The 288,358-nt window shown below is 36.7% G+C and overlaps 1 protein-coding gene and 1 long non-coding RNA gene across 9 annotated transcripts; one reads left to right on the top strand and one right to left on the bottom strand.

Annotated features, from left to right (window-relative positions):
- Nucleotides 1-53,013: 53,013 nt before the first annotated feature.
- Nucleotides 53,014-258,950, top strand: ST18 (ST18 C2H2C-type zinc finger transcription factor). 8 transcript variants are annotated; one of them, XM_080578714.1, is made up of 24 exons: nt 53,014-53,320; nt 56,397-56,583; nt 65,548-65,668; nt 80,215-80,350; nt 186,723-186,777; nt 188,648-188,678; nt 204,530-204,720; nt 208,889-209,686; nt 212,518-212,652; nt 214,406-214,496; nt 216,117-216,221; nt 217,640-217,845; nt 221,049-221,260; nt 230,272-230,517; nt 236,524-236,639; nt 239,418-239,480; nt 240,280-240,348; nt 245,386-245,448; nt 245,543-245,623; nt 247,072-247,293; nt 250,099-250,187; nt 251,766-251,869; nt 254,184-254,327; nt 255,196-258,950. In XM_080578714.1, the coding sequence occupies exons 5-24, from the start codon at nt 186,723-186,725 to the stop codon at nt 255,334-255,336; spliced, it is 3,162 nt and encodes a 1,053-aa protein (XP_080434840.1). In that variant the 5' UTR covers nt 53,014-53,320; nt 56,397-56,583; nt 65,548-65,668; nt 80,215-80,350; the 3' UTR covers nt 255,337-258,950. The 8 variants fall into 8 exon arrangements, with proteins under 8 accessions (XP_080434840.1, XP_080434839.1, XP_080434843.1 ...); XM_080578713.1 differs by lacking the exon at nt 56,397-56,583; XM_080578717.1 differs by lacking the exons at nt 56,397-56,583; nt 65,548-65,668.
- On the bottom strand, nt 245,484-250,092 carry LOC308189069. Its single transcript, XR_013945993.1, has 3 exons — nt 247,946-250,092; nt 246,721-247,154; nt 245,484-245,589 (listed from the first exon to the last, which is right to left on the bottom strand). It is a non-coding gene; the product is annotated as an uncharacterized lncRNA (long non-coding RNA).
- Nucleotides 258,951-288,358: the final 29,408 nt, after the last annotated feature.

Below are 288,358 nucleotides of genomic sequence, written 5' to 3'. Positions count from 1 at the left end.
TTCAAGACATGCAAGAGCTTGGGTAAAGTCTGCCTGTCAGGTTTAAGTGGTGGTGGTGGTGGAGGAAAAATAGAATCTGGCTCAAGCTTTGTATCTGCAGCCCTGAGTAATGAGATTGGCAAAAGGGGTAGTCCAGCCACTCATAGAAAAAGAGTCCACCTGTTTCTTTATATAAATTTGAACTATGTCTTCTTGCTGCAGGGTATGAATAGACACCATGTTTCAGTGCTGCAACTTATAGCTGACTTTTGTAAAAGTCTGTAGTTAGGGGAAATGGATGTTCATAGCTGCACACCCTGTGCATACAGGTGAAACTGGCCCAGAATCCCAAAACAGTGCAATTGGATTGTGAATCTATAAAGTAAAATTTTAGCTGAATATTCAGAGTTAGAAGAATAATTTATGATACAAAAAAAGTTAATAAATGAGTTTTTATTCATGGAGAAAATCCAGAATATGTACTATGTTGTAGGAAAAATATTATTTTACTATTTACTTATATGAAGTGTGAAGTTACATGCATTTTTGGACAACTTTTTTATGAGCATACAATTTGGCTGCACAATTCTACAGGAAAGATAGGATTACTAAACTCTTGGAGGATAAGCACACTGTTTTTTCATACTGAGAGAAATTTCTGTCAAATGGTAAAGTGTAGCCTGGCTACAAAATTTGTATATAGAGAAATGTATAATTGCAGATCCCTAGAGATAGATCAGTAAATTGGTTTAATTCACTCATAATACTTCTGATTTTCTGTTTCCTCAAGGAAACAAACTTGATAAGAGATATAACTGTCCATGGGGACAGGTGAACTTGGGACAATCAGCATATCCATAAATGAAATAAGCCAGTCATTGGTGGGATCAATAATTCAAATAATAATTCAAACAAAATGCTTGCTGGACTTGTTGTATTCAGAATTTTAGTTTCAGCTGAAACTGTTATGCAATAGGGACTTAGTTAAGATGTAATTTTTCCATAGTTTGGAGTTTAATAATGTGATTGTTCTTCAAGGTGCGAAATTTATTGATGTTTTCAGAAGAGCTAAAGTTGGAAGGAACTTCTGTATGTCATCTAGCCCAACCCATGATTCTTCACTAACTGGTTATGGAAACAGCAAGCAAGCGGGAAGCAATGGTTTGTTATACAAATGCAATAAAAATCTTAGTTATGTTTGAGAGTAAAAAATGAAAAAATCACTTGAAGTATCAATTTGCAATAATCATATTTCTTAAAAGTGATAAGTGAGTGGTAAGCAAAGTTGGAAGGATAAAAAAGCACAGCTCTCTACAAGAGGAAAATCCATCTTCTAATAGAAGGAAGAGGAAATAGGCAGCTTTAAGAGATTTTTGTGTCACAAGAAAAGTCGTAAGAGAGGAAAGGCTAATAGTCCAGATTCATTTTTAGCCAAGATCATGAGGCCCATCAGATAGCTGTGAATTGATAAACATAGTCTAGATCTGTGTTTTCTTTTCTTGTGCTTTTGTTTTGTAATTGTTTCTCTTACAGGAAACAACGTCAGTAGAACCAAACTCTTTTATATTGTATCTAGATGAATATTTAAAACATCTCAGTAACCTGACAACATGTAGTGTTATTCTCAGAGTAAATTGGAAAATTTTGCCTGAAGAGATTACAGAGAGATCATACAATGCCTTCTAGCAGTACATTGTATGTTGTAGAGGAGGGTTGGGACTTGGGGAAGAGGAGAGAAGCACCAAGCATCTGGGGAATGTGCTTTATCCAAGCAACACAACTGGACCTCAGAGAGGATGAGTCTACAATATGCTGGCTGTGTCTCTGTGTGGCACATCCAGCAACAGCTGTTACAGGTGCAACTACTGCCAGATGACACTATGGTCTAAGGAAATTAAATGTATGGGTTAGGGGAATTACTGCAGGAGGGAAGCAAAACTGAGCAGCAGGAGAGGAGCTGTTTCTATACCCTGTTCCAGGAATAAATATTGTTGTTAATGAGCTCATTCCTATGTCACTATTCCAGGGAATTAAGTGCCAATCCACCAGCAATTAACCTTCAACTGCACAATATTTTGTAGGTTTTTATTTTGAGAATTGTGATACATTCTCGGAGGGAGACAACTATGCCCGGGCTGAGTGCCACTCTCTGCCCCTCCCCATTGCCTGCTTCTATGCGCTGACCAGAGAGATTTTTACAAGTTTGAGTGTGTAATGGATAGGCCAGTCAGGTAAAGATGGCTTAAAAGGACCACTCCAAACCCTCACAGCCAGTGGCTCATTTACACGGGAACATGTAGATTAGCAGTGAATTTGCGTGTTTGGTTCTTTTTTTTTTTTCAGATGCTATAGGGACTCACACAATGATAGACTCTGAAGAACATTCCATGCCTGAAGTGATGTAAATAACAACTTAGCTTTTACCCTTTATAAGTTACATCCAGTAACTCCCTCCTGTGATTATAAGGAAAGTCCGCAGATGAAATCCTGACCCTTGTGAAATGTGTGATCATTTTCCCATTGGCTGTGGTGAGGTCAGGTTTTCATATCTTAAGCTTGAAAAATTAATTGCAATAAAGGAAAAAAATATTAAAATTATTCTAATTGCTTTTAAATCTAGCAGTGAGTTTTGTTATAACATTATTTTACAAATCAGTTTGTACAAGCATTCAATTATATATCTTTAATGTTACCACTCACCTCTCTACTATAAAATAACTCAAAATTTAACTTTTTTTTTTTGGGGGGGGTGGGGTGGAGTGGGGTGGGGTGGGGTGTGTGATTGAATTATATCTTGCAACAAAGTGTACTGAGAAGAGTTAGCAATACAAGAGAGAACACCTCCACTATATTAGATGTGGAATCAGTTTAAGGACTGAAATCTAGTTAATAATTAGCCAAGGTAACTATTCCCTATGGTAGCAAAGGACTTTAGCATAAGTAGTTTTCCTTAAATAAAAAGTTTCCTTTCTCAGTTCAAATATGAATTCAGATAAGCAATTTCCTTTACTCCCCAAAAAAATCTGGAAAGGAACTTATCTTTTATCTGATCAGTGGGGAGAAAATCTATACCTAAGAGAATATACATTACAAGTTGTTTTTCAGGTTGCAGATAGTAAGGAAAGTAGAGAGTAAAATTTGCAATTCAGCTACATTCATCAAGATTTTTTTTTTCTTTTCTGGATGTTATTGTTAAATATGTTGATTAATAACTAGGAGCATAACATGCTGGTAGTTTGTTTTCACAGTATTCTTTATATTCTGTCAGCTATAGCTTAAATTATTCAGATTCCCAAATACTAACATTCTCATATATTTACTCCAAATCCCCAGATAGAATAACCTTTTCTCTCTCTCTCTCTCTCTTTTTTTTTTTCTCTTTTTCTCTTTGAATAAAATCATGTTGTTCTTAATTTAGTTTCTGAGGCAAGGACTGTACTTTGAATAAATCAAGAAGCAAAATCCAGTGACGACTGGTGGAAAATTATGTATTTGATGAGAGATTGTCTTGTGAAGTTTACTGTCTGACTGAAAATGAAGCCATGTATCACAAGGAATACCATGATGCTTACTTGGCAGGCCTGTTTTCAAAACATTTCCTTCGTAACTTAACTGAATGAAATCTAATTTTCAATAACATGATTATTTTATTCAAAAGAGAATTAGAACCTAACCACTACTTGAAAGTGGAAGAAATCAAAAGTCTGACTCTTCACACCTATTACTAAAGACCAGTAAGTACTGATTTTCCAAGCAAAGTAATCATTAGAATGAAAAATTATAAATAAACAGCTAGGGAAGTTCTGGATTATTTGTCTGTGCTAAATCTGAATCCTTTGAGACATTTATACAGAGAAGCTATACAAACAATATTAAACTTGGGCACGGATTCCAACAAAGGTAGGCCTTAGAAGAGAATCAGTATTAAGTAACATTATCAGCTATACTGGGAACTCTGGTAAATCATGGAGATGTTTTAGCACTTCTGACTAAAATCTGATGGGAAAGCAGCATCTGGTGTGAGCCGGCCTACAGCATAGAACCATCTGTAAGTAATTCTAAGGTAGAATCATTAAAGCTCATAAAGATGGAAACTGCAGGGATAAGTGAATTTGTTCTTTTTTTTAATTAAAATTTACAACAATCAAAACTTTTGACCAGCTGTAGTGAATGGCAAAAATCAGGGTAATGAGTAACTAAAGGGGAATAGGTTAGAACTAAGTATAAGCAGATCTTTATTCTCAGTTTTCAGGCTGCAAATGTTTTTGCCAAGAACAATGCAAATTCAGCATAACATACATCTGAAGAAACAGTTTTTTCAGCAGAGATTAGTCACCTTGTGTCTTTAATTGTTCTCAATTTTATAAGTACCATACTTTGATTTATTACAGCTACATTATGGTTGTTTTACAGCATATTTTTCTATTTACTGTTTGACATTTAAGCCTTATATACCAGAAACCAAAGAGATTATAAAACCTTCAATAACATTTCTGAGTTTTATTAATATTGCAAACATGGGTGATGATTTATCAGGGACTGGAGAAAGGAGATCCCAATATTTGTATTCAAGTAGCAGCTTTAGAAGTCCTGTAGGTAGAGGATTTCTGAAAAAAAACAATGGGTGGAGAGAGTGTTTCTGAGTGGTGTGGACACATTCAAGATAGAATGGAAGTTACACTTGCATTTGGAAATTATTTATTCTCTCTGAGTGTCACTTCACTCAAATTCATCTCTGTGGTTATCTTCAATGTCTTGAAATAAATGTTCACAAGTCTTAGGTATGTGTGTCTGTGCTCCTACAGACCATTGAAACACGGTAACTTCTAGAGCAAGCCCAAGGCACACCTCAATGTGTTTGCAAATCAATTGTATAAATCCAATCCCTCCCCCATGTCAGTTCCATTACAAAAGTAGGGTACACCAACACAACTTTAGTCAAACTTTTCAGCATAACTTTGGCAGAACTGCCCCAAACATAACCATAGCCATTTTTCCTTGATGTCCACATATCCAGCAGGTTCTTCAAAGCAGATTATTAGTGTCTCTAGCAAAACATTACTGAAATTGGTGGGACTGACAGACATATTTCCAAGCTAAGAATGCTGCATGTTACAGGTTATATTTCACAGCTGACTTATCAGCTCTAGTAAATTTGAGGATTGCTACATTTTGCCTGTCAGCTGAGCCATACTAACTAACACAGCATTAGTTAGCTCATCCTTCACCCAAAAGTGTAGGTAAAATGTGCCAATCTCAGTGCAAGATTACTTCAACCTAGTGATTTTTCTCTTCTTTCCTATGGGCTATATGTGTGTGCAGAATTTAACATGCATTGGACAATGCACAGAAACATTACTCTTTGTCTTGGTCTTGAAGCTGCTGTTGTCAATTTAAATATCTAGTGAGAATGCAACAGCATAAACTTTGGAGTAGTTTGTTTGCTTGCAAGACAACAGTTTTCTAGTGCTAATTAATAATAAAAAACAGGTCCCTGATATATTCATCTACAGACTATATTTAGTTAATCTCATGGTTTTTAGCCAGTGAAAGTGAGATATATTCATATATACTAATATTCAAGAATATGCCTTGCAATACACTTTTCTTTCAGATATAACTATTTCAAACAAAAAGACGAGTCTTTTTGAGCATTTTGTTAAAATATGATCATTCTCTAGTAGGAATGCTTTGAAGTCAAGCGTTTATGCTTGGTTAGATTTACAAATGTCTAACACAAATACATTACTTCCCAAGATGTATGTTATGCTTCAACAAAATGATTAGTTATGAAATTGTGCATTAATAAAAACAGTTGGTTCTCTTTGTAGCTCAACTCCCTTTGCCCTCACTCTATATACAATAATGTCAAATAGATCTCTGCAGTACTCTTGAAAGACTATAACTATGTTATAACCATAATATGTGAATTTATATTATGCATGAAAGGTCACGGCCTGTGAGGAAGTCAGTTTCTTTTCATGCATGTAGTCCTTAAGAGTTAGCACTTACGGAAGTGAGGCAAAAGGAAAAAATAACAGACACTGCAAGGAGTGTGATCTAAAAACTTTATCCCATAAAGAAGCACATATATAATAGGGCATTTGGTGAATAATGAACAACATACATAAAAGTTTCTCATAGATCAAGGAAAATGTGAATTTCAACACCAAATAGAGGCCTGGATCTCATAACCCAAATGAGAAAAAAAAAAAAAAAGTGTCATACCTATAAGAGATCGCCCATGTCAGACAACAGAATTTACCTCTTTCTTTCACAGAATCACAGAATCACAGAATTGTAGGGGTTGGAGGGGACCTCGAAAGATCATCAGGTCCAACTCCCCTGCCAAAGCAAGTTCCTTAGAGCAGGCTGCCCAGGTAGGTGTCCAGACAGGCCTTGAATATCTCCAGAGAAGGAGATTCCACAACCTCCCTTGGCAGCCTGTTCCAGTGCTCCATGACCCTCACTGTGGAGAAATTCTTGCTCATGTTGGTGCGGAACTTCCTGTGCTCTATCTTGTGGCCATTGCCCCTTGTCCTATCCCCACAAATCACTGAAAAGAGGTTGGCCAAATCCCTCTGTCTCCTGCACCTCAGGTATTTATGCACATTGATGAGATTCTTTTAGTAGAGTAAGAGACAGAAACACTTAACTTTTCATCTCCTGTTCAAAATATGCTATCATTAGAACATCATGGAACTTGGAGAGAAATAACAGACCCGGGTAGGACAGTAATTTAAATATTCTGGCATGTTACATACGGTGTGATTTTAAGAGAAGTATTACTCCTTCTGATTTGCTATGTCAGCTAAAAATTCTGTAGCATGGACATTTCCAGTTTGGAAGTTATGACTGAATATGCTGGTTTTTGATAGTGCTGTCTATTTAGTAGCAATACATTTACAACTATTTTTAGGTTCCCCAATCTCTGAATGAATAAAAAAAAATGCAGAATTTCTGTCCACAGTCACAGGAATTCAGTTCAGGCAGTTTTTCAGGGTCAGGTCCCCAGAGATTGTTCTTACTGCCTGTTACTTCCTAAAAGTGTGCTTTACTCTTTGTTATTTGCAAACTTTTGCAAAACAGCACAGGAGAAACCCTGGATTAATATTGCTCTTCCATTTACCTTTACTTTGGCAGTGACATGAGTCTGTATTTGGAATGGGGTCTAGTGCTATTTAAAAAATTATTTGAAGTTTTTTTTATAATGATTTTTAATTACAGGGCAGAAGTTACATTCTAATACAACTACAAGTACTCCTTATCCTACTGAATCTTAAAATAACTTCCTTCCCAGATACAGTTTAAAGACCTACAGGTTTTATATATCTCATTGAATTATGTGCATGCTTTCATGTCATCCAGAAATGTCAGCCAATGTGATTTTGTTGCAGAGAGGTTTTGTAGCAGCACAGCTGCTTCTTCACAGGCCAGGAAGAAACTTTGCCAGAGGACATCCAGAGATGAGATTTTTCTGAACAATGTCCAGCCTAGAGAAAGTCTGTGCAGAAGCCTGGAGAAGCCTTCCTGGCAGAAGATATCCAGGTCAAAGAATTCTTGTAGGCACTGAAGTGTCAGGGAAGTTGCAACTCCTTGAAAAATTATTCAAGTCTCAATTGAACAATCTGAGTGATCAAGCCTATATGTTTCCAGTTATCTTGTAAGAAGAAGCTCATACTGAGGTTCTAAGCCTGCAGTAGGACTTGAAACCTTGTTTACAGTGTCTTGGAGAAGACTGGGAGAGAATATTTGTTACCCTTACCTGATGATGATTTGGTGTTTAACAGAGAAGAGCAGGTTGTTTGCTTTGGCCACCTCTGCAAAATAGGAACTTACTGTGGTCTGTGGACTTGCCATAGTCTAGAAACCAGCTAGAATGCAGGAGCCTGCCAGGAAGGAGCTGGTGAAAATGTTACTGTTAGAGCCCACCTGTGGTAAAGCTCAGGAGTAAGTGCTGGTATTTTGTGGAAGAAAGAAATACACTGACTCAAGAACCTTGACTAACCTTCCTCTAGTTTCTCCTATGGATATCATCATACCGCTACAGCTTGATGTGACTGTCAGGCTCAACCTCATTTGCCCAAATACTGTTGCCCTGAAACTGAGGTTTCTTTCAAAATGTTATCTCCTCCCAGTGGGGACCCTTATCTAGATCAGCAGAGTTTTGAACTGCCACAGCTTCCCCTCACCTTCTGGAAATAAGTGGTCTTTACTTCACACTTGTGAATCAAGGCTTCCTACCAGTTCAGTTGATCTGTCATTTCCCTCAAATTTTTCAGGTGTGCAAGTCGCCCCTTCCTTCTGATAGCTTCCTCAATAGAGTGGTATAAGATGGCTGTCACTACTCAGCCTGCTTCCAGCTTTAATACACATCCATTTATTTTATTTTATTTTATTTTATTTTATTTTATTTTATTTATTTTATTTTATTTTATTTTATTTTATTTTATTTTATTTTATTTTATTTTATTTTATTTTATTTTATTTTATTTTATTTTATTTTATTTTATTCTTTTTATGTTCTCCGTGCTCTCGCTGCTTTTGTTCCTTGTTTCTTTCAATGGCTTGTGAATGTGAAGCTGACAACCTCATCAAACTTCCCCTGTATGGCAAACAGCAGATCTGAGAGGCTGTTAGCCTCATTCCACTGACACGTACATGCTTTTCTAAACTCCTCGCAAACATCGGCTATAAAAGGAAATGTGTTTAAAAGCTGCAATGAGCACAGAATAAAAAGGGAAATAAAATTGAGTCCTAAGAAGGAAAAGTCATCCATAGATTTGAAACAAACTAGCAAAATCCCCAGGCAGAAAATACATTAACACTTTCACAGAGTTGAATCATTTTCCTCCTTTGAGCACACCTCAGTCTTACACTCTTATTCTATAACTGTGCCAATCTAACAGTAGAAGAATTTGCAGCACTGTGTCCCAGGATTCAGTGAAGACTGAGAGAGACAGGAGGTGGAGGAGTCACTTTTCTGGAGACCCAAGGGCACTTCTTTTTTTCTTGACTGACAGCAGAGTTTCAGAGTGCAAAGGAAATACCATATTTCATCCATCCTTGCTTTAGTGACTGTTAGGAAAATCCTACCTCACTGTGTTACTCAAATGGAGTATATGATATGGTGAAGAGGCTGATGGGAGTTGAATTATGATAATAAAGATGAAGAGTTGGATTTTGTGGGATAGAAGTTTGGTAGGCTTCACTGAAGACAGTGTTGAGAGGAACCAAGTGTTGGGTAGCTATCTCCTCTATCAATTCTTCTGCCGCCGTTCAGTTCTTTCTTTGCTTTCTTACCCCTGCCTCTTGCAAGCCCTCCCTTCTCCTTTGTGGCCTTCCTTTTTCACATCTGTCCCTGATTTTTACTCACTTTCTTCAGCTGGCCTTACACACTTTGAGGTGGTGGTGTCACCACCCCTGGGGTGTTTAAGGAAAGGTTGGACTTGGTGCTTAGGGACATGGTTTAGTGTGTGACATTGGTAGTAAGAGGATGGTTGGGCCAGATGATCTTGAAGGTCTTTTCCAGCCTTAATGATTCTACGATACTACCCATACTGAGAAAAAGCCAGTGGTGAGGAGTGCTGTTAGTAAAAGACATCATGCCCTGCAAGGATGGCTTCTGCAATCTTAGAAGTAGCTTTGTGGGGTAGGAAGAGTCTGTTAGATGTGTGCTATCTAACAGCTGATTATGATCTTCCTGGGCATAGGCAGGGCAGCTTCCAGTCACTTGGGTACTGAAGTAAACAATGTTCTCTCTAATCTTCATGCTGCCTTCCTTCCTCTCTACACTGTGTTGGTGGGAGCTAGACTGCAGTGTCTCCACTGAACCTTGCAGAACCATCCCAGGTATCACCCTCTTGGTACCACCAGAAGCAAATGCCCTGCTGCACAGGCAGCTGCATACTTCATCTATGCCTACATCTAGTCCTGTTAGTTTTATTCTTCAAAAACTTTGCAATACACTCCAGTCACAATACTATGATTACGTACTTGTAACATTAAGAAACAATGAACTTTTTATGTTTTCTATGGGACAAAGACCTTATTTTAGTTGATACTGGTGTTTTTTATTTAGTAATCTCAAAAGTGTATTGCATTTAATTTTCTAGAAATACAAATTATTTTGCAAATGACCAGGAAAAGAGTACATGCATTAAAGCTACAGAAAACTCCTTTTCACATTGTATAAAGATACACGACCTTTTGATATGTTGAATCTCCAGGTCATGAAGTTTTCAATTCAAGCAATAACTTCTCTGGCACTTTCACTAATGTTTTAAGCAAAACCATTAAAGTCAGGAAATAAATAAATGAAGGAAGGAAGCAATCATATTTTTACAGGCAAATACACTTAGGTGCCAGCTCCACAAAAATTAACTAGCAGATTTTGAGTCTCACTGTGACTGGAAATGTGCCAGACAGTTTGGCAGATAATGTGTAGGAGCAACACATCCTGCCAAGGAATAGGTAAGTGATAGTCATTGGCAAAGCAACAGAAAATTCAGCTTGTGTAAAAACTTATAATAAAATGCATTTTTAAAATCATAGTTTTTAAAAAAAATTCAAAATCTCTAATGTGTATGTGCATGCACATTTGTGTTATAGTTGCAAACTTTGCATTTTCTGGTTAGATAAGAAAATATGGCAATTTAAAAATAGAGTCTCAGAGGAACTTTAAATGTTCTTCCACTCGGAAGTTTAAGAAAAGTAACACACAGAAATAACTGAATGATAATGTTAACTAGATAATACACTTGCTGAACACAGTAGTTTTTTTGTTTGTTTGTTTGTTTATTTGTTTGCTTTTTTATTATTAAGCATTATGCACATGGTATAACATTATTCATGGCCTCATTTTCTTAAGGGATCCACAACAAATTATCCTTACAAATTTTACTAGAAAGGAGTATAATATTTATTTTTATTTATAAATAAGCATTGATAATGTATTCTATTGGAAAATCTAAGCAGATGCTCTTTAAATACTCTACTCCTTAATCATCACATCATTTAAATTATCTCCTTAGCTCTCAATTATCCTTCCTTCAGAAAATGATAATTTATTTTCTTTTTCTTTGCTGTAATGAAACTAATACTTTAACTTCCTCTTTACTGTTCTGATACAATAGTTTATCTTCTAAAAGACAAAAGTAATGACCATCTCTTAAAATTCTGTTTAAAATTTAAAATTTAGGTGAGGCCTGTAGCTTTCTGGACCCTCCTTCTTATTCTTCAGTATAGACGTGATGTCTGCCTTTTTCAGTCATCAGGAATGACTCCCAATTGCCCCGACCTCTCAAAGATGACAGATTATGGTTTTACAGTGTCATCAGCCAGCTCCTCTAACACCCTCAGATATATGCTCATCAGGGCACATGGACTTGTGTGTGCTCAGGTAGGTCAAGCAATTACTTTCTTCCTGTACTGTGGGTACTATTTCAATCCCACAGAGAGCTATGAAGTTGGGCTTCTAGCATATAGTCATCTAGACCTCTTGTAACACTGAAGCTATGTGCTGGAGTGGAGTCCTGGTGGAGATTGTATGTGCCAAGGTACTACATGTATAGTTATGCTGTTGTAACATAGACTTTTTCTTTATTATGTGAGTGTATGTGATTTTTTTTTTTGAGGATAGTTAGGTTAAAATTAAGAAAATTTAATAGGTGTGATTTGAAACTATGTAGAAAAATGACTACTATTTTTGAGGGACAGTATGCGGCATGGTCAGCAGGTGAAAATAAATAGAAATGTGAGGGCAAACAAGCCTCATTCCGTGGACAGGAAGTTTGAGAAGAGAAGCCCATCATGCTCGTCTTTTCTCCCCTAATGACTTCATTGCTAGAAGGGAGACCAGCACACACATACAGTGTGGTGAGCGACTGCAAAAAGGGTTGGCTCTTCAAATATATCCAAATACCATACTTGTAATTAATTTTTCTTCTACGGGAAAACAAAACAACTCTCCTCCCCCTCTCCCCCCAACCTGAATTTAATAGTTAGGATATTGTCTAGTTTCTCAGCAGTATCTCAATAGACCAGGAAGGTGAAATTTACATCATATTCTTAATATCCAGTAAGTGTTTCAGTCTGAAGGAGATATGTGGGGTTGTTGAAACTATCTGAACATAGTGTGTTATGTATCATTAGGAAGGTGGAACTGATATGCATATTGATGTGGTTTTGTTGGGCTTTTCCAAGTGTAGGATCTCTTCTTTCTTTTTTCATACAATTCCAATAATATGCAAAGTGAATTGTGACCAAAATGGGGATGGGTTATTCAGGTATGTATAAGGAAAAAGTACATTAAATTTAATTAAATCTAACAAAAGAAATTTTAATACTCGAGATTAAGAATTTAACCAAGCAGGATTACTTTTCTAAAGCAGGTTACACAACATAAGAATATAGCAACTGCAGCATATTTCACTGAAGCTAAATTATTCCTCTGAGGACACATAATTAAATGAAAATGATAGCCCATAACAATATGAGATAATCTGTGTAGTCTAAGTGCAGACTCTCATACTTTTTTTCTGTGTATGATCTTCCCATATATGTGAATTTCAAGTTCACATATGACACAAGTTAAAACATACTTGCTATCACACTAAAAAGAATTACTGATTTCCTCTCAATAAAATATTATTTTTACTTTCACATGACCTACAAACACCATTCTCTCCTTTACAGGGTGGGAAGGGGGAGGAAGGGTAGAAATACTTTCGGGGGTGGGGGCAGAAATCATTACTTAGGTCATATCAACCTACTTCTTATTCCCTTAAGGAATTACACGTCTAGCTTGATTAAAAACTGTCACCCAAAAGTGTCTGTGCACTTGGCAAGTTATGACTATGGCAAGTAATTGAGTATGATTTGTATACATAGCTAATGTAGTTAAAACATCTTATAGTTACTTTATTTCTCCTTAATCATAGTAGTACTCTACTCCACCCAATCTCCACTTGCTCCACTTATTTGCTAAATTTTATCTTTAGACCACATGACTGCAAATAAATGGTATATACCTGAGCTTCAAGTTATCATTGGGCTTGGGCTTGTGTATTTCTCCACAGGAACTGCTGAGGGAACTGGGTTTGTTCAGTCTGGAGAAGAGGAGGCTCAGGGGAGACCTCATTGCTCTCTACAACTACCTGAAAGGAAGTGGTGGGGAGCTGGGGGTCGGCTTCTCCTCGCAGGTAACTAGTGATAGGACTAGAGGGAATGGCCTCAAGTTGTGCCAGGGGAGGTTTAGGTTGGAAATGAGGAGACATTTCTTCTCAGAAAGAGTAGTCAGACATTGGAACGGGTTGCCCAGGGAGGTGGTGGAGTCACCGTCCCTGGGGGTGTTTAAGGAAAGGTTGGACGTGGTGCTTAGGGACATGGTTTAGTGGGTGACATTGGTGGTAGGGGGATGGCTGGACCAGATGATCTTGGAGGTCTTTTCCAACCTTAATGATTCTATCTTCCACATAAAAAATCTTTGCAATCCACCTCTAGATACAAATTAACCCCAAGCTGTACTCCTGCAAGACTTTTTCCTCATCCATTCTTGGGCTAATTTTCAAAATTCCTCTGGTTTGTCTCTGTCTCAACAGCAAGTAAAAATGCAAATACAGGTGGTCTTCCACTAATATCTCCACAACAGTCATAGGTATTATTTAGGTCTGTGTGAAGACATGGAATAAAATGGCTGTTCACGTAAACAGGTCTTTGCTTTTAAAATGGAAATTCACTAATTGTAAACCTGAAATCCTCCTTTCCTTTTCTGGTGGTGTCTTTTTTTTTTTTTTTTTTTTTTTTTTCCACAGAAAACAAGCCAGCTCCTCTGGCATTAATCCATATCAAGTATATGAAGGTATGACTAAAACAAAGCTTCTAAGCCTGTTTCTGTTTATCCAAGTGTGTTTGTCACCTCAGGAAAACAAGCTGAACCCTAAAAATGCATAATAGAAAATGTTATCTGGATCTTCATAACATATTTATTTATTTATTTATTGTGTGAGAGGGAGTGGAAGAAAGATAAAATATGTGTATATAGCAAACAGACAACAAATTCACTACTTGTAAATAATGCTAATTATATATATATATTTCTAATCAGAGAAATTCTGTCATGGAGACAGATACTGACTGCAAACCCATGCACCTGCTCATTAGTAGCTCAGACTGAACATAACATGTTAGGGAAGAGGGAGAGTGGATTTCACTGAACTGTAACAATTTGCATAAACAGCCAACTCCAATTAAATCAGTGTTACCTACTAGTGCCTGAAAGGCAAAATTTATAAATATTGGTATGCAACAAAAAATATAGCAAATCAGTTTTGGACCATTTTTCTATGGGCTTCAGTGGCATTTTGTTTTAAGTTAGAACAATAAGCAGCACTGAATCAGGATGAAGCGTCCAACTAAATTAGGAATGAAGAACTAAAATACCAGTGAAGTGTAGCTAGATTATCACTTTGTACTATCTTTGACTTGTAGGAAATCTATCAAAAGACATATTACACTGTATTTTCTCAGAATTCTGCCATTTGCAGTTTGAAAAAAATGTGAATTTGATGCTTTATAAAAATCTTAGCAATCTAATAAAAAATTTTTGTTTAATTTTAATAATTGTTTTGTCATCATCTTCAGATTTATAAAATGTTTGAAAGTAGACTGATGACATTTATGTGTCAGGAATCAGCGATTTTTCTTTTTTGCTACTTATTATTAGATTAAGTGAATTCTAAAAGAATTTATGAGGCCTAATTTTCCAGTTGTCTATTTCCAGATCTGTCATACACAATAACTTTGAAATACAACCTGTGCTGTAAGTCTTGGATTAATAATTCTTTTGATTCTTATAACTGTTTTCTTGCTAAAGCTCCTAAAAATGGGGGAAAGAAAAAAATATTATTTATTCATGCAAATCATCATTCAGGATCAGGGTTTTAATTGTGATGTGGTATCTCTTATATGAACCTTATCAAATAAGAATTGAGCTTCTCATAACTGTTACTCATTTATGCAGTATTCCTAGAAGAAAGTACTTGGTATAGTGATCTAATTTACCAGCAGAAATTCTATGCTTTTAGTTGTGCCCTGCATTTTGAATTAAGTACTCTATATAGCCCAGGTTACAGATGCATGGGATGCAGACTGGGGTTGATGAAACATACATCACAAAGGACTTGATACACCTTTACAAGCTATCCTGACATCACTTCGGTTTACAGGGAAGTATGGTGCCTGGAGGGATAGGTCAGAATTCACACCTCTTCCATTCATATTTTCTTACTATAGACCACCTTCAAAAACTGAGGTAAATAAATAATAATAATAATAATAATAAAATAAAGTTTTTTAAAATGTCTTCTCTTTAGATTAACACGCAAACAAAAACAACTGTTGACAAACAAGATTACTTGCTGTTCTTTCCATAAAGAGATTCCCTCCTTTGATTTGGGGAGTAGAACAGATGTGATATATAACCAGCCAGAGACCATGATACTGACAAGTGTGAGCTGTAAAATGAGGTGATCTCCCAGCAGTTATGAATCATTTAGAGTAATTAGAAAATATGCACATTCACAGAAATTATAATTAATTTGCAAGAACTGGATACATTCATGAAACACTGTACTCAAAACAAACAAAAATTCACATATCTACATGTGCAACTATTTTTACAGAATAGAGAAATGAGTAAAAAATATAACAGTTTTCACATTTTCTCTCTAGTTTCTCTGTTCAATTTCAGGATGTTAGGTAGGATAGTGTGTAATTATTATTTTCTTTGGATGCTTAGGAACAGTAGGTCAAACTAACCTTGTGAACTATTCCAAAAGTTTATAGCAATGAAATAGAGAAAACTAGCAGTGAAAGACCAAAACTTACATCCTCTTTACAAAATACATTTGGCTAGCACCTCCGCTAGTCAAACAATTCTGAACTCCTACAGTTTAGTGTCCCTTTTGAAAAAGGTTCTGAATGACCTTCTCTTTCTCCATTAACTAGAGAGAAGCCTAACAAAATCTCTCTCTCTCTCTCTCTCTCTCTGTATATATATATATATATATATATAAAAATATTAAATCACAACTTGCCCTTGTGAATACTTCCTTAAATGAGTACAAGAAGAATTAGGCTTCCAAGGCATAAAGACTAGATCTGTAGAAAAAAATAAATTAAAAAATATGTGCTTCCACCTTAAAGGGAAGTAAATACCATATAGTAAATATCTATAACTGCATACAGGAAATTTAGAGGTACCAATGGGATAGAAAATAAGCTTTACAGGCACAGACAACTAAATTTTCCACTGAGCAAGCAAAATGATTATTTATAATGAAGTGGTACTTGAACTGTCTGCAATGATGAAATTATCATTTGCTACAAAATTCTCTGTCAACAAAGTCCTACTGTTCACTGACATTATGTTCAGTCTTCAGTGACTTTAATTTATTTTATATTCCTTTCTGACACTATGTCCTCTGGGTTGTCATTCCTGTGTGTCACTGTGATCTTTTCAAGCCTCATCTTACTCTCTAGTTTTTGAAACTATATAACTGAAACACTAGCAGCAACACAGTCTGGGGGAAAAAAAAAAAAATCTACCTTGATTTTTTTATTAGTTATCTTCGTCATATTCCAATAAGTTGTTCAGTAAGTTTTAGTTTCTAACTAGATGATATTTCAGATCTGTGAGCTGACATATTTCTTTGACTATATCTCTTTACTTAGAGCTGAGAATTAGTACTCATGATTACTTAAATGACCCTTTGCTAAAATTTTTCTCCCCTAGCATTTTCATCTTTCATCTCTCAGTAACTCAGCTCTTTCTCTCCAACTCTTTCAGCTATGAAGCCTCTTCAGACTTTTTCATTTGAGCTCCTACTATGAACTCATCACTGTTAATTTTTGTTGTTGTTGTTCTGACCTCCTTTACTAGCCCACTCTTCAGTTTTTTCCATCAATACTAGCAGTCATTTTCTCCTATAGTAAACCACTGCAACTGTTGATCTTTTAAAATTCCTTCTTTATTAAGAGTCATCTGGCCAGCATCATTACAAATTCACCTCTTGTGGCTATTTCTTCTCCTTGTTCTTAACTTTGTGGAAAATTCAAATTGGGTGACCTTGCTTGGTTTGTTTTTAAATGTATTGCCAAATTCCAAGCCCTGTTTGTCCGTAATACACTTGATTCTTTCAGGACATGGAGGCAGGATAAAAGACAGATTTGAAGAATGAATGTTTCTATCTTTGCAGAAGACCTAACCAGCTTCTACCAAGAGAAAATTGACAACACTTGAGGTAACTTTCCTCTTCTTTTTGCCCTCCCTCTCGTCATCACAGATGCTAATCTGCTGTCCTAATCCAATCTCATGCCCTGCTGATCTAATCCCTCTACTTGATCTCTCTCATGGTCATTATCTCACTTATTCCTTTCTCACTCTTTCTTTCTTTCCCTTCTCTTAAACATGCATAAAAGCATGTTTAATCTCTTTGATGTTTTTATACTAAGAAGCTGCCTCAGTGCAGATCCAACTACCAGTTCTTTTTTTTTTTCATTTCTAAACTCATAAAAAAATAATGTACAGAACACTCACCAAAAATGTTAAATCCTCCAGATTCTCTGCAGTCTTCTTACTCCACCAAAACCACTTTTACCCAGTGCCGTGATTCTAATTAAATGACAGACCCAGGACTCTTTCATCAGTAGTGTTTGACTTTAGATCGTGTTGAATTTACCCTTGAAATATTGTCCTCCCTTCTGCTCTCTTTTCTCCCCATTCATTTTTTCATGGTCTCAATCACCAGAAAACAGGAAAGTGTAATAACTAAGAATAGAAGCAGTCCTGATAAATCATAAATATATAGAAAAAATCTTATTCTCAATTCATATAATACATTACTAAACAAGATTGTTTGTTATGCATGTTTTGCTCTGCAGACTTTATGTTGATTAATAATGTCATTATTGGGTGAAATGTTACTTATTTTTGGTCTCCAAAATTAATGCCAAATTCTCAGACCATTGGTATATTTCTGTCATAAAATGAGAACGGTATTCGATACCCAATTCTGTTTGAAAACCTTCTGAGAGTGCATATCAGTCTACTTAGTTATATAATCTGTATACTAAGTTACTGATACAAATCAGTCTTGGAAGAATCAAAAAATTATGTTACTAAATAGATTTTTACATATTTTACTATATTTATTTAATATATTATGTGCATTATATATGTTCAAAATTAGAGAAGTGTTCTCACATGCATGTTGTAAGGCAACCATTATTTAAAATCTATGTCCTTCGCCCCTCTCAAAACTTACCTCATCACTGCTCTGTTTCCTTAGAAATGCTTCAAGTTGGGATGAAGCTTGTTAGCTTGCACTCATTTCCCCATCACTTTAACAAGGCATTCTTGGGGAAAAACCACAGACATAATTAACAATCTCACATCACACTCACATCACAAAGGATGAAGCCAAATCCTGACAAGGGATAGTGCCAGTGATCTTTAGTAGGTCCTTTGTATCTGTTTGTATCTCCTCCGTTTCTTTCTCTCTTTCTCTCTTTCTTCCTAGTAATTGTTCATGCTGGTAGTACACCAATTTACTGCAAGCAGTACTGGAAAATCAAAAACTAGAAAAGTCTTGTAAACTAGCTAAACCTATCTCCACATACTCATTGGCAGGAAGGTTTTTACTATGAAATTGTAATACTTTGTCCTCTATTTCTATTAAAAGATTAGTGAAGAAGTATGTGGAGATATTATCTTCATTGTTTCATCATCTTGTACTTAAATGAACTACAGCAAAACTTTATTAAAAAAGTTCCAAAAGAACTGGAGACAATTAATTAAAGATTTTAAATTTACTTTCAAGGGATACAGCCAAGTTGTTTACAGAAGAACTCTTTAGAGGATAAGGTCAACTTCCAAACAAGTTTTCACTTTTTTTTTTTTTTTGACACGTATACTCGTATACTGTTTTTGCGACTCGTATGCTGTTTTTGCTTTTTGATGGTGCAACTTTTACTACTTTTACTACTTTTAAAGTAGTTAACTTTTTTTTTTTTTTTTTCCTCAAGAGAGACCAAATTTCTAAAGCCTTTCTCATTACATGTTTAAGTATGCCAAGACCTGGGTGACTAATGCCACATATACATAAACACCTCTACTGATGAATAGCATCTGTCTTGATCAATACTGCTAAAAAACTTTACAGGTCAGGCAGCCAGACAGTCCTCTTGTCTGGGGATCACAGACTTTCCTGAAGTCTTTTTACTGTAGTTCATTCAAACATAACGGTCTTATCTTAGGTTTCATTACATATAGTTTCCATTGCATGTTATATTCTAATTCTCCTTAGTTATCTACTTGCTGATCTAGTGGTCTTGTTTTTAAGTTTGCTATGGCTTACACTATAGCCAGAGATATTGTGGCCTTCTTTGCTGCACAGGATGCCTAGGTCCTTTTCTGCAAGCTTTCCCACCAGTCAGACCCCAGCCTGTACTGTGTCTAGGGTTATTCCTCCCCAGGTGCAGGAATTTGCAATACCTTCTGTTGAACTTCCCAACATTCCTATTGCTCCAACCTGCCAATGTTCTTCTGAATGGCAGCACAACCATCTGGTCTATCAACCACTTCTCCCAGTTTTGTATAATCTTCAACCTTTATCCAGGTCATTAACGAAGGTGTTAAACAGTGTTGGGCCCGGTTTAAAGCCCTTTGGGACACCACTAATGCTTGGCTTCCAACTGGACTTCATGCTGCTGATCACAACCCTTTCAAGCAACAGTTTTCAGTCCTCCTCACTATCCACTTAGAGGTTATGGGAAATTGTTGATAGACTTACTAAAGTTGAGATAAGCAACAATTACTGCTTTCCTATCATCCACCAAAAACCAAGTCAACAGTCTTGTTTAAGAAGAGAGAAAGTGTTTTGGGACAACCGGTTGTGGGAGTACAACAGCAGATTAGAAATCATAAGGTAAGTATTTTGACTCCTTTTTGTGTTGTGTTTTTTTCAAAAATGTTTGTCAAGAATAAAAGCTATTTGAAGAAATGTTCATTTATGTGATTTAACTGTGTGTATAACTCTGAATGATTAGAAAAATCGTTTGCTGAATTCAGCAAAATAATGCAAATTATTCCGTTTTTAAATTGGCTTTAAGTCTCCTTAGCAAGTTCTGTTTTTGTATTCTTAAGAGCTTTTCCTATTCACTGTTGAGAAATAGGATACTGACTACCTCTAGTCTTTTTCTTCAGAGCATACTTAGCAGTATTTCTCCCAATATAAATAGAAAAAGAAGAGAAACTATAAACTTTTTTTTTTGTTGTTTTGTATTCCCCCCCCCCCCCCCCCCCCCAAGTGGCCTCTGATGCAGGAGAACAACATTTGCAGAGAAATTACATGACTTAAGCAAAGTTTTGTTTCATGCATTTGGAAACCACTCATTTAGAAAAGCACTTTTAGAATGTTTTTCTTCTGTGCTTGTCCACAGAGATATTTTACAACCTTTCTAAGGAAAGTATTTTTCCAAAGAGGCAGGAAATTTGCATCTTGCAATACTGAAGGTGAAAAAAATGATTCTATGGAAGTCATTGGCTGGAAATGATGGTTTTGGATGTCATTTGGCAGTTAAAACAGGATCACTTAGAAAAACATTAAAAGGAGATATGATAAGGAGAAAAGGAGAAAGATAAATGATTAGACGAGTTAAAAACAAACAAACAAAAGTTTTCAGAGATCTAGCTGCACTAAAAATTCACATATCAAATTGGAGAATCAGATGCTAAAGATTTTATTTATCAACCACAACTAATGCTTGGCAATGACCCTGAGTAATGCTTAGAAGTGCCACAAATAGTTTCTTGCTCTGTTCTTCCTACACTCTTCTTTTACAGACTAGAATGCAAAGTTGAGCTATCAGAGCATCTGGTTATTTGGTGGTTGGCTTGTCCATGTGCATTCTGTGATTGAATATGTATTGGCAGTCACAATCCAACCAGGAATGGATAAGCCAAGGATGAGTATGTGTTACTAAAAAGTGTCCCTGCCAAGCCATGTGTTATGCAGGCCTGACTGTTTTCATGAAGAGAGATCCAATTAAAAACGTGATGTTAATAACTATCCTTCTTTCTGAATTTGTTTATTGATGTGAATTCTGGAAATATGTTAAGGTCCAGAATGTTAGGCATAGTATTTTATTGAATTGGGTCAAATATCCATTGGAATTGGGTACATAAAACTGCTCATTTCAAGACCCCAATAATATTTCAAAAGTTGCAGGGGAATTCTCTGCCTGCATAGAGACTTGCTGATGCAGTAATGTGGTGGTTTTACACAGGTGGGCAGCTGAGCTCCACCCCAGCTTCTCTCTCACTCCCCCTTCTCAAAGGGAAAAGGGGAGAAAACAGAATAAAATGGGCTCAAGGGCTGAGATAAGGATGGGGAGATCACCACTCAACAATTATCATGACAGGCAAAACAGACTCAGAGTAGGGAGATAGTAAGATTTATTGCCTATTACTAGCAAGATAGAGAAGCGAGAAACAAAGGAAAGAAACACAAAAACACCTTCCCCCCATCCACCCTCTTCCACCTCCTCCTCCTGAGCGGCGCAAGGGAACAGGGGAATAGGCATTGTGGTCAGTCTACAGCACTTCGTTGTTCCTCCTCAGTCTTTCTCTTCCCCTGCTCCAACATGGGGTTCCTCCCTTAGGATTCTGTCCTTCCCAAACTGATCCTGCATGGGCTTCCCAAAGGCTGCAGTTCTTCAAGAACTGCTCCAGATATGGGTCTGTACCACGGGGTCCATCCGTCAGGAGCACACTGCTCCAACCTGGGTCCCCCACAGGCTCCTGCCAGGTCACCTGCTCCTGCATGGGCTCCTCTCCATGGGCTACAGGTCTGGCCTGGAATCTGTTCTGGCAGGGGTTCTCCACAGGCCGCAGCCTCCTTCAAGGGCAGATCCACCTGCTCCACCATGATCTCCTCCACGGGCTGCAGCATGGAGATCTGCTCCATGGTGGTACACCATGGGCTGCAGGGGGACAACCTGCTTCACCATGGTCCTCTCCACAGGCCACAGGGGAATTTCTGCCTTGGAGCCTGGAGCACCTCCTCCCCCTTCTTCTTCACCGACCTTGGTGTCTGCAAGGCTGCTTCTCACTCCTCTCTCTCTCAGCTGCTGTTCCCCAGCAGTTTTGCTTGTTTGTTTGTTTGTTTTTTCCTCTCTTAAATACGCACCCATGGAGGTGCAAACAGTATCTCTTATTGGCTCGGCTCTAGTCAGCGGCAGGCCCATTAGCTAACATGGGGCAGCTTCTAGACTCTTCTCACAGAAGCCATCCCTATTGCACCCTGCTGCCCAAACTTTTCCACGTTAAACCCACTACATTCCACCTCTCACCTCTGTGAAAAGCATATTTAAGAATAATCACATATACTCTTACTTCACAGCCATCACAGTCTTCAAAGTTCACTTACATCAAAAAAAAAAAAAATTCCCCATACCAAAATAAACATAACATCATCACAACACCAACAAAGTGAACAATTTACACATAATCCTCATCTCTTCACTGCATAACTACAAAACATATTCTTCACAATTACTACTTTCTTGAATTCTTCACAACTGTTATATTCATAGAAAATATCCAGTCCATGTTTTCACAGAATCACAGAATCATCTAGGTTGGAAGAGACCTCCAAGATCACCTAGTCCAACCTCTGACCTAACACTAACAAGTCCTCCACTAAACCATATCACTAAGCTCTACATCTAAACATCTTTTAAAGACCTCCAGGGATGGTGATTCAACCACTTCCCTGGGCAGCCCATTCCAATGCCTAATAACCCTTTCAATAAAGAAGTTCTTCCTAATATCCAACCTAAACCTCCCCTGGTGCAACTTTAGCCTACACCCCCTCGTCCTGTCACCAGGCATGTGGGAGAATAGACCAACCCCCACCTCGCTACAGCCTCCTTTAAGGTATCTATAGAGTGCGATAAGGCTGCCCCTGAGCCTCCTCTTCTCCAGGCTGAACAATCCCAGCTCCCTCAGCCTCTCCTCATGAGACTTGTTCTCCAGACCCCTCACCAGCTTCGTTGCCCTTCTCTGGACTCGCTCGAGCACCTCCATGTCCTTCTTGTAGTGAGGGGCCCAAAACTGAACACAGTACTCGAGGTGCAGCCTCACCAGAACCGAGTACAGGGAGACAATCACTTCCCTAGTCCTGCTGGCCACACTGAATTTCCCATTACTTCTCTCAACTATCCTTATCTCAAATTCCTTGAGCCCCATGTTCAGCACCAAAAGTCTGCAGAAGCATGGATTGTTTTAACACTATTTATACATGTGGTACAGGAACACGTCTATTGTTTTATTTTCTTGAAAACCTAGAGTTTTCTAATTTTGCAATTTAGAAGAAATTTTTCATATCTACCAACAGTTTTATTACAGTTATTTATTCTAGTGTAAAAGTGCTTAATAAAAACTGTATAGATGAATATGGCTCAATTCTGCTGGCACATATTCACCTGAAAACCTAAAACAACTTTGGGTAAACATTAGGGAGATAGATCTACAAATAGTTTTGCAGAGTTAACAGTTATTTAATGTATGGAAAAAAAATTTCTGGGACTTTTAAATGTTAAGCTTAAAGATATGCAAATTCTGAATTTCTGTCAGCAGAATCACATCTGCAAAAGAAAAAAAAAATTGTGATATTTGCTACCGGAACTGGGTTGCTCTTTTAGAGGAAAGATAAAGAACCTGGTAGTCAACATTATGAAATAGTCAAAGAGTCACACCAAAGATTAGTCTATATAGAAAACACAAGTAAGTAAAACATCATTTTCTATTAATGGACAACACAGCTGTAGAAAGAGGACAGATCATACAGACATAGAATACATGGGAAGGAAGCAGCAAAAACTTTAAAGAACAGAATAAAGAGGAAAGACATTTAAAATATAATTTACACTACATTAGCATCTGGGAACACCAATTCTTACCTTGTGTCTTAGCACTTGGTATATACTTGCAATATATCCGTGGTATATATTTGCTCTACAAGTACTTTGCAAATAATTGGGTTGCCCACCTAATTTAAATTGTAAGTATAAAATGTAAGGCTATACCTGGATCATGACTGATGGGAAATTCCATTAGTGATAGTGTTTGTCAGCAATGTTTGTAAATGTAATGGACAGTTGCTTTCATGTATAAAAGTGAAAAGCAAAAGTGAATATTTGGAACAGTTAACATCGTCAAATGTTAACTTTCAGACAGGTGGTCCCACCTTTTGATTAAGCTTTCGGCATATGCTTATCCAGGAGTAGGAAGGACTAAAATATGGTGTGTGCCCCAAAAAGTAATAAAGACATTTTTTTCCAAATCCAAATGAAAAAAAAATTAAATAAAATAAAATAAAAATTGAAACTATGATGCTTTGGTAATGTATATTGAGATGTAAGATTAAATCAAGAATATACTGTTATACCAATACACATTTGAAAAAGTATTACTTATAGCACAAGCTATAGAACTATGGAATTTAAGTTGTAAGAGGAATGGGAGGATAATATTCATGTCTGTCCTTTAATTACATCTGTGGTCATGGCTGTGCCTGAGTATACATCCTGTGTATTTCAGTTGTTAATTTTCTGGGTTGTCTAGGAACTCCCCATCCTAGGGGAGTCATCACATAGATGAAATGCTAGGCTGACTTAAGACAAGTTGATTGACTGAACTTCTAGCCACTTTCTCAAGAAATGTTTGACTAAGTGCAATAGGAGCTCTCCAAGTAGGAATTTTGTGCAGTATTGAAGATTCCCTTAGACAGAAGAGATGTGGAGAGTCTCATACAGTCCAGCTGAAGACTAAGCTGCGAGTATCCTTGCAACAGAAGTTTTCCAAAACTGATCATTTACTATTTATTCATCTGCTGATGGTGATTCTCAAGGAATCAATGTGATTATAAAGGGAAAATATCCTTTGCTGTTGCTTGTGAAATACCTGCCAAAACAGTGATATTTGACACACTCAGTTTTTAATCAATTCAGCACTTCTTCCAGTATTTACAAGCAGATATATGTTCCAAGATCATGCAAAATAAATCAAGAACTACCTACATACTGCTGATTTGACTGCCAAAGCATTTATTTTTAGACACTGAATAAAGCTTTTCTGGCATTTACCACCTATAAGGACCTAAAGCAAGATTCGTCTCATGGATAGCATAAATGAAAAGACTTCTCTCATCTGTTTGCAATTTAGTTTCTTCCCTCAACCCTTCTTCTCAACAGAATTGAGTTTCCAGGTAGTAGCTGCTATTCCAATTTCCTGCTGCTGATGACATTGTAAGTTATCTTTACTGATTTTCCTGGAGAACCTTGTTCCAGTCCTTGAGAAAGAACCACAGGTTATTCAGGGTTCAAATTGTCTCTAATTTTCTGTTAAATAGCTTCTTTTTTTTTATATGACCAAGTTATTTTACCTGCATATTATCTTTTCTATCTTCATTTCTCACTCTAACATGACTTTTCAATAACTTAATAACTTTTCAATAACTTAATCTTGTTCAATTCTTTGAACAAAACTAAGAAAGTGAAAGATGTGAAATAGCTTGCTGTCAGAGCAGTAAGAAATACTTGTAGGTCTGTCATTTTTCACAAGCTGAAAAACAGAACTTCTACATAATTTTCCTGGTAATTACACTATTAAATACTCTTTAGTCCTAATATTGCCTTTTCTTTGTAGACAAACCACTTCAGTATTAGTTCCAGTGATCTGGGTGAGGGGATCGAGAACACCCTTTAGTAAGTTTGCAGATGACACTACGTTAGGCACAAGCATTGATCTGCTTGAGGGGAGTAGGACTCTGCAGAGGGATCTGGACAGGCTGGACCAATGGGCAGACACCAACTGTATGAAATTCAAGGACACTAAGTGCCGGGTCCGGCACTTGGGGTACAACAACCCCATGCAACGCTACAGGCTGGGGAAGAGTGGCTGGCTGTTGGGAAGCTGCCAGTTGGGAAGGGGACTGGGGGTATTTGTGGATGGTTGGCTGAGTATGAGCCAGCAGTATCCCCAGGTGGTGAAGAAGGCCAACAGCATCCTGGCTTGCATCAGAAATAGTGTGGTCAGAAGGACTAGTGAAGTCATTTTCCCTCCGTATTCATCTCTGGTGAGGCTGCACCTCAAATACCGTGTTCAGTTTTTGGCTCCTCACTCAAGAAAGACATAAAAGTGCTACAGTTTGTTCAAAGAAGGGCAACAAATCTGGTGAAGGGTCTAGAGAACAAGTCTTATGAGGAGTGGCTGAGGAAGCTGGGGTTGTTTAGCTCAGAGGAAAGAAGGCTCAGGGGAGATCTTACTGTACTTTACAATTATCTTAAAGGAAGTAGTAACAAGGTGAGGATTGGGTTCTTCTCCCAAGCACCGAGTGACAAAATGAGGGGAAGTGGCCTCTAGTTGTGCCAGGGAGGTTTAGGTTGGATATTAGGGTAGACTTCTTTACTGAATATATTGTGCGGCATTGGAATAGGCTGCCCAGGGAAGTGGTTGAATCACCATCCTTGGAGGTCTTCAAGAAACATGTAGATTTAGAACTTAGTAGCATGGTTTAGTGGTGGACTTTAGTACTAGGTTAAAGGTTGGGCTAGATGATCTTAGAGGTCTTTTCTAACCTGAATGATTCTATGATTCTAATATAGGTTTCTTAAACTGATGATCTGTAAGCAATTTTCAGTCTTCAGTAATCAGTCTGGCTAACTGTAAAGGAACTTAAAAGCTCTGTGTATGTGCTATTGCATGTACATCCTTGGAGAGTTGACTAGTGTAGCAGCAAACATAGGCATAACCCTTTTATATGTTCATTACTACAGTATAGAAAAAAATTTATAGAAACCAAGCCAATATTTATAGAAATGTTTTCAAGATTCAGCTGACATTCAGATGCTTCTAAGCCCTTTCTATTGCTTTCCTTACTGTCAATTTTTGATTTACAATACTTTATTTGTTGTTTTGAGAACTGGGCTAATGCTTCTAAAGGACTGTTTATGGTGATTCCAAGGTCGTCTTTTCAGTAGTTACATGTCTAAGGAAGTTGCTCCATATCAGGTGGTATTGAGTCTATACTTGGGAAGTAGCATTGTTAGGTTTCTTTTTTTCTTTCCTTTTTCTCATTTCCATGAGAAACTTACAGTCTCTGTTACCCTGGTTTTACAAACCAGATCCTTTATCCACTGACTTTAGTAGGGTTAAGTTTCTTAGAAAGACACAGAACAAAAGTAATTCAGATTACTATAAACATGAAGATACTTTCATGTGAAGATAGGTGAAAGTGAACATTTTCAATAAAATTATTGAACAGAAACTTATAAAAAGGCAACAGTTTAAAAAATAATTAATTTTCAAATCTTAAAAAAGAAATCATATGAAAGCCAATAGTCCAGGAAATTATTTGAACTATTGTACCTTCTTGTTTTATCAATAAAATCATTCCCACACCCCCAGACCCTCCAAAAATAGAGTTGGTTGGGTACAAATCTACATTCTTTATTTTTAGGGATGAAGTATGTTCCTTATTACATATGTACAGTTGCTATTGGAGCTCTGACACTGAGAAATCCCCGAAAAAAAGACAGCAAGTTATAATTGTGCTTGTCTTCTTTAGCTCAAACATACCTGGATTCTTCTGTATCCTTGCTGCTAGTGAAATGCTATTTCAGAGATTCATGGTGTATCCCTGTTTAAAGTTATCTTTCTATCTCATTGAGCAGAGACCCTGTTTAGCATTGCTCAAGGCAGTGCAGCCATGTGAATGCATTGATGAGAATGCACAATATACGTTAATTGATAGAGTAACTGTCAGTATATCCTATGCCAAGGCCAGCCTTGTCAAAACCAACCCTAATTATGGCATTGATGATGTAAGTATTAAAATAGCTAATGAATGCCCTAGGCTGCCCCATTGGGATGTTTTCCATTTTATAAATAAAATACAATAATATGATGAATGTCAGGTAAACTATTTATTTATTTATTTACTTACTTACATATTTTTGGCTGAACTAATAAGTTGTCTTCAACAAAAGCAACATGATTTATATCAGAATGTTTAAATATGCAATTAACTTTTTATTTAGGCAGAGCATTAGCTTTTATGCAGACCTTCTCACCTGTTTATTCCTGATGCAGATTTGGGAAGTCTCAACCATTCTAAGGTATTTTAGGACTTCCTATAGCACAGTAAAGTTAACTCAGTTTATGTGCGTGGGCACACATTATGAAAGCAGTGGCCACTACTTCAACAACCAGGGCTATGATCCTAACTCTGCAGTTTGCAGATCTGCTAAGCTTTTGATAAACTCACTTTTAACATGCATTTCAGGTCAGATGCATCCTGTAGCAGTGGTGAAACTGTCCCTTCTTTCCTGCATGCTCTCTAAGAAAGTAAGAGAAGATCCTAGATAAAGAGAACAGAGGTAATTTCGCTCTATAGCACTAGCATAGAGAACTTTTTGGTTATAGCTGCAGTTCTTAGGTTGAAAGTTTAATGTATGGTGTAATGTATGCAAACAGTGTATCTCAGAGAAACACCTGCTTCTGGTAAGTAAATTCCTAATCTTTAATCTAGTCTCTGGAAACAGTCCAAGTACAGCTGTATTTCAGACAGGTTTATGAAGCATATTTTCTCACATGATGAATGTTACCTTACTTGGGATGCTAAGATTGGATGATGCTACTTACACTTCTAGTATTGATCATAAATGGCTTATCTCAACTCCAGTTTTAGTGTCAGTGATCAAAATGAAAGTCTTTAAATTCCAAATATGGAACTTATTTCTTCTTCAGGCAACCAACTTTAACAAGTATAGTTTAGCTATGTATCCATACACCATTAATTTCAGTAAGATTTATCCTAACAGCCATGTTCTGTTATAACACCTCTAAGGTGCTGGGCTATCTTTCCAAGAATAATATCTATACTAAGTGTAAGAAATTTAGTGTGAATGCTTAAGTTGAATGATAGAAAAAACTTGACTTCCCCCCCACCCCCCAGCTTGATAACATCAAAAGATGCTTGAATGGGCTTTTAGCTCTGAATACCTTGTACAATTTTGTTCAGAGTATATAATTTAATTTTTAGATGGTATATTCAAGTTAATAGTAGAGATGCATTATTTATGCAGTGTCTGTATAAGACTACAATCTTTAGAATTGCATCAGATGGTGTTATTGTCTTTTCAACTGAGATGAATGTAAACAGTTTCTGAGGATAAGACAGAAAAGAGTCATATAATGTATACCACCTATAGTTTTCATATGTATTGAAAATGTGAATATATGTATTGTTTTGGTTTAGTTTGGTTTGGTTTTGAACTATATATATATATATTCATTATCTATCTCAGCTACTTATAAAGGAGAGAAGCTTTTCAAGCCAATTAAGTTTAATAACCTCTTGAATAAACTGCAAAATTTGCTTTTGTTTAAATAAGTATTTTATAGGCTATTGACAATCTATACATACAGAGACTGATGAATGGGTAGAATTAAATTTACAACATCTTTTCTTCCAAAGGAGTAACTTTGTGTCTATAGTTGCCTTATTTATAAGATAATCACACTCTGTGAATATTTTCTGCAGTTTTATAGTTATATATATATAGTTATATAATATTAAAGAATAAAGACTGTCCTTTTGTTTCAAAGGGCTACACTTCTAAGCTTATATTAAAGGACTTTGTCAATAGATGTATACCATACATTTGTGCGAATAAGATACAAAATATGCCACATATAGAGAAATCTGATTAGATTTATGAACAGAAACCATGAAAAAGGTTTCTCCAAGCCCTACAGAGCATCTCCAGGTTCTTGTGAGCAGTTAAAAACTGTTTTCAACTGTTTAATAGAATTTTAAAGGAACTATGAGAAAATTCTCTCAGACAAATTGTTATATTTAATCCTTTTTGACTGATTATTTGTCTTAATGCTATGAATTTTTACAGTACAGTATTGTTTCTAGAACTGTACTCATGAAAAGCCTTTTGAAACTTCTCCAAACCAAGAATCCTGTGATTTAGCCAACTCTAATCGAAGATCTGCCCTTAATATCAAGCTTTATTCTTCTCTGTTGCAAATTTGGTAAATTATTGCTTGCCCTGTCCTTGGCAAACATGGACAACAGTTGATCATTCTCCTCTGTAGAGAGATCTCTGTACACATTCAAAGACTGTGATCATGTCCCAGTTCAGTCTTTACTCTTCTAGACTAAACAAGCTCCATTATTTCAACCTTCCCTCATAGGTCATTTTCTGCACCTCTTATCATTTTTATTACTCTTCTCTGGACTCTATCCAGTTTGTTTACATCTTTTGTAATGACTCAAGCCTGGTCTATGTCCACTAACAGAGCCACATTCTTCCTAATGTGGTTAAGACACAGTTTTAAAACAAACAATTAAGACTAAATGGTTTGATCACAAAGTGACTCAAGTGTAAAACACGTTTCTGTGAGATCTATCTCTTCCTTACTAGGTCTATGCAATTCTCATACAACATTGTTAGCCAAGACAAAAAAAAAAAAAAAAAAAACAACTTGGTTTGTAAAATGTGGAAGTGCTTAAACTGTTTTGCTATTTTGGTCAAGATCATGAGGATCATTCTGTCATTTCTGTCTACCTCTGCCAGGCAGGAGATGTCTACACAATTTTTCTTCTTCTGTTGTGAAAAATGATTGATATGATATGCTTGATCAGCTGCAATGCTTATGATCTGCTGCTTAAATGCAGACAGAAGCAATCCTTTTCCAAATGTTATAGCAATCACTTTCTCCATAGCTGTTGAAAGTTATGCCTTGCTTTTAAATAAATAAAATAAATACTTAACATTGATGAAAAAAAACCATGACCAACAACAAAAAAAAACCTATCAATTGATAGAATCAATTTAGAGTAAAAATTCAGAGTAAAATTGAAAGCTTCATTGCCTTGTGAACTTAAACATTGCCTTTGATCTTATATGAATGATAAGCAAATGATGTACAACCTGGATCTGGCATTCAGTGTCTGTTCAGAAAAAAATAAATCATGAGCTAAGGTAACTCATGGCTTTAATATCGTATTGCTGATTCTCAAGAATAAACAAGATTTTTATTTTGTTTTTCTTTGAAATCAGGAAATGCTTCAACTTCAGGTGTTATATTGTCTATATTATTTATTTTTTTCTCCCCCATCTCTTGCCTGAAATTCAGTCCTAGATGGACAGATTTTTATTTTTTTTCCTCCATTGGTGTTATCCATTTTGTTTATAGCTTCTTACAGAAACAGAAACAGAAGTAGACTTCAGAACTTTACTGGATTCTACTTGTGTGATGGTTAGGATTTAAATTACATTAAGCATGTCTCACACCAATACACTAATGATGCAGAACTCCAAATAGTTCCAACGTTTCAGTTTACCAGAAGTAAGCATACCTGTGCAAGTATGCAGTAGATATTGATGGGTACTGCATAGCATAACTGTTTGTGAACAAGAAGCTACTTTGGTTTTGATGTGCTGCTGTAATGTTGTATGCAGTTTCATGTTGGTGATCAGAGCAGCTAATGGTTGCAAATGTATTTGTCAACTTTCTCTTGTTGGTGGCTGCTTTCTAAAGGCTGCTAGTAACAGCTGATAACAGACAGTGAATTTCTATCCAGGAAGAGTTTGGATTAAGAAATGGTTATGTCATCTCTCCTTAAGCCCAGATTTGCTGGTCCCTGACTCCTCTTTGTTCCTTTCTCCACACTGGAGTATCTATATCTGGTACTTTCACAAACAACTTGGCTATTTACTGAGTACTACTCAACTACTAGTGTCCTCCTTCCCAAATATCTGCTCACTCTCAAGACTTTTCAAGCTTCCCCCAAATGTCCTTTTTCTCCAGAAGGCCTTTGTGCACATGCAGGTGCAGAGTACATCTCCGTACCCACAACCCTGAAGAAATGATATGACGGATTGTCTTCTTCAGGTTGTTCAAAATTACAGCCTAACTCTCTCCCAGGCATTGAATCAATCTCTGCAAGCCAGGTAGGTAGCTTAGGGGGTACCTACACCTCGATTATCTGCCTCAAGACGGTGCTTCTCTCCTTTTGATTATATTGGAAAACTCATTTCTGAAATGGCAATACAGGACCAGTTCTTCATAGGACACAGATGACATGTAGCAGACCCACTCAGAGTAGCAATAAGAAGATCTACAAAAATCAAGTGATGATGTTAATGTTGTTTAGACTTTACAGTTTACAGGCTGATCTGATCATTTCCAATGGTCAGTGCTAACTATAGCCAGGATCTGGGGAGAGGAATAGAAGGGATAAATGATTAGCAGTACCAATAAAAATCATAGAGAAGGAAGGAAGGGAAGAGATCTGGGCATTGAAATGTGTTGTGTTTGTTTGTTTGTTTTGTTTTTAATAATTACTTATTGCTTCTTGTTCAATAATGCTGGCCTTTATCATTTTGCAGATTCTTGAATCCTTGCCACTGCTTTTTATACAGATGCAAGTATTTAACTTTCAGCTGCCTGCTAGTAATGAATATGTATAAGCTATGAGATGCATATATATATATTTTTGGATTTTCTTCCTTAAACAGTCACTTGAGAACTGGAAGGCACGGCTATGGCAGGAGGTCAAAGGGATATTTTACAAAGACATCTCAGTGTTTGTAAATATCTGAAAAAGGCTAGTTCTCCTCCTAGCTTCCAAGTCTCGGCTTTTGACCATGTGAGGCTGGTAATTCCACTGAAAACTAGATTTAGGGTTTTACATCATCATCCCTACCTTATGTTCGTACTTGCCTGTGCCAGGCTTAATATGCAAATTCAACTGAATACAAATACTTTGGTAGCACGTCTTTTTTTTTTTCTCTTTGATAATCATACCCATCAGTCCTGTATTAGTCTGATGAATTTTTGCTGATCTTTAATCTCTGTGGCTGCAGAACTGGTACAGAACTGACTGTTACTTAACAAATAACACACATTTTTCTCGATGTCGAGTATAGCATTGGATTCAGCTTAAGACTGACAGCTGAATTTAGCTTTCTGAAGTATGATAGTTACCTAGCTTTCCAGTGCTATGGAGATGTAGTCACTATCAACGTGGTTGTAAGCTGGGGCTGAATCCTAACCCTCGTTATATTCTAGTTTTGAACCGTTTCATCTGTACTTTCTGAGACTTTAATTAGCTTAAGAATGGCTTTCAAGTTAATATTTTCACTAGGAAAAATATTAAACTGGTCGAGAAAACTTTGGAATTGCTCTTCATTTAGATTAGGGAACCAGAGGTTAGATACCCAACCAAAACTTCCACCTCTCTCAAACTCATGAAATTAAAATAGGAAACTCCTGACAAATTCTCAGAACACTTTGACTTTTCACTCCTCAGTCAAATATTTAAAGGTAAGTTTTTTTGTTTTGTTTGTTTGTTTGTTTGTTTGTTTTGTTTTGTTTTCTGTTCTTTTGTAACATACAGCCTCCTTTCCTTTTTGTGTCCATATTTATTCTTTGCATTGCCTAGCAGCTTGGAATGGAATATGGTATATTTTTACAACTTTAAATACTAACAAGTGGCCTGAAACAGAGGGAATAGACTTGGTGACCCTGTGTACAGAATGAAAAGACAGGAAAGGGACCTGAGAGCAAAGAAACATTTTGTATAAAACTGTTGATCTCAGTTCCTGTGGAAAAAGACTATATAGGTTTCATAAAGTTCAACTTTTCTACTGGCTCATAACTCAGTTCTGCCTTGTTATTTGAAATAAAGCACAAGGTTTTCCTTGAATATGTCACTCAGGAAAGATTTAAATAAAGTCTATAAGGGGATGTATTCAAAGGTAGTCAGACAGCTTAATGATCAGACAGATTTTTTCCATTACTGCTAATCAGGAGGCAGTGATGAGGGCCAGTGATACAACCAGGCAAGATCACATGTCTTGTAAGCAAGCTTTTTAGTCATGCTCTAATCCTTAAAATAATCTTGAATCCTCTCCATTTTTAGCAAAGAAATGTGTCGGGGGGCGGGGGGGGGGGGAGTGGTGGGGGGTTGTGGTGGTGGTGGTGATGGTGGGGAGTGCAGAAAAACCCTCAGGCTCTTCAAGATTTTTCTGTCCTTTCCCATTCTTCATTTCTCAGAATTTTGGAAAGAGAGACCTACCACCTGCCTGCCAGGCAACATGTCAAGGGACCCTTATCATTTTTTCTGTCTGCTTGCCAGGAGCTGGATTAACAAACAGTCTTGGAAGACTGCCCCTTGCCAGCAAGGTGCTGAACAAAGGCATTCTCTGCCACCCTGGGATTTGCACACTGCCATCACAGGGCTTAGTTCCTGTACGTCATATATGTTTTACCTATGTATCTCTTTTCTCAAAAGCTTATCCTCTGCAATGTTTTTTATCCATAAATACATGACAGTTGTGTATATGACCCAGTCAGCTTTAAAAGAAACAGGCACTCCATGTACTAGTTTACTCAATGTGAGCAATATTTAGGTTAGGTACAGAGTCCTTTCATAGTACTACCGGCAGTCCACCAGATGTCATGCTATCACAAAAATGGTGATTTATGTGTACCTGGAAAGTACTGCAGTTGTAGCTCTCCAGAAACTGCACGATCTATTCAGGAAGCTTCAGTGTAAGGTGTTCAGGCAAGCAGAAACCTTGAGCAAGAATGCTTCTAGGTCTATTGTAATCTCTTGCTGAGCACTCAGTTCCCAACTTGATTTCATCTCTAAATTATTAAAAGAACATGTAAACAAATGCAGCCTCAAGCTCTAATCCCTAGTTTTACACAAGTTGCCGACTCAGTGGAAGGGAAAGGAATTGCACCAGGTTGTCCATCAGAGGAAAAAAACAAAACAAAACAAAACAAAAACATAAATGTATCAAAACCAGGAAAGCTTATTGCAACACTCAAACCTCTCACTTTATGCAATCAATATTCATCCAAATACTTCTAGAAGTTGTTGTTCTTTTTAAATTAAAGACAATACTTACTTTTCTACTGCACAAGTTACCCTTCAGAGAAGGAATCATCCTTCCTCTATTGTGTAGGGACTGAGGGAGAAAATTTCAAAGTGGAGTTGCCAGATACTCAGGTTGTAGAAGTGCTAAAGGAAGCATGTTTTGCTCACTAAATAGTAGGTCTAAATGGACATGTAAAAAGAGACAAGAAACCTTGTGATGCTATCAGCACAATGCCCATAAGCATCTGTCTATACAAACACTCAAAGTCTGACTGCACTTCAGAAAATCAGATCTTCCAAACAACAAGAACTGTCATACACTAACACCAGAGGCTTTAGGTAAGATTCATGCCAGTTGCATGGAGTAGTCCGTGAGTGTGATGACAAAGACAGCAAAGGAAATGAATGCAGGACCAATGGCACGAGACTATGAAAAGATGCCTGCTGGTATGTTTTGCCCCATACATACGAGTTTCATTGAAAATATAACTGATAAGTATTAGAGTCAAATGAAGGGAAAATAATTTTACCAATGGGCATTTAGATGGTTGGCTACCTGAGAAATATATCTAGATCATTCTATAGAATCATAGAATATCTATAAGGATCATTGAGTCCAACTCCTGGCTCCACACAGGACCACCCCAAAATCAGACCATATGACGACCTTCTCGGTGAAGAACCTTTTCCTTACGCCCAGCCTGACCCTCTCCTGTTCCAGCTCCATGCTCCCCTCTCCCAGATCCTTTTTTTTTAATTTTATTTTATTGGGGAGCCCAAAACTGCACACAATATTCAAGGTTAGGCCACACCGAAACTAAAAATAATGGGAGAATAACCTCTTTTGACTGTCTAGTTATGGTCTTATGAATTTAGTTTAAGGTTTTATGTATTTCAGACTTCTTAAGAAGTGTCCTGTACAGAAGACTAAGCAAAAGATAAATTGCAGCATGCTTTCCTCCAAAGCAGAAAGACAAAGCAGGTATTGGGAAGCGACTATCTTAAATGAGCAAATATTATTCTTTCAAGTCACAGAACACAAGGAAATAGAGTATGTGACTCATTGTTTATAGTTTACTATATGATGAACAGAATTACAAGATCAATGACTACAATACTTCTCACTGGCATATGCAAATTCCTATGGGCTTGTTTTTTCTGCCTTTAAGACCAGGTACCATGCATATCCAACTGCTCATCAGCAAGCAAAAAAGAAAAATTTTAATATTCTGTGCACTTAGACAAAAGACCTCTAAAATAGTAGATATGTTAATTGGGTGGTGTGGTGCCTTTAAAAATAATTTGAAATTTCAATGGCAAAGGTCTGAAGCTCAAGTTCTGCAAAAAGTGATTTTAACTTGCTTGATGTTTTTTCTTATGATTGATAACATCCTTGTCTGGGGGTAGAAGATCATGGTTCAGATCTCTGGGCTGAATAATGAATGGGCTTAATTTAATTTCAGGTCTCTTATCTCTCAGGAAAAAATCCAAAATCTGAGATTTTAAACAGTATTCTGAAGTATTATCTAAGATCTTCCATTAATTCATCCTGTTATTTATTTTATTGCCACAGTACAACCTATTTTTGATGGGTCAGGAGGCAAATAGGACAAACAGGAAGCAAATTACTTAAGCCCAGATACAGGTAGAAAAAAAAAAAGTTTTGATTATACAGAAAGAATAACAGACTGGAATGAAATATTCCATTCTTATTGTTTAGAACCTGCCAGTCTCTGAATGATGTTGAATTGGAAGAATTTGCCTCTTTATAAATAGCTTAATTATTTTGAAGAGGGCAAATAAGCCTTTACTTCAGTATCTGTAGGAAAGTCTTCATCTACAGGGCTGTTGGAAGGAAGATTTTTGAGGGAAATTTTCCATCTTTAGAAATATGTTACTGAATTTAGGAATACCACAGTCACTTTAAAGTCCCATTTTAAAAAGAAAAGAGATTTCATATTTCTCAGCATTCTCTACAGAGAACTGACAATAAAAGGGAAATGGGTTGAAGCCACTGAATTTCTTATGAACACTAGAAATTTGAGGAAAATTCAGATCAAAGTCTTGGAGTACAAAATCCAAACTTCTGGGGAAGGTCCCATTAAATAAATGTTATGTAAGTGGGTGTAATGGTGTATTTTGCATTATAAAACATGTCCTTTTTATAAGAATTCATGGAATAAATTCCAGTTTTATATAATATTCTTTTATAATTCTGTATATTGTATTATGGAAATGTTGACTGAGATCAGTCTATTTTTTATGTTTAAATAAAAGTTGTAGTGTCTTTCTTTGGGTCTACTTAGAGCTAAAATGACCATGTGTTACAGTAGTTGAACTTGACATTTGTAAGCAGTTCTTTCTTGCAGGTATTCAAGTCATAATGGATAACATTATATGAACATCAACATGCATAGCCTTCTTTATGAAGGATCTCTTTTAACAGATACATCTGTCTGCCACTGACTTACATTTTGTTTACCTGTGTGAAGCTTTCACCTCCTCTGTGCTCAGTGGTATGAAACTCTGCTGTAACAAATAACTGAAAACTTTTTGCTGGAACATGAGTGAGTCAGAAATGTATGTGTAGAAGTTGCTTTTTGCAGTAACTACAAGGCATGCATCAGCTTTTCCTCTAATGCAGTAACTCTTATATCACATATACCAGGTTAAGTTAACCACCTGCTGAACAATTTTGAAGAGACTGACAGTTCCCTCTCCACATCCTTCCCCTGCTCCCCAATACTACTCTATAGACCCTTTGACTTTCTAACAGCCTTTTCAAGTGTTTAAAACATTCTGCTGCTCCTTAGCCCATCTGTTCCTTGTTGGCAGTTGTCTGACCCCCTCTGTTCACTACATTGTCTGTGGTTAAAATAATGCCCAAACTGGCAAAAACATGTTACTGTGTTCTCCTGCATAGCTGTTTATCTTCCCCTTGTTTATCATTCTCTAAATTAGAAAGCAAAATCTTTGCTTCAGAGACAGCCAAATCCATCACTGATCCTACTAATAATAGAAAAAAAAAAAAAAGTAATAAGGGTGGTATTTCAGTAAACATAGATAGTCATAGTGCTTTCCAAACCAATCTTGGAATCTCTTCAGCAGAAAGGTTTAGTTTTCCCAAGGGCTGATATCACAGTAGGCCAGAAGTATAATACACAATAACATAAATAAAACATGAAATTTCAAAGGCATATGAATGCTATCAACTCTTGCCTTTCTGGAATAAGATTACAGAAGGCACCCTCAAAATCTCCTGAAATACTGGTAACATGAATAGAGAATTCTTCTGACTAGTCCTCGGTTTTAATAGGAAGGATATACAAATACAACATTTTACTTTGGATTAGCTCTAGGTTTACATTTTTGAATCAGTTTAACACTGAATTGGACAAGATCCGGCTTGGCTTTGGCTGAGCCAAAAATCTCCTGAGCTTTTTTCAGTAGATTTTGGCCATCTTGAAAAGCCAAAATAAAAGAGATTATTGTTTACCAGAAATAAATGCTGGCTTCTGGGGCTTTAGCAGGACTTTGACAGCGGCATGGTGCCATGGTGGTTTTTTGTTTGTTTGCTTTTGTTCATGTCTTTCACCTATAATGGTTGAATACAATTTTAAGTGCACAAGGTGCGATTGCTAGCTAGGGAATGAGTATGATTTTAATTCTAAATATCAAAAAGTATTCATCACTGTTCCTTGATCTGTTGGACTGCTTAATGGATATCTCAATGTCATTAACTTCTTAGTGACCTTAAGGAGAGTGAGTGGCTGGAGTGGCTGTTTAATTATTCTTCCTCCATTAGGAATTGTAATTTAATCTTTTTTTTTTTTTTTTTTTTCCTTCATCTCCTGTTGATTAATTTCCACCAAAACTCTTGCTTCTCATGACACTCAAGTTTCAGCTGTACCCTAAGATCAACAAGATGCTGACTGCTGTAGTTTTCACTGTCAGGGAGGCTCTAGTCCTCTTGCACCACCCTTTAGAAAATCACCAGCTTTTGTCCTGAAAAATAATAGCAAGAGGTATTCCTCAGGCATATGCTGGATGGAAAGGGAAGAATCATCTCTTTGCCTGCTAAGGATCTTTTCCACTACTCAGCCAGTCAACATGTTGTCAGAAGCAGAAGTAAAAACACCAGAGTGTATATGGAAATAATAGGTAAGAGAGAGAATATTTATTTAAGTTAGGTGTTTTCAAATCACTTGACCTGGTGAGATGCATTTCAGTTTCAAAGACAATGCCAGAAAAAGCCTGAGAAACATTAAAAATGTGGACTGGAATTTGAGATTTTGGGGGGTATTTGGAAATAAATATTCAAAAATTTGAATAATAGTTAATTTTCAAGTCAATTCCTGGAAAAAACATGCTGAATAAAATAAATCTCAGACACCTAGGAAATGAAAACATGAATTTGTCAGGAACAAACTAAGTTAAACTAAGCTAGCTTCCCTCCAAAACAAAGTAATAAGTCTTTTTCATAGTGGAGAAGCAAGTGATACAGTACTTTAAGAAACATTTCAATGCAGTTTCTGAATACAGTCTCTTAAGGAATGAATACCTGATATAAATAAAAACTGACATTTCTTATGCAAGTACATAAAGTGGTGGGGAGAAAACTTCCTTCTAAAGTTACTCATTAAGTTTGAAAAGGTCTCTTCTGCTTCTAGCATTAGTCAATACTTGGAAATTGAGTTGAAAGCAGTACTTACTAAATATACAGTTATCATTACATTAGGAGTTTAGGGCCCCTAAGAAATAACACTTAGATTAACTCTCCAGTAGTAAACAGTACTTCTACCCCCAAAACTACAACTCAAGTTAGTGAAATATATGGAATCACATCCCTGTGACAACAATCAGTGGTCTCTATAAAGATTTCTGTCTGCATTTGGAGGCATGCAGGTTAAGAACAGTGTTGATTGCTAGAGAAGGTTGAGGAGAGAAGCAATAAGATCTTTCAGGGGTGTAGCAAAAGCCATGTGAGAGGACCTGTTGCAGGAATCAGGATGGTTTACGCTGGAGAAGACTGAGGTGAGATCTGCTTATGCCGTTAAAAACTAGAAGTTGCTAACAAAAAGAGAGAGAAGTATAAAATCTTCTCCATAGACAGTGTGCAAATGATGAAGAGGAGTCTTGAGCTTGAATTACACATGGAATGTTTAGGTTAACAGGAAAAAGAAATCTTTCCAGCTGAGAGGAATATTAAACAGTGAAATAGACTCCTATTAGGAGGTCCCCAAACCATGTTCTATTCAACACCTCCCATCTTTGATGCTGGCCTTCTTTGGAATAGCTCAACAGATACTTGCCAGGAGTGATATACATGTATCTGTTTTTGCTAATACTTTGTGGAAAATCTGAATGGCTTCTTTAATGTCCCTTCACTTTTGCCTCTATCATTCTCCTAAAAGTTTAATGAAATCTAGTCTTAAGATATATTTGTATCATTTTTATTATTTTGAGTCTGGGGTCCAAGGGGTCTTTTTTTGCCCCTTCTCCCAGTTCTAGCCAGCACTACCACTGAGCAGCATGTGGCTTGACAATTTTAATAAATATGGTCGGCTCTCCCTCTAGTGGCTTCCCTCAGTTGGGATTCATTTAGTGGGAAGAGCTCATGGACCAGTACCCACACAAGGACAAATGTGCTGTAACCTTATATGATGTTTCAGATTTCCTATCAAAATTATAATTGACCCTTATACCACTGCTGTGATCACAATCTGTGACTTCTGGTGGAAACAGGCAGGTGAGAGTTGGCTGCTTTATGCTGCAGGTTTTCATAAACTCACTTAGCCCTCGTAGCAACAGATAATATCTCATGTTTTCTGCCTTAGTCTTTTTAATTTTAAATAAGCTATAAACATTAAACCTTCAACAAATTTCTAAAAAGTAGGCACATTAGTTCAAGGCGAGGTAGACTTTTAAACTACTACAAAAAAAGGCAATGATAGTCAAACAGGGGAAATTGCAGATGGTGTCCAGATCCTGAAATTTAGTTTGCAAGTTGATATTAGGTATTAAAATGGTTTGACAAACTACACTACTCAGCTCTCCAGCTGCACTTTCTGTGGCCACCTCAGGTGCCTTGCCAGTTCCTCCTGGCACCCCTGAGCTTGGAGAGGAGTGATGGGCCTTGTTACACTGGGCAAGGGGACTCTGATGCCATGTGTACTGATGGAGTTAGCTCACCATGCACATATATTTACCATCCACACATATACACCTTTCTACTTCTTGGTTTGCTCTTCAGAGAGAGAGGATATATCTAATTACCTTCTGGGTGGCTTTTATATCCTATAATCCATCTTTCTCACCTACTCCATTCCATGGGTTGTAAGAGCAACTAGTTTCATAGTTTGGCTCTCTATTTGCTCAGTAAAAGTGTAGCATCGTACTTTTAAAGTTGTACAGTATTGTACAGTAAAGGAACTCTATGCAGTATAGGGGCTTTGATCTGGATGCCCTGATCTGGAGGCACTTGTTCATGCTTCACTGGAGGTACTGATCTAGCATTTGTCTTGCTGTGGTTTACTTTGTACTTTTATTCAGATAACTTCATACAGATTTTTAATCTTAAAGGTCCAGAACATAATCATGCTCATGCTCATGCTTTTTTTTTTTTTTTTTTTTGTAACAAATTATGCTTAAGAATACTACACTGATGCAAATATGTATAACTAAAAAACTGTTCTGCTGTCAAGTTTATTTTATGTGGGAATGTAGATAGTCACTTAAAATGTACTTATTATATTGCTCTAAAAGTGTACTCTGAACAGCAATATTGCTTTATTTTCAATCAATTTTTTGACTCACTCTCTCTTTTGGCAACAGCAAGTAAACTTAGTTTTGGAATAAACAAAAACTTGAGAAGGAACTGGAAGATTTTATAAAGCGAATAATTAAATAGTTCAGACATTACAAAAAAAATATTAAGTTTCACAATGAAGTTGAATGATTTAATAATTTAACTTTTATAGGGCACTATTACTTTGCAAAAATTTCAAATAGAATGTATTATGCACTTAGTCACACGGTCCAAAATTTTGGGTAGATCTGTGCGGTGCCAGGAGTTGGACTTGATGATCCTTATGGGTCCCTTCCTCGGGATATTCTATGATTCTATTCTTTATTAAGGTTTTGTGCTTTCACTGGAATAATGTTGAATATTAAAAACAGTTGAAATATACAATTTCTGAAGAGATATGAAGTGAAATTTTAACAGCCTACATGTAGCTTGATAGCCTATTAATATTTTAAATTACTATTAAAAATCCTTAATAAATAATGCTTACAGGATGATAAAGAAATATCTGTTATATAGTCTCAGATTTTTCTTTTCTACAGGAAGCTTATTTCTGATTAAAGTAGTTGATAATTATAAATGATATTGCACGTGAATGCTGAATGAGAGAAGTAAAATGTTACTTTCTTGTGACTGATTATATTAGTCATTCAGACTATAAATTACTGATGATTAATGTGTGCATGTTCTGAATAAAATACAGCAGCATTTTATGAACACTTGCTAAATCTCCTATTAGAAATGTGGAAACATCCTTCTTCATTCTCAGCGTTCTTTTTATCACACTCTATTTCATTTTTTTTAAAGCACTCCTAACTGTTCCACAATGATAGAATATCTTTCAGTAATTACAGTGAAATATGCTTTAAAAATGAGGCTGAAATAACACTGTCCATATTTTTGCTGATGTACTGATTTATTGTGCTGGCAAATAGCAGTTTGATATGTGTTTCTCTATATTTTGTTTGAGTTATAAATTTATCAAGGTGTTAAACATTCAATGCAAAGTTCAGAACTATTGCAAAAAGGCAGAATGTCCATGGACTGTGTTTCAAGATTGTATGTGCTCATAAGTGGGTGAAAAAGGTGTGGTGGAGTGTTATGTTTTGCTACGTTTTTCTATGATTTAACCATGCTTTCCAATTCTTTATCTCTTGTTTAAAATTTAATTTTCAGCAATAGTAGAAAAGTCTGTTATCAATTTCTATACTTCATGATTGCAGAATGAAATCTTAAATCATGACCTAATGGTTCAAAAAGATGAACAAAAGAAAAGCTAAGTTCTTCCTCTGTTCTTAAACTGTGGGTTTTAGAAGAAGATGGGAATTCTACTAACCTCAATTGTCTAAAAGTTGTGTGTCTAGGCTATATATCATGTGCTTATGTTCTGTATTAGAAAATAAAGTGTTTATCTCCCTAAATATGACAATCTGTATTATGATGGAATAAAACAGACAGAAATCTAGTTTGAATTTATATTTCTAGTAAATACCCATAATTGAATTTAGATTCATTAATATGACACGGCTGGGAGTCCTTATGACATTTTCATTGTGATCCTCAGGTCATTTTGTTGAATGTGAGGAATCTTCCAGTGCCACTACCAGTTACTGGACGATGCTTTTGCTTGCTTTGTCCCTTGTGATGCCAGCCTATCTTGTCTTTGCCTGACTCAGGAGAGCACTGTTAGATGTAATGGAAAGCACTCTGAGCACTTGTGCTGCAGGCCAGGGACTCACCATGGCCTTGGATGAAGGACAGGCTTTGTTTTCTAACTTGAAAAATAATACTTTGTCCAAGTCAGCTTAAAAATAAGTTAATAAATAAATTAATTAAAAAGGAAAAATGCATTTATAAGCACTTATTTGCAACTACTAGAAGAGGCAACACAGTAACAAATGTCTCTATCTTTGCAAGGTGGTGCAGGTGAATAAAAAGAAGGAAAACTGTGTTTAATTTGCTTGTACCAAGTATGGTCTCGTTCTCTCCCCCTCATCTGTCTCTTTCTCTCCTGGTTCAGTGTTGGTCTCAGTCTCTGCATTTCTCCTTTTTCTTGGAGGATATCCTAGCATTGTAACTAGTCTCCCCTTTCAAGTCTTCTAGAGTATTGCTGCTGCTTCCTGCTGCTTGCATAGGAGGCAGGTGTTTCTCTTGAGAAAGAATCATCTTACGACTTTTCTGGCTAGTAACTATGCCTTTGTTTTATTAGGTGACTATTTGGTTTTCTGTGCTGAAGGGTGAATCTTTCCTTGGCCCTTATATAATGTATCAGCATGTACGTTAAAAATATGCATGACAGAAATGGTTGGCTTATAGCTTGAAGTTCCCTTTCCTGGTTAGATATATTGTAATATAAAACCAGGAAGAAACTGCTATTTCCAGTTTTATCACACCATATTCTTTACCAACAGGTTCTACTGTGGTTTGCTACCTCGCTTTTCTCTATTTTTAGTATGTAAAATAGCAGTAGCTAACAAATAGCATCTTCTAAAGACTCTTCATATCTTTTTCATTTGTACTTTCTTATGTATAAAAGTTAAGCATATAAGGAAGCTATAGGAAAATATATATCTGCCTACTTCAGAAATCAAGGAAGTGACTCCAGAAAAATGAACTGACTTCAGTATAGAGGAAAATGAATGTTTTCCATCCATACGAATAGAAATCTCATGTGTAGTATTAAAAGTTCATTATCATTAAGTTTAAAGATACTGTGAAAAAAGTCCACAATAGATAATTTAAGATGTCTGATAAGTGTTGCTCCTAGCTCTTAATGGAGCCGGATATGCAAAACTGGTGAAAAACTGAGCTCTTAGGTTTTGCATAAAGGCAAAAGCAGAACGTTTTCATGAAAAGCAACATTGTGTACTCACAGTGAACTACCTGCGGAAGCATGAAAAAGTGGCTTGTAATCTTTCCAGTACACTTCCTACAGGGTATAAATTCAACTATAAAACATTGCTTAATTTTTAATTTACTATTCTCAGGGCTGAGAGCGTATCTGGAAAGAGTGTGTCTGAAACTGTTCAGATAAACTGAATTCAGAAGAAAGTAAAAAATAAAAATAAAAATAAAAATACCGTGTTCTATTGCAAGGCAAACAAACAAAAACAAAAACAAAACAAAACTGAGCCGTGCAGAAGGATTTTCCTGGAAAAAAAGAAATAAATCTTGAGCTGATGTCAGGATTATTTTATGTGTTTCTTCATGAGAATCCTGATGGAGAATTTTGTTGCTGAGGCATAATTCAAGTAACTCTAAGATGCAAATCAGCCACATGATGGAAACATTTCTTCTGTTATAAATTCACATCAGAAGAAAGCTTGAACTTTAACATCAAAATAAAATTTAATACTTACTTCATAGAGTAATTTAGTGATCTACACAAGGTATAACACAGAAAATCAAAGATAAAATTAGACAAAAAACATTTAACAATTATGTTTTTGTTTCTTTTACATTAAATAATAAGGATGTGAAATATTTTCTTCTCACATGTACCGTTGCTTTAATATTAATTATAAATGGTGTTTAAGTACAAAAAATGCCAAGAAACTCCTGACAAAAAAATACATATTTGCTACAATCCAATTAAAAAAAGAAAAAGTAAAAAAGTAAAAAATTATGTGTTTGCAGCTAAAAAAAAAAAAAAAGTAAAAAACTATGTGTTTGCAGCTACAAATGTATATTGGATTTCCTCCCTAGATAAATTAAACTCAGTTCTTGTGACTTCATTACACCCAAGCTGTTTCTAACATCAATGGAAATATTTCTATATTGATTTGCAAGGAAAAAGTACAAATTGCAGTCTACCTAGAACAGGTTTGATCTAGCAATATATACATACACTCTCCTCACTTAGATACTTTTCATCAAGTTATTACAGTTGTTGAAATGCAGAATTTCCAACAATAGTACAGTACAATAATTTCTTAGCCAAAGAAATACCAATTAGCAGAGTATGTTGAAAGCCTGATAGCAGTTCATGGAAACATTGATGATTGCTCAGACAGGGCTGTTTGTTTAATGTCTGTCTTAGTTTCTCCTTTCTTATTATTAATAGTCTCCATATAAAGAATGCATTCATTGTGCTTCCTGTGGCGGTTGTACCCTCACCAACACTTTGATTTATTATGATGAAAGCACTTAGCACTTAGCACTTAGGTCACACACATACAATTATGATTTCAAAAAGGAATAATTGGCCTCAATAACCAAATTAAAACAAAAAAACTTTCCAGCTGGCATGTCTAAAACTTTGGTTAAATGGAAACATCCAAATTATTTAAATCACTTCCGGCTACAATGACTAATATTTTAGTATATCTCAAAATGAAGAAATTGTCAGAGTACTTTGCACAGCATAACTTTTTAAATTGTTTTAGAGATTGGTTGCTGTTAAATACTATGGAAGCACACTGTTCCTTGAATGCAGGAAACCAGGACAGCCAATATTCTACTACCAAGAACTACTAATCGTAGTTCTGCTATTAACTTGCAATTGTAAGCAATTGCCAGGCATTTACAGAATTCAAATATCTAATCATAACCTGATATGCTGAAATAACTTGTAACCCACATATTACAGATAGTACACAAGAATGCAGTTAGGTGAAAAGAAACATATTTCTAATGAAGTTGGTCTGTTGAAGCCGTAGTCCTCGAACACACATGATTCAAAACATTATTCTAGACCACAATTTTCTTTGCATCCTCAACCTGCATGCCAGCTCTACCAGTGTTTGTCTTTAACTCCAATGATGATAGGAGTCAAGTGCCTTGCTGTTTATCATAGCTGGCCCACTAGCACTGCAGAAATTTGTTAGAAGCCCTACGGCAATAGTGTCCTGAGAAAAAGAACTTACAATGTAAGTTCATTACAATGCCCTATGTAATGGCACTCTCTGATTACTGTCTAGTGATGCCGGTGTCTAACTAAATATACTCTGAACATTCAAAGAGGAAGGACCGAACATAACTGAAAGTCTTCCTTCCCTGTTAGTGAGGTAAAGAAATTGACTTTTAATTTCAGAAGTGCGCAACTCAGCAGATACAGGCTACAATTACTCAATCATGTAATTAATTTACCAAACGTTGCATGTTTTCAAACTAGGCATTGGTCTTCTTTAAAAATAAAGGTTGAATTTCCTCAGTGTGACTTAAGTTATGTTACCTTTCAATCTTTAGCATTCTGATGTTTAAGTGAATACAATCTGTATCATGAGAGGCTTGTGGTGCCCTTAAGAGGGATAAAAAAAGTTGGTGTTCAATATCTAAAGGTTTATGATCCTAATTTCTTCTCTGACAGCAGAAAATGCAAAATTCCTTAATTCTAAAAGCAAAAACATCTATATCAACTCGAGTAGCACAAGTTGTTAGGTATATCCGTCAGTGAAACCCTAGCTTCATTCTGCTTTAAACACAAGAAAAAAGAAAAGAAAAAAAAAATTCTCTGCTTTTCGGTATTATAAATGTTGTATTTTCTAACTACCAATTTTATGTTTCGTGCATGTCTTTTTTTCATCATTACTGATGAATGTCTAGTATTTAGTTTCTGACTAGTAAAGAAAGGAACTCTATTCACTTTACCTAGGAGCCTGTTCCCTTTATTTATTTATTTAATTTATCTATTTATTTATTTATTTATTTATTTATTTATTTATCATTTTCTACCCATGTTATTCATAAGAATTTATTAAATATCTTAAGAAATCATTCAGGAAAGTTTTTGGAGCTTGTTTCAGTATACTGTTGTTCATAAGATTAACTTAGGCTGTGTTAAATTGATATAGACGTAATATTTTTAAGAGCAGGAAAGTCATGCTAACTATATTCGACTCTTGTTCTGCTCCAAGCTTATTCCAGGCACAGTGATCCTTAAACTGAAAGCAATAATGTATACATTTTGTATACAAGAGAAAAAATTAAAATGTGATTCTCAAAATCACACTATAAGATCCTTGTCAAAATGTTTCCATCTCTCGATCTGAAATCAGGATCCTCAGAGTACTTTATCATTAAATAAAATTGAAGAATTTTATGTGATATTTCACTAAGCTAAACCATTCAGAATTACAGGCAAGAGAAGAATGTATATCTCTGAGAAGAAGATCCTCATCGTTACAGTTCTTCCGTAAGCAACTCAGATAAACATGCCATGAATTAGAACAAGAGCAGCAGAAGGGCTAAGAGCTCCACAGATTCACCAGGCAAGTAAAAATTTTTCAGCACAAAAGTGACATAAAGTTGTGCTTTCTTTACTGTGTTAAATCTATTTTGTGTTGAAGAAGTTGCCTTGTTTCAAAGTGCAGTAGAGCAAAGTAACAGAATGGTGTCTGTTCTTTTGTTGTCTGATAATATCTGAATTGTATGTCTTCCCGAAGTTGGAGATTATGCAACCGTGAGGGGGAAGGCATGGCCAATGGTACATCTCATGTCCTCATTTTTCTGTCTAGCTCATGGTTTCTCATGGGCACAGGCTGTTTGTACCCTTCTGACTGGAAAGTTGAGGTAATAGCCTCTCCATTTCAAACTAACATTGGAAACCCCAGCCTTTCAGGAGGGAGAGTGGAGGTCATATTTGAAAAGGTTAACTCCAACTGCGTGCTTAGAAAAGGAGGAGGTGACCGATGCTTCTCCCATCTACATGTTAGAATAGGTATGGCCAGACAGCAAGTCCATCGCAGTGCTGTCATCAGATGGGGAAGTGAAGGAATTAATCCCTCCTCTCTCCTTGTAAAGCATAATAATTAGAGATTGTGAAGAGGGTTATGTGTTAATTTTAGGTACAAGAAATAAAATATTTTATCTCCTCTAGTAAATTTTATTTTCAATTTAATAGTTTTTACAGATAAAATTGATTTTTAAATGTCTAATTAATTTTTCTAATTAGTATTTTGGAGAGTTAGGTAAATGAAATTAAAGAATCTGAAAATCTTGTTATTTATTTGACTTTTCCGTTAAGTATATGGAGTATTGACAGCTCTCCCCCCCCCCCAAAAAAAAAAAAAAAGAGGAAAGAAAGAATGTACCTGCAAGAAAGGGAAGAAATGATATAAGGTTAATGCTGCTAAAATGTCCTGTGGTGTTTCAGTTTGGATATTCAATAATGTGTGCTTAATTCCAACTACTATGATTTCAGTTGTGTAATTCTGGGTTGTTATTTTGAAATCAGTGAAGATAAAACAAGGAGTTTATGTCCAAATCCATTCAATTATCAGCAGTTCTATTTTCTGCTCTTTATTGGGTAATATACCATCAGCAAAGATGGGGATTTATGCCAGTGTACGTCTGCTTTCTTCTCTCTTCAGGGTAACTACCTGACACTTGCCAGTTCTGATCTCTGACACCTTGATTCTTGGGCAATATCTAAAAGACTTTGCGGTGGAAGTACTTCTTGTTCTGTGGTCCCAGGGTGCCTTTTGTAAGTCCATGCAGTTTGTTAAAACATTTTTATTTTTTTTTTTTGTGATGGAAAAGAATGATCATATTTCTTTCCTCACTTATGAAAAATGCTTTCTTTTGGGGTTTTTGAGAAGCAGTTCTGAAGTAGCCCTAACAGGCTGGAGAATCTGATCCACAATTTTGAGGTTTTGTTTTGCGTAGCTTAGCATAGGTAGTGAGGGTAAGAATCCAATCTGCTGCTGACAAAGGCCACTTCCTCCCACTATAGCATTTCACTTCCTTCTTTCTCCAACTCCCACAAAAGCTTAGACATTTCGGAAGCTGTCAGTTGCTTTCACAGAAATGTTCTAGTTCACCGCAATAAAAGTTCTATGTGAACATCAGAGGAGAACAGAAGTAATAAAGAAATCAGGACTGTTTGTTTATCTCGGTTTTAAAATGTTTTTTTTTTTTTTTCCTAACCAAATTTAAGTTATTTTAATGACATCTGTGTATATGGGGTTTATGCTGATCAGTGAATCTGCTTTTGAATTCAAAACCTGCTTAATTGTTACAGCTTGCATTCGTCTTCTCATGCACATGCACCTGAGTTGCACAGTATTATTAGTAATGATTGATTGTAAAAACCTTGTAAAAACATCAGTACAAGTACAGGCTGCCTACTACACCAAAAGAGTTCAGTCTAATTCCATTTCAATAGATATATACTGTGTATAAAAAAACACCTGGGGTTTAAATGCTAATCTCCATTATACTGGAGTATAGGAAAGGAATATATTCCTTTCTCCCATGTCTTTTCTAAAAGCAAAATCCACAATTGATTTACCGTTATTCTTGTTCCCTCATTTTTATCTTTCACATGCATGAGCATGTTCTAACTTCACTACAGTGCTTGCTCCTGTTCTTTCTCAGTCTTTCATTTCACTCACCTAAGACTGCTTGGCATTTTCTGTTCATTTATTTCTGCAGCTGCGGCCACTGTTACTTTTAAGTGTCCCTTAGGGAACTTCTATTTAGTACAGATTTTCATTTAAAATTCCACTGTCTCTTATTCAGTGACTTCTAACACCCTCATTAGGTGGTTATTATTATATTGTGCTCATTATGCAGTTATAGCCTGTCATTCTTGTTTTTATTTATCATTTCAGGATAGTCACTACTGCATGTGACATAGGGTAATCACAGTGATATATGCCAACACTAATACCCATAGTATAAATCTGCAGAGACCTGGGAATTTTGGTTGGTGAAGATTAGAAGAAAGATTATCAGACTACTTCCCTTCTGCCAATAGTGTGCGTACGTCTTACTCTGTCAGTAATTCCTAGTAGTATTACTCAGAAAGTTGAGTTTTTCCCCACCACAATTATTTCCACTGAGTGTTATGTTAGTGATCATTTGGTCATGTCCAGAGCTATGCCAGGACTTTAATTATGCTACACAAGATGATTTTTGAATGAGCTCTGTGGAAGCAAACACAGAGCACATCATCACCATCAATGCAAAACTCTTCATGCAAATATTCTAAAAAGCAGATAGATGCTTTGGCTGTTATATAAAAGAATATTTCCTAATTTCTGACTTCCTTTCATTTTATTGTATGCCAAGTCTGTTTTCCAAACTTCCCAAGTGCATGGATCTTAGTACATTCATTGACCAACTCTGGGTCAATAGATACAAAGACCCACTCTGATCCTGGTGTCCAGACTTCCAAAATGTTCCTCTCATTCCCTGATATGTTGATCTTCCATTTTAAAGAACCTCCAAGTCAAAGTGTGGGAAGTTTGACCACTTTCTTCCCAGTTGCTTGTGAGTGTGCGTACTTGGCAGAAGAGAACAGTGTTGCATAACTGTTCCTCACGTTAATTTGGCCCCCACAGTTTTAACTAGTCCCCCGTTATTGTTGATATTAGTATATTTTAATACTTTACTGCCTGGTAGGAAATTAGAAGACTTCAGATTAAAAGAATTTTTAGTTTTTGGTATTTCTCAGCTGAAACTTGATATATTTATATGTTAACTAACAGAGTGATCGAGGTGTATATATGTGATTGAGGTATATATGCTAAGATGTGTTTGTAGGATAGTCTATGGCTTTGTCAAGAACTCTGTGAAAAGCCTCTAACATGACCCTTAATTTGTGACATCTTTTATTTGTACTTGACATAAGCAAACACAGAGATGTTTCCCTGAGATAAGCACCAAAGTCCAAACTACTGAAAGCCTAGAGCTTTTACCAAAGCAGAGGGAGCTATGGGACTATAGGAGCAGAGGGACTTTATTTTCATATGTTATTATTTGCATTAAATTTCATTTTAAAATATGCTCAGAAGAACTCATTGGGATATGTTTGGCCTCACAGGTTCACCTAAATATTTGCTTTTATAGACTAAAGATTGCTTCCTGTATTTTATCTCTATGAAAGCACTTTAAATGAAATACTTTATGGGTGCAGGATGGGGGAGGGCATAGAAAGCTTTTAAATGTACTATTCCTTGTTTGACATTTGTTCCCAAATTTACCCAAAACAAAAACAAGTAACCCTAATTCCTCTCTATGTGTAAAATATATTGTCCGTGTCCAATGTGACTAATAATGCGTTAAATATAAACAGAGTGTTGGAGTGAGGAGGAAGTAGAACATAATTTCAAATGCTACTCTTTAAAATCTGCTTCTTCATGCAATCATTCTTCTGCTTGCCTCACTTTCCAGAATGGAATGTTATCATTTTAATTCTTCTATGACAATTTACATTATTTGTGTGAACAGAGTGTGGAAGACATATGAAGTCAAAGCGTTGAAACTTGTTTCTGTGTTCTTTTTAACATAGCAGTGAAATTTTCTGGTTTGGAAAATTCTTCACATGGAGGACATTCCAGCATTGTCAATGGAAAAATTCCTACTTCTGTAGATTTTATATCAAACTGTAACAGATAAGTCTCTTGTAAATAATTCTGAACATTTGTGGATAGTGTAGAAAATTTTAGACTAAATTATTAAATGTAACACTGTGTTAGATAAACTATGACTAATTTTAGCCATAACTTAATGAAAAATATCTCATGGAGGTAATTTCAGCTGGTGATATATGAATAAGAATGTATGGATCTATATCTCTCTCTATATATATATATATTTCCCTCTAGTTATGTTACTGTATATCAACAAGATATGCTGTGCTGGCATTTAAATTCTGATGTAGACAAGTTGTACACAAGAAAAAAAGTTCCCCACATGAAAATGAACAGTTATAGTGTACATATGACACAGGAATTTTGTGAAAATTACTACACCTTTTGTCAGATACATGTTTCTCTGAAGAGCGTAAAATATACAAGATGGGCCTGACAAATAAATAAATAGTGGAAGGAAGTTTTGAAAAACATCAAAACAAGAGTTTTGTTGTTGGTTTTTTTTTTTGAGAAGATTCATATCTTGCATAGAACAACTCTAAAATCAAGTATTAACTGAACTATTAAAATGACAATTTCTATAACATATTCAATATTGAATTTAAGATAATATCAAGGAAACATTTATATTAGACTTTCAGATTTCAAAGTCCACCTTTAAGGCAGCTTACAAGGAAATTATTCCCAAAAGATGTCTTGGATTTTATATTCTGTTTTGCCTGGACTATTTTAATAAAATGAAAAATCAGTTTTGAATTAAATAATAGAAGTTTCAATAGTGTTGCTTCTATTTTCCTAAGATGTAATCTCCCAAAAGCACAGTTATTTGGAAGAAAATGTTAGAGTACTGCATTCATGTATGCAAGTATTTGCAGGGCTGGAGGACTAGAAGTATGCAATAAAGATCACATGGAAGAAGTAAATGCAAAGTAATGTGCATGCATTAAGTAAATCTGTGTACATTGAGGTGGAAGTTTTGAATATGAATACATGAGAAAAGGAGAAGTGGCTGCTGAGGATAAAGTTGGTCACATGATTTCAAAGTTTGTGGAAACTTTGTGTGTGCGTGTGTGTGTGTCTGTGTAAGGGTCAGGTTTTAAGATCAGAGTTCTTCAAAAATTTGTCACTATAAACTTCCCTTCCACACAATATTACCGTGCCCTTGGAGCTGTTTTTCTAACTTCTAACAAGTAAGGCTTATTTTTTTCTTTTTCTTTTTTTTTTTTTTTTAAAGGAAAAGAAGTGCTAGTGTGAAATTGTGTAGTTATGGGAGTTTAAAAGAAGATGGGAGTCAGGGAAAACTGCTAAAGAATGAAGGCAAAACGTTAATGTGAAACATAGTGACCTGCTGATTTTATGGTTACATCAGGAACTTTAACACCATCTTTGGCATTTGTAGGCAATTGTAACTATTGTGTTATGTAGATGTCAATAGGAAATGTTATGTTTTCACAATGAATGGGATCTGTTTTTTTCTTAGGTAATAAAACCATGTAAAGAACATATGACCTATGGTACTGGAGTGGTAACATCCCTTTGGATATAAATGAATGAAAAATGTACTTGTTTTAATTTTTAAGTTTGATGGGTGACTGCAGAAATCTTTCTCTTGGAATTAAGGTAGTGTTTCAGATGGTGTGTTTATCCTGTTGTTACAGAAATTAAATACAAAAGAAGAATTTCAAAAGTGAAATGAATGGCCCTCCTTTTGCAAAGATGATTTTTTTTTTTTTACTGTGCCTCAGTTCTACATAAAAAGCTGTCGGGGGCAGGGGGGGGGGGAGGGGGAGGAAGGAGGAGCAGTGTCTACTTCTTTCAATTAGTTTGACAAATTATGAATATTTTTCTCACACTCAAGATACACGTTTCCTGTTTGTTTGCTTGTTTGTTTGCGGATACCTTCAGAAAAGTCTCTAGAACATCTCTCAGAAAAAGTTATGCCCATTGTGAAATCCTTCATGATAAAGAGTATTTGTGGATTGCACTCCCCTAGAATTTTCACAGACTTGAACTCCTTATTGAGGAGGTTCATTTGTATTATCACATGTACAAAACACGAAGATCATGAATTTTCTTAGAAATGACTTGGAAGGTTGTCTTAAAAATCATTCATTTAAATTCTTCTACTACAAGAATGTGTCCAAAGAATTTGTATTTCATAACTGGTTGGAGATCCTACTCCTGGAAATTCTTGGACCAAGTGACTACTGGGCATCATTAACAAGCAGGCTTGGGTTATATTCAGTTTTCCCCAATATGTGCAGTATAGTTACACAAGAGAATGCAAAACTTCAAGTCCAGATAAAATGAGATCAGAGATACCTGTTCTGGGTTTTGCATGGCACCCCTATTTTGCAAAGCAAAACAGCACTATTTTTAATCAATTCTGAGTTACTGACTGTCCTCTCAATGAAAGAGATAGAATGATGTTCCAATACTTTGGCAAAGGCGGTTTACTGTTTTTCCATCATTACAACAAAATCCCAGCTGCAGCACTGTTAAATATGTGTTCAGTATGGCTCCTTCTCTGTTCAAGATGCTTTTACAGAAATAGGCTGAGTGCAAGTCTGTCAGTCTGTTAGTAGTGCCCAGAGAGGTAGTATGGGGCTGAACAAAGTAAAGGGCTAAGGAGAGACAAATAATATGGGGATGGAAGCACTACCATGCTCCACCACCTACACCTATTAACTTTTTGCCTTGGAAAATCTTCCTCATCAGGTGGTGCAGAATCTCAAAAATATTAATTTTACTTGCCAATTAATAATTCTTCAGAACCCTTGAATTGGAATAATGGATACTGCTTTATGATTTTAAAATCATAATTCTAATATGAATCATGTCTTTCTACCCCTTCCACCTAAATCCACTTTTTTTTAATCACTTTACATTTGGTAAAGACCAAAACAGGAAAGGAGATGAAATAAAAGGACATCTAATATGATTGTGTTTGAGAAGTAGAAGAGTTATTGTATTTGTAATTATACCTTAAACAGAATATTCAACTCTGTTATGATCTCTCTCATGATATGATCCTACTTATACACCAGTCATTTAGGTACAGCATTCTCTCTGCTTCACATTTTGTTACACCTCGTACTCTCTTAATGACCACACCAAAAAAACACTAGTGGCCAGAATTTATTCTAAATGCTACCAAACTTGTCAATATATGTGTTTAAAATCAACACCCTTAGAAAGTTTAGGTTTTCTAAATAATCCCATAAAACACCAAAATTATTAGAAATAGCACATGTAGAATTTCATCCTATTTGCAAAGCTATTAATAAGGAATTTCTTGTAGTATGTTCTCTTTCCTAACTCCCACTCTACTGAGAGCACTATCCTTTCCCATCTGTTAAGACGGAGTAGAGTCAGCTGGAATCAATCAGTGTCTTCCTACAAGGACCCACCACCATTTTCTGGGATATAGGATTTTGAGACATTAGCTTCCCATGTTATGAGTGGCTCCACGTCTTCTCCTGAGGTGCATTCCCAGAACAGCTTCATTAAACTCACTGAACTTTTGACAGGGGATTGTCAGTATCTGTCCTGCCTCTTTGTGAAATTGTAGGCTACAACAGCTTCTATCTGTAGCTGTAGCCATCTAAGAGGTGATGTTAATCACCATTTTTCTCAATGAGTGAAGGAAGCAAGGAAATTCAGTTTCCCCTGACATCAGGCAGAGGCAGAAAGAGGTATTAAAATTTACCAGCCAAGTCAGAAATGTGAATGACTCAAATTTGTATTCTGGGAAAAGTAACAGCTGCCTCAGCTCAAGGTCACCACAGTGAATAATACTTTGGCACCACCTGCCTCCTAAGCCTGAGCTTTGCTTTTCTTCTCATGCATGTATTTGTATCCATAATGTCCTTTGCTGTACTATTTAATGACCAAGATACTCTTTCCTTTTTGGTTGGCAACTTGCCATCACTGTAAGAACAAGTATTTCAAACACCTCACTGTTCTAACATAAGCTTAACTAAATTCTACCTGTAGATTTTCATTCCTCAAAACTACCCTATTTCTCCAAACTTCAAATATTTTACTTAGATATCTCACTGTGACTGTTGCAATTGTTTTGGCTTCTGCATATTCTTATTATTTGACTTCTACATATGTTACTGTCTTTTAGGCCTGGGTAAAAAGTATTCAATGTGAAACACATAACTGCTCTTTAACCTTGCTTCATTGTTATTTGTTTTTTTTGTTTGTTTGTTTTTTAATATGGTATTGGATCTCTTCATGCATTACAATATGTTTTGGTAGGCTTAAAAAAAAATAAGAGAGAGAGAGAGAGAGAGAGAGAGAGACTCTCTGCCTTTGCTGCCTCTGAGGACTTTCTTGAGAACTCAAAATGAAGCCAATGAGATTCCAGGTACAAGCAAGCTCCTTCAGTGCAGCATTATGCCTATTTCAAAACTCCCATCTGTCTCTTCAGAATCACCTTTCAGAGGTAATCCTGGTTGTGTTGACAAGTTCTTTTGGAAATGGGGTCAACTGTTGAGATGGGGAAATAAATGTCAAGACATGGTTGTTTATACTTTGCATGGACGTAAATGCATGCTACAGTATCAAATGTATATTTTATTATTTCTAAATGTGTTGAATTATATTTTAAATAGTTCAGTGCTCCTTCAGTTTATTGGGCCAGTATATCCAGACATAGCTGAGAATTCTTGTTTTGCATTGGTATTTGTAAGGTATCTTTGTAAGGTCCAAGCTACTGGCATCCCTCGTACAATGCCTATGCATATACACGCCTTTGGCGATGTGAACTGCACCTTTGAGATGGTTTGCATTCTTATCTCCCACATGTTATGCTGGAGAAAAGGCAATGAACTTGAATGATAGAAACTTCTGCAGAGGTCAGAGGACATATAAGTGGAGTTCTGTCTCAGTGTTCAGTATTATATTGCTTTTATCTCTCAGTGGTAATAAGACAGCAAGATTAATGACAGTATAAATAATGGAATGATTTTGTTTTGACATGATTGTTCCATGTCCTTACTGTACAGAAACTTTCATGTTAATTTTCTGTCTTGCTATTGCTTATAGCTCTACAACTTCCACTTTATGGAGGGACAATAGTCAGTGCTTTGTTTAGGACCAATATATTGCAAGTGATTGCTTTTACATCATTCCTGTGAGAAACATTGCTTTTTGTATGGCATCTAAGTAAAGCTAAGGAACTACATAACTGCTGAGATAAACTTGGTATGCCTGACAAGGCACGCACAGTATATTACTTTTTGTGGTGCGTAGAACCATGTGAAATGAAAGCTGTTTAGTGTAAAGTTTCATGTGAAATGAAAGCTTTTTACTGTAAAGAAAAGGTCAGATTCATTCCTTCTGTGAAATAGGTAGACGATCACTTCAGTTAATCACGTAGCAAAGTTTAACAATGGTGTTTGGTTGATTGGGTTGATTTGGTTAGGCTTGGTTGTTGTTTTCAATATATATATATATCTTTATTACACAGTCTAGGTGTTTCTGATAACAATATCAATTGATTTCATCCTGATATGCGAAGATCAATGTTAGTCTGTTGGTGGTCTTAAAAGCAGATATAATTTTGAAGTATTTTCATAGTGCCTTTATCTTCCACTGTATATTAAAGATCCTTTAGTATAACTGAGAATTGGCACCTATGAATCTGCAGGAATAAGCTCCAACATGATGTAATTCTTTCCATCAGGGACAGACAGAAGAGTTTCAGTCTAAATGCACAAGCCAAGAGATATCCTTTTACAGCACCCATGCATCTTACAAACCACCCATTTCTGTAGCCCAGAAGCCATAGTTTGTTAATTCCACTCACATTAATTATGGAGAAATAATGCTAAATGACTCATCATGGGAAATTCACAATTGATGTATCTTGTTAAACACACTCCCCTATATGAAAAAAATAAGTTAAAATGAAATTGCACTTACTGACAATGTAAATAATATGCATACAGCAGTCATTGCATGCTTGCAGTTCTCATGGTTCAGAATCTATTTGAGAACCCAGAATAAATCCATAATTTCAGGTGCTGTAAATATCTGCTTTGAACCTTGGCCCAAAAATGTTTTAGCAAGGAATTAACATTTCAAGAGGAAAATTAAATTAGTTTTTACAGTTAAGGGAGGCAAAAGCAAATCACATTATAAATGAAAGGATTTATGTTTGCACATATTCAGCAGAGTGACCCACCTTTTCAGTTCAAAGGTGCTTCATAATTAAAATCTAACATTTACAGTAACTAGCCATTTGTGCTTTGCTAGGAACAACATTCTGTTTCTCTTCCTAAGAACTATTTCTGTCTTGAAAGATCCACCACTAGTTATTTTTCCTTCATGACAAACAGATAATCAGGATAGGAGGAGTAGAGGAGAATCACATGGAATGTGATTATGTCTGTAGTTTATTTTGGCAAAAGATACATATCTCCATAGTCTTCTGAATACAAACAAGCTTTCTGGATTCTGTCTACCATCAATAGAAATTAGTGAAATTATTTTTCTCTGAGTCTTTCAGGATCTGTCTTTTGTTCCCTGGAGATACTTCCTCTTCATTTTATTATAAGTTCTGTCAGAGAGCACACAAGGTGTTGGTTTCTTTTAAGTATTTTATTGTGAGCAGCAGTAATTACAGTCAACACATTCTCCAAACAATATCATCACTACTCTGTAATTTGCCTTACCATTACTCCTTTCTCAATTAATTTAGTGAGGTTCAAATTAAAACCTGTTTTTCATGTCATTAATACTTGGCTTTAATATATACTAGGTGTGTTTATATGTGTAATTCTAACATGAACTTCATATAGTAATAATTTCCAAATAGCTAGCTAAAAAGAGTAAATTTCTAAAAGCTTGTGAATGTGAAGGGAGATGTATACAAATATGTATTCTCTTTTGATAGCTGACTAAACCAAACCCCCTCATCACGAGTGTCAGTTGTTCAAGGTGACTGTGACACAAACTGTAAACTATGGCATAAACACAACATTCTTTGCGGACAAAGCATTACTTTTAAATGAAATTGGCTACTTCATGCACTGATCATCCAGGTTTTTGGATGATTTGGCTTTATGCTTTCACAAATCATTTGTACACACATGCCTAGCACATGACACAATACTGATGGGTCTGATGTGTCTACTGCCTTCAGAAACCCTGCTTGGGTGTAGAAGAGTACAAGGGACCTCAACTGACAGGAAAAAAAAAATCACTGATATTTTGCTTTATGAAATACAATTTGACCTGAAAAATACTGACTAAAGTGATGTCATGTAGAAATGTATATAAGGTTTGTGCCCAAGGCCCAGTCCTGCCAGTATATATGTTCCTTAATTAAGACACAGAAGAAGTTCTGTTTGAGAGAGTAATCTGTAATTTTCACAGGAAAATTAAAATTCACAAATGCAGGAAAAAAATATAAAAATATCCACTAATATCTGAGGACCTGATGTTGTCTGGTCTTTGTGTAAAAATATGTCAGAGAAAAAATCCTACATAGAATCATAGAATCATAGAATATCCCCAGTTGGAAGGAACCCATAATGATAATCAAGTCTAAATCCTGGCACCGCACAGGTCTACCCAAACTTTAGACCATGTGACTAAGTGCACAGTCCAATCGTTTCTTAAATTCAGACAGGCTTGGTGCAGTGACTACTTCACTGGGGAGCCTGTTCCAGTGTGCGACCACCCCCTCGGTGAAGAACCTCTTCCTGATGTCCAGCCTAAACCTCCCCTGCCTCAGCTTGACAGCATTCCCATGGGTCCTGTCACTCGTGATTACGGAGAATAGGTCACCTGCCTCTCCACTCCCCCTTGCGAGGAAGTTGTAGACTGCGATGAGGTCTCCCCTCAGCCTCCTCTTCTCCAGGCTGAACAGGCCAAGTGACCTCAGCCGCTCCTCATACGTCTTGCCCTCTAGGCCCTTCACCGTCTTCGTCGCCCTCCTCTGGACACTCTCCAACAGTTTAATGTCCTTTTTGTACTGTGGTGCCCAGAACTGCACACAGTACTCGAGGTGAGGCCGCACCAGCGCAGAGTAGAGCGGGACAATCACTTCCCTCGACCGACTAGCAGTGCCATGCTTGATGCATCCCAGGATATGGTTGGCCCTCCTGGCTGCCCAGCACACCGCTAGCTCATATTCAACTTGCCGTCAACCACAACCCCCAGATCCCTCTCTGCAGGGCTGCTCTTCAGCGTCTCCTCACCAGTCTGTACGTATACCCAGGGTTGCCCTGCCCCAGGTGCAGGACCCGACACTTGCTTTTGCTAAACTTCATGTGGTTGGTGATGGCCCAGCTCTCCAATCTGTCCAGATCTCTCTGCAAGGCCTTTCCACCCTCATCCGAGTCCACAACTCCTCCAAGTTTGGTGTCGTTGGCAAATTTGCTCAAAACACCTTCTAGTCCTACATCCAAATCATTTATAAAAACATTGAAGAGGACTGGCCCTAAAATGGAGCCTTGAGGAACCCCACTAGTGACCATCCGCCATATTCATATTTATGAATATTTATTTATGAAAGCGCTGAACACAATTCTGTATTAAACCAACACTGTCTCTAGTGTGTTTTCTTTGTTTCTTAATATATTCTCAATGGCAGAAGTGCTGTTATTACATGGTCATCGTAATGTAAATCTTCTTTCTAATGTCTCAACCTCACACATGTTCAACGTAAGAAAAGAAATGCTAGAAATTAGTAACTATTTTTATGAAGCCCAGAAATAATTTCTGGCTCCTTTGAGGGTGAAATTTAAAGTAGCCACATTTAGCACCAGGTGTTGTGTTAGAGGATATCATTTATCTTGAGATGTAATTGGGGTCATGATTAAAAGGATTCTAATTCCCTGCCTCAGCTATTATTCTTGGGTTCAGCCTTAGCCCCCTTCATCAAAGTCCGGCTCTCACTGACAATAGTTTGCTTACTGGGGGTTATTTAGTAAGGCTCTAGTCACCATCAGAGACTGCTAGCTCAAAATTACACTGACTCCTGCATTTGCAGGGCTTGCAACAGATATACATGGTGGCTCCTCCAGTAAATTTTGAAATTGCAAGAAGTAGATTTATTAAAATATATTAATAGACTGGCTCACTGCTCTGTAAAAAAGGGTAAGATCTCTCTTCCTCCTCTTTCCCCGGAGTGCAATTTGCTCACCTGAATCCTGTGGTCCTGTTTTGTTACTGATAGTGTAAGTCTAAGTGCTTTCACTTTGTCACTATGGAATAAGGGGGATAAGAATTCAGCTGATTTTTTGGAGTACTTCGTCAGATTTAAAAGTGCTGCTAGCCATCACATGGAAGGGAGGAGTATCAACAGAAGTTACATGAGTCTGCTCCATCCCACAGTCTTCCCCTACCTCAAGTGGATTTTCTATATATGGAGCATGTATTCCTTTTGGATTTTAAACTTGTATGCATATGCACTTATTGGGCCTGACTAATCTGAGAAATGATTTCTAAAGGTTTTGCAGTATCTGACGTGTTTCATTCATAGAAAATGACTTTCTCTAGAAATAAAAATGCTGCTATTTTCCGCCCTCTCTGTTGTTCTGTCAATGGGATTTGCTTTTGTTCCTGATACCCATTTTCTGTGTTCAAAACTTTTGGAGGCTAGGAGGGCAAGGGCTCAGAGTTTTGCTGCATATCCTGAAGATGGCAAGGTTCTGCTGAGTGAATGTTCAGAACTGGCTGTCTTCTGATAAGTAGTTAAAACAGAGCCAAAGATCTGCAGACAAGGTCAAGTTCGGGTTTTATGTTTGATCTTTGAAAAGACTGCAACTCTTGCTATATTCTATTCACAGGACAAGACTGTGCCACACATAAGCAAGACATAGTAAGTCCAGGTAGCCAGAAAATTCTACACAGGGCTGCTCAAGGTCTAACTTTTTGCCCTAATCACAGCAATGGAGAAAGAACTGCTGCATCATTTCCTTTCACAGTCTTTAAACTCAGCCTGACATAACCCATCCCACAGTTCCAGGTCTCTTAACATTGCTGTCTTTTAACTAAATCAATTTAGATATGCAGATGGAGCTGTTGAATCACATATGAATCATTTAATACGTGGAGTTTGTCCAGCAATTCTGCTCAGGTTCTTCTCTTTGTTTGGGAGATTATTGTAGGAGAGTTGTCCATGCATGTGGCTTAAACAAAATCAGGAATGAAGCAGTTTTTTTGGTTAATTAATGACATATAATTACCCAGAAGTCAATGAGCTGATTCAGGATCAGCTCACAACAGATATTCAATACTGGATACTTAAAAAATGTTAATAAGCGCGTACAAATTTCTAAACACACTTTTATAAGCACTGCCAACAAGTTTTACTCCTGCAGACATTCTTTTTTTTTTTTTTTTTTTTTGCTCCCCCTTCCCCCCCCCCCCCCCCCCCCAACCCCTTCTAAAATGAAGTAAGCACTTCACAAGTGGTTACTTGTGAACATGTCCCCTCTCTGGCAGCGTGGGTTTCCATGTTTGCCCACCCTGTTGGCAATGGGAGTGCTTCCACTTTGTGCATACCACAGCAGCTCCCTGCAACCTGCTAACCCATGTGCTGGTGAGAGGAGACCCCCCCGAGTGCCTGCACGCACCTCATGCTGTGGCCCCTTTTGCTGCTGCACTCCATACTGTCAGCCCACAAGCCAGAGGGAACTCCATCAGACCTAGATGGGGTTGCAGTGGCATCAGGATGACTTCTGGCAATGTCAGGCACAGGTTGACTGCTGCTCTGAACAGGTCTCTCCTGCTCAGATTCACTGCCAGGTCTCTCCGCACAATCACGGATTTTCTTCTGTCTTTTATACATCTTGTCAAGGGGACTCCTTTCCTCAAAAGCCCAGATGACCTCCTGGTTAATTTAATCGATCTGATAGTTGTCCTATGAAACTTCATCATTGTTTATTTCATCTTTGATGTTCAGTTTTGGGCAAACACTCTTTCAGACTTTTTTATTTGGGTATTCCATTTTGGTTATTCCATTTGGATACATCTCTTACACTCACATCCTATCATCTAGTCTTACACAGGTTATGTTTCCAAAGAAGGGCTAAGTAAACTCCTCCACAGGAAGTAATAATATTTCATTATAATGCTAATTAAAGTATTAAACACCACTTTTAAAAAAAATGTTATAAATATGATGATTATGCTACAATATATGGTTAAGTAAGAGTGCCCTAAGAAGCTGCACGGGATTTTGAGATGTCAGTGGAGATTTGTGTTCCTCCAGTTATTAGACTGATTAAACTTTTAAGCAAAGATTTAGTTAAAGAATTTGATATCTTTAAAGAGTTACTTGCTAATGCTATCTTTTAAAATAGCATTTCAGGAACCAGGAACCCTCTAAATAGGTCAATTAAAACCTCTTAAGTTCTGTCCTGCACAAAATTTCATTGTGGAGGCCAGAAGAGCCTGGAAATCTATTAGTTGCCATACTGAAGTTTCTGTGGTATCACTGTGTTGCTGTGCATTTGTAGACTGAAAGGAAAGATGACCTGATCATAGATAGACACATGAAATCCTACATCAGACTTGTAATGATTTTGACTGCTATATTTTTCTTAAATGAGACACTGATTGTGGTGGGTTGGCCCTGGCTGGCTGACAGATGCCCAGCCAGCCACTCTCTTGCTTCCCCTCCTCAACAAGATGGAGGTGAAAATCAGATGAAAAAACTGTGGATTTAGATAAAGACAGGCAGACCCCTTACCAATTCCTGTTACAGGCAAAACAGACTTGACCTGGGGGAAATAAATTTACTGCCAATGCAAATAAATTTGATTCTGTCACGCCCTCCTCCTCACACTCTTCCTTTGCTCCAGCATGGGGTCCTCCCTGGACTACAGCCTGGATATCTGCCTTTGTGTCTGGAGCACCTATTCCCTCTCCTTCTCTGACCCTAGGGTCTGCAGGGCTGTTTCTGGAACATTTTCTTCCTCACTGCCTTGGAGTGTTTCTCATTTTCTTAAACGCATTTTCTCAGAGGTGCTACCAGCTTCGCTGATGGGCCCAGCTGGGCCGTGTAGAGACAGCTGGAAATGGCTGTGGCTGGCACAGGACTGCCTTGGCCTCCGCTCACAGAGGCCACCCTGTGGCCAACGTCTAACACAGTGATTAAAAGTCTTTTCCTGTCCATGTAGTTAATACCATTATAACATGGGTTACTGTAACAGAGGGGAGACTCCAAATCTGTTACTTAGAATAGAGATCTCATTTTGAAATTTCAGGTTTGTTCTATTGGTTTGAAATGGCTCATTTGTGGAAAAATCTGTCCCATAAGAATAAATTAACTGTGGCTTTTGTTCATTTGTCACCCAAAATATGACAAAACTACAGTTAATCAGGAATTCCCAGAACATGACATTTATTTATTTTTAATGGGAAATGACAGTTTTGTTAAGGATTTTCTTGGAAGGTCTTGGTTTGTTGTATTCTGCATGTAGTGATGTAAAAGAAAAAAAGAAGTAGCTGTTTTGCTAATAGCACTTTATTATATAATCTTTGTATTTTTATATAGAAAAGATATTTTGTAGAGGATCTAAATTTGTGAGTTAAAGGTAATTGTCACAGAATCATAGAGTGGTTTGGGTTGGAAGGGACCTTAAAGATCACCCAGTTCCAACCCTCCTGCCATGGGCAGGGACACCTCCCACTAGACAAGGTTGCCCAAAGCCCCATCCAACCTGGCCTTGAACACTTCCAGGAATGGGGCATCCACAGCTTCTCTAGGCAGCCTGCTCCATTTCTTCACCACCCTCATAGAAAAGAATTTCTCCCTAATGTTTAACCTAATCCATTCTCTTTTAGCCTAAAACAGTTGATCCTTGTTTTATCACTACACTCCCTGGTAAAGAATTGCTCCCCGTCTTTCCTTGTAGGCCCCCTTTAGGTACTGGAAGGCCTCTATAAGGTATCCCCACAGCCTTCTCTTCTACAGGCTACAGAGAAGAGCCCAGGCTAATGACCAACTTAGGTGTGATTGAAAATCAATTTTTAGTATTTTTTAAAGTCTTATGATCCCTAAACACCAGCTAGATGTAGCATCTCTAATATCCCAGTAGTAACAGTCTTATTTCAACATAGAATTTACAGACTAAAAAAAAAAAAAAAAAAAAAAAAAACAAAAAAAAAAAAAACTTTGTTTCCACATCTAGCTTCTACTGATTTCTCTTTCACATTTAGTACTAAAATCTCTGAGACTCTTATTTTAATTCACGATGCTGATTTCACGGCAAGATACCATACGCCATTTTCTGGCACTGTACCAAAAAGCCTAAACTGATCTTAAACCTTAACCATTGTTGCAGAGAAATCATATCCATTTGTCTGGAAAGTATGCCTATTTTGATATCATCAGTCTAGGATGAAAGCAAGTATTATAAATGTTCTGTTCTGCTTTATGTTCTCTTAGAGCCAGATTTTAGAGAGAGACATTTCAAAGAGGCCCTGTGAAACTTCAAGCTTGCTGGAAGAGGAAGGAAACAAATGGCAGCTATGGAATGGAAGCCTGGAATCTTGGGTCTAAAATACAGGTAAAGTTGGGCACCACTTTAATAAATATTTTATATATACAAGCAAATATTTTCAGCATTCAGTACGTCTTTCTCTGCTTTTCTAATACATTTCTTGTGTATTGTGACTTACCTGAACACATGCTGGGTAGCTTCTTGGCCATAAATTGATATACAGTTCCAGTTATGCTGACGATATGGTAAGGAGACTTTATGGGTCAGCACTTCCTAATTCCAGCTTGAAGGATGGCTAACTTTGTGACTCTTCAGGTGGCAGGGAAAGGCTCAGAGATTTTGTTACATGAGGAGTAAAGCAACTACAGGTGGAAATAAATATGAAGTGTCTCTGGTGAAATGGACCACCGATCTATTGAAGGGTGATCCATGAGTCTGAAAAAATACATTTTGGAGAGCATGAACAACCTACTGTTGATGGAAAGAAATTTGGGTTCTTCACAAGCAAAAAACAAAAGGCATTTCAAGGGTTAGTAGGAGATTGATGCTATACTTAAGGGATGTTGTCTCTTTAATAGAATCATAGAATCATAGATTTGGGTTGGAAGGGACCTTAAAGATCATCCAGTTCCAACCCCTCGACCATGGGCACAGATGCCACCCACTAGATCAGGTTGCCCAAGCCCCAACCAACCTGGCCTTGAACACTGCCAGAGATGGGGTATCCACAACTTCCCTGGGCAATGTGTTCCATTGCTTCACCACCCTCATAGTAAAGAATTTCTTCTGAATATCTCATGTAAACCTACCTTCTTTCAGTTTAGTCATTGCTCTTTGACCTATTACTACACTCCTTGATAAAAAGTCTCTTTCCACCCTTCTTGTTCATCCCCCTTAAGGTACTGGAAGGAGAGACTTCTTTTTCCAGGAAAGTGCTGCTATTTATCTATTCATTGTTCCTCACTGTTTTTTGTCACATATTGGAGACACTGTAAAAGCTACACTAAAGTGTGAATGCTCCTTGGTAGTAAACCAGGAAGAAAAGAAAATGGTAATTATGGATTACAGATATAATTTGTGTGATATTTATGCTGATAAAAGGAAAGGCCTGAAATTGTTTTTCTACTTACTATGAACTAATCATGCTTAAAAAGTGAGAATGGTGACTCCTATTAAGTTTTATGCAATAAAAAATTATACTGAAAATAATTCAATAGATTCAAGCCCTATCTTGTCTCATTGTTAATTACTGTCGGGTGTAAGAATGTGTATGGTTTACAGAGGCAGAATCATCCATGAATGAGATGATTGAATAGAAATTATACAAATGATGAGACAGAGAGATTCTAGCCTTACCTTCAATTTCTGTTGCTTTCTTCAGCTTGTGGTATATTGAGAAATTCAAGTGGGCCCTGTTTTCTGCTGAGTTTCATCCTGTGTATTTTAGAGGGACATTGGGATATGCAGATAAATCATGAACCAGGTGCATAAAACCTGATTTTTCTGTGCTGGAACATGTAGTAAATTAGTTTTGGTCATTGTTTTAATAACTGCTAAGTAAGTTTAACAACATGTTATGAAAACTAGGAAAGAATGGCTAAATTTTCTTTGATGCTATTATTTGGTTGCATTTTTCCCCTCAGTCTTTATTTTCTAAAGCTTTAGATTGGCTGTCTTTTTAACACCTATATTTCAGTGTTATATCATAGTATACATTACTGGGTGTAATATGTGCTGCAGCTTGTTCAGTATAGCTCCTCAAGGAAAAATGTGTTGATGCTGATAAGCATCTGTGATGGAACTGGGCTTCACGACAGCATGAAGTATCATGGATTATTTTTGTTTGTTTGTTTTTCTGATTTCTGAGATAGTGGCTAAGCAGAAGAGTACTGAAGGTGAAGGTCAGACGCCTCACACTCTGATGCCATATGATAGCATGAATAAATAAATAGATGAATAGCAATATTACCTGATTCTGTGAAACTGTGTTTTTAATCTTCTCCTAGTTTGTGTTTGCAATGCCAGACTGAGTCGTGCTTTATTCTTGGTTACTTCAAGAAATGAATTATTTGAAAATAAGCATCATACTCTTCTTCTTTGCAAAAATGGACTTAATTAAATAAAATTTCACATTAGTCTGGTAGACTTACTCTTGCTACCAACGTAGTTCATCCCATTTTTTCTTGTCTAAACTGAAGGGTCCTACTAGACTTCAGTTGAAGTTCAATTTATAATCTAGTTATAGGCCCCAAATCCACTTCTAAATTCATGGCTTTTCTCAGATTACAATGTTCTAAAAGCCAAAATGATTTTTTTTTTCTTTTCACAGGAAGGGTACATTTGTGAACCTCACACTCAAGTTTGGGCTGTGAAGTCATGCTTTTGGTCATAATCTATCTATCTTCTCTCTCTCTCTCTTTTTTTTTTTTTTTTTTTTAATCTGATACTCATTTTTGAGCCTCTATAATTTTCATTGGATTATACGCTTTTGTAGTGTTTCTTTCTTACAAAGCTTTCGTAAACATCATCTTACTGTTTGCATCACAGGGTACTACTACTTATTTATCAGGTTCTCTGTTTAACATGATGACATTATCAGTGAATGCTTGCAAAGGCAGTGTAGAGTTTGGCTGAAATAATTTTTCTCATCACAGCAATATTGCAAGTTTATAAGGAAAAAAAGCTTCACTACAAAAGGAGATCTTGACAATTTAAATTAAGCAACGCAGTTCTCTCTGCACTGTTTTAATATTACTGGCTTTAATTTTGATATAAAGTGTTTCAGTGATTTGAAAACCAACTATTCCCATTAAAAATGCTGGTCCTGATGGGACTGCACTATTTGTTTTTCTCTCCTCCCCCTTAATATGTTTCTGTCAAGACAAAGTTGCCTCTGAGCAACTTATAGTTTTGCTTTCAATAAGTATTGCCCTCTTGGAAATGCACTGCAATAATTCTACAAATCCTGGTGTGAAAATATATATATATATATATACACACATAAATCTGTTAGGATTTCTTTCAAGAGTCTACTTTATTTCACTGTTAAAAATGCTCTTGCAAGGCTGAACAAATTATTATTTTAAGGGCCTTTGAGAACAAGTTGTATAACTCCAGAGTTTACATCTCTTTTAACAGAAACACAGGTCTCTTGCATTTGACCTATAAAATGAAGGGGGGGGAGGCTTGTGTTAAATAATATACAAGACAAACTACTTTTTTTTTATGTGTTCAAACATAAAATTGTTTGAACAAAGGCAGTCTCTTAGTTTCTGAATAACTCTCATTAGCAGCACTTGTTTTGCCTTATACCTGTTCTGCCTTCTGCCTTGTATTCCTTTCTTTCCTTAGTCTGATTAGATTTTAGAAATTACACAGATCTGAGTTTCAACAAACGCTAGAACAAGTCAAGTACCTTACCAAGTACAGCACTGAATTAATTGTTTAAATTAATGCATTTCTATCAACACAGCTGTCCAATACCCTAGGGCTTCCATAACCTCAGTTTATATCACTGTTGATACTGGTTTGTAAATGCTTTGAGACATTAAGTGCATTTTGTAATGTTTTGTAGATAACAACACCAATATACAATGAAGTGCTTGGAAACGGATAATTCTAAATTTCATTCGAATGGCAGCTCACAGAGTAACCCACCTACAAAACTCGTGGAGAAATTAATTTCAAGCTGGTAAACCAGCTTCAGAGATATCCACATGTTGAATGGTTCTGTATTTTTGAAGGCTGTGGGCTTTTATTAACAGAACTGAAATTTGATACTCGTACTAAGGTAAAATAGCATCACCCATCTAGCTGAACTTTTTTTTCTCTTACAGTTCTAGCAGCATAAAATACTGGTCCAGTAACTAATCTGCTTTATACAACAGCAATATCAATTTAGTGGGAACTAACTCATCTCTCCAAGATCTAAATTCTTAGGAGAAACCCTCCTTCTCATAGAAAAGCTTACAAGCTCAGCTTTTGCATTATTTCTTTAACAGTGTTGCTTGCAATTTTCTTACATAATTCCATTCTTATTGCCTCAGTGGAAGACTAATGTTCCTGAATTTTAATTCTGTTTTCTCTAATTTGCTGGTGTGGAGCAGAAACTCCTCTATGCCAGCCTCTTCAGATCTGGGACTGTGTTGATTACAGAGCAAATAGGCTAGACAACTTTCCTGGTAAATGTTGTCATTTATGGAAAGATGTCATGTTTTGCTTCATTTTTAATGAGAAAAATTATGTGCCTGTGTCTCCCTCTTGTGGCACGAAAATATTTCAACCAGAAATTGTTAATCATAACGACCATTGGAAAAGAGCACAACCTTTCCTGATTTCAGGTTTGCACACTGCTACTGCCTTTTTAATGCTCTTTTAATGCTCAGTTTTTATGATGCTTTAATGGAATTGTTAGGGGTTCTCTGACAGGTGCAGTGAAAGCTTCGAGGTAAAATTTTGGACAGAGAGAAACTCTATGAGTTTGTACTGTCCCTCAAAAACAAATCTAGTGCTTTTGTTTACCTTAACAATGGTAAATTTCAAAGTTCTTGTTTTCTCATATTGTACTCAGTCCCGGTTTTTAAGGCCCAGCTAATATGAAGACCTCCATTTCCTTACAGAAAGAAGAGTGTATGAACTTTGTGTCATACCTGACAAACCCTGCTGTCCTGTTTCTGGACTAGGTGGTTTGTATGTTGCTTACTTGTGGTCTCTGCAATGTCCCTCCCAGAACTTCTGTCTCCAGCTTTCTGTTTCCAAGATCTCCATGACAAATAGCAAGTCAGGTGTCTCTGCTCTGCACCTGCAGCAGAGATGTGTTTAAGCTTCAAACAACCAAGCCATCCCAGATAGCTAATGAAAACTCTTCAAAGTCTGCTTTGTTTTGGTTTTAAACCTTATGATTTCTTTTTATTATTATTTTAATTTTGGCTTCTCATTTTGAAATCTTGTGGACTTAATAGTCTAGATGGGACATCAATGCACATCAGTTTTATGTTCTATTGATTTTTACACAGCATGTACTGCAATGTGCTTGCCTGTATAAGTAAAGGAGACTAATATTTCTCAGTAGAAGCAGGCATCATCTCAGAGCTTAAGGAGCTTTCAGGAAACTGGGGACCCTACCTCAGGGTATAGTCGTACATAGAGACAGCCTTTAGTCAGGATCCAGGATTATAAAAAGCTATCTAAGGAAGTAATAAGAGATGTTGTTTTTATTAAAGCCCATGGCATACAGAATGCTAAATGTTTTCAATTGTATGCACATTCATTGCCTTGCACAAACTGATCATTAAAGGATATACCCTAGCAGCAGTCGTTTGGTAGACCACATTATTGAATATGGTTACCTAAACACAAATCCCCAGGTGAGCAGGACTGAGAGTTACTAAATATGTATCACATCTCTGAAGAGATCAAGACAAAACACAGCAAAGACAAACAGCAATACAGTTGTCTCTGTTCAAAGTGTGTGTCTTTAAGCATAAACTGCCTTTGGAAAAACAACAACAAAATCACTGCTGTGTAACTGAATATAAATTGTGGCCAAAGGTAATAAAATGTTTGCAGGTGTGAAGTCTGTTGAGGCTGTTGTATAACCAGGAAGTATAGTTCAGAAGGAAGTGAAGGCATATACCTGTCTTTCAAACATGAGGCCAATCAGCATGCAGAATTCAGCAGCAGCAAACCCTTAGATGCCTAGATAACATCTGTACTTCCTCATGAAAATAAAAAGTGAGGCATTTCCTTGTGGTAGGTGATTAGGACTTATAACTACATAGCCAGAATTGCCAGCACAGACATGGAGTTTTATTCACCAGTTTCAGAATAGCAAAGAAAGTTATTAGGGTGCTGTTTTGTTCCAGGCTCTAAAAACAACATAGAAAACAAGGAAAAATGACCCTTGACTCTGGGCCAGTTTTCTGTCTCAGATTGTCCTAAGGATTTTCTGTCTGCAGTCCTAAGAACTCACCTCTTTTCTTATCATGGTCTGAGAAAAGAAGTAACATGACCCAGAAGTGATGTTTCTGGGAACCTTTTCTGGGTTTGTGGTTTCTTTTTAACTACATGAGATAAGGGGCATCCCCTGAAAGACTGGGAGATGTGCTTCAAAACATTCTCCTATTTTCTTACAGAAGAGACAAGAGTGTCAAGTTTCTGTCAGGTGAATTTCTTAATGATACAACTATAAAGTGGACAAATGCCTTTTCTGTTGAAGAATTGTCCAAAGTAAAATAGCTTTTAACAGAAGAGGTTGCTAATGAGCAAGTGCAGGAATCCTAGTCTGGTGGCTAAGGGCATTTCAGAAATCTAAGCATCATTTGCTTTAAGCCAGGTAAAGTGGAGATTTGAAAGCAAGACTAGTGCCTAGAAGGAAAATGATCTTATTTTTAGTAAGACATAAAGGATTTGCACACCTGTCAGCCAACGAGGGGAAAAATAATCCCTGTTACTGACAGCATTCTGTAAAATCTGATATACCTTGTCTAAGAATTGGGATTTCCAATTCTCCAATCAGGTCCTGCAGGTTGGAGAGAGAGAATATATCTAAGTTAGCATAAGACCTTGTGCTAGGTGTGGATTAGGCTGTGAACACATTTCTGGTGTTCTAGAGGTCAGAAATTTTAAAATACACTAGAAAAAAATCATTTGAATTATGAGAGAAGAAAACATAAAGGAAGCAGTATTTAATGTGTTAAAAGGTTTTTTTTCTTACTTATTTTTGAATTGTCACTTTTTTTCTATTTTTCACAGATACTTAATAGGTTAGTTTATTTTATTGTCCCTGGTAAGCTCCATTTTCTGTTTCTTTTACACAAGAAGGATGTTCTAAATACTACTTGAAATGTAGTAAAAGACACCTGAAAAGAAAACCAGCTAGGAAGTGGGTTTATGGTAATTGTTAGAGCAGGGCAGTATGCCAGATGCAAGTTAATAAAGAGTAATAAAAAATGATCTATCATCTCTATATATATCAGTCTAGATGCTGCACTGTGTCTAATTTTTCCTTAATTGTCAATACATTGGGATTATCATTTGTTTCTCATCTTACCTGGCAGTATTTCAACTTTTATTTAGTTGTTTTATAGAAATATCCTCTGTTCTTGCTGTATAATTCCATAAGGAAGTGCATTTTTTTGCTAGCAAAATGATAGTGCAGCTGACCCCATCTGTGTAAAAGCCATGCATTAGGTCATAAATAGCAACAAGAATGCCAAATAGCATGTAGAAGAAAAGCAGTTCAATGGGTTGAAAACAAAATATAATAAGTATATTGACATTATTTGTTTAGGAAGTTTATTCAATAATCAGTCTAATTCTGTCCTGTGGAAACCAGTAGTTCAGATACGCAAGACAGAGTTTCAATCTGACTCAAAGATCCTGGATTAGCATTTAAGAAAGGTGTATTTGAACATCTAGATGGACTATGTTTATCCACAATAACTGATGTGCAAGAAGCAATAACACAAGGCATAGCTTTTGTCTGTGATTGCTTGGAGAGTGCCAAAGCGGGCTTTCTTACTGCAACTGAGAAACTGGCACCTGCCTCCACTGGGTGGCAGGCAAACCTTTCGTCGAGCCGAAGTGATAGCTTTTTCTTAAACTGAAAAAAAAAAAAAAAAACAAAAATCCTACAGCACTACCCTTGCATCCTAGCACTTTTTAAAACTCATGAGACTTTTCTGTACATCCAGAGAGTGAGGTGTTGTCCCCTTCATCCTTCGGGACTCTCTGATTACCCCTAGCAAGATTAGCTCTATTCTGCTAATGGCACTTCAAAATGCAGTCTCCATACTGTGTTTTAATTAGACTGTGATTAGTTCAAGCATACAGCTTTTAAAAATGAGGATTCCTGAAATGAACACCTTCATGAATACGTGCTACCCACAAAATTCACTGGAGACATCTAATGATTTTAAGTAGCCTAGCTGGAAATTAAGAACAGTGGAAAACAATGTACTGAGTATTATGCATAGCCTCATAACATAAGCAAGCTGCAGCACCACTGAAGAAATTGAATCTTCACAGTGGTGAGAGATACCACTTTTGTTCCTCTCTTATAGGGAATTCATGCCTGTGGCTGCAGTCATTACAGTTTTCTGTTCGGCTGTAGTTCCAAGTCCCATACGCAGGGTCAGTGCTTGGATGGGGAGCACTGCTCCATCCAAGCAGCAGAGGGACCTCCTCACCTCGTGTGACATTAGCAAGGAATGCACTGCTGGAATTCGTTTTTCAAGTACAACAAAGATCACAACTGCTTCAGGTTTTAAGGATCCCATAGAATCATAGAATGGCTCAGGTTGGAAGAGACCTTTTAAGGTTATTTATTAAAGGTTATTTATTTAAGATTATTTGGTTCCAACCCCCCAAGGGTCTTCTCAGGATGGTAAACAGAAATTGAGGCGTCCTGGTCACACTGCATAAAGAGTAAATTTCCTTTAGGTATCCGAAGTCTTTCTGCACTTTCTGTTGGTCAGTTTATCTTTCTTCTCTTTCTGTTAACTAATGTATTCTGATAATGGATTTTACAAAGAATCACTTAACCTCACAGTATATATCACATTTTAGCCATGGTCTTAACACAAATTAGCAGGATAATACAAGACAGAAAAATTCATGGGACTCTGTTGTATAAGAAATATTCCTTTTAATAGCAATCTGTTAGTTTATTCTACAATATATAACCTTGGGTTGTTTTAGGCCTCCTCAGAGATTCCTTTAGGAAAGATTGCACTATTTGGCTCCAGAGAATAAATAAAGTAACGGATCTTTTTTCTATGGACAGGCCCAGTAAACTATGCATCACTGAAATAAGATGCCAGCTTTGGCGTTTGATCTGGTTTGATCTCAGAACTGTGGATTAGTGTACTAGCAGCTTCAGAACTCTGTCATGCAGAAGAGGCACTGTATGTACACCGCTTCTCAGAGTCTTTTCCATCACCTCTACTCAAACTCAACACCAGAGGGATTTACAAAATCAAATCCAGGCAACCATAAACCAATAGGTAAATGATAATCTCCAAAGAACTTATCTGCACCTTAATCTAGAGCACTTATAGCAAAGTAGTGAGTCAGGCTAAGAACCTTAGAGTCCTTGAAATGTTTTCAGTAGAGTTTATTTGGAGAGTTCCACTGAAACACTTATTTCACATCAGGAACATCAACACAAATTAAAGTTAACTTTAGTTTCATGTGATGAAATATCTGCTCTGAAATAGAAGTGATTCTTATCTAGCTGTCCTCAGGAGGGGGTTTTTGAATACTGTTGCAGCCAAGCTACAAGGAGAACATTCTCTTGCACAAGTTTCTTCCTTGCTCTTCACAGATGGTATCAAAGGCTTCTTGCATCACCTTTGCAGGCTGCCCTCAGTCCAATGGCTGATATTTTAAGCTGATGTAGCCTACCAGGAAAGGAAGAACTCTTCACACTCTTCACACTCCCTGCTTAACTGCACAGGATATTTCTTGTACCCAGAAGAGGAACACCTTGTTCCTAATTTCTAGGAGTGGTGCCATGTGCAAAATGTGCAGCCAGTACAAACTACAGACCATCTTTCTGGCAGCAGAGGTTAGCATGGACATACCACCGTGTTGGTGTGCTAACTGGCTCCCTACTGTAAATGCAGAAGCTCATTTAGTGGCATTTTCTCAGTTTTGCACAAGTTTTCTGAGGGTTTGTGATCACATCTATGATGGAGATTGCTAACAGCATTTTGAGGGAATAGAGTCTCAAACAATAGGAGTATTGTGGAGCAGTTTTCCTAAGAACGAGACCTAGACTATAATATGTACTCCTAAAAGAAAAAAGAGTCAACACAGACCTCAGATTTATCTCCAGATATTTCAACCACACGTGACACTTCTTCTACCCAGACATGTCCCGTTATACCTGCAATGACAAAGCACGGGAATAGCCTTTCTTTACCTTTTGCTTTGTAACATGGTGTACTGTCAAAGAGTCTTCTGTTCTTCTCTGGAAACCAGCTGTGCAACCTGATGTCTGCCTGCATGTGAATGGGTCTCTGTCCCTTACCTACCTTATGAAAGAGGGCTGTCAGAGTTAATTTTTGTGAAACACTTCACAGTAACTACTTGACAGATGTCTAAATATGAAGCATGGTTAGTATAATAATGTAACGAAGGACCTTAACACAACCATATTGCTTTAAAAATTTCTCTCTCTCAGCACTCTGTTTTAATGATCCAATCTTCTTCCCTTTTATTCCTCATCTCAAACCTTTTGTTTCTCTTCATTGGCCCTTCTGGACAACTGTTTTTGGGAAAGCTTTTTTAAATATCTCTCTTTCCCTTTCTCTCTAATAGATACCATCATCTTTTAAAGAGCAGACACTCCCTCCCTCAGCTAAGTACTATCTTGGCAGGCAAAGGGGAGGAGGAGTCTTCTTTAAAAGGCTTTGAAACTGTGTTGTTAAAAAATATATAAATAAAGCAACAAACCTTTTAATAGTGCTTTGAACAATCATCCCTTTCATTCCCTTATGGCCTATTGTGCTGCTGGCTTTTTTATTATTTAGTGTGTTTCAAAAAAAGTCCAAATGTTTTATGTTAAGCCATTAAGAGTTTATTTGGGTTGAAAATAAATAAATAAATGTGGTACTAGCAGTTGGGACTGCGAGCACATGCACAGTTGCCTGGCAGAGGCAACCTATAGGACGCACATCAGAAGGCCAGAATAAGCTCCAGTGAAAGACCAGAACAAAAGCATCAGCAGCATTTGTTTCTGGTTAAGTACTTTTGCATGAGGCTGACTACTGGAGTGGTTTACCCAGCTTTTATCTGTTTCAAATTCACCTCACTCCCTCACCCCTCTTTGCAGCATTACCCCCAGCTGCAACTCATGGTAATTTCATGGAAAAGGTGAGGGCATGGGATTTTTTAAATCTGCTTTTTTTTGATTTTTTTTTAACCACCTGATGGGAGCATGTGATTGGCTGGTATCCTACATTGCTCTTGGAGTTACTATACACCTAACTAGATTATTTTTTTGTATAATTTGCCTGGTTTTTTTTGTTTGTTTGTTTGTTTTTGTGGGTTGTGTGTGTTTGGGGGGGGGGAGGGGAGGGGAGGGCGTTCTCTTTTTAAGTGCTGGCTATATTTTGTGAATAGCCAAAAAAAAGCACTCTATTTCTTTCTCTCTACCCCTTCCACTTTTGTTAGCCAACTCAGCCTGCCATCCACCGAGAATTCTGCAGCAGGCTGGCAATTGCAGCAGGGGCTCCTTTCTGTGCATAATTAGTATCATCTTGCTTGGTCTCATTTCCCTAGTGAGGCTGACGGGGATAGAGAAAAGAGTTTTGCCACTAAATACATTACTAGGTCCACATCTTAGCTCCCGTGTGACCTACATTTAGCAAATCGACATCAAAACTTAACCTTTCTAGCTCTCTTTCTGCATGAGACTGAAGTATATAGTAATTTTTGAAAAGCACATATATACACCTTCGTTAATGTTGTTAAAGAATTAATCAATTGGAAGAGGTAGTTAGGAGGAACCTCCCAGAATCTGAGCTTGACTTGAAATTTCATTACAAGATCAGTAAAAGAGAAGACAAAATGAGTCAGATATTCGAACTTAGGACGCCTGATGTTCTGTAGACCTTGCTCTTGCATATACGCTTCTGCACGATGGCTGTGGCCTATATAAAAATAGGTACTAGATCTCAGAAAAAGGATTAAGAGGAACATCTAACTGTGCTAATAGATATGTACAGAACCTTCTTGACCCAGGCCTGGCAAGGAGTATCACAAAGATTTATTTCTGGGAACCAGTGACAGGCATTAAAAGTGAGAGGAAGGCTGCCAGAGAGGAACACAAAAAGTTTGAAAGCTGAACCTAAACCTGTGTTTATGTTGGATTTTTGACTAATGTTATGGAAGTGTTAGGTGTTTCAGTAGCATCATGGAGAGCTGAGCCGCAGCCATAGTGAAGCTGAATAATGACTACACTGCAGGTATTAATACTGTTGCTATGTTTGTAGAAGCTATGAAGAGACACTGTCATTGCCAAATTTCTGTTGGTTCTGCTTTGTTATAGATTTCCTGCGTGAGCCAGAGTAGTTTTGTGCTTCAGTTCTCAGTTCATAAAATGGATTATAAACTTTCTGACCTCAGGTGATGCTGTGAAAGTAACCACCCAAATCTATACTACAATATTTAAGTAAACAGGAATCTGAAATACAGACAATTAAGTGGAATAGTTAGGTGATTGGGAAAGAAGAAGAATATATGTATACTGTACTTACGGTATATTGCTAATTTTAATTAGATGAGAAGATCTTCAAATGTAAATTTGGAAAAAAAATAAAGAAAATACAAACAAATCAGTGGACAACTTGTGTTTTTTTTTTAAAGTCTACATGAAAACACAAAGAAAACTTGCAGGTCTCTTTCAGTGATTTTTTTTTGATCATGGTACTGCCTGACAAGGCACAATTGTAGACTCTGCCCCAAGACTGGGTGTCTGTTGGGTCCTGAGAAACAATCACATTTGTTTTAATAATCCTGAGAGATACTTAGACAATTCTACTTGCAAGATCAGTCACCATTCATGTTTTAAAAGCATTGTTTTCATGTATTGATAAAATAAATACAACTAGGTAACTTACGGTTTTGTGTATTTCTAGAAAACCTTTGCATTTTTAAAAGTTATATTATTGTCATCCAATTAATGTTCATGAGTCGTTCAATTGTTAAATTATATCAACAATTGAATATCTTTTATATCTTCCTTTTAATGACCCTTATTCCTGGAATAAAGCTTTGGAAGAACCTGTGTCGTAAACTTGTAAAAGCTTATAAAGGTATTCATTGTTACTCCCATAGCCTGATGGGATGGGATCAGAATACACATGTACACTGCAGAATCAGACCTCACAAAAGGAAAAGCAGACTACTGTTTATTTTACAACATAATGTCACTGAGTCTCACATTGTGCTCTCACAAACATACACACAACAGGTGTTTTATAATCCCTGTGTTTTAGACCCTTTGAAAGCATAAGAAAAAACATTTACTAGGAAGTTGTAAAATAAAAAATAAAAATTCCAAATATGGCAATGGCTGCTGGATGGTTATACTGGGTGCCAGAAAGAGGATTCCAATGCTGATTGGATTGTTAAAGAATGAAAGTGCAAAGAGATCAATGAGAACAATTTTTCATCTTTCCACATCTTGAAATAGATGTTGCCTGTGATTTATTGCAAGCATAAAGAAAAGCATTGGACTGGTTTGCGTGAGTGGAGGCCAGTGGCCTGTACTGGAACCACTGGGTCTATAAGGTACTTTTCTTCCTACAGTGGTCTGAAAATAATATTTCTGTTGTCTGGAAAAATATGGCTTTCTGGCTAGCAGTTTCCAAAGAATAGATGGGTTTAAAATAACAAAAAACTTTCATGGAGTTTTATGATTTTAAGGGTACTCAAAATCACCAAACTAGAATCCAAAATGTAAACATTCTATGTTTCTTATAACAGTCCCAAATTGCCTTAAGAATGAATTTGCATAGTGAGGCAAAGTCACCATGTGGGTTCAGAATCCCTATTTTGAGTTTCGGTAATACTGAACACATAAAGTTTGGCTATGTCTTTTATAACTGAGGGCATGAATGAAAGCAAAATATTTGCAACAGTTGTCTTGAATTTTGCTGGATGTGATGAAAGGTAAACTATTGAATTTCCTTGTCTCTTTCTGTAATGGGTTTGGAAGAATTTGAATTAGTTTCTGCTGGTTATCCTGGCTCCAGGGTTCCAAGCCTAGATCCTAAGGTAATTCCAGATATTCCTTTCAGATCCCTTCTGGAAGAAAACAAAAGTTAGAAAGAGGAAAAGATCACCCAAGTACTAAACCAAATGCAGTCAGTAGGCAAAGCAAGTCTGAAGTTCTGCTTAGAGATGATAAAGCAAATGCAGCATAATCTTAAGATAAAGTGACACCCGCCTCCTCCTCCTCCTTCTCTGCACACACACACACAAGTTGTTTACAGAAGTGCCTTGTAGTGAGTGCTGGTGGTGTCACTCCGTCCCATGCCCCAGAGCTATCACCGGGCCTCATGGGAGATGTGACTACAGCATCGGACATGGGACTGTTTGTTCACTCACTTTCTGTGAAGAGAGTTTTGAACTGTGTTTTGAATAGACAGCATTTTCTTTGTGTGGTTGGTAAATAACACAGAGCAAAGTTAGTCAGCAAGTTACATAGCTTCTGCATTCTGATTCTTTGGAACCCTTTTGTACCAAGCTTGACAGGATGTTTTTAACAGAATGTGACCTCACTGGGATACCAGAGGTAAGGAAAAAAGTTATTGGGGCTGTTGTGGAATATTTTGCACAGAACTGACTGAAAATACCGCTTTAAAATGTCTCTTGAAAAGAAGATGGTTTCACTGTGATCCAGCCAACACTTTTTTTCATTGAAAATCAATGTCTTTCACTCCTTAGTAAGTTATAATAAGTCTTAATTAGATTTTCTATTTCCCACTTGTGGAAAAAGACACTTATTTGCAAATCTCAGAACAGTTATGTACTTCTCTGATGCATTGAGCAAAGGCCCAGTTCTAGTGATAGAACATCAAATTGTTTTCTTTCTAACACAGAAGAGAATAGGCGGATCAGGTCCAGTTCTTCAGCCAGGTCCTAGAAGCAGCAGCACGAGAACCGGAGCGGTGGTAAACCCAGCAAGACCAGGAGACAGCGACCTTCTGGACACCTGCACTGACTCCCTAGGTGAAGGTAAGAAGGAAAAAAAAAAAAAAAAAAAAAGTGCATTTTGTGGGCAAGATCATGCGGGTTTTCATACCAGACATTACAACTGGGACTGCCGTTTGTAGTTTTGCTTGGACCCACAGCAAACGGGTTCCTGGGCGATGTAGCTCGGGGGATTAGCGGCTGTGCGGTCACCCCCTCTCCTCCCTCTGCTGGCCAGTGCGGGGCAAACGCGGGTGCTGGCATCCCACGTTCCCCCGGCATCGAGAGGAAAGCGCTGCTTGATTGCGGCTCTTTTGGATTTCCCTGATTTGTTGCTCGTGTTCCCAAGTACTGACAGCTTTACGATGCAGCGATGCAAGGTTTAGCAGCAGTAGAGGAAGGGAGAGAGATCTGAAAGCTGCGAGTTCAAGAAGTCATGGAAGATTTGTTTTATGTTTTTTTTTTTGTTTGTTTGTTTTGTTTTTTTAAGAACAGATGTAGTTTAGCTATTTATTTATAATAGGCTCAGGCTCAATGATCTGAGTGATCTGTTTATGTTTAGGATCTAAAGGGGTTTTATGAAAAAAGGAAGAAAAGTGCATTATTACACAAAATAGCTTCATGAATAATAGCCATCTTGCTGTTCTGAAACTGAATTAACAATATGTGATGTGCTTTAGTGTGTATACCAACAGAACAACAAAGCTTCATTGTTTTGGTACTGAACAATCGTGTTTTTTTTCAGCCAGAACAGGTGACTTACCAAAAACAAACAAAAAAAAATTGTTTGGAGTCACTGATAGAGTAGTGAAAGGAAATGAAGTTCTCACGATATATAAAGCTGTTATTCATACTTGAATACTTGCATAACAAAGAAATCTAAAAATAAGTTGTTAAAATTGGAAAGTTTTGCACCATGGGTGCTGCTGACAATGAAAGTGCTCTTTGGTAAATGAGCATGGAAAAATTTGCTAGTTATTTATGACTAACCTGAGTTGCTTTTTACTGTAAGGCACATAAAGAACTAAGGCTTTTTTTCTTGTAAAAAGTTAGGATGTAGATTGATCAAACTTGACATAGTAATATAAAAGATAGGGTGACCATGTCACTGCTCCCAGTAAGACAGGGAAATGACTTGGGTTTGACAAAGCATTCACAGTGACACTTTTATAATGTCAAACTTGCTACTGTACTTTGATCCACTGGTGTGTGGTAGATAAGCTGCCAGCTCCGTCCTAATTAGAGCAAATGTTTTCTCTGAAGAGGCTTCTAGAGACAAGCATGTTCTCTGAAGCAGAAGTCTGTCAAATGAGGATGATTGAAGATGATGAATTTATATTCACAACTTTGTTATTTGTGTTGCAGTAATACTTCTGGTCCTAATCATGGGTCAGACACTGGGTACTGTATAATACAAATACAGACTTTATGCCAAACAGCTAATGATACGGACAGGGGACAGCAAATAAAACAAATGTGATGAATTCTTCAATCATAAAAAATACACCCAAAGTGTTAACATGGAGTTTTCTGATTTTAATATCTTTCTATACCTCTTAGTTTTGTTGTTGTTGTTGTTTTTAATGATGATTTTCCGTAGTGTCTCATCTCCTATGTATAAGCTACCACAAATAGTTGGAAGCTTGATCTCTTTTGAATTTCTGTCAGAGAGAAGTTAGCAAGGTGGGGGGATAAGAGTTTATTTTATCCCTGAAGTTAAACAAGAGACTGCAAAAGCTACAGAGGATTAACCAGTAGAGGTCAGTACAGAGTGTTGAAATGGAAGTGGAGTGCTATGTAAAAAAGCTTTGTGTATTTATACTCTGTACTTTTGATTTTTAGCTTTTCCGTTAAAAATAAAATGGTAAAGGCTTACAGTCGTTCACAGTCATCCTCTTCAAAACGACAGTTTAAAAATACTTGGGACAGTATGGTAATGACAGACTGCTTAAGCAGAGGAATATAAGCAACAACACGCATTTTAGCATGTTATAGCTCATGAAAAGTTGCTTATTTTGTGTAATTATTACAGAAAGTAACGTGTAATACTTATTATACATTTTGCAGCAACGAATGCATTTAGCTGATGGCAGTGTAGTAAATTATGAGAAAGGATTATTTCCAGGAAACAAGTTTTTAGATACTTGAATTTAAAAAAGAAAAAAAAAAAAGATTTTTTTTTTCTCATTTTAGGTAGCAAATTTGGATAGTTGAAATTAAGTGTTGGTTTTAAAGTTTCTGTCTTCCTTTCCTTGTATATACATAAATGTGTGTGTGTGTGTGTAACACAGAGAGTAAGGGAGGCAAACAGACCTTGTATATAAAGTTGAATTATCTTTTGTTTCACTTTTTAAAGCCATTGTTTGCTCGCGGTTTCCTTTTGTGATTTAAAGCAAGGAAAAGAATCGGCCTGTATAGTCTGTGCATGAAAAGATCCTTCAACACGTATTAGCTGCAAAAGCTCATCTCCGAAAAGCTTCTGTTCAGAACTGCTTTTTGTGGATCTAGAAAGAGCAACTTGCATGTTCCCATTCTGTTTCCTTGTGGAATGTACTAAGTACTTTGAAAACTACATTGCTATTAAACTCTAATTGTTGAATATTAAAAAAAAAAATCCTAAGAATTTTATCACCAGATAAAAATAATGTTATATTTTGGTTTCAATGCTGACTTACATCTGCTGTCTATGAGCTTAGGGAGAGTTTTCCCAGTTCCTTCAGAGAGAAGAGAGAATAGAACTATATGAATTGTAAACATTTTTGAAAATTCTCTTCACTTGTTCTGCTTACCTTCCATGCTCTTCTTTAAATGGATTACAGAGGCGTTGGAAAGTATCCAGCATCTTTGAAAAACACGTTTTATTTTACATGTTTTCTCAAGCACTTAAAGGTGACAAGTACTACACAGCAACCCTTTCTCACAGGGTGTTCTGTTGTATGCTATTGGAGTCAAATGGCCTAAGTGCGAATGTCTGGAGAGCTGTAAGAATGGATTACTGCAGGGAAAGAATTCCCTTATAACTTTAAAGCAGCAACAGCATAAACTGAGGTGGGAAGGAGATAGAGATAAATGACTCTTGTGTATCTGGCCTGTGACATGTTCTTCCCCACTTTTGTCACTGTAGCTTCACATACAGGTCTTACAATCCAGTACAGTTGAATTTCTTATGAAAGAACACCCTTTACAGATGTAGTGTAAAATTTTGGTTTTGGCAGTCAATAGAAATATTTGTGAATCAGTGATAACGTCAAGAGCTGTACAGGCTCGTTTCTGTTCCCCCCCCCCCCCCCTTTTTTTTTTCCCCTGAAACAAGGGAAACTTAGAAATAATCTTGTTTCTTTCATAACAGAGGGTCCAATCTAACAGGAGACATATGAGTGATGGGGTGTGAAATGACAACTCCCACTTTAAGCCTAAAATTTTTACCAAAGGCTTGGTTTTGATTCAGTTCAATTCCTTTCATTTGAAGGGGAGTGAAGAAACAACATTTACTACAGATTTCACAGTTGGCTTTGGTTGTGTTTTAAGTAGATAAATTTGAATGCCAAAGTCAAAACCAGCTTCTTTCCCCAGATAAATTTTTGATGTTTATACTATTTTGGCACATAATACTTTCCTATATACTTTTTCACATACATCAGAGTTTCTGCTGGGTGTAAAGGTTGTGAGAAATCATATTTTGCTGAGCCACAGTGAAGGTACTCATTTACAGTAACTGGTACTCTTCATTAGAACTTGTGAGGGGGAGCTCTCCCCATCAAGTGCCTTTACTGAAAAGTAGTGCAAAGATTGAGGTGGTTCTTATAATACTAAATAATCTGGTTTTAGCCAGTTGATGTTAAAGTCCAAACGTTCAAGTATTTGTATTGCTTCAATTAAGTTTGTTTACATGTTATATTTCATGAACATCTGGTCTGCCTTTTTCTGTAACATATGGGATATAAAACCCCAAAATTCGGGGACCAAAATAATGTTGCTGGAAACATGTATTTCAATCAAGTATAATGTTATGTTAGAAGTTTGCTATTCTTATCTGTATCCAGACCAAATATAAAAGATTATAGCAGAGCTGTTCATGATTAATGAACAGAAGGTCTATCTTATCACTGAAGTTCTCAGTCTCTTGCTAGATTTTAATGTTTATTATTTTCTTGATTGTGATATGACTCTCATACATTCTTATAGGTATAGTAACATTATATTCTCATTTTGCCCCTCTTTTCTGATCTCTATGATTTATTTTTTTTAATTCTTCTCTGTAAAGTAGCTATGCAATTATCCTATCACCATACAGCTAAGTTTTATGGTGTGTGTTTGTTTGTTTCCAAATCAGGGATAGATTTCTCCGTGTGTGTGTGTGTCTGTGTCTGTGTGTGTGTAGTGGTGACTAATATTTTTGCACTACCCGATATGGAAAGAACTGTCATTGAACTATAAAGCTGTGTGTTCTGCTTAAGCATGTATCAAAAAATTGTGAGCTTCTGTCCAGATGGAAATAGCACTAATTCAATTCAGTCAGTGGTGATCTGTAATTGATATAGCTTCACTAGTGAAAAATCTCTGCATATAAACAAGGACACTGTGGCGTTTGCACTAGAAATTGAGTTAATTAAGGTTCCTTACTTGTAATTACGTTATCAATCTGCAGATTGCAAAATAACCTAAAATAAATTAGAGCCAATAAATTAGAATGATAAACATTGTCAAAGAAATTGTAACTTCAAAATTCCCCAAGGAGGAAGAAGATATTATTCACCCATATGAGGAGTAAAGTACCAGCCTAAAGGATTGGTATAATTCGTGAAGATGTATTATATATCAATATAACGGTTTCACTTTTGGTGGATCAACCATTTTCGTGATGCATGTATGTAGAGTCAATTTTGTTTTGATCCATAATAGTACTTCTCCCTGGTCATATTGGACTGGGCAGCATAGCTGGGTTTTTTTGTTTGTTTGTTTTGTTTTGTTTTGTTTTGTTTCATTTTGTCCTAAAGTTCTGTTGAGAATTTATTACCTGTCCTTTTTGCTGTGTAGCTCAAATAAATATTAGGTTTTTGTTTTTCATTTACTCATTTTATCATATGTCAAGAATCAACTTTATACTCTCATGTCCTCTTGATATTCTTCACCTCCCACTGATGTCAATAGGATGCTCAACCCAAGACATAGTGTCTTATATATCCCAATACCAGAAAAAAATTATTGTAGATGGTGACCTGAGGATGAGGACCTGTAACCTTTATAATTTCAACATTAAAACTGAGGTATAGAAGGAATTAAGGCTTTCTAGAAACCCTGAAAATCACTTCCTTTTCATAGACAATTTCTGAATTATTTCTCTCATAACTATGCATTTCTAAGAGGTCAAAATTCACTCTGTCGGCTTAACTGTAAGACAAATAAGAAATATATATATATATATATTGTAGAACTTATTCACGATCTGGTTACAAGCTAAACATTTTTTGAAGACCTTTATGTTTTTAACATGTCTATTCTGAAAGAGGATTTGACCCTAAGTATAGAATTTGTCCCTAACTGTAGAATAACAATTTTATCTCAAAAGGAGCTCACATAGTCTATGTTTGTGATTGCTCAATATACTGTCAGGGAACGTTAATAATAGGCTTTACGATATTTAACAAGCACACAGTCTTATTTTTTCCTTTTGTACTTTAAGGGCAAATCTCAAATTGAGGTGTATGTACTAGGTTTTCCCAACACAGTAAAAATGCACGTTTTTTGTTGGTCCAAAAAAAATACGTGTGCCTTTCTGAAAACTTTTAATCTATGTTTATACGTATTGACTTTTTATCAGAATACTTATGATTTGCATATGAATATATATATATATGAATACATGCAGAACATATTACTAAGTTTCTCTGGACAAATCTTGGCAGCTCATTAATATTTTTGGAGGTATCAACAAGTTCATATTGACATGCATTTTGTTTAGACATTAAAATTTAAGAAAATATTTAATTAATATTGAATGGAATGTGGAATATGGTCCTAAAAAATACTATCTGCTTTAAACAGCATGGAGTAGAACCACATGCCATTTCCTGTGAACCTGATTCACAGAAATATTGCATTTTTTTTCCTTGTAAATAATTTTATTAGTAGTGCTCCAAAAGAAGTGTTAATCACATGATTGCATGTGTCAAACAATATTCCACTTTCCTTGCAGATTTACACTGTTTCAAAGAAAATGTATGAGTAAAGATTTTCTGGTGGTATAATGCTGGTGGTAAAGATGACCACAGAAAATGTGAATACTTACACATAGTATGTGACAAAATAGAACAGAGTTTTGGAATCAAACTACAGACAAGGTTTTCAGCAGTTTATATTGCCAATATGGTGCAGGCTGAGTTTATAGACTTTGGTTCAGCAAGATCGCCTTTGGAGCTCATGTTGCAGTTGTGGACAGCATCATTTTGCAGGGTCATATGTTTCTTTGAGGATAGGCAAGTTTTGGTATCCTGAGTACAACAGGTTTTATAATCTTTCTTCCATCTCCAGTGGAAACACCACCTCTGTCATACCTGATTTTTTAATGGTTTTATGTGGCACTTGAATCTGAACACATCAGATCTCCTAACATTTGATCTGAGCAGTGAATAAATCTGGCAGATCTACATAACTTAGGAGAAAGGTAGCAAGGATCTTCATGCTGGGAATCAGGAAGTGTCAGGAATAAAGTCAGTGTATACTGTGTAAAACCACCTGATGTAAAGAAGTACAGGACTCAGTTCTGTGAAATCCAGAACATCCCTTTTTGTCCTTGGAATAACAAGTGGCCAAGAATAATCTGAATCTGGCAGATGAGAGTAGAAATATCACAAGATCAGACTGGCTAAATCTGTGGTGTATCTCCAGAACAAAGAGGCAGTATACAGGAGATGGAGACATGCTCAAGCTGCAAAAGAAGAATAGAGAAACGTTAACCTGACATGTCAGTATAGTATTAGGTAAGCAAAAGCTCAGCAGAAATTGACACTTGCAAGGCACATCAAGTGCAACAGGAAGAGCTGCTACCACTAAATGGATAGGAAAAAGCTGAAGAAGCAAAATGTGTGCCTGCTGCTTGAATGGGACAGGCAATTTAGTGAAAGCAAAACCAAGTAAGGCTGAAATACTCAAAACTTCTTCACTTCAGTCATCATCAACTGGCTCTATGTCTCAAGGCAGGGTTCAAAGAAGAGGAGAACAACCAACATGAGATGAAGATTTATTTGGGATTTATTTGCAAGAACTTGGTACATCCAGTTCCCTGATGGGCTGCACAAAGGGTGTTGAAAGAACTGGATGATTTCTTTGCAAGGGCACTACCATCTTTGAAAAGTTGTAGAGATCGAAGAAGGCACCAAGTGATAGGAGAAAGATTGTGCTCATCTTCAAAAAAGGCCATACGGATGAAACAGTGAAGACTCACTGGCTGGTAAGATTCACTTCATCCTTGGGGAAATCATGGAGCTGTTCTTCTTGGAAGCCATTTCTGAGAAAATGAAGGGATAAAAGAGTGATTGAGAGTAGTAGTTTTTAATTCCTGAACAACCCTATTGCATTACATGATGACAACTAGATTCATGGTTAAGGAGAGCAGGGGATGTTATCTGCTTTGAATTTAGCAAGTTTTTCAGCAGTCTCCCACAGTTTTTCATGTTCAAGGTCTAGTGTTAAAGAGTAGATGGATGGACTACTAGATGAGCATAAAACTGGAGAGGTCACCAGACTGAAAGGGTAGTAGGTAATGGTTCATACTCTGCCTCTGTGCCTGTGATATGTGGAGTTTCTTGGGGATTTATCCTGGAACCTGTCCTGTTTAATAACTGTCCTGGTGTACAGTGGGCTAAACGCTGTATGCTGGCAGTGATGAAGGCTGATGGAGCACTGTATTTTCTGTATTAACAGAAAAATAGCTAGTTGATTTAAGGAAATTATTATTTCCCCTAAGCTGGTACTAATTAGGCCACATCTAGAATATTGCATCCAGTTCTGGGTACACCCAGACAAGACAGAAAGATATTCATCAACTGGAATGAATGGAATGAGTTCAGTGGAGAGCTACCAAGTTGATCAGAGGTGGTAGTATATGCCTTGTGAAGAGACTCTGAGAATGCAGGGCTTGTTTAATCTGAAGAAGAAAAACAAAGAAACAACAACAACAACAAACACACGTTTAGGTAGAGCAATACTGAGGAAATTTTAAAATAACATTTTTCTTGCAAGTGAATAGTACCTTCTTCCTCCTAAGTGAGCTCACCTATTTCAGTGTATCAGGTGAGACCGGTTTATTAAGAAGATCTAACGAATCTCTAAATGTAAGAGATTGTCTTGCAGTTAGGCAGTAGGGATACTGCTGCACATTTTAAGACAAAGTATTGTTTTCACACAGGTAATAATGAAAAAACATCAAATTTGGCTTATACAGGTCACTGAACCTCCTGTGAATGCTGCGATGATCCCTTCAGGGGAGGGGTTCTTGTCATATCTCCTAACATGTAGGAAATTTACTGAGTACAGGTACTCTGCCAGAATATTGAATGCTGTTGGTAGGGAATGGATGGTGTATGGATTATGAACCATGCCTTGATTTGATTTGATGCTGCTTTGTTCTTTTCCTCTGAAGTTTGATGTGAACATTTTTGCTGAGGAAGAAAGAAGTGTGTCAGAGAAATCAAAAATTCTGATGCACTTTTGTTTGGAAGTGAAAATATTAGAACAATATTTCCTTATCTCCTTGCAATTTAACAAGCAGTCCTACTCAATGCGAGAAGAAACTTTATTGTGGTTGTTCCTGGTCATGGAGGACAGGGGGAAGCAGAGTAAGTAGGAGCAGCTGAAGTCACAGCTATTGATGCAACAACAGGGCAGGAATAAAGACCTGTAAAGATACTGGGTTATAACACATGGAACAGCAAAATAATGGAGACTTTGTCTAGTCCTCTGTTAATCAAAATAGGAGTGTGTTCAGGCTATGGGAAACTGGATGTCACCAGAGCGTGAAGGCAAAAATGATAACCGGAATACTATAATCCTCTGGTATTAGGTAGAGAAATAGGTCTTAGAAATCAGTGTTTGTACATTGAGATCTTTTTGTTTGTTTATTTTAATATTCTCCTAAATGCTATCAATTTGAGACTTTGGGAAAATGAGATTGATGCTCTTCATCATTATCTCTTTTAAAGAGTTAATTCATCATATTCAAATCAAACATTTTCTAGTATCATAGAATCATAGAATCATAGAATATCCCGAGTTGGAAGGGACCCATAAGGATCATCAAGTCCAACTCCTGGCACCGCACAGGTCTGCCCAAAAGTTTAGACCATGTGACTAAGTGCACAGTCCAATCTCTTCTTAAATTCAGACAGGCTTGGTGCAGTGACTACTTCACTGGGGAGCCTGTTCCAGTGCGTGACCACCCTCTCGGTGAAGAACCTCTTCCTGATGTCCAACCTAAACTTCCACTGCCTCAGCTTAACACCGTTCCCACGGGTCCTGTCACTGGTGATAACAGAGAATAGGTCATCTGCCTCTCCACTCCCCCTTGCGAGGAAGTTGTAGACTGCGATGAGGTCTCCCCTCAGCCTCCTCTTCTCCAGGCTGAACAGGCCAAGTGACCTCAGCCACTCCTCATATGTCTTACCCTCTAGGCCCTTCACCATCTTCGTCGCCCTCCTCTGGACACTCTCCAACAGTTTAATGTCCTTTTTGTACTGTGGTGCCCAGAACTGCACACAGTACTCGAGGTGAGGCCGCACCAGCGCAGAGTAGAGCGGGACAATCACTTCCCTCGACCGACTAGCAGTGCCATGCTTGATGCATCCCAGGATACGGTTGGCCCTCCTGGCTGCCAGGGCACACCGCTAGCTCATACTCAACTTGCCGTCAACCACAACCCCCAGATCCCTCTCTGCTGGGCTGCTCTTCAGCGTCTCGTCGCCCAGTCTGTACGTATACCCTGGGTTGCCCTGCCCCAGGTGCAGGACCCGACACTTGCTTTTGCTAAACTTCATGTGGTTGGTGATGGCCCAGCTCTACAATCTGTCCAGATCTCTCTGCAAGGCCTTTCCACCCTCATCCGAGTCCACAACTCCTCCAAGTTCAGTGTCGTTGGCAAATTTGCTCAAAACACCTTCTAGTCCTACATCCAAATCATTTATAAAAACATTGAAGAGGACTGGCCCTAAAATGGAGCCTTGAGGGACCCCACTGGTGACCATCCGCCAGCCAGATTTGGCCCCATTTACCACAACCCTTTGAGCCCTGCCCGTCAGCCAATTGCTCACCCATCGTATGATGTTTTTGTTTAGCTGTATGCTGGACATTTTGTCCAGTAGTATCCTATGGGAAACCGTGTCAAAAGCTTTGCTGAAGTCCAAAAAGATCACATCAGCTGGTTTCCCTTGATCGACTAGATGGGTGATCTTATCATAAAAGGAAATCAAATTTGTTAGGCAGGACCTACCCCTCATGAACCCATGTTGGCTGGGACCAATGACTGCATTGTCCCCCAGGTGCGCTTCAATAACTTCAAGGATCATCCTCTCCATAATTTTACCAGGCACTGACGTGAGACTGACAGGCCTGTAATTGCTAGGGTCTTCTTTCTTACCCTTCTTGAAAATTGGCACAATGTTTGCCAGCTTCCAGTCCAATGGGACCTCACCAGATTCCCAAGATCGTTGAAAAATAATTGAGAGAGGTCCTGCAATGACATCAGCCAGCTGTTTAAGCACCCTGGGATGAATCCCATCCGGACCCACGGACTTGTATGGATCCAGGTGGAGCAGCAAATCCCGCACACGTTCAGGGTTGGTTGGGAGTTTATCATTCCCACCGTCAGGGTCCTCCAGCTCAGGGTACCCTGGGTCCTGAAGCCCATCATCAGCATTGAAGACAGAGGCAAAGAAGGCATTAAACCTCTCTGTTTTGCATATGTCATTGTCTGTGAGGATACCTTCCACATCTAGTAGCAGACCTATGTTTTCTTTGGTTCTCCTTTTTCTGTTCACATATCTAAAAAAAACTTTTTTATTGTCTCCCACAGACATGGCCAGCTTCAACTCTAGTTGGGCTTTGGCCACACGAATTTTCTCCCTACAAACACGAACAGCATCCCTATATTCCTTCGTCGTCGCCTGACCCTCCTTCCAGCAGCCGTGCACTTTCTTTTTTCGCCTTAGCTCCAGTAGAAGATCCCTGGTGAGCCAGGCCGGCCTTTTGCCCCGCCTGCCTGACTTCCAATATTTTGGAATCACCTGATCTTGAGCTTTTAGGAGGCAGTGCTTAAAGATGGACCAGCACTGATGGACACCAATGCCTTCAAAAGTAGTTTCCCAAGGGACCTTGCTGACTAATTCCCTGAGCAGCCTGAAGTCTGCTTTCCCCACATCCAGGGCTGAAGTTTTGGTGGCTGTTTTCCTTCTGTCACCATAAATTCTAAACTCAACCACTTCGTGGTCACTATGACTGAGACAGTTGCCAATTGCCACGTCTCCCACAAGTCCCTCTCTGTTCTCCAGCAACAGATCTAGGAGGGCGCCTTTCCTAGTTGGCTCCCTTAGCACCTGCACCAAGAAGTTATCATCTAGGTGCTTTATGAACCTCCTGGACTTGCTCGTGTCAGCCGTGTGGTGATCCCAGTTGATGTCTGGGAAGTTAAAATCCCCCACTAGGACGAGGGGAGTCGATCTCGAGGTGTCTCTTAGGTCTGCAAAGAATAATTCATCAGCGTTGTCGTCCTGGCCAGGTGGTCTGTAATAGACTCCCACAACGACATCCCCTTTATTTGTTCGTCCCTTAATCCTTACCCAGAGGCTCTCAACTTTGCCATCGCCAACTTGAAGTTCCACACAGTCCAGCCCATTCTTCACATACATTGCCACCCCACCACCTCACCTACCCTGCCTGTCCCTCCTGAAGAGCCTGTAACCATCTATTGCAACACACCAGCCACAGGACTAATCCCACCAGGTTTCGCTTATGCCAATGATGTCATAGCTGTGGGACTGGGCCAAGACTTCCAGCTCATCCTATCACATTAACTTATTCACCTCTTAAAAATTTGAAAACTATAGGACTTTGAGTTCCTGAATGCTGCTTAAGTATTTTTGAAATAACATCCAGTTGACTCCTTTCATAGAATCATAGAATGGTTTGGGTTGGAAGGAATCTTCAAAAACATCTAGTCCCTGCCATGGAACTCCTTCCCCTAGTCCAGGTTGCTCAAAGCCCCATCCCAGGTAGCTTGTCACGAGAGCAGAGCAGAGAAGGGAGAATCACTTCTTTAGACCTGCTGACCTTGCTTCTTTTGATGCAGACCAGGGTATGGTTTCTGTAACATTAAATCTTTACAATATTTAGCTGCAAGTACACTAAAAGTCTGGCCAGAAGAAGGAGAAAATGCAGGACATCCTATTCACCTGTTTATGTAATCTTATGGCTAGTGCTATCACAAAGGTATCAGGTTTATTCAGTAATTTGTGGAGGCCAGATTTCACCAGTGAAGTGAATGAGGTAAAATGTGTGATGCTGAATAAGATGGATAGATAATACCTGTTCTTGTGGAGGAAAAAAGTTCAGGAGATTTTTGTAGGAATAAGACTACTTATTTTTGCATTACAACAATAGGGTTGCCAAGGATTTAAATGGAATTATACGGTTGGAATATGATGATATTCTTGCATGGCTTTTGTTTGTTTATTAAACCAGGAGTCTAGTGGTATCTGCACTCCATTAAAGATGTATTGCTTTTGGTTGAAATTTTAAAACTCTGTGCTGCTAGAGAATTGGCATTTCATTTAATCAGCTGACAACATAAGAAGTACTTATTCAGCAACTAACAGTTTGCTCCTACAGAAGGAAAAACTTGAAATTCTGATTTCCACAGGCTTGAGATACAGTTGATTTGGTAACTAAACATAAAATATTGGAACGCCAGTGTTTTATCTGGAGACTCTTTTCTCTTGGATGGACTGTACTTAGAACTCTTCTTCATTAGCCTGCTCCCTTTTAGCCCTGATTGTTTGGTTACCAGCCTGTGATTTTTCTGAAATAAGAAGACTAGGGAAGATAAAACCCTCTAATAAGGACTTTCTTTGGTGTGTAGACATGTAGAGAGCATTAGATACATAATCTACAGAGATACAGAGAACATATTCAAGATGATTCACTGGAAGACATCAGTGTCACCTACAAGTGTTATGTAAAATGTCTAAAGAGCAGAAATTCTTTGCTTCATTGTGAAGCTTAACTAATGGCAATTTCCCTTCTGTTTATCTGGACTATGAGAGAGAGAAGCATATTCTCCTCCTTTTCACTAAGTTTTTATTATGTGTATATTCCTCAAACTGTACCTGGAGTCTAAGATTCTGCTTCCAAAGGGAACACACATCTTCTTCTCAACACGCTAAAGGACTGAATCTCACTTTAAATTGTCTATGGTTTTGCCCCAAAATCAAGTAGATTTATTTAACTGACTTAAAATTGGTCTTGAATGCTCAAAGCGTTTTTGTGAAATAAAATATATGTTATGCATGTACAATGACAGAGGGAAAGAAAGAAGCAGAAATCGCCAAGGACAAGGTTGTTCTGAGAACATTTATTAATTAGAAACAAATCACTTATTTAGTTTGGTTTGGTTTGCCTTTTTTTTACTTCTCCATATTACATGAAGTGGTCTCTGTCTGGGTGTAATTTTTACTTTTTAGTGCAATTTGCACCTGTGGCCTTTGGACTTAATGTTTATGACAGATGGACTGGACTGTGTTTGCATCATTTAGTGTATAATCCTTCTGTATGTATCTATGCCATGCTAGGCAGTGGCACTGGCCCAATGGGCATATTTATTTGTGCAGACTTCCTGTCTGCTTCCATTGTTCTGTTGCAGTGTCCTTTGAGCCTAATGGACCTTGCTTTGTACTGGGCCCACCTACAAAATATTGTTCCTGATTCATGCCAGATTATCTGCTGCAGACTCTAGTCTCCCTCCCTCAGCCCCCCCCCCCCTTTTTTTTTTAAGTACTTTAGCACGTTTGCCAACTAGAACGCTTAAAATGGATCAATTCCATATTGTAAATGTTCTTCCTCTCAGCCTGCAGGCTTCATTTTGGAACATGCTTGCTAGCTGTGTTTTCTAGCATCAAGATGCCTGATAGAAAAGAGAACTGCTTTCTCTGAACAAGCTACCTGACCTCCCGCTCCATGGGAAGCAGAAGTTGTTCCCAGCAAAGTGATGGCTGCTGTACAACAGGGTGTAGTAAATGCAGCCCTGGCTGCAGGAGCCTGCTGGCCCATGGCTGGCAGCCTGGAGCTGTGCAGCACGTTCCATTCCTGCTGACTTCATCAACACTGTGTGACGGGTGTGGGAGAAAGGATGGCCTACTACTGCACAAGATATATTTCCTTCTGTATCTGTAGAACAGCAAAACAAATGCTAAGCAATGGAAAATGATGCAATACTTAGGCACTTGCAATTTTTAATTTTTTGAAAGGAAGAAATAGATTTGTGAAACTGACAGAAGACAGAAATTATATGCTAACACTTGGAATTTCAAAGGATAATTTAGTATTGTTCCTTGTTCATTTACCACATGAAATCATGACTTCACCTATATTATTCTTCTGTGCCTGTTATAGATATGTATGAAATAAACCTCACAGTTTAGTAGTATTCATGTCAAGTTATGGCAAATTTCAATCATACATTTGAGAACCAAAAGCATCCTTTTCTAAACAGCAACGTATATGTTAAAGTTAAAAAGTTAAAAAAATTAACTTAAAGTTAAAAAAATAAAAATATTTTTTAAATATTTCGATAGGAAGTAATGACGGAATTGCAAATGCTCTGTGGAAAGATAGATCACAATTTATCACACTACTCAGGAAGACTATGCTTTCAGTGCTTATAGTATCATAACCATGAGGAAACAAAACATATTCTTTATAATGGTAGAGATAATTTCTGGAGTGTGTGTACTTACTAATAAAATTTTTGTAGGATAGGAATGAAGACCTGGGAGGAAGAATTTCTTATTTTATGAATAAAAAAGGCAGTATCGACAACATCTTCATATCTGAGTTAACAAGGACTTATGAAGAAAATATATTCAAGTCCATTTACAAATACTCAGGTGTAGTTTGAGTTCCGTCCTTCATTCACTTTCAGTGCTGTTGAATAGTTAAAAGTTTTGAAGATCATGTAACCAAACTGCAATGATGAACCTCAGTATAGACATTTTTGTGAAGGACTGTATGTATTTTCAACCCTGAACTTAATTTTAAAATTTATGATTGAATTTTAAAATCTCATGGCTGTATAAACATCATTTTTCATGCCCCATATACTTTTATTTTTACCGTTCCTTTACTGATAACTGAGATAGTTTCACCAGCTTTGCACATTTTGAAGGAATATTTTTCAGAATGCAATGTAGAAAATGTGCAAGCTAGTTCTGGTCAAATCCTGTTTAACACCCTTCAATTTGAATCAGCTGTGTGATGGTTCTGAAATTTTTCTTTCTGCATTTGCTGTGGCATTATCACATTTTTCCTGTTAGAGTATTGCTCACATACTCCTTGAAAAAGCAGTTTCCTAAGTTGCTTTTCCCTGCTGCCAGTCAGTGTGATGATGAAGTCTCTTTTCAAAACAACCATAAAAGCTTCAGAATCTCTTTCTTGTAAAAGCCATTTGCAAGTTTTAAGGTGAGAGCAGGCTGGAACAGGATATACCACAGGGGAGGCAATGCTATTAAATGCTTTGCTGTTGTTTGGTTGGTTGGTTGTTGTTGTTTGTTTTTCTTTCCTTTGCTTTTTAGAACTCATAGCCACCATTAAGTACAACAATAGAGATATCATCCAAGTTTGCCAGGACAAATAATTAATCTTCTACCACAAAAGTCTCTTTGCTACGTGAGAAGATTAGTTTTAAGGTCATTGTAATGTCTGATTTGCTGATTGGAGCTCTCTGCAAATAATGACCTTAGGGATTGTGTCATCATGTGGACAAACTACATGACCATTCATCTGTGATTATCTTAACTTCAGTGCCAGTAATGGTACAGTGCCCCAGAAGTGAAGAGCTGGGTATCATGTCCTGCAAATGGAATTATTCATCTGTTCTCTGAAGAGCCTGGGGACTGAGCTGATGGAAGCAACGGCAAGGTTGTTTCTGTTAAGAATATGCAACTTAAATCTCCCAGCTGTGAGGCACAGTAGTGAAAAGTGCTATGTGATGGTCCTGCTTTGTGGACCATCATCATGTTTCTTCTATAGACATCACCTGATTACTAGCCATGCAGGTACCGTACTACCATCCTCTACCCTGGCATCTGCAGGTTTGCCTCCGGAGAGCAACCAAGGCTGTTTTTCACCCTAAATTGCATGTATCTATGAACACTGCTTTACCAGATAAAGTTAGCTTTATCTGATCTTGCCTGAATTCACACTTCTATTAGAGGAACTTTAAGTCTAAATAGTTTTGCAGAACATCCATACTGGTCAATAAATAACTAAATATTGTTGAGGACATGAGATAGTGGACTGTGATCATTAGCTTGGGAATAACTGCTTTCTGTATTTAAGTATCCTATCGCCGCATGTCTGATTCAGGACCCTTCCATCTAGTTATTATTGTATGTAGATTGTTGATTGTAGATTAATATTATTGTATTTATATTATTGTATTATTGTACGTAGCATAGCCTAGGTAGTATCATTTTCTGTCCCTGTCTCTCCTGTTAGGTCTTTGGTACTGTGGAACTCTTTTTGTAAGGTCTACTTCTTTGTCCTACTAGTACAATTTCTTAATATCTGCAGTTTCTTTCTGATTTGTCTAAACTACAGGAAAAATCAATTAATTTTCTGGTGGAACAAAAATCTACATTCATGGTCCTACAGAAGGCTCTTAAAAACAGTTTTTAAAAGACATTTTCCTCCAAGGCCTTGATAAGTTTTCCATCTAGTTTTGTAATCTGCATTTGCAAAGAGGTAGGATGGTGCCCTTGGAATTTTCTGTTCTGGGTAAGATTTCCATACTGGAAGCAACTACACTGACTTGCTTTTCCAGAGTCCAAACAATGGATTTAGCTATTAACTTTTAATGTCTGATCCCTGGAAAGACACAATCATGCTACCCCTAACATGCCATGGGGTTCCACTAATATCATTCATCTGAAGAGTCATTAAGCTAACCAGCTGCTCCTTTGGTATGCTGAAACAGCATTTGTTGCTGCTAGATCACCTGTGACTTCTGAAGGCCCGACAGGCAAAAGAGGCTGCAGGTTATTCTGTGGTACTGGCTGCTCCTAGAGTATTTCTGAGCTGTGGCTGACTGAAGTTCTGTAACTTTCTGTTTTTCACCAATTTTCTTTACAAATATGTCTGCACTGATTATTTAATGCAGTTACATTGTTCTGTCTTTGAAGTAATCCAGCCCTGATGTTTCATATGTACAAGTTAGGAACAACTTTGTCCCATTTGTATTGCAATTGAATTATTAGTTATATCTACTCCTTGTAAAACCAAAGAACTTCTTCAATTTTGAATGTTAAATATCAGAATGTGATGATAGATTTTTCAAATGTGATGGGCACATTACAGCTTGAATAGTCACATTTAGCTGCTTGTATGAGGATTTTTACAAATATAACATAGTGTTGCTTTCCTCTAGTCTCTTTACACACTTAGGAAGCATACTTCTAAATCATTTTTCCTATACTTCTGAATACTTGTTCCTAGCTGAAATTGATGCAAAAAAGCACACATTTCATTTAGGAATAAATAGTGTAAGACAATGTCATTTGTGCCTTTTATATATATATAATTTAGAAATATCCTTTTTCCTTTACACATCTTTTTTTCTTTTCCTGTTCTCATAGACTAATATGTCCAAATGACAACAAATATAAAAATATTCATGTAATAATAAATTTATTTGAAAAAAAAGAAAAACTACGTGCCAGAAAATGGCAAATACTGGAACAACAAATGTTAAGAGTGTATAATGAGTGTATTTGTAGAATGCTGTGGTTGTTGTGTTGTTTCTTGTGTTTTGTTTTGGTTTCGTTTTTCAGAGTTCTCCTACAATATCCATTTGTTTTAATTAAAGGTCTTTTTGTTTGAAGACATCCAATTTTCATTGGTCTTTTTACTACTTCTTTATTTTGTTAGATACTATTGTTAGATACTATTGGATCCTGCCCACAACCAAACTGTGATCATACAACACTTCTATGTTCACTCTACTCCTTCATTAATGGGAGAAGTTCAAGCTGCTGCCTGGGTAAAATGGTAAAAGCGTCATTGACTTCACTGTCACAGGAAAAAGAGAATTAGAGATTATTAACTGCTAATTTTCTCTCCTTTTAATGGGGTTGAAGTCCTAAATTAAAATATATCATATATTGATTTTAATGATGACTTGTAATATTGCACACGAAGAGGTCCTGTGCTATTGAGGTGTTCTCTGGATGCTGAACAAGAAAAACACTTAGAGGAAATGTAGAATTTTTGCACGGGATAATGTAAAAGGGGAAACCGAGAACTGGTTGTAATCAGTTGTTCCCCTGTACAAGAACCAGTATAGACAGAACTTTGATTAGACTCCAGCCAAACCCAATAAGCAGTCAGATAACTGATTTTAAAATCTGCCACTGTGGTTGTCTTCAGTGGTAGAAATAATGTTTTTCATGTAGGTCACATCCTCACATGTGAACCTCACAGCACAACCTCAGCATGCGCCTGTGATCAGTTTGGGCAGCAATGGGCTTTGTGTGGTATTATTTCATATGTCCCCCTCACTGTGCTGAATCCTTTTCCTCTGTCTCTTAGTTGCATTTCCATTCCACTGCTTAATACCGTGCTCAGTGAGGATGAGAGAGTAATCCATCCTTTGTGCAGGTCTTATGTCTATCTTCTGTCTACCTACATGTTTTCCTTAAATCCCGTGATTGTTGGATAAGTGGCAACAGAGGCAGATGGAGGATGTCACACCTACATACAAATGATGAAGAAATGATGGCTGTTGGCCATTGACTTGCAGTGACAGAGGCATCCTTAACTTGCACATCAAAGGAGCTGTTTTTAAGGGTAGAGTCAGTATCACTGGTTGCTGAAAATGGAAAAACAGATCCTCAGCTGTCATGTACTCTATCTTTGATTCACTGTGCTAAAACAACAAGCCTGTTACACAGCAAAACTACCACGTAAAACAAGCTAAGCCAAAAAATGTGAGAGACTAAGGAGGTGTGTAGTACATATTGAAAGTGTCTTGCAAAATGTAATATATAGAAATCTGAAATAAAACATATTTTTCAGATGAGATCAATTTTAAGGCATTGCTGTATACATGTATTACCAGAAATCTGACTCTGAGGATAAGTGACTACCTAATGTTTCCTTAACTGGAGCTGACTTCAAAATTAGCTTCTTTATAGCAACACTAATGACTTTTATGAAGAACTAGGTAATTCTGTAAAGGTGTGTACAGAAAATGATAGGCTAAACTTGTATATAAAAACTTAACCATATTTATGTAACACAGGAAAAGATAGCTGACGAGGTTGATGTGGGAAAGAACTCAAAGGATGACTATAAAATCTGCTGTGTTGACAGCTTATGGTTAAGTTAAGTACCATCTTCCAGGTGAATAGTTTTTTCCATTTAAAATAGTAGCTGCACTATAATTTCCTGTTCATCAGTGGGGAAAAAAGGTATACATGGAAGGAGTTGGGGGGGGTGAGGGGAAGCTAGGGGGAGGAGAGCAAGAAGGGAGGAAAGGTCTAAGACTTAGAATTTCCTTTAATTAGTCAACTTCATAATACACAAATAATGGGTGAAATAAGATTTTTCTTGTGTGTGATTGTGAAATAAATGCACATGCATTAAAAGGCTGATTAACGCCAGGTTCCTAGTAAATAAAATTACCTTGCTTTTTCCACTAATGTAATATTTAACTTTATAGAATGTATATTCCCTTGCTTCTGACTATTCTGTAGTCATTTCTATTAATTATCTTCTGAAAGACTATATTGTCCACTTCTCACATAAAAATGCAGTAACTCTCAGGAATTGTCCCACTGATGCCTGTGAAGCTATTTGCAAGAGAAACTGCTGGACAGAGTAAACAGGGCTCCATTAGAGGGTTCAAATGAATGATAAAGTTAAATTTATATTTACTTGATATATTCCTATCTTCTAACATTGTTCACATTTAATTCCTTTTTTTTTTCTACTTGTATTTCTAACTCCTCATAGCTCTTTCTGTTTCTTCCTTGTTTTTATTTTTCTCTTTCCTCCTCCTAATATTCCTTTTTAACAAGATTTTGTGAGTCACACTGATTCCAGGCAAACAAGCTGCTGTACTGTAAAATAAATAGCCTTGAAATGCTACAAAGTAAATCATTTGCCTTCAAGATTAAGCGAAAATGTTTGCTTGAGCTTCATGTCTGAACATCCTTCCACTTAACCAGATGATAGCAGAGTTTTTGCCAACAAAACATATCTTTACAAAACCAGGGCCATCTTTCAATGAGAACAGAGCAGTATGCTGCCCTCTGCCATCAAAACATGCCTCTAGCCCTATTTATTTATGAGAAGCTTTGTACCGGATACAAACTGATCATGAATGTTATCCAGCTTTATATAAGACATCACATGGTATTGGTAATCTGATACAGGGTTTTAAATGGATAGCTACACTGCCAGTTTTAAGTGCCAGCATTTTTTTTACTTATTTATTTTTATTTTTGCTTTTGCTATCAAATTTTGTAGCAGGTACTGCTATGAAATATGCTAACCTTCATTGAGTGTATGTATGCTTCCTGCAGAAGAATTGCTATTACTAAACATCTTCATTTTACCTTTTAATTTTAATCTTCTGAACAAAATAAACTATTTTGTATCCTTGGATGCAGCTTCCTGGAAATAGATTGATGTAGGAAGAATAATATACATTTTACTCCCTCATCCCAAACATATTGTTTCACAAGCTTGTGAAAAGATGTTTTCAGCATCTTTTTGCTCTGTGATTATTAAAATAATTATGCTTTACAGTTACGGGACTGGAGAGTCTTAAAAATAGATAAGGTTTCAAACATTAAATACTGACTTTTCTTGGTATTTATTCTTGTAAGATCCAATTTGATCACCTATATTTGTAAACCTAGAGAATCAGCTTTATTTGTGGATTAGGTATATAATTGACATTCGCTCCATGCAGACATGGAAGAATCTAACCTGGTGTGAGAAACCTGAAGTGTGACTAACATCCTGAATTTTTGCTTTGCAACATAATCTAGAGGATGGATGAGCATTAACACGGAAGATCTAGTCTCTTTTTCCCAGAGGGCACCTTTGTATTATTGTAGCTGGAATGCTTCATGTGCTGTATCGCTTTGATCAGAAAGCTAAAATCTGAACACTTGAGTATTGTAAAGGTAAGGGTAATAGCTTTGATCAATCCCTGGGACCACTAGTTTCTTAAATCATCTTAGGATAAGTTAAAGTAAGCTTTTGGAATTGTTCTATGTCTGTTTAATAGAAGAAAAAAATGGCTAGTTTGTGCTTGCCTTACTAGAAAGCAGATTGGTATCGGAAAGAATATGGCAGAGGGAACATTTAAAAATGCAAAGACAGCCTACCTGAAAATTTTGTAAGCAATTAGATGGTAGTATAGGTAAAGGCATCTCAAACTGGCATTTCAGTATCTAATTATTTATCAAAAATTCATTTGCAATTGAAATAGCTCATGAAGAGATGTGACTTGGAGCAGGGAGCAGAGGCATGACAGAACTGGTAAGGTGAATAGTATGCTGAAATTTGTTTGTATGTTTCCAGGAGAGAGAGATCTGTAGCTTTGTATGCTTCCCTAACTTCATGCATTAGAGAAGTTGAATAGCGTGACTGAGTTTAAAAGGGGTGACATTAATGTGAAGTCTAAGGATTCTTTATGTGCGTAAAACCATAATGGTTCATTCCGTGAACAGCTGCTAGCCAATAAGCCTTTTAAAAAGCCTTTTGGAAACAACACTGACAATCTACGGCACACACTCGCACTGCAGGATTTGTACACCGAATTTCCTAAAATAGGGCACCTCCAAATGGTGATGTAAATGCTTCTTAGGGACCCAATATTGTAATAAATGTATATCACTGTAGCCAACATACCATTGAACTTTACTTAGTACCTAATAAGGACGTTGCACCATAGGCAGTTAAATGTATTTAAACATATTTAAATGCCATGTTTTTGAAAATAGTTTCAGTCATGAATTTGATTTTTCACAAGTACATCCAAGGGAATATGGCTATTGGGTATTTTCACGCTAGACTTTATTTATGCAGAGAGCAAAACTATCACACAGTCTGTATGAGCACTGAATGATGTACATAGTAACTGAAGCCCAGGAGTGAAGCTATTTTAGAGTGAACAGCCTCTACTGATATATTTTTGTTGAGGTTATGTTTTAAGTTTTTTGGGCAGACACTCTTTGTTTACACTCTACTTGCACAGTACTTCTGATTGATGCTCTGTTCTAAGAAATAAATAATAAAATCAATGGATTGCCTTACACTTTGTGCAATTGCTAAAGATTCCATACTAGCACTTCTCATTTTCTGGCAGATGGTAACATGGTTACCTCTGCCATTAGAACAACACAAGTGTCTTGTGGTGTTTTTTTGTTTGTTTGTTTGTTTGTTTGTTTGTTTTTCACTGAGATAATCTTAACAAATAAAAATGTGGCCTTGATAAGCCAGAGGAAAATAGAAACAGCTTGTTTGTAATGTATGTAACTGAAGAAATATATTCACAATGGAAGTAAAATGCTAGAAAGCTTCTTTCTCTCTTTCTCTGAGATTTTTTTTACTGTGAGATTAAGGAAGAAACTGCCAGTTGCAAACTCTATATAGGTTGAACAGTGGTAGAATTATCCATAAAAAGGAACATCAAATCTGAGGATTTCTCTCCTTGTACATTCAATACTAAGGGCTAAGGAACCAGAGCTTAATTGCAGGGAGACAAGTGTGAGTTGACAAAATCAACTGATTATCATAGCAATATAAATGCAGTCAGTATTTATCTATATCTAAGGAAGATACTTTAAAATGTGTTTCATTTTTAATTAAGTTAAAGCTATTTCAATTGTATGGGTTTCTGGGACTGGTGTACTACGTGTCCCAACCAGTGCATGGGAAAAAAATCATATTCCACTTTAATGAAATTACAAAACATTTCCTTGAGATTTGATCCTGATGCTTAATAGCATTGTCTCATCTTATAGACAACTTAGCTAATGCTGGTGTAATCAGAGACGCCTCTTGCACCACATGAGTTGGAAATATATCAGTTAAGAATGTAACATCTGCACCTTCCACTTAAATTTTGTCATTATATTTTGAAGTATCAACATTCAAAACACAGTTTAAAAGAGAATAGAAACTACAGCTAAGTGACTTAAACCACTGAAATGGAATTAACAATAAAAATAATGATGGATATACAACTTCAATGGAACTGACATTCATTTATAACAACTTCATGCTGTGCATCAGAAATTTGTCCCATTGTATCTGATTACTATAGTTAACAGAGTAACAGAGAAAAGCTCTAATCACAGTCTTAAAATGTATTTTATGCTTTCTTTTTGATTCTTGATTTGCATATTGTATACAAATAATATATTTACACAATATTTGAAAAGCGTCTCCTATTAATCTGCATTGATTTTATTTTGCAAATTGACAAACTTGCCTTGTGTAAGTTATGCTGTAAGGAGGGCTTTAATGGTTCAATTAGATGGTCTGTTCACTTTTTACAGTATATTTTATTAGTCTAAGTATGGTAGCCAGGCTTAAAACCAATACCTACAAGGTATCTTTTCAGCACAGTGCTCAGGAAATCAACCATGGAGCTCTCATTAACATTAATGGATGCTTAGTAGCTAATTTACTATGCACCATGGTTAAAACATACTCCCCAGGGTGCTCACCAGGCTGTGTGGGAGATTCCTCCATACTGCTGGTATTGCGATTGTATTTTATTAACTCAAGCTACAAATGAAAGATTTCGATTCCATGACATCAGTGCTGAACTCTTATTCAAATGGAAAACGTACACACCTATATTCACTATCAATTTGCTGTGACAGCAAGATAATCTGATCAAGAATTTTTGGCAAAAAAATACAGTAGAAGAAAGATGTACTATCAATACTTCTAATTTCACATAAACCTGCAAGGTATCTGAATATTCTATTTTGTGGTAAACATTAAACACTAAAAACATAAATTTTCAAATTAAATATTCAAAAATTTGTAACTGCTATTGCAGTTTTAGTTTAGCCTTGTTATGCTTGTGTTTTTGATTAAAAAAAGGAAAATCATTAAGGGAAATCAAAAGGAATTATGAACTCAGGAACTTACATATTTATGAAGCTAGAGTTCTCCCAGTCTAAAGTGCTAAAATTCTTTAGAATTCTCCCTCCAGTCAAAGAAAACTTGTTAGGAATGCTTCCAAATTCAGTTCTGAATAATGGATTTTAAAGGAACACTAAGTGTAAACAGGTAACCTATAAGGAATGGGGGAAAGATAGAACAAAGAATCCTGTCTTTGGGTGAACAGAAAACACTGCGATAACGCAGGACTTCCCAAAATCAATAAGAGTTTTGGTTAAGGAAGAAGATTCTTCATTCCTTAACAGAGGACAAAGAAGGAAGAAGGTTGCTATATACTTCAAATTATATTTTCCCTAGAAAAGGTTAAAAATTAATACCACTTTTAATACCATGTTTCAGTACTTAATGGGACTAATGCTGAGCATAAGGACAAAGCCAGGCTTCCTAAAAGATGGGTAAGAACAAAGCGCACTGAATTTAATGTATATGTCCATGACAGACAAAGAGAGATGGAGAAGACGACATGGTTCCCAGAATATTGGAATAGAAAATCACAATCAGTCAGAATGACTTAACAAATCAGAGTGGCACCCCAAATTAAAAATAATACTAACATTTAAATATAACATTTAAAACAAGAAAGGAAATAGATGGCTTACGCTAATATGGACTTACAAGTATTACTCAATCAGGCAAAAACTTGGAAAATATTGAATACAAAAAATAGAAGGAAGTAAACAGCATAAAAAGAAAGGGCTGATAGATCATTTCAGAGCAACCTCTTATCTATTTTGTGTAAGATACTTGGTTTTTTTTGGATAACAGAAATGCAAGCTGGTCTGATTTGTTGGGACTTCAGAGATGCATGGGAAATTATTGGTTACATTGAAAAGTGGGATTGATATGGAACTCCAGAGTGAGCAAGGAACTGGTGAGAAGAGAGATGAGTAGATTATACATAACAGGGGTTGTAATCATCAAGGACATTTATTAGTAGTGCATTGCTTGTGCATTTCTACCTTGATGACAGTATAGATATCAAAATGTTATTTTTCATACAACTTCTTAGCCCCTTTTAATTTTTCTTTTAACATATTTTCCTCCACTGTTGTCTAGAATGCCATACTAAAGAGCAGCTAATAATGTTTATTGACAGTTTAATGTCAGTTAAACTCATGTCATGAAAGTAACAGATTCTTAGAATTCACAAGTGTTATCGTTCTAGTACATTACACTCTTCAGTATCACTAGTCTGTGATACCTGATTATTATTTATTTATTTATTTATTTATTACACTAATCTTCTTCTCCCTCATTGCAGATACAAGCTGAAAAACATGATATTGTAAAATGGCCTTCATGTAGTCTGGACTAGCATCGCACCAAAAGCATACATCAAAAATCTTTGAAAAAGTATGAATAAAACTGATCTGGAGTAGCTTTGTTTAAGACAGAGAAGATAATTTCTTCAAAAAAAAAATATATCACAGTATCACACAGATTTCTAGGTTGGAAGAGACCTCAAGATCATCGAGTCCAACCTCCGACCTAACACTAAGTACTCCACTAAACCATATCGCTAAGCTCTACATCTAAACGTCTTTTAAAGACCTCCAGGGATGGTGACTCCACCACCTCCCTGGGCAGCCCATTCCAATGCTTAATAACCCTTTCGGTAAAGAGGTACTTCCTAACATCCAACCTAAACCTCCCCTGTCGCAACTTTCGCCCATTCCCCCTCGTCCTGTCACCAGGCACGTGGGAGAACAGACCAACCCCCACCTCTCTACAGCCTCCTTTAAGGTAACTGTAGAGAGCGATAAGGTCGCCCCTGAGCCTCCTCTTCTCCAGGCTGAACAATCCCAGCTCCCTCAGCCTCTCCTCATGAGACTTGTTCTCCAGACCCCTCACCAGCTTGGTCGCCCTTCTCTGGACTCGCTCGAGCACGTCCATGTCCTTCCTGTAGCGAGGGGCCCAAAACTGAACACAGTACTCAAGGTGCGGCCTCACCAGAGCCGAGTACAGGGGCACAATCACTTCCCTAGACCTGCTGGCCACGCTGCTTCTTATACAGACCAGGATGCTGTTGGCCTTCTTGGCCACCTGGGCACACTGCTGGCTCATATTCAGCCGACTATCAACCAGTACTCCCAGGTCCTTCTCGGCCAGGCAGCTTTCCAGCCACTCATCTCCCAGCCTGTAGCTCTGCTTGGGGTTGTTGCACCCCAGGTGCAGGACCCAGCACTTGGCCTTGTTGAACTTCATACAGTTGACCTCAGCCCATCGCTCCAGCCTATCCAGATCCTCCTGCAGAGCCTTCCTGCCCTCGAGCAGATCGACACAAGCACTTAGCTTGGTGTCATCTGCAAACTTACTGAGGGTGCACTGGACGCCCTCATCCAGATCATCGATAAAGATATTAAAGAGGACCGGCCCCAGTACCGAGCCCTGGGGGACACCACTAGTGACCAGCCTCCAACCAGATTTGACTCCATTCACCACAACTCTCTGGGCCCGGCTATCCAGCCAGTTTCTAACCCAGCGAAGCGTACGCCAGTCCAAGCCCCGAGCAGCCAGTTTCTTGAGGAGAATGTTGTGGGGAACGGTGTCAAAAGCCTTACTGAGGTCAAGGTAAACCACATCCACAGCCTGTATGTATATGTATATACATATGTATACATATGTATATGTATATACATATATTATTTGTTCCAGATATGTTTACAGAATGACTTGGTAGAATCTGAAAGCATATTTTCAATGTATATCTGCCCAAGCATTACTAATAGATATATTACAATCTCCTATAGTGGATGATCTGTAACAGATGCAAGGAAGTAAGTGGTGCAGGAAACACACAGGATAAAATATGATATATCACAGCTGGAAGGCTAGTGTCTTTCATTTCACAGATATAGAGATTGAATATATGTAGTGGTTCACAGCAAGTAGAGAAAGGTAAATGTGGTTTCACTTGGAGAAAGTGATGACAAAGCAAATTCCTGGGCTGGGAATGGAATAAAGCTGCTATAGCCATACAGACAGAAGACAGTCATACAGGTTTTGCCTACCCTTCACTTCCCAAGGGTAGCATTTGCTGCTGTGTGATCACGGTGATCATGGTGATCTGTGGTCTTTAAAAGAAAAAAGTGATTCAGTGCACAGCTGCAGCATTAGGTTTCTCCTACATTTTACCTTTTTGTTATACAAATAATGAGAAAGAAAGAAACTTCCACCATTCAGTTTCAGAATGTCTGTTATTTGAGTACCATCAATCAATATTCATTTACAAAACTGAGCCAACTTTGTGCACTAGGAACTAGTTTAGAATGTTTGTACTGGGTCTCCTCTGTCAAGAATGTAATTTCCATCCCTATATTCTGTAGTATTAGCAGTTTCATTAATTTGTTTCTTCTTAGGTTGAGGGAAGACTGAAACTGCTTGTTGAGTGGGTGAGGCATTGAGCAGGTAAGACTTGTAGGAAAGTGCAGCAGGCAACAGCCTGTTCTTAAACAGCACAAGAGGAAATAAAAGTGGTGCATCCATCAGTATGGTGAAGAAACCTGGAAAGAATAGACTATCGAGAGAGTCTCCTAAAATAGTAAAATAGTTTCCTCACATCTGAAAGGATTTAAGTATGGTAGGATGACTAAAACTGTTTTTCCAGAAGGGTGGTCATTATAGAGTAGACTGTGTACAAAGGAGCATCTAGAGCTCCTAGAATATGTTTGCTCCCATTTCCACGAGGTGAATAGGTCCTGCCCTTCACCATTGTAAAAATCAAGTTTTACCAATGCTCACAGGAAGCCTTCAATGCTTCTATAAAATTTAATAATTCCAAGAAAACCTGACTCCACTGAGGAAAACAGAAACCTACTCAGTGGCTTCTGTAGTCTGACTTTTCTATCTCATTACCAAAAAAAAAAAAAAAAAAAAAAAGTGAAAGTGTAAATAAAGCATTAGGTACTTAGCAAAAATCTGATCCATCTTCAGCCTTTTGAAAAGGTGAGCACTGAGTGCCCTATTTGCAATAAGCATCAGTTTTTAATTGTGTAAAGAGATGGAAATGAGCCAGTTAAGTTAATGATACACAAGAAAATGTATCATGAGTCAGCGTGGTTTGTAAATGCACTTTGACATTGAAGAACCCTCAGGATTAAAAAGCATATAATAAACCTAGCATCGTTATGCTTACCAAACACGAGTACAAGTCTGTGTGATATACCAAACCCCTCTATTCCCTGTATAAAAAAATAGTTTTGATGATTTGGTCTTTTAGAAAAAAATCAAATATTTTTTCCATCAGAACATGCTCATCTAATCAAATTGAAGGGTTGAACATAAACATGCTATCTGAATTTCCCTAAATCAAGATATTATATTGAGCTGCACATACAGTTTTTCAAAATGATGAGATACCACTTCACACAAATAAAACCAAAATACTTTCATTGTAATTAAAAAGAATACATTAATATATTTGACATTTCCCAGATTATTACTTGATTTGTCTTTGCCTTTTTCTCTTATTTTGTCAGAAGTTGATTTCTGTTGTTCCTTCCTGTGTGGGATTAAAAGGAAACTACAAGTTTTCTAAGAAATCTGATTCCGAGTTTTAAGAGCGGTTAGTCTCACTTAGAAGACTGTATTGAACATCGTTTCTGTGGGTGCAGTCATCCAGCCTAGTTCCTCTTTATGGTCCTTCCAGTGGAACATGAAATTGGGTAACCCAACTATGTGTTGTGAATGCAGTATAAGCAGAGGGGACAGCAGTTCTACTGCAACTACTGCAAATTCTTTACCAATTGCCTAAACGTTGCACTTCCTATCTTCAACAATAGCCTTATAAATAAATAAATAAATAAATAAATAAATAAATAAATAAATAAATAAATAAAATATAATCTGGTCTCATTAGTGCCTGATAAATCTAGAACACAGAAATGATTGCTTAGGAAAAATGTACATTACTAAGCTTACTTCTGTACTAGAAACACAGATAAAAGTTTACTGGGTCTCTTAATTTTATTTATGTATTTATTTTAAACTACATCTACATAGTGTGCTGCTGTCCTGCCTGGACAAAGCCTTCTAATACTGGAATCTGGACTGAATATGAAATGTCCCATGTTAGTGTGGTGATATACAGGCTGATAGTACATTTATGTTGTTTAATATACCTCCTGGTCACATTCTCATTTACAATTTCCATGTCTAACTCAGTCACACTAGTGCACTGTGTGGTATGAATGTTTTTAGATTGCTGCACACAGCAGGTTCCTGTACAAGTTGCCAGTATGCAGATAATTACATCTTAAATGCTGCACCTCAGAGCACCTTTTTTGGCTCAGGTTGTACTTTTTGATGTTCTGAAAAATCTTTGTAACTTAGACTATTGCAATCAGGAAACATAAATCTATATATAATTTTCCTTTTCTTTTCTTCTTGCTCCTATTTAACCTTCTCCCCACCCAAAAATGAATAATAAATACTACGCTGTAACACTGAAAGCAATGCCTGGCAATCTCATAGTATGTCTGCATAGCACATATATAGTATATGGACTATAGTCTCAACAACTTTTTGCTCTTGTTTCATAAACTTGTGCATCTTTTGCACACAACCACAGATTTGTAGTGTTCTTTACACTGAGCAAGTGAACCATTTTTCTGGTTCCATAGACTAAGTGATGCTGTAGCTGTATGGTATGACACAAATATATCTCTTGTATATTTACAAGGCACAGAATACAATCTACTTTAATTATGCAAAAGTATTTATCTCTCCCCTATTACCATATCTGAAAAGTACATTACTCACTCCTACAATCAAATGTGTCCTCATATCAATTTCTCCTATGTAGTGCTCAGTATAGTGCTTTACATTTTCAAAGTGTTTTACAAACATTAACTAATTAACTAATGCATGTCATTATGAGCTTGTGAATCTCGGATGTCAAAAGGAAAAAGACAAGGCAACCATAGTGGATTAAATAAAGCACAGATTAAATTGCCAGCACAGCACAGCACCCCCTACTTAGCAAATTTCTCTGCAGCATACACAACTACTATTTGACCTGCACTATTGTTTCTTACTTCTTTTTCCTGGTGAGAGATACCATCACTTGGTGATAATTCTTCACTTCAATTTAGGTCCCATAATTCTTGAGACTGCTTTAATCCATGTGAGCATAAGATTCTTCTGTCCTTGAGGTGTGGACATGATAGCATTTATTCAAAGCTGCACACTCTCAGAATAGAATTTAATATAAATGCAGTAATCAACTTATGATTCATAAACAATATTATTTTTTCAATTTAAATCATAATCATAGTGTGAAAGTTATGAGACATAATTATAGGAGATATTTATGTCCTGTGATACAGTTCTGATTTCTAACAGAGCATCTGTGTAAAGGTGCCTGATCCCTTTCCTGAGAGAGTGTCCCTTATGTATTGGGTGCAGACCATGAGAAAAAATTAAAAAATAAAAAATAAATATATATATATATATATTTGATTCACAGCTCATTCATCATCATTTTCTTACCATATATTTCTTCAGATAGGGGCAGAAAAAATTGTTGTCTAGATGAATTTTTATGCCTGCTTGTCTTCCTTTTTCCAAAGCCTTGTATGTCTACACCTACACATGAATATAAGGCATGTACTTTATATGAACCAGCTACAGGCCTAATCAAAGAAGAGTTCCTGATATGTAAACAAAATCCTAAACACCAGGTTTTTGTGCACAGGATTGATGAATCTGTATTCATGTGACAGGTGAGAAATCTGAGTTTCCGGTGCCTCTAAAAGAGACTGTGAAGCCATTCTGCTTCAGGAGGTAGGTGGATTTTTTGGCACACTTCCAAAGTGTTGTAATCCTCCTCTACAATGAGCAAAAAAGCATCAAGAGATACAAGGAGTTATGTGGTAGTCTGGTTTACTGATTCATCGAGAAAATCATATTGTATCTTGCTCACTAGGTTCCACTTAGAAGAATAAAAGACTCTAAAAGCTTCACTAAAGGAGAAAGCTGCAAAGGGAGAAGGGAGAATTGTAGAACAGCTAGATTTCTAGGTGTGACCATCAGGACAATCACAGAAGGCTGCTCTGCCTTTACTTATGAATAGCTGGACAGGTTTGCTGATATTTTTGTAATGTGAGTTTGTAATATAAAAGGATTGAAATCAACTTGCTGAAGTTATTCTTATTTAGCAGGTTTGTAGAAAATTTTCTGATTTTTTTTCAGTGATTTCATTATCTTATGTTCTACATTCACAAGCCCAACTCTTCAGTAAATTTTAGGGGGGGAAATTAAAGTTGTAGGTAAAAGACATCTTAATAACTGCTGGATAATAACAAAAGTTCTGACAATTTAAATTGATTTTGTAGCTCAGTATTAATAATTGTGCAGCTATTATACAGCTATTAATGATGATACAGCTATCATAATTACAGCTATTGTAATAAATGAGGAAATGGTTTCACTGGCTTAAGCAGAAACATTATAGTATCATCTATATGAAATGGCAGTTTTCCCCCCTCCTGCAGATACTTCATTAGCACAATCATACTTGCCTAGTAGTAACACCTAAGAGTTGCTTGTTGGTATGAAAGCATTTCTGACAACGGTGCCAAGTTGCCTTGTAGTTAATGTGAAGAGGCCTGAACTATAAATATTTTCATGACCTTTGTGAATGCAACCAGATTGCTAATTTTAAATTATAAGTATTTAAACAGGTTGGAAAAGCCACCGTACCACTAAAAATTTGCTATTAACATTTTTTCTCAAAAATGTATGTTTAAGTGATTAATTACTTCATGTTACACTTGTCATAAATCTCCCTGGTAAATAGTGGTCCCCCATCTGTCTGTCTCATTGCCACATTGTGTCATGCTTTAGGTATAAGTATAGTTCCAAATATGTTGAGAAGGACTTCTTCAGAAAGGCAGGGGGTAGAGGTAATCAGAATCGTAGAATCATAGAATGGTTTGGATTTGAAAGGATGTTAAAGATCATCTAATTCCAACCCCCTGCTATGGGTAGGGACACCTTCCACTAGACCAGGTTGCCCAAAACCCCATCCAACCTGGCTTTAAACCCTTCCAGGCATGGGACATCCACATCTTCTCTGGGTAACCTCTTCCAGTGCCTCATCAACCTCAGAATAAAGAATTTCTTCCTTACATCTAATTGAAATATATCCTCTTTTAGTTTAAAGCCATTTCTCCTTATTCTATTGCTACACTCCCTGACAAAGAGCCCCTCCCCAGCTTTCTTATAGGCCACCTTCAGGTACTGGGAGGCAGCTATAAGGTGTCCCTGGAGCCTTCTCTTCTCCAGGCTGAACAACCCCAACTCCCTCAGCCTGTCTTTGTAGGAGTGGTGCTCCAGACCCTTCATCATCTTCATGGCCTTCCTCTGGACTTGTTCTAACAGGTCCATGTCCTTCTTATGCTGGGGGCCCCAGAGCTGAACACAGCACTCCAGGTGGGGTCTCACGAGAACAGAGTAGAGGAGAATCACCTCTCTCAGCCTGCTGGCCACACTTCTTTTGATACAGCCCAGAATATGGTTAGGTTTCTGGGCTGCAGGTACTTATTGCCGGCTCAAAGTGAGCTCATCAACACCCCCAGGTTCTTCTCATCAGGGCTACTCTCAATCAATTCCCCACCCAGCCTGCATTTGTGCTTGAGGTTGCCCCGGCCCAGATGCAGGACTTTGCACTTGGCCTTGTTGTACCTCATGAGTTTCGCATGGGCCCACCTCTCAAGCCTGTACAGGTCCTTCTGGATGTCATCCCTTCCCTCCAGCATGTCAGCTGCACCACACAGCTTGGTGTCATTGGCAAACTTGCACTCAATCCCACTGTCCATGTCACTGGCAAAGATGTTAAACAGCACTGGTCCTAATACTGACCCCCAGAAAACAATGTCTGTTGGGTTTTTTACACAACAAGCCTTTAGACAAAGGGATTGACTTTTCATTGTATGCATAGTGCCTCACAAAATGTTCTCACAGACTTCACCACCCACAGCTGTGGTACTAGTATCTACTACAATGCAAATAATAACTGTATTCAGTTCAGTACATGTTCCTCATTTTGATCTGTCTTTAACAAAAGTTGATGGATCAAATTTTCCCCTATACTTTATGGCTAATAAATAGTGCCCTAGTGCAAAGGTTCTAAATAAGATATTTTGGCTGCTAAAATGGAGACACTTTTTCCAGAGATAATGAAACTTTTATAAAGCTGGATTAGTCCCTATCTATCTTGGGGGGAGAATTTTATAATCAAGGCTTAACGATATAAATGTCTATGGTTGGTACATTCAAGGACATCTTTCTCAGCTTTGTGAATAAAAGATATTATCACCTCATATAAAGTAGGAAGGAGAGATGAGGTGCATGAACCTGAACTGTGCATCTGGGGCTAGTTTAAGGCACAGTGCTTTGTAAAATCTGATAGTAAAACCAGACTTCCCTGGAGCTTTATTTGGCAGTTTAGAAAAAGCCTGTTTTAATTCGTCATGCAATATATCCACATCTAGTATGTATCCCTAGGCCAGGGATACATGGAGAGGTTTAATTCACTGAAAACAGTCTGAGGTTCTTACAATAACTTTTATCTTAGAAGCACATGGGTAGATGTACAATTAACCACAAACCTACCTTGTCAAAAATAACAATAAACTTTTTCTCCTACTGGATGTAGCTTGTGCTTTCTCATTGCCTTAACCTTTAAAATTAATAATTAGGCAGTGATTTTGTCCTTTCAGTCTTACACAAATCAGTAAAACTATGTCTTCCATTTAAACTAATACTTGCTCATGTGTACACTTTCCTTGTTTCTCAAGGATGCTTGTTGTGGGTCATATTTTGTATACAATTCTGTGGCAACCACTATTTTGCTCTTTATCTCTCCTAAAAGAAAAACAAAGCAAAACAAAATAGAAAAAAAAAATCTCTGGTTCAGTCTGAAGAGGGAGGTCATTTACAATCATGACAACACACCTGCAAAGACCTCTGTGTTTCTGCCACCATATTTTTACTTTATTCAGTTGAAGGGAGCATGCAAACATTTTTTTTTCCATTTTCTCTCTAGAACGGTTCATTTTTATTTAGCTAATACAGCATGTACTGAAATGGGGCACGTGTATATATGTTTTAATGACAGGTCTGTTCATAAAAAGATTAAAATGAGGTACCAAATGTTTAGTCAATTGTTAGGCTCTTTGATTAGATTCAACAGATCAATAACTTATTTTCATGAATTACTATAATTCTGGCACTTTTCTGCTTGCTTATACATATGTTGTTTCCATTTATATTGTAATTTGCCTTGCAATTTGTGATATTATCTTAAAGAAACACTGAATATTTCCTCAATATATAGGGTTCCCTACAGTTAGGTTTTCAACAGTCAGGCTCAAATAAACCATTTGAATTTGAGTTATTAATAGAAATGTTTTTAAGGAGTTTTAGAACTTTGAAAAGAAACCATTTTAAGTGTGTCTGTGTTGAATATATCTGCAGCTCAATATGACATCCCTAGTAATTATGTTCTTGAAGGCTGACTATGAAGCATTTAAAACAGAAAGAATTTCAGAATCTATGGCATTAGGGCAGTAACTGCAACCAACTACACTGGGGCTTAGGAAAGCCATAGTTTCTCACCATGAAATTAATTGAACATGAGCTGGACCATACCGAGAGACCATCAGAACTTCTTAGGAAAACATTCTTAGGAAGGCAGGGATTTGTTGTAACCAAAGCTTGTGCTGGGAGCTGAATTCAGACAATGCTTTTGTCAGGAATGATTTTGTGATGAAAGTGAAGAGAGATGCATCAGACTCTCAACCCCAGGTACCTAACATCCCAGAAATCAGGGAGTCCCTCATGGGCGTGTAGGACCAGGTTTAGGTCTACCTATTGGCTGATTTTGACTGGGAATTGGAATGTGGATAGTTCTGTGTCTCAAGCATGTCTTTAACAGGGAATATCCACATTAAAATGTGTAAACAGACGAGAGCTCCTCTTCCTGTTTGATATTGTATGAGAGAAGATACATATTCATTCAAGAACTGTAGAGTGCTGTGGTACAAGTGAAACTCCTAATCCATACATTTATTGATAGAAAATACCCCGTAGAAAATACCAATATAGAAATACCCTATCTACCTTTTTCAGAAATATCTACCATACCTCTCCCAGACCCCACTAAATCTGGAATTATAAATGTATAAATAATTAAATATTTAGTCAATTAAAGAGAAGCTGTTTAGGAAGTGTGTATAGTACCTGTGTTGTAAAAAGCATCATTTCAAAATCTGGGGCTGAATTTGATACCTGCTTCAGGTTTCCTGAAGTATTTTTCTGTTCTCTTTCTCCTCTCAAAATCTTTTTGTTTGTTTGTTGTTGTTTTTTGTTGTTGTTGTTGTCTGTTTTTTGTTTTGTTTTGGTTTGTTTGTTTCCTGTTGAGTCACTGATAGAAGGTAATTCCAGAATATCAGTTTGATGTGATGGAGAATTTTGATTTTCTGGATAGGTAATAGTCTTCATATTACATCATACAAGACATCCAAAGTGATCTGAGTCACCTCCTGGTGACCAACCAGTCTTCAGTGATTTTCTGTGGAAGAATAACTCCTATTTTGGAGTTCAAAGAACTTAGCTAGTCTGGGTTAAATGAAAATACCTTCCTACCACAAAGTGCAAAACTTGAACGGTGAAGTGCAGTAGGATAATAGGATGGTCTGCAATATATAGTGAGCTAGACAAGGAATATAATAACAGAAATAAGGAAAACAGTATGATACTTGGAACACAATGATTTTTAGAGGCCAAATAAAAGCCAGATAGAATCCAAGTGCTTTCTAGGAACTGTGAAAGGAAAAATCAATAGCTGAAACTCTACGGATATTTCCATATTCATTTACTGTTTGAAGAGTTTTTTGCTTTTGTAATTTAAAAAAAATATTAAATGCATTAGCTTTAGTTTATAATTTCCATTGCAGGAGCATATGTTGGATATGTGCCTACTTGTAGCTTTATTCAGACAGTTTCTTGCTATTATACCATCTTTTTATCATTTTTAATTGCATGATAAATAGTACAGATTACAGATTTTTTCTGATTAGTGTTGCTACTGAGGCATTCAGTCTTGGAATACAATTACAAGAAAATATTTATTTACTCCATCTTTAGGATTGCTGGAATAATAATAATAATAAAAAATAATCTTGTCACTTTGTAAATCACTTAGAAAAAGCATTTTTGTTTTGCCAGATCTTATGTTTCATACAGACGGCATGCACCATGCTAACAGTCAAAATAGAGTATCCATGTAACATCAATATTTTATATGTAACCATTCCATAAGCTATAACCTTGCAGCTTAAAACAATGATCTTCTGTCATAATAAAGATAATTAGGGATGAGCATCCCCATTCTGTTCATTTTTGATCTCCTCTTAATCTCTACAAGTAAGAATATTAGACTCCAGTAATCCATAGATAATATGGTGGGAATGACTCACCACAGTTGTGTACTGTGATCAGATTAGTTACCTCACATGCATTCGTTTTTCATTTTCCTACAAATATGAAAAAAATCACAGAGAGGGGAGGAATGGGGGGGGAGGGGAGGGGTCTAGGGGTCTATTTTGCTTTATTTTTTTTCAGTCCATCTGAAAAGCAGTTATTTGTAAGAACAAATTTAAGTGTAGTTCTGAATGTTGGGGTTTTAAATTAATTATATCACAAATGAGAAAATAATTATAGAATTTTGATAAGTTGAAACAGAAATTGAAAACTATTTGGGTTCTTTTCTCATTTATTGGGAAAGTAAGTGGGATTTTTGTGGAGAACTTTACACATATGAAATACTTACAGAAGCGTTTTGAAGATCTGACATATATCCTTGTAAACTGTGAACCTACAAAGTAATTACCTTCATCGAAGTTCTGAGGGTATTGTCTCACTTAAAGCCTACAAAACTTCACCAAACAGCCTGCATTCTATGAAATTTCTCACTTGTTCAGATTAAACAAACTCAGTTTTTCAATCTTCACTTCTAAATCAGGTTTTCTAAAACCTAATTCATTGCTGTTGCTTTCCTCTGGACTCTTTCCAGTTGATCCACATCTCCCTGCCAAAAACTCCATGTGATACAGCCAGAATCAAGTAGAGTGGAAGGATGACTTCATGAATCTAACATGACATCCTATTTGTACGCTGACTCTCCATCATTGTATTTATATATCACAGTATGTTGTTTGCTTTTTTCTTCACACCACTGAGGTGCTTTCAAAAAATGTAAATCTCTTATCCTCCAAACACTTACTCACAAGCTTAAATTGACTTGAGTTCAAGGAGACAATTCATGTCTGTAGAACATTGCACATACTTAAGCATTGCAAGGGTCAAGGCCAAATATTCCTGTTAAGGAGTTGCTATTAACCAAACTGAAGAGCCAACTCGATTCAAACATACAGTAAGCCAATAGCAGAGCTCTCTGATATAGTTAAATCTCTTCTAATCTTCACTTCAAATGTGGGATCCAAATGTACCATTGTATGACAAACTAAAAATTGTAATGCTAGTGTTCTGCATCATGGATACACTGTTACCTCGTGGAGAGAGGGGGAAATGATTTTCATTTCTAATCTAGTTTTGTTTTCCATTTTTGATTAATTGGAATATATTTTGCTTCACTGACTTCCAATGTTTTATTAAGGTACACAGCAACACTTCCAGATTCAGAATAAAAGCAGACTACCTATTAAAAATTTAACAAAAAATGATTCTGATATTCTGGTAATAGATTAAGCAACAATATATTGCTCAAATAAAATGTGTTTGTTTCAAATAAGCTTCAGGAAAAACAATATCAAAATAATATCTAGTGCTCAGCTTCCATTGATTTTGTTACAAGGCAATTCAGTAATTAATAGTAGCTTTAATACTAATTGCTCGTTTCTTGGTTCATGCTATCACAGGTGTTTAAATTTGGAAATGTTTTCTTTGTAAATATCTTGTTACAATTTTTGCAGACATTGTTAAGTACCTTTTATTCTAAATATTTATTTTCTGAGTAATTTATTTAAAATTTCTTTTAAAATGGTATTGCTTCTTTTATTTAGACTTCTTTTACCTATGTGAGTATGTAAATAAACATTAAGTTAAAGGTACCATTACTGAACTGCTTTTAAGAATGTTTGGTACATAACAGCTGACCCATCATGATGTGATTACTCATGTTGCCTTCATTTTCATTTCAACAAGAATGCAGGGTTTTCTTGGTCCTATTGTAAGAGCAGAAAAACAATTATTTTGTGCATGACTGATGATAGTGATGGAGACTCTATATGGGACACAGCAGGAAGCTGAGAACTGCTTGATGCTTCAAAATAGTGTGTACTTACAGCACATTCAAATGTTGTAAACCCTAAGTACGCTGCTTAATTTTATTGGTAACTTTAGAATTTGTATTCTGCTATTTATTTTTAATTCTAATGACATGCTGAAAACATAATAGTTTTCAAAAAGTGTATGATGCATCATTTTTAAAGCACAAATGAATTCTGACGAAGTGGATGCTTTACTAGGCAAAATGGTCTTAGAAGTTAATTGGGTTTGACTAGCAAGTCCAGTTATTGGCACAATTTATAAGCTTTTGCAGAACTGTGAGCATTCGGCTATCATACAGTAATATGCACAATGTGAGGCCTGACAGTAAGTGCTTGCTATCTGACAGTAAGTAATGAATCCTGGTTAAAAAAAAATATATATCCTTATAAAATAGACTCTTTTTTGAAATGAAAGACTATTTTTCAGGATGCCTGAACATTTATTACATCAGCATATAATTAACTTTTCATTGTCTTTATGTGCTGTGCCAAATCTGTTACAGGAATGGTCAGTTGTTGCTTCTTTGTGAGGTAAAAAAGCTTACTAGCATAGAAGAGATTTGTTAGGAAATATTGTTATAATTATAGTGATTATTCTGTAATTTAGGAAGCTTCTTCCTTCTTTGTGAAACACAATGCTATAACTTTAAATCCTAAAGTAGTATTTCAAAAATTACACTTGTCTCTTGCATTATAATATTTTTTCTTCACGTTCTTGAAGTAATTTCTACAAATGTTTAGACATACAACTGATTTAATCGCTTCAATATTTCCTTTATGACCCAGCATCAATTTGAAATCACTGACTGAAGAAAATAATGCATAAGTGCTGTGTGTTGCAATTTGTTTTTATTTAGAATTTAGTGAGTTAATCTGAAGAAGCATTTAAACACCTTACATGTAACCACTACTGTAAAGAGTGCAAAGTTTTGCAACTAAATGCAATTTCTTCTAAGAGAAAAATCACTTAATTTGCCTTCACCTGTGTGACAACAATCCTTCTCATTCTGCATGGGCATTGTGAGCATCAGAGATTGGTAACATATCTATCTCCCTAGTATTTTTGTTTAATTATTAGAAGCTTAGTGAAACCTACCTCCCTTGAAAGCTTAACTATTGTTATATTCCCTGTTTTCCTGCAGGATAACCAACTCTTGGCAATTGCCCTGGAGCCCAGAATTTGCCTTTGCAGGCTCATGCGTGCACATCACACCACCCGTCTCTTCCCCTGACTGCCAATTCCATCCCAATGAGCTGGCAGGGTGCTCAAATTCACATCAATTCTGTTCCGTGATATTTTCATCAAATTGCCAAGCCTTAATTGCATAAGTGGGCTACATTTTTTTTGTCGTTGGTGGTGTTTTTTTTGTTGTTGTTGTGGTTTTTTTGTTTGTTTTTGTTTGTTTGTTTTTTGTGCTTGCACATCATTGTAAATAGGACTAAGCTATATGATGCTGTCTGTAGGATATTTTACATTTCAATGTTCTCTTTTTTTTTTTTTCTGGGGGATCACTTTATGTTCTTTCTCCAATATGTTGTTTTTTTGGGGGGATTTCTTTCTCACATTTTCACCCAATAGCGTGGTTTTGCCCTTAAGTTTACATCTCAAAGAAAGACGATTTTGTCACTTTATCAGGGTATTCAGAAAATTCTCAAAAATTCTGTAAAGGCCAAGTCTGTTATGTCTGTTTTCACTGCCACTTTCTGGGTCACATGACTCGACCAAATGCTCTTATAATAAGAGAGGGACTAATTCCCTGTCCACAGCTGTACCTGGAATCACAGTCTTACTTCTCCTCTGCTATGCATGTACAAGCCTGAAATCAATTGCCAAGGTGATGCCAACAACAGTTTCAGTACCACTTCAGTGCAGAGGATTTGGGAGTTGGGGAGGAGGAGAAGGAGGACCTAATCACTGAACAGGAGAAACTTGGGAACCATGTTAAGGAGAAAAGCATTGGCATTAGCACTTACAATCTCTGTTTCTTTTTGTTGTTGGACACTTAGTTCTAACACTGGTGTTATAAAGTGATTTTGCTCTGGCAGAACAATTCTAAAGCACTAAGGGGAGTAACTATATTGTGGTTATAGTTTAGATGAGAGGAAAAAATAGATTCTCTTACTGATGTTGAAAATGAAATCAAAAAATGTTTGCAATGCAAGTAAAAGGCACTTAGTAGATCCTCAGTGTAAAGTTGTGAAGTAGAATTATTTCCAACCGTCTTTAGAACAGTACAGTCATTTATCACTCTTCCTGTGAAAGTGAGGGACTTTCTTGAATGATGACCTGATAGCAAGGAAGGGTACTCAGGAAACAGTAGTTCAAACAAAAAGCTCAAACACAAGGCCTATTTATCCAAAAGTTTTCTGATTCCATCATCCTAAAAATATGTCAGCAAAATATGGAAGTTATATATTCTTGCATCATGCATCCAATTCTTCCTGAAAAAAATGTAAGTGCACCTAAAGAAACTTTTTATTTAGTACCAGAAACAATCTGTCACATTTTGAATTTGGACTTCTGAATACCTAACCATCTAGATATACTCCATTGTCTGTACCGGGTTGTGGCTGAAGACACTACTACTGCCCTGTTAACTCCTGTTGCCTATTGCTAGCCTTGTAAGTGGATATAGCTACACCACCAAAATGAAATCTTTACTACTTGCTTTCAATAGGGAGTTGAGTGTAGTGAAATGTTGAGCTGGAACACGTGCTGATGTGCTAAGAATTAACTTTCAACTTCAAGAAATTGAAAATGAGTATGTATCCATGGCAATATACAATAGCAGCCCAAAACTTTGCAACATTTAGTGACCATTTTTCTTTGTGTTTCTACGTTTACCTGAAGACTGAAAAGTTCTACTGACCACAGTTCAGTGTTTCCAGATAAGTCATCACTAGGCAGTTTAGTAGTCCAAAGAAAGACCCAGTTTAGAACCTAATACTTCATAATATTAGACACCTCATGAGAAAACTACGTCTCTCCCAAAGTACTCCAGAACTGTAAAGAAACACTTAGAGATATCAAAGAACAATTCAGTTTTATAAAGTAACATTCATCTCATTTTCTCATTCAGTGCTTAAGAACTATTTTATGGACCATACTCCTAGCCAGTAAAAAAAAAAAAAAAAACCTCCCAAATGCTGATCTAATAACCATATAGCGAGATTATTCTTCTAATTCTCATTTGTGCTCTTGGAATCATATCTTCAAATTTCACTATGTGGGAATTTTTAGCATATTATGCTGAGTCCCGCATTGAGAACTCAGTGGTTCTGAACATGTTCAGAAAAGTAAGTATATTAAAAAAAGACAAAGAAGTAAGTGTGAAGGGTTCAACTAGACAGGGAGATTCTTTGTTCTTTGGCAGTTGCTGAGCAAACAAGGTATGTGTGTGTGTAAACCAGGAAGTGTTCTCTTCTGTCAGGCATGTTTTAAAATAATTATTGACTTTTCTCCTTGCTGCTGTTTATGCAGAAACATGGCACTATATTTCTACAGTAGGTAAGATGTTCTTGTGAAAAATCACTGTTAACCTCTTCAGTGCTCTGAAGACAGTGGCATGACCTAGCAGTGGCAGCACTTTGAACAAATTGTTCATTCATTTGGATGTAATATCAAAATGTACAGTAACCTATACATCCACCTGCATCAGAGGAATACATTTCACATGCCCATTGAGTATATTACGTAGCACTGAAGTGATCAAAGTGACAATTCCTGGCTATATCACTTGTCCTATAAGTGTAATCAGATTACTCAGTACTTTGGTTTTTGGGTTCAGGTAACATATAATAAGTATATTGTCATGCTATACTAGAAGTATATGTACTTCATATGCATGTACTAGAAGGTTCTATTTTGCATCTATTTTGCATCTGTGAGGCAGTGGTCTAGCTACCGTAATTAAGAACAGCTCTCTGACTGAAGTAAAAACATACATCTTAATACCAGCTCACAATTTAAACGTTTAAAGTAAATTCTGTGATTCTGTGTCTCCTCTCTCAATGGTTTATCATGAACATCACGAGTGCCAGCAGTATCTAAGATTTGAATGGTTCCTGCATAACTAGTCACAGAGCAGCATTTGGGGTTTTTGCAGGAGTGAAGTCCTGGCTTGTTGCCCAGCCTTCCCTCTCTTTTCCTCAGGGTTGGAACTGTCAGGGGATTCCCCAATAACAATCAATGACCTGCTGGCTCTTCTGGCAGTGTGCCACAAAGTTGTGAAACTGCTGAGAATTACATGTCCTGATTCACCCTCACATATGCCAGGGAGCTTCAAGCCCAGAGAATATTCTAACCTGTTAAACAAAGATAATGCACATATTCTAACTCCAGTCAACTTTTTTTTTTTTTTTCCCTCTTTTTAACACAGGGTAAAATATGTGCTTTGGCTATTGGACTGTTAAACAAGCACACACTGAGGACTCTTTTTGTGTTATATTTTGTGGATTCAACAGGAATTTTGTTTTAATATCTTTCACACCAGTTTTTGTTTCATTTTTATGTGAATAACAATAAAATCTTAATTCAGGCTTCAGATCTTTTTGTTTGTTTTAATGCTAAACAGTTCTTGGCATTTTTTAATCAAAGGTGATGATAATGATAGCATCAATTTATCTCAGCCTTCATGTCTCATTTTAACTATTACCTTCAACTCTCTTCAAGATACAAATGCCAGCTTGCTCTACTCAGTATTCAGCTCTTCTTTACACATATCTCTCTCTCAAGAGGTTTTTTGTGCTACTTTTTACAATGAAATCTTGGGTCAAATAATAGCTATCTCATACGTATTTAGTCCTTTCCTGAAGAAAGTTAATTTATGGCAACATTGCAGGATTACACTTTATGTAAATGAGAGTGTAGTGAAATATTTTTCTGGGACTAGGACTAATATTCTTATAAAACCTGGTTTGAAACCCTTATATGGCATGTTCCATGAAAGTGTGTTAGAAGGGTGAGTTATAGGAGTTCATGAGTATTTAACACAACTTTCTGCTATGGAAGTTAATATTGTGTCTTGGATTGTCTCATCCTTTGGGGCACAGTTAGATACTTCTTCAGTGTTCCAAAATGTTTTCCTTAATGAAATATTTTACAATTTGCTAGTGAAGTTATAGACATCTTTGAGTCCTTTTAGGTATAGTAGCTATAGTTCATAGATAAAGCAGAATACAATGTATAAGTGGATCAATATTGTTGCCTGACACAGTCGCTCAGTCACCCATATCTAGGGCAATTTTCAACATTTTAGAATAAATGATGCTCCAAACACATGTATTTAGCACTGTAAAATATTTCCTTGTTAAAATCCCTCAGAATTAAAATTCTCCAAAGATTTGTAGAACTTATTTTATTACGGGTTCATTTGTGGTAAAATTTTGAATTTTAATGCACAAGTCAAAATTTTTGTTGTTTTTTATATTAATGCAAACTGCAAAAAATGTTTTTGAGAGGCTATTCTGTAATTATCATCGTAGAGATTCATGTATTACCTACTTCCTTTCATCATGTAAAACAATCATTTCTGCATTTTTAAAAAATTGAATATCATGTAACTCTCCATTTTTATTCTGATCACAAATACAAGATGAGAAATAGTAATACATTTAACAAATATGTATGAGTAGGTTATCTAATTCATAGACATGGTCTTTAAAAATTATGTGATCATGTACAGTATTTTTTCATTTGGATCCCGTGATACCAATTGGAGTTCTGAACACTGGATCAGTTACTGAATGTGATTCAGTGGATGGTGGTAAAGTATGAGATTCTTCCCAGTGTCTTTATTAAATGGATGTTTTATATCTCCCAGCTGTTGACAAGTATTTGCTTATAAAATAGCATGTAAAGCACTCTCTGTCTGTTTAAAAAACACGGTACCAAATTTTAGAACGCATGTTTTAAAACTGGTTTAGCAATACTCAGCAGGTGATCTAATGCTTTTGATGTATGAAAGATGGTTCAAAGAAGTTAGCCTGTGCCTTTCAAGTAAAGAAACTACCTACAGGTAGATGAACAAGACAAGTTTCACATTTTCTCCCTCTGAACCAGCAGGATAACTAATTTCCCCTTTAAATAGGGACAATACCTTGGATGAAATCTTACCGAAAAGACTGTGATGCATAAAACTAATCTATTAATTATAGTTAAAACCATGTTCTCAGATTAAAGGAAACATTTGACTAAAATTGCTCAAAAGCTTTCAGACCATTCAGGTGATTTCATTAACCTTGTAGATTTTTTGTTTTGTTTTGTTTGTTTGTTTTGGTTTTATTGTGTGTTTTTTTTCCAAATATATCTGTCTTTAATAAACAAGGTGGACATAAAGTAACTAATGCACCATTTATTATCCTATTTTATTCACACATCCTCATTAAAAATCCAAGAAACACACAAAAAAATATAGCAAAACACAAACTGTCTTTCTACGTGGTATTAAAAAATGTAGATGTGGACTCTGCAAGTATTTCCTTCAAACCTTTTCAGTCTCATTGTGTTAGATGTTGGCTAAATGCTTAGTTAAAAGTAGGTTTGTAAAATCCAAAGCACTTATAACTTCCTGATTCATGTTGCAGATGTCAGGCTGTGTCACAAACACAGGAGGAAGAACAAATAGTGTACTCTGCACCATACGTTTTCCCACTGGCCTCACACCTTGTTCCACCCAGAAGCATTTACCTGTGAATGCATAGGTCTGTGACTTCATTCTTCCCCATGTGGCAGAGTTGATCAGAAGTATACAGCAACAGGCATTTACAAGTTGCCAGCCTTTTTTCTCCCATAGATGGCTGAACAGGGAATTCTGACTCCTTCGAGTCATATGTTCTTCCTGGTACTGTTTCTAACATCCAAATTTGGCCTAGATGGCCTCACATTCAGAGGAGGAGAAAGTTCTTAAAGATACCTGTTAATTAATTCAGTTAATTCAGTAAAGAGAACAATATTTACCTTTTTTTTTTTTTTTTCACATACTATTCTGGCAAACGTACATAAATGAAATTCACATTTGAATTGAGATTTCATGTATCTGCTTTGAAACCAAAGCAAATGATTAAGATCACCTTGCAACATAGTGAAAAGAGAAACCTTAATGAAATTCTCTAACATACTGTGACATGCACTACACTGTAATAATTGGGTGTGTGAACAAACTGAATGCAACTGTACTGCTGTTTTACTGTCACTAACAGAGATGGCATTAAATACCTCAGCAGCTTTACATATTGTATCTCTGTTACTAATACTAATGATATCTACACAGCAACCCAGAAGCATAATTACTTTGCCATCACCACTCCCATTATACTATATGAAAGAAGAATGAGACCATAGCTTTTCTATATTCCAAACATCATAATACCTTGAACATGAAGCATAACTGTGGAACTGAGAAAACATATTGAATAGAATACAAATCAAGAGCTCAATGACATAAGCACAGCTCCTTCGTGTGCCGACAGAGAACATCCTCTGGAATGAATTGCATAAGATCTGAGCAAAATGCACTTTTATTTTTAAATGCACTTTGTTCAGCAACATAGATGTGAACGATCCTGACTGGTGGTTATCTGAAGGTATGTGGTATTTAGTGATGTATTGTCAATATCATCCATCTAGCTTGGACAATTTTTTAGCACTCTTAAAACATCAATCCTAGTATCATATACTAAATGCATGTCAGGTTATTCTGAAGATATGCAATTACCCATTCCAAAAGCACATGCAAGCCTTGTGACTAACATCCTGTCACACAGCAAGGCTGCCTTGCGGTTATAATGCTAGGGCATGCACTTAGTTGTTTATAATCAGCTGTGTAATTTCTGTTGGCCTCACCGGGCATTCTGTATGCATGACCATTGATGTACATTTTCCTACAATGGTAAAATACCATATTTTCTGCTATGTAATGATACCTTTGCACTATGTGTTTGTGTATATGAGTGTGACATGTAATCTGCCTCAGAAATTCAACTATGAGTTTTGTTGTCAGCATAGGAGACAATATAGGCACAATATAGCATAATACAGAATATTGCATTGCACACTATTTCATAGTAGAACTTATCAACCAACAGCAATGTTAGAGTTCAATCCTAGTCAAACAAATTGGTTGTATCTGCAGTTAACTACTGTAAAGGCTCCAAAAAAAAAAAACCCCACCCAAACCTATTTTTATATACACACACCCCAACACACACACTTTTTTTTTTCTTTAAGGTAAGAGTAAATAATATTTCTCATACTGCTACTGCAGAGACAAGGACTGTCGAGCTTCATTTCTTCAGTTATCATAAGCCCAGGTGTTAAACATGGCACATGACACCGGTGTGCACCATGCAGTGAGGCAGGGACACTGTGTGCTGACAGAGAATCAATAATGAAGTGGAAAAGACAATGACACTCAATGACATTGTCTCTCTTCCTGACAGGTCTGTTCAGCCCCAGAAGTATTAATTCAATTGCTTCAGTAGCACCAGACTCTTTGATTTCATTCAGAAGTCAGCACTCATGAGGAGAATTAGAGCAGCATCTATAATGCATAAATATGTTTCATGGTCATTTATTTGTAAGTATTTAGTTATCTAAATTGCTGTTACAACTAGTGAAGTCACATTGGGTCTAACCTTTCCTTCACAAAGATAGCCATTTCTGCAACAGAATCTGATTTTAACTCAGAGAATCTCTTGGCCTGGTTCGTGTTTGAGCATTTTAGGGATAATCCAGTGACAAATTTGGTTAAAAGTTAGTAAATTCAGTTTAGACAAATGAGATGAAGGTTGGTGTACAACAATGAAAAATGGAACTTTGTTATGGTAACTAGTGACAAAGAAAGTTATGTTTACTCATTTTTCTCTGTTCTCTCTCTGTTTATTGTAATGACCACTGTCAATGTACAATGCTTTCTACTTTTTGTTCACCACTGAAAATGCAGCTACACCCAATATTAATTTACTCCCATGCCCCTGTTTCCCCCAGAATGACAGCATCCATGTATTGAGAAGTCACAAATCCAAATCCAGGAAAGGCTGGTAAAAGCTCATCTGCAACATGAAGGCTGAAAGAGTTTAGGTACCTCAGCAATCAGTGTTTACAGATAAATGGAGAACTTTACTGTATTCTTTTTTATCTCTTACAACTTTTAGAAGCTAATGTTACATACTTAAGTTTTAGACCAAACTACCTATACTACATTGATTTTCATTAATTGTAATGGGCATTGCATGCCTTCAGCACTTTTTTTCTTTTCTTCTAATTGACAGAGGATACTAAATGTCTGACATTTAAGAATAATTCTCTGAATACTTAGGTCACTTTTTTGGGGGGGGGAGGGGGGGAGGGGTACGAACACAGAAATGAGAATGGAGAATTTAGGCTACTTCTGTATCATCAAACTCTGTAGTACTTGTGAATACCAGAGTGAAATTGCAGTGGGCTTCAACTCTTCCATCCATCATCGTCTTCCTAAAGGAGTGAAACTTGAACACATGGAACAGATTAGTTTCATCAGTGTCAGAAAGTGTGGTCCCAATATAAGTGAAAAAATACCAGTACTGGAGTTGTATATATACCAGTACTAGGTGTACTCACAGAGGAGCTTTTAGACATAATTTGGATATAAATGTAACTTCTGGAAGAGCTGCGGAGGGAAGGTAATATTCAGCCCATCTTTAAGTTAAAAGGAGCTTCTTAAGTCTAGTTAAGTTCCTGTATACCTGCCATTTTAATTTGAGTTGAGTATACTGAATTCCTATTCTGAAAATATATTCCAGTGCGGAAAGAAAATGTCCACAGAGGGACCTGGCTGGAAATAACATTTCCTTTAAAGGTATTATTGGATGTTTCTTTGAGCAGAACCATCTTAATGAAGCCTTGTTCTGTAAGAAATCAGAGCTCATAAAATCTATATTTCTCTTTCTCATGCCAAATTGGGGACTATGCAAGATGTTTCAAGATAAGATGCCATTTAAAAACATGGTTGAGTATGAGTAGTGGATGTTTACACAATTTGAACATCTCTATTTAATGGAGGAAAACAAGATCACTTTCTCACATCAATAACCCTTTTTTTTAAAAACATTTTGCATACATTTACTTTTAAAGGATTCTCAAAAAATGCCTGCAACATGACACAGTCATAGGAAGGATTAAGATGACATTGGAGACAGGGAAAGGGATAGAAGGGAAACAGAGAAGAAGTGTATCCTGCTATCATTTTACTCTTGAATAAGAATGAATAAGTAATTCATTTTTTCAATGTGTGTTCATATCTTTAATACATAAACTACTGAAAATTTGAAGCCATCTTATGAGCAAGCATGTACAATCTTAATTCTTGTAATATTGAAACAAATACTGCTTACAGCAGCCAAAGGCTTGTTGTACTATGTATAGCCTCATGTTACCCTGACAAGGGTTCATGTCAAGCTGGGGAAATTACATTGTCCCAAATTTTCTCCAACAAGACATCACAGTAGATTATCTGGCTGCCACCACTCATCAGGCTGCAGCTGCTACCCTGCTCTGTTTGTCTGAACCAGCTCCCTATATCTCTGCTGAAGTCAGACGGGATGCAGACCATTCTGGGAAGCAGGTTGGATTAGCAATAATAAGGAGGCAGATTGAGCAGCCAGGAAAGAGTCAGACATGACTGGTGGTGCCAGTCCAGGCTCACCCAGGCTTTTGTTTGCTGCTTCGGTGCAAGGACTGGTGGGGTTTATCCATCACAGCATTAAAAAAAAAAAAAAAAAAAAAAAAAAAAAGGTACCTTGATGTATTTGACCTCAACGTTATCTCCATGGTTTAACTTTAACCTCAGGATTTTGCACCAAAGGGATGTGGTCCTGCTTAGCCATGACAAGAACTGAGAATGGAGGGAGCACTAACAAGAATTTTGTAGCAATGTGTAGAAGCAGTGTCTTGCTGGTAAAATGCTATAGACTCTCTCTACTTCAAAAGGTTTCATAACTCTGCAGCTGTATACAAATGATCCATTTTGTTAATCTGAATTCCTAGGGTCATTAAAATTTTTTTTTCTCTTCTCTCCTGAGTAGTTTATTACTTTGAGAGAAAAAAAAAAAAATCAGTTTAAAGTCAGGTAAGGGAGGAAAGCTGACAAAAACATAAATTAGAGGAAGAACTTAATTTAAAAAGTGTCAAAAAGGATAGATAGTCTTAGTTCAATAATAAAGCCTGGTTCAAGAGCCTTCTATCTTTAAATAAAGCATTCAAGCACTCTATTACCTGTATACAACCAATCTTTGATTTCCAATCTAAGCCTATTTTTGCTTCTTATGTGATTAGCATACAAATGCAACAACAAAACCAAAAAAAAAAAAAAGGTGGCTATGTGGGTGACACCTAGGTCATGTTTCTGACTTTCATGTCAGCATCAGGGAGAGATTCTGTGAGATTTTGAATGTGAGTCTTGCATAAAAAGTCCTATTTTGCTTGGATCAAAATATCATCACCATTGAAGCAGGTTATATTTATACATACTGGGATATTTCATGTCATGCCTTGTGCTGCTTTATAGGGACTATTTTAAAGTATTTGAGCTTTTCTGGGCTACCATATCATGGGCTGAGCACGAATACACCATGAAATCACGTGTGCATACAAAGCAATTGTACTGGAAAGTAGATACGCTATCTTCAGTTGCACAAAAAACTCTTGTTTTTCTTAGGATTCAATGCATCCTTGAGTTCTCTCTGACAATATCTCTTGGGTAGGACCTATAATCCACAGTCTATTATGTGATTCTTATTTCAAAATACTCTCTTTAAGTATGATAAAAGAAATAAACTATGACTTTGGGGAAATAGTTGTACTTTGTATTACATTCTGAAAAACATTTTGCTGCTTCTGATAGTAAAGACTAAACACAAATTTGCCTCACAAGACAAAGATCAGCAGCAGTCTACAGAGCCAGCGATCACTACGCCAAAACAACTTTAGAGTAAGTCTGTTGGAGTAAGTTGATTTACTGTGAATTTATAGTGATTTGCAATGAGCAGAATGTGACTCAGTACATTCATCATAATCAAAATAAAACCATCCTCTTTTGTAATTCCTGAAGTTGGTGTAGGGGGATGAGGATATCTTGAGACTCAGATGTGTTTTCCACTACTAACTAGCAGACAAAACAAGTCAGTACAGGGAGCGTTAACAGTGAATTCCTTCTTCCTGATCCAGGCCGTCAGCTTGCTTTTTACATAGTAGGATCAATTGTAAGGGGAAAAAGTGTGTAATTGCATCTTTGTGTTTTTTTCTGACTTTCTACTGAGACTAAAGCCAAAGATGCCTTTTATGTTAGTGATACTTGTGGGGTCTGTGACACATTGTTTGGAACTGGACTGAGATAGGAAATACGTTTCACACAGATCACTCATTGAAATTGCTCCTTTTCCAGTACTGAGAGCAGTGGGGTCTGAGGAGTTTGCAAATAGATCTAATCTTCAAATCTCACCAAAAAAAAATAAATAATAAAGTTGTTGGCTATTTGGTTATTTAATTATCTTTATAGCAACAGCTGCATCATTTGCAAACACTCAAATCTGATTAAAATTAAAGATACTGAATTTACTAGCCAAATATTTCAGACTAATGATCACTGAAATGGCGGATGGCCAAAATATTTAACAATTTAATTTCTGGTAGTGTATACTGTTTGAATTCTCTGGGCTCCACTGCCTCATTAATATTTCATTTGTGATGAGTTCCTAAAGGCCTCTGTAGCTAAGTTACAACATCATCAAGCTGGTCACTCTACATTTTTTCTCATGAAGGAAACTGTCTCTTGGGGGATGATAATTGACTGTTAGAGTTGGTCTCTGAGGATATTCAAGATCTTCCAAGCTCTTTATCAGCCACCTTTTGTGGCTGTTTGTTATTTTTGTTGATCTAAGGCAAGCTAAATATCCAAATGGACTGGAGCTGTTAAATTGCTCAGTTAGAGTGAGGTGACAGCTCTCTTGAGGGAATGCTGATACCCACTTTTCAGAAATATGTCCCTTGGTATAGGGGTGCTTGCTCACTTCATCTCTAGTCCATCTCATTAAGAAATGTAACTGAGAAAGTGATTGCCTTTTACAAATACCTAGGTCAAAACTACTGGCATAGGCTCTGCCTATAATCAACATAATCTGACTGATTATGTTATTTTTGCTGTCTTTACTGCACTGCATCACTTTTTGCCACTGTTCTGTTCTTTATTTTGCTATGTTATACTTCAGTTTTTTAGATCGGGAAATGTGTATGCATTTGTGTGTGTGTATACAGACTTACTGAAATAATAAGATTCTCTCAGAAAAAGACGAGGTGCTATTAATAGACAATTCTAAATAATGAGTAATAGACCATCTTCTCCTCTCAGTCCTTTTTTTTTTCTTAATTTCATACACCAGTTCATTTCTCACATAGTTCAGTTTTTCAGAGAATATGATTTTTAACACTGTTACTTTCTTTTATTGGTCCTGTAGCATACCTTGACAATTTTGGTTGAAGGAACTAACTGAAACAAAATCATATAAAAATGTTCTATATTTTTATACCTTGAAAGCACTGTTTTTGCATGCAGTGTGTGGTGGGTTAACACTAGCTAACTGCCAGGTGCCCACCAAGCCACCCTCTTTCTCTCCCTCCTCAGCAGGACAGGAGAAGAGCAGAAGATAAAAAAGCTCATTGGTTGAGATAAGGACAGGGAGATCACCCACCAGTTACCACAGGGGGCAAAACAGACTGAGTTTGGGAATATTAATCTAGTTTATTGGCAATTAAAAGTAGAGTAGGTTAGTGAAATACAAAGACAAAACTGAAAACGCCTTCCTCCCATCCACCCTCTTCTTTCCACCACACAGTGGCAGGTCCCTTTTGGAGCTGGCTGGAACTGACTGTCTGACATAGGGGTAACTCCTGGTCTCTTCTCACAGAGGCCACTCCTGCAGCCCCCCACAACCAAACATCATGCCACATAAACCCAATACACACTGAAAGCTTAACAAATTCTGATGTGATATTTGTTTTCTGGCTGCAGGGAATTTAACCAAACTTTTCTTTGTGTACGTGCAAATGTTATCTTCTTGTCCTTATCTTTTGATAGTCTTTGTAAACCCTGTGTGAGGAGGAAGGAAGAGAAATGAAGGAAGAAGGAGTGCATATAAAGGCAGTAGAAGAAATCTTAAGAAATCTGCAGTGTATTCCTTTCTCTCCATTGCTTCTTGTTTGTTTTGTTTGTTTTTCCAAGATTTCAGTTATGGTGGTAGAGTTAAATGCTACCATCTATCTGGTAACTTGTATGAAAAGGGTGGAAAACAGTTCATCTGTGGTGTACAAGGGTGGAGACAATATTTATGTTTCGCTCTGTTCTTACCCAGTTTACAGCAAGTTTATACTTGCTTTTTGCCATTGCAGTAATTGTTGTTTGGGTCTGGGAAGAAATGTTTCCCTCAGTGCTGAGCTGGGTGATGTGGATGAGTTTCCTTCTTTTCTGCAGAACTCAGTTGTGTGAGTCATAAAGTTAGGTTCACATTAGAAGGTAATTCCTAGCAGAGTTGCTTGTTCCTCACTATCTAATATGCCATAAAATAAAATAAAATAAAATAAAATAAAATAAAATAAATAAAATAAAATAAAATAAAATAAAATAAAATAAAATAAAATAAAATAAAATAAAATAAAATAAATTAAGCTGGGAAAAAATGCTGAGGGCTTGTAATGTTCATACAGTCAAAACACAATCATAAACAAACTTGCTGTGGTGGGATTAAGATGACTTTACTGTTGTCAGTCCATGTGGCATTACCACATGCAGCAGTACAACTCAAGTCTCCCAGTCATAGTAACCTGTATCTACACTTGGAAATTTCCCTCTCACCGATATCTTATTAACTGTAAGTCAAAGAGACTCTGAACGGATTGGTTAAGGAAACAATGTCTTGGTAGGAAAGGATAATATCTGGGTGGCCTTCATAGCCTCATTCTTGGCCTCTAGAGGTCTTCATGGCCAGGTTTCCCCTTGCAAGTATCTTATAGGGTCCTGCACTGTTTGTGAAGGCAACAAAACTTTTTACTGCACAATAGCAAGAGCTTCATCTCTCTGTTCAAAAATAAAACTAAATGTATCCACGTTCTTGGTAGTGGAATATTTTAAGCAGCATAAGAGCCTACTTTCAATCTGAATAGCTTTCTAAGTTTTGAACTGAATGCACAGTTAATAATAGTAATTTCTACATTTACAGTAAATAAGGCAAGTTTGTAAATATAATAACCCACTGCATGAATACAATACCATCATGAATAGAATGTAGAACAGAAAGGAGGGTTAATAATGCAGACATTATAATAAGTATAGTTTTATGTGTAAATCAAAAGATCTAAAATATAAAAAATTACCATGCCGAGAATCAGCAGTAGAAACAACAGAGCTTAAATCTAAAGTACACTAATGCAGCTCAAGTATAATCAGGGTTGAATAAATATTCATCACCTGTACTTTATTATACTGTACTCAGAAGAGGTAGGCACAGAAAAAAAGTACAGAGCTATATTAAAATTCAGGTTTGGGCTTTGCAAGCTAGTTCAACTCATTCATTTATATACAGCTTTATAGCTAAGGGCTGATCAGTATTGCTGCTCAGAAAATGTACAGTTCTGTTAAAGTCAAAATGCTTCACTAAAGTGTTAAGTTCTGCATTAATTAAATTTGAAAAGGAAAGGTGTATGTACAAGGGGAAATTACATTTTTGTCAGAACTAAAATGGTTAAAACATTAACTTCAAACTGTTTTTTCTTGTTGACATTTGGTATTGTGCCTTAACATAAAATAATACAATTGCAGCTGAGTTCTGTATAATCATAAATTAGCATATAAGCTTTTGGTCATGTTAGTCTTTGCTTTGATGTGGAGTAGATGCTTTGATTGGAGTAGTTTTTACACATCTCAAACTTGTTTGTATAGTTTTAGTGACCTCTTCAGATTAAAATAAGCAGTCATTTGACCCTCTTAGAAGAAAAAAAAAATATAGAGAAATACAAAATATTTCTTGAGGCACAAGAAAATATCCATTTTATTTTGATTATTTTACAACACTGTTGCCCTTTTCTTAATTCTAATCTGCTGTTTTTTTGTTTTGTTTTGTTTTGTTTTGTTTTGAGTAACAGCAAATACCTTGCACGTTTTAATTCTACTTCTTTCTGCTTGGGAGCAGAGAACAGGAACAACAGAATTGAGGTAGCAGAAGAGTCAGGAACCCTTTATAAAACTCATCCAGCAGAATGCCCTGGAAAGCCTTTCTCTTTCAAAGTCTGACTAATAATTAGAGAAAAAATGCAGAAAGGAAAGCTTAATGCTGCTCATCCAGAGTAGAGTTGTATGCCACTTTCCAAGTCCCTACAGATAATGTGCATAATGAAAGCATCCTGCATCTTCTGAAGGCTGAGATTTGCTCATCTCTATGGACATTGGGAATTTGGCATTTCTGATAAACTGAGATTCCTGAGGGAAGTGATTTTTTTCCTGCTGCTTCATCACCTCTGTTCTTGCACTGGTTTAGTAAACTCAAAGACTGCATAAAACACCAACTGAGGACAGCTTTCACAGCTTTATTTTTGTGTTTCCAACCACTTTGGTTTTATTGTGTTTCAGGCTGATCATTTTTGTAAAGTGTCAAGTAACATCACCAATCACTAAAGTTGTTCACACTTAATCATTGATTTCACTCACTGGTGAAAGCTCTCTTCACAGGAACCCTTAAGAAGCTGAAGTGAGGTACCTTGTAAGAATACTGTTTCTTTCAAGTATTCTGTTCTTCTAAGGCTTATTTAATTATATCATTGTTAATGCACTCTCCCTAACTCAAAGGTAGTTAAGAGTACTCAGTTATTCACTGGACTGTGAATAAAGCTCATAGCTTTTCCTAAGGTGAAAGTAATTAGCTCAGAAACGAGTGATTTCCAGGTAGGGAGGTGAAAACTCGATGAAAATAATTGACGATAGGACTAGAAGTAGAAACCAGGTCATCTAGTTCTTGGTCCTCTACCTAAAACGTTAGATTATTCTTCCTTCTGTGCTTTGAAATGTCATCCCATTCATCAAGTTAAATATACAGTGGATTAATGATACGAGTGTGCTCTAGCCAAATTATTTCCCCTTTGAGGTTCTGTCATTGCAAATGACAATATTAGTTCAGTAAGCTTTCATATTCTTTGTAACAATGACAGAAATTTTGGACAATATTACAGATATTCATCAGATCCTTTTAATGCAGGTCTAATTTACAAATTGTTTGTTTCCTTTCTTCTGTAGATAGATGAATGTATTATTGGTGAATAAATGTTTCCATTATTCAATTAGTTGTATAGATAGTCAAATAATGTTTAATTATGTGACCTATTCACATTTTTCCATCAGCTGATACTAAAATACTCATGAGTAATTCTTTTCATTATTCAACCAGCTCTTTAAATGATCAAATAATATTAAATTGAATTCAGTTATTATCAGCAAATAAAGCAATGAGTATTAGAGTATTGTTTTTCAGTATTTGCTTCAATGCACTTACCTAAGCCATGAACTTGCTTTGAGACATGTTCTGTAAAAGTAGAATCTTTTGTATGTTCACACCATGTTTCATCTTCTATGCATCACTAAGATAAACGCTGATGAATGAACCTAATGGGCTAGAGAGGAAGAAGTACCACAGCTCTCACTTTTCCATTGTTGGTATGGTGCTGACCATTTCTTGTGAAGCATGATTCTCTCAATGCTTTGTCATATGCTCTTTTTTCCAATCTATATATATTGTAATGATATCAATGATATTAGTTGGAATTATTTTTTCCATCTACAGGCAGATTCATTTCCATGTTACAGATTTTTTTCGTCAGTTTCTTACATTTTTTCACCTCCATTTTTATTTTTAACTTTAATTTTTTGTTTGCTTACAATCTGACATAGTGTTCAAAAACACTGCTATAATTATGGAAGAATATTAGTAGAGGCATAAGAACACTACAGTGCACAGATGGAAAAGGTTTACGGTGAATCTATCATTGCCCTATGGTGGAGAACAACACTGTTCATAGATTAATGTTCATTTTATTACAGCCATATCTTACCCTCAATCTGTGTGTAGAACCCTCTCTGAAGTCATTTTGATCTGTGTGCATCAATCAAGGGTAGTATATGACACTTAGGGTCACATTTTCAAATGTCGACACTTAGCATCTGGAAATCCTATGTCTTACATGCCCAAAATATTTATTTGTATGTGCAAATATGTGTGATTGCATAATGTTTTAATAAGTAAGACAGTTAAGCTGGTGGGTTTGAAAAATTCACTGCTGAACTATTCAAATTAAGTTCAGGGATAACTGGGCATGTGTGGTTTAAGCCAATTCTGCAAACTTTCCATTCACGACTGTAGTAATAGCCATTTCTATCTGTCTGTATGATTTTAGTAGGATAGAAAAATCCTCTAGTGGAGTAGTTCATGGTTAATAAATATTCTAATGCAGTTATATACATGTGGATATCTGTAAAACCCAGTTAACAATACCATAGTTTTAAATAAAGTATTTTGGCCCTGTGAAGGATGTTTGCAATTATTTCTTAAGAGATTTATAGAATTTAAGATTTTGAGGATTTAAGAATCTCAGAATTTGTTTCATTTACATGCAGGTAAATTCTGTTTATCACCACTGCTGGTGACTCAGACTCAGATAATACAGGTAGAAAAAGGCTTACTTATTTCTGATAATCTCGTACTCTACAGCATACAGCCGAAAAAAAAAATAATAGTTTGTCCACACTTGTTCAGATGACCTCCATGCTTTATGAAATCAGCAATGATATAGGACTATATTCTTATGCATTGATATAATTAGAAAAGTCCTCTGACTGTTGAGATTTGAGACAAGTAATTTACCATCAATATAATTTCCTGTATCTCCATTTTTGATGCTGTAATGAAGAAGATATTATGGTTTGGCCCTTCAGCCTATGACAGATTGAATTTTCCATGACTTGATGATGTGACAAAGTCACTGCTCAAAGGCAAAAATAGTTTGTAACAGATAAACTATTGCAAGTAAATTTATACTTCAAGTGAACTTTATAAAAAGGTATCAGTTATTTTTTTTAACTTAAAAAACAGACAATATCATAATTTAGTGGTCTCACGAAAGCAATGAGTACAATTTCTGATGTGAATGAAAGTATTACTGCAGGATTAGGGAACTTTTTGAACTTTAATCTTTTATTTTATATCTTGTTGAACTGTTACAATGGCCAATGTCCTTTTAAGATACTTGAGCTATATCATAGGCCCATTTAGGAATGAAGGAAGAACTGGGTGCAAAAGTAATTTTCTCTTGTCGTGTTCATACAAAGAATCTGTGAATTATTACTCTTAACAACAAAAGCTTCACCCAGATTGTCAATTCACTTATTTCATTGCCTTTAGGCCAGAACTCTGGACAAGGGTTTGGTGCTGTCACATATCCTTTTCCATCTCATTTAAGTGATCTGGCCTCTGTTTTGGGAATGCATTTTTATTGTGCTGTTAAGCCCTGTGTCCCCTACATGAATATTTCATATATCTACTAAGTGCTTTCACTGAATATATTAGCCCCTGGTTTTCTCCTTTTTTTTTTTTTTTTTTTTTTGTCATGGCTGTTGCCACAAATAAAACGGTAATTGTGGCCTAAGTATACATGAATAATCCTTTATGGGATGAGAATTTTCAAATGCTAATAATAGCTACTTTGTCAGGTTTTGGCTAGGCTATTGAAAATGTTTAAACAAAATCTGTCCATCATATTACGTAAGCATTTTTCTATTTATATCTGCCTTTAACAGTCCACAACAAACATAATGAGCAATAAATGAAGTGGTGGCCAAAAAACACGTTTATGACTCATGCAGATGCCAAGGGACCATCCTAATATGGGCACTGCTTGGCATTTCTGCTAGCAACAGACCAGACCGTAACTCTTGTTTGACAGTGTTTTTGAAGTTTCAAGTTAAAGCCCATAGATTTTACTCATCTTAATGTGAATCAATGTTCAGGCTTCGACTGACTTCTTCCACTGAATATTACACGTAACAAATATTAAACGTAACAAAGGGCAGGCAACCCTGGCAGTTCAAACTAATATTTTACATCCAAAGCATGGTATAAACAAGAACAGAATTTGTCCTGTACTATGGTAGAAGGGAAATGTGAAAGTGTACCTATTTGCTACTATTCACAGAATCACAGAATCACAGAATCACAGAATCACAGAATGGTTGAGGTTGGAAAGGACCTCTGGAGGTGATCTGGTCCAACCTCCAGACTTGATTTCAGATTTCATCTTTTCTGTTGGACCTAAATTAAATTAACTTTGGACTTAAACCACACCTATTTTCTTAGAAATAAACTTGGCTATGATAGCTGCAAAGACTCATGACCTCATTTCACCTATTCTTGTGATGGTAAGAATATTTCCCAACAGTAAATCTACTGGTGATTTATGTAGATTGCTTTTGTTGAGATGAAGATCTATGTGGAACTTCTAACTGGGATTTTGAGATCATGACTGAAATGGAGTTCCTAAAAGGGCAACAAGGATGCCTTATATTGTGTTAGAGAGGAGATAGTTCATGTTCTTCTGTCTATGTAGAAACTTCCTTCTCAGGTTGCTAGCCAACAATTTAGAGAGAGTGTGCTAGTGTTATTGGAATAATAAGCTAAACTTACACGTGCTTCAGGGAATGTTCTTGGACTGAATATCTGGATGAGGAACACACAATGGATGAGAAGCAGATTTATATAAGCTTTCTGTCCTTTTAAATATTTCTTATTTTCTAAACACAATTACATGCCATTTTACTGTTGGAAACAGTGCCAGTCTCCCTCTTCAGAAAGTACTGCTGGATCCATTTTAGCATTATTTGATATCATGGTAGCCTTCTCTGTAAAATTAGATCTGTAAAGGACTAACTCATATGTGCAAGGCTTAGAAGTAATACAGTGAGCTTACTAATGTACAGCTCTGAAATAACCTAATTCTTGGCTAGATGAGAAATATATGCTAACCTCCCAAGTCTTCCTCCAGCAGTATGGAAAAACTTCAGACCAAGTCAGTTGTATGATATTACTCCTGTCTGACAGATAAAGTGTTTTGCATAATTTCCACTTATGCTATAAACTTCTTAGTTGTTTCCCTGAACTTCTAATGAGACAACCCTTCTTTATTCCACATGCAGAGCCTCTTAACAAGTTACATGAAGCTGTATGGTAGGATGAGATCTTTTGTTAGCTAGGGAGTCAATTAAGCAGGGTTGTTTGACAGAGAAGAGGCCGTATGCTTACCACCATATATGTTTGGAATTTATTGACATCTCTACTTCAGACTGGAGTTTTGACTATACTAAAAGCTTGAAGCATGCTGAATTCAACAGAGGGTTTTTTTGCTGAAACCTGAATGCTATGGATTAAGCCTTAGGTCATTTTTCAGAAATCATTTTTTCAGAAATAAATATGATTTTAAAAATGGTTTGAAGGATGAGGAGAGGCCCTAAATCACCAAACAACACTTTTATCTTTATGTTTCATTTTGTATTTATTTTTCAATCACCTGCATATTAACATTTGATTAGCAACCTCATGTTTAAGAGAGCATATCAGGTTATCTGGCTGAAGATAACAAAGCGTGTTTTCCATAGAGGCTTCCAGACTAGAGGCTACACAGATGTGTCTGAGTTAAAAGGATCTCACTGTCTACTCAGAGAAGTGTAGATGGTTTCTGTATTCAGAGAAAACTCATCTGAAGCATCATAAAATAAAATGTACGGAAAATATAATATTCTGTAATTAAGATTTCTAATGAATTGCCTTGTTAATCTATACAGTGTATGCATGTCACAAAATTTTCCAGGCTTAATTAATGCACTTGCCGATTATGTTTATTTCCTGATGTACACACTGATTAAGCATTGTCCATACACTGAGGCTTGAAACAGGATCAGTCTACAAAATAGTACCTAGTTGTTTAACTGGAGACTCAGAATGCAAATAGATCAACTTATGTAAAATTAAATTAGTTCTAATAGAACCCATTTCAACTGAGCAGCTGGTGACACATTATAAACAGAATTCTCTTGTTATGCGAAATAAAGGGCTTCTGCTAACAGATGCTTATATACTTTTAGGCCACCAAAAAAAAAAAAAAAAAGTATGTGTAAGGTCTGAAGTTAAAGAAAGAAAATTCTGGGCTTGTTAGATAACACATGCTCTTGGACTCAGCATTACTATCTGAAGAGTGTGTAAGGTCAACTAGCCCTTTGCAATGCTCCATGTAGAAACTTAAGAGTGAATAACTGTTGAATCTTCAGTCTCACATATATTAAACCTGGTCTTTTTAATAAGCAGTAGCTGTTTACTCTAATAAGCTGATTTTTGGAAAAACTGTTAGGCTGTTGGTACTGTCCCCTAAAACCTCAATTATTTTGTTCTTTTAGCAGAAAGTGGCTTTTGTCTGTATTATTCCTTGAGAACATCATTTTAGAATGGCTATAACACTCTAACTAACTGTTAAAAGTTGGTGGTGTACTATTGGTCAATACTTGACAATGAACTGCACATTTTTTCTTGGGAATGCTGTCAGCCATGCTGAAATGTGTTAGAGTCTCAGTGACAGGCCTTTTCTTAGTGACAAAAGGTCTAGTGGGTTGTATGAATGAAGTAGGTGTGTTTTTAACTCCTGCATATACAGTTTATTTATGGAAAGATTAAGCCTCTGAGACAAAGAGCAAAATAATTTCAGCAGATCTAAGTAATTAAGAAAATGACTGACATTTAAAGCCTGGATGTGCATTTTCTTCCTTCAGTGGATTTAACTCTGACCATCGATTTATCTGAAGATGACTTTTTATAAAGACATTATACTGGAACTTATGAGCTGTTTGCTTCTTGTTCTGTGTTTGAGAGTGTTTATCCCACCAGAATTTCTGTCTTTAATGGATTTTCTAAATACACCACTATGCAAATTAATGTACAGAAATGCTTTAAAACATTATAAAACTAGTCATATCTTCAGTAAGTGAATTAGTAAAACAATCAAATGCTCAATTTTTACTCCATTCCTCGTGTGTTTGTGATTTTATTTTGTTTTTCTGTCAATGACACCTAATATGCAGAATTAAAAATATCAGCTGATCTACCCACAACCTAACTTTTTTTTTTTTTTTTCTGGCCTTACTCAATTCTAATTTAATATCCATGGACTGCATGGAGGTAAAGTTCCACGGAGCTTAAACTGCAATATTTTAGACAATGCTTGCAGAACATAGTTAGATATAAATCATAATGATTTAAATCTCTGATTCTGACTATCATTTGAATAAATGAGCAATAAATGTTGATTCAAAGGATTGCATTTGTACTTAATTATTTTCTTAATGCAAGGCTGAACCATGAAGATATGGATTTTCAACCAGCTTGAGTTTTACACTACATTTGTTTTTTTTGTTTGTTTTGTTTTGTTAAAAAAAAAAAAGGGAAGCTACACTAGCTTCCCATTTAAATATCACCTGAATAAATGTATATTTATTCAGTCATCTACTTGTGCATTTTGTTTGAAAAGTGAAAATGGCATTTATGTTTTATTTAAAGGACAGTGTTTTACTCTCATAATTTGGGTCAAGCTCTTCTTTGTATGGAAATGGGAATTCAGTGTGAAAAATATATAATCATATGATGATTTTCCATTTTCTAGATAAAATTACATTTTAGATACATTATAAAAAGTGTTGAAACATCCTGCATATGGAAATGATTTATAAAAAAAAAAAAAAAGTGGTCCATATATTTTTTACAGCATTATTTATAGTAAGTAGTCTTTCAGGTCTTTATTTAAAGAGATTTGGAGATTTGAAGATAAAAAGTTTTACTTCTCGTTCAAGACACAATACTTTTTTTTTTGACTTTGAGTGCCTAAAACAGAAAGAAAATATTCTTCCTGGATATGCAAAAGGCATGATTCCAGTTTTCTTCTCTTGTAAGAGCACCCTTTTTAAGTGCGAAATGACAAGCTATTGTTTTCTGTACAATATTTCTGATCAATGACATTCCTGTTTTCAGTTTTGGAAAGTATAAGTTTAGAGTCAAAGACAATACACAGCAATACATGGTAACAAAGTACATGTGTTATATGTTTAGGTGTAAGGAGAAATTTAATCTTGTCCAAATGTAGTGTAGATCACCTTTCATACTTCTTCAGTGTTGAAATCTTTTGAAAGGAAATTCTGCCTTCACATACAGTTCTTTATTGCATTATTTCAATTAATACTTTGGGGAGGAGAGAATTATTTTTTTATCTGATTTCCTCCATAGTCATTTACAATTTTAATATTGCAGAAATTAATTGCAAGAGCTTTTTAGCAACTTGTTGGTATATTACAATTCTTGTCCAAAGAGTTTTCAACCTATGAGGAAAACAGAAACAAAAACAAACAAATAAACAAAACTCTTTTGTATAAATGAAGATTTGTGCTTAATTTCCATAAATAGGTGAAAGCTTTTATGCTCTGTAGGTTTGCTTATAAGTATGGTAGTCTCTTAAATTTGGTGCTTTAGTACAAGACTCTAAAATTTGGAAGAATGCTATGACCTATCGCTATAATGAAAGCATTTAACAGTGTTAGGTTCATTAATCGGGAATGTAACACAAATACTATCTTGATTTTTTTTTCAGATGTAAATAAAAACGGAGTAATCAATAAGAATGGAACTGAATCTGTATAAAAGTTTTGCATATGTCTGGTTTTATATGCACTTAAATCTTTGCTCCATCAATGTATATCTTGTCAAATCTCATCTCTTTTAAACTCTTTTGAAGACACTGAGAAAAAAACAATCCAACTTTTAAATATTTGAAAAATATTCTAATTTTATGCTTACAAAATCTCATACTTTTACTTGCTGTTTACTTTTTTTCAGCAGCCTTTAATGGTGGTGAAGTATCCAGCCACCTAAAAGCCTTTTAATGCTAGTTAAGCCTGTGTACAGTAGAAACAGAGGCTAATAATCTCATACCTGGGCACTGGTTATTATAATCACAGTTTACGTTCTTGACACTGTCTCTGTGGTCTCCCCCATTTTATGCCCAGAAAAAGGAAAAACAGCTAGTACTCATTCCAGACTGAAATTTAAACAGCCAAAAATCATTCTACCGTTAAGCAAGAAGACAATACAAAGCAAGCAAACTAAATCCAAATATGTTTAAATTGCTGCTTTAGCATGCGTGGCCTTTTCATGTGATTCATATAAAAAGAGAAAGAAAAAAAAAAAAACAAACTAAATTAGGATCACAGCTCTGAAAAACTGCAAAGCTTCATATTTTTCCCCATTTCTAAAATGTATCAACTGCAAAATGTCAGTGTGCTAGATCAAAATTAAAACCGCATGAATTGAAATATCAAACTTCGTGCTCAAAAGAACTAAGAAAGTTCCCGAGACACAACCTTAATTTAAAGAAGCAAAATTACAAGAAGTCATGCAGAGCAGTATTCTCCTCCTCTCCTTGGAAATACACAGCTCTTTATTATGGAAAGGCAGTAGCCCCTCTATAGTTAGGGTTGCAATCAACTTCCATTATAAAGCCCTATTTTAGCCCCCTGTAACTTTGGCTTGAAAAATTGGAATACAAATTGCCATATTTTCTCCAAAAGAAAAGAAGAATAGATGAGGATTTTTTGTTTGTTTGGTGAGGTGGGAGGATTAGGTTTTATTTTTACTTTTCTTGTGTGAAATTGAGGAAAAATTATTTAACAGTTACAAAGTTTAAGTCACTAAGAAAAACCTACCCTGATCCAAAATTTTTGCTTTGTCTGTTGTTAACATACCTTCTCTTGTTGTCTGAAATTGTTTACAAATAATTTAGCAAAACATTCCCATCACTTATATCTGTCAGGAGGGATGGGCCTAACTTTGGTCTTGGTGATGGGCCTATTTTTTCTCTTTGTAATGATATTAGAAATATTTTACTGGTGACTTCTACAGACATAGGATTAGGCAATCTGATCAATATTTTCAAAAGCAATTCACATCTGGTAGTAGAGTATATACCTCGAAGTGAAGTATAAAGCACATGTTGATGTACTTGGAGTTTTTGAGAAGTGTTTATTTGCTGAGTTCTCCAAGTATTCTTTGTTGAAATTTCTAGCACAGAGGGACTGACTGAGTGTTAAAGACTGTTTTTGGAAAGGCTAGTTATATACTTAGTTATTCAGGGCTACTGACTGCAGTCTAGAGACTGCTTAATGACACTGTGGTGAACACTAGCCACTCCCAACATTCAGTCTTATTTATCATGCTTGGCTCATTTCCTAGGATTAGGTCCAGAATAGCCTAAGGCCATGTAGGCTGTTCAACAAACTGTGTAAGAAAAGAAAGCAAGCATGGGCCATGGCAACATACTTCCCTCCTATTTCAGATAGTTGTTATCCCATTCTGGATCTAATCATTTTAAATTCTTTATGATTAAAGACCTGGCATTTTTGCAGACCTATTTGATTCACTGAGGAAAAAAAAAAAAATGTTCTCCATTATTTTTGTGTTAGTTGTTTAGCAGAGGTTTCTAGTACTATTCAAATGATCTGCTCACTGTTAGAAATAATAAGATTTTTCTTTCCTGAAGGCTTAAGTGTATTATGTATAAAAACCTACATATATGTGTTTACATGCATTTGTATATGAAGTGTGAGAGTATTTTATAAACATTTATAGTAGTTTGGACAGCCTAAAGTTTGTTGTGTACTGTGCTGTAATATTAACTATTGCAATTATTTAATGTATTAGAATGATATTTTTCAATGCTGACAAGACGCATCAGAATGTAAACTTAGATCAAATTGTAATTATATACACACAAATTGCATACACAGTTGAATATGACTTCATACAATGCTTAAGATGTCCACATTATTGCATAACATGACTCTTCGAACATACTATAACATTATGCAAAGGTTAGCAAGACTACTGCAATATTATTATATATATATAAATTTAGAGATTTAAACAAACAATAAGATCTGAGAATGTTTTAAAAATATAATAGAAAAATCTGCACTAGGAAGATGGTTCTCCTGAAAAAAAAAAAAATTAAAATAAAAATCAGACTGTTTTCAGTAGGATATTTCTATAAAATGAGTCTTAAAAATTTAGGAGTGGGAGCAGCAGGAAAAGTATTAATCCTGTGCCAAACTACTTGAGAGTAAAAGAAGGGAAAAGATGCCAATATTTTCTCTGTTTGTATCCACACATGATATCTTTATAAAATTCTTTTTTAACTGGCTGATTTTTCATTGTGATAATCATCAGACCCATTTGAATTTTGCTTTGACATTTGTATTTCTTAAAACCCAGGAACACTAAGTTCACTATTTCTAGAATATCATTACAATTTTCTTGGTAATCTGGATAGTAAGTATGTGTTGTACATAACTGAAGAGAAGAACTGAAAATGAAGTACAGTATTTCCCTGAAGGAAGCAACTGCCAGGGATCATATCAGACATTGCTGGCAATAGCTGTTAGAGTTTTGTGTATGTTGTTGAGAGAGTAGCAGAAGAGGTTGCATAGGCACTTTCCTCAGACATGGCTATCAGAATAAAAAATAAATAAATAATGATAACTAAAACAAACAAACAAACAAAAACTCTGAAGAACCACAGCTAGAAGACAAGGGAGTTCTGAGGACAAAAATTTGTACTGAAAGGCCAGAGTTCAACAGGTACACATTTACCTGTGACTTCTTTAATCTGGAAAACTCTGGTATGTGAGCAACAGAAACAAAGTCATGAGTTTGCTTGCAGACATACAAATCAGAGAAGGGAGGCTTTTCTCAGAGAGAGAACCTGGAATGTTCCTCCTAGGAGTACCATAGGGGGACTTGAGTGAAAAGGCGGTAAGGAAAGATATGAAAGGAACTAAGGGAAAGACACACTTGTCACTTGCTCAGGTTATTATATGACTATGTTGAATTTTTTACTTCTCAGAACTGTATAGACAATGAGATAAGTGAGCTTTGTGTTGAGATTTCCAGGATTCATTTGCTCTGCTGGAAAGAATTTTTTTTCCCAAACAAAATTCAGTTTGATACTACAAATAGGTAAGTTTTCAGAGGATAACACTGGAAGTGATAAAGGTGTCACCCATGCTTATAACAACATTTGTGAAAGGTAGGAATGACACATACAGATACAAATATATCCAGCAATTGGATCAATAATTTAGAAATCAAAAGTTCTATAAAGTAAGATTGACCTAGAGAGAGTCATTTAGCTTTTTGAGTCAAGATACATAATAACTTGAATTATGACATGATCTGACATTGTGACTCGAAATAGTTTTTCCAGCTCAACAGCTATCTAAATTGCAAATGAAAATCTGGTAGCTTCTATGATAGAAAGTTTCTTACCACAACAGCAGTCTGATTATTGCATGTTATTTATGCATTTAATAATACAATGACTGGAGAAATATGTGTTTGATTTTTTTTTTTAATTAGCAGAAAGAGCTGAGAAAATTTCTTGGTCTTAATATTTAGCCTTATTATGGGATTTCTTTGAAAGGTTTAATCCATATTTGACATCACCTGTGTCTAATTTTCAGAGCTTATTAAATAACTGCTTTCAGTAACTTATTAATGCTATATATTAAAGTAAATAAGACTTTGAAGAGAGAAATATGTTCATTTCCCAGTTTTAATTCTGTCATTCAGTCTGAATTGCATAAAATTCTAACTTTAAACACTGACGTTCTAATCTTCCTTTCAGTGAAGTACAATCCCAACAACAAAGCCCATTAAGGATGAAATTTTTCCATTCCTCAAATGGATAGTTGTCCACAATCCCTTGAATACTCAAGGGTGTATTTTTGCATAGAAAGCATAAGAGAACTGGGTGCATACCTGCACTAAGAGCCTTTGGGATAACTCATCTGAAATGTCTATTTCCAGCATTCTCTGGTAGAATCTATTGGCAGGAAAGGAATACTCCAAAATTCCTTGGCTTTCTCTAAGGTACTGTTCAGTAAACATTTAAGAAAGAAGGTGGCCAGAGAAAAGATAGAATCTTTCCGTTACTTCAGTGAATGGAGTAATTCAGAGAGAACATACTGAAAGTCTTAACACTTCCATGAGCCAATGTGTCATTTTATTTGAATAAATCATTCTGTTATTAATATTAGGTATCTTTTCTTCATCATCCTTTTTACTCCTATAAATTGACACTTTTGAAGTAATATGTTGTACAAACATGGTTAATACATTTTTGAAATTTCATTTCAAAGTTAAATGCTTAATGACTTGTAGTTTTCTGCTATATATATATCTGGCAGTTTTTCTCAGCATAAGCCTGCTAACATAACTCACTCCAGGCTGATTTATTGTTTTTATTCAACCAGGTGCTACATGGGTTTGGCAACTTTGGCAATGCTATTGTCTATAATGACTCTGCACTTGGTGCCTGATGATGCCAATGTGTGCAATGAATTTACTGGCACCAGCAGAGAATATTTAATTCCCTTATCTCTTCATGAAGAATCAAGCTTTTATCTCCCGTATTGCTCGTTATCCTGTATGTCTCATATAATCTCTTTGGTTTCTTTGATACCAAGTTATTTTGAAGTTTCTTTATTTTATTTCCCCTATCTTTCCCCTCGTGGCGGGTCTTAGGGATTCCTATTTTGTTAAGTAGGCTATATCATAAACAAGTTTTTTCTTTTTAAAATAGATCTATTTAATGATTCTGCAATATGTAGGAATACAGAGAGTACATATTATTTCTGCAGAGGAATGAATTTTTTTTTTATTTTTTTTTTTTTTTTACTGTTACCAGTCTTCTTCATAACTGTACGGATAAGCTAAATTCTGGTGAAAACATTTAAAATGCTTGTGCTATTTAGTACAATATTCATAATTTAAAGTTCTGTTATGTTTTTGAAGTTTCTCCTAAGTTCGAATAGCAACCAAGTAACTGCTATATAGTCTACAAATAAGCTTTCTCTCTCAGTCTTTGCTGTGGTCTATCTGGTGTTTTAGAACAAGTAATTTATAATTTTGTTTATGCTCTTTGAAGAGGATTTTATTTATTAATTTAGGACTATAAAGTCTTGCACCTGAGCATTCATATTAGGTCTGCAGAATTTCTTACCACTGCAAGTCTGAATGATAGGTACTGCATACTACAGTGCACAATTATTTCATTCACATTTCTGCAGCAAGTCATCATTCTCTTGTTAGTTTTTTTTTTTTTTTTTTTCTAAAATGAGCAGTTTGAGGCATAAACTTACCCTTTCTTTATCCTTTCCTTATTATTATTGTAAACTTTGAACCTCCTAATGATTAGAGTGTCAAAACAGGATGATGGTTGCAACTTAAAGATTTGCTAACTTGAAAACATGTACATTACAGAATCACAGAATCGTCTAGGTTGGAAGAGACCTCCAAGATCATCTAGTCCAACCTCTGTCCTAACACTAACAAGTCCTACACTAAACCATATCACTAAGGGCTACATCTAAACGTCTTTTAAAGACCTCCAGGGATGGCGACGCAACCACCTCCCTGGGCAATCCATTCCAATGCCTAACAACCCTTTCAGTAAAGAAGTTCTTCCTAATATCCAACCTAAACCTCCCCTGGCTCAACTTTAGCCCATTCCCCCTCGTCCTGTCACCAGGCACGTGGGAAAATAGACCAACCCCCACCTCGCTACAGCCTCCTTTAAGGTACCTATAGAGAGCGATGAGGTCTCCCCTGAGCCTCCTCTTCTCCAGGCCAAACAACCCCAGCTCCCTCAGCTGCTCCTCGTAAGACTTGTTCTCCAGACCCCTCACCAGCTTCGTTGCCCTTCTCTGGACTCGCTCGAGCACGTCCATGTCCTTCTTGTAGCGAGGGGCCCAAAACTGAACACAGTACTCGAGGTGCAGCCTCACCAGAGCCGAGTACAGGGGGACAATCACTTCCCTAGACCTGCTGGCCACGCTGCTTCTTGTACAGGCCAGGATGCTGTTGGCCTCCTTGGCCACCTGGGCACACTTCTGGCTCATATTCAGCTGCCTATCAACCAGTACTCCCAGGTCCTTCTCGGCCAGGCAGCTTTCCAGCCACTCATCTCCCAGCCTGTAGCTCTGCTTGGGGTTGTTGCACCCCAGGTGCAGGACCCAGCACTTGGCCTTGTTGAACTTCATACAGTTGACCTCAGCCCATCGGTCCAGCCTATCCAGATCCTCCTGCAGAGCCTTCCTGCCCTCGAGCAGATCGACACACGCACTTAGCTTGGTGTCATCTGCAAACTTACTGAGGGTGCACTCGATCCCCTCATCCAGGTTATTTATATTACAGTATATATGTTGTTTTTTAAGTGTATAGTCAACACAATGTTCTCTTTGCCGTTTCATCATTGTTTACTGGACCATAAACCATGCATAAAACAAAGTTTCATTAAATATGAACTTGTTTAGGAATGATTTAATGACAAAGATCGTTTTTTTTTTCTTACTTTTTTCTTACTTATATGTCTCAGTGAAATTTAAGAAATAGCTTCCAAAACATTTATTTTTTCAGTGACCAGTTTTGCATATGCATGGCACTACAACCATACAGATAAAAATCAAACAGGATGTACAAGATTTAGCAATCCCATGTTTGTCTCATGGTGTGAGAGGATCTGAATAGTTTTTCTAAACAAGCTGTATCTTTAAGATAAATGAGACAGTTCACAACACAAGACTATACTTAACACTGGAAAATATAAAGGCAGTGACCTATATGCCAGTCTCACTCAATGATAAATTAGGGCCATGCACAGCAGATCACACACACACACAAAAAAAAAAAAGACCAGAAAAAAAGCAAAAAAGCTCCATCTCATTCTGAATACAGTGGCTAGTCCCATAAATAACACAAGCTGCCAGGAAAACATCATTCCTATAGTACTCAATGTATTGGTTTTCTGTCCAATTATAGATCCACTACAGGAACTTCAGAGTTTTCATAGGTTTGTACCACACTTACCTCTTCAGCTCACCATAACAGCTACGTTCCTGAGTTATTCCTAAATTAACAGAGTGGAGAATGAAATGTACAGAAGTAAAGAACATGAACAATTCTAGAATCCCATTGCACATGTGCATGCATACACACACACAAAGTAAAAATAAAGATAAGAAGCTCAAGGCTTTATTTTCAGCTGAGCTTCTCTAAAAAAATGAAAAGAAAATTGATCAGGAACACTATATTTGGAAAATGTAGTTACCAACTCCACACTGAAATACGAGATAAAGATGAACAATAGGCTTCATTTTACATTTGTTTGTATTTCATGTACTTCTGTTTGATGGCTAGTAAGTAGTAGCGAATACTACAGATAGAAAACAAACACTTCTGGTTTTCACTTGGTTAAAACAGGCATGCATTATTTTCACATTCAGAATACTTTTTTTAATTTTTTTTTTTCATAGTGGAAAAGAAAAGATCGTTTGGTATTGAACTTTCATATTCTGGTAGCATCTGATACTAGGTCAGAAGATTCCAGGCACTGTACAAGCTTATGAGAGTAATAATAGTTCTAGAAGTTTACAATATAAAGTTTAGAATATACAAATACAGACAACAGAAATGTGCCTGCATTTTTAGATGGAATATTTAGCTTTGCAGAAATTGATTATTGGAAATGCTGACACAGAACACAGTGTTGAAGTGGTTTTGATCCCTTCTAAAAGAGGGGGAAGATCCACAAGCTGGGCACTCCCTTCAAGCGTTGTCTCATTAGCTTGATTTTCCTTCAGGGGGTATAGTGCTGCTTGATATCTCCTCCCTGGCTTCAAATTTACACAGTTGTTCAAGGTATGTGGACTCCTAGGGGAGGAGTGAAAATTACTTTCAACAATTTCATTAATTTTGAGATATTTTCTCAGGTGAGGGGTAGCAAGTTTCCTTGGTCGAGTTCTGTGCTAAATCTCAAGCACACGATGGACCCTCCACTCTCCAGATTATTTCACCAGTTGTACTTAAAATGTTCTCCCCTTTACTGCAGAGGGAGACAAAGGATTCTCCATTTTTGTAAAACATCCCGTGGGGAAAAGAACAAAAGACATATACAGTTTCTGTATGTACAGTTTCTTAGTTGAATATGACTGAACTTTTTTTTTTTTTCCTGAGGAATTTTTGGTTACTCACATGCTCAAAATATTAAACATGAAAGTTGCAGCATGTACAGGATGAACAGAGGCTTTGAATATTTTGTTTGTTCAGAGGTTAAATGGTGATCCGCAATCCTTCCTGTTAAACTGTTGAAGATAAATAGCAAATTGCCACATTTATATCTTCTCCCCGGTTTGCATTTAGGAGACAACACACAGAAAATTCACTTTGAAACCTTTCCTTAAAGACACATGATAAATCCCTAAGGAAAAATTCACAGCCTGAAGACAGCCTTGTTCTCTGGTTTGATAGTGACAGATAGCAGTGGAAACACGGTACTTGCTGCTCCAACTAAGAGACCATTATATGTGCAACTCACATTGAGACCATTGCAGAATAAAGCTTCCCACAGCCCCACCCAGAAGTGTGGCTGCCTTTGTAATTTTAATTGGTCTGTGTTTGTGGAGTGGGGCCTCTATTTACTTATGGCTTGGGGCTTGTGTTTACCAAGCCTGGTGGAGGCCAAGTGTCATATCACTGAAGCTTAGTTCCTGCAAGCTCTCCTGCTATATCTTGAGGCACTTTTCTTTTCAGTATCTGTGCCTGTCTAATTCGCGAGCTTCTGTGAAACAAGCACAGGAGGGTACAAGGCCTACAGGGAGGAATTACACCTAATTACTCAAATAATTGCTAGGCTGTTGCCTTCTTAGTCACTGAAAATAATTTCCAGGTCCCTGGCTTTTATAGATAGTCTTCTAGAGGCAGGAGGACACAGCCCCCTTTTTAACTCAGCCCATTCACTCACAAAATCAGAACACTCGAGCCTGCAAAATTAATAAGCACCACTTCCATTACATATATTTTAGGTTGTTGTTGCCGTGGCGATAAAGTCAGGGACATTGAATCTCCTCTGTTGAGCCATTGTTATCATCCCTGGCCATCTGCTGCAGAGGAGTGATATTCCATCTCATTTGCATGATGACTGATATATGGGAGGTTTGGAAGGACATATGCCACAGCAATCATGTGATGAAAATTAAAGTGAAAGTTTTGGGCCCAGAGCCGAAAAAAATCTGTGTATGCGCATGAGGCTGTTGATGTGCAAATGTGAATCATATTGAGAAGGTTTGAATAGGGAGGTGTGACGTAAAGAGGGGACACAAACGCAGGTGCTTATCTCTAGGCAGTCAAAGGCACTGGATGTCATATCATGGGAACTACCTTTCAAAGACACAGCTTTAGTGCACAGTTCAGCACACAAGGGAGGAGAAACATATAAGTTTTGGAAACAGAAATAAAGTAAGTTTAACAACTTTTTCACACTATTCTGAACCCATCGATGTTTAAGCAACTTGTAATATTAGTAACTTTCTCTCTTTTCTATGGTTTGTGCTCTTATTTTAGAAAAAAAAATAATAATCCTATCCATATATCAATGTTGAAAGCTTGAGAGATTTGTGTTAAGAAGTTTGAGGGTTTTAAATCCATATTTAAAATGCTCTCTGCAAACTTTTCTTTTTGTTTAAATGACACTAATGCTGTTTCTTCTACAATGTATGTTTGGTCATTATCCTAAATGCTATTTTAGGCCTCAATTAAAAAATAGCTACTTGTAACTGCTTTGAGAATGCTTTCTGAATAAAATGTCATGGTGTAATTGCATTTATACTGCCTCAGTAAAGCCTTTGTTCATATACATTTTAGAATTGTGCAAATTTGCAGCTTTAGCTATTTGATTTGAGGAAATGATCGCAAGGACACTTTTCCTCTCATTTCGAAAAGTTACTCAACTTAAATACTACCACTGGGGGGAAAAAAAAAAAAAAAGAGGAAAAAACGGAATGAGAGAGGAGAGTGGTACCAGTGTATTTGTAGGGACTATTCGATAGATGCAGGTTCACTTACAGTTATGTATGACACACCAAATAGGTTTCTCATGATATTTTAGAAAGCTTTAAAATCATGTGCAATGTTTTTTAAAATGAAGACTGTTGATCACTGTATTTAATAGCATTACTCTAAATGAAAAAGGGTCTTTCAAAGCGTGACATTTAAGTCCTTTAAATTATTTGGAATTCAGAGGGTGAATTGAGAGCTTCTGATTAAAAAAGCGAATACTGTACACTTTAGAATGAATGTCTCTGTCAGGAAAAGCTTTGGAAAGTTAAATGATAGTAATATCAGGCAAGGTTGAAGAATGAAATGGACCTTCTGGGACAACATTTTGCAGGAGGATGATTTTTATGAAATAGCATTTGATGCTAGAGAAAGTCTGTTTAACACTGATCAGCAATAGCTTTCTCTCTCTCTCTCTCCCTCTCTCTCCCTCTCTCTGTCTCTCTCTCTGACTTTCTTTTGTCTTTAACAAAGCACTTAGTTCAGATGTTTGTCTTCGTTCATATGTAAATAGCAAGACAATCTTCTGCAAGGTGCTGTGAATTTTTCATCTAATAGATTATAAAAGCACAAATCCAAGACTTTATCCTTAAACTGTGTGGGGTGAACTTTGGCAGTCAAGGATTTTTTTAGGATTCAAAACGAACATTTATTATCTCTTTTGTCAATTAAATTAGTTAAGTTAATTGCGTATATGTGTCTTCTTTGATTTGACTATGCAACGTTTTTGTAATTCTTGGGGAAAATTGCAGCATTTATGATGAAAGCTTTCCCTGATACAATAATATATTTTGTTTTAAGGTGGCTAACGAATAATCCAGATTCAGAATGAAGAATTTCTAAATATAGACTTTGTCTCCTAACTTCCCAGTTTGGAGCATTTTATTTTTAATTGTAAATATCATCTGTGTATTATAGTACTTTCATGCCTGCAGGCTAAGATTACCAGTCTTCCTTTTTTATTTTTTTTTTCCTCCTCCTTCTAAATATTCAATTACTCAATGGTAATTATTATTATGTGGCCTTCTTGGCTTACTGCATTATTAGATTAATATAGATTTCTTGTGCCAAATTAGCGGAAATCACTGTTATACACAAGAATGAATCACTTTTTTTAGTTTTATTTACTTTGTTGAATAACAGGAAGACTTTGACATCATGAGGCTTTATTCTTGAGTCTTTTAATATAATATGTCTTTGAAAGCTATGAGGGAGAGGGCATGTTATTACTTTGTTTTTCTTCTGTCAGTTTATAATAAGTAGAAACTTTTGCTAAATTATAATTTAGTTCTTTCAAAGATCTGTAAGTAGTGGCCTTTGTGAATGAAATCACAGTTAAGTCTTCTGATTTTTAGTTATCGTTTCAGAGGCGTTTAGCAGAGGTAAGAAAATCGAAAATGAAAGAAAAGGAGCTGTCCAGGGTACTGCAGCTGATTAACAAATATTTCCTGTTATTGTACAGAAAAGAAAAAAAAAAATCTATAGTGTTACAGAAAAGTGCCACCATTCGCTACTGCACTTTTTGTTTGTTTGTTTGTGGTTTTGTTGTTGTTATTTTCAAAACTAGATAATCTTATACTGAAGTTAATAAGTAGAAAAGATGTTCATGAAAAACTTATTTCAGGAACATGTCATGTTTTTGTGAATAGCACAAACAACCTGAGATAACAATAATTTTACCAAATTACTTATTTAAACTAAATTTTTATAGTATTTTTTTTTCTCAGAGTTACAGAGAATACAACTTTTCAATTAATCTTTGAATATAACAGAAATGGTTCCTATGGTAGTGTCGCAATGTAAACAAAACAAACAAACAAAAAAATACCAGACCCCAATCTTGCATTACTTGATTGCTTTTGAAATGAATTCTTGTCCTTATGTGACCTGAAATGTGTGGTTACAAAGCTATAGAAATCCAAACGATCATATTTGTTTGATATGAAATGAAAAAAATAGTTAAATTGAAAGTTTAACATCATGAAATTCAAAATCCCAAGCGGTATATAAACATTAAAAGAAACTTTGGACTGCTAATCCTAGGAAATGAGTTTTATGGATTGAATTCAACAAGGCTTCAGAAATGGTTCCATCTGCTGCCTAGCAGCTGGTGAAAGGATAAATTTAATTCATTAATTCATTTGGAAAAAAGGATCCAAGTAGTAAAGACTTCATTGCTCATAATGCACATAGGTGGAAATCAAAACTGAAATTAGGTCCAGTATCATCTTTGATAATGAGTGACATTTTCTTTGTTATTTTTATAGTGATCTTGATCAAACAGTTGACAATATATTGACTATATACTGTTAACTGATACTTTTATGTCTGAAAAACTTGAGAAAGCATAGATCCTCTTCCACGAGGAATATTCCTACTTTCAGAGTTACAGATTATGTAGGTTTAAGAAACTGGAATGTTTCACTGCAGCTGTGTTCTATATGTTCTATATTGCTGTGTTTCTATGAACATTTTCAACTTCTTTCCTATGAAGTCAGTTTAAGAAGACAAAGAAAGGTACCATTGTAATTAGAAAATCAGCATATTCACAGTTATGTCACCATAATAATCCAAACCCAGAATGCCAAATGTAAAGAAATTATTACTTTCCTTTACTTTTCTATATGAGTCACAAACTTCATCTTTTTTTTGCTTCCTGTCTCCACCCATTATATTTTCACAATAAGTGCTGAAAGCTTGTACACAAGTAATGGGGAAAAATGTAAGTTAAGGACTAAGAAAGAGCAATATTGAAATATTCAGGGTTTTAAAAATAAAAGTACTTGGACAAATGCTTCAATAATAATTTGCCTTCTGAGTTCTAGATATAAAGTTATCGATCCTAAAACAAACTCCAGATACACAATTAAATAAATAAATAAATAAATAAAAACACCAAACACTTGCCTGTGCTTCTTATAATCTTGCAAATCATGCAAGATCAAAAGAAGCATTGTGGAAAGTTATCTGAGGTCTTTGAACCGTGAGGTAGCCAAGTGGGCTGTGGTAGGGGCTCTTGTTTCACCTTATACCAGGCACACATGTAAGTATGCCCCTTATTACTTGCTGGTGGATACACAGGACTGAGGAGCCTGTTATCCTGAGGTCTCTTAGCCACCAATGTCTATTTTCAATGTTTCTGCTTGAGATGGTGATTTCATGAATGATATTTGGCTTTTCCCGTTTCCTCTGTAGCTCATGCTCACTGTGGTGGGTTTGTTGGATTTACTATAAAGGTTCTGTTCGCACCCTGTGGGTTGGGTTAAGAATTAGGATTTATGCATTTACTTCTACTGTTGCATTGTTTATACAGCTTTGGTTTAGTTTTGATCCTTTTTTTTTTTTTTTGCCTTTGAGGCTCTTCCACAGTGTCAGCTGCTGACTGATAGTAGGAGAACGGCCTCGTGGTGTGAATGAAAGGGACCTAGCGGTTGGTAAACAGAGATAAGGAATAAATAGAGCACAGGCAAAAGGAGATAGTTCTGTGGGAGCCCAGATTGCCGCCAGTCTGTTCAAGTGAGATGCAGTGCCTGTCCTTTTCCCAGATTAAATTAGTGTGCGAAATCTCCAGTGACCTCCTCCCCTTCTCCCCATACTCTTTAGCCAAGCTGAACAGCCTCTGCTGTAAAGTATTCATTTTATCCAGGGACAAGTTGGACAATAGAACTCTCCCTGTTACTTATGGACAGCTGTCGTCATTCATAGGTCTTTTCAGCATTTCATTTTTCATAAGAGTTAAAAGGGTTTTACCTTGTAACTGACGAGAGGTTAGAAATGCAAAGAAGCCAGCCCTGAGGTTGCCCATAGTGAGGAAGTTAATAAATAAACATCATCCCCCCAACACACATATCCCCTCCCCAATGTGCAAAAGGCTGTGTATTTTGTTAGCGCTGCTCTTCTTATTTAAAGGGGTTTAATTGTGATAACATGATTACACTGAAGCATGAACTGCATGGAGAAATTAACAAGCAGAGACACAGCAATATGCAGGGCCCCCAAGGTTCCCTAAATTAAAGGTGACCAGTACAAACCTAGTGAGTGCCCCTTTCCCTTCTTTGCCCTTGCTTTTTCCTACATCTCCTATCACTTTATTACCTGCAAATAACTCCTAGGAAAGAGTAAACCCTCATGAGATACCTCTGTGGTCCCGTAGTTTTTTTAGTGATTTACTGCAAATATATTCAGCATTTTGACTGATTAAATAGACCTTCGGCAACCTTGAGGGTCACTGTGTAGAGTATGTACATAGAAAATGCATCAGCCCATTGTACCCTGGCAGCTAATGAGATTGGTCGTTAAGTAAATGACACAAAGCCTACAAAAAAAGCTTAGCAGCTCACTAGAGTATCACAGAGTGTCCCTGCACACCACACAACGACACAAACAGTGGACTAACCTAGCCCACCCCTGCTTTATTCTACATCACTGCTTCCCTGATGTCAGCGTGAGAGGCAGAACAAAGGCTAAAAGGCACACGGTAAGTCAGTCTGACAATTATGCCCTAGGGAGAAAGTAGAGCAAATCTTAGCCTAACCATGGGGTTGAAAGTCCGTTTCTGGACAAGTAGGTCATAATGAAGGGATTTTTTTTTTTTTTCCCTGTCACTTCATGAAGGGGAGAAAAATGTCTCTGGAATCAAGGTTGGGTTTGTTTCTTGTTTGTTTATTTCCTATTCTCTGTCTGTTTTGCCAGCTTACAAAAGTTTCTGGAATTCCAAAAGTAAGGTGAAACAGTATGTTTGTGAACTGGATATTGTAGTTATAGTATAATGAAATAAATATTCTTTGTAAGAACTGCCACACAATAAGCACCGCCTCAGATGTACATTAACATCTGATGAACTTTGCAGACAGAAAGTTTCTTTTTAGTAGTCTGTAAAATCTACTGAAAATGTGTTATAAGTAAGAATACACATTTCAGTCCACTAGCCAGCTACTTACTCCACCTAAATACCTGGTAGAGTTTTTAGCACTATGCAGATATAAATGAAGCTGTTATTATGATTTGGGCTGTTGTTTTTGATGGTGGTGATTTTTCTTTTTTGTTGTTGTTGACTGTTTGTTTTTTGTATGTCTGTTGTTAACAGATTTTTTCCATGATATCTCTCAGTGTTGTCTTTACACAAGCTGAAATTAAAGAAAGAGTTGAAGATTTGCTCTTAAATATTTATATAATCATTACTTATTTTCTTTGCACAGCAGCAAAATATTCATCTGACATCTGATAATTGCAGGTGCCTGCCTGTGCCTACCAATGATAAACCTTTTCTAAGTGTTTCACTTTAATATCTCAGGACCCTTTATTTTGCCGAAAAATGACAACAGGAAGTTGCCAGAAAGTCTTGTTTGCATTGCTAAAATATTTCTCTCTGCTTTGCACTTTGGAAGCTCAGGGGATGTTAGGTTCAAAACAACATGATATTATTAAAGATGCCTGTGTGAATTAAGTTATGCTTTCTCTACTTCACCCCTCCTGCCCCCCACCCCCACCCCCAAAAGAAAAACCCAACAACTTAAAACACATAAAAATAATGTTTTAATAATGCTTTTTTAAATGCAGACAGTTAAAGAAGCAAGAAAGGTTCAGATATCAGCTGGCATTACAGTTTATTTATATATATATATATTTTTGTTTTATTTTGGAAGAGTTATTTAATTTGTTAAAACATTTGCCACTATATGTTTGTAGAGACATCTCAAGATAACCTGTTCAGTTAAAAACTCTTCAAAGGTCACTGAAATTAGTTCACTATGACATGTTGCATGTCATCCTTCTTATTGCATGGAAAATAGATGTAACATCACATTTTATCAAAATTAAAATATGATGTTTTAACATATGCACTTTGTGATTCCTTGCAAATATGTGTGCATATACGTGAATCCACCTATGCATATTTATATCAAATATAAATATTAAAAAAAAAAAACTGTGCACACCTATATAATATCCCTGTTTACTGAAACTCAAGTTATATGAAGTTACAATTATTTCTACTTTTTGCACTTCCCAATATTTACAGCTTAGGAAATTTAATGATGAAATAAACAAACTCCAGTAAAATTCTGTATTTGTTTTCATTTTCCTTATATATTTTAGGTGTGTGCTTCTGAGCAACATGTTTTCCTTATGTTGTCTTAGAAGATGAGAGATATGCAGGCATCAGAAAACAAGCTTGCTTTCTCAGCTAAGTCCTATCATTCACATCTAATTGTTAGATCAGCGGAGATTTTGCAAACTACAGGGTTACAAACCAGTTTTGCTTTGAACTTTGCTAATTGGTATTAAGTTTTCAGTTCATTTTAACAGGTATGATTTCAGGATATTTTCAGTTTGGGTACATCACTACAGTTTATACAAATGAACAGATCCCTATCACACAATCATCATGATTTTCATATACCTATGTGAAAGAGAGTAAGGCATATCTAATATTTCAGCATTCTCCATGATAATAAGTTCAGCTATCTTTTATCCTATTAAAAGTAGAGAGTGATTTCATAGGGCTAATGCACATGCAGCAGTGCTACAAAACTAATACAGCTATTGTAATCTGACAGGTTAGAGACACAGTAAGTTTCAGTAGTTTTTCATAGCTTCATTAATTTTTCCCTTCCTGTTATTTTCTTGGTACAGCTAAGAAAAAAGGCAAAGAAAACTTAATTTATGATAATTAATGGTTTTCATCTGATCTCCCCAAAAAACTATGTAATACACCAAATTTTTAGAAACCGCATTTCAATATAGACCTTTTGGACCTTATAATCTGATATGAGGCCTTTTCACATATCTTTTTTCACATATCAGTTCCAGGAGACCTGTGTCAGTTGTGCATAAGAATCAGAAAACTTTATGGCATTACACAGTTGATTTGAATAATTCTAAATCAATTTTTTTTTACACTTATAGTTTTTCAAACTAGTAATCCCAAAATATCTGATATCCCTGAAAAGTAAGTATATCAAAGGTCAATCACAAATTATCATCTCGAAGGCCTGTCTCTGTCACTCCAAAATAATCCATAGTAAATAACATGCAGAACAAACTTTATATTCTAATATGTCCATATATATTTGGAGAGTCCAGAACAAAATCTGTCTGTTACTTGAACTGATTAATTTTGGAACTATGCATATATAACTGGAATCAGGTCACTTCTTGTACTTTATGTGTGCATAGTTGTAGCTTGTTAAAAACTGCATAAGCAGAATTGGTGCTTCTGAATTTTAATAAACTTGAATCACTTCAGACTAAAGATACTGTTTAATTAATAATAAAAAAGATTGTCTCCCTCTTACCGTTTTTTAGTACTAACATAAAATCTCTTTGGAGGAGAATTACTCTCAGTTATATTCATGGAAGTCTTCTAATAATACCAACAACTTTGGCCTTTCTAAATTGGAGATTTCTAGTTCACAAAATGTGATAGCCTAACTGCAAAAGTTATTTTATAATGGAAACTAGGCTTACCTTCTTGGGTAGGTGAACACTTACAAAAGCATTTGTACACGTGAATGATTCCACTGAGGTAAGATCGAGGGCTCATTTCAATATAGTAAAGCAGGTGTGTAAGTGTTTTGAAGATGACGGGTTTATTGATTTGCTTAATAGATTTGGGTAACATTTGCTAGCTTGTTTTTCAAGTTTGGCATCATACATGAACTTTTCCCTCCATTAAGGAACTTACTTTTCATTTAAAGACATGTATTTGAACCCTGCTCCATGAGTCATTAGGACAAAAAAAAAAAAAAAAGGAAAAGGCAAGGAAAAAAAAAAAAAAGCTTTAGAAGTTTTCCAAAACGTAATTGCACGTGAGGATTGGAGAACCCAATTTCTTAATCGTGTTTCTTCAGGTGATAGTGAGAGTTAAGAGGTCAGTTCCTTAAAACTCAGCAGAAAATCTGACACCTTAATTGCTCCCCCCAACACTTAGAGCACATGTACAGCAGCTGGATTGGCACAACAAAGTAGTAATGGCTCCAAAGACACTGTTATGGACGATCAGGTCAATAATCCTTATGCTAAGAAGGATTTACTTGATACAGAGTAATAGCTCTGTCATTTCTGAAGTAAAAATACACTTTTTAATGAGCATCAAAATACTGTTTTGCACACTTCACATCAGGGATACTACAGTACCTTAAAAAAAAAAAAAAAAAAAAAGGGATGTTCTTCAAATAAAATTTTGCATTTAACAGTTGGATGAAGTAAGGGTTAAAATACCATAGGTAGGCAGCTACACTATCCCAAAAGAAGATTTTTTTTAAAAAATGTACCTAGGACTGTTTTCAAATCTTTTCTTCCTTTCTGTGTCAGAATAGTATAGTATATTTCCAAATATTATGTCTTCAAGCAGCACTTTTATGATACAGACCAGAAATAGTTTAGGCTTTTAGAGTGGCTTTTCTTTGTGTATTTATTTATTTATTTTTACTATTTGATTTTCTCCTACTTCACACAGAAGTTTGACACAATATAAGACACAAACATTACAAAAAGTAAGTTCTTATTACAAAAGTAAGTTTCAAAATAAGAACAGTAGCAACTGGAATCTAAGGCTGTGATTTTTGTATTATTTTCTCTTAAATAATTCATTTTCTTGAAAAACAAAACAAAACAAAATAAAAAACACATTTAATAAATTTCACAAAACTGGGAGAAAGAATATTTTCCCCACTAACAACGTGCTTAACTCAACCTCCATACAAGCTATGGAAAGTCACCAAATCCTAAACAGAAAGAACTACCACAGTGATACAAATGAAGAGTACACATGACATTTTCATTGTATCTGTAACATTTTATAAAATTAAACACCATTTTGAAGTACAGGTCTAATGGGAATCATCCTATATATAAGCATCAGACATTTAGTGAACAAAGTGCAACTGAACACATAAATCACTCTAAATAACATTGACACTTTGTCAAAATAAGCAAATATATTTAAGGCTGAAGTGTATGGTCAAGCCACTTTACGGATAGCCCTTGCCATTATTTTGTGAGAAACAGTGCTGTCTACAAAAAGGGTTAAAGAAAATGCATTCTGTTGCATCTGCTTACTAAATCCCTTACTTTAGTAGAAATTCAAATTTTGTAAAGATTATTCGTTTTATTGATGCATATAATTATAATCACAAGCCATCTGCTGATTTGGCAGGCATGGTTAAAATTCTCTAACTCTCATAACCTTTCAAGTACAGTGCCCTTGGGACTCTATTTCACTTTTATATTTTGGAAAACATGTAGGGACAAACAAGAGAGGTCATCTGCCGAAAGTCAGACCTGTAAAACATTAAAAGAATACAGATTTTGATAACTGCTCTTGTTTTAATAGCAAATAAAGTCTTTCCTATTTTATTTCGGACTTCAGGAAGGATTATACTGGTTTCCATCATGCACTTTGGGAATTTGAATTTTTTCTAGGGATTAAAGCTCTCTCCTAGTACTCCTGGGATCTGGGTTCCAAGTCTAAACTAAAAGAACAAATATTGTTCAGTGTGTTTGTCACAGGTGAATTAAACGTATTTGACCTTGGCCTTAATTTCTCTTTTTAAGCAATTCCCATTACATTTCTATATGAAAGTCTCTCTCTCTCTCTCCCCCCTCCTTTTTTGTACTTGGTCATTGATTTTCATTAAAAGACACCTATTGCATATTTAGCTTTTCCCATGAAGCTCAAAGGAGCCTTTTTAATTTTGAGGGCTACACATACAACAAGGCATAAAAAAGTGGCTAACACTCTTTTTATATTTGTATTTTTGTATTTGTATGAGCCTACCATTGGCTCATGGTCAGCCACAGTTACAAATATTTGGTCTTTTTGCATAGGAGGAGAACTCTTGTTCTCCGTTTTCTCATATACTTCTCCATGTTTAACCAAGCTAACTATTTAATACTTGAATTTTTATTTTTTTCTTGTATCACCTGTGGTGTTACTTTCCTTCTTCTAGCAGAAAACATCCACAGGGGAAAAAAGTACCTAGGAAATCCTCTGTCTGTCATAATATACATACATATATATATGCATGTATATGTGTATATATATGTATGTATGTATATATATATTGCTTTTCACCAAGTTGTTGAATATTGTTGATGTTTTGAATTATGAGAAGAGGTGTTTTAGAGAGAAAATACATGAAGACGGGAAAGGTTGCATCAGAGTGGGGTAGTCCAATGACTTCCTGATATTAGCAGAAGGCAAAGACAATCATCTGTCAACAGAATTGTCTTAATGCTGTAGATACGTGTACCTCATAGGAACAAAAGATGTAACTCTCACTTCTGTTTAATTAGTGTATCTGAAGGCCTGTATATAGCATGAACACTGCTTTACTCCTTTTGGAGGTTTGATTCTCACCCCACACCCTCATTATAACAAGCAGGAGGGAAATGCACATGTTTGAAAGTGTCTTCACAGCTGAAACTAGAGAAACAGGCCGAGAGTAGCTCTGGTTTATTTCACAACCAATTAAGTATGACATCTGTTGAAACTCAGGAAATAAGTCTCCCTTCCCCCTGTTCATATACTTACTTAAGCTGCCAGCCTTTTGTTTGGATATGGTGAATTTTACTTACAAGACATGGCTTCCTTGGAGTAAATACACAAAATAAATAAATAAATTTATAAACCCCAACACATAAAACCTGTTTTGTTTTGTTTTAACCAAGGTTTCACTAAGTGCTTGTTGAAAAAGCCCTTTTTGGCACTCAGCTCAAGCAAATGATGGTGTTAATAATTCTTTGCCTAAACACTCACCTTACTTTCTGAAAAAAGGGCATGTTTGTGGCAGGCAATGTAGGCACAATAACACTTTCATTTTTGAAAATCTGGCTCCTGTTGTTGGCTTCCAAAGGCAAGCAAGAGTTGCTAGAAAGAATTTGGATTTTAAGTTCATTAATTTTGTGGTTCAGAACTTGGCACTGAAGAGAAGACACCAAAGAGAACAGGACATGTGGCATTATGGGTGGTTAAAAAGAGAGAACTAAATGCAGAGCCACTGTCATTGGTACCGTCAAAGTTCTCAAGTATACAATAGTTCATAATACACCAAGCAAGAAACAGATGAGCTTAAATAGCAAACTTAGACTTAAGTCATATTTAGTATCAAATGATAATATTTCAAGCTGAAAGACACTTCACATTTACCAGACACCAATCCATGTGAAGCCGTTGCTTATCAGGAAAACTTTTATTCTTTCATAAAATATTGTCCAATACAAACATTAAAAAGATTATATTTCCATCCATACCAGCTCTTAGAGTTCAGTTTCCTTCTGCTATGCTTAAAAATTGATTGTACTCATTCTTCTATATCTAAAGAAATAGCTTCCATATCATGCTGATCTTTTTCTTTCTCTCCCTCTTGACACTGGATCCTCCTGTCATGCTGAACCCATGCTGCTCATATCAAAGCTGTGCCTGACTCTTCTTTTCTCTATTTTACACTATCTATTCTCTATTTTATTTGTTTGTCAGCTTCATTTTCTTTGCCAGTTCTTTCCTGCAAGGACTGGCACTGCCTTCATTCCTGGAGGATGGTTCCCTACTTTATTTCTTTTGATTTTTTTAAATTACATCTCAGAACAACATAGCATCATGTTATGTAAGCTGTAAGATGCTGCTCAGCAATTGACATAGGTTTCTTGGTTAGGAATCCTCCAGTGAAATGTCAGTGTGAACAATGTAAGAGTCTAGACATGAGGCAGTCATCCAGATTCCATTTAGATTCAGTGGAAAGAAAGAGAGATTTCTTGGATGCAATTCATCTCCCCCTGAAGTAGATGTATGAAATAAATAAGACGTATCGCACATCTACATGGCTGTAGAAATGCCTGCAGATTGCCTGCATGCTACCTAGAGACTATGGGAAGCCAGCAGTCACTGCTTCAGAAATGCGTCTGCATTTCAGACATGTAAAGTTAAGGAGGGATATCCCATCATTTCTGTCCAGCCTACAAACTAAACTTGATTTCTTCTTACATCTTGTCTCCACAGAAACTTGCTGTTTCTACTGATTTTGCATGAGACAGCGATAGGGGTAATATGCCTTATACCAAAATTCCTCTTGCATATACACAGCATTGATGAAATTTGATGTGTGTTCAGATACAAATGGACAGTAGAATAGCAAAGTTGAATATGGCTGTGCAGGTCAGAGAACCAAATTTTGCTCCTGAAAGGTGACATTTATAAAAATGAAGGGACCAATTCCCTACCTTATTCTTACATGTAATTTTTTTTTTCAGAGATCTTCTTTTCCCAAAACTAATTCCTAAAAATAATGAGTTGTAAAGATTTTAAAAATATGTATCCATGTCAGAATACAATAGAAATTTCTGCATTAAAATCTGTCTATAATTGGATTTTTTAATGACAGAATTGAAACACTTACAAACTCTCAGTTCCAGATTTTCTTTCTCCTGTCGGTCACTGCTTAGGATCTGTAGGCATTTTTAGGGCTGCCTCTGTGATTCTTCTCTTTTCACAGAATTTCAAGACCCTGTTTCTCAAGCTTTGAGATAGTAAAAGATCATTATTAGATTAGATTACATCATAACTTCACGCTGTTTCTGTGGGTGATTATAGTGATTCGATGTTTCTCTTGCTGTCAAAACTACAAGAAAGGTTTCATTTCAAAAGTTCACTTCCTGTGCATACATTGCATTGGTGTCCATTTTTTTGTTTGTGTTTGAAGAAATTTGATTATACAAACTTTGATTTCTGGAGGATTATATATCATACCCATAGCTTAAGCATAGAAGTGTGAGGATTTTTAAACAAATTTTGTCTCTTTAAAGTTCTAGGTACAGATTCTCTTCAGATCAGTCCAGAGTTCCTTCAGATAAAGGCAAAGTGCTTAAGCAGCATTTTAAGTGTAAGCAACTAAGAACACCTTCAGGAATCAGAACTGGGTGCCATTCTGGTAAGCCATGCTAACACTTACATAGTGGATGGTCACAACATTGTGGATCCATACAGAACCTTGAGGGACAGCATGTGACTATACGCTTTCCTAAGCCATACCATGGCAGTCACAGGACAGGATGGCACTCTAAGCAAGGAGCCACAGCTAAGTCTCTGATAGTCCTTTGCCTTTTTATACTCTTTCCCTGAAGAGAGGATAGACAGAGTAATACAACTTTCCATAAGATTGAGTTCAGCTTGATCTAATTTTGTAACAATGAGCTTTATGAAGGGTTAGCATATGTGTATTTTCATTAGCATTTCCATAGATGAGACTCAACACCAATGAAAATTGTGCCCAAAATTATGGACATACAAAGTTCAGTATGGTATAAATTGACACCAGTTTAGCAACATAACCCACTAAATTGATTTAACATTTATCCTGAAAAACTTACCCTACTCACATACACTGTTCTCAGAGTTTTCTTCCCCACAGTCAACATTTTAGTAGCCATGATTAAATAGTATCCTCTTAAATATCCCTAACTGTTTTTTAATAGCACAAGAGAGTAAATAGCTATAGGGTCCCATGTTATAGTAACAACATTAATTATACCATTTAATTTTATTGTTATTAATATGAAAAATAATTGCTACTATTTTATGACCATAGAGAATAATATTGTAGTATTGCAGGTGTAAGTTGCTTATGATCAAAAAACATCAGTCTTCAGAAGACAAGTTCAGCATACACTCTTCAGGTCATACAGCTTGCTTCCCCATTTGTTTGTGGGGTTTCTGGTATTTATTTTGAGTTGCATGATAACCCCTATCTTTACAGTTAGCAGATGCGTGGCTATTTTGGTGATATTTATAAAGTAAAGAAGTCAGGTTTTATGTGGAAAAGATACAGAAAATGTGGGGATTTTTGTCCTTAATTTTTTCAGAGAAATATTTGGCATGTCTCCTCCCTCCTGAGGCTCCAAGAGTATCTCCACAGTAACTCTACCATTAACCCAACAGGCTGTTTAGAGAAGCTGTCTTCTAACATCTCAGCTGCTTCACTGTACAGCAAAAAGTTTACTTCTAACAGAGAGCTAGTAAGCCCTGCTATTGACAGAGTTTGTTAGGTAGATTGCATCTCAGGAAAGGGTGAAATTCAGTCCAAAAGTGTAGGTTTTCTCATTCACTAAATGGAGACACTGGTTTCCAGTTTCCCTGACTGTGGATGAAGATATATTGTGTTTGAAAAGGGAATAATCTGATGACCAGTGGAATAATCTAAGACAAAATGAGCATTACCTAGTAACAGTTTTCCCTGGCCCGACCTGGATGTTCAGAGGTTTCTGTGAATCATTAAGCTCAGTTAATGTAGCTCCAGGAAACTCACTTTCACGTAAAATTCCAAAACCAACCAAGAGAGTTGTTTCTAATAAAGCAATAAATAAATATATGCCTTTTAAAAGACCACAACCACATAGCTCATATTTTCTCATTGCTCAGTGTCCAAGTTTGTCAATACAGCCTGCACAGCTTAAGGCAACTGGAAGAAAATGGTGGTTCAATATAGCGATGTTCAAAGGAAAGTACATTACTCATTTCCCAGATGACTTTCCAAGTGGTCCCTTGGATTCTTATGGGTCTTTTGCCTTGATATTTTCAAAAGCAAATTTATCATATTTCAAGATGCCAACCCTGCAATGTTAAACTGGATCCGAAAAGCTTATTTTTCTTCCTGAATCATCATATTCAGAAGATCATATTCCTACCTTATGTTTGTCAGTTACTGTTATCTTATGTGACAGCTAGCAAGGAATTCAGCTTCCAATAAGGTATTAATAGGACTGTTACAGATACAACTGCAAGTAGTTGAGCTCATTCTTATATAACTTGTACTGTGTTAAGTTCTTCTAATATATTGTGAAAATAATCTTTCTCTGCTAACACCTACAGATCTTACCCCAGGGAAATCCACTCAGATGAGGGCAACCACTGTATAGATAATTTTAGGATAGAATCATGTTTTGAAGACACTGCCAGTTTAGAGTCCTGCCTCAGCTATGTGAAAAGAAAACATTTCCGATTGATGAGCCAAACAGGACTTGAGCTTTGCAAGGTCTGACACAGTGACATGTTTTAGCCATAGTCTTCATAGCCTCCATTCACAGCAAGAAAGCTAGAATAACTTTAGTGACTAGCTGGAGGTGCTCACTGCTGTGGTGGAGTGGTCTGTGTCCTTATTTCTTTGACAATAAAAGGAATCTAGATGTGTATCCCATCTCCATTATTAAAGTTAGCATTTCTAAACTCTCCTGAGTTTTATACAATCCTTAAAGAAGACATATAAAAGTGACATATTAAGATCACCCTTGATCCTACACAGCTATAAAGTATATATCCTGTTCACCCCAGCTAGAAAATTGTTTTATATATTTGATATTGAATTACCTTCTAGAATTATGTAAAAAAAAATAACAGAAGTTTACTGGAAACCTTAAATCATTGACTCATTATATTTTGACATAATAATAATATAAACTCTTTCCTTAGGACCATTATTGTTTACACTATTATCTGTTTTACTGGTTAAAACAATATTTTATAATAATTTTTTCCAGTCCGTAGACCAACAAGTTATAAGTAAACATTCTTACCCAAATATCAGGTAAGACTAGCTAGATACATGTGCAGATCTAATCTTCCTTATATAAACTATTATGCAATATTACAAAAATGAATTTTTATTAGTTTTCATGTCCTTTGGTTTCTAGTCTTGTTGGTTAATTCAGTAGTCTTGAGAACACAGTGTTGGCCTGAAAAGTACAGTGGTTTCCATGAAAAAAAGATATGGAAATGTAAGGAGTTTTAAGTATTTTTTTTTAAATGTTTTGCAAATTCTTTGCACAACAAACCTCACCAATATGTAAACAGGGCTCTAGCTACTGTGTTTGTCCACAGCTAAAGCTACAGATGAACACACTGTAGTTGTGTGATGACAGGAACAGCTGACTCATTAGTAGAGAGCAGTGAAAGGTAATTAACCCTGGGAAAAGTACAGCTGCTATGCGAGCTGTTCCTTTCTGTAGGATCTGATTAGAAATTAGTGTTAAACCACTGATTCTTTAAAAAAATGTCATTGATAATTCACTTTCTCTCTCAGGTGTGGCCCCTAAAAGGGGCTGAGGATAGAACTGGTGTACAAAAGGTCTTCTATCTAAAAAGGCCTTTTCTGAGAGAAGTACACACCTGTTTGGCTGCTTCTGGAGTTTTCTTAGTGATGGAGATTGTCCCAGCTTTGAATGCTCCAAGTCTATGGGCAGCACAGAAAATGCATTGTCAAAATGACTTAAGGTAGAACATTGTTGTTTGCTATAACGAAGCTCTTAGCGAGTCTGATTACTTAAAAGTCACAGCTACTACTTGTTGTATCAGGACATAGTTCTGGTACAAAATATTGCAGACATTTTTAGAAAGAAAACAAAAATCTCCCTACTAGGGTAAGTGAGCACAGCATATTAGAAAAGGATTGTGACCTGTTCACAAAAGCTGGTCCTCATCCCATACTGTTTCTGCATATATCGTAGCTTTTGAAGTGCCAGCAGAAGAGACAGAACCTGTGATTTAAAGTGACATAAAAACAACAAGGCAGCCTGTCATCTTCATATTCAGACACCTGATACAGGACTACTTATCCAAAGTGACAGAACTACCAACTACAATAACAATATTTCATTAATGTGTTGTTGATATTTCTACCATACTGTTTGTTATTTATAGCTAATGTGTCCAAAGGAATTTTAATCATCTCATTTTGTAAGATCTTTGGTCAGGATTGTATCCTTCTATAACTGTGTGATTAATACCAAAGTGTATGTGAATGCTTGCACATGTAAATAACATCTATTACTGAGGTCTGTGAGAGTGTTCTGGTTATTTTCAATGGAGCCAGGCTTACACCAGGGAGTCTGAAGGGAAACTGTGTTTAAAGTGATGAAATATGTAAGACTTCTCTCCATAGGAATATTTTTTTTTCACCCTACTCAAGACAAATTCACTGCAATAGGATGAATAATAGATTGCTATTACTTAATCAATATAAAATAATATTACAAAGATATGTTTCTATAGTGTCATTTTTAACTCCATGATGTTTAGTGGTACAATGAGACATTTTCTTACCATATATGTAGTACGCTTACAATTTCAGTTTCTTTTAAATGAAATATAGTTCTTGTTGGATACCATATTTGAACCTAGCATTACCATAAACCTATATACATGTACATATATATATATAAACATATATATGTACATATATATATATACACACACACCTTATTGATATTTTCAGCATTGAGAACAAAAGCATTTAAAGAAGAAAGAAAAAAAAAACAACACTATATTTACTAGGATAATTTTCTCTTTATCAGAAAGTAAGAGAAACAGGTTTTTAGAGTAAAGACATGGCATGTCAAGAGTACAGTTACCTCTGTATTGCCTAACATGTTAAGAGAGGAGAGCTCAAAAATGTTTTAAATTACATTGCTATTCATCATGCATTACTTAGTAGGCATTCTTCTCAAATTGTCCTTTTTTATCTGTTCATTTGTTTTTAGTAAAAAAAGCTTGAAGAGAAAGAGGAAACACTTTTTTCTTGTAAATCCCAAGTAGTAACATACTCTTGGAATATCAGGTTGAGTTTCAGAAGAAGTGAAGGCATCAGCAAGCTATTAAATTGATGAATGCATGAGGATTAAAATAATATTCACTACTTTAAAGTATGGTTAGGAATGCACAAAAGCTCTTCACAGCACTATACATCATTATGCTCATTTAGCTTAAAGGTTAAGAGACTTGCTGAAGGTCCAAGAATAGATAAGTGTCAGAGACAAGAAAAGAATCTTTTTATTGGTAGTGGAGGTTTTTATTTATGCATTTATTTATTATTATTATTATGAATTTGTACAGTCATGGTGCATTATCTTTAAGTTTGCAACAGAAGACAGATGGCAATTTATGAAATAACCTTCACCCCACTCTAGAATCATAAAATGTCCCCAAAAGAGAGATTAAACTGCTGTTCTCAGTGTCTCTTGACCTAACTTAGAACAGACTGAACACACTTTTGCTTGCTCCACAGACATGATCTGAACTTCTGTTGTCCCGGTGTTCATTTTACATGCACACTTTTATATCTGACAAATATTAGTCAGTGGTTTTACATGTCCTTTCTTACTTTGATTTTCAAGGTTGTATTTTTGTTCTTGGTTTGTTTTTTACTGTGCTACTCGGCATGCTTCCAAGATCTTCAGGGCAGTGCACTAGTGCAAGCAAGTCCTATTATCTTTAACAGTTAGGGTCATTACAAGTCTTTTAGATGGTGGCAGACTGTACTTCACATGGCACTCTTCTAGTTAATGAACATATGTGATTTGCATGTTGAGGGAAGGTACACTTCTTCCCTTTGTGCGACTTTCCCTTTCTTGGGACATGCCTGTCATACTTAATGAAGGGAGATTGTTGTTTAGAAAGGGGAGGATGAATGCATAGGATAGCAGAATGGTAGTTGCATTTCTTTTTATAAAAATAGTTTGTATTTTTAGGTTCATTGTTCCATTTGACATTGTTCCATTGTTCCATCATGACTCCATGTCAGAGAATGTTCAATGAGCTAATTAGCCATGGGTTTGGTCCAGCTTAAGAATTGCAATGTCCTAATTCTAGCTGTTAAATCAATCCCATAAAATTTGGCTGGAGCAGTCAGAAATCACAAGGAGGTAATATAGTGAACTAGATTAAGCCTGTAAGTATTTAAGAAGTGACCACTTTGACTGAACCTAATCAGCTCCAGCACTTCTGTAGATTTTGTACAATCCCATTAATTCCTTGCAGGCTTGCTGGAAACCATGCATGGTATGAGGACTGTAACAGCGGTCCCTGAACAGCAAGTTTGTAGCTGGACCAGGATCTTCCTGTTGCTGGAGGAAGCTGTAACAGAGTAATTAAGGCACTACGATTTTGCTGCTGTTAGTTATACCAATCTGTGTGCTCAGGAGTCTCACTCTGGCCTCAATCCTGCAGCTACTAAGCACCCCTTCATTGAGCCCTTCATGGTCATCTTTCGCTGAAGAGGGTAGCGGTCCCCCTACACAGTACCTCACAACAGAGATGACTCCATGCAGGAAAAGTCATCCAGGCTGAAAAAGAGTAAACAGGTTTTAAAATAAAATAAACCCTGTGTTCCAGAACCAGTGACGCATGCTCTTTGAACTTTCTTTTAAAATTGCTCTGAAATCATAAGGTTGTTATGGTGTGTTTTTACTCCAAATAATGCATATCATTGTAACACAAGCCTTGAAGTTAAGTGGCTACTTTAATGAAACATAGTTACCATAGTTACCACAGGAGAACAGAGAATAACTTTTAGTTCTTTTGAAGCTATGAATTAGTTTAAAAAGAGGAAAAGGAATAAACAAGCATGCAGAAGTTTATTATTCAGTGTTTCATGCCTGATCAGCTCCAAAAAAGAACTCTCCCTAGACTACGGTATTAACATTTTCCAGCTGAAATCTATAATTGCCCATCAACAAACACAAAATCACATTTCAGCTCTTTGGTATGTCTGTTTCCATGTTTTTTTTTTTTCTTTTTGTTTTTTTTTGTTTGTTTGTTTGTTTGTTTGTTTTTTCCTGAGTCAGAGAAGAAACAGATTTTTCCAAAGCTCTGCTTTCAACAGTTTGTTAATAACAGACATTTTACAGCACTTTGGTTGTTATAAATAAATAAATAAATAGGTTTCTAGGTAGATAAATAAATAAAACTCCGAAACACAGTAATACATTGCTAAACACAACTCATGAACTCTATGGTGTAACTTTGTTATTCATTATAAACACTATCATAAGGCTGGTGGGAGGAAAATGAGAATTTATCATCGTGAAGATATCTTCCAGGACCAGCTTCATTGTTTTTCAGTTTAGCATTGAGATGTGCTCTATCCCTGAAGTGTTAATGGAGGTCACTGCTGTTGCTCTCCTTTACCATGTCAAAGTAAAGGAGTTTCTACATAGTTGACTATTGAGAAACAAAATGATGTTCTTTCCTGTATATCACCTTCAGCTTATGAGCCTCTAGAACAGTGGTGATTAACAGGACTTTTACAAAGTTTCTGTGTAGTTACAAGGACAGCTTCAATCTTCTGTCATTTTTTTGCATTAGCTATGATTATGCTTTTACCACCAAAATGCATTTATTTTAAAGGTAACAATACAGACTCAGAGAATAGCTTATGTTTCATCTATATTTATCAGCACTCACTGTACATTTGTGTCTTCATTACCAGGAAATATTAAGGGACATTGTGCCATCTATTCCTGTTTACAGTTTATTATGCAGAGATAGGAAACACTTAGCATGTAAAATGAATGTAGAAATTATTCCTGGATAGAAACACGGACATTTCCCACTCGTTGGCTCTTTCTCCTCCATCACCGGATCAGAGTGTAATTGTCAGTAATCAGGCCTGCTTGCTGCTGATAAAACCACTCTGAATGCTAGCAGCCTTCTTTGTGTGATGACTCAATTATTCCAGAAGTGCCTCATCAAATCTGCCCCATCAGCTGGGCTAATAAATAAGGAGAAGAAACTGGCCCCCCAAAGCAAATTATAAATCCATTTGCATTAACCATTTCGCTGGTCCATGATCTAGGCAGAAATAAGCATGGCAGATTGTGTTAAGCTTATTTGAATATGTTTATAATGTTTACAGCATGCAACCTTTTTTTTTTGTTCACAAGGTGTTGGAATTATCAGTCATGAATAGCATCTAAATGCAGTTATGTTAATTACAGCAAACCCTCAGGCATCTTTGAGGGATAGTTTGTTGCTTAAATCAGGTGAAAGTTAAACCCTTCTGCTAGGTGAAATACGATCTTGCACATGGCATTGGAATTATAGTCGTGTTTAAAAGATAGGATGAGTGCAAAGGATGTATTTTTACAGGTACTGGAAGGACAACTACAAGTGTTATGAAGCTGTCTTGCACTGGTAATGTGACCTCCTATTCATCTCAGGATAGAAATAAATAACGTAAAGTTCATCCCTATAGTCGGGAAAGAAAATGCAATAGTTGAAGCAGTTATGGTCCTGTTTCACATCACAGATTTGTACTGTACACTTAATAAAAGTGCAAAGGGGAGTACTCTTCCCCAAGGAAATTCCTTTCTGAAACTCAAACTATATTAAAAAAAAAAAAAACAACCCATGTGTCCAAGTAGTTCCTTTCTGATTTCCAAGAATTCCCTGTGTAATCCAGTGAGTATGTTACAGTGTAACTTCAGAAGGCTGAATGAAATTAATTTGTTTACTCGTGTGCTAAACATTACAAATGTGCTTAAGGGTCTCACTGAGATGACCCATACATCTGTGCAGAACTTAATGTTATGTAATTCAGCATGTGCAGGATAAAGATCTGACTGTAGTCAAGAGCTCAATATATCTTTACTTTTTGTAATGACAACTTTTGCTTACAGACATATTTTCAAATACTAAATATTTTACCTTGAGAGAGAGAAATCATTTTCACTGTAAAAACATGAAAATTGTTCTTAGATCACAATGGTGAGCACATTGGATTTTGTTTCCTTAGCTGTTATGTCCATTCTGAGTTAACAAATCACAAACCATCGTGCTTTTTCATCTTCATATTTGCAATACATCAACTAGTGATGTGATAGATTAGATAAAATCAAATTAATCTGTTGGAAATTATATCCATTATGCCCAAAGAAAGTGGTTAGACATCTTTTACAGATATCATACAGCTTTTTATACTGCAATTCTGACAGAGAAAACAACCTCAGACTTTGAATGATATCACTTTTAACTGTAGAATTAGTACTATTAAATTTTCAGGAATTTTCTGGTAATCTGACCTGAATGGGTGGACTTTTACCTGTAGACAATGGGTCAACAAGAACAGTTGCTTGAAGGGATTTGTCACACACATATGATGGTGAGGATCAGGGCTCAAATGGTGATTCACATCAGTATCTTCGTATGACTCATGGATCTCAGTAGGTTGGCACTTAAGTCAGTACGAAATCATGTTGCACTGGAAATGGCTATAAACCAAAGAGTGAATTGCAAAGATTCCAGGTGACTTCACTGAACCATTACATTGACAAATCAAACAACTCATTTATTCCATCTTTGTGTCTTTATAAAGTTTATCATTTTAGCAGAAATGAAGTACTGTTTGAAAAGGGTGAAGGTCTTCTTTGTAGACAGGCAAGCTTCAATGTCAGAAAAAAAAAAAAAAATCAATTCAGGTTCTATGGAACCATAGTATATTTCAGGTTGGAAGGGACCTTAAAGATAATTTAGTTCCAGCCACCCTGCCATGGGCAGGGATGTCACCCACTAGATCAGGTTGCCCAGGTCCCCATCCAACCTGGTCTTGAACACCTCCAGGGATGGGGCGTCCACTGCCTTTCTGGGCAACAGTTCCAGTGCCCCACCGCCCTCTGAGTAAAGAATTTCCTCCTAACATCTAATCTAAAACTCTCCTCTTCTAGTGTAAAACCATTCCTCCTTGTCCTATCTCTACATGCCCATGTAAAAAGTCACTCTCCATCTTACTAATAAGCCCCCTTTAAGTATCGAAATGCCATAATGAGGTCTGCCTGGAATCTTCTCTTCTCCAGGCTGAACAACCCCAACTCCCTCATACTGTCTTCATAGGAGAGGTGCTCCAGCCCTCTGATCACCTTTGTGGCCCTCCTCTGGACCTGCTTCTACAGCCCCACGTCCTTTTTGTGCTGGGGGCCCCAGACCTGGATGCAGCACTCCAGGTGGGGCGTCATGGTAGGGGGAGACAATCACCTCCCTCAACCTGCATAGGGTGTAGGCATCAGTCACCACCTGTAAATCAAAGGTATTTGTCCTTCCCAATCTTTTACTAAAACAGATAAATGAATTCATGCAAGCCATGAATAGACTGGGCCAAAAGTCTTCACATCAGCAGACTTGTGGTCTTAAAGGGAGTGATCCCACCATAGAGCCTTTGTTGACAAATAAGCAAATTATTTCCATTTTATTTCTATCAACAACAATCTTATCATCAGAGTTGCCAATAACCTAGATAGATGACCTCTTGAGGCTGAGATCTCAATTTTCTTAATTTTTTAATCTTAATTTTCCAGTTGGTATGTCTATGGTCAATTTGATAAGGATAAAATATTCTTTAAAAAAAAATAGTCTGAATAACTTATTTTATAAGATTTTGATGTAAATCAACACTAACTCACTGAAATGAATTTGTTTGCTACCTGAAGTATCAGATCCCAGAAAAACATTTGACATGTAGATTGCTTCTTGGAGAGTGGACAGGGATGACACACAGTTTATATTCCATTAAGGGTATGTCACATCCCATGACACAGCATAATCCTACACACCCTGTTTATAACATGACAGATGCATGACATTGTATTTGAGTTTTTATGAAACATCATATCTTCAAATGTGAATATTCACCCATAACTCAGCTGTATGGTTGCCAGCACTCTGTTATGTGAAAGAGAGAAAAAATAGTACATTTAAACTTATTAACCAATAACTTCTGTTATAATCAAACAGAGAAGAGAGGTCAAGTTTTGTGCTTTATATAAAGTCTTGCTTTTGTCATACTATAATGCTCTGCTTTTCAAAGATAGCTGATGATGTCGCGTACCAGGCAGATGGGAGTAAAACAGCAAATGGCACTGTTGCATGTAGCTTTCCAAAACAATTTTAAACCCTCCTCCCCATCCCTCATCTAGCCCAGACTCATTTTCTTTAAAGGAGGACTTACAATGTATTAGTTTATTATGTAAAGTTAAATGCAAAAAGTTCTGTACATTTTTCTGTCCTTTGTGCACTTTTCCAAGTGGATCTCAGCTGTGCTGTCTTAACTCTTTCTCCCTTAGGATGAGAGAGACAGCAGATGGGGTTAGGGCAGAGGGCTGATGCTTCTGACAGCAAACGGCCTGGTTGTTGAGTGGAAGCTGTGAGCGTCAGGAAGCTCCTTTTCCCCAGAGAACCAACTAACCACTGAAGAAAGTTGAAAATGAGCCCTTTGAGAAACGCTATTAAAAGTAGTAAAAAATTGCAATTGTGCAGATGATGTGCTGCTGTGTGGTTATTCGAATGCTAATGAGTTTGACATTAGGAAACTCAAAGGGTTTACAGCTACTCCCTTATGTGATTTAGTTCTTTATTGGCAATCTTTGAGAAAATAAATGAAAAATATATTGCTAATAAATACGTAACATGATAGGATTTTAAACAAATCTGCTAAGTTTTAGGCTTTAGAAAATGCTTTGTTCACTATTGTAAGTATTCTCAGAGAGATTTTGTTTTATTTTAGTTTATCTTGAACATAGACAAGACAGGTAGAAAGCTTTAAAAACTCTTTTTTTTTTTTTTTTTTGGATGTTCAAATAAAATAACAGGAAAGAGGCCTTTGAGGGTAAAAAACGTTCTTTTTTTTCCAGAACATGTTGGCTAAAAAACTGCTTAAAAAATCTTTTCGGTATTGGGATGTTTTGTTCTGCTTTTTCTCCCCTCTTCATCATGTTGCATCTGTTGTCTGTTTTGCTACTTGATAAAAGCTTATTTATTTTAATTAAAAGTTATTGATGGGATGCAACTAATAGTCTATCTATTGGATCTCAAGCACAAATTAGTCACTCAATAAACTCCAGCCTCCCTGCGAATCAGTTTAGAATGAGCCTTTCCAATTTCAGAAATATAACACTACAAATTTTATTGGAAAAAAATCATCAGATATTATTAAATGAATACTTAATGTTTCACCTTGAAGTTCCAGAAGTTTATCTTCAAATTTTGTCATTGATCTATAATTAGACTAGGTAGAATGAAGAGATATATTTTACTGAATAAACTGAATATTATTTGAAAATTACCTCTGAAATTGCAAGTGACAGTAAAATTTTATATTTTGGTCACTAGTGGCAAGACTGATGCTAATATAGAACCTCCGTATAATAGCTAATCATAGATTTCCTCAGGTTGCAAGTGCGTTCAACTTTCTTTTAATTGTTTGAAGTGTGTGGGTATTCCTTATTTCTGAGTATAAGGCTCTCAGTACTGTATACTCAGATACAAGACTCAGCTCTTTTTCTCTCATCATTATTGTTGATTTGGCAGGAGTTTCCTTACAGAAACGAATAAAAATAAGAATGCAGAAATACCAAAGACGTCAGTTTGCTTACAGTAAGAACACTATCAGTCTGCCCAACTTTAAATACTGATATTAAAAGTAAAAAATAAAAAATTAGAATGCGTGTCATTTATTTCGCATCATGTACTGAACCATCCTACTCATTTGAAAGGGTTCTGATACAGTAAAAGTGTTTGGCTCAGGATTTCTACATATAGAAACTATGGCTTTCTGTCTGCGTATTAAGAAAAACTTCTCTTATAAGTTGATAAGCTATTGGAAAAGACATTAACAATTAAAAAAAATACCATAGTGAGAGAAAAAATACTATTATTTCGGCCTTTTAAAATATCATTGGTGCCTATGTAACACATCTTCGAAAAAACACACAGTGTAACAATTCTTTGCCCATTTGATATAAGGAGTGTCCCATTTCCTCTATATTTTATGTAGCATGGTTATGGCTGGGGTTTGGTTATGTTTGTGGGTTTTTGTTTGGCTGGTTGGTTGGTTTTGTTTGTTTGTTGTTGTTGTTTTAGAGAATGAATTTCAGGATTATCTGTTAAATCAGGCAAGGCATCTTGAGCACAAGCATTGACGAATTTGGTCCTTTGGAATCTGTACATGTTTTCACCTGGAAACACACAAAGGTGGGATAATTTATTTTTAAAAAAGTGAATTTGAATCAAAATACATCTCTATATTAGTACTAGTATAGCGTCTCATGCACTGCGACAATATTCCTTTCATAGCATTTGCTGTTTTAAGAACAGTAGTCTTAGCCTTCAAGGATCAGAAATAGCAATATTGAAAAAGATATAAACCTTTGTAAATACATAGAAATTCTAGTTTTTAAGTTTCTGAACTATGATCCATTAACATTAAATACCACCAAGAACACAAATACTTCTGAATATATATGACTTCAGGAGTGAGAATGTATTTCATAATGCAATGTTTAAATTTAATCGGTGAGGGACAGCTTTTTTGTGTTTTTTTTGTGTGTGTGTGTTTTGTTTTATTTGTTTGTTTTTCCTCCGATTAATGAATAATGATTTATTATTATTATTATTATTATTATTATTATACATCAGTAGGGTCAGATAAATACTTTGTCATATTTATGAAAGATTTTTATGTGTCAAAACATTTTTATGTTTGAATATTGATGTTTCCTTTTTTCATTAGGAAGAAAAATGATATTTAGTACATAGTAGCCCAGGAAATAGTGACAAGATGTTGAACTACATCAAAAATAAAAATCCAGGAAACAAGCTTCCAGAAAGTAGGATTACACATCAACTTATGCTGAGTTGCATTTCAGCATGGTAGACTATATAATTTTTCTCTAAATTTAAAAATCTAGCAGTTGCCCCTTAATTTCATAAAGCTGTGACTCTGCCCTCTAAAGCCTTGGTAAAGCAGACTAATAGAAATACTTGGCACACATGGGTTACCTAAGGGAATAATAGAACTATTTGCTGTAGTCGTTTGGCAAAAGGACATAAACATATGGCTTTGGTTTATATTCAGCACTGCCAGTTGTGCAAAGTTGCATGGATGAAGTATACAACAGCACTGACAACTCAGAAATCAGAAGTGAGAATCAAAATAAATCATCCTTGTAACAAAGCTATTCAAGCTTGTCTCTAATTTAAGGTTTATTTTGCTGCTGCATATTTTGAAGTAGTGATTTCAGTATAAAAATATCTACATTTCAAAAACAGGTAAACATGCAGCCAAATTGTTGATAATTTATATGTTATAAACACAAATTTTGCATTCAGTAGATGTACTTATTCATCTGAACCAATTATTTCCATGTTGTTCAACTTCCTGCTAAAGAAATCAAGTATAGCATTGTATAAACTAAAGCAAAAGTTTCAAAAATAAAGGTGGGATGACTCCTTGGGTAAGAATAATCAATACCCCCAAACAAGGCATATTTTCAGTAATAGCCTTTAAGAACACTTACTTTGTAATTTATTTATTTATTTATTTATTCCTCCTTTCTGGCCATAAATGTGACTAAAAGAAAAGAACAAATAATGTTAAGCCACAGTGCAATCAATGTTCCTGAAAATTTTGTCTTTGGACTGGATTTTTTATAACCAGTAAAAAGAATATGTAAACTTTATCTAGAAGTTGCTATATATGCACTTTGCATTTTCTTTTGCCCTGTAATTCTCACCATCAGTCTTCCATTAATACTTCAATAATAATAATAATATTAATAATAATAATAATAATAGACATTGTAGAGTGGCAGAAAGATGTGTTTCACACACATATATTCACAGAACAGCCAAGTTCTGATCTGTGCTTCCAGACAAGCTGTAGGAAATCTTCAGACTGGCTGCTTTATGATTTGTTTAAAAACTCTTTTTTCTTATGACAAAATTCCTTTTTAATGAGTTTTTCATTTTATTCTTAAATGAGTTGTTAAAAGGTAGCTACCAAAAGCACTGAAAAAAACTTACTCCAAGGGTTTTAGTTACTTTAGGGAGAGACACACACTGTATCATGTCACCTGGGGCATAGGTACAGCACAGAGAGGTTTGTAGAGCATAGTGGTGTCTGACTTCAATTATGGAATTTTTTGCTTTTGTTTGAGACTTAAGGATGGATTTGTGTGCCTTAAAAGATGTCTTTCTTTTTCTGGCTAAGTTCATCAGTCTAATGACAAATGTAGATTTTACCTTTATACAGTCTTATGTAGTTTACAGACTACAAAGAGTAGAGAAAAGCTATTCTTTTTTCTGACCTCTCAAAACCAGTAAAGGTTTTTCCTAGAGAAGTTGTTTGCCAAATTTCATTTTTAAAATCAAATATAACTTTTAGTTGGAAAATCACAGGAAAATGTCAACTTTCATATACCTTACCACAAGATGAACTGGTGATTTAGTTTTCTCTGTCTAGTTACACTAGAGGAATCAGACTTCCACTTCAGAAATGTGACACTCACTCAGGTAAATTAATTTTTGCTTGTCCAAAGTTTATATTTGAAATTAGAAAGTGCATAGCTCTTACAATAATTATTTCCAGAAGGTCTGTTTCACTTTTACATGTATCAGCAGCACTGGTTTCCTCAAGTCATAGCTTTTTTTTTCACGATAATGTTCTATAAAGCTATCCTACCAAGATTGTAGTATCAATTTAGTTTCCAAAATTGAGAATTAAAAATGTTCAAGTAAATTGGAATAATTACTATTACTATTATTATTATTAACATTATTGCACATGCCCTATTTCAGTTGTTAGTCATATTCTTGGATCCCATTATAATATCAGTACATGCACATGTGCACAGATAGACTCCAGGCACACACACAAAAAAACAAACTCAGAGCCAAATCCTAATTCTCTCACTCAGGGAAGTATTTCCAGGTGCTGCTCTTGAGTCCTCTGACTGCAGAGCACACAGAAGTAACATTTGCTTTCTGCAGCCAGGAACTCTGAAATAGTTTGCTGAAAAAGTATGATTGCTGTTCTTCCAACAGTAAATTCATTTGGAGAAACAAGAATACCCTGTAGCAGTCACATAGCAAGTTACTCCAGTTTCTCCAAGCAGAATATGCAGTATCATCGGTGACTCCAGTCTGTTTTCTGGGATCTAGTTACTGACTTAGCCTTATGTCTCAACCAATAACGAAGGAAGGGTGGAGGGAGGATTGAAATTCACTGAGTCAGGTAGAAAACATTCATCAACATAGTGAAATTTGTCTGATCACGATCTCAGGAAACAACTCAACATTACCATACACGGTAAATTTCCAAATCACAGAAATATGGCATAACTAAGGAACTTTAAGGCAGGTACTTATTTCCTAGCTTGATTTCCTGATGACTTAGGACTGTATATGTGTTAACTCTGTGTTTGTTTCTGTCTTTCTGACTAATTAGTTTCTCCCACTAATTCCTTTAATGTCCCTTAGACAGTTTCAACTAAATTTGAAAAGAAAGTGTTCAGACACGTTTAAATCCATCATATCGGAGAATCTACTTATAGGGTCAGAGAATCTAGTTATAAGACACAGTGAAATTCCTTCCACTATTCATAGACTTACTTATCATTGGACATATTTTTACTTGTGAAGCTTCCGACTAACAAATATGGGATTGCAGCTCCTGATAAAATTTTCCTGGTGATCACTTAGATATTGTCCTGATAGCTAAAAAAATAAACAGTAAAACATCATGCATGGATTTTGTGCAGATATGACCAGTCTATGATTTACGGCTTTTTGTCTCAAGACAGTGTATGTACCAAGAGGGAGGGTTGATCATCCCTGACTTTAAGAGCATGAAGCACCACCCAGAATACATCCTATTTTTGCAGTACATGACAGTAATAAGATATATATCTCAAATTCACACCTTGATAACAATTACCTCTAAAACAATTAGATGGAATTTCTTTTTTAGAGTTTAACACCTTTAATGTTCCAAGGATATATTAAAAGTTTGAATTCTTCTTGTGGACTGTCTATGGATATAATTTCATGTAAAACAATCACTATGCACATAAGAATCAGAAGTGAGGAACTTTGTTCAATTTTTTAAATGCCAGGTAATCTCTGAAAGAAATAAAAAAAAAACAAGGATACTGTATTTAAATTTTGAGCAAGAGGGATATTTATGCTGACACACTTAAAATATTTCACAGTTTTATTCAGTTACTTTTGTATAATTTTCAAGCTAATGCATAGGACTTTTTGTAAGTTAAGCTGCTTTTTTTATGCAACTTAGTCATGATGATTCTTTTAATATGTGCTATGCAGTGGGCTAAACAGCACAATAAATTTTAGGTTTGAGTTGATTAAACATCTCTCATAATTTCAAATTATTACAAGGAAAGAAAATCAATAGAAAAATCACCTACATTGATTTTATTGTTGGTTTTCACTCATTGTGCAGTTTTTAAATATTCATCACAATGCAACGTGCTATTTAGACCAAAGTAACTGCTGTTCAGTAGAAGCAGTAGACACTTTTTGTTTCATAATTAAAAGAGCAGCACTGTGATTGGTGTGGTATTTATTATGAAATGATGACAAAGGAGTACCAGTGGTTTTAATAGTTTTAGCTTACAGGAGCTGTTGTTAATTTTGTCTGTAGAGTTGCAGGTGAAATAATGCACAGTGGATAAATAGTCTATATTGGTTTAACTGAACATAATATATAGTGTGTTCTGGAGTTGTTTGTCTCAATAGACTATAGTAATCAAAAGTAATGAACCTATTATGTGCAGGACCTTGGAGAGCATAGAATGGCAGTAAAAGTGTGGCACATAAAAGGTTTATTAAAGGAAATTAAAGTCCATCATTGCCACACCTGCTCCCCTATTATAAGTCTATGGCAGGTCAGTGCCTTCAATCACAACTCAGCATCAGAGAACAGAGCCATGTTTCCCATTACCATTGCAGTCACATTGCAAAAACTCATTCTCCAGGTTTTAAGGATAGTAACAAGTAAAGGCTTACATCAACCCCACTACTTAAACACAAACCAATTATGTTTCTTTCCTTCTAATAATCAACATCAGATGTAAATTTAAACAGAGAAAAGATAACATTGTCTGGGTTTGAGATTCATTTTGATCAATTTATAGTTTCATTTTAGATATTGCTAACCTGGGTTCTAGAATTAAACTTCTTCAAGTACATAAATAGCCTTTTCAAATGCTTGTATTCTCTCCTACAAATAGTTACTTTGATTCCTGTAACTGTATATGATGTGCAACCATATATAGCAATGAACAGAAAAATATAAATAAATGAAAAAAAAGGAAATTAGAGAAATGTTTTTTGACCTCTAAAAAGGCTGGCTTTATTCTTTTTCTTTCTCAGGTCAAATTTGTCATATTCTGCAATGTTCTTTCAGATTAGACTTTCAAAACATCTCAGTTATCTGAGTCATGTAAAGCTAAAAATAAAGCATCCTCAGATCTTCAAACTCTATACATAGAAACAGGCACAAACAGATTCTTGCATCTTCCCCCTATGGGGCAAATCAATGCTGCTGATCTTCAGTAAAGAAGTGTGAAAAAATACAGAGGATCTGCTGACATTGCTTTTTGTCTTGCGACCTTTTGGAGCGAAAGATTCACAGTTGCCAGGCATTGGCAGTTTCTGGTACCCATAGAATGCATCTACCTATTGTCCAGCACAGTTATATAAATCAGATGCTGGTGTCTGCAGTTGTTGCTGCATATTGATCTGCAGAAACACATGGGAGTTGCTTCTGCAGTGTGTTGCATCATCACCATTTTAAAAAGAGGTAAACTGAGATTCAGCGTAAAGATAGGTAGTAAGATACTACCATAGACTGAAGAAAATTAGAGCTCCTGCTGTTTTTCCTGGACAAAAATTCCTTATGACAGATTCTTCCATACTTAAAAATTAAGAGTTTTAGAAAGAAATGGATTTTGTCTCTCTGGACATGTTCAACGTTACACTGTTATACAATCTGCTGCATGTCACTGCAGCTCTCCACACCAGAACATGAAATCTTAATCCCTTTGAATTTCAGGGGGTTGTAATAAAATCCATGGATTGAAAACCTGCCCCTACAATTATGGGTCTGGGCCAGATCCAAGACCAGAAGGTGCATATTTTCACTGCTGGTTTAGATGTAGCCAAAAGTGTCATGAGAACAGTGATTCTTGCAAGGCGTCCCTTATTTCAGTTAGAAATCTTATGGCAGCAGCTCTTTTTTTTTTTTTTTTAAAGTAAGAAATTTGTTTATTTATTTTATGTGAAATGTAAACCTGGCTGCTATGTTCTCCCAAAAATTCATACAAATCTGTAACTGTCTTCTTGACCAAAACTTCTATGAAAAGTGATTGATACAAGTGATGAAGTATTTCAAAACTGTATGTGTGCAATTACGCGCATTCAAGCAAGAGGGTTTCATGCTTTAAGAATGAAGTTGTCAGATGCAGGTTCCATTGCAGCTATTCAGATATGCTTCAGTTACAATTATGCAGCATGTCTGTAGGCACTGGGACTTTTTGGGACCTTTTCTTCCAAGAGGTGGATGTTAAAAGCAGCAGTCACACAACACTGCCATTTCTAACCTTATGCCTTCAGCTAACACCTGTAGACCTTGTCATTAAACCTTAAAGAGTCACTCATTACCATCACTTTATTAAACAAATCTGTATCATTAAAGGTATCTCCTAGGTATTTACTAGATATTCACAGATGGCTTTTTATCTCTTTGACAAGATTAATAAGGCATGATTATTCTTCTTTCTATTACTCTATACACTTTGGAAATGTGGAAAAAAAAAAACATTTGAGACTTTTTTCTCAATGGCAAAAGGAATGAATTAAAAACTTTGTGTTAATATTACAGATGGATGCAGATGGGGAAAATAAAAAGCTGCGCACACGCTCAAAAGGAACCAAGGGTGAGTTAGCAAGCAAGTTCCACGACCCTGTGCCCAGCACACCATGAAATATGATAGTTCCTGTGCACAGTCCCTAATGTGCAGTAAGAGAGTGTGTAGCTTCCTTAGGGTTGCTTTTTTAATCAAGGCAGGACACAGACTGCTGGCATTAAGAGGCACAATGTTATTAGCTATGGCTTAAAGAAAAGCAGAAAAAAATCTGCTGTCTGATATTTACTTTGAACTATTTCTCAAAAAAAAAAAAAAAGTATGCTTTTTATTATGCAAACAAAGATTTTATTTAGGGACATCTTTCCTTAGCTAGACAATATTGAATGGATTCTTTCAAAATAACGTACCAAACTTTGTCTAGGCCACCTGAGTGTTTTTCTGCCTACTGCCATTAATTATCAGTAAATTACCTGCATAAATGGTCCAGAAGTAAAGTTACTTTAATCAAAAGTCACAGGTGTATGCAACAGAGGAGAACCCTGTGTTTTTTTAAAGTACTTGTGCTTGTGTTTGATTTTGCAAAGTTATGACATAGTTTCATTTCCCAGCTATTCCTCTTTTTGTAAAGAACAGATGGAAATGTAGTCCTGAGAGAAAAACAAGCCCTTAATGATCTCAACATCTGGAAAACATGATTGACTAGCAATACAACCCTTTCAGGAAAATAACTTTTTATTTTAATTCATAACACTTTTTGTGACTCTTGATAATGAAAAATGGAGATACGTTAAAATAAATGACAAAGTTTTGTCTTCCCTGCAAACATTTTTGCTTATGACTATTTTCAGAGGTGCAAAACGCCCATCTTTCGATCTGATTTTAATGGGAATTGTGCACTCTCAGGATTGTAGGGAAAAAAAATAAAAAAGACTAGTTTGATTCATTGTCACAACTCAGTAGATCTGGGTTATTAATATTGTGCCTTCAGCTTCGAGTTGTGGTCAGAATGAAAAATTAAAGTACAGTTTGGCTTAATTGTCTAGTCTCAAATGACCAAAGGGGTGAAAAATGTTAGACTTCACTAACAAAAAGGCAGAGAGAAAACAAGTAGGGATGCTACCCACTGCCCACATAAAAACAAAAGACATAAGCATATCATGTCTTTGAAACATCCTTCAGTAATATAAGTAATGTAAAATGCATATATACGTCAAGAGTATAAGAACAGAGAACTTGCTACTGAATAGGAAAAACATTGATTAGGGAAGTTCCTCACACCTCAGCATTAGTGCATATCTTCTCATTTAAAAGAGTCTATTTTAGCTAATAGACTTCAATCAAATTTAATAGGGAATTTACCATTCATATTCTTTTCATTTAAAATGCTAATTACGTATTTTTAAAACTTATGAATTTTCTTTCTTTATATTTTTATACACACATCCATACATGTATATGAATTAATAGATCAGGAACATTTTCTTAGAAGCAAAACAATAAAAATTGCCTGTGCAACATGAGTAAGCCTTAGAACCACCTGTTGGTTTTGTCAATATGCTGTATACCCTTGCATGGGCAGGTATTTGTAAACACCAGCCTTCACCAATCCCAAATTGAATTAAAGTTTGGAAGAAGTCAAGACCTTTTACACTTTCAACAAACACAAGTGCCTTTTTTTCTATTTAGTTTTTCTTATTATTTTTCTATTTTTTCCAATGAAGACCATCCTCCAGGTTTTTTGTGTCCTAAAATAACTATGAGAATTATTTTTTCAGTCAACGCTTGCCACTAGTAGCTACAATCCTCTGGTTAGCACGAAATAATCACCTGTGTTTTGATAGCCATTCCTCTGTCATCAGATAGGCAGGTGCAAGGCTGAAGAAAGCACAAGTCTGGAAGTGTAAACTAATTTATTCTTTCCTTCTGCTTTTATTAACAGTTCAAGTGGACTCTATAGCTCAAGAGCTCAGGTAAGAACTCATGTCATTTATTTTTTAGTTTTATTTTCTGATTATATCAATAAATTCATACTGAGGGTATTACTATTTAGTAGAAAATCCAGCAAATGCTGCAATATGCAGAGATTTAGCATGGCTCTGACAAAGGAAACTTGAAGCAGATTCACTTTTTAAATATAACAACAATAAAAGTAAAAAGGTTAGCAGTAATTATGTAAACATAATTAAAAATAACGCAATAAAAATAATGTTCAGGATTCTGGTATGTTGTCTTTATCTGCAGCCTGTATCAGGGCACACAATAAAAAAGTAGGTTTCTGATCAGTGATAAATATTATAACATTTTAATATCTCAACATTCTAAGAGACATTAGTCTTTATATCGTTTTGTTAGATGACTTTTGTAAAATTGATAGCCTCTGTAAATTACTGTAAATTCTAAATGCACAAATTACTAATTTTTCATCAAGTACTTGCTGAGTTTCTACATTTTACTGAAGTAGAAGCAAGTAGTTTTCAAATTTGTGTAAAGCGTGACATTTCAGTCAAAAACAAATTCTTCAAGGATATATCATCAATAATCTAGTAAAATTTTTATATTACTATTTTAATTTTATTAATATTTACATCAGTTCCCAGTAGCTGTTCCACAAGTCTAGGATAAAATTATGGAAAGACTGCTATATTGTTGGCACCAAATCTTCAACAAAGAACATGTACGATCAAATTCCAGTTTTCACTAGGACAAGTTCACTCTTATATCAAGTTCACTCACATATCCCCCTCAGAAAATATTTACAGGTAAATCCTGAATTATTCATCCAAATCACAAATTCTGCAATATAAATCCTGAAAACATTTTTACAATAACCGTTAGGAGTTTTGCTTAAATTAACTTCTTATACTCAGTCTTCTTCATCACATCCTAGTGAGCTGCTCTAAGCATAGCAGGCATCTGAAGTATGTGTTTGCGGGCTCATCCATCTAGGGAATAAAAGCAGCAGCATGTAATTTATTTGATCAATCAAAATTCCACTCTCTCTTAATATAGGGCATGAAATATTTATAGGAAGTTATTTGCAGTTAAGACATTATATTTTAGAGTTTTGTTTTATAATAAAACTGAGGAAATTATAAACTTCTTATACATTTTTGACAAACAGAAGTGGAGGCTAACTTTTCAGATAAAATATTCATGGTGAGGCACTCATTCAGCTCTACCCTGAACCTCATTTTTCTGTACAGCTTCAGTTTTCTGAGATTTAGTGCTTCTCCTTTTTCCTCTGTGCATCCCTAATTTATGCACCAGAAGGATGCATTAATCCAAAGAGGCAGTCATCCAAAAATGAGGATGGTCCATGTGTTCCTCAGAGAAAAATGTTTGAAAAATAGAGGATGTGCAAGTTTCTGCAACATCAGGGAAGATGTAGTTTATGCATTATCAATTATTATAGGTTTTCCCAAGCAATTTTGCTTTCCCTGTTAAATACATGCTATTTTAGGAAATACAGTGTCACAGATTACTTTTTCTAGCAGAGGTGTGTAGTACATCTGTAAAGAAACACACATTTGTTTAAAACACTGAACTAAACACTAAACAGAAAAAAAAAAATCTAGTCCCTAACTTGGTGTTTGTGATTTCTACTATACAAAAATTCATATTGGGTATTTCAGCAGTCAAATGCTTTACTGACATGCAGGTCAGGTGATCAACTTTTGTGAATTTATTTATTTCTGTGTGAAAAATAACAGCTAGACACAGGGGCTTCCTTTTGAAAATGTAGCCTAACGTATTCATTTTACTCACACCCATATTACTATGGAAGAACTATTGAACATTCCTCAAGAATTAAAGAATGAAAAAGTCTATTGTGTTCCCTGGATACAGATATTGGAACCACTGTCTTCTCTGACCAAGGTTCTAAATGCTGTGTTGGCTGACAAGTTTAAATCCATGCTTAATTAATTTCCCCTTTTCCCCTGGCTTAGCCTATCTGACAAAGCACTTTTGCACTCCTTATTGAGTTTCTGTTACAAAGTGCCTTGGGATACTTACACATGAAAAGCACTACATAAGCTTACATGCTCATATTGTATTATTATTAGTTTTGTAACATTGATTGGTTCTAGAGTATTTGTTAGCCTTTCTTATTCTTCAAGTTGTTTCACAAAAGTAGAAAATGTAACAAATAAAAAGCAAAATAAAGAGTTGCAAACGCCAAAAATACATGAAAGTTTCTCTCATAAATTTCTAGGGTTGCATCCTTGCTTAATGGAATTAAAAGCCAAAAATAAAATAAATAAATAAATAAATAAATAAATAAATAAATAAAATCTATTGATTTCAAGAAAGCCAAGATTTCACAAAGAAGTCTGGCTAATAGTTTTGATATTATCCATCTTTTCCTGAGAAATAGTACTTAGAAATTAAATTTTAAGGAAAACATCACTTTAAGGGCCAAAGTATTTTTTTTTTGTTTATTTGCTTATTTGTTTTCTGTCGAGTAAAATAACTAAAAGTTCTCTTGCACTATACTTTTTTAGAACATTGTACTTTTCTACCAGCTACTGACCACCTATACACAACATTTTCTTCCAATACCTAAAGGGGGCCTACAAGAAACCTGGAGAGTAACTCTTTATCAGGAAGCGTAGTAATAGGACAAGGAGTAATGGTTTAAAGCTAAACAAAAACAAACAAACAAACAAAAAAACAAAAAAGGTAGAATTAGATTAGATATAATGAATAAATTCTTTAGTCAGAGGGTGGTGAGGCACTGGAACAGGTTGCCCAGTGAATTTGTGGATGTCGCATCCCTGGAAGTGTTCAAGGCCGGGTTGGATGGGGCTCTGGGCAAACTGATCTAGTGGGAAGTGTCCCTACCCTGAAGGGAGGGTTGAAATTAGATGATCTTTAAGGTCCCTTCCAATCCAAATATTTTATATGATTCTATGATCACTCCTATTTAATGCCAAACTTACATTGATTTTATGTTATTATATGCTTTGAAGAATTTCAAATTTAAAACCCATATAATTTTCATCACACACATATATATTATTAATATTGTTGTTATTAGTTCATAAGATTTTTTATTGTATCTACTGTATATTCTGTAGTGTTGAAGCATAGTATGCTGAACTCAGAAGATATTAATAACCCTTCAATACAAAACTGTTTCTCCTTTCAGCCTTAACCATTTACTTCCAAACTACATTTTAATTTTTCATACATGAATATACTGCTTTAGTCATTTAGTCAGGTAGCTAAACTGTCCACAGGAAGAGATCAATTTTTTATCATGACCTAAACAAAACAAAACACAATATGTGGTAGAAGTGAGTGCTGAAGCTGGGAGCTTTCTGTCCCATACATTCAAGTTTGAACCTGACATTTTTCAGGCATAACCTCTCTGTTGAACCCCTCTTCTGAAAGAAGCAGAAAGAAGAAGTCTTCTCTTAGATGATTTAGTCATGGACCACTGAAAGGACCAGGATCTTCAGCTGTGTTAAGGATTAGAATGAAAACCAAAGGGAAGTGAGGAATATTGGTGTGATGTATTCTCATTACTGTGTTCTATTTAACAGATGGGATACAGTATGATGAACCATCTGTAGGTTATGGAGTGGCATCTGGGTCAGACCAAGGAAGAGCAAATTGGATTGATCCAAGCATGGGATTACAAAAGCATAGATCAGTTTGTCCAGGTCCATGTCTGAATAGAAAGGGTTCCGTTTCTGAGTTAGATACAGGTGAAAACAAGTCTTTCTGGCTTCTGACACTAATGATTAGTGAAGACTCCACAAGGCACTTATGTTTCAAGTCCTGAAGAATAAAACTGCTTTCTGTTGGCTATTGTTACTTACTTTCTATAGTGCTGGAACTTTTCATCAGAAGGACCATTTCTTTAAAAGTAAGAAAAGATACTTTTTATCTGGAACTCTTGGTTCAGATATTGTGAGACATTTTGGGTATTCAGATTAAAAGGTAAAATGTGGATAAAATAGAGAGATAAGTGTCTTGAATGTTTTAGCAGAGAGGTGGTAGAGCAGAGTTGCCTTGGATGTCTCATTGATAGAAGAAATAACAAGGCACTTCACCCTGTGCTGCTGTCTCTTGATTGGGAGAATGAGAAAGCAGGAAAGAAACCCTGCAGTCCATGGTACTGAAGTATTTCAAAAGGTTTATGTCACTAAAATGTATTCCTCAAATTTAACCAAAATGTTTAAGAGGTATGTCAATATAAATAACAATATTGACAGCATAGTAAAATGTATTTTGCTAACTAAAGTACTTTATATTTAGTACTGGTAAATTATATGTATCCTGCTATATCTGAGCTCTAGTTTCAGACAGCAATGGAATGAAGGTAGAGGTTTTGATGGGGAGAAGATAATTTGGCCACTCAGGAAAAGTTCATAACATGAAAGAAATGGGTTGTGCATTCCTAAATGCATTTAAAAATGAATGATTCAATAGTAACTCCTTTTGCAAGTTTCATAAAATAACAAGGTTTTGGAGAGTTTGTATGAAAAGAAAGCAGTAGCCTGGCAGATGACCTGAGAAAGAGGTGAGCAGTACTTTGCTGATGGAAGGAGAAGTGGGCATATGAAACAGATCACACAAAAAGGCTCAAAACATTCCTCCGTAAGAACTGAGACTGTGATTGTGACATGTAGCTATTACCTTCACAGAACTCTTATCCCAAACAACTGCCTAAAGGTGAGACAATGACTGAGAACGTTATTTGTTCCTAGCCTGCATGTGGAAAACTGTCACATTTGTCCTTTGGGTTTGGCTTCTGCTTCCACAGAAATTTCTCATAGACTCAAGATTTCTGAAAATGACTAGGATAAAGCACATTTGTTCCAATCTTGAATAAGCATAATTGAAGAAGAACTGAGGTGGACTCTTGCATTTCCTGGTGACTCATCTGTCTCTTACTGGCAGAAGGTGTGGGACTGTCCTCACAGTCCTTATTTTGCTTTACTGAAACAAAATGTGTCCCCGAGTCCGAGTAGGCTTAGAAAATTCTAAATGAAGATGGTCAATTTCCATAGAGTTATGTCAACTGCAAGGGTATTTATCCTGATTTTGTTTCAGATATTGTGCAGAGAAGTTTGAGCTTGACAAAAATGTTGGGTTTTTGTTTGTTTGTTTGTTTGTTTTCTTTTCAGTTTAATATTAGGTGTTGATAGGTACATTCCCAGCTCTCTTCTCCAGTGTCCTCTATGACTATAAATGTCTGGGACAGAGTTGTGTCAAGTTGTCATTCAAATATTTCTCTATGATACATTAATATTAGGCATTTCATCTGAGACAAAGATCTGTATCATGCTGGTTTTTTTGATAGCTGATTTTCAATTAAACATTAAACATATATCTTAATATCCTCTATTCCCAGGATTTAGTACCAGAATTATACGTTAACAGTATCTATTGTTTGCTCTCTAGTTTGGAAAAGAAACTTATCTGCCCTAGCTGTTGTGGATATTGAAATGGTTATGCGTCTTTGAAAACATTAACCTCTGCTTCTTATTCTATGACTTCTGATATAATCAAAGTTGTCATGATGCCATCAATCATATTTTCTAAAATTCTCAAATTTTGTTTATTTCTTTTTCTTTTATGATGACACTGTTAGGTTCTTAACAGATTCAGACTAGCATGCTAGTCAGTACTTTCCTCAAATAATCTGTGGAAATCTATGTTTTTTATTAAGGAAAAATATTTTGAAATTAATGTTTGATAGAAAATATTGAACAGCAAGCATTAGCAAAAACTGAACAATCAGTACATGTTACTGATTGTGAGGCAAAGGCAAGTGTATGGTGGTCACAGAACCAAAAAAATAATAGTGTTTAAATTCACCTAACCTTATGCCTGTATCTTATACGTCAATCACTCTCAACTAATAAGACTTCATTGGACTGTCATGTCTAATATCATTCCATGTTTCCTTCCTCATCTTCTAGTCCCACTTTAAGAAGCCTCAAATTGTGAAATCTATAGTGCTGTCCTTTTTCTTTTCCCTTTCCTCTCCTTCTCCTCTACTCTTCCTTTCCCAGTGCTCTGATGAGCTGAGGGACCTCAGACTTTTTGCCTTTTTTGCAGCCCCATGTGGTTTTATACTTCAGAAACAGGTTATTCTTTCAGTACTGTTAAACCATATTACTAAAACATTAAACAAGAAAAAATAAATAAACACAGAAAGAAATTCAAAATTAAAATATTTTCCACCTCAGATTTTCTGCTTTCAAATGTTCAGGTAAGTGGGTTGTGGCTTGCATATAATTATGGAAGTGGTGTATAATGAACATCAAATAAAAGATTTTTTTCTTTGAAATATCATTCTTTAAATGAAATTGCAAGATGTAATAGAAAATGCATTGTAAAAAAATATCCTTGTTTCAATACAGAGAAGGAATCTGATATGGTTCAAGGTGAGCCCAAGTAATGACTGTAACATGTTGCAAGTAACCCTGAGGTTGTTAGTTATCTGACTTAACTATTTAGTGAACTGTTCTGACTAACCATTAAGAGAGCTAAAATAGGAACTCTATCTTATAATGCTTTTGATATACCAATGGTTGGAGTTGTTAATTACAATGAATGGTAAGTACTGTAGATATTAAAATCTTCTGATAAATATACTGTGACCTCTACCTTTTCCCCGTGGATTTATTTAGAACATTTAAAATTAACATTTCATGTTTTGATTTCTTATTTTTTTTGTGTGTGTGTGACTTGAATAGGTTTTCCAATGACAAATGCATTAGATAGGTTTCTAGCATAGAAACTCATTTATTATACAAACTCATAGACCTCATTTAATGTCTACTATGTCCATTTCTAGCCAACACCTGTATTCTCAGTGTCTCTTTTCTCACACCAATATGGCATTTTATTTCGTTTTGCTTTTGCTGTGTTTCTTCTTAAAGTCTCATTTTAATATAAAAACTACAATAATTAGTTTCAGTATGTTTTTTTTTCTGAAATTGTTAGTTTTATAATATATGGCAAGTCTACATCACTTTAATTGTGGCTGTCAAACTGATAGTTTTTTTGCATTTTTTTTCTACCTGAGAGCTTGTTGCATCTTACAATGTTCCTTACCTTGAACTAAAGCTTTTACATTATTTAATGTAGTCCAGGAGTTATCTTCTCCATCACTACTTTGGTGTTCAAGAGCACACAGTAAATGTTACCCATACACGTGAGTTTACAGTTGTGTATGCCCTAATGCCTTCTGCTGAGTGACAGAATATATCAGAACATTATAGACCCAAAAGATTGTTTCCTCTTATGGAAGATCTTTTTGGATGACCACAAGCCATATAAAGATTGAAAACCAACCACTGATTTCTGTCTCATATATATCTCAATCATTAATTAAATATTATGGCTGGCTGAATTGCTCTGTCTGACTGACATCAAGGGCAGATTCAGCCAAGAAAATGCAAACTGAAACAGACTGTACAGGCAGAAGATAGAAAAGAAAGGAAGGTAATACAGCCATGGGACCTCCTTCTGCATTAAAGGAAGGTACTAGTATCTGCAATTAATTGCTTATGGCCCCATTGTCTGCTGTCAAAAAATAAATAAAAATAAAAATAATAAATAAATAAATAAATAAAAGGCTTATTTTCTATTTTCTTTTACATCTTCTTTAACCAGACTGTAGATACATGCTTGCTTTCTAATGAAGAGTTTACTGGGGTTATCAGGGTGATCACTCACATGTAAGACTTTCTGGATCCAAAAGTTGAGAGCATGGCCTGTAGTATTACCTAGAAACTTAAACAGTTCTAAGCCAAATTCTTGGCTTGTGTCCCACTGGAATTTATTGACTTACTGAACCTGAACAGATTGAGTGAGTGAATGAAAAAGAGAGTAGGGAGACTGGATTTGGCCCAACTCTTGGGTATTCATTTTTATCACTGAGATTAAGAACTTCTTGTGTTCCAGGCAATAAAAATTGTTTCCTCTAAACTGGCTTTTACTAAAAATAACTTATCTGTTGTGAAAGGGTCCAAATCTACAACTCTAGCTATATGGAATTCTTGATCAATGAGCTATAGAATAACACCCTAAAGTAGCTATTCATTTCATTAACATAGTATTTAAATTAGAATATTTATATGCACAATTATTAATTCTTACTATTATTATTATTATTATTTTTGATCTGAATATCCTCATGATCCTACTAGGTTTTAAAAGTAAAACAAGAAACTAAGAAAACAGAATTAGAACCTGTGCTGTTCTCTGAGTTGCCTTTCCTGTGAGGAGAACCATAGTAAACTGTAGATTAAAAAAAACAAGGGGGTGGGGGAGATTAAAGAAAAAAAAAGTGATTTTATGAGTGTGATAATTAAGTTTTGAGTTCTTATTATAATCAAAATGTGTCTGTTGCAGACTAAAATCCTTGTCCTCAGGTATCACAGTGACTGAGACATGGGTAGACTTGACCATAATTGCATGCCTTTTCCTATGTTATTGCTGACTTACCATTGCTCCACTCTTTACGTGCTTCATTTTATTTGCTCAGTCATTTCACAGTCCAATTGTTCTTTTTGGTCAGGTGGCCTATAACATTTAGTTTACTGTCTGAAGCATCTCCAAGATCAGTACATAATGACTCAATACCATTACCCTTTTCTCCCCAGCCCCTTCTTATGGGGCCTAATAAATCCTCTTTCATGAACAAGGCTGTGGCAGCTTCTTTGTTTTTCTTGTATGTCTTATTAAAATATATATTTTATTTTAAAATCATCATCCAGCCAGATTTCAGTTATACCATATCTTCTCCACAATATTATCTGCCAGTTCTGTTTCCTTTTTCCTAGCTAAACCTTTCATTTGTATATATAGACAGATGTTTTAATACCCCCAAGTTGCTGAGGTTATTTTACTCTATGTTAGTGTTCATAAATATGAATTTCCCTTTTATCTTTCTTCCCATCTATACCTCCTGTGCATTCCTTTCATTTTAGTTCAGCCCTGGACTGAACTTTTCACAACTCTGAAATTTTTAAAAAGAGCGTGGCTCAGGTATGCCAGTAACCTTTTCTATTTGTAGAAAGCCCTTTAACCCTGGGATGATTGCTACAGTGCAGAGGAACAAGCCCTGTCCCTTTCACAGATACAACTTGTAAGCCAAGGGTATGGGTTTCTTAAAGACAGAAAGAGGTGAAAAGTGTGTATATATATGTGTATATATACACACACACACATATATATATGTTTTGTGTGATATTAATAAATGAGAAACATTCCCATTTTCTTTAATTATCTTTGGGAAAAGACATGCTATAGTTCTGAGCTTCTATCATTGCTTCAGTGACAACAATTAACCAAATGTAAATGGTTAAATGATTAACTTTTTTTTTTTTTTTTTTTTTAAACACAGTTTATTGGTTTAAGCTCTGGGAACATCTTAAATGGGAACATTTTAATATTTTAAAATGTTGGTTGAAGAAAATTACTCTTGCCTGATGAATTCTATTCCAAATGATTTTTCAGGAATTCTCAGCTGGAGTATTTTTCTGGTTTAATTCAGTCTTAGATTGTCAGTACACTGTAGCCCATCCTTTGATTACAGTTTTCTCAGTTCCACGTTCTTACTCCTTGAAGTTTTTCAGCTAGTCAGTGTGTTGCCACCTATAACTTGTAAAGCAAGCAGTTGTTTCTGGATATATATAATTTTCCCACACCCCCAAATTCACAAATCTTTCTTACTTTATTTTTTAATTATTTTTAGGTAGATAGAACGGTCATTTCATTTAACCTGTGCTCCAGCATGTTCCACTATTCAGGGAGAAACTCACTGATACACAAAACATCTGTAAGTGCACTATCATATCCCACTTAATAGAGCAAGGCTTGCTCTACCTTCCTCCCCAACTGCTGTCATCCATCTGACGTTGCTGTAATTTACAGTACTTATTTAGGCTTTCAGTTGCAGTAATCAGACAACCTACACTCTGTTTCTTTGGGGTCCAACATTGCAGCTCCTTTCACAAACCTCCAGCATTCTTAGTTGATGCAATCAATAACATCAATGTTTTTTCAACAGACGTGATCAGTCCTAGGAGCAGATCACAGAATCATAGAATCATAGAATGGCTCAGGTTGGATGACCTTAAAGATCATCTAGTTCCAATCCACCTGCCATAGGTAGGGATGCCACCCACTAGATCGTGTTGCCCAGGGTCTCATCTAAACTGGTCTTGAACACCTCCAGAGATGGGGCATCCACAACCTCTCTGGGCAACCTGTCCCAGCACCTCACCACCTTCTGAGTGAAGAATTTCCTCCTAATCTCTAGTCTAAATCTCCCCCTCTTTTAGTTTAAAACCATTCCCCCTTTTCCTGCCATTATCAGATTGAGCAAAGAGTCTCTCTCCATCTTTTTTATAAGTCCCTTTTCTGTATTCAGTGCTAGTCATTTATCCCGTTTATCATCAGCTTACAATGAGCTCAGGAGGTTTTTTTTGTGAGTTTTGGGGATTAGAGACCTGTAGCTATATCCTAAAGCTTTGAAAGCCACTAGACATTTAGTTAGAATCCAGCTCATCTGTTTCTTAGATAACTAGCAGACATAGAAGGGGACCAAGGTGGGGAGACATTCAGAATTTCTGTTCCTTTTCAGTATCTTTACCATCTTAAATTTCTTAGAAGAAAATCTGACCATGACAGACATTTGTAAGATGTTCAGCTGTGAGTGACGTGTCAGTGAATCCTAGAATATCAACTTTTCTCTCCTGCAAGGAAAAAAGTAGTATGTGACTTCCAGAGCATTGCGAGGAATCTGAAAGCATGTGAACAAAACGTGATCCAGGCCTAAAGCAGGTGGCAATATCAGTTATCAGGCTAAATGTACCCCTGATTTTACTAACTATGGCCATTCTTAGATCTGTTATCATGCTTTTCCAACTCAAAGTTTGCTGTGAAAAAAAAAAAAAAGAAAGAAAGAAAAAAAAGTCCACTGGAGGTCTGCTGGAAGCCTTGCCAACAGATCAACAGATGAATGACAAAAATCTTTGCTGGCTACAAAGTGGGTAAAGGTCAGGTTAAAGGTTTGACAAACACGTCACTTAGATGAACCAACTAAAAAAAAAAAAAAGATTGGAATATGGGGATGATAATTTTCAGCAGTAGAAAAAACTGTATATTGGTAGTATTTCTTAAAACCTCTCTCTTCTGAAGCATTGCTTTGTGAAGGGAAGTCAGTGCAATGCCGTATCTGTATATTATCAGTTTCTGCCTCAACACATGAAAGTAGGTCTTAGATTTTAACATTTTGGATCATGTAACTGACATAAGATTGTTTTTGCTAGCTGAGTCATTGACTGAAAAATAATACTAATAAAAAATCTTCTAATTATAAATAATACTGAAATGATTAATTATTCATAAAATTTAAGTACAGTTAAATTGGAAAAAGTATGCATTGGCTTTGGGCTCATGACAAAAAGAGCTTCGCCTGTTTTATGAGCCTCAGATTACCAAATAACCTTGACAGCTGAATCAGTGTTCCATGACAACAAGCAGACCATTGATAAATAGCAACAAAACTATTAGACGTTGAATTTATGAGACGAGTAATTGAGAAGCTAAATTATAGGTTTACCATTTGACAAACTACAGCTTGACAAATCTGTGCTAACGTACATGTGTGTATGTGTGAATGCACATAAGGAAAAGAGAGAAATAGAAACTTTAAGACAATGATGAACTCAACATGCCATGAATGTTACAAAGGCACAGATATATTCTTTTCGTAGTAGTAAAATTCTCAGTGTCCATTATCAATCATTTTTACTTTTAAGCACTGTAATGTAGAAAAGAAGGGAAATAGGGGAATTGCTTCTAAGTGGTAGACCTTTAAACTGGCTCTTGCAAACTAGTAGATTCCAGTTAGAGTCATAAACAACAGTATAAACAGTCCACACCAAAAGCAAGAATATATTATTCTGGCATTGAAAAATCTCTGTCTGGCCTATGAAGACCAATTTGCATTTCCTAGGAAAGAAGCAACAACTGTTTGATTTTTTTTTTTTTCATCCTCCTATGGTAGGTGTCAAGAATGATTTTATGTAAAGTGGCAACTCTTGTATTCACTTATCTTAAAATGATGGGAACTATAGAGGAAGTCTGGGTGTGTGGTGTTCATGTACAGAAACAGATATGATAAGGATAAGATAATGAGAAACTTTCTAAAATGAGCAATGTGCTTCCAGGCAGATCTGTATGTAGGCCTCCTGTTCTGACACTGATGAAGCAACTTTTGATTTACTGCTGTAAGCTGTAAGCAAAACTGATGCCTGAAATTTGACCAAAACAAAGCTTCAAGTTACTTTTTCTTCAAAAAGTTGCTCCATTGTGATCCAAAAGAATACACAGGGGACTGTGAGGTCATATGAGCAGCCTTAATCAAAGCCGTCTCTGCTCTTGCAAGATCATGGTAGTTATAGCCAAGTGGGATTCTTGTGCTTTCATTTCCCAAAACAGGACTGCAGAGAGCAGGCAGCAGTAGTACCCTGTCTTGTCTAGTCTGTGGTTTGCTGATGTCTGTGATTGTGGCTATCCTTCATAGTTGTGGTGAAACACCAGTGGCTTTAATAGCTGCTGTGCCAACCCACAGGGGTGGGCTTGTAACATTAAGGTACTAGAAAAAGATTGTACTTAGTGAGTAAGAATACAGCGATCATCTTACTTTCTGATTATTTTTCCTTAACTTGACTAGAATATACACAATAGTCAGACAAGTTACATGTTTAATGCTGAAGAGCAAAATGAAGTTCTGTGACCTGTGTTACACCAGAGGGCATACTAGATGATTTAATAGGAAATTCTGTTCTAAAAATCTATTAATTACGCTTGTGTGAGAAACAGCTGTAGTTTTGTCAAAGGGGAATTAAACACTGGAAATTCATCTTGTCCTAAATACTGGTACAGTAGCAACTAGAGGTTGCTTGAGAAGCAAGAGAAGCTTGACAAATAAATGAGGAAGATTCAAAGGTAAATCTAGTGAAGGTTTTGGTTAATAAAGCAACGGCATGTGAAGTGTTTTCAAACATTTGTCATTTATTCATTTTGCCTGAAACAACATGAATGGTATGAACTGTTGTTCAAATTATGAATTAAGAAACACTTGATTGTACTTTCTTAGAAACAAATTATGCATATTCATCTGCACCACATCCATCTCTGATGTGTTATATGGACATCATTTCCAAGGGGAAATGTTTCTGTTGTGATTCTGACCTTTAATGTGATATTCATGTTATCCTCTATTAATAAACAGAGAAATAATTGAGAAGCCATAGTATTTTCAACTACAGCAGGTGGTTGGTGTCCAGTACTGCTGATGGCCATAACATTTGAGTGTTCAGAATATGAGGAATATCCACTGTGTTTAAGATACATGTGGTAGAATTTTAACTTCCCCCCCAAACTGCAGATCTTCATATTTCCACATCCTTCATATTTGTAATGATGGTTTGCCAAAAAGGTGTTTAGCCAAAAATGGATATTTTTTTAAAAACAAAAAGCTCAAGTTAGTCATATGTTTTCATCCAAAACAATCAGAACCTGAGCCAATTTACTGCACATAAGATACCTTGGAAGTATTAATTTGTGCTGTTGAGCTTGCAATATCTGTAACCAATAGGAGTTCTCTGCATACATGGATTTTATTTTATTTTTTCAAATCTTACAGCAAAGTCAGTGAGCCAAATGCAAAATCTAACACCTAAGGGCATCTTGTAGATTTGTAATGCATGCTGGGTGTGCCTAAGGTTGAGAAACCATTGAATGGATTACACAGATTCATATAGGTAGTTTTTTCATCTCTGAGAGCTATAATATGAACACTATAATTCATACTACATAAATTTATTAGAATATTGTGTGTGAGAAAGCAATAACTCCATGCAAAATCACTTACCTAAAAAGTTACTTAAAAAAGGGTGTTGAAGGTTCAGGACTCTTTAGTGAGGTATTGTACGAAGTAGCATCTAAATGCCATGCAGATCAGATGCATGGTGGCAAAAGCTTTATTACATATCTGTGGATGCACATTAATATGCAGACCAATACTTGTATCTAGTAAGAGCTGAAAAAAACATATCAGATCTGCTAAAAATATTCTTCATTAAAAAACAGTAATCTCTTCTCATGTCATTCATCCAGAAGTTAGGCATCTAGACTGGCCAAGGCCTTTTCCAGGGGTTAGATCACCCAATTTATCAGGTATATCTAGTTTTTTAGAAGGATCATAGAACCATTGAATATCCCAAGTTGGAAGGGTCCCAAAAGGATCACAAAGTCCATGTCCTGGCTCCACACAGGACCACCCAAAAATTAGGCAATGTATCTGAGAGCATTGTCCAAACACTTCTTGTACCCCAAGAAGCTTGGTGCTGTGACCACTTCCCTACGGAGCCTATTCCAGGGCTCAGCAGCCCTCTCGGTGAAATTCTTCCTAACATCCAATCTGAACCCTCTGGTGAAACCTCTTTCCAGAGTCTATATAGAGGCCAAAGAAGAGCTAAAATGAGACTCTTATGGCTGAAACTAATGAAATGGAACCAATGCTGATACTGAGACACTCATATTGCAAAATGTTCTGAAGGTACAGTGTCTGTCACATGTTTTCTGTAGTTGAACTGCATGCAGTGTCTAAAAATTGAATTCAAGATGTATGATTGAATTTCCAGCTTATGTCAATACATGGAAACTTAAAGGCCTGGCAAAAGAATGAAAAATATCACCTTTCATCTTCAATATTAGCATGACACAAATTTGTGTTACGTTTTCTGGTCATACACAACAGATGTTTGGTCAAAGTCTGCTTTCTTTTTTCCTCAACACAGTTTTATAATAAACAGCTCTGACATTCTTCCTCCTATAGAAAAGTCAAGGAAGCTTGTTCAAAAATACTAATTAAAAAAAAACAAACTCAGCTTAGTCAAAAAAAAAAACCAAAGCAGCACCAAAATTCCTAAGCAGGCACAACCAATAGACCTGTATATAACAAGAAATAGTCATATTCCTAGATGCTGTTGCAATTGGGTTAGCCCAGGCAGGTATGGAGCACTGTAGTAAAGAGGGGAGTATTCAATAGCATGAATGGGGCCTGATGATTGCACCAGGTGTAAAAATACAAAAAATAAATTCAACATTAAAAGTATAAATTTATGGTATCCCTCCACCCTGATTCTGTGTGGCTCTTTTTAGTTAATATCAACAATAGTAAAACCGGTTGTTGAATCACATGCTTATCTTAACCTTATCTTAAAGGTATAACTTTATACCAGTTATCAAAACGAATGAGTAAAGCTTCTGTGATCAACAATGCAAAGTATACAAGCAAATATTCATACTGGTGAAAAGATAATGAAGCTAAAGGATTGAGATACTGTAACTGGTAGTGTATTTTTCCCTTTAGCTGTTTCTCCGGGTCATAAGCCCAGCCTATACCTTCGTTCATCTTTTCTTGGGTGTATTTTACTGCATAAAAGAGTTTAGATTAACATATGTTTACATAAGTTTAAGTGTATTGAGTTACAGGCTTTTTTTTGGTTTTGTCTTCCTCTTCATTTCCCTTCCCCCAAAGAGATTTCAGCAATAATGAGAAGAATGGTGTATTTGCCTGTGTCCTGAACCTCGAGTACTTAAACTAGCGTTAAATATCCTCTAAACACAACTTGCTGAAACTGCAAGTGAATTAATATTTTGTTAGTCCTCTCCTGTATACTTGAAATTTAAACTAGAGGATGGTTGTATATTTTTAAACAATTTACCTCTCACTTCTCCCACTTTTGTCTCTATCATTGCCTATTGATCATTGCAGTGCCTACAAATGCTCCATGGCTAAGAAGAGAAAAGCTGAAGAGCAGATTTCAGGCGTACCTGTCAACAAAAGGAAGTCCCTGTTAATGAAGCCCCGCCACTACAGCCCCAGCTTGGAATGCAAAGAAGAAAATGAAGACAAGACAGATTTACAGGAAGATATCAGTGTCCTCAAAAGCAGTTCAACTCCAGGTAGTCATGTAGTGTAGTTCTGCTCAAACCTGTATTCCACAGAAAGGGAACTATGAAACAGTATTTTCAAAAGGATGAAAAATGTGTTTGGCTTGTAACGGAGTTGGAATGGTGCATTTCTGTCTAGATTTAACCATCCAATTACTTTGTACAAACTCTTCCTGGGGTCTAGTAAATGCTTTGTAGGTCTCACAGACAGGCAACTACTGCAGCAGGTCAGATATAGAGCAGCATCTGCTTCTCCGCCAGCTCTGTCAAAAAACAAGGTTATGCCCCCACTGAGAAAAACACATTTATGAAGAGCAGATTTTCATGGGAATATATAGAGGTCTTAGGAGGAAAAAAAAAAAAAAAAGCTTAGCAAAACATTGTTGACTTTAACATTTAGCAAAGCGATTTCATACATGTGACTGCTACATGTGTTCTGTTTGACATGATTATTAGACAGCACTTCTATACTTGTTATTTCAACTCTGCTAAGCTAAACATGTCCGACAATTTATAGAAACTTCTACAATGTGTATGCTACAAAATATGGAGGAGGATGAGAAGACAGAACGATACAGCTATAGTATGTCTTTATGGCTCTTTCTTCGTTATATATATATATATATATATTCAAGATGACCAAGAAATTTCAAACTAAAATGGATGTTTGGACATTGTATATGTCATCCTGTACAAGTTGATACTCAGGAAATCGAGGAGAAATCCATAGAATTTATGCATGCATTTTAAAGGGAAAGGTCATCATTCGATGACAAATATCAAGATAAAAACCAAAAATCTGGCACTGGGAAATTACTAATCATAGATACTGTGAAAACAGAATGAATTGTTGGTTATTACAGGAATTTAACAGTAATTTATTTTCTTCTCCCTTTGCCCTGTTCCTTGTACAAATTTCTCAAATATTTTGTAAGGAAAGAGAACTGAGATTAGGAATTTTGACCTTATCCTATTCTAAATAGACTTCCCTTAGAAACAAAATGTCCTCACCCCTGCCCTCCTAATTTTATACATATGAGTACTACAAACAGGTAGAAGAAGACAACTGTCTTTCATATTAAAGAGTCAAATCCTGGTTCTATTTTATTCAATGGAGGACTCTGTCTTGTTTTTATATGGTAAAGATTTCAGACAGTTGACACTCATAAGTCTTCTAGGGGTCTCTTCCAGAGATCTGCATCCCATCGGTGTGAAGGCCTAGAAAGGAGCTCCCTCTTCAAACAGAGCATTAAATAATAAGGTGATACCCAATGTCTCTCTCTTTTTTTTTCTTTTTTTTTTTTTTTTGGTGTCATTACCAAGCTAAATTAATCAAACAAAAACAATCATGGGTCTCAGTGCCTGTCTAGACTGTAAGGATTATCCTCTAACATCAGAAATCTGAAGGGAATCCATTTGAGTAAGAATTCTGGTACCTTTCTTTCCTTCTTTTTTTTTTTTTTTTTTAAGATATTCTTGTATTTATTCACCCTGGTTCCTGGCCATCCAGAGCCACCCTCAGTAATGTGTTTTTCTTTCCCTTATGTCTGTCCTCTTCACAGATTGATAAACTCGCAGAAGGGAAAGCATTTTAATGATTGCACAGGTAGAACTTGTGCCATGTACAGATGAACCTAAGTTATTTATTTATTTATTAAAAGGCAAGTGTTGGCCCAGGTCCATTTATATAAGCGTAGGAGAACCCTATTTACACTCAGCTATTCAGTCACAAGAAAAAAAAATCAGAAAGCTTTATTTGATACTGATTAGAATTCTCCCAATCTGCTTATGTTGCTGATAATATGAGCTATTCTTTTTGTACTACTATTACTAGATAAAGTAGTTATAAACAAGCTTCAGCTAGAGCATAAAACTGGTCTGGATATGTAGGTTTATTTTTAATCTCTTACTGTAAAATTGCTCATTTAATTGTGAGTCCATAATTCTTGTTGCATCTGTTAACGCTTCAGTTTGTGTACTGATGCAACCATAAACTAAGCTGAGTTTTGATTATTTTTTAAAGTAAATTTAGAGTTTATAGAGTGAAAAGCAAAGCTGAGACAGCTGTACCATTAAGATTGGTTCAACAATAATTTTAAAACATGTAACTTAAAAAACTCATCATTTTAGCATCAATCACAATGACTTAAGGAGCAAAACCTAAGTTATGACGCGTTTATATTATTTTTCATCTTTCACCTAGAAAAATAATCAAAAAATACCTGTTAGTATTATCAGCCTTTTTGTTTGTTTGTTTGTTTTGTGCATGTTTTGAAGAGTGGGAAGACTTCTTTTAAAACTAGAACTTCTTGCTTCTTGAAATGACCTAGTGATGTTATTGCATTCTTTTCCAAATGGCAGAAAAACAAATAATAAAAACCCATTTAACTGAAGTTTGTTAGAGAGCCAAATCATCATTCTTACTTGCTGATATGTGAAAGACAACAGACCTCTTTATTCAGAATACTGCAATGTGTGTGGTACTGGACCAGCTGCTAAAAAGTTACATTAAGGTTTACAGACGTTTTTTTAAAACATAACTTTATGCACACAGTGCACAAGGCCACCTCTCCCTGCATGAGCCCAATTTTCTGAAGAAGAATAAGAATTAATCAATATTTTCTTTTAACATATAACAAACAGTTGAACCAAACAATTATGTAAACTGGAAATGACCCAAAATGCTAACAGTTTGGCAGCAGTAAAGTGAAATGCATTGTGGTGCACATGTGCATTTTTGTCCCCCTTTTCCCCTCCACAATAATCTGCACTTAATAGGAATATTTTAAACTATGTAGCTAAGCAACAGAGGTAATTGTTGCTTTCTAGAGCTTTTGTTAGGCACTCTAACACAGCCCAAATATGCATAATTAGGTATAATGTCTATAAATCATTATTGTACACATGTGGGTAGTTAAGTGGATTGAGAGAATAGTTCAATGAATTGGACATATTCACTGAAAATGCTTTTTATTTGTTTTCTGTAGTTCATAATACTTTAAAATTATCATAACCCTTTACACTTTCTCTTAATAGCTTGCTGTGTTATGGAGAGAAACCTCATTTGCATTTTAGACTATGCTTACTTTATTATTTAAACCTGGAGTTCTTCTGATTCAGGAGAGGACAGATACATCTTGGGAAATAGTCTGTACTTGTTTATTCATCCTCCTTTCTAGGAAGTAAAATGTTAAATTTTTCAGTTTATGTTGAATAGATCCCAACAAAAGAATGTACCCTATAATCAGCATTATTGAAGGGGCTAGTGTTGTGACTAAATTCTTCCCTTCATCCAAAAATGCTTTTAGTTACTATGGCAATATTTACTTGATCCTGGCAAACCAGTGTTGATTTTAGAGAGATAATTACCAGAAAGGAAGATGATGGAGATGTATTTTTGAGTGTCCTTGTCAGAGGAAATGTTTATAAAAAAATTAAACGAGATACAAAAGGCATATTGTCTTCCACATCGACCACCTCTCCTACATGCAGCCTCTATTACCTGCTGGCTGCTGCTTTTCTTCTGAAGAAAGATGTTTATAAAGACAGGATGCACTTCAGTGGTGTCTTTAACAAGTCCTTTATGAGTCTGTACATAACAACCATTTCTGTTTGCCTGTGCATGACCTGATCTATCACTTAATGTGGCAATTGCAGTGGTGACCAGGAGCTTGCACTTTGTGAAGTATCGATGGTTTTTCCACCAAGGTCTTTCATGGGACTGAAAAAGTAATTAGGATCTATTCTGAAAAAATATTTGGGAATCTTAGATGAAAGAAAAGTTAAAATAGATTAGAGGAATTTTTAAATGCATGTGCTTGTATATGTATATGAATAGATTAAATAGATTGTGCATATATGTTTGTATATATGTATAGCACGTTGTATTTGTACAATGGTGTGTGATGGTGTGTGTTCTAAAATAATACATATCTTTACCACCAGCAAAAAATGGCAACATATTTATTTTGCATATAGCTTTGGAGCAATAATATAAAGTAGATATAATCTTAGAAGGGCTTTTTCTCATGGTACCAGCAGTCATTTCAAATACAGATTTGGTGAATTCAATCATTTCAGAGTACCTTTGAGTAAAGAAATGGAAATTGTTAATATCTTCATATCTCTTCTAAAGGATACAAAAAGCAGTTATTCTTACATTATTTTTTTTCTTATACAGAGGAAAGGACTCCAAAGCCATCTGAGGAAACCCGTTATTCGGGTGTGCAAGAGAATTCCAGTGAAAGAAAAGATAACTATTCCAGCTATCAAGATGCCATGGCCAAGTCTTTGACGAACATGGGAAAATTAGCAAAAGATGCACCCACTCGAGCAGTGACAGAAAATCTAAATGATAGTGGTATTCAATCTCTAAAAACAGAAAGTGATGACACTGATGAATGTTACATGATTAACTCGACTGAAGGAAAGGAAAAGACTGTTATTTCTGACCCCAAATATTGTTCATCTGAGGAAAATGAAAGTAACTCTGAAATCATGGATAATGAGTGGGAGAGCTCCTCAAATTTCTCAGAAGAAACTAGTGTAAAACCCCATCTAACTCAGAAATATATCGTAGAGTGTAACCAACCTAGCATTCTGGAAGTCCCAGAAATTAAGAAGGAAGAGGTAGAATTTGGCCCTTGTGAAACACTTTGTGATTCAGAAACAGAGCTAAGAGCACCCCAGGAGTCTCACCCAGATCCTTTTGAGAAGAGAATTCAGAATGCATTCCCTGAAAGTGAAGAAGATGACAATGAGTGCCTGTCAGAAACAACAGAAATGTCAGTTGAGCTGGACAAAGCAAAAGGGAACTTGAGTTTGCTGGAAGAAGCAATAGCTCTGCAGGCAGAGCAAGGGCATGTTTTTCACAGCACCTACAAGGAACTGGATAGGTTTCTCCTGGAGCATCTAGTAGGGGAAAGGAGACAAACCAAAGTTATTGACATTGGTGGGAGACAGTTATTTAGCAACAAACGTAAGGAAGTATTTTTTTGGCTGTTCTTAATGGCTTAAGCATTTATCCTGTGACTGATAAAGGATTCTGAGCTAGGTTTTATAGCAACAGTAAAGAATCTGGAATTTAGCTGGTAATTTTGCTAATTATGTACCTTCACACTAGTGCCTTACATCTAACCAGGTTAAACACTGGGTACTTGGCATCCTGCCAAACTGCTATGTGAAATGATCAGTAATGGCTACTAAAAGGGCTCTGTAGCTGGCACTGACACTCCTTCTCCTCCTTCTCCTCCTCCTCCGCTTCCTCCTCCACAGAGTGCTAATACATACCTCCTGAATTTCAGCAGCCAAAAAAGAAGGCATTAAAACTGTGCTTAAGGAAAGGTTAGGGTGAAAAATTGGCCTCTTCCATACATACCACCTAATTCCTAAGCCATGTGTTTTCCGAGTTCTGTCTACTTCATGTATCAACATAACATTTTACTACAGCCAGGAAAGCACATGCCGTGCTCTTCTGCCTCATTCACCATCAGTAGAATTACCAGTAAATTCCAAAATCTTTATTGTTTCTGGTGCTTTGTGACTTCCTATGAAGCTGCAGGAACATTGCTCCATTTTCAGGATCTAATTGGGCTTCCAGAAGTGGAGATTGAAAAGATTTGTGTTTGATTTGTAAACTGAGTTATCTGGTGTGAAAATCCTCAACTGGGGATAATTACAGAATGACAAAATATGTCATTTTATAAGCACTTTTTCTGCTGTAGTAAGTAACAATATATTCATCTGTCCTTTGACCTTTCCTTTTTTGGCTTCCAAATATAGTGAGGTCACCCCAGCATTGCTGCAATTTCTGCTTTTGTTAAACAAATAGATTAACTTTGATATTTCTAGAGTTACTTTTAATGCTTTAGAGCATTATGTTAGAGTCCATGTATTTACTTTTGTGGCATTTGCAAATATTAGAGTATTTTAGTTATCTAAAGACTTTACCATATAAGATAACTGACCATTTTATTTAGCAGTTGCAAGTATACTTATTTTCTGTTGTATAGGCAGAATATGTATATGTATATGTATAAGGCAGAAAATGTGTATCATCCATCTTATTCTTCCGTCTGAGTCTTTTCATTAGCTGTACATGCAAGGTGTTAGTCTACCTCCTTGTAAAACTACATTAACCTTTATTTGCTCAGATGACTGTGATATATGACAGAATTTTGCAGATACCTTTTTTTTTTTTTTTTATCCTGAGACCAGCTTTGTTTACTAGGGTTCATATTGGAGTCAATGTGACATTCTCACAGCACACATAGAAAGGGGGTATGATGGTAAACATGGCAAAATTTGGCCCTTCCTGATTTTGCCTCATATTATTATTAGCCATATTTTGCAGGTTAGTTCAAAAGTTACATTAATGGAGGAACAAGCTAGGCTTTCTTCAGGCTGTATAAACACTGTATGATTTTAGTCAATGTAGCACTAGGCACTTTTTTTTTTTTCACTTTACATAATTAGCTGTTTTTTATATTTCTGGTGCTGAAAATCCACTATCAAATCCATCAGCTCTTAATTTTCTTTCTTGGATGCTACATCAGAAAACCATGGCTTAAATTTACATTTTCCTATCTTTTTAATGATAAATCTTTCTAATTACTGGTGAAAAAAATTAAATCATATTTTAGGGTCCCTCTTTATTTTCTGTCCACCACTGCAGCACTTTCCATTTGCAGTGATTCTAAAAAACATGTGGTCTCCTGTTGATGTTCCATCTATTTTCTTTCCTCCGTATTTTTTAATTTTATTTTTTTTACTACAGTCTTGCCAGGAAGTTTAACCCTCAGCTGTCTCTGTCAGTCCTGTCCCTGAGCATGTCCTACCTTGCAGTTCAACAAAATGAGCTTGAAGGAGGCTGCTCACTGTGCTGGCTGCAGCTGTTTTCTCCCCCAGCACCGAATGCTGTTGGCAGCCAATCACAGATTGAGCTAAAACCATCCTCAGCAATTTATGCCGCCACTTCCTCCTGCAGATTTCTCACAAGAGATTTTCTGGACCAGAATTCATTCCTTTCTTGCCCAGACTTTTGATCCTGCATTGGAAATCAAATAAAGGCTTTCCGACCAGTGCTTCTTGCACAATTCTAGGTGCTTGTAAACAAAACTGGGAATGCACTGTGGCCATTACGGAGTGGTAGCTCTGGGGCTGGGCTGAGACCTTGCCTTTGAAAGGGTATCGGCTGCTCCATGTTTTCACTGTCATTGTGGGTTGTTCCACAAAGAGGCATTGCCTTGTGTACCAAACGGAGCTGCTTGCCTTGCCTCTCAAATGTAAAGTGGCATGTATTCAGTTTCCTAACAAAGAACCTACAGCCTACAGATTTGTGATATTTAAGGAATGGCTTCTGGTTGAAATGCTTTTATGTTTGTTTGTTTGTTTCACACCTCATATTTGGTTGTCCCAGATACCTGAAGCCTGACACTAACAAAGTAAAAGATTGTTTCTGTTGTTTTTATTTTTATATTTATTCCTTTATAGATCTTGATGTTGGCTGATGCTGCCAGTTTTCTGGCTTATTGGCTTGTGGCTTCTGTCCTCTTTGAGGTTCTGAATGGAAAAAAGTGATACTGCAATCCTAAAGCTATACAGTTTATCACATAAATAGTGTACTGGGAGTGGGGAGCACACAGTATAAAAACCCTAAGGAGATGCTGAAATCACCTAAGTCTGTGTTAAAACTTTGCGTAGAAATAATGTCTGAAGTACAAAATAGATATTGACATCCTGATAAGATCACTCAGCTGAGTGCAGGCAGGGTCTAAAACCACTCAAAATCCTTATCTGATTTCTCTGCAGATTCACCCAGGCCTGAAAAGAGAGAAACCAAATGTCCCATCCCAGGATGTGATGGCACAGGGCATGTGACTGGGCTGTACCCCCACCACCGCAGTCTCTCAGGCTGTCCACATAAAGTTAGAGTGCCACTAGAAAGTGAGTATCATCAACCTGCAGTCCAGAGTAAGAACTGGATCTGGCCTGGTATTGGGCACTCATGCTGGAAAAGAAACCCTCTTTTTCTGGGGGAGAATGAAGAATTCGTCTGAGAGGTTCCATCCAGCTCTTGGCCATGGTCCTACTTCCCACACTTGTGAAGTTCATGCACTACTTAGCAGCAACACTATAAGTAGCAATAGACTTATCTGGTGGCCTGGGAAGAACAAGATCAGATCCAAACTATCCCCACGCTGTAGAAAGACCTGCATAATGTAGCCTTATGAATATTGTGTGCTGTATGTAAGGCACAGAGAACAGAGATTACCCGTCTGCTTCAGGGCTCTGACTTGATTTGCTGTAATCACCCACTGAGGCTGCTGTTTTCACATTGCTGGTAACTTAGAGGCCTGGGCATGACGTACAGAGATGTTTCCAGTGTCTCCCTTACCACTGAGCTTGAACAAGTTACTTTCATCAACACATCACAACAGTGGTCCACAGCAAGTCCCTCTCCTAGGACTGTAGCATGCTAACCTTTTTGTGGCCAGTCTAGCCTGAATTTCCCTATTTATTTCTAGGTGTGTTGATCTGATTACACTGGTTTGTTTGTGAAATCCTGCAATGTGATGCAATGCAATGTTGCATAATAAGCCAAAACTAAATGTGAAATTAGTTGTTTAAACAACATAGTCAGATTGTTTTCTGTGGTGGCATGCATAACAGTAAATTAAAAGGATAGTTGCACTTTACTGGTGTTCTGTTTCTAACTGCAGGTCTATCTTTTTTTTTTTTTTTTTTTTTTTAATCTGGTACTAAACTGTATTTATGGAAATGTCTGCTGAGTTTAGCAGGCTGCTGCATTTGGAAGGCTCCAGCAGCATTAACTTTTTTAAAAGTTAAAATTAATAAGCTCTTGTTGATTATCACACTTCTAGTCAGATATGTTCTGTCCTGCCGACCAAAAAAAAAATATATATATATATATGTAACCACATTTTTTTTTTGATAGAACAAACCAGTTTTCCTGAAGTACTGTTCACCCAAAGGGGGGAAATGCACTATTGAAATAATAAGGGGAGACATACAAAGATGTATTCTGTTTTACACAGGCATCACTCTTAGTAAAGACAGTCCACATGGAAGGGCATAAGAAAAGTTCATGCAACAGGTTGTAATCACTGTTGAGGGTGTAAACTGCTGCTTGGGGGAATGAGCATTTTTTCTAAAGTAGATTCAACAAAGGGCAGATGATCAGAAGTTATCAGGGTTCAAAGGGGCATACTCAGAACAAGGCAGAAGGCATGAAAGTCATTCCTGTACTTGAGAACTTGCCTTCCCTGAGCCAGAGGGAGAGTCTAGCTATAAGTATGGCCCCCCAACTGTGGGGCCTAGGACTCCTGTATGGGTCTCTGTTTTTTCATTTACTGTGCTAACGGTGTGTGAAACAGAGGACTAAGGACTTTGTGATCAAACATCCTTGCTAATTTCTGCCTTTGCTCTTTTGAAGTCGCTAGAAAAAATGGTGTGCATGTTGGAAGCCACACTACAACCACATAGCAGTAAACTGATATATGTTCGAGTCAATGGTCTTGCTGCAATGTAGGTCCTTCGCTTCTCTTCTTTTGGGGTCAAAATGTGACAGAATAGAGAATCTTCTGAGTCTGAAAAAGAAATCTACTTTTTAAATGCGTATATATATATATTCACTGATATATGTTATTTTCACTTTTTTTCTTTTTTTCTTCCGTAGTTCTTGCCATGCATGAAAATGTTTTAAAGTGTCCCACCCCGGGATGCACTGGAAGAGGACATGTCAACAGCAATCGCAACACACACAGAAGGTAGTTTCAAACAGTTCCCGTCTGCTTAAAATCTAGCATGTACTCATGAATAAATTGATGGTCATGTCTTGGAATTAGATGCTATATACTAGACTGCAGAATGCCTATGAACAGCAAAGGTAATCTGTATTATTTATAAGAAGATAATTGTGTTTAATTTTATTATGTCAAAAATGGCTTCAGTACTGAGGATAGAAAATTGCACTAGTCTTTTTCACAGATGAGATTTCAAACTATATTATCACTGTAGTGTTCACAGTGAAATACCATAACATAAAAGAAGTAGGAATAAACAAATCCATTACTATTGCTACAACTGGTAATCCCAATGGAAACCAAATCCTCTTCTTTCTGCACTACTGACATGGTCGTCCTTGGCAGGAACTTCCCATCAAGGCACATTCTGTTTTAGCAAAACAGGAAATTTTAAGGGCAATACTTTAGAATCCCCATAAAAATGAACTCCATTTATTAGCCTCAGGAATATCATCTTCCTGCTTGGAACACCCTTGTCTGTTTAACTTTCTGCCTGCAGGGAGAAAGTAAAATAGAGAAAAGCCTTCCAGACAGGCAGCTGGGGAATCACAGCTGGGCTGCAGGTGAGGCAGAGAACTGAAGCCACTGTTGTCAGCACGGCTCCTGTCAGCACTGCTGTCTGCTGGGAGGCAGTAAGCCAAAATATTCCATTATAGTTCTTTTGGAGGACCATTCATCTGGAATAATATATTGTCAATCTAATGACCAAACTTAGGATGAAAAATAGTCAAAAACATCTTTGTTGAACTGAATTTTTGAGCGATTTTCTTTTTCTGTTGCTCTATTTATTGATTAATTGGTTATTGTAAAAGTGCACCAAAATCAAGGATTATCACACTTCTATCTCTAATACAAAAAGATGTCATCAAGTCTTAATCAGAGGGACCAAAAGATTATGTAGAAGAATATATAAAGAACCATTAATTATTTTGCATTGTTTTTCCTGTTTTAAATCCCCAATCAACTTTGCAGCACATCAGCTGTATCATAAGCAAACCATGAATAAGATAAGATGTTCTAACGTAATAAAGCAAATAGGAAAAAAGAAAGAAAGAAAGGAAGAAGAAGAAGAAGAAGAAGGAGAAGAAGAAGAAGAAGAAGAAGAAGAAGAAGAGGAAGGAGAAGAAGAAAGCAAGCACAACCTGAAATGAAATGACACAATGTGCACTTTGTTACCAGTCATTGTTCACATACATCTGTTTATTTTCCCTCAATCCACTTTCCTTTTAATCATTAGGAGGCTTATATCCATGTTTTAGTTGTTAAAGTAATTGTTATTTGGAAAAAAATATATTACTAGTGAGTTTCCAGCCACAAAACATTTAACCTGAATGGTGGAAATATCCTACATGATTCAGTTTCCAGATATATCATCTCAAATATGCAGATTTCACAGCTTTGCATTAAGGAACAACAAACAAATGAATCTGACCTGAAATAGCAGCTGCTGTTCCAATAAATGCATAGGGCCCCAGAGAAATTCAAAGCCATTGGGTTCCACAGTACATGTTTCCTTTAATTAAAATTTCATTTAAAGGTGTTTTTTTTCTTCTTGTTTCTTCTCTTTACCTTGTTTTCAAACAGTCTTTCTGGTTGTCCAATTGCTGCAGCTGAAAAGTTGGCAATGTCCCAGGAAAAAAACCAGCTTGAATCTCCAAAAGTGGGACAGTGCCATGATCAGACTCACAGGTAGGAGCCTTCATGATCTAGTCTGCCCAAAATATTTCTGCACAAACTCTGTTGATCAGTCCTCAGGTCTTTCACCCTATTTGGCTTTTAGCTGCAGAGGTAACTCAATTTTGCAAGATGAACTACTGCAAAGGTAAATAGATTGACCATATGTCAAAATTGTCAAGCAGCATTCTGCTGACCCTTGTGAGTGTGGCTGACATTGAAGACAATAGACATACTTTTTGAGATGCAATCAGATCTGTTCTAATAAATCTTACTTCAATACAGATAGCCTAATGAATGTTTCTCAGATATCTTTCTCCCATAAATCAACTCTGCTATCTCTGCTGAAATGTTCTAAATCATTTTACCAAACATTCCATTGTTGCAATATTTTGGCCACTGGAACATGATTAAAGATCTTTTTGACCTTATTGCACTTCTAGCAGCACAGCCCTCATTTGTTTTGTGGTTCTTTTCAGAGGCATCTTCCAGTGATTCCAAGTAGCAGGTTATATTGTTATTGCAGTTATCTGAAAGGGTTGAGAACTCTGCTCATTCAGTTTCCCCACTCTAGATTAATTCATATTATGAGTTTCTTTATTTTAAGTTTATTGGTTTAATTAGTTTAATTTATTTTTTTATACAATGGCATCAAAAAAGAGGAAACATTTTTTATTGTGATTGTATTTTGTTGAGAGTTATATGGACCCTACAGACATGCATAATTTGCACATCATTGGCACCACAACCATTACAACCTATTATATTCAGGTCTATTTGGGGACACTTTAATTTGTGGATTATTGACATGATCAGCTCTAATGGTTCCTTCAGAGCCATTACAGAGTATTATGTCCATGTGTCTGCCAACTGCACGTGCCTTAACTCTACATACGAAAAGTCCTTAGGAAATTACTAAAGACAAGTAGTTACTGAACAGTAACTAAATGGAATAACACACTGTAAATCATTCTTTCATCCCAAATAGCAGAACCAATTATTTTAGATCATCTTGTATTAAATTTATACCATATTCCTTCATAGTAAAGTGAGAACAATAGTGATCCATAGCACTACAAGTCCTTTATGACTTGCAAAAATCCAGACAATTTTTTGGAAAAAAAAAAAAAAAAAGATAAATGAAACATGACACTACAATGGTAATCCAGAATTAAACTGGTATCCTCCTTGTAAATTGCTTGCAATATTACTAGAGTATGCTAGAAATATTTTTGTGTACAGCTTTGAACTACTAGGTAAGCCGTACTTACATAATTTCTTTCTTGTACTCATCTACCAGTAGGTTTTACATGCAAAACCACCACACTTTCTGATACCAAGAGGCAACTGTACCTTACTTTTCAATAAAATGTAACTTAGATATTCTTTTGCCTTTCTTGTCTTTCTCATTTTTATCCTCCTTCTCTTTGCAGCACAAATTTAACTAAGCAGCCTGATGTAGCTCAGTACAATTACAGAACTTCACAGCCAGTCACTTCCTCCAGATCCACCCTCACAAAAGAAAAGGAGAAGTTTGGGAAAGTACCATTTGATTATGCCAGCTTTGATGCACAAGTCTTTGGCAAACGCACAATGGCACCCATGGTGCAAGGACGAAAAACACCCCAGTTCCTTGAATGTAAGCTTAAAATTCCATTATCTCTTGGAAAATGGGCTTTTTTTTTTTGTTTGTTTGTTTCTTCGGATTACAAACTTACAGAATTCAAAAAGTCTTTGGAGAAAACACTTTAACCACTTGTTGCCAGAATGCTAAATATAATCACTAATTTGCTAAATATAAACTGCTAGTACACTAAATAGGATCATCATATAGTTTACCTTTTTGACGTTTCTTTTAACAGTGATTATCAGAGGAAAAGGGGAGTGAAAAAGAATGATTTACATTTTACCTGTTACTTTCCTCCTTGGTTAAATTGTGATATCATTATTCATGTGAGAGCATGCTGCCGTGAGAAGTCCCATAGAATGTGTCCGCATAAGATACTATGAATTGCAGTAGAAGGGAAATACAAGTTAGGTTTTAAAGGGCACTTCAGATACTTTTTAGCTGCATCCATACACATGTTCCTCCTAGATGACCACGTGCCTCAGCTGCATTGCTTCGAGGGCTGGATTTAATTCATTTTGATCTCCCATATTTCTGCACTACACCATATTTGTAATGCAGATATAGCCAGTGCATCAAATTGTTATCAAGATGTTCCTGCTTGCATCACTTACAGATTTGCTGAAGTAATCCTCTGTACAAATGAGATGCCATGTGTGAACAGGGATTGTTTATTGCAGATACTCTTCACAAACTTCATAGCAAACTTCAGCAAGATTCTGCCATCTGACCATTATAACATACTCTTTAGTTTCAAGAAACAAACAATTCAGTTTCCACGAAGGAAATGGAAGAAAAGAGTTTAATTGCACCATATATAGGTTCAGATTAGAGTAAATCCAAAGCAATATGACAGAAGATTCTCTTCTGGCTTTTGTTGTTGTTGTTCATGGGGAAAAAATATGTAAAGGAAAACAAAACAAAACAAAACAAAAAAAAAGGAAATCACATCTAACTTCAACCAAGGAAGGAGAACTTTCATAGTAAGGTGAACAGAAAAGCAGAATTTTTTAATATGTATATGTACACATATACAACATAATATACTTCAAATAATATATATATTTTTATATATATAAAAATTCTCTATTTATTTGTGCAAGTGTCTGAATGTTTATATAGAATATATATATAGAGAGAGAGAGGTATCTATGCATTTGTGTATATGTATAAATACCTCATTTAAAATTCCAAATGAAAAGCAGATATTTATCTGGCCTAGAAAATAGGCTTGTTCAGATGTAAGCAAATATGTGCATTGCCAGCTTCTCGGGTGGCAGATTTTCCAATTTTGTTTGTAAAACTGAATATTCTTTATTAGCTGTCTCTTTTCACAGATGCATGTCTATTTCACAGGTTCATTTCAAGGAAAAATTATTGAAATGTTTTTATATAAATGCAAATCTATACATATGCAATTTATGTATAATGTATATCAGGACTGAAGTTTACAGCCTGTTGTTCTTGCAAGATTGCAGTGTATAGCTATTATTTAAATGGAAAGGTGAAAGTAAAATGGCAGGTGAGCGTTTGTGCAGAAACATAAAAGTTGGCAATAAGAAGCTGTGATGTAGAGATTGGTTCAGCATCCTATGTAAATATGTATCTAGCCAAAAACATATCATTAGTCCTCTGTGGATTCTGCATTTATAAACTTGATTTGTTGACAAAACAGGCATCCTTCATAGCTTGCTTTTTTTTTTTTTTGTATTTTAGGGTGGTTTTAGGGAAAAAGCACCTTATTGCTCTTTAAATCTAATTTGAAATTAGATTTAGTAACTGCTAAAATGAAGACCCTCTTACTTGTCCTATAGTCTTACAGCAGGATAGATAAATCCTTTTTCATTTGCACTGGAGAAAGGGAAAGCTGAATCATGAAGCTCTTATGTATTGCTCTACTGAGGTGCCACCAGTATTTAGAAAAAACGAACACGGCATTCAGCTACAGTCAGTGCACACAAACAAGCATTTCTTGTACAGCATCCCAAGTTTGAGGAAAGATTTCTTGAATGTCTTGTGTAGGTCTTATCATTAAAATGCACTCATCCAAAGCTCTACATACAAAGGGATCCAGAGCCTTGGGGCTCAGATCTTTATGTAGCAAGCAGATGGCTATATGCAGAAATGTTCTTGGTGTATCTGGATGTAGGCTGAGAAATTGGATTTTGCTTACTCTATCTTTGTATGACACTGGAAGAGCTACAGACAAAATAAATTATTATTGCTTACTAAGTGCTGAGATCACTGTGCTGTGTTTTCGCAGCATCACTTAGTGACATCTTAAACTCCAAAATCCAGAACAGAGAGCAGAGTTCTTTCTACCTGTTTTGGAGGAAGTGCTGCTGATGGAGGAGAAAACAGAACCACAAATGCCACTTTTGTCTGTGAAAGTGCTTTTCTGTTCACCTGTTAGTTCTTCCTTCTTAACTGACCTCTAGCCTAGTGAATCTGTGTATTATTCCAAATGATAACCAACATTAAAAGGTCAGCTAAGACCACTTTTATTCTGAATGTTCATTGTTGGTTGTTTCAGTTTCTTTTTTTTTTCCTTGTTTTGTTTGTTTGTATGTTTTTTAATTGATTAAAAGGTAAACAAATTACTAAACTTTCCACAAAAACAAGACTGAATACTCCTAACAGGTAATGTTTTTCTATCACTTGGAGTTCATTCAAGAGACCGATCTTGTTCTCCTTATTCATATGTACAAAACCATGTAAATAACAGAGTTATTAATTTAAGTAGGGTAATTTAAGTAGGGTAAGCAATGTTGTTTTAGGAAAGACTGGACAAGTCACTTATTTTATTTTTTTACACAGTAGAGCTCTAAGAGGAAGCCCTTATAAGGATATATTTGCAATTGCATTTGCCAACCAGTGTCATCAGGTCACAGCTGATAATGCATTAATCTTTGTTCAGTCTTTCCTTAGACGTTGTTGCATTTAATGCTTGACTAAGGAATGAAAAAATTCTTAGTAAAAGTCTCAGATGCTTTGTTGAAAAATGTGTATATTGCAAAGTCATTTTTCTGCTAAAAATTAAATTAACATGTTTCTGAAGCCACTTTTACAGAAAACCATTAGAACCAGTAGGAAATTGATTGTTTTAAATGTATTCTTTGAATATTTTAATGTATAAAATTGTAGTCTGAGAAACAAGACTATTTATTGGGAAAAATCGCATATATGCAATTGCTAATCAAATCTCTCTTCAACAGCAAAGCATTTTTCAAATCCAGTGAAATTTTCTAATCGACTGCCTAGTGCTAGCGCCCACACACAGAGCCCTTGCCATGCCAACTCTTATAGCTACGGTCAATGTAGTGAAGACACCCACATAGCAGCAGCTGCTGCTATCCTGAACCTTTCCACCCGCTGCAGGGAAGCAGCAGAGATCCTCTCCAACAAACCACAGAGTCTGTCTGCCAAGGTAGGGTAGTCCAAGAACCTGGAGGGTGTGCTAGCTACTGAACTGTGCGAATAAACTGTCTTTCATGTTAGTGACTGCATTAAATCCCCAAAAAGGAGGCTTCTGTTTGCATGCTCTTTTGAAGAGAGACAGAGAAAAAATCAGTAATGTAGTGACCAGTTCTGATAAAAATAAATAAATAGCAGGAATTATGTTGTTACTCTTTTCATAATTGAGCATTAAATACAAGGGGGCTGTTTTGTGGGAAGTAAAAAGAAGGATATTTGAAATCCAGCAACAATCTGTGGTAGATAATGTGTTAGATCTGTTTAAAGAGGGAATTTTCCTCTCTCTGAATCCAGCCATTAGCAATCATTTTGGAGGATAGTAAAAATAAAAATAAATTAATCAAGGTGATATTTTGCTTGCAATGCAACAGAACTACACCTATAGAGTCTGTTGCATTCTGAGCTCATAACAGTTTGTTTGACAAGGTATAGGGAGAGAAATGAGTGACTTTGGTAAAATGGTACTTTCTGCTACTGGGAGGGGAGAATCAGACCAACAGCGTTCGTAGATAGATAATTTGGGCAAGTCTGTCATAATGGAAAGCTGCCTAATATCATAGATGTTTGTGTGGCTTTCATGTTTTGGTTTCTGCTCTGCATTTCCTCACAGATCTTTGTGATTTACAAATGGTACTGTGTGAGCTATAAGCCTTATTTTCTGTGCCATTACATAGTATTATAATGCTGATGAAAATAGGCAAGATTTTCTTCTTATGACTATGATTATGGGAGTATTGTTGTTTATTTATTTGCATTAAAGTCACACATGCTCCACTGCAATGAAACTTTTGAAAGCTTTTGCCATTGCAAGACGTTGAGAAGAGATAATTGGGGAGTAAAAGAGGTGTATTTATCAAGACACCAAATATCAGGTGTGTTTCTGCTATGGAACTCTGAGTCTTGATATGTGTTCCAAAAGACAGATGAACTCTGTCTCTGGAAGTCAGTGTCACTCTATGATGATTGTTACAGTACTAGTCTCAGGCTGGCTAGAGGTGGCTTCTGTAGCTGTTGGCTTAAAAATTTTGTTCTGCCTCCATTCACCACTCCTAAGAGGTTCACTATTATCCTTTGAGGGGAACCACTTATTTTACCATAAATGTTACACCTTGTCAGCTCTTACAAGTCATGTTCCTTTGCAGAGCAGTATTTCCTGTTTTGCTGACTTTCATTTATATTTGTGGAGTCTTGGGTCTTGAAACCAGTGTTGTCAGGTGCCACAGAATAGATGTTCTAGTGTTAATATGTCCACATGCATCCCTTGTAACACTGTCTACCCCAAATATTTATCATGGAATCTTTTGCGGGTGGCAGATCTGTTCCAGATAGCTGCAGCAGAGACCTCCTTCCACTGGTCTTCAATACAGACTTCTAGCAGGGAAATGAAAACTGATGCCAATGGCTGGATTAAATGGCTGCTGCAGCCTTTGGCTGACCTTAGCAACAGACCTTTCTTGCCAGAGAAGAGCAATAAAGGGACCAGGCATAACCCAAAGATTTTTTCCTCTATACCTGCTTCACAGTTGCCAAATCATGGGGAAGGTTTGAATGGAAGTGAACATAATAGTAACGATATGGAGGGACACTTGGGGCACATAGCTTACTCCTTTTTCAGAGCCAAGAATCCAGCCTAAAAGAAAATCACCTGCATACCTTGCTATCTGCCTGCCTCCACTTTTGCCAGACTTTCTGGAGGGCATACTGCTACAAAACATCTGACAGAAGAATCAGAATTAGCTTCTGGCTAGAACACAGGCAAGTAAGCCCCAAACAGATTTGGTGGCCAAAACCACACAAAACCCGTTTTTATTTGGTTTTGGCTATTTATTACTTTCAGGGCTCAAACAGGAAATTGTGGAAATACATTTCTAGAAAACTCCCTTCAGTGAAGATGTTTTCTTATTTTAAAATATGAAGCAAACTTAAGGGTATTTTTAAAAGATACAACCATCTATTTATCAATGTTTCTGAATTGTCTTGTGGCTTGTATTGGTCACAAATGTAAATGTTTAACTGCTAGATTATCTTATATATTTTTAGATCATCAAAAGCATCTCCTGAGGACTTCTTCAGTGTTTGGACTCAAGTAATACACCATCAACAGATGACTACAGATTTAATTATTTCTTTTTCCTGTTGTTGATAATACACACATTCACCAGGTCTGAAAACCCTTGTGTGGGGTGGTTGTTTTTAGTGCTCCATAGTATCAGAACTCTCAGCTCTGCACCTGCCACATTCTTTCATTCCTTGCCAAAGAATACCTGATTACCATCATCCTTGGTTTAGCAGATCAAAACTCCTAACCTGTAAAGGCCTTTACTCTTATGTGAGCACCAGGTAGCTTCTCACCAATCCAAGCCATTACGCTTTGCAAATGGGAGCCAGTGTGACAGAACGAGGGCCAGTGGGCCTGCAGAGGATATGGTAGGAAACCTTTTGCAAGTACATCTGAAATAGTCAGATCTGTCAAAATATTGTGTTTCTAAGTTTTAACAGCAGAACTTCAACTTCAGACGTTCCAAGCAATTGTCATTTTCTTGTTTTCTCAAGGCACATAGTGTGTATGTTGCCTTGTTTAAATAGATGGGGAAAACACCAAAACATTTTTAGCACAAGTTTTTTCTTGAAGTCATTTTTTTTTCTTTTTGTCACTCAGATTTTACTTCTTGACCTCCTAGCATTGCCAAATTTTTAGTAAGAGTTGGACATTTTACCTTGACTGTTCATGACTTCCCTGTAAATATAGATAACACTTAAATGAAAAAGTGACTGTTTTTTACTGCATAGTTTCAAATTTCATTAATTTAATGGATTTTCAATTATATTAGGGAATGTCCCCACATTCCTTACGTATCAGTTCAAAAAGGAGAAGAAAAAAAGTAAAAAGAGAGAATTGTTTCAAGGGTAGTGAAATCCGGTGACACATTCACAGTGCTGTCAGTAAGCAGAACTTCACAAAGAGAACCAATGTACAATTACAAATAACAATGTAATTTTCCTAATAATTCTATATAAAAATTATTATTTTATAAATAAATTAATTTAAAGAATGCATTTACTCTTAAGTGGGCAGTAAAATGGATCTTAAGCTTTCTCCATGAATTATCTATCAGCTGTATGCAATATATTAAGATAATCATATACTTCCTGATACTGTTTTTTAAAAGTGCCACAGTAATGTTACAGTGTCTATGCCATTCAACCCCACAGGTGCAGACACCTGTAACTTTTATAAACGTTTCCCCTGGATATTACAACCATCAGCTAATTCTCATGTGGTCTGTACGCCAAACCAATACCCTGGTCTGCATATTCATTTGCAGCTTCATTCATCTCCTATTGAATTCAACAGAAGGACTCCATTGGAACACTTAGCCTGCACTTTCTAGCACAGTGCAAGAGTCTACATCATTGTAACATCCAGGGATCTTTGCTATGTACAGCCTCAGCACATTCACATCTCACAGAGGTAGTTGCGAGCAATGCAATTTATCTGTATCCTCATCACTACTGCTTGCCAAACATTTTGTTGAATGTTTTGGTGCTTTTCCCACCTGTTTAGACAAAATGGCATATGCACACTATGCTTTAAAAGAAAACAAAAAATGACACTTGCTAAAAATGTTTAAAGTTCAAATTCTGTTTTTGAACAAAATGATGTCATCTCTCCATTCTTGGATATTGATGACGGTGATAATTACATCAATTATTTCAACAGTGTAGTTAGTACTTAGCACATTTCTAAGGCACTCCTTTATTCCAAATACCTTAAAGCCTAAGTAGAGGTTGAAAAATCAGCCAAGAATATCATAGGTTCTATTCTGTTTTACTGCTGTGCATATTGGTCCTTGAGTAAGTTCGTGGCTGCCTTTTTTTTTAATTTGTGAATTGCTCTATGCTGAAACTGTGACTTCATTTGTATCTCAAACATTGCTAGGCAGTTACAGATTTTCTTTTTTTCTTTTTTTTTTTTTTTCCTTTTTATTCAGATTAGTATTTTAGTTTACTGCAGAAGAACGCAGTTTAAATTTAAATCTGAAGAACTGAGTAACAAATGCATTTATTCTTATTGGCTGTGAATAGAAGAAATTGTACTCTTTTGGATGCAGTTACATTAAGAATAGTGTACGTATACATGGCAAGGTACTAGTTACAGAGTTATTCTCAGTACCAGAAGTTAAGAGCCCTTTTGAGCTTTCTGATGCAGACTGAACTGCTAGTGGGAATGCAAAATCATTGATAATGTTGTTTCTTTATACTTACTTAGTATTAAGTGCTATGGCTGATGCCAACCAAAGGATACATGAAACCCCTTATATGTAATGATACAATCTCCCTAAGGTCACGGGTTTAAAATAAGATTCATGCAGACATAACAATTCACTCTTTCTGATCCAGCTATGAGATAAGGCTTACCTTGTAATCATTACTTGAGACACACTGCAGAGTATTAAATGTTGTGAGCTATAGAAGGGGTGAAAAACGTATGAAAAAATGCAAGAGTAATTTATCACAAAAAAAAAAGGATACTTTATTTTTAGCTTATATAGTTGAGTTCTAAGGATAAGGCTAAATAATGTACTAGGAAATATTTTGTAATATTTATGTCATAAAATAAAGGAGACTGAAAAAACTTAACTTTAAAGTACTTGACTAAATATTTGACAAAAAGCTTGACTCTAAACATTTGAAGAAGACAGAAACCATTTTTTTTAGTGTACAAATTTATATTAGTGTTCATTTTAGATGCATATTCTTCATAGAGTACTACTTGTACCTTATCTTTTCACTGAATAGGTCATGGAATAAAGAAAATACACTTCAGTCATTTTTCTCTCATTTGTCATTCTGAACTTCTTTTTCCAGCTGCTTGTAAAACCTGTGGGGGTGATTGCACTGTCACTGATGTGGGAGTAGATAAGGAGTAACCTGAATTTAATTACTGTATGTCTCCTCTCACCCTTGTAGATTTTTCTTCATTGTTTTAGTGGATTTTTCCCTAGTTTGCACTAGTATAAATGTAAATGTAAATAAGATCAAAATCAGGCTCCAAAAATTCATACAGCTGTAAACTAATATGTTAGTAATAAGTAATAAGTTACATTCACATGTAATAAGTTACATTCACATCCTTACTTTATTTACATTTTTAAGGAAGAATCAGAAAAATATACATTGTTTCTGTAGCTATATTTTAAATATGTCATGATAAATGGGTACATATAGGCCAGTTCTTGCATGCACTAGAGTCAACAGTAATAAGATCTTGCTTCTACTAAGAACATAGCCTTTAAAAGTCTTAGCTAAGCACAGTAAGTGCCATTTTCTGTCAGCATGTCATAGCATTGCTCTAGCATTTTTTTGCCATTTGCCATTTTAGTCTTTTTAGTTCCATTTTAAAATTAATGTAAAAATAAACATGGTAAAACAAGCAAAGGAGACATATTGAGAGGAGGGTGGGATGAGAGCCGGAATGAAAACTGGAGCAGTAGCTCTGACCATCCTCTCTTTTTGCTCTGCCATTTGGAGTTTACTATGAATGCAGCAAAGTGAGAGCTATTTTATACGGTTCTGAATAAAAAGCCATGCTGTAAACGTGTGATCCATCCTGTGATGGGCAAAAGGGGATATTTTTCCATGACTATATTTAATTGTTGTGTGCATCTGTGAGCTCACTTAAACCCCATCTGTACTCTACTTCACAAACACACAACCCAGCCTTTCCTGACCAGAATTAGGTACATGTTGGACAACCCAACTTCTATGTGAATTTCAGGAAAGTGCTGAGGAACCTCTAAATATCCACATTAGTAAAATGTTCTGCTTATCACCCAAAGCTCCTTGTTGCAGCTAATGCTAACTGTTTCTCAGAAATGATGTTTCCTGACATTTTTCTATGCAGTTTCATCAAGGAGGGAACCTTGACTGCTTTTGGTCTTTTTTGTTGTCATTGTTGCCTTCTGAGTAGCTGATATTTTGTCAGTGACAGAGAATCTGCACTATTTATGGGTTTTGCACTATAAAACTACTGCAGCCCAGTCACATGGCTTCCTTTTCTAAGCCATCTGTCACAGAGGTCTGGAATTTTATGTGAATGTTGGTTGTGCAGACTTAACCCAAGTTTTTTTATTATGAAAAATGTCAGCAACTACAATATTTAGCATTTTACTTTACATTGGTCATTAAACTTGATTACTGTAGCTCTGTTTCATTGCTATAGTTACATATCAACTAGGAAGCCAAAAAACACTGGGGCGATCATGGCAGAGCTCTATTGTCAGATCCTGGAGTGTGCTCTTGGCACTGATATAGTTAATATCTTGGATTTTTGTAACTAAGGTTTATTAATGCTGGTATAAAAATGTATTTGATATTATACAGATGGCATAAGATGTTGTGGTTACTAAGTTATTATCCAGGATAAGCTGCACTGTCAAATTCAGGGCTTAAAACTATCACAGGAGATTAAACTATTTACTAAAAAGGGGCAGAAAGATATAACCAAAGCGTCTTAGTATGAACATATTAGAAGTGTATTTACTTCCCATAAATATAATAAAACATCTCTCTCTTTAAGCTGTATGATTGAAATGTGAACTTTATCATGCAGGAGAAGCAAATATAAGAGGTGTCTGAGTTTCTGAACTGGGGAAAAGCAGATGGCTTGGTAGTGCTTCAGTCTAGGTGGGCATCTGTCATAGGCCCATGGACACAAAATAGAATCAGGGTCCCTGAGTAAGGAGAGATCACTAAGCCCTCAATCTTCATCTCCTACCAAAAGTTTTCATCTGATTAGAAATATTCCATCAGATGCATTTCACCTTTAAATGAGTCGCCTCTGACAGTGGTAGAAGACATGGCTGCATGAAGGAAGCTTGTGCCTTCAGTCCAGCTGGGTTGGCCATGTCACATTTTTCAGCACAGTGGAAGAATTCTCTGTTTCATCATAATTGTATTTAGAAAACTTAAGTAAGGATAAGTTTGACTGCCCTATCTTTAACCATTAAATGATAGACTAATCATTTAAGCTCCAGCAATAGCTAATAGGAAGAAAGAGAAAGGGATTCTCTCTGTTGGAGTCTCACCCCTTCCTAAGAAAGAGGTCTAAAAAAAATGGGAAAACTCGCCCTCTGGGCATATCTTTTTGTTTTAAAACAGAAGATGTAAGTGATTCATTTATGATACAGGCTTACTTTTATATTATTCAAGTTAGGAAGGCTCTGTGTGGGTTTATATGACTCTCTCCTAAGTTTCACATTTAGCCCCAAATTGCCAAACATCTTCTGAGCTTCGTGGTGATGCAAATAGTACTGATGATAATAACAGGAAGACACAGCAGCATTAAATATGGCATTCAACATGGATATTACTTTCTATGACCTTGTCATTTAACTCTATAGTTCTGTATATTTTCCAATTTATTTAGGTTAACATATACAACTAGACAATGAGTGTTCCTTCAGAAGCCATGTTTTTCACCTCTTCCCCTACTTGACTTTAATAACTGTTGTCACTAGCGCAGACCAATCTTATACTCATCCCTACCTTTACTTCAATATGCAGTGTTGCTCCCTGCTTAAGACATACACATTAATTCCAGACAGTGTTTTGAAATAGCAAGAGCAAAAGATCAAAAAGAAAGGAAAGAAAAAGAAGATAAAAAAAAATAAAATAAATCTAAACAAAGGTCATCTTGGCAATTATCTCTAGAATGGAACTGCAATATCCACAGAGAAGTTCACGGTGGTAAAATCACCAGCAGGTTATTAGTTATCTTTCCATGGGGAGAGAGCAAAGGAACTATATCTCATCAATGAGCATTAGCAAGAAGATTTTTATCTTCTTCAAGGATGATATGGGCATGCAAAAGCCTACTTGGGCCTGTGTCCAGAAGCAGAAAGAAATACTGGTCCCTTGACACACAAAAAACTCTGGGTGAGTCCTCACAACACACTAGAGAGCATAATGTGAATTTTTTTGTTGCTTCCATTAGTAAGTTGCACTTTCAGAAGCCTTTTGTCATTCCAAGAAGAGGTTTTACTGTTTTTCTGTGGAAGGCAGAACAGGGAGCTTTCCTTCCCTGGTCCTCCTCTTAATGCCAAGCAGCCCTTGTCCCTTCCTATGAGCAAGAATTGCTCTGAGATGTTCTTCCAGCCCAGAAATAGAAGTTGGGTCTCTCTCCAAAGTGAACAATGCCCTACAATCAGGGGCTGATGATTGCTTTGCTTCCCAGAGTAGCAAATGCTGTGTTGACTCATACTGGAGATCTCCTTCAGGGACATCCTTCTAAAGATGATCCTGTGGCTCCCAGTCTAGCACTCTCAGTGCAGAACTGTGCCTTAGTGGCCTAGTCCAGCCCATGTCTTGTGGAAAATTTTTTAAAGGTCATTTCCAAGCCAAATTATGATTAAGGCAACATGTTATTATCAGTGATGCATGAAACTCTAGTTAAAAAATCTCATACTGTGTTTCTTTTACGCATATTTCTTCCCCCCTCCTCCTCTCCCCCATGATGCAGATGTTGTAATATTTCCGGGTGTGGGGGGAAGGGAGCATATGTAATAGTAATGCTGTTGGTGACCTAAACAATGCATTAATGCTTTTAACAGTGAATTGGGGTCATAGTTCTCTGTAAGAGTAAAAAGATCAAGAAGATTTAGAGCTAAACTTTTTTTAAATAAAACTAGATTTAGGGTGTATAGGTTATGGTTTAGAAGCATCTTATTTAAATTCTGCTTACTATGTTTAAGCTGAGATGCAGGGACACCATTACTGAAGCTACATTTAAGTCTGCCTAAGAGTTGGACAATAACTGATATAAATCGAAAAGCTGGTTTTAGATTCAGATAAATTTAAATAAAAGCAAGCATTTATATTTATCCTTTAAAAGCACCACATGGTTATGTTGCAGCCTCACCATGTCCGTATCTAAACATGTCTCTGTTTCCTGTTGCATGTCAGGGAGCTGAGATAGAAGTGGATGAAAATGGCACTCTGGATTTGAGCATGAAAAAGAACCGAAGCCAAGACAAAGTTACGCCTCTCAGTTCTTCCAGTACAGTACTTCCCACTCCTTCCTCATCTCCTTTCAAAACAAGCAGTATCCTGGTAAATGCAGCCTTCTACCAGGCTCTTTGTGAGCAGGAAGGCTGGGATACACCAATCAACTACAGCAAGACTCATGGCAGGAAAGAAGAAGAAAAAGAGGTATTTTTTTTTTTTCAGTTTCTGAGTGATTTTTTTCCCATGGATAAGTGGTCAGATGGTGGTCTTTGGGATGACCAGTTTGGTGAAGTTTAAAGGGAATTTATTTCTACAGTAGAAGTTTGAACATTGAGTTAGCTTTAATGTTCTGTTGGATATGGAAAAACAACAACAATAAAAAACTACTCATTTTGAAAGATCTTGCTCTCAGAGCCTACTTTCGGAGATGGAAAACAACAACCATGCATTTTTATAGGGGTTGTGAATGCCTATAAGCATCTAAGATAAGGAAATCAAAGGCATGCGCAATTAAAGACTGTTTCTTAATTTTTTTTCCTAATGGCTCAGTCCTGTAGCACATACACACAAATGACCTAGCACTCAAAACAAAAAATGCCAAGGTAGTCTTTTCATGTTGAAACATATTTTTTTCACTCCCGCTCTTTATCCTTCTAGATAACTCAATATCCAAGTATTTAAACACATGTTTAGACCCTTGCCTATGGTATTCTTTCAGTGAGGAACTTTTTGTTTTACCTTTAATGTATTTCAGTAAATCTCTGCCAGTGAATCTTAGATCTCACATGTGAGTCTAATGGTTGAGAAGTCAGATGGAGAGCATAAATTCAGAAATAAAGGTATTGCTAGTAACTCCTGAAGGTTTTGGCTACAAGTAGCACAGAAGGATATACAAATACTTTCCACCGATTGTGGTGATTTTTATCCCATACGGAAAGAGCATGGGAAAAATATATGAGTACATACAGATGTCTTCTCTTTTCAACCTATCCAAGGAAATATAAAAGCTCAAACTTGAAAATGCAGCAAAGATGAGCAATTAAAATTTCAGTAAATGGTTTTATTTAGTAACTTTGCATTTTTCATGGCTAATCTTCTAGATTGCCACTTCCAACTTGATAATGGTCTTCATTTTGGTTTTGTTATAATTTGTTTATAATTTGCTCTGTCATGTCTATTTATGTCTATTTATCCTATCTTGGCAACATGGTAGCATAGTTTCCTATTGTCTTTCTGTCCTTTTCTTCTGTTATACTGGCAGGTTCTGTCCCTTTTTTTTTTTTTTTTTTTTTGAGACTGTCTGAACATGGGGGACTTTTTTTTTTCTAAAATTAGAAAGGGACCATCAGAACCTTTTCAGTCAAATTGGGTAAAATCTTGGTAATTAACATAAACAAGCCTGATTGATAGTTTTCTGAAGTAGAATAAAAGATGTCCCACTTTGGAGTTTTTATTCATCTGCAAATACATTTCCTTCTCATTTAGTTTTATATATTAAATAATGGTATTTGAACATTTTAATAATTATGAAATTATCTCTTCTTCAGATACCAAAACTAGCACATTAAAAAGACATAGACGGGGTAAAGCTGTTTAAGGTTGAGGGTGGGGGATTCAGGCTTCCAATTTCAAAAACACCTGGAAATAAAAGACAATTTAGTTGCAAAAAGAACAAAAATCTGTCAGCACTAGGTAGAGACCTGCCAAAATGAGACATTTGCACCATGGTGGATCATTTCTTGGAGGCAGGGTTGTCTTGACGAGTATGTTTCTGTAACTTCTGCAGAGCTGATGATGCTCTCTGCCTCAGCCATGAGGCTCTGAGAGCATGGTCCCCATATCAGGGCTTTGGAGCACATTTTATATGAAGTGGTAGACTGAAGGCCCCCTTCATTCCACATAATGGATAAGCATGTCCAGCTTTGAGAAAACTGCCTTGCTGCAGGGGATCAATTGGTGTCACAGACTTGGCAGGGTGCCTGTCATTCCATTCTTCCTCCCTGCTACCACCACAGCTCAGAGAAAGAGCTACAATAGAAGCATCTCTGCATCCCCTTGCTCCCTGCTGGACTTTCAGAAAGCTGAGATAGGTGGCTGCCTGCTTCTTTGGCACTGGTACAAGGAACTGGAGGCATCAGCATACTACCCAAAAGGACATAAAGATGCCCATTCACGCTCTCTTGCCCCTTGCACTCTTTGCTTTGACACTGTATGGTTTGTTCCTAATGGAGGTTCTGGACCCAGACTTCTTCTGTGAGCTTTTGCTATCCCAGGGAATGTCTATAAGTCCAGTGATCTCAAGGCCAGAGGCTCTGTTTTGCAAACCGAAGACTGGCAGTTATCCTCATGCAAAGAAAATGACTGATTATATCTATTTCTAATTCATTGTTATCTGGTTCATATGCACAACAGTTGCTTAATTTTGGTGGTAATTTCCAGAAAATATTGTCTCTCTCTCTCTCAGCGAAATAGCCTGTCCAGATGCCCCCTTAAAAAAAAAAATCTGAATTTGGAAAAAGCTCAAAATCTCTCCAAAAGGAAAGCGTCGAGAAATAACTAGAGCTGTCAGTTAGTTCAACTGTCAGTTCTCCAAAGATTTCAGGGCTTAAAAATGTTAAAAGTGCCAGATGCTATTATCTGTTATTCATGTTACCATTATGTTCTGGTCTTTGCTGAAATCAATATAAACTTCCATCTGTACATTAATGGGGTTTCATTGCTTGCTTGCTTTCTGTAGTGTGCATGCGTGAATACACACATGCTCTACAGAAAATAGTAGTATTTGAACTGATTGGGCTGGTTCTGATTTTCCTTTTAGTCTGGAATTCTTCAGAATTTTAATAACATTTAATTATAAATCTGTTGAAATGGCAAAGGAAATATATATATCCATATATTTGGCCTTGATTAGCTGTCATGATCATCACTTAAATGACCAAAAAGTGGGAAGCACTAAAGGTGTTTTTCCAAGGGCTTACCTCTCCATCTCAAGCTAAATCTCTGGGGAAGCACACAGCCCAAGGCATGATGCTCAATGCTCAGTCCTAAGTGTGGAGGCCAAGAAATACTTGGTCTTTAGGGCTGCTCATGTCAAATAGATGTGGTCCTTTCTGGGCCACACTCAAAGGCCAAGAAAGGTGGAGTTTTAATATTCTTCTGCTTGCATTCCCGTTGTGCTGTCTTCCTTTTGCATCTTCTACACATCTGATGATTTTATACTTATTGAATAATAGCAGTCTTTCACAAGCTGCAAAGGCAATGCTGAATAAATCATCTGTTTAAATATCCATATATCTATATCTCATTCCTTAGAGATATACTAAGGGATATTAACCAGGAAGCAAACTGTATTACCACTTTGGTCCTTAGGAGATTTTTTCTTTTTCAAAGGAGCAGTTATTATGAAGTTTTTTGCAGGCCTTTTTGCATGTATGTGTGTTGGTTTAAAAAATACGACAGTTAATCTCAAAAAGTTAATTCAAGAAATCCACAATTAAAATTAAAAAAAAAAAAATCCTTCAAAGATATAAAATGAAAATATTGCAATTCAAAACTCTTTAGTATCAGTTATGTTGGTGGCAGTGGAAATACTTATGTCAACCTTAATCTTGCCATCTTACTTTTGTTAAACATTCAGTGGAACATCATTAAATGAAGCTGTGTATATCAAATGTAATACTGTCATATTTTGTCAAGTCCTGATATGTACAATTCATAGTCAGTCCTCTCTGTGCAGCAGGTATCAAACAGTGACATGAATAGCTCACACACAGAAGTTTCTTTTTCATCAAATCTTCCATTTGAGATAAAGAACACAAGCTATAACTGAAAATAGTAGGAAACCCTGCAGCATGATCAGTTGTAGGTACTCTTGCTGGCTGCAGTTGTATCCTGAGGTTCATCATGAAGTTCAGGAGCCCACTAGAGCGTCCAAGTGGTCTTTCCACCACTGTCTATACCTGGCTCCTTTCAGATGGACCCTTGACAAGAGATGGAGGAAGGTGGTGTGTGCCCAGTCTTCATACTTTGTTAAGATTCATCTGAGGCATGCACTAAGTCTTCAGAAACACAGCATTAGCCTTCAGTTCAGTAATACAAATACAGCCTATTGGAGTTGATAGGAAATGTGCACAACTAACAAGCCAGCCTTCTTCAACCTCCATTACATTAAATGGAAATAATCTTACTCAGAGTTTTTGGGGTTATTTTCACATCTGGGCTCTTTCACCTGGCAACAGAAGGTCACAATTTTTGGTTTATTTTGGGAGCTTTTGATTTTATGGGGTGTTACAATGGTGATAATCCCTGTAGAATCTTTCATTTGCATATATGTAAGAAAGGCAGGTCTGAACATGTCTGAAGACAAAGTCAGTAACTAGAACCCTCTTTCTGCAGATTGCAGGAGCAAAAACACCCCCTTATGCCATGTTTAATTTGATGTTCCAAAACGGTCTTTCAGGTTTCTTGAACCCTGAATAAAACTCATTCCTTTTTCCACTTTCAGTCTTTAGCATTTTGGTTTACCACGTATGGAGGACGTTCAACAATTTAGTATTTCTGTATGAACATTTTAGAAATACTGTTTTTTTGTTTGTTTGTTTTTTAATTTTCTGTATTACTTCTTCTGTGAAATTTTCCTGTAGAAATAAAATTCTAAGAACATGAAATATATCGGCTTACTTTTATATTTTAAAGATTTATTTGATAATTACTATGGAAGAGTTTTTAGAAAATAAGATATGCATTTTTGCTTTCTATATTTGTAGCAGATGAGATTAATCCCAAAGTAACCCCACAAATGTGGCTCCAATAATCAGTAGTAATTGATATATCAATAATATGGCACGGTTTCTATATGTATGTATAGTGTGAGATATAGTAGGCAGTAGGTAGCCAGTATCAGAAAGCAGAAGGAAGTCATATTGAGGATCCAGTCTCCAAACAGGCAAAGATGAGCTGCCAGAATTGAGGACCATATGGAAGCTTTATCAGAAGAAACACCCCCGCAGAGCTTACAAGTCCCGTTAGGCATAATCTCCCTTTTCAGTCCAGATTCTCCTCAGCTCTCCACTCTGTGCTTAACAGCTCTGCAGACATCCCTGCCCCTCTGTCCTGGCACATTCATCAGCTGCACAAGCCCAGAGCATCTACAGCACCAACACTGAGAGTTCAGCAGAAACTGGAAGCTTCTCCCCTTAACCGCAGGCAGCAGCTTCTGCTCCTACATGCGGTAAACTTTGGGTGCTACCTGCCTGAGTATCAGAGTGAAGTCAGAACATGAATTCCCAGCAGGGATTTATAGAGATTTGATAAATGATGTTAAGGGTTTTGGAGATTTCTTGAATAACACAATATCCACAGAGCATACGTCAAGAAAGGAAATATTTAGCGTTCATAAAAATAATAATAATTGAAGACATTAATCCTCAAAACAATATAAAATGCTATTTGAAATTGTCAAGGACCTTTTTGTTTCAGAAAATGAAAATGTAAATTCTTCAGGGCTCTGGATTTCCAAAATGCCTTCCCAAAGGACTTAATACCCATAGTCTATACCATCCATCAAACAGCCTTGTAATGGTGATGATTTTAATCTACAAATAGTAGAAATCAATAACCACCCTTTCCAGCCTGCTGATAAGAAAATGTCAGTGTTTTTTTCTGAAGATTTTATTTTAACAAGAATCTTCTCTTTGCATAAGACAAATCATTGCATTCTACAAACCTATAAAGTTTTGCATTTATATATTTTTATGTACAATAACTTTATGATTATAATTTTGTAACACAATATGGCACAATGGTACTCACTTTGTGTGCAAAACTCAGTGAGGTACTTGCACAGAAAAATCAAGGATATACTTGCTGAAATCTTGTTTGGCTCCATTTATTCCAAAGCCACTTTAATTTTCCCTGTGTATTTTTCTTTGATCTTTATCAGCGTTATGTAAATCTAAACCTGATTTTCCTTATGTACAGCTTAAAACAGCATCTACTTTCAGAAACAATTTCACAAGTATACAGTTCAACATTTTAAAAAGTCTACCTATGATTTCTTGAAATTATTAATGTATTAAACTTTCTTAATCTCTCCTCATCACTTCTTATGGCACAAAACACTTGTTTTACAAGACATTCAAGTTACTTGTTGAAAATGTGGAAGGTCTTGTCAAGAGAAACTTTTTTTCACATTCTCATCTAATATTTCAGAAAGATCCAGTGAGTTCTCCAGAAAATATGGAAGAAAAAAAATATCCAGGAGATATCTCCATACCAAGTCCTAAACCCAAGCTCCATTCAAGAGATCTCAAAAAGGAACTCATCACGTGAGTCACAAAAAATGCCATGTTTTCCTCTGCCCTTCTAAATACTGACTATGCTGTTGCTCTAAATGTGGGTTTGGAGTACATTTGAGTGAGCTGAGCAGGGAGACTTCCACGACTGATCACTGCAGGTAGCTCCCTGTTGTAGCTATGCAACTGGGTAGATGTGAGGTTTGGCACAGTTTTCTTAGCATGCTACAGGTAGTCTGTGCTAATATTTATGTAATGAAATAAACTTTATTTGGAAAGTCTTCATTATAGTTCTACTGCTGAGGGTTTGTGCAGAAGTGTTGGGGATATCTCAGACTGAAAAACTGTCAACCTCACAAGACAAAATGCAAGATAAAAAGGAGCTGCCCCAAGGGTTTTCCAACCTGTAGGTAATCTGTGTTTAATTCCTTCATCTGCTTCCTTCAAAGCAGAGTTAGTCATTCTGTCCTGCTGAAAACCCAGTGGACACACAAATTCACACTCCGGAAGAAAAGGTTAATGATCTCTTTTCCCAATTACAGAGACTACCTTTTTAGTCTTAAGTTCCAAAATTTTGCTATCAAAAACAGCAAAGAAATCAGGATAATTCTATTCAATCATTTTGCACACAACCACTTGTTTCAGTTCAGAATATTTTCAGTAAAGTTGTCCCGGCCAGCTCATAACACTAGTCACTTTTTAAAATCCCAGGCTTTTCACAAAAGCCTGCTGGATTCACATCAACACCACTTTGATAACAATAGAGGGGGTTTTGTTTGGTTAGTTTTGTTTGGTTTTTTTTTGTTTGTTTTGCCACCTGGGACTTAGCAATAATTTATACCACTTGTTTGTTTGTTTATTTGTTTGTTCGTTTTTGTCCCCCAAACAGAATACCTCTCTGTGCAACTGCATTCCATATAGCTTAGTAATGATGGTCTATAAAATATCACTACAGGATCGCCCATAAATAAACAAGTTGCATCCCGTCACCCTGTGTCCTGCTCCCCAGACTCAGTGGCACTGAATCAGTTAGATCTGCCTCTGTCTTTAGAAATTACATTTCCCTGGGGCAAGCTTCTGTGAAGAGTGATTCTTTCACCTCATGCGGTGCAGCCTGCGTGTTGTCTACTCAACACATTGTATCTGCACTTGTAGTTCATGACCTAAATTGCTAGAGGTCGTGTTTGTTTTGCCACCTCTAAAACAGTTGCATACAAAAATCACTGAGAGTTTATTTGCTGAAGACTCTAATAGCTTTTCTTTTCTAATATTTATTCCTTTGTGATATTGACCTGTTTTGAGATGTCTGTAAAATACATTTCTAATCTCCTAAATAATAATTCCCCACGTTTACAAAAGCAGTGATAACCTTACAGTGTATTATTTTCACATGGTGAGTAGAAAGAGGTACCTTAAATATACCCATCCAGAAAATTAAATAAAAAAGTTTTAATGCATCGGCAGATTCTATAGGCAATATAGGGATCAGACTGCATTTCTTTGATCTCACTGAACTTAGAACTCATACAGAACAATCCAGTACAGGTGGCTCCATCATGAGGAAGCTGTTAAAATGACATAAGTACTTGTGGAGAAAAATTTTCTGACACTGTTAGCTCAGTTGCAGTGAGCTATTGTATGAATACCAACTCCTTGCATGTGCTTTCTTTTTTTTTTCTTTTTTTTCTTTTCTTTTTTTTCTTTTTTTTCTTTTCTTTTTTTTTTTTCCATATTAATTCTCTTGACCAAAACTGCATCACTCAGTTTGAAATGGGCTGTGAAAATAAGACTCATGTCCTCCTAAGTCTTTTTTACAGATTTAAAAATGTTCATAGCATTCTGTCAGTTCAAAAGAAATAGCCAGATGAGGATCTCCTGTATTCCTTACTCAGGGAGCACTAGATAAAAGCTTCTGTACAGCTTTTGGCTTGACCTTCTTAACCATGGGCCCAGTGAAAGAAGACAGAGCCCTTTAAAAGGTGACTCTGCAGAACTAATGTTAGAGGGCTTAAAATACTATAGAAAGGTACATTTAATTCACCTATTCTTCCCCCTCAACACACAAATTGCATTTCTTGCCATCTTTGCCCTCTTGCAGAGGCAAGATATGATAAATCAAGACCCAATGTGATAAATGAGCTCAGTGCTATGACCAAAGATGGGCTGAGGAAAAACAGCAGCTCTAACATTTGCTCCAGGTCAAACATGTCAGGAAAATGTGCTCATTCTGAACTTCAGCTGATGTGCTTTTAGTTTAACACACAACCATAATACCTATTTCTCACTTACTTCAGCAAATAAAGAATAGATGTGTTTCTAAACAAGGTGCTTTATTTTAGTCAGAGACTGAGGGAATGATTTGGGATATTATTATTCTTTAGTCTTTGTTACGCACAAGGTCAGATCAAAACTTCAGCTCTAGGATTTATGAATTGCTGTCAAAAATTGGTAGCAATAGTGAAATTGTCCTTTCAAGAATACAAATCATAACTGAAAAATCTATGCAAACCATGGTGGTTTCACATTACATAGATCAAAAAATAAGGTTCTGGCTAATTTGCATTGTGGAAATAGGATTATTTTTTCTTGTCCATATATGTTTCAAGTAGTAATTGAAAACTAGAATTGTTATGTAAGTTTTGTTAGTTTTTTTTTTTTGTAGTGTCTTAATAGTTATGAGATGGGTAATGATGAATATGATTGCCCTAAGTACCATTATGTAAGTCATTGTAGGGTAAGCTATGTGATGTATTATACATACTCATTTCATCTTTGCATACTCATGCAATTTCTCATTGCATCTTTGCATAGCTGTCCGACTCCAGGATGTGATGGTAGTGGTCATGTAACAGGAAACTATGCCTCACACCGCAGGTAAGAAACAACAGGAAACCCAAAGCAGGAAATTAAGTTACTTTTATCTGTTGTCATTTAACATTTTTATACTAACCATGGATGAGTATTCAGAAGTAATTTGCAGAAAATTACCCATACAGTAATGTGCCTGTTTTTTTTTTTTCCTTTTTTTTTTTTCATGTTTTTGTTATATTTTGTGAAGATCTGGACTCAATAGACATATGGACTTAGGCAGGATGTGCTCAAACTGTATGTCTTAGCAGAGACCTGTAGATAAGTCATTTAGTTAAGTTTTCATTTCCTTAAGTGTACAAGCACTCACTGTACAGATGCTGGTGCATGGGATTTTAAATGACATTCCTGTAGATATCTCTGCAGGTGATTTTGAAATTCATAGATTTGCTAATACATTCTGTAGATGTCATTTATTTCCCTCAGAATAGCCTACTGTCAACCTGGGGGTTGAAACAATATTTTTCTGCCTTTTCTTTTGGGAGCAAGGTAGAAGCAGTTTCTGCCTTTTCCCAGAAACACGGGCAGATGCTCTACCTGCCCTTTACGTAGGCAACATAAAGGAAGTATTCTGTGTAATACTGTCTCACCATGCAGCTTTACAGAAATTTTGAAACCTCTGGCCCTGACCATATATTTTCCCAGTAACTTAAGACATACAGCCTTTATGGGCTGCTCTTCCTTTGTCAACAGCAAATATTTGAGGTTCTATTTTTTTCACATTTTAAGTCATAGATTGTCTGGAGGTTGTTGTTTTAAGAAAAAATATTCTGTTTTAGTGAAACATTCCACAATGTTTTTTCAGTGTTTCTGGGTGCCCGTTAGCTGACAAGACATTAAAATCCCTTATGGCTGCTAACTCACAGGAGCTTAAGTAAGTACGGATAATAATAAAAATGTTATTCTTGTTTATCTTTGATCAACATGTTCCCTACATTAATGCAGTTGCACATCTGAATTGCTCTGAGCAATGAAATATGAAATATTTCAGTGAAATTCATCAATTGAAGCAGAGTTTATTTCTCCATTTGCCTTTCTTCTTTTTTGTACCCTTTCATTTTCGTTTTCATGAATTAGCTAGGACCCGGGGGGAAAAAAAATGTAAACACTGAGAGGCCTCTCTCAGTGTATTTCTGACTCAGAAATAAAGAGGAAATATCTAACATGTACTACTGATCTGGCAAATAACCCAGTCTGATCAGAGAAGTTAGACTAAATCCAAAAACCAGACCAGAATTCTTGTATATCATTTTTTGTCATTCACTACCATACACTATGAGTTTAATGTCACTGAAGCAGACATCAAGTCATATGATTTTGTGCTGGCATAATTCTCACCATGAAATGTCACTTACAAAAGGACTGTGCAGGCTCTGCTATATAGACAGATGTATAGGGACATATGAATATTTCAAAAATCTGTAGTCAAGAGAGGCACTGGCAACCAGTCATCTAGTCATTGAATTGGCTTTGTCAATAAGGACGTGGGAAAGAGGAAAGGATAATTAGAGTTCTTTCATAGCTTTCCCTCTGCAACTTGTAAATTGGATCCTGTAATAGATGGCTTGGAAAACTCATGAATGCATGTAAAAGAGGGAGAATCCTGTGACTGTCCTTTCTGTCCTTTAGGTTCATCCCTAGTCCAGATAGAAGAAAACCTCTGACCATGGCACTATTATGGTGTTATAATGATATTTATAGTAGGACTGACTACACATAGGATTGGCATGTATGTTTAGTCACAAGTTAGCTTCCCAGATCAAATGTAAGTGGTCTCATACTCTAGTCCAACAGCATGAATTATAAAAAGATGCTTAACTAATGGTAGCTGTGGAGATGAACCTGCTGGAGATGTGGCAAATTGGCAAAGGCCACTAACTTTATATAGGCAAATAGTTAAAGCAGTTCCCAAAGCCAGTAGAGAAACTGACACACTGGCACAATACTTTTCAGCTTTTAGATCACCGAGTCTCAAAGGTATAAAATCTAGTTTTAGTATGTTTTGAAAAGAGCAGCACATGAAGCAGGGAACTGACTTGTGAAAATGCTGACAAATTTGAAATCATTTGCTGAGTCATATATATTTGTCCCTGCTTTTGTTGGCTTTCTGCCATACATAGACACTCACACAAATATTTTGAATAGTTGCTCCTCATGCAGCCCCTCCCCCCATATTCATGTGTGAATAAGGAAATTTGCATACCAATATGGTTATTTTTCCAGTAAAGCTTCTAGAGTTTTGGTCATGCCATAAGGAAAGAGGAGCAACAGCATATGACTTAAATGACAAACTGCACATTGTACGCCATGTATAATAAGTGAGTTGTGAAAGACAAAGTCAAAGTTCATGAACATTTCACAGACAGAAATATGTTGCATAACGCACTTAGCATTTAATTTCAATTAGCTAGAAAAAGAGCAAAAATCAAAATCTGTTCACAGACAATTTGCAAAAGGGAAAAGGGCTAAATAAAATTATTTTCCACAAATGTACCACTGTATTTTAGCTTCCTGCAAACATTATTCAGGTGAAATTTTAAACAAAACTCTTATTTTGAAAAGGGTAGTCTAAATGAAATCTAATGCCAAAAACTGCAATCAGTTCCACACTGGTATAGTATAGCGATATCAGTAGTTGGTTTTACTTCAAAGGGATGTGAGAAAAGGGCATAAATGTTCGTAGAATCAGGCCACCAAAGTACCCTCATGTAGTTAGGCGTGAATATGAAAAAGCTGTGTATTTTTTCCAAATGTTAGTCATGTTTAATTTGCCAGAATCAAGATAGGATTTTGGCTTTAACTGTGAATCTCTAAGCCAGCAAAGATACAAGGCTTCCATGTGATCTACAGTTTGAAAATAAGGAAGATCTGTTCAAAAAGTGAACTTCTGAGTTAGATTCAAGAAATTTTATATCTGAGGATTCTCGCTGCACAGTGCAATCTAAGCTGGTCAAATTAAAATATACAAATGTTGATAATGACTCATGGATTTTAAAGCTATAAGGGACAGTTGTAACTGATTATCTTGATTCACATTCTCTCATTTCACCAAAGAGCTTCTTAGAAAACCTTAAAGAAGTTTAAAAGTGTACTTTAGAAAAATATCTTATTACATTTCAGAAACTTTAGGGAATAGGTAGAGTGTCCTATCCTCAGATTATTTGTTCTAGAGGTTAAATACCAATTATTAGGAGAGATTTTACCAGTTCTTCTAGATAGGTTTCATACAACAATTTCATAGTTATACATATTCCATAAACAGCCTGGCATATTCTCTAGTCAATACCTTTATTATCTGACCTCCGTGGGTTTGTCTTAACTAAAGTTTCTATCCAACCACTTCTATAACCTTTACAGTGACTAAAAGTGTCAGAAATGCTGCTAGATCAGCAGATCAGTGTATCAATTTTATGTGAAGTTGTAGTTCATCTACCTAAAGATAGAGTAACCCTCTTGGAGGAGGGCATAAAATGATAGTACTCAGTGCATGGTTTCAACAATTTATATGTGAAATCACTGTAAGATTTGTTCTTAGAAAACAGACTTGATGTGTAAGAGAATCTGTAACCTACACTGACTTGAGAGCTGACATCTTTTAGCTTGAGCTCTTGAGTCTTCTGATCCTCCAAAATAAATCTGTTTTTCTTGGCTCTGCCCAGGATTCCATAACAGAGGGTGACTCCCTGAGCTAAGGCACCAGTCCAAACTCATCAGCCAGTTAAAAGCTGAAGATCCACAGTATTACCGACTGGAAGGCAATACACTGTTGGTGTATCTTGTATTGTGGAATTTCACAGTCCATGCAAAAATATAACCAATATTTAGAAAGCCTGACCCAGTGGTCAAGATCATAAATCTTACTAGTGAAGATTCTTACAAATCTGTCAGTAATCTGCCTGAAACATCATCTTTTAATTACATCAATATTGAAATTATCTCACTCAAATCTTTAAAGACTACTTTTAAATCTTCAAAGAATACTTTAAATACTAATTTGGTTGTGCAATCTAACCAATGTCAGGAGTGACAAACAGATGGGGAGATTCAAAATTAGCTCACTGTCTTAAGTCCATAACTCTCAGACTCATGATCTGAATGTGTCCCATAAAGAGCTCTTGATGAATTAAAATCCATGTCCAGTCTATGTGGACAGCTCTTCCATCTGTGATCATCTGATAAAACAAGTAGCCAAAATTAATACCCATAGTATTTGGCAGGTATTCTGGTTTTACTTATGAGCATTCATGCTCTCCAGACATCTGCCCTTGCTGCCTGCTCCACATAACGTTGTGCCCAGTCCTTGTCCCATGCTCATACAGGTCAACATTTAGTTCTACTCAGTCAAGCATATTTGGCACTCTGCAACCCACACCTCTACCTTCACTGTCAGTGTGAAGCATAGCATTCTGCCAAAGTATTTTTTTGAGAAAATGTCATCATGAAATGTTTTGACATTTAAATAAAAAAAGTCTCTCCTTTATTCAGTTGAATTTATTTGCTGAATTCCACTTGAATCAGTGAATAAATTTGGTCTTGTCCAAAAGAAATCATATTTTTGACAAATTTATCATTTACAGAGAAACATTTTTACATATTCTGTTAAGAGATACACCTGCATACTCAGATGTGACATTACAATTATATTTGTAGGTGTTTTCCATGGCAGCCTACCAACAACCTGATTAAATCACTCATCTCCTCATCTCAGGACAGATTCAGTAACAACTGAGACCCTTACGAGAGTATTGAACAGTGCAAGCTTCCTTAATGTTTGTTTGGCACTACTCTTTCTGTTATTCTGATACTCTGTAAAAATCATAGAATTCAAAAGGCCCTTAGGGATAGTTAACATAAGAATGTAGTGCTGTACAACACAGAAATGTAGACACGGCTGGCACAATTTCTAAAGGTAAATATTTTGGTTATGCTGCTTTGTGTGTTGAGGCATGATTCTCTTCTAAAACACGCACACACAAACAAAAATTCAATACCCTCAAATGAAAAAAAAAAAAAAAAGATTACTTTTTCAGAGATTTCATTACTTTACTCTCTGAAAGATTACTTTCAGAGATGGAAAGTCCTGCTCCAAAACCCACAGAAGTCAATCTACTGATTCCAGTGGGCTTTTGGAGCACATTTTTCATGCACTGCTAGCGAGTGCAGAGCCTACCCTCCCAGACCACCAGCAATGACATACTAACAGGCAGGTTTGTTTCTTTACATTGTATGGACATTTTAGTATTAAACATTCACACTTGAAAAGGCTTCTGCATGTTGCACACATACACAAAAAACCCTTAAAGACGGGACATAAGCATAATCTGATTGCCAAACTGAATACCCAATTGAATCTAGTGTTAGACAGATATAGTCCTGTGGTATGGTTACAGTGCTAGAATATAGATACTACTAAATTCATATTCTGGCTATTGCACCAACTCTATTGATGTCCAAAAAAGTAAAACAGCTTCTCTGCTTCCATTTTCCCTGCTGTAAATACTGGCAAAGGGCTTATTTACATCTGTATCTGTAAATATCAGACAGATAACAAACAAACACGTAACAGTAAATTTACAAAGAGATCTATATCAATCTGCTTTTTATTTTTATTCTTTTTTTTTGTAATGTCGACCCTGTACAAGGAATAATGTTTGGTGAAAACAGTGCTATGAAGTATAAATCTACATATTGTATGAAATATGTCATTTTTTCTTATCAAAATTCTGTTATAAAAGAAAAAAATGAAAGCAATTTGATCATTTAGAGAAAAAAAATCATCAAGAACTAGTTTTAATTATTCAACAAAAGCTGTGTTGTTCTTTCTTCCACCCTAGACAAAATGCACCAGGTACACGTTGTTTACTGTTATCTTTGAAGTCATGTTTTGTAAGCTCCCTGTATTATTTTATAGGTGCCCTACACCTGGTTGTGATGGCTCTGGCCATGTGACTGGGAACTATGCATCACACAGAAGGTAGGAACTATCCCATGATTTTGGACTGCAACCCTTGGGGTTCTTGCCAAGCAGCATCAAGAGAAGTGGCTTTTGTTCTGTGTGTTTCTTTCAGCTTATCTGGTTGTCCCCGTGCCAGGAAAGGTGGTATCAAAGTGACTCCTACCAAGGAAGAAAAAGAAGACCCTGAGCTAAAGTGAGTACAAAAACACAGGTCTAATAGCTGTGAAAGGGGAAAAAAACAGTAAGAGTTCAGGAGTTGATGCATCACAGGAAATGACCTACTTAATCTGAGCTAGCTGAGAATATGCCCCAGAGCTGGAGCCAAACCAAATGTTTCTGCTTCTAGTGAAGCTGACGGAGTCCATCAACTTGGAGCTTGAGCAGTGAGAAAGGATTGCTGTGTTTGCTTGCACTGTTTCTATTGTTTTAAACAGTTAAATTTTCACTAAAAGCAAAAACTGAAAACTCAGTAGAAATTCACTGCATGACTTACTTGAGTGCAGATTCCATTAAAAACAGTAAGTGATAACTGACAGAATACAGATGTGAAGATTTAGTTGCACTCAATATTGTACTTAATGCTTGCTAATGATAGGAGAGAAAGCATAACACTGACAGAGCAGCACAAAAATAAATAAATAGATAGATAGCTCTGGTGAGGCCACACCTTGAGTACTGTGTTCAGCTTTGCGCCCCTCGGTACAAGAAGGACATTGAGGTCCTGGAACGTGTCCAGAGAAGGGCTATGAAGCTGGTGAAGGGCCTGGAGCATAAGTCCTATGAGGAGCATCTGTGGAAATTGGGGTTGTTTAGTCTGGAGAAGAGGAGGCTCAGGGGAGACCTTATTGCTCTCTACAACTACCTGAAAGGAAGGTGTGGGGAGCTGGGGGTCAGCCTCTTCTCACAGGTAACCAGTGACAGGACTAGAGGGAATGGCCTCAAGTTGCGCCAGGGGAGGTTTAGGTTGGAAATGAGGAGACATTTCTTCTCAGAAAGAGTAGTCAGGCATTGGAACAGGTTGCCCAGGGAGGTGGTGGCTTCACCATCGCTGGGGGTGTTCAGGGAAAGGTTGGACCTGGTGCTTAGGGACATGGTTTAGTGGGTGACATTGGTGGTAGGGTGATGGTTGGACCAGATGATCTTGGAGGTCTTTTTCAACTTGTAATGATTCTATGATAGATAGATGGATGGACTGATAGATAGATAGATACGTAGACAGGTGAATAAAACTAACTTACTTTGCAAGTATTTGCATGAGACAGTACAAGTTTTCCAGATACAGAAACTTACCCTCTGCTTCATGCTAGAAACATAGAGAGAATGGTGACTTGTAGATTGTGATTTATTGCCTGTAATAGAATTTCTAATTTCTTTTCTGGTAAAACAATATCTAAATGAATTGTTTAATTTCTTAGGCAGTCCAACTATATTTTAAATTGCCTAATCTTAAAATCAGCTGAACCCCCATAACATCTTGACATGAATTGGATGCTCAGGTATAGTGAGTCCCAGGAGACTGAGTCTTAAAAAATTAATGCAAAGTGGCATAGGCAGATGGACGTATTTCCTCAGACTTTCTTGAGACCATCTTCACCTGTTATCTCTAGTGAAAACATGGGTTCTTTTGCTGTGTTTCTATAGATGTCCAGTGATAGGCTGTGATGGCCAAGGTCACATATCAGGTAAATACACTTCTCATCGCACTGCTTCTGGTTGTCCTTTGGCTGCCAAGAGACAGAAGGAGAGTCCCGTCAATGGGTCTTCACTATCCTGGAAACTGAACAAACAAGAGCTGCCACACTGTCCTTTGCCAGGCTGCAACGGGCTGGGTCATGTTAATAATGTTTTTGTCACCCACAGAAGGTATAACTTTGTGTTTTCTCTTTTCATTTTCCTTAACATTCCACTGTTGAAATGGCAACAAATGAGGTTACAGTCTGAATAAATTGTGCTGAAGTCATTTAAGTAACGAGACAGTTTACATTGCATCTGATATTGGTCAGAATAAGTTTGAGAGAGCTGGGATAAACTTTTAACTCTTATTTTATGTTCCCATTACAATGTGACTTTCCAAGGTCTTTTCTTCAGATTACCACAGTTTCTATATGATTTAAAATTTAATAGAGTTCTTCCCTAGGCAAATATAGAGTTGTATCTGTATATCTTTTATAGAAAATGCAAATATCATTGAAATGTCAACAGAAAAGATTTAGCAAGAGGAATAGCTGCATTCATTTCATCTTTCTACCAGTGGAAAAGCTGTTTTCATAAACTTCGTATTTAAATAGCTAGAACCACACACACACAAAATGTGTAGAACTCTTATGGGTTACATGAGTTTGCAGTTACATCAATTTTACAAAAAAAAAAAACCTATTCTTACAAAGTAGGAAACATATATACCAGTAACAATAAACACCAGTGTTTTATGTATCATTGTGAAAACATGAAAATTATTTGAACATGATGAATTAATATTACTCAAAGTATATGGCTACAGAATCAGATTTATTACCTGGTAAATTTTGGTCTTCCAAGTATAATGGGAATTAAATCTCTATTCTATGCCTCCTTTGTTTTTTTCTAACATTCTGAATCAACTTTCCAATACAAGAATGTCTAAGATGACTTGAACAAATTCAATTAGAGTAAGCACAGTATGATTCAACAGAACTCCATGTTAAAAATTCACAGCCTTTGAAATCTGGTATTTAAAGGCCCCCCATCAAGCTCCATTGCTCTTACTTTTTCTTTCCTTTCAACCCTTCATTTGTTTTGATGAGCCACTCCTGTTTCTCTCTTTTTTTTTTTTTTTTTCTCCTTCTCAGCCACATGTCTGGAAGTCCCGGTGTAGCTCTGCCCCAGCCCACTCCCAGTTCAGGACTAGACTTGTTTTTTACTTATTTGGCTGCAAACTCCACCGCAATATACAGTTACACAGAGCTTTTAGTTCAGCTGCTGAGACAATGTCCTCCAGTTTGGGTGACCTGTTGGCAGGCCTGACTGCTACCAGGTGCTGTGGCTTTGCTGAATCTATCAGCAGCAGAGTCAGATTGCCTGCTCTGACCCCACCTCTCCTTATGAGGTGTTTGCTACTGGAAGGCTCCCAGTCCTCAAATACAGCTACCCAGGAGGAAACACACACTATAAGTCCCTAGGTGAAATTTTAAGCAGCCTGCATGTGAACCTTAGCTTTTAATGCTATCGCCTTATCTATATAGAGGATGTAGTGAAATCAGCCCATCCAGGGAATGCTGAGGGATAAATTAATTAAAGAGTTTTGAACTACTCATATGTGAAGTTACAGAGACCTCTCTGTAATGGAGAAGAAACCTCCAAAGCAGTGGGTTTGTCCAGTGTTATCCTAACTTTATAAGCTATATCCTACGGTAAAGTGTTTTCATTATGACACTGCTTTAAGTTGGAGCTAATTAGTTTATGCTAAGCAATATGATAGCTTCAAGCCAATAACATAAAAAGTATGTCAGCTGGTTGCAACTCACAGATGATTTCTGTCCTACTTAAGGCTGGATCACACTCAAGATCACAGCATTAATATAGTTTCATGATATTACATCCTTTCCTAGCACACTTGAGATCCAACAAGTCACACATGGCTTTGAGACCTTCTTCCAGTTAGTTATCAGCTCTGGGCAGAGAAACTAAACAGTATTCCAGAACTGGAGAACTAGCATGTTTCCCTGTATGGCTTTTAACTAAGCTGGCAGGAAGCTAACTTGAACCTTCAACGGTTTTTACTTTTTTATTTACTTATTTATTTTCTGTGTAGAAAAAAATATGTCTGTTAGGAAATTTTGTTTCACACACACACACACAAAAATAATAATTAAATAAATAAAAAAATCCTGCTAGGACAAATTTTTCCTTCACTTCTTACTTGGTTACATGTGAATACAAATTCCAAATCCTTGAGCCAATTCTTCAGCTTATAGGTATTTCCTCTTTATTATTTATAAAGATAGTATTAAGACAGTGCAATTCATCTTAGCCCTTTAGTGGGCTATAAAAATTGCCTCAGATAATTACCATCTGATGAAATTGCAAGTATTGAAATAGCAAAATGTATTAAATGTGATCAGTGGTTAAAAAGCAAACTGACTATATAATAGAACAATTCAAAAAAGCTATTACAGTCTATAGGGTATACCCAGACTTATTCTTGTATCGATCAATATTATGTATCAACAAAATGATGCAATAGTTGTGCACCATGGAAATTATCTCATTAACTAACTGTTTTTAAGAATGGTAAACTTGCCATCTTAAACGACCTTACTGCCCCTCTCCTCTGAGCAACAACCCCTCAGTAAAAACAATAGTTTTTATTTGTTTATAAGTGGTGGAACTTCAAGAATTCTATAAATGCTTCTTCATGCAACTAGATAATAGCTCCCAATGTTATTTTGATTATTCTGAAAGTGTTGTTTACTTATAGGTTGAGATTTCTGTGCCAATTTTCAAGCTGGAATATACAGTTAAATAGCTCTTTATGAGTTATGTCATTCCCTGAAGCTATGCTATAATGGCAATAGTGATGTGACCTTAGGTACAGAGGTCTGTCCAAGTGCATGATAATATTGCCTGAAAGGATTGTTGCCATTTTCAAGTGGGTGCTAATGTTTTTTTTTTTTTTTCTATCTGTTTCAGCCTGTCTGGTTGTCCTCTGAATGCACAAGCCATAAAAAAGGGCAAAATTTCAGAAGAATTAATGACTATCAAGCTTAAAGCAAGTGGTGGTAAGGAGATTTGTAAAAGATGATGACATTTATTTAGATAGAAGGGCCCTGACTCCCATTTATACTTATGCCCCTTTATGCCATTCTATCATTAATTCTCACTCCTTTCAGTTGTCTCTGGCAATAACTAAACTTGAATTAAAAAAAAATCTTTGCATGAGAGAAAAAAATTCTTCTCATTTACCTCATAACTCAACATTTGGCATATGCTCCCATTTTATCTCAGAACATTTTTTGTTGTTGTTTGGAGATGATTTTAATATTGCAATTAGTAATAAATAATTAGATGCAAATCAGGCAAACTAGCTGACATTAGATAACTAATGACTAAAATAGAAGAGAGAAAAATTGCATGCGGAAGTTGACTTCTCCTCCTAACTTGAATACAACATGGTCTAGTTTCTGTGCAGTGCTTTGACAGTTTTGCTAACCTGTGTAAGAAAAGTAAAGTAACAACTACCAAATAGTAAAGGAACAACTACCAAATAGGTATAGGGGGAAATATATGGGAATCTGCTTTATTATACTGTGTTCCTTAAAAAGCTGAGAGACAGGATTAAGAGAACTTTGACTTTATGCCTCTAAATGCTGAACAAAACAGCTGTGTTACACTGGGCAGGAGTTTGCTTCCATGTGCCCCATCTCTGTCCACGTTATCTCTGGGGCAGGGACTGCTACTGACAGATTTCCAAGATTGACTTTCTAGCAGACTCAGTTTGGGGCTGTAGGTTTTAAAGCAGAAACAACAACTACTGTACTTTCTGAAGACCGAGTTTGTCTCAGTGTGACAGTAAGCAAAAAGAGGGACATGCATTGCCAGCAGCTGTAGCTGCACAGTATTGTGCAGGACAGGGCTTTCACTAAAGACCTGAAGATTTTTTTTTATCTGCCTAAATTGTGGGAATGTAAAAGTCCTCCTTTTTATTTTATTTTTTTTTTCTGTAACGTGTTTTAGCTTCCTGATAGTTTCCCTTTTGCCATCATTTAGATTTCACTATTTATCGCACATACTTAAGACTGTGCTTCTGGAAATTAATCCGAATAGAGATTTTCCCCCACAGAACTTCTTGCAAGATCAGCAACAGGTACAGATAAGCTTCCTGAAGTCAGCAGTTATACTATTGGAGATGTTCTCCCTGTAAAGGAAGGCTTGCTGTTATATTTTGTTTAAAACTAAAACAAAATTGTAAATACTCCCTCATGTTTCATTATATATGTTCTTCTTCCCAGCATTTCCAGAAGTTTTTCCTTTCTCTATCCTCCAGTTTGTGGTTGCATGTTGTGCTGGAAAGAAAAAAAAAAAAAAAAAAAAAAGAAAAAGAGAGAGAAACGAGAAACAGAAAATCTCAGAAAGCATTAATTATGCCTTACATGTTTCAGCTCACGTAGATCCTTTAAAGCTAGGAGAAAAAAAAAAAAAACACAGTAAAAGCAAAGTCAGAGACAATTTAAGGATCAATCAATTGGTCAAAAGCCTGTTATCTTCCTCTTATTCAGTAACAGCATAGCTTGTTACTCATATATCCATTTTTATGTGAACACTTTAAATCTGATATTGGTATTTTCAACTATTTCCAGGTATTGAGAGTGATGAAGAAATCAGACACTTGGATGAGGAAATAAAGGAACTGAATGAATCCAATCTTAAAATTGAAGCTGACATGATGAAACTTCAAACCCAGGTATGACATCAAAGCCAAAGTTTTAACTGTTTATTATGCTATGTTTAAAGACAATAAGTAGATGAAATATGTAAATGATATGTTTAAATGCAGTTATTCTTGTGTGGGCTCTTCTCATCACTCTGTAGCATTTAAAATTACCAAAATCCTACACACCTTCTTTGTCAAGCTTTTTTGTTTGTTTGTTTTCTGTAAATAAGCAGCAAATTCCTGCTTATTGTCATGAAGATCTGGTGAGTGATAGTCTAATGGCAATTCAGAGCTAATCTCAGTGAGCAGAAAAAAACATATTTATCAAACAAAACATTCATTTTCCTTTGTTGACCAAACCTTTGTTGAGCAAACCACAAAGTCCCATGACTGCTGTGAAGAACCCGGGTTAGGGAGGGCATCACCTCTTACAAGCATGCTCTGACTCTTTCTGAGAGTTGATTTTGTACCTAAGAAAATCTAGTTCAGTTTACTCACCGTTAGTTATTCAAGTAGTTTGGATTTTGCCTCCAGGCAACACCTGGTAAAGAATGGATGCGTTTTGCTAACAGATTTTTGCTAGCAGATTAGTCCGAGGGGGAGCTACGGAAAAGAGTCGTTCACTGTCATTCTTTTGTAAACTGACTAAACTGATTCAATTTCCTCCACGTGCTGGTTGTGATTCTGTGGAGTGAGCAGGGTATGTTCCTCCACACGGAGATTCCTGAATGCACCCGGGGAGTCACCTGGGCAAACCAGGTCAAAGCATGAGCAAAAACTTATTCAATATTTTAGTGACAATACAAATTGGAGAAAAAAAGGTCTTAAATAAGAACAGGTCTGGAAACTACATGTAAGTCTAAACTGATCCAAAACAGAGTGCAGCCACACCTCTCTGTATTTGCACCTTCCTGGCACGTATGCAGTGCTGATTCATGCTGTTTTTGTTACAGCCACAGCGTATATAGTCTAAATACGGGTGGAGTTTATGCCACCTGTGCTGAATCTAAATGATCCGGCTTCACACTGAAAAAGTTGCAGAGAGATCTGTTCCAAAGTGAACTGCAGTGAGGTTTTTTTTTGTTTGTTTTTGTTTTTTTATTTTTATTCTCCCAGTATCTCTGGACACTTTTTTTTGGCTCTCCTTGGTGATCACTTTGCTGTTTGCACAGAGATGGCCTAATTTATTTCACCAGATTTCTTTCCCCCTGAATCGCTCCCTGGTGAAGACCGTCTGACCAGCAAAGCGTGACCTACAGCTGAAACAACGTGTTCCCTGTATGGCTTTGCTCTGTCTCCTTTTAGTCTCGCCTGGACAGGAGTTAGGCTGCCTCAAGCACGCTCCATACAAGAGGCCTCAGTGGGGTGCGGGCAGGCAAAACAGGGTTCCTCCCCTGGGGACAGTCCCGGTGCATGTCAAAGACTAACTTGGCCACAACGAGAAAGAGATTTAGGCAGGACAGAGAGATGAAGTCCTAACAAGGAGAGGGTGGGCATAACACCCGTGGACCTGGCTCTATCACTCCCTGCTTTGCAGGGCCAGGGGCTGCCACCACAGGGAAGCTGGGCAGCAGAGCCTATTGTTCCCCTGCATTGTTGCCTTCAGTTTTTCAGCACTGCTTTTGACATAAAACCCTTCAGGGCTCAGCGTATGTCCACCACATTCATGCTAAAAGGAAACCATTTTGCTACCTCAGGTGCTTTTTCCCTGCTGTTTCTAAAAAGCCTGTGTTTCCATTCTGTTGGTTGGAGATCATCTTTGCAATTGTGTGCTCGACCCCTCAATTTCCTTCCCACTCTATTTTTCTCCTATTGTTTTCAGCCCTGTCACTAATCCCGGGCAGCTCACAGCTCTGCCCTCCACCCAGGAGCGGGACAGAAAAGTAGCACAGCAGCTAATAGCGTCGTCATTGCCATTGTGGTCGATCAGCAGGGATGCTGTAAGAGCAGGACAGCAATGCAAACATCAGGCTCCTTTTTCCTTCCTTCCAACGCCCCTGAGGCCACGCTCTCTATCCCAGCTCAGCAAGGACCCCTCCTCCCCTGAGCTCATTTCCCTGCTCCTCTGGCCATGGGGCTCTCCCTGGTGCCTTGCCGACGCAGTGATTCTGTATGAACCTGCAGCAAGGTCCATCGGTTCACAGCAAACAACCTCTGCCTTGCTGTGACTATTCTGTGGAGTCCAGAATTTTGTGGACTATTCTGTGGAGTCCATCCTTAAAAAAGGGCCTGAATTCCAATTCCACAGTGGCCCCTCTCATAACAAAGTGATGACCAGTTTGGGTTCAAACTGCAGTTACAGCACTACCAGGAGTCTGTGTGACTGTGTGCCTGTATTTTGTAGATCACATCTATGGAGAGCAATTTGAAAACGATAGAAGAAGAGAACAAACTCATAGAGCAGAACAACGAGAGCCTGTTGAAGGAGCTAGCTGGCTTAAGCCAAGCCCTCATCTCCAGCCTCGCTGACATTCAACTTCCACAGATGGTAAGACCACAGCCAGCAGCTTCACACCTTCTTTGAGACTGTTTTGCCAGCACCTGAAGCAGCTGAGCAAGCTCAGGGACCAGCAGGAGCATGGTAGCTGCATTAGCAGAGCTCTCCTTAGCCTAATTTACTCTGAAGAGACACTGGATTGTGAATTATGCTTACTAAGGGACTCAGTTGCGTGCAAGACTGAGCCAACGTTGGTGTCTCTGCCCTGTACTGCAAGACACTTTTCCCCCATCCCTCCCTATCTCAATGTTTACCCTGCACAAGGTGTGAAAATTTCACACCGAGAATCTGTATTTACTGTTAGCTCCTAGATCAGAATTTTAACCTGTTTCATCCAGCTCAGTGCTGTGATTCTTCTGGAGTCAGCAAAGCCTCTCAAAAACTCCACATCCTGTATGTCTTGCAAACACAGGCCAAATCCACAAAAGGTACTTTAGTCTACAGAATTACAGCCCCCTTTCCCAATCTCAGGAAGAGCTCTGGGAAATTAGGCGAGGACAGGTTTGTGGACGTCAGCCATAATCCCAGAGCCTCAATAGGAAAGGCCTCAATAGAAAAGCAAGTTACACTGAAGGTAATATCTCCAAGACCTTTTCTTGCTATAAGTGTGCACGGTTGCACACAAAACTCCCTTCATTTCTGCAACCCCTCCATTAGTCTGGATGACCATCGGGTTTATGACTTCTCCCCAGTTGCCATAACACTGCTTTTCCTTGCTTTGGGGTTGGGTGTTTGCTTGTGGTCGTTTGGTGTTTTTTTTTTTTGTGTGTGTGTGCGTGTGTGTGTGGGTTTTTTTGTTTGTTTTGTTTTGGCCTTAATTTTATCTCCAACAATTATAATATGTTTTGTCTTCATTTAGGGGCCAATCAGTGAGCAGAATTTCGAAGCATATGTAAATACACTCACAGACATGTACAGCAATCTGGAACGGGACTATTCCCCTGAATGCAAAGCTCTGCTGGAAAGTATCAAACAGGCAGTGAAGGGCATCCATGTGTAGGATGTGAAAGCTGCTGGGCAACAGAAATTACTTAACAGCAGTAAACTCCAGATGGATCTGTTAGGAGTTCATGTACTGCTAAGGGGTGTAGGTTGCCATGCTGCATTTACAATTGCAACATTGCACTAATTTTTTCCCAGCTGACATAAAAAAAAAAATAAAGAATAAAACCACAACAGACTATTTGTATTAACAGCAATGCACTCTGTTAGTATATTGTATTTATTTCAGTACAATTCCTTTTTTCTTCTTCTTTTGCACTCAGTTTTTGTAAAGTGAATGTAAAAAGTGTGTGCAACTATTTTTTATATTTTTTATTTATTTCTAATCAAAGAGTTGGTTTTTTTTTTTAACTTTTAACAGCATTTTTGCGGCCTGCCATATTTTTACAAATGTGTTTATTAATTTATTTTCCAATGGGATTTTAAATAGACTGAAAGTTATACTGTAAATTAAATAACTTGCTGGGTTTGTACAGGAAGAAAAAAAACTATGAAAGTAACAAATGACTGAACTGTGGTTCTAGTTTTATTTTCCTCACATCCTGCTTTTTTATAATGGCTTTGTATCAGAAATGGGTTTGCAGTAACATGAGATGTGAAGATGCACGGAATGAGAAGATAAATGGTGCCCACTAGTGGGGAACTTGGGCTCTTTAAAAGCACAGTATGCTGGAAAACAGTGTGTTAAAGAATACGTTAGCAATAATGAAATATAGCAATCAGCAAAGCACTTGACTTGGCTGTGTGATTTAGCCTATGCGAATGATTATTTAAAATGTTTCAAGAGAACTTCAGATTTATTTTACCACTGCAGTTTTTTTCAGAGTCAGCTCATGGAGGGAAATGACAATTATCTCTAAACAAGAACGATAATTTGATAGGACTGGTACTCTTTTAGTATGATACGTTGAGGTTTTAAGCAAGCGACCAGTATTGCTATGGATTTGGAACTGAAAAATGCAAACACATCCCAAGCTGAAGATTTTGTACATAACAAGTCAAACACATCTCCCCCTGAAATGGCATTCAATACTGGTTTGAACTTATGGCACCGGAGAAGGCAGCAGTCTGGAGAGGAATGTTACTCCAGCACAGTTGTGGTTGCCCTTCTCATTGAATGAACTGTAGCAACACGCTGATTGGTTTCTCCCATCCTTATTCTCCGAGACTAGTCTGACACTGCATTGGTTACCAGTCTTTCAGTAGGGTACCAGGCGCTCCAGGGCGTGCAGGCACAGGGGATGGGGCCACACACCTGTGCAGAGGCGCCCATGCGTGCCCCCCTCTCCAGTTAGCCTGGGCACGGAGTTTCTGAATCCGTCAGAATTTAGCAGTTGCTATAACCGAGGCAATGTCTATTTCAGGGATTGTAAGTAATTAAGCATTGTTTCAGAAGTTTTTTTTATATTTATTTTTTTTAAGAAAAAGGTATAAACAACCAGCTAAACTGCCTTTTTTGTATGCACACACACCTCATGTGCATATGTGCCTCAGTGTAAATGTATACATGGATCTAGCATGTGTTTAATTTTTCCGTGCTATAATGAAAGTGTTTATTTTTATTAGCCTCATTTATATTTAGATTGAATATGATGGCATTCACAGGCTTGACATATACAATTATATTATTACTGTTCCTGCACAAAAGTACTATTCAAAAGTGATTCAACTCTCATGCACTGTGGTCACTGTTCTGCATTAGGTGGGGCTTGCTTTTTGTTTGAGGGTTGATTCAACTCTCCAATACTAGTTTAGACAGGGAAAAATGTATGTTCTTAGAAGCTGTGTTTATTTTTAAATCGATTTTTCAAAAGCTACCATACGTGCTGTCTAATATAAATAGGAGGACACCAAACAAAAAATTTGCTATTAAAGTTATTGTACTTGCTAAAAAAACAAAAAGCGAACATTTGTTATACTTGTTAAATGCATACAAAATGAGTTCACTCATTACAAAGACTAAAATTTAATTTACTAAATATTTTAACAAATTTGTTATATATTTTATTTAAGTAAAAAAAAATCTTACTGACCTATGTATTTATTATTATGATTTACTCTCGCTTCAGGTTAATTTATCTGTGTTTGGTTGTTTGCTCAGGATGTTCTGTGAAGTATGTTTGTATTTATTTGCCTCCCTTGTACTTGATATGTTTTGTAATGTGCACTGATCTCTTTTTTTTTCCTTTTTTTTTTTTGTGTTTAAATGCATTGATGAGCTATACTGTAAATTAGACCTTTTGTAAAGAGCAATGATGTATGCATTTTTTAATTTGGAGTAGTTTGTATACTGTTTCTTCATACAATTAATATTTCTTACATCAAAGCAACAAAATTGTGTTCTGTGCTGTACATTTGGTGTATGGTAGGAAATAAAATTGATAATGAAATATTTCAGCAAGTTTGTTGGTTTTTTTAGCCTCTAGATGCCGACTTGTATTACATTCTTAACTGCACCTGGCACTATACAATGTGTCAGATGTTTTACTTGCTTTGTGTACAAAATGTGTCATCCCTGTAAGTAAATTTCTGGTATAAATAATTTAATTAATGTTTTGCTTTGTCAATTTGAAATAAGGAGGAGAAAAATGGAACTGCTTAAGAGGTCCTTTTCACTTCTGAAGGGAAAAAAAACGAAAAAATCACTGCATTATTTAATGCATTGTTTTCTTGGCAGTTGTAAGCTTCATTTATACTGATAAAGTATGGGATTTGTGCTGACCTTTAACAGCTGCTAAATGATGTTTAAACATAAAAGCCATTGTAAAGTTTCCAGCAGTTTGGAACCACCCACTGTTCCAGTGCAATTTTCTGCCGAGATTTGCTGTGCTTAGACATTGCACAAATAAAAATCTGCTCCTTTTAGAAAGATAATATTTCCAGTATCTAATGGACTTTTTTTTTTTTTTTTTTCACTGCTAGTTGTAGCAAAAACAAGACATTTTTGTTTAGGATGCATGGTAATAGCTATAGGATAATTTCTTGTCTCAAATTCCAACTCAAATTCCAACTTCCCGTGAAGAATATTTTTCTTTAGAAAACAAGGTAAATTTAAAGCTCATAAAGTAGCTGATAATTATATTTTTGAGTAGACATAGCTAGATAAGCCAAAATGAACTATGACACTAGAAAAATTGACACATCCTGCATTCAGATAGAGCAGATCAAGAAAAATTGTTCTACATCTATGACCATAAAAATGGGGAAAGGGAGTACTAACTGCAGTAAAAATATATATGTCCCATTGATTGAATTAATTGGAAAGGAATTGAAGCTTCAAATATCAAAGAAAAGGAATGAGAGCAGGAACAGTCAATATCTGCTGTCCTGTCAGCTCAGGAGGTCTATATCCTGTCTCTTAACTGCTCATGGAAAAGGTTTTTGAGACCATGATGTAAAAATCAGCTTCTGTTTTCTACTGCAATCATATTTCTATTTACTAATTAAGCACCTCTTCTCTCCTGCTGGCTTAGTGTATCTATCTAATTACATCATGGCTTTTCCACTCAGAGCCCCTTCATCGTATTTATATTGTACTTCTTTTTTTTTTTTTTTTTTAACAAAGCTCAGAGTTTCTTAATTGGAATTTGTAATCTTGCAGTGATGCAGCGTCATGACAGAAGGCAGCTCCTTCGTCTGTTCGTGTACAATTTATTCTACCTGCCTTGGCATTTCTCCTATGTTTAAAGTTTGCTTTATGATTCTTGCAGCTACATTACTTGGATGTTTATAGGAGATCGGCAGCAGACAAAGTCCTTTGTTTATCTCACTCAGGATACCGTGGAATGATAGAGCTCCATTTAGCTTTTGTGTAATGTAGGACAGTGACCCAGTTTTATTACCTTTCAATATCTCATTCTGGCTTGGTTTTCTTCTGTCTCTGTTGCTCTAGTAAGTCTTAGACAGCCAAGCTTACACATAATTTTGCCAAGGATTAGTCTGATTTCCTGTCTGACTTCATGCTACAAATTGCTTCAACTGCATTTCTTTCTTAAATGAATATTCCCACAGACATTGTCCAAGTAAATCTCAGGAATTTCCAGCTATATGATAACAATTACTATTTAGGTTGCTGTTATATCTGAATACTTCTGAAAGTATTACTGCACAAGATTTTTCGAAACCAGATACTGATTTTGGTGCTCTGCCTCAGCATCCTTGAAGGGGCCTCAATTTTAGAAGCTAGAGGCTCAGCTATTTATTTTTTCCAAGCAGGGACTTTTCCAAATTCCCTTCTTCTGATCAATCCAAATTACTAGCTATTAAGCTTTCATATTATTATTTGATAGGATCGTTACATATATCATGTTAACATCTATTTGTGTTTATGTAGCATTAGAAAATTCCTGGCAAGCACTTGTACCCATCCCAGATACAAAAGAGTAGAACAGGTTGTTACCCCAAACTTAGTTCTAACCCTTACCAAACTCCTATTTTATTGTTTGTGCACACATCTTTTAAAGTTCTGATGGAAAATGAGACAAGAAGGGGAAAAAAAAAAAAAACAATAACAACAACAACAAGAAAAATACCCCACAAAGGGCTGAATCTCATTCCTTGTTTAACTGAAGATAGCATCTGTCCAAACAGTCCCCTATCATTGTTGCTGAGGTTGGAGCTGGGGCTTAAAGTATCTGGCCTGAAATCTTCTTTAATTACATCTTCTTTATATGTACAGTCTCTGTGCACCCCTGATTATTTCTGACACAATAAGCAAAATCTGGATTAGAAGCCAGATTCTACATTGATTTCAAATTTACTGGGATGAAATTAATTTGATTCTTTAGGAGCAAGATGAGCTTAGTTCCTCTGAGAGGGAATTGCCTACAATTGGGGGAATGGAGTCTGTTTCTTTCATCCCAATGTCTGGTCAAAAAATGTTAGGGAAGGAAAGAAGGTTTTTAAAAAGCTTAAGAAAACCTACTGGGAAAACACGTGTAAATTGAATTCCTTCACAGTAAATGCAGTACCAGCTCCTCAGGCTGAAGAGCTCATCTCTAAACAGAAGTGCTGCATGGGGAGCTTCAGTGCTGATGGCTGCGAGTGAACATCCTGTGTGTCCAGCAGATGGATGAGGAAACAGCACTTTGGGAAGCCATCCCTAGGCCTAGGTTGGCATTTTTGGTAACTCTGGGCTGTGTTTGATGGGAGATATCTGCAACACCACACTATATATCAAATGCTTTGATGGTAGTCATTATAAATAACGCTGACCCCCGGTTCTTCGGGACACTGAATAGTACAAGCAAAGTCATTCAAATCTAATGCATCTGGGTAAGCTCCTCTGCCTGTCAGAACTGGCTCAGTTTGTATGCCACAGGCTCAAAACCAATCCCCACATTTCTGATTTCAAATTCCACGTTATCAGTATTTATGCACAGCCCATTATCTAGTTGTTTTTTTTTTCCTATGTCTTTATCATAGTCTGCATTTTATTCTTATAACTGTTATATTATTTTCCTTGAAGATATCTTCCAGCCAGCACTGCAGCTCAGGCTGAAACTAAATTTTTGAAATGCAGAAACCGAATTTCAAAACAACTGAAGCAAAGGCTATAAAAGCAGAAGCACTTTTATTTGAGATAATGGAGCTCCTATGGATTTTGTGAAAAATCAGCTGATTGCTATGAGGGCAAAATTGTGATTCACTGTAAGAGGGAAGCGGAGGCAGGCTCAGCTGCTACATGCTCTGCTTGGCAAGGGCCAGCTCGTGATCAGCACGATGCACAGCCCAGCCTGTCAGCAGCAGTCTGTGCAAGTTCAGCTGGAGAACTGCACTCCTGTGCCTGGTGTGGTGTCAAAGGACGTGCAAGTGCAAGCCTCACACGTGCATGTAAATATTTAAGCAAGGAAGCAGGCAGACAAGCAGGGATTCTTGCTTTTGGGGTCACTGTGACAATGACAGGGTGAGAGGGACAGGGCAGACGCCCGTCAGGTGTCAGGCTGCATCAGCTCCACTTTGAGCAGAGCAGCTCTGGCTTCAAAACATGGGTCTTTTTCCTTTTTGTCCAATAGTATACACTCTTGGGCTTGCTATTGTATCAGAGCATAGGTAAAGGGAAAGCTCCCTCTGAGCTTGGACTCACCCAGAGGTTGGCGCATGTCTTGAAGGCCTGAAGTCCTCCTGCTGGGCATGCCAAGCCCCTGAAACCCTGGAGGATCGTGACAGCAGCACTGCCATTGCAGCTTCCTGCCTGGGCCAGGGCTTGCTGGGGGGACTGGTGGTTGGGCAGGGATCCGAGATCCTGCCCTGAGCCTTTTCCCCACCCTGTAAGCACCGGTGTGTGGCAGCCCCCAGCCAGCTGGCAGCTGCCTGGCCGTGCTTCCCTGCATGTCCCCCTGCCCCGGGCCACGCCAGGCAGTCCCTTCCCCGCAAGAAGCTTAAATCTCCATTCCCCATCTTGGGAGTGTGGCAGGGCTGCAGCCCTCGCTGCTCATGATGCCCTTTCTATGCCCAGATTAGAGGACATTGTCGTGGCGCATATGAGGCCTCGCAGATAAGGCGCTGTACGAGCTCCAGCAACATCCAAACACAACAGCACGGCTTTTGCATCCAGCCTACAGGATCAGAGTTTATTTCCCCAACGCAGACAGCTTTGCACTGCCTTCCCGTTAATTAAAGTATTGATTACAATACCGCACTGTTTACACGCAAGATTTTGCATGGTCTTGGCCATTCACATGCAAATGAACTTGTAAGCCTTTCTGTGCCCTAAAATCTGCTGATGTCAGTCTTCCAATTCTAACTCCACATTGTAGGACATGTGGCTTTCTATAGCTTAGCTTTGATGCCCCCAAGTCATATTATCTCAGTTCCGAGCTTCATTATGATAAATCTTTTGCTGGTTTTAAATCAAAAACTTTAATTGTACTGTACTTATTCAGCTTGGGTTTTGGCTCCTGAAGGCAGCAGTTTTAATTGCATCATTTGTATAGTGGCCCAATATGTTTTGGTGTGAAAAGTGCTTTATCACGTTTAATTTTGCATTATTTTTCCCATATGTTTTAGTTACACTAAAACTTCAGATGAGAAGTGATGAGGCTTTGCCACTGCTCTCTCATTCTCTCCTCAGTGTTTTTTAATGAGCTAGGACCACACTATTTTCTTTTGTTCTCATCAGTTGGGGTTTCAAGGAGCTGTTTATTTGTAGGGTAATTCTTGTATTTATGTAGAGCAAGGCATTAGACATTTTTATCCTCTACTTATTAACAAGCCAGATGGTACCGGCTGCTACCCACACAATTCCAATTATCAGATGGCAAACTGAAATATACGTGGGGCAAATGAGAAAATGTATATTAAAGAAGCATCATGGAGAATTGGCTTCTCAGAGATGTTGATTCACAAAGGGGTACTAGCAATTAGGGTGTGACAGCCTGCTGCTGAACATACAGCTTTGGCCTGGGGCACAATCATGAAGCCTCCAAAATTTTAATACTGTCTCTCTCTTCCCCTGTGGAATGAATGCTTATCTTTGAAATGTGATTCAGTTCTTTCATCCTTTGGATTTCTTGTCCTCTTTAGAGTAAGATGTAGTTTGGTTTGCTTTCAAAGCCAGTGAGTAAGGAAAGGTATCCCAGAAAGATGCTGAAGAGCTGAAAATTAACATAAAGTTTGTGCATCACCTCCCCTAATACATCCTCATGGACCTCTGTGCATGCACCCCACTCATACAGGAATAGGCCTAACCCTGAAAAGTAGGATCCAGTGACATATTGCTATTCCAGGTCTCAAACTGACCTGGAAATTACAATTTACACATGGACGGTTGTTTAAGGCAACCTTCAGTTTCAGAATTAAAATAAGCAGTTCTGATTATGCTTATTATGTTTGGCTTTGTGGTCTTTCAAAAACACTTTTGGTAAATTCAGAACCTAGATCACCCTTATACAGGGTGATTCACTACATCAGTGACACATGCTAATAATAAAGAATGAATGTTTTAATGAAAGGTTTTATAATGCCGAGAAGATACAACCTCTATGTAAAATATTTTTGGGTAAAAACTGTGCTTGCATGCTTCATTTATTTTTGCCTAGAAATTGTACGTGATTTATCTGGCAAAATGGTGAATTATGCAGGAAACTTTGTGTATGAAATTCTTAATCCTTTTACCCACTGGTTCAAGCTGAAAGCACTAACCCAAACTGAATTGTGGAGAAATTTGTGTCCACAGGTCAGGCTGGCTGAAGGAGAAAGTTATTTAAGCTATAGTAATGGCTTTCTTAAGCCCTTCATTTGCTCATGTGGGCTACTTGGACGTAAATCACCCATGGTCTATGTGAGCGTATTTAACAAAAGTTGTAATTTGAAGCATTTCAGATTGTGTCTATTTCCTGTATATGGTATCCAACAAAGCAAATACCTTCTCTTTCAATAGCTGCTCTTATAATGCCAGGGAAAAAACACTCTTCTTGCAGCTGTTCCTGGCTCTAGCCCCTTCTACCTATCTTGGGGACTTCTCCTAGTGAGAAGAGTCTGAGAAACAAATCTGAATGGTTTAAACACCATTTACATCTCAAACATTTTACTGTGTGCAAATGGTGCAAATTCTCACTCCTATTCATGCAGAAGTGAAAGATGTGGGCAGACAGCTTCCTGCCATTTGGTTACATGAGTGCACGAATCTGCAGCTGTGAAGGTGCTGGTGCTTCTTCTGTCTCACCTTCCATTTGTGAAATGAGGGGACTAATAATGCTCCTTTCATCTTTCTGTCAGCAGTAAGCTTCACCAAGATGTGCAGTGGTCTCTACAATACTCTCAATGAGATCTTAAGTGTAAATTGGTGACACAACCATCACAATCATTAACAAAGTGTTGGGGCAGACAGGGCATTTGTGCCTGGCATACCAGATCAAAAATAAATAAATAAATAAATAAAACAAAAAAAACACCTGCTATTTCCCAATGCTTGCTCAATCAATACTCATTCTAGTGAAAGTGCCCCATTGCCTGCTTCAAAAGGTTAGATAAAGCAGAAAGATGCAATACAAGCATCTCCTTGAAACTCCTAGGTGCAAATGCCAGTCTCCCCTAGTCAACACAATTGTCATGGAGGTTCAATCCTTTAAATCAGCAAGGCCAAAACTTGACTTTATTTCTCAAAATAAGAAAGCCAATACTGGATCAGATGCTTGAAGATCCCTGACATCCAAATTATTGTCAGGCCTGGATTGCAAAGAAGTGGTTCAATAGCTGAACATCTGTGTACCCACTCACATATAGTTGCTGTTTCACCCACAAGCAGCTGTGGAGTAGACAGGCAAAATTTTCTACATGGTGATAATTACAGTGTGCATTACAAAGGAGGCATAGTCGTAAGAGCATGCAATCAGTTCCCTCCCCCCCCCCCCCCCCCCCGCTTTTTTTTTTCCTTTGGAACAGGGCAACCCTGCTAGATCCAAGGCTAATATACACAAAATGGGTTTCTCAGCCAAAATAGGGGAACATTTAGTCAGATCTTAACAAGACTGGAAAATCACTTCCTGAACAGTAAACTTTCTCTAAGGTCAATTTTTCCAGTCTCAGTTTTGCTTCTACAGAAGCTATGGTTAAGAACTACCCCAGGCATCCAAACTCTTCCAGAGACTGAAATATGACTGATTCTCTATGGATTTGCAATTTGCTTTAATATGCTTCTATTGCTTGCTGCACGTGCCTGCTCTGTCTTAGGCAGAAGCACTAGCCATTACATTATCATTCCTACCCAGTTAGTGGCGTGTTGAGTGTCCTTGTCAGAGCTTGTGATCTTTCCATCTCTTAAATTTTGCTCTTTTGGCCTCTTGGACACATCTTTGTATGAACGTTATTGCAGACAGGAAAACTAAAAACAAAAACCTGACAATTAAATCTTTCTCTCACGCAAGGCAAGCAGCTATGCACCAAAGACTATGAAGTAGAGCTTAAATGAGATAATAAGGGATTTAATTAATGCACAAGCCTTGTATGCTTGTACAGGACTGTCTTTTCACTGCACTTTGTATCTATGAACTCAACTTTTTTATTCATTGTTAGGAACTGAAAGACATTTGAGTATGAAATTGTGCCTTCCTTGTGTTAATTTTGACACTTTGGATTTGTTGTTTCAAGGTTAGCTTGTCTGGTTTTGGGATAGGAGTGGACTGGAGGGACATTTTGGGAACCATTCTCTGTCCATGCAGCCTGGGAGCACAGCCTCACCCTAGGGAAACCCAGCAGCCTGGACTGTGGCGGGCTGTGTGCATCTTATAAGTCATAAAACATAAGAATTATGCCAAATTGCAAGAAGATTAAATTGTGTCTGAGTTCAAATCCCTTATCTTATGGTAAGATGGCTGTACTTCATTTCTAGTACAGTAGTGACTACACAATAAATAAATCCTTGTAGGTACAGCAAATTCTTTTTCTAAGCAATGGTTCTGTTTGTGTGTTTACATGCAATTTGTGGTGGAGAGAATAGAAATCAAGTTACTAATGTTTTTTTACCCACTGCAGGTCTTCAGGTGTAAAAGCACCTGAAATATTCAGTAACTCTATCTTGTTCATTATCCAAACACGTTCCAAAATTTCACAATTTTTTCTCTGAGGGAAGATGCTAGGCACAGCAAGATTTGTCAGGAAATAAAAAAAAAACATACACACAATAGGTCACTCTATAAAAGCAAACCAGCTGTCAAGGTTTTGCTTGCTCCCTTAATAGGTAGCTGTGGAAAACCATTGTTTGGATAGAGTGATTGCAAATCTGGGATTGCAGCACAGTGCTATGTGCACCAGAGGAAAACAGGGAAAGGAAAGGTTTAATTTAAAAGAAAAATACTTTAAAGGAACACACATTGAAGAGAGAGGGGGAGTGGGTTGCAGAGTGGCAATGACCAGCTAGGAGATGCAAATTGGGCATAGACCCAGGAGAATTGGTCTTCGCTGAGTTTAAATATAATTTTCTGGTGTACACAGTGCAGAGGCCGTGGGCAGCAGGCACCACTGATGATGTTTGGTGCCTAAACCCAGGGTGTCCATCACTACTGGCACTGCAGGACCCCTGGGCAAGACTGCGGGGTGGGCACGGGGACAGGAAGCATGGGCTGCGAGTATGGGAACAGGTCTGTGGTGCCCAGGTTTGCCCCAGGTGGCAACCCCTCGGCTCATGGGCTGCAGATATTTGGCAAGACAATGAAAGGTGCTGAGCACAGTCATGCTGCCCACCCTCCGGTGCGGCTCACATGCGGGTGGCAGGGTCTTCTCCTGAGTGCACTGCTGAATCAGCTCCTGTGCCTGAACCAAAACACAACCGTGATCTCTGCAATCAAGGCCAGTGCCAAGCTCTGGTTCAGCCCTGCCTGGAGTCACGATGTGAGAGCACTGCTGGCATCGCAGCTCCTCTTCCCAGGCCCGCTGAAGATGAGCAGGAAGCATCCACACAAATTGGCGCATGCTGCTTCTTTAATAATTCATGTATTTTTGCTCTCTTCTATAGTTAATGAACCTCCCCCACTCTCACCCTCATTCTCTCTCCCTCTCTCATTCAGTCAGTTTGTTGTGGTTTCATGTATCTAATCCATCTGTCACTCGATTATAGCTATCGAGCACCTGTTATGGATTTCTAGAGTTTCATTCAAGCTGTTGACAAGTTATTCACAAATTGGCCCTTGTCATACTGTCATCGTGTGGAGTGCACTTTAGTGAATTCTTTTGGGTACACAAAATAATGAACAGAAGACAGCAAGGCTTGTGAATTAAGCAGTTTCGTGTCCCCAATATTTAAAGAACCGCTAACAGATTGGAAGTTTCTTGTTGGTGATATATTTTTCAAGCCCTTTTCTTAAAATATTTTGTCTTCTCCATCCAGACCCTTTCGCATGAACAATCACAACACAACTTGCTTGAGCTGTCAGGGCAAGCCATGTTGACAATGACGCCTTATTTTCTAAAGCCCATGTTGCAGCTGTGACAAGTCGATCCCTGCTTCCTCTGTGCAGTCCCTGCTGCCGACTGCTTTGTATGGCAGGGAAAGCAGAGGGCTGGCTGGCCCCTGTGACATGCGTACCTCCTCTCCCCAGGTAGCTGTTGGCTTTGTTCTGCCCTGGAGGACATCAGGCAGGAGTCAGGCATAGGGGCTGACAAAGGTGGACCATCCAAGAGTGAAGTATCTCCTGAAGGAAGAAGGCTCTTAAGAAAAGTTAAAAGCAGGTTTGTCTATGTCTGGAAAAATCCTCATGTTCCATACAAAAAGACAAAAATCTCAGTACCAGAAGGCATAAAAATGAACAATTTTTCACTCCATTTTTACTTCCGCATCCACACTGTTGTTTCTTACTCCCTTCTGCTTAGGCTTTTTGTCCTGCACAGCTTACATACCTCTTGGCTTCTGCCTGTGCTCTGCTGCCATCCCCCAAATGCTCTTGACAGTGCAGACAGGTTTTGAGGGTGCAGTCAGGCCCTTGAAAGTCATATGGTACCAGGATAACATGAGCTAAAAGAGAATTCTACAATATCTTCGCAGAGCAGTGTGTTGGTGGTAGAGAAGAATGCATTTGCAAATAAAGCCAGAGTGATTGATCTGTTTGCAGCTTTGAAATGAGCTATTTATGTGCAACTTGGCTGGAAATAAGTAAATGTAGTGCATGCATATCTGTATATTTAAATCTATTTTGCATCAATAAACATATGTACACTTTTCTAGGGAAGTCTGCAATTCTTTTGAACAGGATTCGAGTGCTTCAGTGCCTTGATTTTTGAAGAGTTTTGTGTTGTTTTTTTCCAGGTTCAACAGGGCAGAAACTGAAGTTTAGCTATTGCCTAGTCCCGATGGGGTGCTAATACAACATCAGGCAATTATCTGGCAATTGCAAAGGGGCTAACTGACTTCTGGTCACATTATTAGGCTTCTTACCTTTTAGGATTTTAGTGCGGTAGGATACATTTTCCTTTGGTTTCCCAGGGAGTCCAGCCGGTCCGGTCCTTGCTCTGATTGACCAATAGGTGGCAGGACTTCAAAGCAAACAGAAAATGAAGCGATGGTGCATCACAACGGAACTTCAAATAAAAAGCTCAGCTGCCTCAATAGTCAGTAGTTTAATAGTTAACTCAGAAGGAATGCAAGTTCATTTTCAGAGTTTTTGAATATGTTTATAATTACTTGATGTTCAGTTTGTGAACAGCAGTTCAGATACTCACAGAAGCACCTTTCAAACCAAATAAAAGGAGGTTTCAACAATGTTAAGTTTATAAGGACATTTTGGTATCTGAGGATGCACATAGGCAACCATGACTTTTAAAGCTTTTAAGATTCAGATTCCCAGAAATACAGATACCTAAATGTTTATTTGCTTATGTTGACATGACACTTAACACTTTTAGGGATCTCAACATAAAGAGGTTATGATAATAAATACAATTTTTCAAAAACAATTCATTCCCTTCAAGCCAGATCATAAGACCTGAAGCACGTGAAGATCATTACACCCCTGAAGAGGCTTCACTGAGAGCTGTAAAACCACATCACAGTGAAATCATCAGTGCAATTCAGCAATAACACCTTCCTACTTGCTGTTATGTGAGGCATTCAAACCAGCTTAATCACAGCTTCAGCACCACAATAATGAGCTGTTCCAAGCCCTGCCTCAAAGAGAGGTTCTGTGAGCCTTGATGTTAGGATTTTGACCTGGGTAACAAAACGGTCCTTTCATCTGTGGCTTACCCATCCAGCAGCATCCTCAGCGTGTCTGAAGCTTGCTGTCTCCCAGGACACAAGATAGAAAAATAAAATAAATAAAATAAATTCCATCACTGCTGGAAGGAAGGAAAGTCCAATGCCATTCTATGAGATGGCTGAGGGAGCTGCAGAATAAGATCAGCAGAGATGGCCTTCAAGACAGGCAGAAGTTTTGACAACTAGGGCATGGACTGCTTAAGGAGCTGCCTTGGCTGCGGCACCCATGCCCGGCAGAGAGCTCAAAGCCAAGGAGCCTGAGCGTGGGGAGCCACCTCTCAACTGGCATCACATCAGTTGCTTAGACACATAAGCCCCATTCTTCAGTCTAGCACTGTTGGCTATTTGAGACAGCTCCCTGCTCAGCTGTTTGCCTTAGAAAGCTGAAAATCCCTTTCTTAGGAGCTTAACAATTCCCATACAGGGATCCCAAGCTGCACCCAGGCACTCAAGTAGGTGCTGAAATTCCAAGTTGTGCTGCGCTCCTCTGCCAAGCAGAGCTGAAAACCATCCACGTAAATCCCTCCAAATCCTAAGTCTTGTTGGATTCAATGAGACTAGGCTAGGGGGGCTTAAATCACTTTTGAAAATTATGTGGGATCCTGTCACTTACGTGCCTTTGAAATCATTTCTCCTTACTCTTAAAAGGAGGCTGCTGGAAATTGATTTCTTTCCCAAGAAGCACTGCTAATCTGGGGAAATTATTCCTGAAGTGTGCGTGAACAGAAATTCTTCACAGAAAGAAGGCCATCACCATCTGTCTAAATAAAAAGGAAGCACAAAACAGGCCCAAAACCATATTGCTGTTTGGGCTTTTCCAATGAATCACATTCAAATGAATAGGTCTTAACTGGCTTTATTAAATAATAAATAAATAAACACATAAACAATGTATTCCTTTTTTTTTAACATATAAAAGAACTACAGATTTTATAAATCTATAATGAGGTTATCTTGGCCTTTTTTTTTTTTTATGGGTGTTCTGAAATGATTCAAGGACTGAATAGCTTTCTGGAAAAGAAGTGAATGTCATCCCCAGAAGTAGCTGTTGAAGATCATTGACAGAAATGGATATATTTGGGCTAGATTCAGGCATTGGTTACACTGCTGAAAGGTCAGCAGAACTGTGGTTCATCTGAAGTTACTGCATTTCCATAATATGCAGCTGTGGCAAGTCATGAGGCTGAGCAAAACATCTTGTCTTAGCATTGCTTAGTTGCCTGCTCTTTTGAGCAAAAGCAGTTTTTCCATATCTATTCATTTCCTTTGACTACATTTCTCCTAAGCAGCTCTCAAGCGTTTTAAAACTGGGCTGTTTTCTTTAAGAATGTGGGCTCCCCGTATGTCTGTGTAAGTATCCTATATGTATTGTCATGTCTAGCATGCCCCAAACTCTGCATCCAAACTTGCACCTCTCTTCCTCGTTTCATGGTGTCTATTCCCCTTGAGAAGATCTTTTTTTTTTTTTTTTTTTTTTTTTATGATACTTTAGGAAAGCCACTATAGCCAAAGCAATGCTCTCTGTTGTCTCTTGCAGTCTATGTGACTTTCAGCAACCTCAATCCCCCAACCTACATCTGGAAGGGGAATCTGTGAGTAGGCTGGTAGTACAGAGCAGGGGGGAGGGAGAGGGAGGGGAGCAAGCTAAGCAAAAAAATAAAAAAAAAAATTGTACTCAGTCTTTCCTGTACATCGCCACTTTAAGAATTATTGGTCTGAGTTGTTACCTCTTCAATATCAACAGGCAGTTGTGGGGCTGAGGTGGCTTTATTGAAGGCAATTGTGCTGTTTCCTCCACTTGGCAAGTATAATCTCCTGCCATGTTTTGTTCCATTTGCTTCTCTTGTTACTAAAGTGACATAAAAGTCTCATAAAAGCTGACATGTCCTGAGAAAATCTGTGTACCCTTTGTTTTACAAAGCCTGTGCATGCAGATCTCTGAAGGCACGAGGTACATGTTTGATTTTGCATAGAACAAAGGCTCCCAGATTCATTGTTAAGGACTGCCTGTGGGAGGGAAAAAAAATCCTACTTGCCTTTTAACTTGTACTACAAAAAACCTTAGTTGGTGAGAAATAGGTTATACATATAAAATAAAAAAGTGCTGTCTAAGCTATTTTTTTTTCCCCCTTTGGGGTTTAGCAAAGAGAAAATTGGTTAATTTTGTGGTGTCATTTCCTCCCCTAGGCCCAGAGAAAAATAAAACTCGAGATTATGCCCAGGTAAGGGTTCTAAAAATTAGTAAATATGTAGTTGGTTATTTTTTCCTATATTACTAAATTTAAAGCTTGCATTAAGTAATTGGTGTCATATGTGTGGACTACTTGCTCATAAGTGTCTACAAAAATATTAAAAATCTCATTAGCATGCATGAACACAGGAAAAATGTTTGCTGTGGTGCTTATTTTACCCTCTCTCATTCAGCTACCAACTGCAGACTTAGATGGAGAGGTTCGTAGTAATGCAAAAATATAGCAGCTGAGGACTAAGAACTATTTTTTGTGCAGATAGCAGGGTGGATCACTGCTTACAAATGTATGTATGTATGTATGTATATGCACATGCATATATTATTTGAGTAACTATTATATATACATTAATTACTTTCATAGCTTTCTCTCTCTATATATAAATGCAGATACAGATAAAAGTTGGTCTTAATTACCACTGTAATATGGTACATAGACAGGTGTCAGTAGCTGCACAAACAGGACCTGATCAGCATGATAATTTTTTGTCCCTTTTGTGCAAGGGTGTATAAACAATAGCAAAACCCACGTGAGAATGATGAATCAGGCTTGGAGGAAGTTTTGACTCATTAATGGGCCATGTACAGAGGAGGAAGAGTGCCTTTTTCTAATAAAAACTTGGCATCAATTAAAGCTACCATATAAAGTTTTTATTCTAATTAAGTTGTATGAAACAAAACATTAAAAACAGGTAGCAGCAAGATTCTCTTTCAGTGACTTCTAATATGAAAAAGTTTAATTTCTGAATACAACCCTTTGCAAAAGCCTTTTGCAGTATCTGTGCATGACCTTTGAGCAAACATAGGGTGAGTTGCCATTAAAGGTTTTTTAGGACATTATTGGCGAGTGCAATTTTTTTACTTTAATTTTCATGCTACTTTGCTTTTCACTGTGCACCAGGGATATTTTTAGATTATTGATGACTGCACCATCTGGCCCTATTCTATTAATACCAATATAACTGAGTTTTCAAAACTCTTTCTCCTTCAGTTCAAACCCTTAGGCAACATATTCTTCCACAGCTAAAGCAGGTACTCTAGAGCTTATGACCTTGATTAGATTACATACAGAAAGTATTTGCTCATGTCTTAAGCCGTATTTCTGCCTGTACTTTCTGACAGTTGGCAATATGGGACTTCAAGGTAAGAGGACAGAGACACTTCAAGGTTAATTATCTTGTATCTGCAACTCATGAATCCATTTGGATTTTGCTGAATACAGAAACTTGATAGTTGAATGGCAGTGACATGGTCCAAAAACAAGTCAAAGGACCTTGTCCAATATGAAGAGCCCCCACAAAGAGAGTGGAAGTTCAGTGTTAGATTCTTTGTTGAAGTGGGACATGGAGAAATATATATATATTTTTATTTTTATTTTTATTGAGTGTGGTAGAATTCCTGTTTGGCATTTAGGAGGTTGATCAGGAAGCAGTGCAGAAGGTCTGGTTTGGGATTTTTAGAAACTTTATTCCTCATGGTTTCCAGCCACCAACCTAAGAGAAGGATTCAAATATTTCAGTGCTCACTGCTTTTCTTTAACACCAGTTTTGGCTGACCCACCTGTTTAGTTTTTAAGTTCCGGCTATGTTTCATGCTGTTTCCAGTGCTATCATCATTAAAAAATAATAATTCACAGAGTTCACAAGAACCATGGATGAAACTCTTTAACAATTTAATTACATTGCATGCTGTACTTTCTTTTCACTGGTAATAACGTAACCTGTGCATTTAACCATAATATTACATTCCTTAGTACTGTGATGTTTTACTGACTTTTTTTTTTTATGAGAATTAATCCTTGAAAGCAAAAATTTATTGACATAAGATGTTTTGATATTACAGTGCTGAATATCCATGAATGTAATACAAAAGCTAGTTACAGAGTTAGAGAAAGTCAATTGCAAATAGTGAATGTTCTGCTTCTGCTGCTACCCATATGCTAAAGAGTATTTGGGGAAAAAATATTAAAAACAACAACAAAAACAGACAAAAAAAAAAAACAAACACAAACTTGTTTGTGGGAAATTTATAAAGAGAAAACAGTAAACTAAAACTGTAAAAATGCCACAAAATATTTGTCAGGCTGAACTCAGAACAAACTAAAAATTGTGTAGGGGTTATTATGGATTTATGCATGTGTTTAAAGAGATACCTAGCAACCCTCCTAACAGATGTGACTACAGGACTTGAAACAAGGACATTTCTGCTGTGTGAGATGCAAAATGAAGACCATTATCTGGGAACAGTAGCAAGCTTTACCAACTTTTATTTAACCACAGTGTAGAAACAGTTGGCTAGAAATGTAGCATACTGTCTTTGTGTTGGTTACAAACCCCTGACTATAATTCTTATGGAAATTATTTTTATCTCCTTCAGAGGCAAAATGTTTTGGAAACTCCCTGTGGGTTTCTCAGACGGTTCGTTACATGGATTACTCCTGCAGTGTTTTGGGCTCCCACACTCTGGACTGAGCTGTGATTCTATATCTATCTGCATTTCTTTCTTTCACTGCCTTTTTCTTTCTCCAACCCACATTTTTCCCCACTGGGAAGTAAATTGTTTCATATTTTTCATTTGAAGCTAAGGCTCCTTAAATGACTTCCATTGAGTTTTTCCAAATCAGGTTCCATTAGCAGAACAAAAATGAAAACAATTCCTGCTGTGGCGAGCCTTAAGAAATGGGTTGTGTAATGAAACAAGACAATGGGTGATTGACAGTGAAGAATTCAGTTGGCTTTAGCCCATTTAACAAAGCTGGAATACATATGAAAAAAAATAAAAATAAAAAAATAAAATCACTAACAAATAGACTTCTCTGTCTTTTGTAATGTTATCAAACTGTCAACTTTATATACTAATGTAAATAAAGATTCAGGTTTAAGGCCTTTGATAGTATATGTTCCTGACAATGAAAATATTGGCTAATATTCTTTCCTGGGATTAAAAAACCAAAATTAACTTCAGAGCTACTATTGCCAGCTCTGTGATCTCAGACTAAGGAACAATAAATAATGGGGATAGGAAAAGAGTTATTATGGATATAAAAAAAAAGCACTAGGAAAAGTAGACTACTAGAACAGTATTCTCTTAGCAGAATAGCAGAATACTAGGAATAGTAGAGATGCCCAAGAATTTCTGCAAAAAATGTGGCACAATGTCAGCTGGGCTCTTTAGTGCTGGCTCACTGCCAACAATTTGGGACACCAGCGGGGTCCGGCAGAGCCACTTTGGCACATGGCTCCCATAGCAGCCGGTGCTTTATGTTCAGGGAGAGTCTGACAGGCACTGCTGAAGCACAGCACCTGCACAAGGAGCAATCACACACTGCCCTGAACATGGCCTCCCAGAACATGTATCATGATGGACTGTGGTTCTATGACAAACCACAGGCTCTTCAGGAACTGGGCTTGATCCAGTGGGAATTAAGTCGTTTGTTCCACCTCATCCTACTTGCTCTAACATATATGACCAGTGATGGCAGACACAGGCTGGCTCTACAGAAAGCTGATCCTATGTGTCTGTGCAGGGCTCCCTACAGCTCTAATAAGGAACCCACATAGTTCTGCATGTCTTCCTTGGATGTTCATCTTCCCAGATCTGCAGCACTGTAAAGCATGAGGAGAAACAATAATTCTCTCAGTTATCAGCATGGGTCTACTGCAGCCACAGATAGTAAATCTTGCTGGGTTACTTCCCTAAATTGTATCATGTGAACTGGTAGGGACATTGTGTCACTGTGCTTTGTTTTGTAGGAACGTGTCAGGAACCTCACTGAAAATGTCCTGGGGTACCAAAGTAATCCCTTTTAAACAGATCTGAATTCTTAGATGAAAAGATGACATTTTAAGAAAGTCTGCCTCTGAGATGCCTCAAATAGTCACTTAAAACCAGGGGAGGTGGTAGCTACTACATCACTCTGAAAAACATGGTCTGGGCTTTATGAAAGACCTTAGCCTTTTTAACTAACAGATAATCTGTTAAAACGACAATCATCCAAAACACAATGTGTAAAATTTTCAAAGCCGTTTTAAAGTAGTTGATAATTCTTTATCAAATGAAAATATAGTATTGCAAGTGGAAATTAGCAGTTGAACAGAAAAGGGATTATATTTGGAAGGAGTGTGCAGACTTGTCAGTGCAGGAGGATTCCATAAAGTGTTCACACTCAGTACTAAATCAATTACAGTACCCTGCAAAGTGTTCCCATGGGACCTCAGAGTATTCTATCATAAGAATTTTTGTAGGCAGTGAACACTTACTACTGCCATAGGTGTAGGGGGAGCAGAAAGCCTGCAGTATTTCATGTAGTAGGCCCTTTCATTTGCATTTTTCCTTCCTAAAGTGTAAGCCATTACTTGCCGTGTTTGGGGTGCCCATTACTGGGTTCCTCAATGTTTCACCTCAACGTCTGAGGAGACTTAGATCCTAGTGTTCAAAGTCAGCCCTTAACTACCTCGTAGGCAAGGAGGAGAAAAGTCTGACCCGCACAGAAGATTGCCTGTTTTCTACTTTTCAGTTTTGTCGTAGTTTTATTGTTTTGTTTTGTTTTTGAGTAAGAGGTGACCTTTTCAAGCCTCATCCTGCATGTTTTTGGATGCAGGCAAGATGAAAACATTTGGACCTGGGGAAAGACCAATGATGTTGCTCTGTGGTGAACTAGTGTAGAGGGAACTTGCGTTTTTTGTTTAGTCCTGCAATATGTTTTGTGTTCACAGCACTTTTGGATAGCTTTGGTCTGGATAGATGGCCCACAACATTTCTGTCTTAAAAAAAAAATGTTCTCCTCCCTTCCTATTCCCCTTGAAAGTATTAATGTTTTGATGAAAAATTAACAAAATAGAGGTACTGCCACAGATGTCTGTACTACCAGTAGCAGCACATGTTCCTCTCAGGCTGGAGGCTGTAACCTTAAAGAAAGCTGCAGCATTTCTCAGCCACCTATGCTAGTTTGATAGAAAACAGGACTTGAGCAACCAAAGGTAAGACTGCAAAAAGGAACATATTTGGGGACCACCAACCTAGAGTACTGAAACACTTATTTTTTCCCTAATGTATATATATATTTTTTTAGATAAACTTTAAATCGAGCCTCAGAATCTTCTAATCTCGTAGCTGGAAGGGAGAAGATTTATGAGAAGTTTACAAAGTTTTGTATTAATGCTGTGTGTGAAACCATAAACCAAGCATGTTTCCACTTTCCACTTGCGGTGTGTCTTAAGGCATGCAGGAAGGTACTAGTTTTCTTCAAGTTTTAATAATTCACACTATTCTCCTTGCCAGCATTAACTAATACTGCAAGATGGGCTCAGGCAGCCCTTGCTCACAACAGTGCATTCTTCAGATCACTGGACAACTACAGCTTTTCACAGGAACATACTCCACAATCAAACTTTGGAAAATATTTGATAAGCAATCCCTTTATTGCATTGCTCCATTTCACTGCACCAGGTTCCATAAGTAATTCTTTTGTCTCTAATTGCCATTTCAATGTTTATAGCCGTATTGATTTTTGAAAGAAGTCAGGCAACTGCACCAAAGAGAGAGTCTTCAATATAAATTATGGAAGAATTAGGCTGTAATAGAAATGAAAGCCTAGCCAATAGGGAGGAAATTCTTGTTCTTATTAACCCAATGTATCTTGACTGGCATTTTGATCTACAACTGCCACCTGCAGCAGAAATGGAGGAGAAAGCTTTTATCCTGAGCATCTAATACTGGGGACAGCAGTTACCTTCATGCTCTTGTCCTCTAAGCTTTGGCACCACATTTACCAATTCTTCCAAGACCTTTTTTCCAAAAAAAAAAAAAAAATAAAATAAAATTGAAATGGCATACTCAGGGTGGAGTCAAACAAGGTCTGGATCTTAATAATAGTCTGAGTGGGGAGACAGTCACTGAACTGCACACATAAAGGTGTTTCTGAGCACTAGAAGCAGAGCTCTAGATGCCTTGTAAACTTCCAATTCAAACAGGGTTGCAGCTATCCATCATAAATATCTCCAGGATTAGGGAAGACTATTGTAGGTCTCACTTTGGGATTTGGGAGCCCTGAATGCCAACTAAGCCCTTCTGGAGGATTTCCTAAACTCTATAGCAGGTATTTATTTCTACTGATTACAGACAATCTGTTCTGGAGAAAATGAGTATTAGTGCAGGACTGAAATGTAATAGAAGACATATCTGAGTGCCTGTGAAATATTACCCTTTCCAAAAAATCAGAAATTTTTGCACATTACTTTAAAGGAATCTGAACTCACCTGATCATGCTGGAAGCTATTCCCCAAAGCTTCAAAGCCCCCTCCCCTCCACCCGGGAAAAAAAAATTTGCTTCGGGCTCTCAACATCTCGTCCTTTTTGAAAAATTTCTATGATTCTTTATCTGCTGATGAACATCAGCTCACCAAATGAAAAAGCAGACATAAGAGTGTCCTATTTCAAGTCGTTAGACCAATCAAGTGCATCCTGCAATCTTCAGGTTGCATCACAGGATCTACAAAAAGCCCATCCAATGGATATGAAGAAGTTAGCCTAATCTGGCGGAATTAGCATAATTGGTGCTTCTTTGCAGGTGTGCCTGGATCTAAACTGCCAGGATTTTTAAAGTCTCTACTCCACAAGTTAGTAAAAAAAAAATTGCGATTAAAATAGAAAGCCTAAATTACCATTTGTTCTTGAAAAATGGGAAGGAGGGAAGGAGGGAAGGAGGGAAGGAGGGAAGGAGGGAAGGAGGGAAGGAGGGAAGGAGGGAAGGAGGGAAGGAGGGAAGGAGGGAAGGAGGGAAGGAGGGAAGGAGGGAAGGAGGGAAGGAGGGAAGGAGGGAAGGAGAAATGAATTTCATAGCACAAATATAAATTATAGTAAGGAAAGATGTAAAATTCTGGAGTACTGTTTTGTTAATCATGTAGTTATTGTGTGCGTATTTCATGGAAAGTCAAAAATTATTAAAGATAAGAGTTGAATACTGCTACCTAATAATAATTCAGGACTAAATTTTAAGGAATCTTTACAAATCTCGTCAGGCTGTGTATCCTAATACTTTACATGAAATCCCCTTCAGCTTAGATGATTTACAAGCACAAAAAACTACTTGGAAGGAAGTGAAGCAATGAAATTTAAGCAGCACATCTAGGAATACAGTTAATTATTTGCTCAGGCATGCTGATATTAAAGGCTTCTAATAATCATTAGGATAACAGTGTACCACAGACAGCAACAAGTAGTGGTAAAATATGCAACCCTGTGTTGATTATATATAATGTACTTTGGGAAAAAAAGCTAACACACCAATGGTAGATGAGATATATGGTGAAATTATGATAGACATTGATTTATTACTCACAAACTACCAAAACTGAAGTTATAAATTATGTCCATTAGTTAGCTTCTTTGTTCTTTGCAATGTTCATCCAGGAATGAACTTTTTAAGTGCCATATAAGGATTACCCACCTGGCATAAAACACTCACATGTAAACAATGATTTCCATTTCCAACTTTCATCCTGAATGTCCTGTCTTTAATAAACTAAATAGACATAGAATTATTCTTCTATAAGGTGATAAAAATTGCTTATAAAAAGAAATAATGAAATATTTATATGCTGTAGTGCTAGGCCATGGTGTATTTAGTTTATTTTGGTGAATGAAAGATGTCTCCACTTTGGAAGTACAATGCTAATAAGCTAACAACATTCATATTTGAGTAGCCAAGGATGGGTAAAGACACATTTTACCACCTCACAAGATAATTTCTTCAACATTCCTTGGGTGATCTGCAAAGTTCTTCATTCAAAGTTGCATAGAGTTTGCCATCTTACCTTTAATACAGATTACCATTCTCTCATTCATTTTTCTTCTCTTTCTCTCTTTTAAAAATATCCTGAAAATAACCTTCAGCTTCTTTAAAACATAAAGCTTTGGCATTTTGGAGAAACTGTAATGAGCCAATAAACCCAATTTGGAGGCTGGTTAGTACCACATAAATTAATTTCCCTGTTAAATGATCAGAGTCACATCCACCTTTTTCACTACCATCTGCCTCACAACAAAGTTGGCACTGTACTCCTTTGAGAGGTGGACTGTAAAAGTGTCATTTAGAAAAGGCTTATTAACAAAATCCTTCCTAAGTTCCAATTTTCCTGTTCCAGGGTAATGATCACAGACAGCGCATATATACCGTTAGCAGGAAACACTCAAATGTCCATATGGCATGCATGAAAAAAAAATAGTAAACGGAATGTGTGTATGGGTGTATACAAATATTCACCTCCATTTTTAGGGATATGCCTAGGTATTTGATCATTATGACTCTGCTAGTTGTTGGTTGTGCCTATGAAGAACAGCACCTGACAGCTGGGGTATTTTCCTTTCTTGCCTCTGGACTGTATTATCAAACATTTTGCCACACCTATAAAACGGTGTTGGAACAAACCACTTTTCCTCAGCTTGCTCTTAATATTTTCCCCTCTGTCACCTCTTCTGATGTGTGACAGACATTTGAGGTCACACACTCGGCTGTTTCGTTTCATTCAACACACCCAGGTACTTGGCAAGCACTTTGTGATAGTCTGATGGTGGGGAACATGCAGAGAAACAAATGTATGCTTCACCTCTATGCAGAAAGTCTTTATCACTTCCAAAATTCTCATTTCTAAGTTCCAAGAGGACCTTCCCTGACAGGCTGGCATTGCCCAGTTTCACCAAGGGCAGATGTGACATATACATCCTCGAACCCAGAGGAGAAGGTGAGATACAAGCACAGGTGATGACTGCTGTCCCTCAACAGCTTATGGTAGAAAAAAAACAAGTGACAATCTCAGTGCAGCTGCTCTGCAGTGGCAGCAGGATGCTGCTGGGTACTCTTGCTTTCACTGGATCTGCTCCTCACCTACTGGGACCCCAAAATACCACCTGCAGGCAGGCAGCAGGGACAGGGTGGGCTGCACCAGCTCTCTCAGGAATACTCAGGTCAGATGATAGTTGCAGGACAGAGAGCTTCCTGAAACCTGCTTGTCTTTCTAGTGCCCTATTTCTCTTGTTTGGATTTGTCTGCTGTTTCCTGCCTATTTTCTTCCCCTCACCACTTCAGTGGTTTTGCTTACTCTCTGTGGAATGTGAAGCAAACTGCCTTTGTATTTTGCAAAAGCCACTTAATCTCTCCTGGCTTAGTTTAGCCTTTATGTTTACCAACAGCTGTAAAGCAAAAAAACCTCTCAACATGGTTACTAAATTTGGATTAAAAATATCTCTCCGAATTTTTTTACATGTTGTGGGTAAAGATAGATAGAGACTAAGATGTTCTTTGTATTGAGAGTCCTGCAGCGAATGCAACAGAGTTTTAAATTTAGACAGGGCCTTTGTTTTAATTTTGACAGCAAAGAAAAAAAATGCAGTGACAGTTCACACAGTTTCTGTGTGAAGGAGTTGAGGAAGAAGTTGGATGCTCAAGTTAAAACGTACAGATGTGCGTTTCCCTCTTATGTAGCAGAGCAAGAATGGAAAGTTACCAGTGTCTTTTATTTTGCAGTGAATGGCACTGTCCCTTCCTGGGCTGAGGCACCTCTGGGCCATGAACATTCAGACAGGGGAACAGTACCAAGAGTACAAGCATCATGTTAAGTTGCTATCATTCACTAAATCTCCCTCAGCATGCTGTTGGAGGACCTTAAAGGTCCCCTAGTTCAAATTCCCTGACATGGGAAAGGACACCTCCCACCAAACCAGGTTGCCCAAAGCCCCATCCAACCTGGACTTGAACACTTCCAAGGATGGGGCATCCACAGCTGCTCTGGGCAACTCTGTCTCTTTGGACAGTTCAAGCAACAAAACCTGTAGCAGTAGCTGCATGAGTAGGATTTACTTCAAAGACATTTTTAAAACCACATTGTGTGTTTTGGATCTCTTTTCTTTCCTCAAAATGGAATCCGTATGACTTGAATGTAAATTAAAAATAGCAAATGATATGATTATAAAGGTCAAAAGTTAGACCACAGCATTACTGACAGTATTACTTTCAGATCTCTTCCTAAATTTAGAGAATTGAAAACTTCCTTCTTCTCCATTGAAATTAGTACTGCCAGTAGCACATCTAAAAAAGTGAATGTATTGAATTTTTAATTCACCATTCTCAAGGTCTTTATCAAGGGTTACAAAGCTGTTGAAGGGCCTGGAGCACAAGTCCTATGAGGAGCAGCTGAGGGAACTGGGGTTGTTTATTCTGGGGAAGGGGAAGCTCAGGGGAGACCTTATTGCTCTCTACACCTACCTGAAAGGAAGGTGTGGGGAGCTGGGGGTCGGCCTCTTCTCACAGGTAACCAGTGATAGGACTAGAGGGAATGGCCTCAAGTTGTGCCAGGGGAGGTTTAGGTCGGAAATGAAGAGAGATTTCTTCTCAGAAAGAGTAGTCAGACATCGGGACAGGTTGCCCAGGGAGGTGGTGCCATCACCGTCCCTGGGGGTGTTTAAGGAAAGGTTGGACGTGGTGCTTAGGGACATGGTTTAGTGGGTGATACTGGTGGTAGGGGGATGGTTGGACCAGGTGATCTTGGAGGTCTTTTCCATCCTTAATGATTCTATGATTCTATGCTCTGAAAATGGATTTTTGTGCAGGAAAAAGAACTATACTGTATAAAATATATTTTTTCTGGCTTTCCATTTTCATATCCAACAGAAAGAGATTTCATAGTGATCAGACTACTCAGTTTTCCTCCTATTTAAAAATATACTTTAAATAATAACTTAAGACTTGGAGTTTGGATGCCAAATGTCTTTTTAAAATACTGGAATCCCCAAATTACACGTACTTTGCAGTATGGCAATACCAATATTAGGTAATAATAACTTACCTGTATGTCCTAGATACAACAAACTGAAGTGGCAGAAGCTTCTGTTTGCTGCTGCCCACTGCTCAAGAGGTCCTTCACTAATGATTAATTCTGTAGATCAGTGCAGACTTTTGTGTTCGTTACAAGAAAACATTCCTGTTCTTACCCAGTCAGGACTGCAGACAGACTTTAGATCCTGAAAAAAAAAATAAAAAAAAAAAAAAATCAAAATATCTATTTTGAGCCAAGAGAAGTTGCTTAAAATTAATCACTGGGACTGTTAGCTAAATCTTGTGTTCTAGGATTGGGGTGAGTTCCTTGAGGGTTCTTCAATTCGGTTACATCAGAAAACTGACAAATGAATCATTCTTTGTTTCCCAGGAATCTCATCAGCATTTCCAGATGAATGATGTTTAACCAAAATCTCTAAACATCTTACATCTACGTTCTGTTTCATCACCTGAATTACAGAGACTTTCACATTCACCAAACCAGGAACTTGTCCTGGGGAAGGAAAACTCTGTGTGTATTTCTGCCTGAATGTATGAATTTTGCGTAAAGTGCTTTCGAGTAATAAAAGGCAGCTTCCTTACTGCAAGAAGTGCAGCCTGTCTGTACCTGCAATGCAGCCACCTCTGTGACTTTGGATATCAGTTGACAGCTGAGGCAGCCTCACTGCCCTAGCACAGAGCTGCAGAGACAGATTTCTTACACTAAAAAAGCTGGGTGTGCAGCACTACTGAAGAAAATTTAAAAATACATTTTCCTGGGGTCTGTGGTTCACTTTGGGCGTAGGAAATATTCTAGCAATGCTTTATAATTACTGTTTGCCTTGCTCTTGTTTCTTTTTTGAACATCCGACAAAAATACAGCCTATATTCCATCCCTGTTACAGGTTTAGAACCACAACACTGTCAATGAAAAACATAAGCTGTGTTTACACTGGACATTAAAACACCTATCAGTGTACCTAAGATCTTAGCTTGTCGGGTGAATATTAATCTGATCAATTTTCCACCATGTATATAGTCACAAAAAGCAGAACCCTGCTAGGCTTTTGTACAAATAAGATTATGTACACAAGATATGTTGTTAGTATTATCATTGGAAGCATACTGTGAATTCACATAAGGCTGTTTTAATGTGTTTGTGGTGTATCATATCAGACATAGTTGCTGATTTTAAAATAAAGCCTTTTTTGTTAACTTGCTTAAAACCAAACCTAAAGCTTGAAAATATAGTTACTGTTTCTATGTATATATTTTTGGCACAAATACAAATCATCCCAGAGCTGATTTTAGGGTATGTTATTTGGTATTCTGCTGACAAAAATGAGCCTGGTTGCTCCATGTTTTCAGCTGACTGGACACAAATCTTCAAAGATGCAGAAGCTGCATAGCAATACTTAAGATGACATTGTGCTTGAGGTGGCAAGCCCTTATCCAGAACAACATAATATCTGGGAAGCTTGCAAGGTTTATTAACCTGACCACAGCACCATGTAAAACGTTGCTCTGCCATTTCTTATTTTGCTCTGAGCACATCCAGACATGATACACTCTGGATAACTACATCTTGAAATACAATCGTGAACACAAAATACTCAGCTGGGGGAAGGCATAAACAAGTAAACTATAATTCAAGTAGTTTAGCACTGTCAAATACTGCAGTGCCAGCCATCAAGGACTAGAGATATACTTCAGAGCTATTTAGATGCTCACACTGAATAAGACATAACATTGAGGTAGATCTGCCTAAGTCTCTCCCTTGCAAGTAATCACTCCAAAGAGACTAGGAAAACTTTTTAGGTTTATAAGATATATATATATATGTATATATGTGTGTGTATATATATACATATATATATATATGAGAACAGAAACTATAACATACTTTTAAATCAGAGAAAACTCAAAATGGGAATGGAAAATAGGAGAGAACTTGAGGATCCTCCCAGGCCTGTGTGTCAAGGTAGAACCAGTCTCCACATCCAGTCTTGGTTCCAAACTAACAACTTGGAGCAGTCTCTCTGAGTCTTTGTAAGCCACACTGCCTTCTCTCAAACCTTGTGATTGTTTTTTTCTCATCTTCTGTTTTGGCTGTATTTCTGACCCTGCCTTCCTCAGAAGTCCCTCACCCGTGTTTTCTGTGTTGTTTCCTTGCTGGCTCCAGTTCCCCAGTTTTCCCCTCTTTCTGCCCTGTCCTTCACATGGGAATCCTCCCTTAGAGGAGGGCATGCCCAGGAGTTTCTGAGGAAGGTGTTATCTCCAGGAAGAGAAAGCAGACTGCAGCTATGTTGAGGCTAAGAGGCTTCCCTTCTGCTGTCTTGCAGACACTTCTGAAAGAAATTAAAATAACTTAACACTCCCCATACCCATTTAATTCACCCAAATCTTATCATATCTTTAACTAAAATAAAATAAAGGCTGCCACCTGAAGTGTGAAAATACACCAAAGCTTAAAGTAGCTGAGCAGTTGTACCATTACAGTACACGCTGGCACATCTTCTTCATAACAGCTTCTTCATAAGAGCTTCTTTCTCAGTTGGAGGTGGCGTGTAGGTCAAAGATAGTTGATAGCACTGCCAGGCAGACAGTAAAAGCAGAAGATAACTCCTTTTCAAGCATCCTTGCATTCCCCCTTTTCACCCAAACATATGTGCTCATAAGCAGTGATTCCTGAGCTGTGGTCATGCTAGGCCCTGCAAGTTTTTGTAAGCTCTCTCCTCACATGCCTGTGGGTCCCAAAATGCACGACACCCTGGTGCAGAAGATATTGGGATGTGTGCCACATTCAGCATTTTGGTGGTGTGTGCTCATGAAGTCTGTGAGTAAATCCTGGATTATACCAGAGGGGCAAGACACCAAAACTGAGTGCTACAGTGTGTAATCTCAGTTCAAGGCAAACAAAGGAATAAAACTTTGAAACCTATCAGAAACCAGTTCAGCTTTACAGAGTATAAGGAGACAGCCCTAAAAACTAACTTAACCATGAACAGAGAGCTCATCTGTTTAAAATTTACGTTTGAACAGGTTGACTTAACATGGATTAGATGCAGGAAAATCTTCATGGTAAATTTGAGACTGCAGGCTGTTTCTGAAAAGAGACTGAGTTTCCACCTTGCAACTTCAGGAACATTTTCTTCACCTGTGCTCTGGCCACAACAGGGCCATCCAAGATTGAAAGCCACATACCTGCCCCAGTACAGATGTGGGCCTGGACTGATCCTTCCTGGTGTAGATAGGCCCTGAGGGGCAGTACTGCATACCATGGGACAGCAAAAAGCAGGAATACACACATCAATCAGACTGACTTCACAACCAGGTCTACCAGGAGCTCAGCTGGCTTGGGCACCAACCAAGCTAAAACACCTCTCCCACATCAGTCACACCTGAAGAGAATTTGGCTTGTATAATCCAGAATAGCAAAAGACAAGAGAGAATATTTGCCTTTTAAATACATCAACTGCGCAAACACTGCAGACAAACATCTGTTTAAGTTTAAAATTAACTTTTGATTGAAGACAAGCATAGACTGGGTTCAGATAAGCTTGGGTATGAACATGTGAAATGTAAGGATCTAAGCAGCCTCTTGGTGGGATTTGCAGGCAGCTGCTGAGGGGTAAGGCAGGAAAGAGTACGAGAAGGACAAAGCTGTACTAATTCTATTTATTTACAGATTGTTTTTAGGAGTGAATAAAAAAAAAAGAACATGAAGAAAGGAAAAAGTTGATAAAGGTTAAGGCAAAAGAAGACCAATTTATAAATGGTTTACAGTCTGCCTGCTGTACAAGCCATACAAGTCCATAGATATATTTTACTAGGATTGGAAGACTAAAGTAAGAGAGACAAAAAAATGGTGAATGTATTAGTCTGTAGAAGAGTGTAAAGTGTCAATGACTATTCAGGGAGTGAATTACTCAGAAACTGTTGCCACTCAGAAAAAAAATAAATAAACCTTATTTGGCTAAGAGGTGAATGTGGTGGGTTTTTTTGAGTACATAGGATGGTACAAAGTGCTTCACTATTCTAAAATACTGTTTTCCTTAGGTTATTCTCTTTCTCAATACCTTGAGAAGTTTTAGTGGCTAGTTTGTAAATACCTGATTTTGTTTTGTTTTCTTTTGTTTTGAGAAGAAAGCTTGATTTTTTTTTATTTATTTTATTATTTTATTTATTTATTTATTTATTTATTTTTGAAAGGGAGAGAAATCAAAGCAAAGGCAACAGGACAGCCACTCTATCAGCTCTGGCAATCTGGATCTGTTGAACAGTTTTGTGGAGCATGTAGGAAGAGCAGAGTTTCTCTCTGAAGACATATGAAGTACACAGGGAAATAAATTCAGTGGGGATAAAAGTGGGGAAGGGGTTTCTGTTGCTGTTGCTTTAGGCTTTTACTTGTTTTGGGTCTCTTTCTCTTGCTGGTGATGAGTTCTGGGGTTTATTGCTTGGGTTTTTCTTCTTTTGTTTTGTAGCTCCAGCTAAGGGGCTGCAGCCTTCCCCATTGCTCACTGAAAGCCAGTTGCTCTTTCTTTTTCTTTTCTGTGTTTCTAGAAGTAAAATCAAAAGTGCAGATTGAGAATAACTGACAGACATGGAAATCTGTCATTTTGCTGCTGTTTTTCAGAGGAAATGCTATCTTACGTGACAACTAGAGAATCTTTACTGTTTGGGCAAGTGTATGTAAGTTTGGAAGTGGGTGGATGCATGTGGGTCTTTTTATGTCAGATACTATGTTTTCTGAAATAGCCTTAAGATGAGTATCTACATCAGTGGACCAGCATAGCTATTGGCCCATCATGAATTTGTAATAAGAATCTTAGAATGGCTCGGGCTGGAAGGGACCTTAAAGATCACCCTGTTCCAACCCCCCCCTGCCATGGGCAGGGACACCTCCCACCAGACCAGGTTGCTCAGAGCCCCATCCAGCCTGGCCTTGAGCACCTCCAGGGATGGGGCATCCACAGCTTCTCTTGGCAACCTGTGCTAGTGCCTCACTACCCTTACAAAGAAGAATTTCCTCCTAATGTCTAATCTAAATCTATCCTCTTTTAGTTTAAGACCATTGCCCCTTGTCCTTGCCCTTTACTCTACCCAAGTTCTTCTCCATCCTTTTTATAAGACCCCAATAAATATTGAAAGGCCACAGTGAGGTTTCCCTGGAGCCATCTCTTCTCCAGGCTGAATATCCACAGCGCTCTCAGCCTTTCTTCAGTGGAGAGGTGCTCCAGCCCTCTGCTGCAAGTGCACATACTGCTGGCTCATGCCAAGCCTTTTGTACACCAGAACACTCAAGTCTCTCTCGGCAGGGCTGCTCTCAGTGAGTTCTCCCAATGCATACTCCACTAAGAATGAGAAATGCTTTCCGTTTGGGACTGAAAAAAGTAACCCATGAGAGTGCAGAAGGGGTGTGCTCTAAACAATGAAGAGAGGAAGCTGGAACAAAGATGTAAACATGTCAACAAACTTGACTTTTTTTTTCTTTGGACAGATGGTTTGACAGTCTGTATCATGTTTGTGATTCTAGAAATGAACCTTCTTCTTGGATAACATTTTTTTTTCTGGAAGGGATGAACATTTTTATTTATTTAATTAGTTATGGAACTTGGAAAATCAAAAAATATTTTTATTTGACTGTGATCGATATTTGTTACATTTGGATAGGAGAAGTTGTACAAGATCACATGCTTTGCAGTTTCTTCAGCTAGGATCTATGGACATACTGGTGCACTAAACTTTTGCACTAATGAAGAGCTGGTAAAGGTGTTGCTGACCCTAGTCCCTCCAAAAAGTCATGGGAGAGTTACCTTTTAGCTGTTAAAGACCTCTAGTGCATTCCAGCAATCCACCTTCAGCAAGGACAGAGATCCATAGTGAAATAAACTGTATTTGGCCTTTCTGCCTGCAAAGAAGAGCACTCAGTCCTGCAAGCTTCTCCAGTTAGCCTACTGCTTGCCAGATTATGGTATTTCTTTTTGTTGCTGTTGTTGTTGTTGTTGTTGTTGTTTTTCTGAAATATATTACCATTATTTATGTATGTGATAAGAAATATTACTGTTTATTGATTAAATGTTCCTTTCTGATTCTCTATGTAGAGATGTCCTGAGACTGAACTGCCAGGTACTGTATACTGTAAGTGTGCCGCTTAGATATTACAGTGGTAGGGAACTTAAATATCTGGAAAGATCCCTGATAGATGATATGCTGTGCAGATAAAACCCTGCCAAATTCTATTCAAATGGCAAAGACATAATGTGAATATGAGT

The sequence above is a fragment of the Anser brachyrhynchus genome (assembly GCF_964034855.1).
Source record: "Anser brachyrhynchus genome assembly, chromosome: 2".
NCBI classification, from domain to species: Eukaryota; Metazoa; Chordata; class Aves; order Anseriformes; family Anatidae; genus Anser; species Anser brachyrhynchus.
The sequence above is the reverse complement of the archived record's forward strand: the minus strand, read 5'-3'. Positions and strand labels throughout refer to the sequence as shown.

Excerpts from the sequence above, each read along its gene's own strand:
- ST18 (XM_080578712.1), top strand. The coding sequence starts at position 158,531 with ATGACACAAAGCCTACAAAAAAAGCTTAGCAGCTCACTAGAGTATCAC. Across the intron at positions 251,870-254,183 it reads TGATGAAACTTCAAACCCAG|ATCACATCTATGGAGAGCAA; the intron begins GTATGACATCAA and ends TGTATTTTGTAG. Across the intron at positions 254,328-255,195 it reads ACATTCAACTTCCACAGATG|GGGCCAATCAGTGAGCAGAA; the intron begins GTAAGACCACAG and ends GTCTTCATTTAG.